The sequence below is a fragment of the Stegodyphus dumicola genome, chromosome 4 (assembly GCF_044657685.1).
Source record: "Stegodyphus dumicola isolate Sdum_Otavi_A_Nest chromosome 4, ASM4465768v1".
Taxonomy (NCBI): Eukaryota; Metazoa; Arthropoda; class Arachnida; order Araneae; family Eresidae; genus Stegodyphus; species Stegodyphus dumicola.
The window spans coordinates 45,370,225-45,616,558 of record NC_140771.1 but is presented as its reverse complement, the minus strand read 5'-3'; the positions used below and the strand labels follow the sequence as shown (position 1 = coordinate 45,616,558).

At 31.6% G+C, this 246,334-nt stretch overlaps 4 protein-coding genes across 6 annotated transcripts; 3 read left to right on the top strand and 1 right to left on the bottom strand.

Annotated features, from left to right (window-relative positions):
• Positions 1–19,234: 19,234 nt before the first annotated feature.
• Tbce (Tubulin-binding cofactor E) lies at positions 19,235–93,167 on the top strand. Of its 3 annotated transcripts, XM_035359736.2 has the most exons (16): positions 19,260–19,367; positions 23,636–23,784; positions 29,672–29,784; positions 39,920–40,004; positions 43,505–43,699; positions 47,863–48,051; positions 51,586–51,688; positions 52,190–52,365; positions 52,478–52,607; positions 55,277–55,426; positions 61,653–61,806; positions 67,145–67,210; positions 72,882–72,941; positions 84,169–84,260; positions 84,587–84,687; positions 87,661–87,750. In XM_035359736.2, the coding sequence occupies exons 3-15, from the start codon at positions 29,691–29,693 to the stop codon at positions 84,677–84,679; spliced, it is 1,587 nt and encodes a 528-aa protein (XP_035215627.1). In that variant the 5' UTR covers positions 19,260–19,367; positions 23,636–23,784; positions 29,672–29,690; the 3' UTR covers positions 84,680–84,687; positions 87,661–87,750. The 3 variants fall into 3 exon arrangements, with proteins under 3 accessions (XP_085670921.1, XP_035215626.1, XP_035215627.1); XM_085814795.1 differs by lacking the exons at positions 23,636–23,784; positions 87,661–87,750 and adding an exon at positions 93,149–93,167 and having other exon boundaries at positions 19,235–19,367; XM_035359735.2 differs by lacking the exon at positions 23,636–23,784 and having other exon boundaries at positions 19,236–19,367.
• atms (RNA polymerase II-associated factor 1-like protein antimeros) lies at positions 89,595–135,800 on the bottom strand. Its single transcript, XM_035359737.2, has 13 exons — positions 135,606–135,800; positions 132,864–132,956; positions 122,729–122,853; positions 114,274–114,340; positions 112,347–112,448; positions 110,758–110,863; positions 110,524–110,592; positions 110,353–110,441; positions 98,388–98,504; positions 96,430–96,555; positions 96,231–96,336; positions 94,931–95,084; positions 89,595–89,905 (listed from the first exon to the last, which is right to left on the bottom strand). The coding sequence occupies exons 1-13, from the start codon at positions 135,674–135,676 to the stop codon at positions 89,664–89,666; spliced, it is 1,467 nt and encodes a 488-aa protein (XP_035215628.1). The 5' UTR covers positions 135,677–135,800; the 3' UTR covers positions 89,595–89,663.
• Positions 135,801–136,022: 222 nt separating this feature from the next.
• On the top strand, positions 136,023–157,465 carry LOC118189179 (deubiquitinase DESI2-like). Its single transcript, XM_035359738.2, has 5 exons — positions 136,023–136,310; positions 148,848–148,920; positions 150,819–150,912; positions 152,014–152,155; positions 157,146–157,465. The coding sequence occupies exons 1-5, from the start codon at positions 136,272–136,274 to the stop codon at positions 157,323–157,325; spliced, it is 528 nt and encodes a 175-aa protein (XP_035215629.1). The 5' UTR covers positions 136,023–136,271; the 3' UTR covers positions 157,326–157,465.
• A 21,620-nt stretch (positions 157,466–179,085) lies between these two features.
• LOC118189180 (uncharacterized) lies at positions 179,086–197,525 on the top strand. Its single transcript, XM_035359739.2, has 3 exons — positions 179,086–179,236; positions 185,345–185,485; positions 194,228–197,525. Exons 1-3 carry the CDS (start codon positions 179,225–179,227, stop codon positions 194,699–194,701), a joined length of 627 nt encoding a protein of 208 aa, XP_035215630.1. The 5' UTR covers positions 179,086–179,224; the 3' UTR covers positions 194,702–197,525.
• Positions 197,526–246,334: the final 48,809 nt, after the last annotated feature.

Here is a 246,334-nt window from a genome sequence, read left to right as displayed (position 1 = left end):
TTACCTCATATCGGTAGTTTAAAAACACGAAACATTAATCACAATTGTGGAATTCATGAAGCCACAGTCTGAAAAAAAGCAAAAGTTAGAATAATATGGTAACCGTATTAAACTCAACGTCCGAACCTTTTCTTTATTATCTTATCGCAAATTCATAATTATTGAATGTAATTCTTTATTCAAGCGTTTGTCAAATCCCAGGTCGTGATCCTGCACTGGATCACGAAATCAAAAAGGTGGGTCGCAGATAAACTTTATGAAATTACTAGCCTTATATATTCTAGTGATATAAAACAATATTATAGTTTGGTAACAGATAATGTTGAGATTTAGTAATTTAATTCCCTCGTAAACGATGCGTCATGCATTGACAATTAGACGTGATACTGAAACTTATCTCTTATTAATTTATTTTTTAGTTTAGGTCGTGCTTTCGTGTTATTTGTGGAGGCTACGGAAACTTGGTTAGGCTTGACTGGAGTGCGCAGCAGACCCAACCAATGTTTTCGTATGAGAGCGACACCGAGTCTGGACTTGAGCGGGAAAACATCGCTAGAGTCTAATGTAAGGTGACCAGATTTTAACATTGGAAAAGCGGGACACCATTGACCGGGGGGAGGAGATTCTTGATTTAAAATTTGGTCTATATGGAGCAACACAAATTTTCATAGAACGCAAAAATAGTATTGTAATATATATTTTTTAAATTTCAACATAAGTACAATTTACAAATATAATAGACTAAAAAATTGCGTATAGTATTATTTTATTCTTTGGCATATTTCTCATTTGAGTGAATTGTTTAAGTAGATTGCTGTCGGTTTTTTTTTTTTTTTTATTTATTTTTTTTTTTATTATTAGCATGAAAAGACATAAGTCCTTCTGCTAATGCTAATTTCTTTTCATCGTCTCCATAAATTGTTTTCCGAAAGAATTCCTGCATTTTGGAGGAAGATGCAGTAGTATTTAAATATCTTTTATGTTTCTGTGTCTCCGAGTGCTTTGAAATATCATTCTTCCAGCCGAGCGAAATAGAAAATTCACCATTACATTTCTCACATTTTCCCATGTGATCGCTTTTGTTTTTTTCAACAAAAGTAAATTCACTTCTTAGATCATCTTTGAATCTGCATCGTCTGTTCTTACTCATTATATTAAAAATCTAAAGAAGTAATTTATTATAAATTTATATATTATATTATAAAATTTTATCTATCTTAAAAACACAGTAAGTAGGTGCATAATTACATGAACATATTTTATTGTTAGTTTAAAAATTAAATTAATTTGTTTGTTATAAAGTATAACTAACTATATTTTAAAAATTTTTAAATTTTAATCCTATAATTCTTTCTAAATAATAACAGTATTAACTTGTATTATCTTTCCTCTGAATTTGCCGTAACGTAAGTCGTAAGCGTCACTTTCAAGACCGACGCTAGACCTTTTGCTGCCACTATGAAATATAAGTAATAAGAGTACTGTCTGCTAAATTAAAGAAAATTTATGCGTTTGTGAAGTAAATAAATAAATTACGTACCTAAATTATCTGAATAGCTGATTTGTTGACATCACTTGATTAACTATTACTAGCATGCAGTACGATGTGTATCGTCTGAGAGACAGTTACAAAATGTTTTCGTCAATGCCAATGCCAAAAAATGCCATAACTTTCAGTTCTCGATACAGTTGTCAACAATTATTTGTTATTATTAAAATTTAACATTATAAAATTAACAAAAGGTATATACGACACATATCCTGGCGAAGTAGCCACATGGCCAAGAAAACCGTATTCTCCCACCGTTCCCTAGCTTATCGTACATTCTTTCCAAAAATCAAGACTTTTTTAAAACGTCGCGGGACAAATTGTTAAAAATCGGGACATCTGGTCACCTTAGTCTAATGCCGTATTCCACTCAACTTCTGCTGATGCCGCAGCTTTATTCGTACATTCAGTGATTATTTTTTCGTTATTATTTGAGGTAATGTGTACACTTTTTGCAGTAACAGTGTTTCATAGTTAATTATCGATGAATAAATGGTTAATAAAGTAACAAAAACAATGTGCCGATTATAGTCGATAAACCATCAAATGATGCCCAGAGAGGAACAATTTTTGCTTGTGACACTAGGGCTAGTGTTACACATCCATTTATTTCGGATGAACAACTGTTTCAAACAATTTTTCTAGCTACTTTACCAGTAAAAGAAAGAAACACGATTTTTTCCTTTCTTTCGAAAAAAAAAAAAAAAAAAAAAAAATTAAGTTGTTCGCTATCGGCATTCATTTGTAGTAGAGAACTAGTTTCTCTTTTACATGGTAATCCCCAAACGATCCGCGGTGACTAGCTGTTTCATATCGTGAGACAAAGCAGAAAAATTATTCTAAAGAGTTGTTCTTCCAAAATTTTTAAATGTGTGATACGACATTAAAAATAAACAGATAAGTGATGTTCAGTCAAGCACAAATTTCGATAATGGCGCTAACAAACGGCCGCATGATATGTAGTTCATCATAAATACATCCCCCCCCCAAAAAAAATCCTGAATTCGACAGTATTTTGACAATTATATAAAATCTGGTTTCATGAAAGGTGCTGATGAAAAATCGTTGTGAGTTATCTGCTACACGGCCTTATCAAATGAGTTCATGAAAACTAAAAGTGGAAGCTATTATTTGGAATTAAAACATCCAAAATATAATAACAAGATGATAGATTTCTTTATAAATAAGTAGAAAGAATTAGTAGCTAGCAAACGGATTATATCTTCGAATTTTTCCGAGGGAGTTTTGTCTGAAAATCTAATTATGACTTTATTGCGTTTATACACATATTTTATTTTCGTTATTGTACATGCGACTGTTCTAAACTTAAACATTTCGTTCTTACAATTTTTGTACAGCCAAATTCAAATTTTAAATCAAATTCCGCGTGTAGGAAAATCGTGACTAATGTCAAGTGACTGTCTATCGAGATGCTACAGGCTTCTTATGAAATATCCCAATTAATGGCTAAAACTGGACATACTAAGTTGCGGGAAAGTTAATAGTTTCTGCAATGAAAATTTAATCTCCTGTGCATGATAAAAAACACAAAGTCGGATAAGTATGCCATCTTATCTGCAACAACACAAAGAAGCACAGAATTGTGAAAACAGTAGAGAATATCGAAGAAACTATTGCGCTTAAAACAGTGCACTTTTTGTCGATGAAAGTACAGACATATTGGAGAGATACATATTTTGTGAGAAATGATTTTGAAAAATCTATCTAATGAAGAATTTCCGGTTTGCAAACCAATGAATGCAAGAACAACAGCAGAAGGAATTTTTAACTTGATTGATACTTAATCAGTCGAAATGGCACTAACTGGAAGAAATGTATAGTTCTGAGCGGGGATGGTATTCGAGCAATAAAATGCATCGTCCATGTAGGGATTTTTCTAAAAATACAGGCCATTGTACCAGAATGTGTATAGTTGTATTGCAGCACACACAAAGAATCCTCATACTCATAAAAAATAATTTGAAAAAGATCTGGTTTACTATGCTTTAATGGATTCTTTAATATTATCACTGGGAGAATGATTTTCTAGCAATAATTTACCAGCATTTTTTTAACGTTACGGCCTCCTGTGGCTATGTTAGAGATGTCAGTAGAAGATTTTGCCAAAGAAAAGCCGTGCTTTGGTGACTTTTATAATTTGGAAAATGTTGATCATGAGATAGAACTCTATGTTGTAAAGACCTTATTTTATTCTAACCAATTATTTTCAGTTCGACTTTCCTGTTCCTCCTGATTTCAGTTTCCTGTCGGAATGTTAATTTTAATGACATATTATTCAAAATCTAAGTGTCTTCAGAAGCAGTATTTCAGCTGCGTTTCAAGAGTTCGTGAGGAAAAGTAGTGGAGTTAGTTCCGAGTTTATGCTGTGTCTTTGAAATAAGTTCTCTAGTTGATGTTAGACACCTTTCAGTTTATATTGATATTTCTAGGCTAGGCTTTGCTGTGTGCGGCCGATTTAGCGGTTTAGATAACTAAGGAGCCAGTCGCTAGCCATCCTAATTTATTATGATTTTACATTTTTATTTTCTGTTCAATAGAGTTTAGCCACAAATGATCGTAAATTGTGAGCACCGAATGCGTGCATCTTGTTAATTTTATTTCAAATAAAAAGGCCATTTAAAACTTTCCTCTGCAGTATCTGTTCTTCAAAGACAGCAAGAATTCGCTACTTCGTCTTCTACGTAAGGTCTACAATTTATGCTTCCAAAAAGACAGAGACACTATAACGTTATACATAGATAGTGTTTTCTGAAGCGAGGAAATTAAAGACTGGCAGCATGAAGGAGTTAACAATGGAAGATTTGGTAAAATAAGCAATGACTGTTTTTCTACAAATGGGAAATATGCTGGTCTAATATCTTTGTCTCAACATTGTACTACGAGTACTACTGAGCGCTCATTTAGTACCCTGAGCAGAGTAAAAAGTTGGTGGCCGTCAGAAATAAAAATAAAAAAGAAAAGAAAGAGAGAATCGCTTGAGTAGCTGTGTACGTTAAATGCGCATCGAAAGCTTGGTCAAGAAAGAAGAAAGTTCTAGAAAGATTTAGTTTAGATAGAAAAAATGTTTTAACATAAATTATAGACTAAGTTAAAAAAAAAAAAAAAAAAAAAAAAAATGATAATTTTCAAGATTTTCTATTGCACACAAAGGGACTTTTTCTCGCATTTTGTGTGTTACCTTTATTTATTAAATATCATGTTCTTTGCACTTAAACCATAAAATTCACTCTAGTGTTCCTAAAAAATTTTAAAACTTAATTAGAAAAGTTTGGGAGACACTGATATAGATAACATGAAATTTGCTCACTTGTAGATTTTCACAATTTTAGGTATTACTTTTGTTATTACATATTAAATTTGTTAATATAAAATATATTTTTTAGTGTACTGAAAGAAAATAACTTTTATAAAATGTGAAGCCCTCCTTCTAGAAAATAATTTTAATGAGGCTAACAGTTTATGTTTGCCAACAAAAAACAGTTATATTTACTTATTTGCTTTAATACAAATTGCTTTACAGGTTTTTTTTATTGTTCATTCATTTCCGAATGAAAGGTTTTGGTTAACTTTCATTAAAACCGTAATACTTTTTATTTTAGAATTTAAATATTGGGTTCAACTTTAACAAATGGATAATGCTTTAGTAATTAAATATGATGCTAGATGGCAGCACTAAAACTTTTGCTAGCTAAACCTTTATTCTGTCGCATTGCTACTTGATTCTGTCTGACTAAATACCTAACTTTGTGTACTACAGTTGAGTTACTAATCAGCTTCTAAGAACGATTTTGAAAACAATATGTAATATTTTAAGATGAAAAAAATATTATTTGTCTTGAAACATGAACAATATTAATCGCTACATTTAACCTTTGAATATTAAACTATTTCTTCTTCAGTACAAAAAATGTGTATGTCTACTATTAATCATATCAGTGGCGTGCAGTAGTATTTTTTATGGCAGGTGACTAGGTATAACGAAATATTTCTAAGACTTAAGGATTTCTAAGATGCCATGCACGAACAGCGGTGATGTTCATCATGATGAGGTGTAATTCAGTATATTTTTTAAGCTCACAGTAATACTGGTCATTCAGAAGTGGTCATCTTAAATAGGTGGTCATCCCTACGAAATTTTTTGGTATGATAAATATGAAGATTATTAAGTACAATAATGGTAAAATGCTCTGATAAGTTTATTAAAATTGGATAAAGAAGGGAAGTCACAAGGAAAATAAATAAATAATACCGCAATAAATAATTAATGATTTTAATTTGACAGATGTCATAAAAGTAATTAATTCAAAACATTTTATCTCAAAAAGAGCACAGGACCAGAAAAACAGATTATTTCATAATTCGAATAGAACTGATCATTTTGAAATTATGCAATATTCCACTTTGAAACAACGGTTATAGTGCTTCATGCTTGTACAAACGAGAACATGTCGAGTAAATCTGCCTTTTGTCATTATTTTAGTATCTTTTGAAAATATCTTGCCTAAACAATATGATAGATTGTAGGATTATTATCTGAAAGTATGTAGTGTTACTTGAGTCTTAACTATAATTTCTCCTTTCCGTTTTCCTCACCAGACTGTAAATCAGCTAGCTAGTATTTAAACTGATATTTTTGAATTTTGAAAGACAGCCTGTCTCTGGCTTGTATGTACGTGCAAGCTACGTTTAGTTCCTGCTAGCTGTTGTAATTTTCAGCTTAGCGTTATTCACTGCAGACAAATCGACTTGATGATCTGGTTAGAATTACTGAAAGAGCTTAAAATAGAGTAAGATGTAAATTGTGCAGTTTTTGACTACTGTTACAAATTAATTTTGACTGTTTCTGTTTAGTGTCCTCTCCAGAGGCGTTGCTAGTATTGTTATGCACAAGAATATGCACTTATGTTCTAATTTCTGTTTAATAAAAAAGATTATTAAACCCTTATCATGACTCGTAGTTACTTTAGACCTTTTAATAAATCGCTTCACGTCTGATGGGGGCTGAGTTTAAATTGCCCGGGAGTGTACAGGAGCCCGGCTCCGATACTTCTTAGTTTTGGGGATAAATTCTAATTCTAGACGGAGTGCAGCGTAGCCCTAAATAAGAAAGCTTCCACACTTCTTTTACGTAACTTAAGAACAATTTCAGTAGAAATTGGATCTCGAAAATTTGATTTTTAACAATAAAATTATCTTAAAAATCGCTTATTTTAATTTATCTTTTTGCATTTTATTTAATTTTAATCATTTAACTACTTTAATTCACTTATTTTAATAAATAATAACACATTAACAATGAATTAAATAATAATTCATAAATAATAATTATTAACGTCAATTAAACAATTAAGTAATAATTAAATAATTATTAATTAATTTGATAATCATTAAATATTCAATTTTTGAATTATTAAGGATTATAATAATCATTTTATTCATTTATTTACTTTTGTTCCTCTTTCCTGACGGTCTTTCATAGGGCTCCGGCACTTCTACTTTTAGAAATTAAGCCCTGGATGGGGGTATAAGTTCCAGACTAAGGAAAACCGCATAACATAAGCGATCACGACAACAGCGTTGAGACACGAAGAGGTAATGAGTGCATTGTCATAAAACGGCATTAGAGCTAGATAACGCATTCTCCGCAGGGATTTCTTGTATAGGATGTGTAGGATTCTTTGCGTACCCCTTCTTTCCACAGTTTAAAGTTTGAGTTATTGCATCAATAAAGACGCCGCCGCCATATCTCATGTATCATAGAAACGCTTTGTTGTAGATGAACTAAAATAAGCACTAAAAGTTAAATTAATTTCGCTTATAAGAAGCATAACAACCTACAGTCAGTAATAAACAGCATATCTAAGGCAGTTTTCAAATATTAAATGAAAATCTGCTACAGCTATTTCTTCCACTCATAGAGCCAGCAAAAACCAAGCTCCTTCCTCCTCCACGAAAACCGACTGCACACGAATGGCGCGCAGTTTCAAAAGAAGTAAAATTATTTTCAATCCTTTTAAATGTTATGTATACTTTTAAAAGTATACTTTAAAATGCTTATACACAGAATGCCTAGTCCCTCTAGTCCATTAAGGGCACGCCACCGAATCATACTGTTATTTTTAAGCACCAGTAAGAAATATATTTCTTACTCTAAGCATATGTGAAATCATGATATTTGCCCTTTTTCCTTCCGTCCAGCTTCTGCTCACATTTATTAAGCATTAATGACTGGTGAGCAGCATTTTACTTTAACATGCTAAACTGGATACTTCAAAATTTTATTTTAACATGCTAAACTTGATATTTCAAAATTTCCGCTTCCTGTGTATTACGTTCTTTAATTAAAATTAATTTTCATTCTTTATAAATAATACTCCGTTTTGCTACTGCGAAAATTTATTGTTCCTTTACCTGTGGGAAGCAATGCTGAAAACTTTTGAGCATTTAAATTAAAACTGAAACAGAAAAAGCATTCCGTTTAACATGTATAGCACCGTTATTTCGTAATTATACCAAACATCTCATAACTGCTTTAAATAGACTCATTTATTGAAAACTAAGCCGCATTCAAGTTGGCTGATGTCAGTTCGGTAAAACATTCTTCGCACTTTGAGAGAGGCTAGTAGGAGATCCATCCTTTTTGAAAAGTAAGATATTCCGAGAAAATTTTATTTAACTACAGAAAGACAATATTGCAAATTTCTAAAATTAATCCATCAAAGAAACTGGATAAGAATATCCAGTCATTTTAGCTCATATATAATCAATAGCGCAATTTCTTTTTAAATGAAGAGAAAGAAAGGCTTAGGGGAAAAAATAGAAAAAAACGTTTAGACCTTGAATTAAAAGACTACTAAATGCTAAAAATGCAGGAAATTTCGAAGTCATAAAGAATCAAAACTTTGAAAAACGATAGCATTCTTTCTAGAATATTGAGAAGCAAAATATTGTGTGGAGAATTGTTATATCTCTTCTCTTAAAAGGAAGCAATTTCACTGAAGTTTAGACTCCTTAAGTCAGGGTAAAGTGGCTGCTCAGTTAGATACATAGATGGCTGATACGGTTGTAATGTACGAGTATGCTAGAAGTGACTGAAAACCATGGAGAAGGAATCAAGTAGGATGCAAATGAAATTGCAAGTAGAACTGAAAACTACCCAGTTTCTGCTATCAGTAATTCATAAAACAAGCATAAAAAATGTCAAAGAGGTTAATCTTTGGATTATGGTAACTTGGCGATTTTTTGGCGACCAACCCTGCTACAGCAACCTCTTAGTTTTGTTTTGGATGCCATTTTGTTTTCACGAGGTAAAGGCACGTTTTTTTTTTTTTTTTTCTACTGAACATTTTTTTTTTGAACAATCTGCTAGCCGAATTACGCTTATGCTAGAACTTTTATGGAACAAAAGTGCTTAATCATGACGACGAAAATTAGGTGCGAAATTGGGAGAAAGTGCAGAATCGCCCACTGTTTGCCACGTTTTTAAAAATTGCACATACACGGTATCATCCATGTACACGTCGACCTTTCTTCACTTAAAAAAACATTCCAGAATTGCACAAAAATGGCATTGCGCACACTCTTGACTTTATCCATGTACACTGCTAAAGTCCTAGCTAGTAACCTTTATCGCCTTACCAAAATGTCGACAAACTATCTGTTACCATATTCCAAAGATTAGCCTGTCAAAGAATATGATGACCTGTCTAATAAAACTAACCTCCCAAAAAAAGCTATGAGTTTTTTAATGAATATCTTAATGCATTCGTGAGACCATAGAACTTCCCAGTTCTGCAAAAACATGTTATTATCAGAACAGCCAATAAAGCTAAAATAGATCCGAATTCGCCCTAGCCTACCATCCTAATCCCCCTAACCAGATACTATCTATAAGATATTAACTCTTTTCTTGGAAAAAAATAACTGTATTCGTTCGGAAAATTAACAATGACGAAGATCATTGCACTTCTCATTAAATTCTTAGTGTTGCGAAAAATATCTTTAATGAGTTCAATACGAAAAGTGAGACCATGACATGTTTTTCAAAACTTATAAAACATTCGAACGCATCTAAAGCTATGGATTAATATATAAAACAACTCATCTCTATTTTCCTGTAAATCTTATTAAGATTCTCAATAGCAGCCTAATAAATCGGACTTTCTAAGTTTGAACTGATAATAATTTTTCTCTTGTATAAATTACAAGGGCCAATGTTTCACGGAAATATAAAAAGCTTCTGTTTTATGTGTTCAATATCTGTATAAATTGCTGTCATGAGCTGCTAAGCATTAACATTAAGTACACAAATGATGCTTGTAAATCTATCAACCAGTAGTCTGACGTAAATAAACTAGAGATGAGCATAACCGCATTTTTATGGGATCAGATCAGAACCCTCGCTCATTGAACTGAATCGATTCTTTTTATGGCTTGCCGCTCAATAACAATTTGATGAAAAGATCGAGAGCGAGGCGTGGGATCGGAAACGGTTAGAAATGATGGGGCAAAGAGCAGAAGGAATAGCACGAGTATTGGGATCTGAAGAATTCAATCCAACCGCTAACTCACTGGGATGATATTTATCAATCGCAGTTTTGAGATTCCCTGAAAATCCCTTTCTATACAGAATTTATAGAGTTTGTGGATATTCTTTGGCGGCACACACCCTTGACCCTACATTGAAGACTAAGTAGCGAATTTTCGCTATAAGAACAAAATACTGCAGAAGAAAGGTTTAAATGACCTTTTTTAGTCCAAAGGGGCTTTGTCCCTGAAGGACTATTGTTTTCGTTTTGCGATTTTGCGTTGAATCACTGTATATGTCCGTTTCACTTTTCAAACTGTTGCCACCAAATATTAGTCCTCCATTATATTCGAAGAAATTAAATAATGAAAAATCTGCATAAAAGTATGTATGTTTCTCGCATTGTGATAAAACAACGGTACATAGAGTCATTGAAGTTTGAATGACGTAATTCTTCTACGAATATGGGCATGTGGAAGCCCAAATTTGGAATTTGTTTTATTATCGATTTCATATTTTGTCACATTTTAACGAATTTTTGATTAAAAAACTCAAGGATTTCAAAGCGAGCCATGGCAAACGTTGTACAGAAACATTTTTATCTCCAGCACGTGAGTCTCTGTATCGGAAATTCTAACGATATGCTCAGTTAAAACTATTTGGCGATATTGCTGTTGAACTGAATTTTATAGTTTAAGTGGAAAGAACGTGATGTTTAATAAATGAATGTAACAGATAAAATGTTAAAAAAAAAATAAATAAAAAAAAAAAAAAAAAAGCTCTTATGGGCGTAATTTAAAATCTGAAAACTTGCAGATTTTTTTAATTCTTTTATATTTAACTAAAATTAAAACAGATGCACGCTCTTCGTTCTCACAAATCACCACCACTTGTAGCTATGTAACAGTATGTAACAGAAAATAAGAATGTAACAAATCACCATTAAATTAAGAATTCTCATGACTGGCTCCTTAGCTTAAACTAACGCTAAATCGGTTGCACACAGCAAAGCTGAGGTGAGGAATATCAGTATAAACTGAAAGATGTCAAACACCAAACTAGAGTAGAGAACTAATTTTAAACTCGCAGCATACACATCAGAACAAAGTCCGCTACTACTCTTTTAAACTCTCAAAACGCAGCTTAAATACTGCTTCTGAAACATGTTGAGAATTTAAATCTATTAGCGATTAGCGATTGCAAAATTTACCTTCTGGCATGAAACAGAAATCAGGAGAAACAGGAACGTCAAACTAAAAATAACTTGTTAGAATAAAGTACGAACCTTACAAATTAACAATAAAATTGTGGAATAAAAATGTTTTGAAAACGTTAGGAAATGTTAAAGATTAAAACTCACTTTTTACACAGGAGGATTAACACTTTTTTCTCCCCTAAAATGAAAATTATACTATCCTGATACGTTTACAAAAAGAGCTCTTAGTGCGAGAAACTCTAAAAGAGTGAATAATCAGAATTTGCTCACTCAGTAAAGGGAGTCAGTATTTTGAATTAGTTCGCAAACGAAAGGCAGAGTCTTAAAACAAATTGAAATGGATTATGTTATACTTCACCGAATTGATCCCAAAAGGAAACTTAACACTACTGGGATATTTTAAAGGTCAACGGCAATCCCGATGTTTTAAGAATTGTTTAATTTCAAAATTTTCATAAAAAGATTCAGAGATGTGAATGAAGGCACATAGTCCTTCGAACTCATGAGAAAACTTTAGGGTAATAATTTACTTCTTAGTTATGTATGTGAGTTCAAAGACTCAGCTTTCTTTCGGTGGGAAAAATTAATAAACTAAACTCAGTGGCGCTAAAGCCCTAGTGGGCCAAGGCCTGCAGTGCTCGAAATCTGCTTTCTTGACCGTGGTCCTCGGGGTGCATGAGTATATGCCCTGAACAAGTGATCAGCTTGTCGCAGGATCCCGGTGTTTAGTCCCCAAGCGAACTTGGTACTCATTTTATTGACCCACTCAAGGGATTGAAAGGCTGAGTCAACCTTGCCCAACCCGGAGATTGAACCTCGGACCCGTGGTGCGCTAGTCACTGCGCCACCGGGCATAGGAAAAATTAATGGTGAAACATAATTTCTCGCAATACATAAACAGTTTTGCTATCTTCCGCACTTTCTGTGAAAAGCCTTGGGGAGAAGTGCGGTAAAATACTATTACTCTATAAGAAGAAGTCATCAAAACTTTGGACTTTTTTGGTTAGAATACATCCATTCTATTGATACAGAGAAAATTTGTTTCAAAAATTGAGAAACATATCACTCAGTGAATGATACACAACAGAAAAAATGTACATTGACTGGAAAAGACATCATTTTAAGAAATGCACTTTTTAATAATTTACCAAAATCCTCGAAGTTTTTTGTGGGAACATGAGCATTACCCACGGCTTTTCATAGAAAGTGCAAAAGATGACAAAACTGTTTTTGCATTACGGGAAATTAAGTTTCACCATTAATTTCTCCTAAGCTCGCCCGATGGCGCAGTGGCTAACGTACCACGGGTTCGGGGTTCGATAAAAGACCTTAAAAACTACTAAAAGAACTAGTGCAAACTTAAAAAATCATGATTTAAAATTTTACATCTCGAAATTATCAAGTTTTAATGACTTAAAATGTAGGATGCGAGGGTCTTGTAAAACTTCAAGCACTCACATGGGTGATGATTTCATTGATTCACTGGAGCGACTGTTTTGAGATCTTTGTTTCTTTTCCTCTGCATCAGCGCGAGACTGTTATATACGTTGTACTCTGTTAAATCTCTGATTAAAAATTGCACATAAAAATTGAGTTAGAATGGGAATAGTTAAATATAGTTCATAATTAAATGTTGTATACTTCTTTTCCAAAAACAGAGTAGAAAAAAATAAACACTGACATTCCGTTTTTTTAAAATACTTTTCCATAATTTTAAGCTGAACTGCACTTTTACGGAAAGCGAAGCACCAACATATTAAAAATTTATTCACGAGGAAGTTCAGTAAATTTAGTTGAGAACGGATAAAGTTTTCATATCCAAAAGTACTAGAAGGATGTGCTGATTCAAATTGCAATTTACGATGGAACCAGAAAAGGGAATCATAGTTAATTTTCCTATATGCGCACCAAGTTACAACAAGCTTTCCATTCCATAGTGGAATGCTAAGATAAGAAGCTTAGACACATCTAACGCTAGAGGTTTATGATGAAAAAACGCACATGCAGATTTTTTGGAATGATGTAAACAAAAACGGATGATAGTCACTTGCATAGAACCTTAAGTTTGCTCTCTGCTTGCTGTCAGCAAAGTGCTGCTTTGGATCATTCTCCGGATCCCAAGTTAATTTTTTCTATGTCTGTTTGACAGGGGATGACACGCAGAAATATCTCTACATGAGATCACAGTAAGAAAGTGTTAAATGCCTCTCTCTTTGTTTTTGAACACTACATTTCTCCGTTAAAAGTCTATTATCTACTCTCATGTTATTTCTAATTCTCTCAGTTCTCATTAATGACCTTTTAACCATTATATCAATTTTCATTTGCATGCTATAAAAAAATTAGCTTTATTTATATCATCTTTGAAATAGTACTTTGCTGTATATATCCAGAATTTAAATTCAACCAAAGCACGGCTACGCTATTTCTTAGTTTTTGAGTTATAAGGTAATTTCTTCTTCCTTTTCATATGCCTTCGTTGTGTAATTGAAAGCATACATGACGCGTATTCGAGAGGTCCAGGTTTCAAGTTCCGGCAAGGGTTGCGCAGTTTTCAAGTCTCATGCTTCTAAAAAACCCAATGACTCTGCAAGTGGAGCCATTCTTAAGTTCGAGCAATTTAAAGTTGTTGGGCGATAATTCGTCATCACCAGGATTTGGCGATTGGGTCTCCTCCTACCCTTCGCCCTTTAAAAGGGGTAGTATGTAAGGTATTTTCTCCCTTCTTTCCGCATGCTTTCGTGGTGTAATTGGAAACATACCCCACGCGTATTCAAGAGGTCCAGAATTCAAGTCCCGGCGAGGACACTGCACATTTTTTATATCTCCTGCTTTAAAAACACCTAATATATCTATAGCTTGAGTTCCCAAATATTTTTTTGGTACGCCTCCCTACTGCCAAAAATGAAACTTCTCGCGCCCCTTCTTAATAATAATAAATTCGTCTACTTGTAAGGGTAGTAAGAACAAAAAATAATTTATAAAAGTTTTATTTCAGACACACATGGTAAGAAAAAAATACATAAATCAATGAGATGTAATCAGCGCGAGAAATATTTTTTACAAGGTATTCACTTCTTGATTGAACAGAAGAAAGTGAGTACCGCAAGTCACTAACAATACTAAATTTACTTCTATAGTTCACTTTTATTGCTACAATTGCTGAAAACGCTCTTTCGCACAAATAAGTGCTTGAAAATACACTCATGTCCATAAATTAAGGATAATGCAAAATCAGGCAAAGGAAGAGTTAGAAGCAAAACAAATTTGACTTATTTGTAAAGCTTATTTACTAAACAAAAGGTCAAGAGCAAAAAAAGATGCTATATGTTTGATATTATTAAAAAAATAGCGATTTTTTCACCCTGAAGCAAATTACAAAAATAACCTATTTACAAAAAACCAATATTACATGGTTGGTATGACTGTTAATACATTGTATGTCTCCCAGACGATGCAATACAGTCCGTACAACGCCTAGGCATGCTGAGTATCAAATTATCGAAAGCGATGTTCTCCGAAGTTCCGGTAGACATGTAGGAGGAGGTTGACAGGCTGCCACCAACTCGTCGGCCAACCATGTCCCACACGTGCTCTACTGGATTCAAGTCCGGTGAGAATGCTGGCCAGTCATACGGGTGATATCCTCCGATTGAAGTCATTCGCTTACGATGTTTGCATGGTGAGGACGGGCGTTGTCATCCATAAACACAAATTGTGCGCCCATGGCGCCCCGAAACAAACGTACATGTTGTTCCAGAATGACGTCCCGATAGATTTGGCTTGTCATGGTTCCAATTTGAACATGCAGGTCAGTTCTGGAACCCAGAATAATTCCACCCCAAATGAGCACTCCTGCACCACCGTCACGGTGTCGTTCAATGATGTTTTCTTGGTGGTAACGGGTACCTGGAGCTCTTCATATCAACCTCCGGCGAAAAGGCGAGAATCAGACTGCAGGCTAAACCTGGACTCGTCGGAAAACATCACACAAGCCCACTGTTGCGGTGTCCGCAATGCATGCTCTCTACTCCAGGCTAACCGCAGGCGACAGTGAGTTGCAGTAAGTGGAACGCATCAGACAGGTCGACGAGTATATAGACCAATCTGCCCTAAGTGTCTGTACACGGTCTGCCTTGAAATTGTCGTACCAGTGGCTAAAGAGAGCTGACGAGACAGGTATGAGGCTGTGCTCCGCCTGTTTCTTTTCGCAGTAACTACCAAATACCGGTCCTCATTCGCCGTTGTAACTCTGGAGCGAGCTGTGCTGTAACGTCTACTCACATTACCATCATCTTGGGATCGTTGCCAAAGCCTGGAGATGACACTCTGGGCAGTTCCAAGTTGGTTTGATACTTCCAGTTGGGTACGTCCCCATTCCAGACGGCCGATAATTCTACCACGTAAAAAATTATCCAAATGCGTCCTTTGTGTCATAACTATTCGGTTATTGCTTTGAAATGCTTATAAAGCTCCTGCGAACAATTTTACTTCTTTGCCTGTATTCCTTATATATCACTCTCTTACACTCTCGTCATTGTGACGTACCATCGGTGTCATCTGGTTACTTCCTGAAATTTGCATATGACTCTTGAAGATGTGTGTAGTGATTTTACAGGTGATATATTTATTTTAGAGTTCGATTTCCGCGTGACTCCGAATTATCCTTAATTTATGGACATGAGTGTAGTAAGCATATTTTAGTACTTGCTCTGCTATGCTGGGATAAACTCTGAGCCATTTTACCCAAAATAATAGCTTATCCACCTTCTCGAAGGAAGAAATGGATAATAGCTTATCCATTCTTCGAAGGAATGGAAGTCATATTTGGCTGCAGAATCATTTTTAATTTCCAAAGCTTGCTCTTGTAGCTTTTCTGGTAACACATCTATGTCAACGTGAAAAGGATCTGCCGCCGTTCTATAAATATTCTTATCACACGAGTTAGGGAAAGAACGTTCAATCAGTGAGCTGCTTCAGAGGATTTCATATTTTATTCTTAGTATCCTTAAAAACATCCCTAAAGCGCCCTTCTTCCATGATTCTAAATAATTTTGGAAAGAAGGAATTTATACGTTTATTGTGTATATTTTAAATAAAACTAGTATATACTCCAATCAGTATTAAATCTATTAATATAAGGACTCAATAAATTTCAAGACTTAGCCCTCTGATAATTTTCTTGATGCTGGATTACATTCCGAATATCTGCTAGGGAAAAAGTAATGTCTTTTTTAAGAAATCAATCATAACGTAGAAATAATCATCAGACACGACTTAGCTTTTCTTAGTTTTATGATGACACAATAGTATTTACATTTTTAGTTTAAAATGACAATCATTTAAATAACAACACAGCCGATTCAAAAATTCCCCCAAAATCGAGTTCAAGTTAAAGTTCTAAATAAAAATGCTAGTTCTACGGTTTCCGTCTGGTTTCTCTGTGTTACCAACACACTGGAATCAAAAACTGTTTTCTTTTTCACCTTTTTTTCTTTTACCTGAGTAGGTGCCACGAAGGTAGTCATTTGAAGAAGAAATGCGTTTAAATATTATCGTTTCCAACACGTTCCTAGAGTTACAACTTATCAGTATACGCTGTAATAACATTCCGATAATAAATTAATTTCGAATCTTCATCTTCTAATTTAAAATTTAATGAATCGAAAATATCATATAGAAAGCCAATACAGCTTGAATACTTAGCTGTCCCAATTCCACATATTATTCAGCTTGTGTTTCAATTTCCAAACACAGAATAACTTCTTTATCTCGAAGTTCAATCTTTCTGCTAACATATTTCCTATCGAGAGTCATCATACTTCCATATGAAATAAGTGTTTTATGTTCTATTTCCAATCCTAAGCATGCAGTATAGTGTACAAGCAACTTCATCTGCTACAAATTTCGTGACATCTGCTTAAACTCGTGGCGAAATAAAGGTCTTCACCATGCAACCTCCGCCAAACAAGCGGCATCCATGTTTGTGACTTAAAAACATTGCATTACGTTAGTGACATGTACGTGTTTCTAAGCTGTTCCGTGCATGTATTTTCCAGTAAAAATATGTTAAATTTATAATGAAATGCTTCGCTATTGTTGAATTTTTGTTTTAAAGTAATAAAGATGATATCCATAATTTACAATGTAGAGCAAATTATTAAGAAATAGTTCGAAATCTAAATGCATGCGCATAACATTAAAGCCTTTAAAAAATGATGTTTCTGCATATTTCACGGATTTGCTTAGGTTTCATTAGCAACCTGTTATGTGTACTTCCCAATTATTCCTTTAAAAAGTGATAAATCTGATTTATTCACAATATTATCATAATTTATTAAAGAATCATTTCATATACAAAGTTTAAGGTATAAGAGCTGCTCTTCGTTCTGCATTTTTAGGAAACCTGAAATTAATAGCAAATAATTATCTAAAAAAATAGTCACAGGTTGCATTTTTTTAAATGAAAGTTTTAAATAGAAGATCCTTTTCACAACCAACAACCTTATAACAACAAGAAAATAAATCATAATAAAATAAAACAGATTTATGTGAATTCAATTATTTCAGTTTATGCGCATTTCATATTTATTAATCTCAAAGACACTGCCTTTAATTAAGCTGAATTACAGAAATACACCTATATAAGTTTTTGGATATATCTTTTCACATGTTCAATTGTTTAAATATTTTACATAATTTTATCACTATACTGGCCAGAAATTTGTAAGTTTATGCACCAGAACAGTTTATCTTAACTTTAAAAAAATGAATAATAATTAATATATAAAGAAAAGCATTGCTTTATTTAACATCTTTACAATTAATAAAAATAGTAATAAATGATTTCTTACTTTTCATGAAAGTTATAAAAGAATTACCTAAAACGTTCAAATTATACAATTTAAATCCTACCATACATCATTGTATCTTAAGGAAGGAAGATACCAGCTATAAACAGAAACATTAAAATGTATTTAACATTTTTTGATTATAGTTATATTACATAACATGTTTTGATTATTTAAGTCCTTTTTTTCACATCTGGAAAGAAAACAACATGACATTGTGATATTTTTTTTAACATAGTTGTCATATTACATAAAAAAAGAAAATCAATACTTATGTGTGAAAAGTTATGCCCGGAATTTTTTTCGAGAATCTATTTGTGCATCCATACGCAACACAAGCTGACATACTTCAAAAAGAAAAGAAAAAATGTTGCAATGACAGACTTCCTTGCACAAGTCACGGTGATAACAGGAAGATGGCCGCCACGCTTCACCGTTTAAGTTGAACCTTCCCTCCTTCTATTCTAACCTCCTTGAATAACTACAACATCATGCGTTGAAGTAGAAGGCATCGGAAGGAAATCCAAGCTTCAGGAGGTAGTAGAAGTAGAACAGCTAGAACATCGAGTGAAATTTTCTCATTGGAAGAATTCGAATTGAATCTTACTACATTAGAAGCTTAATGTTCCAACCTGATTTATCTAACTAGACAAATTACCTAGTCGACATATTAAAAGAATTAACAGAATATCTGCGACTAACATATTAAAAATAACACAGATAACATACCACTGATCCATATTACGATACTTATGGTAAATGGTAAATGTAACCAACCATGTGTAGTGATCTTCAATGTCATTCCAGTTTCAGTTTTAATTTAGATTACGTGTCATACCCAATTTCAATTTTTATCATATGATTAATTTTGCAAAAGTACAATTTTATATCGGCGTTAACGTAATAAGCTAAATTATGGAAATCAAGTTGAAACTTTTTTAAAAATTATGAACCGCGTTGACACTATTATAAGCCCTCAAAATAGATAAATAAATGTTTGGCTTACATGTTGCATTTTACCTATCCTAAGGCTACTATAAAGTATCTCTAGTAGCTCTAACCTATCCATATTTTAATTTTTACTACTGCTTAATGTTTCTTTCTGAAGAGAAAGACTTCGTAAGCTGATGCACTAGTTGAGTATTGTCTATTTTCTTGTCATTTAAAATTTTAAGGAAATTTTCTGGATTAAATGTGTACAAAGTAAGTTATTTCATATTTCAGAAATAAAATTTGCCAAATAAAATGTGTTTTATAAAATATTTACATGTCAGATCTATGTTTATAGTGCCCTGATGAGTATAATTTTCTCAGATGTGTGTGTGGACTTACCGGTTCTTGTTTTCGTAGAAGATTTATATGATCTGTGTTCATGAGATAAAAAGGTTAATGTATAAAATATCTTATATATCACCAGTGGGAGGAAAAATATTAGTCATTACTTTAATAATCTGCCTCATAACTCAATCTATACATCTTTGGAATTAAATGATATCAATGTTTGTTCAGAATTAATTTTTTTTCCTGTATGGGGGGGGGGAAGAATATTTTGCAGTATGTTTCATAAGAGCCCAAAATTTTTATTTTTATAATTTTCCTAACAACTGAGGTGTTAGCGAAATTTTGAGTTTTAAAAAAAACCCTAAGAAATCATTTGCATTCGTAGTATGATATGCTTTCATACTACAGTCATACTGTTTATGTTAATTCACATAATTCTTCATCAATATTTTCGATGATTCTTTATTCTATATAGAATATTTTAGCCGCGATCCGTAACTTATTTTAAAAAGTTGAATTTAATGTGATATCGTATGTTACTGCCAAAGTAAAATGTGTTTGAGTAATGAATTGATTAAATATATGTGGATACATATTATATTATTAGCATGTAATTATAATATTATTATCTTTTAATTATAATAATCAAAAATAAAATATCGATAATTCATGAAAATATTTGATTCTATTTATATTTATATATTAAGCAAGGTTTTATTATCATTTTTATTATTTTGATACTATAAAATGCTAAAATTAAAGCATATTGCATAACATTTAATAAACATTAAAATTTATTATCATCATGAAAAGTTATGAGAGGACAAAGTAGCTGTGTGAGAACAGAATATATTAAATATAAAGATAATAAGCGAGTACATCAAAAATATATATATATATATGTGATAAAGTCAGAAGCGAGAAATTTGATGGCGTAGAAGTGTTGATCCATAATGAATAGGAAACTGGAGGCGAAGACAGATTAAATCTTCATTTTTTATTTCAGCAAACATGTTGTGGCCACACACTAAATGGCACATTAAATGTGCCTATTCCAAAAAGCTTACATTTTTGACAGATTTGCAATAAAAAGGAAAGAGCAGGCAGACTGAAGCTCAGCTAAGCCAATTTGTAGAAAGCAAGTGTGTAATGTTCAGGATAAAATCTTAATTCAGATTGAGTTAGTTTTTGTTCTCAATGCATTTTGATTGGATAGTTAATATTACTGTAAAATTACTATTGGCTGCTTGAGTTTTAGTTCCATTTACATCACCAGAATTATGTAACAGTCATATGACTTAAATTAATTTAGAAATGAGTCAGTGCAGAGAGAGGTTACTATTTTTAGAATTGAGAAGGAAAATTTATGTTGCTAACTTAATCTTTTACATATTTTTTAATTTTCTTACATATATATACAGTACAAAGTCTGTAATCCGGACTCGTCGGGACTTCGGCGATTCCAGATTAAGGGTTTTTCCGGATTATAGGTCATCAATTTAAATCTGGTAAAATGGCATGCAGAAATTATACAATTAAAAATGTGAAACTGTAATTTATGAAATAAAGAGCAATTATGATCTAAAGGGTATCAAAATTTACAAAAAAAGCTGGCTGATCTTTGGAATATGGTAACTGGTAGTTTGGCGACATTTTGGAGGTGATAAAGGTTACTACCTAGGACTTTGGTAATAATGTGAGAAGCACTCAATTCCGATTACGCATTATTTTGCGTGAGGGAAATGAGAGATCATGAGATATGTCATGTGACATTAATGGACGAATTACAGTTGTTTAATCGGAAAAGGGGGTTAATTTGGAAAAGCTTCATTGTGTGTTGTGTGAAATAGTGTTGATTAATTTTCGGATTGAATGGCGCTATGTAAAGTGAATTCTAAATTTTTAATGCGTTTATCTGATAATAATAATAAGTTGAGATTGTGAGTGAGTGAGTGAGTGCACCGCTATGATGGCTTCCGACCACGTGAAAGGAAGGATATTACAAGTTTAAATGGCGGTGCAAGAAATATGGTGAAAATGGACATTTTGTGAAAAGGAGTGTAAGGAAGGGTACGTGGTTTGCTGAAAGTAGTTTGAGTATAGGTGAAATTTTATTAATTTCTTATTACTTGGTGAATAGACTTCCAGTTGACTACTGGATCTAGGATTTAGAAATTAGCAGTAGTACTGCAGCGACGTAATGAAGATTAGGTAAGTTAGTATTTTTAATCATTTGAGGATATTATTTTTATGCATTGTTCTAAATGTAAGGAGTAAATAAATTAAAATGGTATTATTTGAAAATTGTTATTAGCAATGATTTAGTTTAAAGTAATTAGGATTGTAATCCAATTTTTATTAATTTAATGTATGTGCTTATTTATATTTTAAGTAGTGTTTTTTAATTTAATTATATTTTAATTTAATGATCGTGATTTTGTGAGTTATATGTTTGTAGTATTTTGAAATATGTTTGAGTAGTATACGTTAAGTATTTAATGCATTTTCGTGAAATTTTTCTAATTTATGAGAAAAAAGCAGTGTACATGGATATAGTGAAGAGTGTGCGCAATGCCATTTTTGTGCATTTCTGGGATGTTTTTTTAAGTAAAAATAAGTCGACGTGTACATGGTTTAGTGATATTTTAATTAAATGATAGTTATTTTGTGAATTTTATGTTTGTAGGCATTTGGTATACATTTTAGTTGAAGTAAACGTGCATGGAAATAATTTAAATATTTGACACTAAGTATTTGTAATGTTTGCGGTATGAATTCGTTGGTGACATTTATAATATAATAGATAATTTAGAGGTAAAAGTTTTTAGATATTTTATTTATTTTATACGTGGAAATGTTCATATTTGGAAAGGGTATATACTTTTTCGCGATAAGGTAATTTCATATATGTTCTTTTTACCGGGTTTAAAGATTCAGAAAATTGTTATGCATTTTCGTGAAATTTTTCTAATTTATGAGAAAAAAGCAGTGTACATGGATATAGTGAAGAGTGCGCGCAATGCCATTTTTGTGCAATTCTGGGATGTAACGTAAAAATAAGTCGACGTGTACATGGTTTATGCGTATGTGTTATTGTGAAAAACGCGCAAGGAGTTTGCTATTGTGCACTTTTTCCCAATTTTGCAGTGAATATTTGTCATGATTAAGCAGTTTTTTTACATAAAATTTCTAGTATAAGTGTAATTTGGCTAGTAGATTGTTGAAAAAAGTGTTCAGTAAATAAAAAGAAAAGAAACATGTCTTTACTTTGTGAAGACAAAATGGCGGCGGAAAAAAAAAAAAAATAGAGGGTTGCTGTAGCAGAGTTGGTCGCCAAATTTTCGCCAAAAAATCGCCAAGTTACCATAATCCAAGGATCAACCAATAAGCTTAATATTTATTTGTTTGCTTTATTAAACATTTCTTTCAATGTAAGTTGTTTAAGTTGCTCCGTTTTTTTGTGCTAAACGCGCATGCATAAACATTAAACGCGCATGCGTAAAGCATACAAAAAAAAAGGTTTGTGGCTTTGAGGTCCGGATTATAGATTATTCTGGATAATGGACGTCCGGATTACAGACTTTGTACTGTATATATATGAAATATGTATAAAATTAGTAAATTTGCAAAATTATCCTCAGAATTTTCTACACTTGACAAATTTACTATTTTAATGCACTGCAGCAAATCTATAGTCCACTATTTTAAGGCGTTCTGTGAATGAAAATGGCATATTTCATGAGAAAAAATTCAAAATTTTGTCATTAACATAACATGATATACATCAGTGTAAAGATTGCTTTTTGTTTTTTTTTTTTTCTTTCAGGGTCTTTAATGTAATTATAATTGATTGTTAAATAGAGCAATCATTAAACAGAGAACAATAAACTGATAGTTAAATAGAACAGTATCTCCTATAGTGTGGGTTGTCAATTCTGTCAGTATATCAGACTATTTGAAATTGGACTAATTGATGAACTACATACATACAAAAAATAACAGTTGGTTCCAAAATGTTTTTCCTCCATGTTTTTCAATAAATAAAATTAGTTAAATAAATGTAAATGTGTTTATTAGAAACAGTTTAAAAAATGCACATTTTGTAATTCATTATTTATTCTCTAAAAATTGCACTGCTAATGCCTGAACAATTTTCTTCTTTCATATTTTCTTTTCATGAATTTCTTTAGGTACCTTCTGATTAACTGCACCCTTTTAAAAAGTTGGCAAAGTCATATGACCCTTTTAAAAAGTTGGCAAAGTCATGTGACTTTTGGATTCTGCTTTTGGATTCTGCTGACTTTGGCAAAAAATGTTTGTTGGGTATCTTTATGGCTTTGTAAGTACTAATCTGCTCCTAAATAGTAATAAAAAGAATCATTTTATTAGAAGCAAGAACTTTTTTTTTTTGGAGGAAGAAAAATCTACATGGCCAATATTTACATTTTTACAGCCAGTGGATACTACTATTAGATTAAATATAAAGTATATAAATCTTCATGTACTCAAACTTATGTATGGTTTGTGCATATGTAAGTTGACTATGGCCATGTTAATACAATAAAGTATAACAAAAGCACAGCATTTTTGCCATATGTTCAAACCAAGGTTACGGAAAATCAGAAAGAACCTTTCTTTGAGCGATGAATTGTACTGTTTACTGTTAGGTGAATTTTACATTTAACATTGGGATCAATTCTAACAGTGCTTATAATATGTGACAAAGTTTTAACCATTGTAATAACTTTTGATAATTGTTCAGCTGTTAATTCTCATATAGGCATTTCAGTAGAGTCGTCGTCTTAGTTGTTTACCCATTCTTCATAAGCTCATTTTTCATTTGTGTTAGAAAATGTTTCTTTATATAATATAATGCATTAATATCCAGTTGGATGCGTTCTCCTATGTTGATGGAATCTAACTCATTAAAATGAAATAGCTGTTTAACTTCCACTATGCTGTTAGTGGCGTCAGCAAAATAAATTAAAAATTCCAATGAAATAATTTGCATGTTGTGGTTGGATTGGTTTTCATTCTCCTTTCATATTGATTTTGTTAATTAATGGCATGCTTCAGCAATATACAGTCAAAAGTCGTTAATCCGGACTCGTCGGGACTTCGGCAATTCCGGATTATCGATCATCAGTTTAAATCTGGTAAGATGGCATGCAGAAATTACAAAATTAAAAATATGAAACCGTAATTTATGAAATAAAAAACAATTATGATCTAAAGGGTATCAAAATTTACAAAAAGAAATTGTAATAACAAATAATATTTATTTGTTTACTTTATTAAACATTTCTTTCAATGTAAGTTGCTTCGTTTCATGTGATAATACTTTCTCTTTAATTCTATTAAACAGACATAATTTCGTGTTTAGTTACAAAGTTCCGCTGTTCAAGTCCTATAATTGCTGTGTTGAGAATACCGACTAATTTGTCAATCGAAATGTTTTCGTTTTCAATAACCTCTGGGTCACTTTCTTCACTATCCGAAGCGAATTATAATGACGACGAACTTGATTTAAATCATATCAAAGACGGAGTACATCGAGATGAAATACTACACTTAGTAAGGAATTATAAGCCAAATGAAATAAAAACATCTGCTCTGAAGATAAGGATAGTGCTGACAGATCAACTTCCAATCCGCGGCGTGAAATTGATAAACAGATTTCAGATTTCGAAACATACTTTCGCTTTGTAGATACAAATTGCATATTAGTAAATATATATTGGAAATTCTATTTGACATAATTGAAAGTTCAAGCTTACTTTTATGAAATTGCTCTAACAGTCTGCAAAAAATAATAAGCCGGATCCAATTCGAAGTTTAAGGAACAACGCAATCTGCAACATTAACTGAATTAGATAATGTTAGCTTAGCTTATACCGTCCGTTACACATTAAACGTGCATGCGCACAAACATATTCGCAGCTGTAAAGGTCTTACGCGCACTCGTAAATGCCTGTGCGCATGCGTGAACGCTACGCATGCGCAGAAAGTTTGTAGCTTTGAGGTCTGGATTATAGATCATTCCGGATTATGGGTTTCCGAATTAACGACTTTTGACTGTATTCGGTAACATTTCTGATATCATTACTGTCTCAGAATTCCATTAAAGTAGGCAAACTTTTTCGTGTTATAGCTCTTATAGCTTAGAGGGAAAAAAGTACTGAATATCATCTCATCAACCATGAAATTGTCACCAAGTGGTGGAGGTTATAGATGAGCATGCTAAAACAATACACTTAAAACATCTGCATTTTCCAACAATGTAACTTTAACTGATTCTCGATAAGCCACATTTTGTTTTTATGAAATAGGATATCAGTTGACTGTTATTGCTATATTTCTTGTATTTTGAAAAAAAATATTAAAATTTGGGTTTAATAATTATTAAGGTTTTAATAATTGTTAAAATTATTAAAACCTTCTACAGAACTGCAAGTGTAGTATTTTCAAAGTTATGGAGGATACTCCCATCAGAAAAAGTGTGTATTAATAGACAAAATATGGCAGACAGAACAGTAATAGATTGAAACAATTACTGTGGAAAATTTGTACTTATAGCATTAAAACTAAAGAGCCTTACAAAATAATAGAAAGTGATGAAAACTTTTCTCTGATCATACACAGCCAATCAGTCAGTGCTTGATAACCAGTTTTATTTGCTATACTAAGCATGTCCTTGTATTCCTGCTTTTGGATTATGCTTCTGACAGTGGATGCAAGAACATGACTTAAATGAGGTGAAAGTCCAAGTGGTAAAGTATTTAGAAATACCTCCTTGGAAAGATGCACACATTGAGCTTCTCAACACATTTCCCAACTTAGCTAATGGTAACACCAGTGTTGTCATATACAATCAGATTTTCTATAACATAGACAGGCTTTCAATGACTATTTTGCAGTATATAGCGATGGATCTAAGTCCCAGGGTTACATCGGCTCTGCCTTCATATGCAAGAATACTATTAAGGGAAGGAAACTTCATCTTGCTTGTACCATCTTTACTGTGGAGATCGTTGCTCTACTATTAGCTCTATTCTTCATAGGTAAACACCATAGGAAAAATGGTAAAAGTGTATTTTAGTGTACCCTTTGTCAAAACTTGGCGATTTTTGGTGGCTTATGGATACCGAGTTTAAAATAACAGGACAAAGAATTGCACAAACTCGGTACCCATGTACACATTGACCTATTTTCACTTAAAACAAAACCCCAAATTGCACAAAAATGGCATTGGGCACTCCCTTGACTTTATCCATGTACACGTCGACCTATTTTCACTTAAAAAAAAATCCAAGAATTGCACAAACTTGCATTGTGCACTCCCTTCACTTTGTCCATGTACACATCGATATTCGGGACTTTGGCGATTCCGGATTATAGATCATCAGTTTAAATCTGGTGAGATGGCATGCAGAAATTATAAAATTAAAAATATGAAACCGTAATTTATGAAATAAAGAGCAATTATGATCTAAAGGGTATCAACATTTACCAAAAAAAAAAAAAAAAAAAGCTTAATATTTATTTGTTTACTTTATTAAACATTTCTTTCAACACGCGTATGCATAAAGCATACATTACGCATAGTCGAAATTAGAAAATTGCAACCAGAAAACTATTTGATGTGTGCTCTTGATATTTATAATGACAAGGAATTTGATTTAAATCCTATCAAAGACGGAATACATCGAGATGAAATACTACATTTAGTAAGGAATTATAAGCTGAATAAAATAAAAACATCTGCCGTGAAGATATGGATAGTGCTGACAGATCAACTTCCAGTTCATTGAGTGCTGCGACATTCCCCCCCTCCCCCGGCAGAGTAACGTGAAATTGATAAACAGATTTCGAAATGGTTAGAGAAACAAAGGATATGCCTTTATCCATTTTTTGCAGCAATTCCACTTTTTGTTTGATGGACATTGAAACATACTTTGGCCTTGGCAGCTCCAGCATCGGAAATTCTATTTGACATAATCGAAAGTTCAAGCTTACTTTTATAAAATTGCTCTAACAGTCTGCAAAAAATAATAAGCCGGATCCAATTCAAAGATTAAGGAACAACACAATCTGCAACATTAACTGAAAGAGATAATTAGATAATTTTAGCTTAGCTACTGTCCGTTATACATTAAATGTGCATGCGTGAACGCATTATCCGTTGACGCATGCGCAGAAAGTTTCTAGCTTTGAGGTCCGGATTATAGATCATTCTGGATTATGGGTGTCTGAATTAACGACTTTTGACTGTATTTTCACTTAAAAAGTCAAAGGTGTACCCAATTTTACAATACAGGCAAACAAAAAATACATAAACTCAATAAACTACATTTTAAACCAAACAATAAAATAACATAAAAAAGGAAAAACATGTTATACATTTAAGCACTACAAAAAGCAAATATCCACTTACCCTATTTAAAAGTTCCTTCATCTTTAGTCTGTGGCACTTAAAATTCCTTAACAGCATCCAAAAACTTCCTAAAATTATCTGAACTGGAGTCCGTATATCGGCATTGCCACATCTGAACCTTTCTTCCTACAAACCCATTCAAATCCATCTAAACGCTTTTTACGTTCGACTAGACGCATATCCTTCAAGGACACTTATAGTGGCTACTAAATTAAACATTCATTTACACACCAGTCAATTAATGCTCTTTTCCCCTTTCATTAAAAATCGTACAGAAACTTCAAATTAATCTTAATATATTCAGCCATTCTACCGTCTAAACAATAAAACCAACACACACCACAAAAGCACTTACAAAACATCCCATAATTCAAAATTTCCCAGAATCGTGCACCCGATTAAGTCACAATAGGGTTTCCATAACATTCAACTACTCAGGCTACCATAAATGAAACAACTTTGCCATACTACAAGGAATACCTTAAAGTCTACTGTAACCGGGAAAATTTCATTATTTACACAGACTCACTGAGTGTGCTAAAAGCTCTCGAATCATATGCGAATAACACAAATCTGTTAAGCGTAGAAGTGCTGAAGCTCAATATTAGCTTCAAGGTCAAAGGTTACTGGATCTTTTATTTCTGGGTACCAAGTCATGTTGGTATAAAAGGAAATGTACTGGCGGATATCGCTGCAAAATACGCCTGTGAAACAGACAACCAACCAACCCATCCACTATTCAGATATTAACACTCTGATTGGGAGGAAAATTCTGATGAAATTTCAAAAGCTTTGGGATGTGCAGTTAACCAATAAATTACAAAATATAAAAAACCTAAAATAGAACATTGGAAATGTGCCCTAAACTGAAAGGAGTAGGTCACACAAGGCTAACACACAGGTACCTATTGATGGGCAAAACTTAACCAGTATGTGCTGAATGCAATACTATTTCAACCATTAAACACATTTTAATTTTTAATTGCTGTCAAAATTAATATTTTAATAATTGTAAGATTTCAACAAAAGATTTAGTTGGTGAAGATCCACATTTTAACATTTTTAACTTTTTAAAAGCTACAAAGTTTTACCATGTTATTTGAATGCCCTGAATTCAATTTGTGTTTCAGAAGGTCTAACTGGAATCTAGTTATATTCATATTATCAATATGAATAACATCATGGTTTGAAGATAAATATAAGTGAAATTTATCCTTTGAATATAGAGTTTTCTATCTGTACGTGTTCTTATCTTTATTATTTTAAGTTTTGAGAATCCACAACATTTTGTTTGGTGCAATATAATTCCCATGGGTTTTGTGCCAAAAAAAAAAACCCCCAACCAACCAACCATAAAAATGAAGTGCTCTCCATCAAAACTGGGGGTGGAACTGAGCTAAATCGCATTGTCATCTCTAAGGTGCTCAAGGTTGTTCCGAACGACGGGTATATTCTAGCGCTCCTTGCCGTGAGGATTTCCGTGGGTTGGGCTGACGGCATCAGACAAGTGAGCATAAGCAACAACAACATATATATGTTTTAAATGCTTTTATTTTGCTAAATGGAAAAATTATTGCTGATAAGCAAGAAAGTGAATTATCTTTGAATTTTCAAATCCTTTCATCATCTGTAATTACAGTTCCATTTGTGAAGGATATTTTCAAAGTTCTAAAAGAATGTTTTATTGAAAAATATAATGTACTTTATATGAAATGAGAATGTATTTGAATTTATTGTATTTTTTATGAATATCTTTTCTGTATATTTTACTTATGTTTATGTATATATACAGGTTTCTAGTGTAGGTAAATATGGAAACTGCTGCAATAAAAATAAAGTCTAGAATTCATTGTGATGGTGACTATGGTACAGTTTTGTATGTAGGACAGATTTTAGGAGTAGATGGTAATTCTTTAACATTTTTATTAATATTATTTTCTTGAAATTTATAAATAAAAATTGAATATGTATAAGCTTAATTATTGCCAATATTTAATACTAAGATATACAAGTTTTCCTAGTATTATGTAAGCACAGCATTCCTATGAAATCTTTTGTAAGCCAAAATGATTTAAAATTAAAAGGCAAATACTATTAATTTATATGGGAAAAGACTTTGAACTTTTTTAGGCCTTCAAAGAAACATACCAAAGGGCTTTTAAAAGCTAAATAAATAAATAAAACAAATAATGTTATAGTAAATGCAAAGTTCATATAAATAGAAATTGCCTGTGTTGTGCAGTTTCAATTGCTAAGAGTTGAAAAAAATGAAAAGAGCAAAAGTACAAATTTAGCTCTTTCATAAATGGAAAATTTTGTTAACCAAACATTTGTAAAATGGAGATACCTATCTCTGAGATGCTGTATAATATTCATTTGTTTTAAATAAAAGAACTGAAGTACTTTAGATTGGCATTCAAGATACAGATGATTCTGAAATAAAGAGTAGGTCTTTGTTGCATTGTTATGAAAAACTGGATATTGTTTGTGCATTAAAAAATTAAGCCATATGTGCTTTAATTAATGAGGACTGTAATAATTTTTAATCATGGAACAGAGTTTATTCTGATAACAGAATCATTAAATCTAGTTACTATTTATTTTGAATAAATATTATAAAAAGTATCCCATTTAAAAAATTGCCAGAGTTTACTTATACATACAAATTAATTGGTATACATGCTGTTGGTGTATGTGCTGCTTAGTTGGTATAAATTAGGAGTTCTCAACCAGAGGAAAATTTCATAGTTTCAGGGGGAAATGCAGTCAGCGGTATTGTCCCATCTGGCAGTCTACCAAATTTTGTTAGTTAGTTAATCAGCTTTAAACTAGATGGCATTACCTTTTTTTTTTTTTTTTTTTTCAGATTATTTTGTTTGTAAAAGCAATGTTTATGCTTATTGTTTCTTTCATGTGCAATTTTTCCATTGAATTTGCAAAGAGTTTTTAAAATGCTGTCTTTGAATATTTCTCAAATAGAAGTTTATATATATAGTTATTTGTGTTTTCTTTTGACATGTTGATAATGTTTGTTGACTTATGATAAATATCCATAGTTAGGCAATCTTTTTAGAAAAAATTGTCAACTTGCACCCCATAAGTAACTTTTTTCTTCTGTGAAAAATTGCCAGATTGCACCAAGGTGGTTATGTTAATGCGTAAGCACCCATTCTAAATTTCAACATTTGTTTATTACATCTTGAGAGTGTAGACTATCTGTTCACATCAATTTAAAATTCTTGCAAACCCTACAACTTTGATACAGCTTTTGAGTATGACAATAACACAAAAATTCTTGCATTATTGATTTTTGGGGAAATAAATTGTTAATAGTGTTAGTTCACTTAAATATATCAACATAATTTTTTACAATTAAGGTTATGGTTTGGAAGGTGAACCCATTATAGCTGATATAATTTATTGTTGGAAATTGATGAGAAATAAGCTGTAACACATTTTTCTTATTGTGATTTAAAAATTCACCCAAAAAGGTACCAGTGAATCTGAACCTATTTTAGCAATGTGAAAATCATGAATGAGTAAATGCTTAGAAAGGGAGCAAGTGTTTTGATTATATATTATGCAGGAAGCCATTTGTTAGCATTAAATGGCTCTTCTTGTTCCACCACTTTGAACTTTTCCTTGTACTGACACTCTTTTCTGACCTTTGCATAGTTATTCTTTCAACTGTACTTTTGCAATAGTACTGACCCCCCCCCAAAAAAAAGTATGTTTGATACATGAATATTATGTGGGATGCTATATTTACAGAGGTAGCCCCATCCTTTTTTGCTACTTGAGAAAGAAGAGGTTAGAAACATATTAATATGAAAAAATATTACTAAATGCATGATTTGGTCTTCTGTTATATTTATTCCTTTAAATAAATTATTTATAGCTTTGTAAAGCTGATTTTTAATGTTTACTTGAATTTTAAAATTAAACTGTAATTAATTAAGCACACTTAAAACTCATTTAAGTGAAAATGTTATTGTCTGTATGTATCTCAGTTAACTAAATAATTGCTTTTGTTATATTTTATTGACAGAAATACAGTCTAGTGTTAAGTTTGCATGAGATTATCAAGTTGGGAGGGATCTTAACCATTATTAAGATCAATCTCATAGTTGTGTTATAAGTTACATTTTTACTATTATGCTTTTTTAGCTGCAATTTTTATTTCTTTATTGCTAATTAATGTTATTAAATTGGTGTATTTTTCTGAGTTTTATATTGCAAAAATTAATTCATAAGAATACAACAGATTCTTAATTAAACAGGAATGGTGTTCATACTAAACTAAACTAAACTCAGTGGCACAACAGCCCTAGTGGGCCGTAGCCTGCAGTGTCCTAATATCTGCTTTCCTGACCGTGGGTCCTGAGGCGGATGAGCATATGCCTTGAATAAGTTGTCAGCTTGTCACAGGAACCCCAGAGTTTAGTCTCCAAGTTAACTTGGTACTAATTTTATTGACCCACTCAAGGAATGAAAAGATGAGTCAACCTTGCCCAGCTCGAGGATCAAGCCCCGGACCTACGGTGCTGGTGTGCAATGCACTAGCCATTGTGCCATTGGGCCTAATGGTGTTAATGGTTAACTCAAACTAACAGTTAATATGACAGCAATTAAAAAAAAAAACAGGAAGGAAGAATAATTCATGTTAGCAGAAAAAATAGGGAAAGGTAGCTTATTTGGACCGCTATGATATACAAAGACTGATATCTGCAAGATTTGAGATAGGCATTTTCTTATACATAGATATAGAAAAAGTAAATGCAATTGTGTTTGTAAGGAAACGCCTCGTGGTTACATTGAGCGAAGTGTTATTCGTTTGGCTAAGAAGAAAATCTGTTATTTTGACATAAGTGTGAAAGCAGTTAATTCGTCTAAACCAGTGGTTCTTAACCGAGGGGGGGTGCAGTAATGTATTTTTGGGGGTGTGGGAGAAGCCCCTACCTAAACATAAAAATTATTAAATATCATTTATTAAATTTCTTATACAGTCAAAAGTTGTTAATCCGGACTCGTCGGGACTTCGGCGATTCCGGATTATCGATTTTTCCGGAACAATTATGATCTAAAGAGTATCAAAATTTACAAAAAGAAAAAGCTTAATACTTATTTGTTTACTTTATTAAACATTTCTTTCAATGTAAGTTGCTTCGTTTCATGTGATAATACTTTCTCTTTAATTCTATTAAGCAGATATAATTTCTTGTTTAGTTACAAAGTTCCGCTGTTTAAGTCCTATAATTGCTGTGTTGAGAATACCGACTAATTTGTCAATCGAAATGTTTTCATTTTCAATAACCTCTGGGTCACTTTCTTCACTATCGGAAGCGAATTATAATGATGAGAAACTTGATTTAAATCATATCAAAGACGGAATACATCGAGATGAAATACTACACTTAGTAAGGAATTATAAGCCAAATAAAATAAAAACATCTGCCCTGAAGATAAGGATAGTGCTGACAGATCAACTTCCAATCCGCAGCGTCAAATTGATAAACAGATTTCGGATTTCGAAACATACTTTCGCTTTGTAGATACAAATTACATATTAGTAAATATATATCAGAAATTCTATTTGACATAATCGAAAGTTCAAGCTTACTTTTATGAAATTGCTCCAACAGTCTGCAAAAAATAATAAGCCAGATCCAATTCGAAGAAAGGAACAACGCAATCTGCAACATTATACCGTCCGTTACACATTAAACGCGCATGCGCACAAACATATTCGCAGCCATAAAGGTCTTATGCGCACTCATAAACGCCTGTGCGCATGCGTGAACGCCACGCATGCGCAGAAAGTTTGTAGCTTTGAAGTCCGGATTATAGATCATTCCGGATTATGGGTGTCTGAATTAACGACTTTTGACTGTAATAAAATATTTGAAATCTGCTATAGTGTCCCCAATATTGAAGTTCTTAAAAATTGGTAGCACCTAGCTCACTTGTCAGCAAAAGACACAGGAAAGAGCCGGTGCCGATGGGCCTATACACTACGCTACGAAAAAGCATGAAACGCTACAAACGAACGCTAACAGGCAGCTAGGTGACGGAGAAAAGAAAAAAAACTTTGTGGCAATACAAGCGGAGAATGTTATCCCAGCTTGCGCATGCGCTGAGTTCAATATGTGCTACTCCAATGGAATCTATGGATTCACAGATTTGTATCTTCATATACTGCGCCTGTGTTAAGTTGAGTCAACTATTGTGTCTGCGACATGTGTATTGTGTATTCTGACTTGTCCAGAAACCTCTTGAGACTACTACATTCTTAATTGCCCGTTCGAGCCGAATAGGATTCAGTGATATTACAAACGTAAGAACATTATATATATATTACATTATTTCTAAATAATTAAATCGATTATAGTGAACCCTACTATGCCAAAAAAACGACAATGGAACGATAAGTATGCCGATTATGGATTTACCTGCACAACCGAAAAAGATGGCACACAACGACTGCAATGCATCTTGTGTTTTAAGATATTTTCAAACAGCAATCTCAAACCATCAAAGTTATTAGAGGATTTCAACAATCTGCATGGTGGCGAAAAAGCACATAGCATGAACAGCTTGGAGTCAAAGAAGGCTCGGTTTGATACCAGTGGAAATATCCTAAAATTATGCAGACGTCATATCAAGTGGCATATTTATGTGAAGCGTCATATCCTTTATTTGAAGCGTCATATCAAGTAGCATATTTATGTGAAAAAAAAAAAAAAAAAAACCCTCACACGATTGCTGAAGAGTTGATATTAAACCTTCTGCTTTAATTATTTCTAAAACAGTTTTAGATTCAGAAGCACATAAAAAAATCCAACAGATTCCATTATCGAATGCGATCGTGAATACAAGATTTCAGTGAAGATATTTTAATGCAAGTAATTGAAGACATAAAAATCAGTCCACTAAAAATAAGCATGCAACTGGATGAGTCAACTGATGTTGATAACTGTAGCCAACTTTTGATATTTGTCAGGTATGTGAAGGAAAAAGAGGTGATAGAAGAACTTCTATTTTGTGAGCCACTGGAGGTGAATACGAGAGGAATTGATGTTTTCAATCGCATCAAAGATTTTTTACTAAATATCAATTACCAGTGAATGTGATTGGCTCAATATGCACTGATGGAGCCAAAGCAATGTTAGGCAAAAATTCAGGATTTTTTTCACATATGAAGAGAGAATTACCGGAAGTTATAATAACGCACTGCATGTTGCATCGTCATGCACTTGCGTCGAAAGCATTGCCAGAAAGTTTAAAACAACATCTAACTACAGCAGTAAATGTAGTAAAATACGTACATCCAAGGGTATTCGCTTAATCATCGCTTTTTTCATGCATTTTGCGAAGAAATCGGTTTCTGATCATACCGTGCTCTTATATCACACCGAAATACGATGGTTATCTAAGGGTCGCATGCTTAACAGAGTTTTTGAATTGCGTGAGGAAATTATTCAATTACTGACTAGTCAAAACTGTTTTAGTAAAAGATTTTGAGAGTAATGATGCAATGCTGAGGCTGGCCTACTTAGCAGACATATTTAGCCATTTAAATGAATTGAATTTATCAATGCAAGGATTTGGTATAAATATAATAATATCTAGTGAAAAATTATCTTCATTTATCACATAATTAGAAATTTAGATACGTCGAGTAGAAAAAGGGAATTTTGCAAACTTTCCCTTGCTTGATTCTGTTATTGCGAAAAATGAAAAGAATACAACTATACCCGACATTGTAATACATTTGAGACGATTGAGTGAATCATTCAATGGATATTTTTCTACCGGAAGTATTACCAAAACTCAGAGATGGATACTGGATCCATTTCTATTTGACTTAAATTTGATGGATGATAGTGATCTGAAAAAGATCAACTTATTGAAATGCAAACAAGTGGACATGTTCAAATGGAATTCGAACAATTAGAATTGCAACAATTCTGGTGCTCACAGTTACAACGTTATCCAGAGTTGACGAAATGAGCACTGCAGTTACTCTTACCCTTTGCTACCACCTACTTGTGCGAAATGGGATTTTCATCACTTTTGCATATAAAAACTAAAGCGAGAAATTGCTTAAATGCAAGTGATGACTTACACGTATGTCTTTCAAAAAAGGAACCTCGCTTCGCCAGTATAATAATGAACAAACAAAAACAGACTAGTCATTAATAAAAATAATATTGTTTTATATTTATATAAAATGTACAATGTTTTTCAATAAACAATAAGTTTCCCAAAAAATGTATTTTTCTAGACTAAATTAAAACACATTTTTCAATGGGATGATATATTTCAGATTATGCAGAGATATATTTTCAGATTCAATGGAGTGCGACTCTCTAGAAAGGTTAAGAAACACTGGTCTAAACGTAAGTAATTGTACATGTCTTATTATACCATCACAAAACTTGCATATTTAGCTACAATTTGCAATTATAATTTTGAGAGGTTATGTTAGTTTGACATTTCTGTACAATATCAAGCATTAAATATTCAAGTTTCCCAAGTTGGACCGAAAACAGTTGCCAAAATTGAACCGGTCCAATTTCGGCAACAACATTATAATTAACCCTAGAATGCTACTCTTCGAAAAACTTACGGGAATGGCAACAATTCGTCTCTGAGACGAAGTATGCGTCAGGGTGCTTAAAACTTATTTTAAAAGCTAATTGCAAAAATATTTTCGCAAGAAGGAAAGTTTTTATCTATAGTAGCCAATGTCACAAACGATGAATAAACGATTTAGGACAGTTCTTGAAAAAATATCACCGTGAGCAAAGAAAAATTCAAATCCAACTGGCCCTTTGTCTTCTTGCAGTGCACCAATAGCCCAGAAAGCAGTGGAAATAACAAGCAGCCCTTACAAATCGCGGTTATACCAAAACTTAAAAAAAATCAGTTCACCAAAATTTAACAAAATGCAGAAACATAAAAAAGAAACTGGTGATTCATAGTTTTGTATATTATGTGAAGAAACCAAGGAAGACGAAATGATACAATGCGTGGAATGCTACGCTTGGATACATATTTGGTGTGCTGAAGTTAGTGCTGCAATTAAAAGGTTCTTTTGTTGTAATTGCCGTTAAGAAAGCTCATGGCCCAATTTAAGAAACTAGCGGTCCAAATAAGGAAACCGGTTTCCTAAATTGAACCGATGACACGATTTTTTTTAATTCATTTTTCACTGTTATAAATAATTTTTAAAATTTAATAAATGGTTCTTTTTTGAAGGTACACTTAGTGAGTTTATTTTCTACTCCTTAATTTTTATTGGCACTTCTTCCATCCTTCTATATAATGAAAAATACAAAATTGGTTCAAATTAGGCTACTCTCCCCTACTATTAATTGTTCAACTTTTTTTTATATATTTTTAAACATTTTATTTTAGGGAAATTCATTGGGCTATGAAAATTCAACTAGCACTGAAAACAAGAAAGACACACTGCAAAACAAACAGAACAATGTTTTTATTTATATTATTCCTCCATTTCGACAGGATTCAATGGGAAACAGAAAATTGATGGCTGTATACTTAATTTATCTTTATGATTTAGTAAATTTATGTTTAATGAATAATTTTAAAATGTTTATGAATTCCAAGTTATATGCACTTAAGTTATGTAAAAGCATTCTGTGCTGAATAAAGAGTATTCTAAAAACTGTGACATCTGCTATCACTTCTGTTATTTTATACATTTTCTTCTTCTTTTTGTATTTCCTGTCAAAATGTTCCATTATTTTGATGGTTTGTGCTAATAATTTTCCAATTAATATAGTCCTAAAATTAGCAAATCTAAGATTCTTGAGTCGTGACTAAAATCTATGCAAAACAAAGTAATCTATGCAATGCAAAGTATGTTCCTTTGCTAATTTTATGTTTTACTTTGGCATGTTTCTCTTCTGTCTTAATCTAACCCTAGCTAATCAAGAGTAACGTGTTGTCATAAATGCATTATCAGGTTTTAACACAAACTCTTAATCTAAATGGTATTATTCCATTTTGAGGGCCGTAAAAATATGCAGCGAAAATGTATGTGCAAATGCGCCCATTTAACAGCGTGCCAAATCTAGTGTACGCGCTGATTTCAGATTGTGTAAATTTATATAGTTCTATATTTTTTAACACGCCATTGAAATATTAGTTTAATTTTTAAATACTTTTTTGATATCCTATGGGTTTAACAATTTGGAGATTGCCCATGAAGAAAAGTCTTCAATAGAATTTTGGGTAAAGTGCAGAATCACTCACTGCTTGACGCATTTGTAAGACTTGCACATACTCGGTATCCATGTACACATTGACCTATTTTCACTTAAAAACTCCCAGAATTGCACAAAAATGCCACTGTGCACACCCTTGACTTTATCTATGTACACATCGACCTATTTTAAAAATTATAAATTACATTAAAAAATTTAAATTCTAAAGTAAAAGAAAATTGACAAAAATCCAATTGTTTTTACCCTTGTAAAAAGCGACAAACAAATAAGTGGGTGATTCTGCACTATACCGAGAATTTTTTCATAGAAAAGGCATCATTCATTATAGAAAATTATGTTTGAACAACCAACGAGATGAAATTATGCTCAGTAGCGAACTCAGTAGTGAAATAGCGATGCAGGCATCCATTCAGTAATGTTTAGCAATTTTTATATAAATTATAATAATGAACTGAAATAGTTATTTACACTTATGCTTCCATTCAGTCATGTTTAGCCTTTTTTATATAAATTATAATAATAAAAAAGTATTATGTGAAATTAGCTTTTAATCTAAATTAAAACATCAATCTTAGATAGTTATTTACTATTATACTTCCTTTCTTGCGTTAGGGTTGCTGCAATTACTTTTGGCAGCACTGGCATCAACATAGTTTGGCGATTTTTTACGGCCCTCAAAACTGAATAGTACCATCTAAATTACAGTGTACCTTCTCTAAGATGTCCATCCATTTAATGCAGTATTAGTCTTTTCTGGAATTGGTTGTAGTAGAGAAAGTGACTGTTTGTTATGATTATTATTGATAAGCGTAATGGATTCATCCAATTCAAAGCTACTGGAGTGTACTGAATAAAAATACTGATTGGCCATGTAATTACCTATAACTGTACTTCCCAAAAAAGGGGGGAGAACAGTTCTTTATCTCCCATTTTACTGGGCCAATTGATGATATTAAAATTGCATTTTTCATATCTCGAAAGTGCAATTTAGGATATATTTTAGATTTATATATAGCACTGCTCTAATATAGGTATATTTTAACATAAAATCAGACTTTTTCTGAAATGGCATGTCATTTTTTTCCAAATTTCAATTCTACGACTGAAATTATGCCTAAATATTAAATTGTGTAAATTTTGGTGCAAAATTTACAGAGAAATTCAAAAATTTATTGTTGCACATTTTTTTTTTCAATTGCGCCAAGAATAATTCACTTGGCGAACTTCTTAATTTATAGCAACCTGTTTTCCTTTCCTTTTCTTTTTTTTTTATTATACACGAGTGGAAAAAAAGGGCATCATTCACATTTTCAAATAATTTTAACAACATGCATAAACCACATTTGCCGTTATTATCACTTATAACAAGTATGCCAAATTTCAAAACATGCCAATGTGTCAATTCTCGTATATCTTAGGAAATTTTGAATAAAAAACCCTAATTTTTTGCAGGTATTCTTAGAAATTATCTCGTGATTTGGAACTCATGAGTTAATGAAACAAAACTATTATGATGAAACAATGATAATGAAACAAATGTTGAAACAAAGTTATGTTTTACATACTCACAAAACTATTGTTAAGGTGCATTTTGTGTTCTGTCTTTCAATTTTTAAATCTGTTTGAGAAGTATAGTTCCCATAAGTGAAAATTTCTTTGAAAACTCATTCATAGTTTCTTACGATCTCTAAATCTTTTATACATAATTGCAGTTCAAATCAGGTTCAAATTAATTGAACTATAAAATATATTAATAGTGATTTATTTTATTTTTATTTCTATTTTAGGAACTTGGTTAGGTGTTGAATGGGATAATCCAGCCCGTGGAAAACACAGTGGTAGTTATAATAACATCACATATTTTACTACTAGGTATGCATGAGTTTTTTTTTTAGAAAAGACTTATGTTAAATAAAAAAAGACCAAGAGATGAGAAGTAACTGTTGGAAATATTAATTTTAATTAAGTGAACCGTAACAGTGCTGATAGTTAATAACTGTTATTTATAGCATTGCATTTTTCAAAGATTTACTGTAATATGTGTTATAACTACAGTAATATGTCATTAAGTTTAACCTAATTCAAACATAGATAACAAAATCTGAAGTATTTTTATTGACGTAAAATTACAAATAATAGCTGAAATTGTTAATACCAGTTTAAAAGTGTCACAGCTAAAAGAGAAATATTCTAACTTTTGTAAACAGGTAAAACACACATCTTGTAAACTGATATTCTTCTGTTTTGTGGTTATATATTTAAAAACCAAAAAATATGTGTGCTTATTATGATAAAAAATTGATTTAAAAATGCATGCTATTTTAATTTTAAAAAAATGAAGGAAACAACTTTCACAAGTGAGTATTTATTTTAATAAATTGTTATTCTTATTATTGTAAATGTTGCAATATTTATTCTAACACTTTTAGAATTACAAAATTTTCTTATCTTTTTTTTTTTTTTTTTTTTTAAAGGGCTTAAGTGCTAGTTTAACATTTTAAATTGATTCTTAGAAGGATGTGAAAATAGATTAACATTAATCTGCAGTTTTTTCAATATAATGTAGTAATAATGAAGTAATAATATAATCTGGCAATAATGAAATACAGTCAAAAGTCTTTAATCCGGACTCGTCGGGACTTCGGCGATTCTGGATTATCGATTTTTCCGGAATATAGATCATCAGTTTAAATCTGGTAAGATGGCATGCAGAAATTATAAAATTAAAAATATGAAACCGTAATTTATAAAATAATGAGCAATTATGATCTAAAGGGTATCAAAATTTACAAAAAAAAGAAGCTTAATATTTATTTGTTTACTTTATTAAACATTTCTTTCAATGCACGCATGCATACCTTACGCATAGCCGAAATTAGAAAATTGCAACCAGAAAACTATTTGATTTGTATTCGTGATATTTATAATGACGAGGAATTTGATTTAAATCATATCAACGACGGAGTACATCGAGATTAAATACTACATTTAGTAAGGATTTATAAGCCGAATAAAATAAAAACATCTGCCCTGAAGATAACGACAGTGGTGACAGATCAACTTCCAGTTCATTGTGCGTCGCGACGTCCCCCCTCCCCCCGCGCAGAGCAGTGTGAAATTGATAAACAGATTTCGGAACGTTTAGATAAACAAAGGATATACCTTTATTCATTTTTTGTAGTAATTCGTTTTTTGTTTGATGGACATCAAATCATACTTTCATTTTCTAGATCCTTTGGGAGCTCCAGCATCGGAAATTCTATTTGACATAATCGAAAGTTCAAACTTACTTTTATAAAATTGCTCTTACAGTCTGCAAAAAATAATAAGCTGGATCCAATTCGAAGATTAAGGAACAACGCAATCATCAACATTAACTGAAATAGATAATTAGATAATTTTAGCTTATACCGTCCGTTATACATTAAACGCGCACGTAAAAACGTATTCTGCGCTTGCGCAGTCGTAAATGTCTTGCGCGCACGCGTAAAACGCCTATGAGCATGCGTCAACGCGGCGCATGCGCAGAAAGATTTTAGCTTTGAGGTCCGGATTATGGGTGTCCGAATTAACGACTTTTGACTGTAATAATAATATAATCTAGTAATAATGAAATAATAATAATATAATCTAGTAATAATGAAATAATAAGTAGTAATGAAATAATCAATACAGTCAAAAGTTGTTAATTCGGACACCCATAATCTGGAATGATCTATAATCTGGACCTCAAAGCTACAAACTTTCTGCGCATGCGTCTTAGACGCATGCACGTAAGACTTTTATGGCTGCGTATATACGTGTGCACAAAATATGTTTACGAATGCGCGTTTAACGTATAACGGACGGTCTAAGCTAAGCTAAAATTATCTATTTCAGTTAATGTTGCAGATTGCGTTGTTCCTTAATCTTACAATTGGATCCGGCTTATTATTTTTTGCAGACTGTTAGAGCAATTTTATAAAAGTAAGCTTGAACTTTTGATTATGTCAAATAGAATTTCCGATATATATTTACTAATATGTAAAGGATCTACAAAGCGAAAGTATGTTTCGAAGTCCATCAAACAAAAAGTGGAATTGCTACAAAAAATGGATAAAGGCGTATCCTTTGTTTCTCTAACCATTCCAAAATCTGTTTATCAATTTCACGTTGCTCAGCGGGAGGGGGGGGGAATGTCGCGGCACTCAATGAACTGGAAGTTGATCTGTCAGCACTATCCTTATCTTCAAGGCAGATGTTTTTATTTTATTTGGCGTATAATTCCTTACTAAATGTAGTATTTCATCTTGATGTAGTCCGTCTTTGATATGATTTAAATCAAATTCCTCGTCATTATAATTCGCTTCCGATAGTGAAGAAAGAGACACAGAGGTTATTGAAAACGAAAAAATTTCGATTGACAAATTAGTCGGTATTCTTGACACAGCAATTATAGGACTTGAACAGCGGAACTTTGTAACCGAACAAGAAATCATGTCTGTTTACAGAATTAAAGAGAAAGTATTATCACATAAAACAAAGCAACTTAGACAACTTACATTGAAAGAAATGTTTAATAAAGTAAACAAATAAATATTAAGCCTTTTTTTTATGAATTTTTATACCCTTTAGATCATAATTGCTTTTTATTTCATAAATTACGGTTTCATATTTTTAATTTTATAATTTCTGCATGCCATCTTATTAGATTTAAACTGATGATCTATAATCCGCAAAAATCGATAATCCGGAATCGCTGAAGTTCCGACGAGTCCAGATTAACGACTTTTGACTGTAGTACTTTTATTTGTAGCAAAAAACATAAATATCAGGGGTATTTATAGGCTCTGTTATGAATTTTTTCTTGAAATATTATTGAAAAGTAATGTGAAAAATCACTATTAATATGAATATTCTTTTTAATATGAAGGATAATTCTATTTAATGAAGTGTATATATATGTTTTTATGATCAGTTATAATTTGCTGTAGATGAGCATTCAAATATTCATATCATTGATTTTTTTTAAATTTTAATTTTTAACTATATGAATGTTAACAGGACTGGCACTAGGCTTCTTGCTGCCTGGTACAATATTTGCAAATCTTAAATTTTGTTTCCAGTATCGCTTTAAATTCTAAATAACTAGACATTAATTAAAACTGTTGGAATTAATTAAATAATTAAGAGTTATAATATTCAGCATGATTTTGACCTAATCTACTTGAATAAACTGATTAATGTTCATACTTTTCTAGAAGAAATGAAGAATATTAAAAACTTTTTAGTAAACATATGTTAATCTATGTTATTCCTTTATTTATTACCAAGAAGTTGTTTTTTGTTCAGAAATTACTTTTTGTCATAACTTAATGTTTCATACATTTCAGCATTCCTGGAGCTGGTAGCTTTATCAGAATTTCAAAAGCAGATCTAGGAATTTCATGTGCCAGTGCATTGAAATTAAAATATGGCTCTTCAAACAGTTCTTCTAAACCTTCAAATTTTATTCCATTACCTCAAAAAGCTGGTCGTGATAGATGCATAGAAATGGTTGGCATGGAAAAAATTATGAATAAACAAAGGCATGTGTGTTACTTTTTGAAGGAGTTCTTATCTTGATTACTGTTTCACATCATATCTGTATAAAGACTTTTATGTATTTGTATAAATACTACATAATTGAAAAACTATATATACTGTAATAAATAATTATATTTATATGCAGGATGTGCCATAAACACCATACAAATTATGCATGGTAGTATTTCTTTTGTATTTCTTCTATAACAAATGGCCAAATAATTGTACTCAAGGACCCACATTTTTCCAGAGAAATGTAAAGGAAAAATTGCAATGTCACATATGGTACAAGGAAAATGAACTTGGTTTGAAACATAACCTTTGATATAATTTTTGCTTGATATTTACATATGAGATTATTTAAATGACCACTTAAAAACATTACTGATACTACTATGTGTTAAATTCAAGATAACTTCTTTCTATAGCAACAAAATGAACATTGATAGTTTTCATGCAAGAAATGACTCGTGATAAATTGTGTGCATTATTGCAAATACTTACATATAGTAAATATAGTAAATTATATTAAAGCATTATAGTATATTATAGCATTATAGTAAATACTTACATAAACTTACTATTATTCATGGATTGGCTTTAATTACATGTTTAATATTTATAACACTTAAAATAAAGTTTATTTAACTTATGCCAAATCTGGCATAGTAATTTTCATATTCATTTTCAGAAACTGTGGGTCATGTATTATTTTTGGTCACTTATCATTTCAGCGTAAAAACTGTCACCATAACATTTGGTATTCATAGGATGCTGTCTGAGTGTTTAATTAATATATTCAATTAATTTTTTATGCGGGGAATAACTTGAAAGTTGGAGACAGATTTTGATGGCATATTTGTTAATAATGACAGCTAATGCATATAGTAATTGCTGTCATGGCTGATTTTAATATTTCTTTATTATCCTTGACAAATATTTTTTGAATGCTCATGATGTGGATGCTTAAATAATGGTTCAGCATATATGACATTAAAATTTGGGGCTGAAATTTATTATTAACTAACAGGAAGAAATCTGAATCAAAACTAATTCTTTATACACTAAACTTTTATCTTAGACATGATGCATTCTGTTTTTTGCTTCACTATTGCCAACTAATGCTTGCTGCTGCTCTGTCCCTCTTCAAATATATTTTAAAAAGTCTGTAAGGTGTAGATGTGATTCTTTGAGAACAAGTACATTATTTTATCAAGTTATTTGTGGCTGCATTATGTCAACAATAAAAGAAATGTTCAACTAGCCTCAATGAGAGGTACTATCTCTATGCTTCAGCATCTAGTTATCTTATGCAGTTATATTTACCAGAGATTGCTATTTGGCATTGGTAAACTGCAGAAAATTTAAATGATGATTCAAACAATCACCTTTGTACATTCAATAATGGTATTTCATTTCAATTTTTTTACTAAAGGCAGTTTTTAATTTGACTTTGGGCAAGAACTTATGAAGACCAGTTTTTTTTTAATTAAAATATTTTTTATATTTGCATTAACTGATTGACTAGATTGTTGGCTGTGTTTTGTTTAAAATGTAATTAATTCAAGAAGGAGAAATCCTGTATGCAAACTTGTTAATTTTGCTGTTGCATCACATAGATATGTCATTTAAGGCAAACTCGATTTGTTTGTTTATATTTATCATAACCGAAAGAAGTTTAAAAGTCTTATTAAGAAAAAGAAATTATTATTTGAAAAAAATTTACCTGAACTAAGAGTTAAAAAATTACTGCATACATTAATGATTCAGAACTGTGTTAATTTTTGTTGCATTTTTTATAAAGAAAATAAAAACTCCTTAAGACTTGAGCAATTTTAACCTTATATGGAGACAGTTTTTTTTTCTTTTAAAAAACATGCGTGTAAGTGTTTATGATGAGAGGTTTCATCATTTAAAAATTAATCCTTTCCTTAGAATAGTTGTTTAAATTTTCACTAGTGAAATATATGCAGTTTCCTGTTACTGTTGCTTATAGTAAGAAAACAGAGATAGAAAACTGTAATTATAAATATTAAGCAAATAGAGGTATTTGATCATGCTTAGCATGTTATTAGTATGCATAGCATGATCGTTAATTGTCATGCATATTTACTCAGCTCATATTTTTAGTTTCAGCTATGAAAGATTTTTAATCTGAATTGTAAGTTACTCTGCTGGATTTAAACTTGACCTGGCAGAAGAGAAAGCAGGAACAGCAAATGATTATTTCTTCCTCCTAGAATTTAGATTAAATCTATCTCCTATGAACATCATGAAATATCTTCATCATACTCAGAAACTTAACCCTCTGGCTGATTATCCCGCGATTTCTGCGGGCATATGTTTTTCTTCCTTTATTAAGGAGCGCATCCCACTTTTCTCCATTTAACCATTGAAATAAATTATATACAGTATTAGGTGTTTAGTTTACGTTTTGGCCAACAGATATCACTAGTTGTCCACTAAACTGCGGCATTTGAAGGCACGTGGTATTAGCGCTCAAACTTTGCTTTTTGCCGCTTTTTTTTACAGAAATGGCTGCTAGAAAACGTTCAGTGATTATCTTGATTATTTAACTAAATTATTGAATTATTGATTAGATTAATAATTAGATTGATTATTAATTAGATTTAGAGAATCTGGTGCAAAGACTGTGAAGTTTGAACTCTATCATACTAAACTGCATTTTTAAGGTATTTTTCCCTCAGCACTTTATATTTTCTTAAATTTTTTATATTATGCAATAAATAGAAATTAACTGTAATTCGACTGAAATTTATTTAAAAAAAGATTTTTTGTGATAACATCTGAAATTGGTTTTTCTGGCAACTTAGTTTCTCATGATAAAAATCTATATAAAAATAATTTTCTAAAAAAAAAAAGTGCATGGAAAAAAAAAAAATTTTGGAAGCGAGTTTGGTCCACATATTGAGCAGTCAGAGGGCTAAAAAGAAATAAAGGAGCTTCTGAAAATGCCTCTCAAAAGTTCTTCGCTAGCCTTCAGCTAATTACATTCATAAATATCTCAAGAATGCCCAGAACACTTACCTTCAGGAGCCAGTGTGACTGCACTAGGCTGCAAAATTTTGAAGGGACTGGGCTGTTGAATTAAGGAGTGGCAAAAACTGCACAGGAAAGAAAATGTTCAGTGCCTGATCTGTCTGCCCTATATATAATCTAAAGTTGAATAGCTTTAAAAAGGTTTTCATGATAAATATAGATATGATTATAGACGTAAAATTACATAAAATTATTTTACTTTTTTTTGAAAAATTTTACCTCTATCATTATAAAATTGTATATTTAGGTAAATACATGCACAATACACATAAATGAAAAATATTTTAAAGGTTGAACAAAAAGTAAGAATTTTTCATTTAAACATCCCGTGTCCCCATAAGTTAAATTTCTTGGCATATGTGTAAACAAATATCTTGTAGTTAAACAATGATCTTCTTAGACATAGAATTAATTTTAAAACACGTGATCAGTGTTTTCTTCAGTGCAGTTATTTTTTTTAAAGTTAATGTTAATTAGAGTCAGTTTTTACCGATTATGTTGTTCTTTGTCGAAAAAGATTATATGCTATACTACTTTCTCTGAAATAATTATATCTTTATTCTAACTTTGTTTTAAGTGCTGTTCGTCAAGCTTCCTGCTTACACAGTAGCAGGTAGGTTTTAGTTAAAATGTGTTTTGGCATTTAAAAGTAAAATGCTGAATTAGTTTTGTAGATTTGTAGTATTTTTTTTTACAGAAAAATATTACTACTTCAGGGACTTAATATTGGTTTTATGAGGATATTTACAGTTATTGTAGTTATAAATTTCTTAGTAATTAAGTTCTTAATTACTTAATGCTAAGTGATAAAATAAATAAGAATGCATCTGGGTAAAATATATATTTTTATGTTTAAAATTCTTTCTATGTCAGAGATATATTTGAAAGCATATATTGAATATTTGTAATGTTTTTAAAATGTAATTTTGTTTAAGTGTATTTAAAATGCTAGAAAAGCAAATTTATTTTATGTAAATAAAATTTATGTAAATATTTTATGTAAATTTGATATTTTATGATCTGTAAATTTATTTGATTTATTTTATGTAAATATTTTATGTAAATTTGCTAGTGAACTAAAATATTTGATTTTCCTTTTTTGCAGCAATTTTTCTCGTCTGACAGAAGTTGTTTTATCCAGTATGCTAATTAATGATGCTGGAAAAAGAGATGAATTAAAAGAATTGATACCAAATGTTACTAATTTAGATTTATCACAGAATTTGTTAGCTTCATGGATCGATGTCAGTGCCATAGTATCACAATTACAACAGCTGTCAACATTAATACTTTCGTAAGTAAAATCTTTTTTTTTTATAAAAAATATTGAGTATTTTTATTCTTTTGATGTTATAAAGATAATGCTATTGTTTTCCATTTATAATCATAGGTATCTAATTAAAAGTATAAATTATGAAAACTAGTTTTATTTTCTAAAATTTATTCAGGAGTTTTTTTTTTTTTAAATTATTTTATAACTGGTATCATCTGAAGAAATTTATTTTAATTTATTTATGTATATTATGGCTCCCAAGTATATATAACTCTCAAATATTCAGTACATGAGTATGTTACTTAAATGTGAGGCTGTTTTGTTAAGTAAGTAATTGGATCAATTAAAGAATTTGTGATTTAATTTAGCTCAAATGTTGGTTTGGTTAAACAAAGTTGGATACAAATTTTTATTTTCTTGTAAAAATATTCACTGCTTTAACATTTTTTGTAGTAAATGATATTAGTTGAAGTAAGATGTATCTTACTGAAGAATGAGACTATCAGAATGCTTTAATTTTACATTTAATGATACTGTGTACCAGGATGTATGGCAACCAAATGATGATAATAATAAAAATATATATTTCCAATATGTTTTGTTGACATTATTGGTTTATACCACTATGAAGGAAAATTCAAATGCACTTTTTACATTCACTCTAATTATCTCAGCAGTGCTGAAGTACTGTAGAATCAAAGGCACAGACACAGCAACATTGAATGCATGTGAAATAGTGGGTACCTTGATATGTCTCAGGCTTGTTCTACTCTCATAACTTGCACTTGGGTTTAAATTGGGAAACTTCATAATGTCATTTTCAATTCTGCAGAAAAATAAGAAATACTGATTTCTAACACTTTGTAATTTAGTAGATAATATTTTTAATGTAATTTCACAAGAAAAAAATGCTCATAAATTAAATTTAACTGAGAAACTTCAGGAAGAAGCTACAAAACAGGTTTCTTGTAATGTTGAATTTGTTGTTTCAGTCACAGATATTTTTCTACATTACATCCTTTGACTAAAATTCAAAGGTTTATTAAATTCTAGTATTTTTAAGGCTGTACTTATTTAATGATAATTTATCACCTGGTGACTGCAATAAATCTAATAATAATTAATCAAGCAAAAACTAAACTTTATGATTCATAGGTTGTCAACTTGTCTAAAAGTATCTAGAATGCAATTAAACCTGCCTAATTATCATAATAAGTGGGGGGGTATTTAAAAGATATATAGATCAAGTCTCCTCGGCAGCATTGATGAAAGTGACCTATAATGAGTTTTGGCTTAATATAGGTAACATTTAGAAAGAACAAAGCATTTATAAGTGCATTTTTTTAATGTACTTAAAAATGCTTTGTTCTTGTTAAAAAATATGAAAGTGTCTGCATATTAAAGTAATAAAAATAATGATTTATTTAGTAAATTTTAATTCAAACTTGTTTATACACACACACACACACACACATATATATATATATGTATATGTGTGTGTGTGTTTGTAATGTAAAAGGTAAATGATATAAAATACTAATTTTAATTTGCAATAATAATCCCTTAATTTTTAACCCAAAGGAAGTTAGCCCAGAAGGGCTATTAACCCTCTGGCTGGCCAGGGTTTTTGCTAAGAAAGCACAAATTTCCCAAAACTACTATGAGAACAAATTATTTTCTTGATTTTAATGTTAAAACTCTCCTGGTATTTTATGCCTGGATTTATTGCCTTAATTTTTTTGATATATTTTAACATGCACATATGTATTCCTCCTTACAAGATATCACAAAAAATATTCTAGGCTGTATATATACGGCCTTGCCGGTTAGAGGGTTAATTTCATTTTGGCATTTTGCATTGATTCACTATAAATGTCAATTCACTTTTCAAATTGTTGCCACCAAATATTAAAGCCCTAATTATATTTAAAGAAATCAAATAATTAAGAATCTGCATAAATGTATGTATATTTCTCACATTGTGACAAAACAATAGTACCTAGAGCCATCAAATTTAGAATAACGTATGTTTCCGCCTGAATATGGAATCTGAAATCCCAAATTTAGAGTTTGTTTATTATCTGTTTCATATTTTGTAAACCTTTAATGAATTTTTGATTAAAAATTTGAAGTATTTCAAAGCGAGCAATTGCAATACTGTATGAGGAAAAAAAAAAAAATTATCTCCAGTGATGAGACTGTGTATCAAAAATTCTAAAGATATGCTCATTTTAAAATTATTTTGTGATATTGCTGTTGAGTTGAATTTTATGGTTTAAGTGCGAAGAACATGATATTTAATAAATGAAGGTAACCCCCAAAATGTTACCCCTCCACTTTGGGTATAATGTAAAATCTGAAAGCTTTCAGATTTTTATTTATTTATTTAATAAATTTGGATATTTTCCATTTCTGTAATATGCATATAATAAATAATTCTAAATTACATCTTTTCAAAATTAATCCTTAACCACATTATTTTTATATAATGTGAATGAATTTTATGTAATGTTCATGATTTTATGTAATGCAAGTGTGTAAAAAATCTTTCAGCCAATAATCATAATAAAATTTGCAAGTTAAAATTTTAAATTAGCCAATGGAATTGAAGTCAAATTCAAAATTATAAGTCTTAACCCATTCTTCTACTTGAATTCTGCTTATTTTGTATTTGCTTCTCTAACTTGCATGCTCACTATCTACTGCTGCTCTTTCTTTCTTCAAATATATTATAAAATTATAAAATAGCTAAAATTATTCAAACTAGATGCATGTTTTGAACCAATTAAGATGCAACTGTATCAATTACTGCTAAATATAATGAAACCATTTTTGATGATAATGTCGATGCTAACAATAAAAGCCGATTCCTAAGAAGATAACTGCAATCGTGGCTAGTTTAATACTGTATTTTATTGTTGATATCACATTTTTGATGCAAACACAGCTTAATTGGTGCAGTTTGGATAGTCATTCTTGATCACATTAGTGTTTTGATCACATTAGTGATATCTTTACAACAATGAATTTCGATGGAAAAAAAAAAAAAAAAAGATAAGTGACATTTCATAACTAAATGCTAAAACGCACAGTAGTAAGCAAGAGAAGAATCCATGGATCATAGTTTGAAGTCATAATTTTAATCTTAATTAAGAATGCTTCAGTTATTATTGTTTCACTTTAATTCCACTGGCTAGTTAAGGGTTTCAGATTTCATCATTGTTATTGGTTTAAATGTTATATAAATACCTGTATCATTAGCATTACGTGAGAATCATATGGCAAGGATTAATTTTTAAATGATGAAGTTTTAGAGAGATTTAGTATAAGCATATTACTACTTTTAGGGTAGAACAGGAAAGTAATCAAATTAAAAGTGAGAATTAAGAGGCTAATTAATTGGAAATTAAAGCTAGGTTTTTTTTTTGGTTGTATTTATTTTTTTTATCTTGCATATATATATACAAATACATTTGTAGAAAATAAAAACCATAAACCATGTTAGTAGCAATAAACATAATTTTATTGCAATAAGTATTTTTCATCTTTTTAAAGCAAGAATCGATTGGAGATTCCTGTTGATGTAGAAAATTATAAAGAATGTTATACATCTCTAAAAATGCTGGTATTGAATGACATGGCATATTGCTGGAAAGAGGTATTATCATTTCATAATTAAATTGTTCATTTAAATACTAGAAAGAATAATATAATTTTTTTATTTTAGTTCAACTCACTTAATATTTTAAAATTAGAATTATAAAATTAAAAGCTATTTTTTTAGATTATTTTGATATCTTTATTTTACAAATATCTCAATATTTACATTTTATATTTAAGTAAAAATTTAATTTTGAAACTTTACTTGGGAAGTTGTAAATGTAAAAAATGATAATATGTATTTATTTTTAATTTGTTGTTGTTAAATAATTGTATTTTTTACTTAAACTAGCATATGTAAATATTTTTATTGTCAATAAACAATAAGCTTTATTAATCTTTAAAACTTATTTCATATATAAAGCATTTTTATTACTTATTATTTCCAGTTTGTGATTTGTGAACATTTTGTCACATTGCTTTGAATAGACATTTTAAAGATTTTATAATATGGCTAAATTATAACTATTTCAGTGATGACTTGAATTTACATTCATAGATACTTTTGTGTGCAGTTATGTGGCCTTACATAGAAGAGCTGTGTGTTCTTGATAACAGAATATCTGTCTTAGAAGTACCACAATATCCTGTTTTTTCCAAATTAAAAGTTCTCAGCTTAGATAATAACCCTATAATAAATTGGACTGAAATATGCAAGTTAGGTGTATTAAAAAAGTATGTTATTTAAAAATTTTTTTTTTTTTTTTTAATTTTGCTTTCTTTTTATTTTTTTATTTTTATTTTTATTTTTTTTTCCCAATATGTCTCAATCAATTTTTTCTTATAGTTTAGAAGAGTTGCACATTGATAATATTTCTCTGGAATCCATTTTATTTCCTGAAGTTTCACCTTTAGAAAAGACCAATCTATTCCCTGGCCTTTGTACTTTCTTTGCCCGAAATAACAAACTAAAGGAAGTGAGTATAAATATTTTATTATAAGTTCACATAATAAAATATGTCGCTTACGTATTATCCTGTTGAACATCAATGTTAGCTACCACCCAACTACGAAACTTGACAAAGATTCTGCAAGAGTTGTGGTAGTTGTTTCTGAGCTGCATGATGTCTTTTAATAATACGCTCTTCAGTCTCTCTGTGCATACAGCCAGCAAAATACATCTAGCAATCAACCAAAATAATACTAAATACATGCCATGTGGTAATAACAGCAATACCTATTTTGAAATTGGAAATTACAAATTTGAAACTGTTAGCAAATTTAAATATTTAGGATCAGAAGTTAATACTCTCAATGATTTAATACCCGAGATCTGTAGTAGAGTCACAGATGCTAACCGATGTTTTTTCGGTCTAAAAAAATACTTGAAGTCTAACTTCATTAGCAGAAAAACGAAGATTTTAATTTACAAAAACTTAATCAGACCCATTCTTACATACTCTGCTGAGACCTGGGCAATGACAGAAAAAGCTAAAAGTATTATTTCTGTCTTTGAAAGAAAAATTTTGAGACATATTTTTGATGGCATAAAATGTAACAATATCTGGAGAAGAAGAACTAACTCTGAACTCTATACGTCCTTTAAAGAAATAGATATAGTAAAATATATGAGGATTCAGAGAATTAAATGGGCAGGACACCTGTGCAGAATGGATGAAAATCGAGTAACTAAAAAGATCTTCTCGGCCAGACCATTCAGCACTCGAAAAAGAGGGAGACCTAAACTTAGGTGGCTCGACTGTTTGGAAACAGGCATAAGAATTTTAAAAATAACCAATTGGATGTCCATGGCCAGGGATAGAAGAGCTTGGAATTCGATTCTGAGGAAGGCAAGGGCCCATCCTGGGCTGTCTGGCCATTGAAGAAGAAGAAGAAATCTCTCTGTACAATCCACCAAATAGCCACTGCTGCAACAGTCTGCAACCTGCTTTATTTTCATGCCTCATTAAAAAGCCTTTAGTTGCATTTTTACTAGATCTTCTGATTTTACCGGAAGTTCTGTTTAGAAAACTATGAGCAGAGACTTCCTGTTAGTGTTTTGTTGACAATATTCAGCTGTTGCATTCTGCGTTCAACAGATATTAATTCTCTTGAGCTGGAAATAATCTAAGTGCATCACAGATGTGATTCTGCAGCCTTTAAACTCTTTTTTTTTTAATGAAAAAAAAGAACCACAATAATAGTTAAAAGTATTTATATCCTTGCTCATAAAAACAAAAGATGGCATATCGAGAACCAATCAGGATTACGTCAGTCAAAAGTGCAGATGTTATATCTTGTGACATCTTGCACTAAATAACTGCCACTAAATTGCACTGTTTAGGAAAAGTTTCACAGTCTATGGAATAATACATAAGTACCTAAAATATTTTCAATCGCATTAAATCAGCTGTTTGAAGATTAAAATATTAATTTCAAGATCAAACTGAAAAGGGGGGAAATTAGTTAGTAATTGAATAATAAATTGTTTGAGAAGACAGACTAAGTTTCTTTTTAGAGCTTTATATGGATTTGAGAGCTTTATATCTCTTTGTATATGCCTCCAAAGAAAATATACGTTTAAATGTTTTGTTTTAAAAAAAATTCTGTGTATTTATGCCAAATGTCTTTTTTAAAAAGTTTTTATACCATATTTCTTATTTATTTTATGTTTATAAATCTTATATTGTATGTATGCCCATGAGTTTATTTTTATGTTAATTGAAAAACTGCATATAAAACTGATCTGAAAGCAGAATTAAATGTATCTTAAATAATTCAAATCTAAAGTACTATTTGAGCACTAAAATTCAAATTTTAGACTGTAACTGAAATTTTATAATTGTAATGCATGCTTTAATAAAATAATTTATACCTATTTCTTATTTAGTGCTTTATGCTTATCTGTTCTCCCACCAAAAAAACATGAACTTGTTGGTGTTTTAAAGATAAATATTTGTTTGGGTATTATTATTGTTTGGGTGCGAAATATTTCTTTATATACATCCATTTTAATGATATCCAGTGCTACCAGTGTTTCTACATTCATTAAGAAATAAAACATTTACCTTATTTTGAGAAATCCTCCTGTATCTTTTGTACTGCTGCTCTTTCCATGCATACCATGATTTGTTTTTGCTGAAAACATCAGAATATTGCACAAACTCAGCATTACGCATCAGCCATAATCATAATTGGCCAAAATGACTTGAATCTTCAACATACACTCCAATGTAATGAAAATAATTGGATTCAACTCCACTTTCATTATGATTTGCTATAACAAAAACAAATGTATTCCTTACAAAATTAAATATTAATAGAAAAATTACTGTTCAGTTTGAAAAATCGCAGATCCACATATACTCAGATACAGGCAACCACATAAATATTTTTTGGCAGCATCATGGTTGAGCAGCATGGTGCATTGCCTCATCAGTATTTTTTTGCAACTTTTTGGTGGAGGTACACATAATCGAAAAGTACCTTGTTTTCAAATGATATTAGCTAAATATCCAAATTTATAAATGTTTCGCTATGCTTATTAAATATTTTTCTCTTTAAAGTGGAAAACTGGAACTGAAGATGCTATATTTTTAAGTATAGAAAATCTATTATATTTTCTTTTTTATATTTTTCTTTTTAGTGGCAGGATATTAGCGAATTAAACAAACTAATCAACTTGAAGAATCTTATGATCAATAACAACCCTGTGATGTTATCTGTGAATCCAGAAACTGCTCGCCAGTTAGTTATAGCTAAAATTCTAGGACTGGAAACATTGAATCGAACAAAAGTAAACTTAAAAACCATTTGTCTTATCAAATAATTGTCATAATTTAATAATATTTTAGAAGTACAAATTCACTTTCAAATTATTTTTTTGATAGAAAGGTATTTTTTTAATACATACTTTGTTTGTTTTATATTTTTGATTGCTTAAGTGTAGTTGAATTCTTTTATTATATATATGAAATAATTTAGAAGTCATTGGCATGGAGATGCAGAAAGAAGTTATTACATTTAAGATGTTAGCCAGTCATGTCAATTTTAATATTTCTTTATTTTCAGTGACAAACTTTTTTTAAAAAAGGCCTACACAAATAAACTAACACAATAAGTGTCTGTTCTTGAAAATCTCATTGTAATAATTGAGAAATGTATTAAAGTCCGTAATCCGGACGTCCATTATCCAGAATGATCTATAATCTGGACCTCAAAGCCACAAACTTTTTTTTGTATGCTTTACACATGCACGTTTAATGGTATAATGGACGGTATAAGCTAGGCTAAAATTATCTTTACTGATTCTAAGTCATTTCAGTTAATGTTGCAGATTGTGCTGATCCTTAATCTTCTTGGATCTGGCTTATTATTTTTTGCAGACTGTTAGAGCAATTTTATAAAAATTAAGCTTGAACTTTCAATTATGTCAAAAAGAGTTTCCAATTCTGGAGCTGCCAAAGGATCTACAAAGCGAAAATATGTTTCGATGTACCGCTTCTGATAGTGATGAAAGTGACAGAGAGGTTATTGAAAATGAAAAAATTTTGATTGTTAAGTTAGTTGGTATTCTCGACACAGCAATTACAGGACTTGAACAGTGAAACTTTGTAACTGAACAAGGAATTATGTCTGTTTATAGAATTAAAGAGAAAGTATTAGCAATATTAGTATTAGCAGTATTAGTAAAGAAATGTTTAACAAAGTAAACAAATATATATTAAGCTTTTTTTTTTATGAATTTTGATACCCTTTAGATCATAATTGCTCTTTATTTCATAAATTATGGTTTTGTATTTTTAATTGTAGAATTTCTGCATGCCATCTTACCAGATTTAAATTGATTATCTATAATCCGGGAAAACCCCTAATCCAGCATTGCTGAAGTCCTGACGAGTCCGGATTACGGACTTTATACTGTAGTAGAAAGGAGCAGCAGATGTTTGCAGTAGTGAAGAGAGAGAAAGAATGCCATATGTCTAAGGTGGAAGCTTAATTTAGAAGGTTTTGGTTTAATGAATTATGACAAAGTTTACTAGGGCTATCTGCATAAGGGGGATGTCTTCATGGAGGACTTTATATGGCTTTCTAGCTTGTATACATGTTACATATGAAGGATACAACAAAGACGCTCGTGCAGCTAGCCTGTTCACCTGTAATCAAGCCCAAGTTGGAACTACCGGTGTTCAGCAATTTTATTTTACCACTTGGGCATTGGTTGGCTAGTTTAGAAGGATTTGTGTTCACTTTTAATTCCTATTGGCTAATAAAAATTTTGACTCAAAAATGTGAAATCTTAATTACTGAAGCATTTGTGTAAATACTTGCATCATTAGCATTGTGCAAGAATCATATGATCTGCATTAATTTTGGAATGATGCAGTTTGGAGCGATTTGTTATAAATAATTACTGTTTTTAGGATAGAAAAGAAAATGCTGAAATTAAAATAGAGGGTTAAGGGGCTACTGCAGATGAAAATTTTGCAGTTTAATTTACATGTTTTTTATCTTACATACATGCTTAAATATGTACATACACATACTGTTCATAAAACTTTTATATATTGCTAGATAAATAAAGATTATATGTTGTAGAAATAATTTCTATGCAGAAAACATATATCTGTATATTTTTTATACTTTAACCACATTTAAAACTTTTAAAGTTTAATCATAAATACATGTTTGTGATTTCAGACTGTAATCTGACATTCTCAGATTGCAAGTTTATATCTTTATTATTGTTTAGCATTTTAATTTTCATTAGGCTATTTTTTTTAAGAATTTTTTAAATGTAATACGAATTGTTGTAATAAAGATGTGCTATGCAGTGCTTTGTGAAACATTCTAATGCAGGCAGTATTATATTATATGAAGCTACAGCAGTTTAAAAATAAAAAAAAAAAATTATTATTACAGTGCAAATTCCGAAATCTGAACGTCCATTATCCAGAATGAGCTAAAATCCGGACCTCAAAACCAACAACAAAGTTTTTCTCGTAGGCTTTGCACATGCACATTTGATTTCCCCCCCCCTCCCGCACATAATAAAACATCTCGAGAGTCTCGATTCTTAATTTCATTTCAACACTAAATAAAATACCTTGTTATTGAATATACCATAAATTTGTATGATCAGTAATTTGGCTCATTTGCTGCGTATCTGCTTGGCACACATCTCAAACTGAAACATTCCACATAGATACATCGTTGATCTGACACCAACCTAGGAAATTATTATTTATTATATTTTCCTTTCATCACCACATGTTTTTCAACACATGGCAACTTGAGTAATGACTCATGTAGCGATGCCTAAACATTTTTTTATGTTAGTAATTGAATAATAAAGGAGTATGGTAACCTTTTATATTGACATTATGCTTGGTGATGATTACAGATTTAAGTTAAATGCGCTAAAATATGTTGACGATGAAAAATTTATTTCCATATGCTAAAAATAGATTTTGTTGATGATACTCATAGTACCAAAGACTACATTTAAGGCTATTTGAATGAAGAATAACTGATTTATTATTCACATAAGCCCAGAACCAACACCAGGCCTGGTATTGTCGAACCGGGTCGCAGTTCATCAGGGGTAAGATATCAAGCGCCGGCACTCAATAAGGCTTAAGTACATGAGGGAATTTATTTATTCAGAACTCTGATAAGCCTTCAGCATGTGCAAGAAATAGACAGAAGTATAATAAATAACTAATACAATTCAGGTTTAAATGTCTTGGTGTATGATAGAAGCAAGATAAAATTTAATGCAATAGCTTGGCTTTAGTCGCCAAGCTCATGATGTACAGCCAAATATGCATAGTAAACAACAGCCAAATTTGATGATGTTGGCCACTATTTTAAAGGTTTTCAGATATCACAAAACAAAGGTAAAATTTTCCATTTAACGGAATTTGCAAAGAAATGGGGAGAAACAGTAATAAATGAAGATGACATAAAGGAAGTTTTTCATTGTGATAACAATTCTTCTCAATCAACAATCAATTAATGAATGGCGAAATCTATAATATGGTTCTAAATCCAGAAAATACCACTACCAATAGTGAAGAAAGTGGCAGAGAAGTTACTGAAAACGAAAAAAATTTTGTTTGACAAATTAGTCAGAATTCTCAACACAGCAGTTACAGGACATCAACAATGTAACTGAACAAGAGATTATGTCTATCTCCAGAATTAAAGAGAAAGTATTAGCACAAAAAATGAAGCAACTTAAACAACTTACTTTGGAAGAAATGTTTAATAAGGTAAACAAATAAATATGAAGCTTTTTTATGTAAATTTTGATACCATTTATATGATATATTTCATTATTTCATAAATCACGATTTTATATTTTAAATTTATAATTTCTACATACCATCTTACTAGATTTAAACTGATGATCTAATATCCGGAAAAATCCCAAATCTGGAATCGCTGAAGTCCCGACGAGTCCGGATTTTGGACTTTGTACTGTATTTTGTGTTGAAGTAATACAGTACAAAGTCCGTAATCCAGATGTTCATTATCCGGAATGATCTATAATCCGGAATTCAAAGCCACAAACTTTTCTTTGTATGCTTTACGCATGCGCGTTGGGAGGATGTTTCTCCAGATACGTTAAAAAATGCTTGGCATAATTTATGGCCAGCTACCATATTTCATGGTGAGGACGATGAAGATGATAGCCATGAATTTGAAGGTTTTCGGACATCGCAAACTAAAGGTGAAATTTTCCAATTATTGGATTTTGCAAAGAAATGTGGATAAGCGGTAATAAATGTAGATGATATAACAAAAGTTTTTCATTGCGACGACAATGCCCAATCATCAATCAATTAACGGACGGCGAAATCTGTAGTATGGTTATAGATCCAGAAAATACTGCTTCTGTGATAGTGAAGAAAGTGACAGAGAGGTTATTGAAAACGAAAAAATTTTGATTGGCAAGTTAGTCGGTATTCTCGACACAGCAATTACAAGATCTGAACAGTGGAACTTTGTAACTGAACAAGAAATTATGTTTGTTTATAGAATTAAAGAGAAAGTATTAGCGCAAAAAACGAAGCAACTTAAACAACTTACATTGAAAGAAATGTTTAATAAAGTAAACAAATAAATATTAAGCTTTTTTTTTTTGTAAATTTTGATACCCTTTAGATCATAATTGCTTTTTATTTCATTTGGTTTCATATTTGTAGTTGTATAATTTCTGCATGTCATCTTACCAGATTTAAATTGATGATCTGTAATCCGGAAAAACCCTTAATACGGAATCGTCGAAGTCCCTACGAGTCCAGATTATGGACTTTGTACGGTATAAAGATTTAATTTTACTTGCATACCTAAAAATGACTTATAAATGCTTCTGCATTCTATTATACATATATGAGATCTAAAAAATGGTCTATTTAAATTCTTCAGTCATCTTTTATAGAGAGTTGGGATTGTTGCGAATTAAAATTTTACTATATATGTTTTTTATCTTACATATGCATATGTAACATACTTGTAGTTAGATATGCTATAGATGATAATACGGCTGAAGATGATGAATTTTCTTTTTTAACATGAATGAAGAGATAGTCACTATTAATCCTTTTGTTATTTTAAAAACATTAAAGCAGGAATATATAATCACAATTAATTTACATAATAATCATATTGTATTAATGTAATGATATAATAATCAAATTTAATTAATATAAGATGCAAAATGCATGCATGTTTCAGTTTTTGTAATTGGAAGACTACATGTTTTCTACGTGCAATTAAGTGTACATTAAGAATGGAGACATTTTTTAATAAACGTTTTAAGTTTAAAAACTTTTTTATTAATAATTTTACTCTCACCTTTGTTATTATATTAATATATGCATAAAAAATTAATACTTATGTATTAACGCAGCTACCTTGACAAAATTTGGTGATTTTTTGCAGATGAAAAGGTAAAAGTTACTTATCAAGGGCAAGTTACTGGTTTTTGCACTTTTTTTTTAGAAGTGTTCCCAAACTATTGCTATTTATCATAAGTCAGTAAGCATTAGCAACACATGACAGGAAAACATACTTTAGCAATTTAAAATATAAATTTGAATTATTAAATAAGGATTATGTGATACAAAAAATAAATAAATAAAACACATTTTTCTTCAAATCTTTCTATAAATTTTTGTGTGACCATTCTCCTAAAATACACAGCAATCTGTTTTTGCTTAAAAAAAAAATTCTGAGAATTGCAGAGACTTGGCTTTGTTCAACCATTGGCAAAACAGCTATCCAGAAAAGGCATTTTCTCATTATTCCCTTTAGAAAATTTTCAGCAAAATTCTGATTTCCTGCAGAAAATTTACTGCAGTTTCTTTCTGGCAAATTCCACAAGCTCATAGTTTAAAACTAAGTTTGAGGCAAAAAATATCATTATTTGTCTATAAAAACTGCTGGAATTTGAAATGCAGTGAAAATGAGCACATACGAAAATAGAGGTTTGCTTGACTGAAGGATTGTTATGAGAATGATTGCCAGAAGAATGGTTATGCCCATAGTTCCAGAGTTTGGCATATTCTGAAACTTCTATTGAAGTGGTTGTGTTAATACATAAGTACCATATAGGTTATTACAAATTTAAAGTTAAAATTTCATCTGACATGTGTTCTGGTATAATCCTTCCCTTAATAAATTTTTATGGAAAAATGAGAATATGAAAAAAGTATTTGTTCAAAAAGAATTACCGTATGAACTGCATTCTACTCTGTGGTTCTCTGGATATTTTTTGAAAAGGTAGTACTTAGAGTTTCTTCTTTTGATAACGTTACATAGAAATTTAATAGGAAGGAAAAAAATAATATGCTCTAGTTTTCTTCGACCCTGAATAGATATAAATTATTCAAAATTTTATAGTTGTTCGATTTTGATTAAATCCCATTATTATTTTCTACTAATGCATGAGCTAAGCATAATAAGTGCATTTTAGTGAAGGGTTTTTAAACAAAGTGAATTATTTCTATATCTAGATAGAAAGATCAGAAAGGAGAGGGGCAGAATTAGATTATTTGAAAAAACACCATAATGAATGGCTGACAAGTGGAGGGTGTTTAGATTTAACTAAAAGTAAGCCATCAAATGCTTTCCTGACTGAGCATCCAACGTACCCAGCTTTGCTTCAGAGTAAGTTCCTCTTTTTTTCATATTTATCATAATGCTGTGTGTTTTTAAGTGTTTTATAATTTTTGATTAATCATAATACTTTCTAAAATTTTGTTTCAACTGTGTTTAAAAAGTAAATACAAATATGGAAACTAAAGTACTTTCTGATTATCTGCACTGCCATTCTGAAAAAATGCCAAGCTAAGACAGAAAAGACAACAGAAAACAACAACCAATTAACAAAACCAAAAAATGCAAGACACATCCATAACAAAACACTTACCTCCCCCCCACTTTCCTCCCTAAATATGCAATGAACTATTTTAGCTTCAGAAAACATCTGATAATTGCACAAAATCTCCATTGTATACTACTTGGCACTGCACATACTGTTGTTCTCTTCATGTACATACTTATCTGTTGTCATTAAAAAAAAAAAAAAAAAAAAAAAAAAAAAAAAAAAAAGAGAGAGAGAGACTTGGTTCTGCATCCTGCACAAATTTCTATCCTCAAAATTCAATTGTTTAACGTGTACAGCTTCAGGGAATGCAACTTTTACATTCTTTGTTGTTGAACAAAACACCAAGTTTTTTAAGAAATTCAGTGCTTTCTTTTTTATCATTCAGCAAACTCTACAATCTCGTTATGATTCTGTACAAGAAAAATAATTTACTCGAATGTAACAAAAGTAAATGCTGATCAGAAAAATGACCATAAAATTTAAAGGCAGAAATTAGCTGTTGTCTGCTGCATATGCACACATGTACCTAGATTGCTTCATAAATACATTTTACCAGTGTCACGGGTTGTCTATTTAGTCAACATAGTGTGTTGCTTCATGAATACTTTTCAGAAGTGTAGATAATTGGAAAGAAGTGAAACAAATATTCTGTATGATCTATAAATAGTTGAGTAATAGTTGTAGTGTTGTTCCACTTTGATTTCCATTCTTGGTCTAACTGTATAGGTGCTCCAGTTTATTTTTTCATCTACAGTATCCTACTACCTGTAAGGGATATATCTATTTAAGAGACAGTTCTGTTTGTTCCAGTCACTTTGAATAGGGATGTTAATGTATGTACCTCTTATTAAGGAACACTGGAAAAAAAAAAAAAATAAATAAATAAATAAAAATAAAAATCCACCAAAAATAAGATAGGGGTAGAGTAATATATAAAAATAGAAATACTCTTTGATAGTAATCGTTTGAAATTTCAAAGACAGTTTTATGAAAGATAGTTTTGTGACAAGAGAATAATGAAATGAAAAGTCAATCAACTACTTTCCAATAGGGAAAAGGGAACAGCATTTGAGAAAAGCAAGTTTTGATGCAATCAACGGGATGTTTCACATTCATATAATTCAAAATCCAGTTATTCATGCTACAGTTCTCAATAGGGGGAAGAAAACAATGCTAGCTAGTTGCAAAGCAATCTATAAACTGGGACCAGTAGGTAAGAAAAAGTGGTAAGATGACTTACCTGTGCCCAGGTATCTCACAATGCGGATAGCATGGGAACTTGTATCATTCTTGTTCTTTGTAGGACTGGGGGGCATAAGAAGCATAGTTTTGTACAGGTATATTTTTTTTACGTACATTGCGCCAAAAATAAGGGGGGACAGTTCTATATCTCCCATTTTACCTGGCCAATTGCTGAAATTCAACTTCGGTTTTTCATGTCTCAAAAGTGTGACTTAGGATATGTATTAGATTTATATATAGCATTGTTCTAATATAGATATTTTGACACAAAATTGGACTTTTTCTGAAACAACATGCCAATTTTTTTTCATATTTTGATTCTACGACTCAAATTATTCCAAATTGCCAAGTTTTGTTAAAATTGTACGAGTACTTTTTAAAAAATTAGCCCTCAAAATTTTAGGTCCTCAATGCTAATTGAATTTGGTATATATTTTTATTAAACTTATTTGATTCTTCATTTCATATTTCGAAATTTAGGTTCATTCCAAATAAAATTGGCCAATTTTTTATGATTTATTTTTAAAATTTGTATTTTAAAATAATTTTTATAAATCTTTCAAAAAAATTTTGAATTATAACTTATACAATTTTTGCCATTATCTTAAAGTAGATGTATTTCTAAGCATACCTGCAAAAAATTAGACTTTTTAATTTAAAATTTCTTAAGATATATGTGAATTTACATTTCGGCACATTTTGAAATTTGGCATATTTAGTATAAGCGGTAATAAAGAAAATGTGGTTTATGCACTGTGTTAAAATTATTTGAAAGTATGAATGATGCCTTGTTTCTACTCGTGAAGGAAAGGAAAATAGGTGGCTCTAAATTAAGAAGTTCACCAAGTGAATTATTCTTAGTGCAAACTGAAAAAAAATCCGCCAAGATAAATTTTTTAATTTCTCACCAAAAACTACAGAATTTAATATTTAGGCATAATGAGTCGTAGAATCGAAATATAGAAAAAATTTGTATGTCATTTCAGAAAAAGTCTGATTTTTTGTCAAAACACCTATGCTAGGACAATGCTATATATATATGTAATATATATCCAAGTCACGCTTAGCAGGGCTTTAAATAGAAAAAAATTAAAACAAAAAATTGATTAATTCATGTAGTGGAAATTGAAAATTTAGTTTGAGAGATTTTGGGCAGAAATTTGGAATAAGTAATGTGTGCTAAAAGATAGAGAAGAATTAAAAATATTATGGATTACTAATTTAAATGAACATTTTAAGACTGCAAAATTTAGAAAAAAAACTGAAGTATGAAATTGATACCATAGTGTTCAGTTGATTTTGTCCTGTAAGAGCAGTGTTTCTTAAGTGGAGTATTATTGCAAGAAAAGGTGGAAAAAGTGTTGGAAAGTGTGGGATTGCAGAACTTCACAATCATTAAATGGTTGGCTAGACAAATTTCAGCAAAGGCATAACATTACTTTTAAGACTATTTGTGGTGAAGAAAAATCAGTAGATATTCAACTTGTAACAGAATGGATAAAAAAGCTAAATGAACTTTGTGAAGGATATGATGCTAAAATCATCTTCAGTGTAGATGAAACTGGATTATATTATCGAATTTTTTTTAAGAAAGTTCAATGCTTCAAAGGAGAAAAGTGTTGTAGTGGTAAAAAGTTCTAAGGAACATCTTACTACGCTACTTTGCTGTAACATGTAAGGAGAGTTTGAATGATCACTTATAATTGGAAAAACCAAAAAATCAAGGTACTTCAAACACTTCAATCAAAATGCTTTATCGGTCCATTGGCATCATAATAAAAAGTCAGAGATGAGGCAAAACATAATGTCAGAAAGGTTGATTACTCTTGATGAAACAATAACTAGGAAAAAAAAGAAAGGTTCTGCTATTTCTTGATAGTTCACCAGCCCACCTACCTAATGTAAAATTGAAATCAGTGAAGTTAGTGTTTTTTCCCACCTAATGCAACATCACTACTACAGCCTTTGGACCAAGTTATAATTAGAAAATTCAAGGTTCATTACAGAAAACTTTTTTGCGTATTTTTGCAAACCATTTCAATGTATTTAAATTATAATTATAATAGTTCACCCTGAAAATTCTGGCCCTTCCATGAAAAATGCATAAAAAACTTAATGCACGAAAATAATTAGGCATGTTTTTTTCAAAAGAATTGTTTTGTAAATATATATATATATATGTTTATATACATACCCACTTTGTTACGTGGCTTGGTATGTTCAGTTTTTTATTCTTGTATATTGGTAAATTGTGCATTTTTTTTTTTTTTTTTTTTTTTTAAAGTGTTGGAATTATGTTGTTCTTATGTTCTGGTTATGGTTTTTATGCCTTTACTTAATCTGCATGCAATAGTTCTAGAATTATCAATGATTTAAAAGTTGTTTAAGTGGTATTGAGCCTAACAAAGCTGCTATTTGTTTATATATGAAACTCTTATTGGAATAATGAATTAAGTCAGTTTGTGCCCAGAATACAGTGACTTTTTGCCAAGTGGGACCAAAAGTAAACTTTCAGTTTTGTGCACCGGAAAAAAAAATCTGTCTTCCTGCCCGCTGACCGAATTGTTTATTTTTGAGTAGACTAGAATCCATAATATTTTTAATTGTTTTAACTGTACTTGGTGTTTTATCTTTTTCTACATCATTCAATTTTTAATGACAATATTTTGAGTTTTTATGTATTTTTGCCTTGCCGCGAAGTTAGAACTGAATTAATTGAATAAGAAATATATCTCTAATGAAATTCGAGGAAATAAATTTAAATGAAATGCAGTACAAAATGTGTATAATTTAATAGGCCGTACAAAGAAGTCATGTGGTGTCCATGTTAGATTTTTTGTTATGAAAACAAAGACATAGATTCTGAATCTTTGAAGTCCAAAACTGCATAAATATAACATGTGGTAAGATTTTTTTTAACTGTTGTCTTTTCATTTACATACAAATACTATAAATATGAATTAGTAGATGAAATGAAACAACTATTCAAATAGTTGATTTTTTTAAGGTACTCATTACCTTTATGCAGTTGATGCTGTTGCACTGAGCCATGATATATTATTTTAACTTAAATAATTCATTAAAGATGTTACATTATTGGCAATAATTCATTGACTTTCAGTGTGATTGGTTTCTGTTTTAACCTCCTGTTTCAGAAAAATCAATTAGGAGGATTTTCAGCTTATTATTTTATATAGAAAGTGTAAATATATTGCTGAAACATTTTTACTAAAAAATAGAAATTGCCTTTGGTGATAAAAGTTTGAAGCAGAGTTTATATGAAAATATAAAAAGTTAAAAATTACTATTTCTTATTTGAAGATTATTATTGAAAATTATGTTGTTGAATTAATTTAAAATACTTTCCTTTGTAAAAATAGCCTTTAATAATATGCATTTAAGCATTAATAATTAATTTTTATAATTAATTATTTAATACATGAAGAAGTAAAGTGTAAAAATTACAAGCTCTTATTTGGAGAAATTATAGTTTTGAAAAGTACTTTCTAAACTAGGTAACTGAATTAATTTTAAATACCACTCTCTATGTTTAGTATAAAGGTTACTCTCCTTTAGTGCACTGTCATTCATTTAAAGTATAGTTTTCTAGTTTTCCTTGTTATTATTTTTCTTTTGGTTACTCACTTTTTTAGCTGATCGATTTTCCCTTTTATTTCCATTTCACATTCTTTTTTTTTTTTTTTTTTCAAGAAAAGGTATCAGATTTTTTTTTCATTTCATTCCAGATTTTTTTTCATTTCAAAATTTTTAAAGGCCTATTTACAAATGTATTTCTCCATTGATACTTATAATTCTGTGTGTGAATATTTATGTTTTAATATGAAATGTTTTGTTTTTAAAAGTTTCTTCTTTTAGAACATGGTGCTGCAGATGAAAATGAAACTAAAACTGAGAGTTCACGCCTGAAAGATAATTTAGTGTGTATCCTTTGACTGGCATTTAATTATTTCTTATTGAAATCTACAATTTTTACTTGTGCTAAATAATAATAGAAAGTATATATGTTACTGGCAAAGTATGAAACGTCGGCATTCTAAAGATTGCCTAGGCATTGCCAGACGATTTTAGGCAAAGTATGAAATCTGAGAATTATTGCACACTTTCCCTAGGCATTCTATAGAATGACTAATACTGTTTAGGCAAAGTATGAAAAAAAGGTTTGATAAGACTATTATTTAAAAGACATTCATTCCTCAAAAATACAAATGTTATTTTGAAAAATTAATGAAAGAGTGACATTAAGAAACTGCTATTCGAAATATGCAAAAAGAGATATTGAGATGATCTTGACACAATATAATGAATTTTTATTTTCTATCTGGCAGAGACTGAGACTCAGTAAGATCTACCTGACAACGAAAATTAAATTCAGAAACAGTTATAAGTTTCACAACAATGCCCTTTTTAATACCTTTTTGTCTTTTCTTGCAGGGCTCACAAAGGTGGTTGTACAGTTCAGTTATCATTATGTGCAACGTTTTTGTATTTGGTTGAAAGTTCTTTTGACATTCTATCATGTCGTCCGTGTCCAGTACTCAAATGAGTTTTCATGAAGTAACGGAAATAACTAAGCATCCATGATATAATATTGTATAGTACTGATGCTTTCTTTAACAGGATAAATGAATGTAATTTTGTTTTACACAAGCTTCAAATCCTAACGATTCCGCAGCCAGTAGTCCTGTTGTTCCTTCTGAACAAGTCATTTTGGCCTTTTTACATCATTTATTAACTTCTGGTAAGCAGTTTAGTTTTCAAAACAAATTGGAAATGTATTTCGTACTTTGCCGGTTTGTCATCTGGCATTCTAATAGAATGCCTAGGAAAATGTGTGAAATATGAATTGTTTCATACATTGCCGGCTAGTTTTTAGGCATTATATACAATGCCTAGGCATTCTATAGAATGCCAGATTTCAAGCTTTCCCGGTAACATATATAAGCAAAATATTTTTTTATATTGTCACACGGAGCAAATATTAAATGATATTTTAACTAAATGGAAAATAAAATTAGATACTGAATAATGAAAAACAATCCATTGATAAGTTCAAGCTAAAAATTACCTCCAGAACATTGTTTCCAGATGACCATTGGGTGATGGAAAGGTCTTCGGAAAACAACCAAATTTCTGAATTTTTTTTTTTTTTAAAGCGAAACATTTTTCCATTTAAAAGTGGTCTATTGATTTTTCTTTAACCGCTTCGAGCCGGGTAGCGCAAACGCGCGCTTATCGCGGAGGCCGGCAGTGTCTTACGCGAGTGTCTGTCCAGGCCCGGGGGCTTTTTTGCTATTAAGCCTAAATCCATGAAATTTCCGAAGTATCAACGCATTATTTAATAATGCTCTATAGAGTATTTAAAACGGCTTATGCTTTATAGATATTTTTATATATACTTTAATTACCTTTTTTCTTGTTTAAATGCATATTTTACACATCTTATTTTCATTACTCACCATTTTATGACTTTTAACATTATACATCTGAAAACTAAAATATTACTTAAAATTCTCTTTTTGAATGAAAAATTTGAAAACGGGGATCTACACACAGTCCTACATTATGTTCCTTGCACTCGTAATAACTCATTTGCCGTTTTGGAGGATTTTTCCAGGAATGTGAACAAACGAAGCATCGTCATCTCATTTTCTTATCAGTCTCTTCTGAACAAAGTTTTGGAAAATGTCTTTCAGTTAATCTTTCAGAATCAATATCAGAATTTCAGAATCAATATCTGAAATATTTTGCATCATTTCTCCTATTTCATGCTCTGTTAAACATTTTCAACGCTTCGACATTTCAACGGTAAAAACAGAAAGAATTCACGTCTAACAAGATCTAATTATTTTCTAAAAACTGAACTGCAAACCGAAATACCCAACGCTTTAGCAAAAATAAAACTTCTCTACTTACAATAAACAACTACCACATGCGAATTTAAAGAGATGTCATAAATCACGCCATTCGGAAACATTTATTTCCTCTTTTGTTTATATAATCAAAAACACGTGTATGTGAGTCATGCTTCTCTCATTTCGAGTAGAAGGTCTAATGTACATGTATCTGAAACCATATGGACATACAGTGCCATCTTGTGGCAGAAATTATAGTTTTTACAACGTTCCAGGACGCTGGCACAAATACGTGATAGTCGGTAGTGAACGGGAAAATGCTCTGACACGCCTGCATGTCAGCCGGGAGGTGAGTGTGTTCGTTGCTGGCACGTAGACGTGACAGTCGGCACGAAGGGGTTAATAGAAATCTGATTTGATTTCTAGAAAATGAAATCAACCTCTGTCTTTCCATAAATATTAAAAGCTAATTTATTCATTATTAATCCTGTGTAACTAGTAATTGTCTCGGTTTTTCATCACATCCTAATTTTCTGAAAAATCCCAAATCTTCCAGTTTTGAATTTTTAGCCTTCTTTAACCCTCTGAGCACCATGACTGGCTTTATTTGGTCATGACATTTTTTGTCACTTGCTATATATTAGCTTATAAGTTAAAATATTTTGCTTTCTTACTTTAATTATTAATAAAAATGCCATCTTGATGAATGTAAATTTATGAAAATGGAGACTAAAATAGGTAAATATACATATTTAGCTAATAAAGGTTCTTTAAATGCAGGTCTTAATGACAGATCCCAAAACCTGGGTCGCTTAGAGGGTCAAGGAAACTGTTTCTCAGCAGTTTCATTGAATTAATGAAACTTAAATTGAAAAAAAAAAAAAAATAAATTGCAAATTTTATTCTATTCCTTGTGATTACCAACAAATTCTGATTAAATTTTATTTGATCTGAATTGCCTTATTCTACTGTAAATATATGTAGAACTTTTTACAAAGACATTAAATGGTTAATCAATAAATGTAAAAATAAATTAATAAAATGTTTGTATTAATTCTGTTTTACTTCAATAAATGGCATATTACTAAGTTTATCTGCACAAAAGAAGCATGTATAGTAATTATTAATTTTATTTTAATCATGTTTAAAACTACTTTGATAAACAAAAGCTTTTCTTCCTTACTTAGGATTTTCTCATTATAAAAATATTAAAAAAAAGTTTCAAAATAAAATTAGCTGAATATCATAAAACTTGGAAATTTTATTAATTATTAATATATTTAATACAAAATCATATTATAAATAGTTCAATAACCTGAATCATGCATTTATAATGTATGATTTAATCAATTTGAAATTTCATCTTCATGCAACATGAAAACCTCCCAGAAACACTTGGTTTTCATACAAGAACATCAGTGGTTTTTAAATTTCAAGGTTAGTAGTTATGATCTTTTTAGTTAAAAATGAATTTTAAACATATGCCTTTGTGAAGAACAAATGTGAAAAAAAATTGTGTATATTATTTCTTAGCTAATCACTGAAATGGGGTTTTATGTATTTGAATAATGTTTTAGAAAGGAAATCCTTTAAATATTATTGAATATTGATTATATTCATTAACACCTAATGCAACAATAACAATTCAGAAAGTGGTCTTTTTGCTGCAAATTTTTTTATTCTTTATTTTAACTCGCCTTCTTTTAACCTCTTTTTTTACTCCAAGTCAAATTTGTAGTGGATATATTCTACTGTAGTCATATCTGGGAGGGGAATTCTTGAACGTCAGGTGTGCAGAAATAATTTAATTTGTTACTCTTTTGAGTGCATCAAAAGCTTAAAGAAGAAATAACCAATATTTAAAAAAAAAATCTGAAAGGGTTCCGATTTTAAACATCACCTTAAAGGACTTAAGGTTTCTTACATTCTCACTGAGCTTGCAGTCTACTAGTCTGTTGTACTACTCACTTCTACTAACTTTTTAGCTTTATTATTTAGCATAATTTTCTTCATTTTAAAATATACGGTTAAACAGCAAAATTACAAAACTTTTAATAGCAGCATATGTTTTCTCGATGCAATGTTAAAGTGTTGGCATACATTTTTCTACTTTTTGCAGTTTACTATATCAATGTTCAGTTTTCTTAGTAAGCTGGCTCACAAAACTTTTATTTGGCTTTTCATTATTAACATTTTCTGTGTTTAAATATTATGGTCTTTGCACTTACGACACATAAAATTCAATTCAACAGCAAAATATTTTAAAACGGCAGATCTTTAGAATTTCTAATAAAGGAGATAAAAATATTTTATTCCGTACAGTATTGCCACTGTTTGCTTTCAAATCATTCAGTTCATTAATCAAAAATTCAAAATTTTATAAAATATGAAATATAAAATTCAGGCTTTCATGTGCACATGTTTGGGTGGAGGACTATGTTATTCAAATTTTGATGGCTTGAAAAATGTATTGCAATGTTTCAATGATGGCTTGTATTGCCATTTTTTCACAGTGCGAGGAACATACATATGTGCACGTAGATTCTTCATTATTTAATTTCTTTAAAAATAGTACAGGGCAGTAATATTTGGTGACAGCAATTTGAAAACTGATACAGCTAGTTGTAGTAAACAATGGAATCCTTTTTCGAGACTAATAGCCCATTTGGGCTAACACACTTTTGGTTTAATAAGCTTGTAGAAGTGTAAAAGCTTGCTAATAAAACAAGCTCATTATCTTTTCACAGTGGTGAAATGTGACTTTTTGCAAGCATTAAATTATAATCAATATATAAAGAAAAACGTGGGGCATCTTTTCTTTTGGAAGGGAGCAGTATGAAAGAAAACTGTCAGTATGATAAACTTTGGATAATGAATTTCACAGAACTTGAGCATTTGTATTTTAATGGTATAATCCACATTTAGATGACTTGGTAAAACTTTTGCTAGTGCAGAATTAACATATGCCATTTTTTTAAGGTTTTTCAAGCATCATCCTCTTGTTTACCCACATAGACTTTAGCTCAAGGTGATGCAGATATGTCTGGAAAGACTCTAATAAGAGGAAAATCCCCTGTGGTAGAGATCTATTATTTTAGGTCATTGATTTTCATCTATTTCACTGTAACTTTTATGCATTTGATCAAATTAATTTTAAGCTTAGATATGCATACCTTTTTGCAAGACTCGTATTTAAACTGGAAATGCTTTAAAAATAAAATTGGTACAGCAAGATTTATTGTATGTGTATGTTTTAGAAAATTTTTAAAACTGAGTCTCATAATGTTGTATTTACACAAATTTAAACAAATATTTATAAAAGTGAAATCATAATTGTTATAAATTTCACTCTTGATGTTAAAATTAAAGAAATGCATTATATCTATTTTAGAAATTAATTCCAGTATGAAATTTAGCATAAAGTCACTATATTTTCCTTATGTTTATTATTTTGTAATATAAATGATAGTGTTTAGTAAAAGATATTATTAATTATTATAAATACGTATCAAAATAAGTTAATTTTAAATATTTGTAGAAATTAAAATGCTGTGAAGTTGTGTTTTTATGCAGCAATTTTAAAAGTGTTATTAACAGGTTTCATTGCATTTAAGCCAGGTGATGTTTATATTGCCTTTATAATATGCTGTATTTCTTTGTTATTTTATATATTTCATTCTATGAATGTTAATAAAATTGTATGCATTATTTTCTCATTTGTGTCCTTAACTCAAAAATAGGTGTAACAATTTTTAGTCCATTATTACCTGATAAACAACCGGTGACAAAAAAATTGCCAGGTATGTGAAATTTATTTCAAAATTACTAGGAATACTAAATATTTGTTGCTTCAAAAAATTAAGAAACATTGATCAATATTTGGTCTTTTATCATATAACTTATTATGTGCGCAGCCTTAGGCACTACATGGAAAGGGAGGGATGCCCAGTGGAGGTCTTTTTAAGGAAAACTGGCTCGTATCCAGGTTACATATGAGGAAACCATGAAAACCCCCATGCAACCAGCCTGTTCACTGGGAATCGAACCCTTGACCGAACTATCAGTGTTCTGCGGCTTTTACTTCTTAGCCACTGGTTGGCCTCTTTACATTTAGTGCGTTTATTCTCTTCTTATCTGCTGATTTTTTTATGTCTGTTTGCATATGAATTCTTCTAACCAGTGGCGTAGCTAGGGTGGGGCAAAGGGGGACATCCGTTCCCGGGCGCAGCATCCAGTGGGCGCCAAATTGATGATACACATTACAGAATGAAATGGTTTCCATTATTGGAACACAGAAAGGTGCGCAAAATCTCTAGCTGTCCCCAGGCGCTGAAAACCTTAGCTATGCCACTGCTTCTAACTGATTAAAGCCTATGGATAAAAAGTTAAAGATATTATTACTTAATTTATATGCATGATTGGAATATTTGTCATATTTCTTTTACTGTTAAAAGATATTTCAACAGACAAGTCTAAAAATGTTCACAGCTTTGTGACTTTTTATTAAACCTTAATTTTTTTAATTTTATGTGTATATTAAATATATAAAATTCTGTCCATCTGCTTAAAAGATATACTTTTAAAGCATTTAAAATTTTTAATGAGCTTTTTAAGAACCATTAAAATATTTCATTTTTACTAAAGGGCATAACATTCAATTTTTCAAAATAAATACAGAAATAGTTATTCTATTATTATTTGAGTATACATGTGTTCTTCATAAAAATTAAAAAGCATGCTACCAGCTAAGTAGCTAAAGGTATTAGACAGTAATAGTTTATCTCATAATTACATCCTTGCTCCTTAATGGAGTATTAGTTGTTTTACTATGTGTATAAAATGAGGCACACACACACACACACACACACACACACACACACAAAAAAAAAAAAAAAAAGAAATGTATTAAGTGCATAACTTAAAATAAGATTGGAATTGGTAATAACTGTTTTAGTGACATAATTCTACATCCCTCCTGTATCCATACTGCCCTTTCGACTCGACCAGTCATGACAGTTGGGAGTATTGCATCATTGAGTGAAAATGTGCAACTGCATTCTTCTGAGAAAATGTCTGAAAAAAACGAACAGCGAATCCACATCAAGTTTCTTGTGAAACGTAAGAACTCAGCCACAGTAACATTTCAAATGTTAACCGAGGCTTATGGAGACAAAACCTTTCCTCAGGCATTTGTGTTCGAATGGCATGATGGTTTTCAGATGGAAGAATCAAAATCAATATTCAAGGTAGTGTTGATTGTATTTTTTGACATTAAGAGAATTCTAATGATTGAGTAGGTTGCCAGTGGTCAGAATGTTACTCAGGACTACTACAATGTGGTAACTAAAAAGACTAAATTGTGAAAAAAATTGGAAAAAAAGACCAGAGTTGTGTAGTGATGGATGGTTGTTGCATAAGGACAATGCACCTGCTCACAAGGCCCTATATGTCTAGCAGTTTTTAACTTGTAAAAACATTACTGTGAAGAAGCATCCACGTTATTCAACAAACTTGGCTCCATGTGACTCCCCCCCTACCCCCAAAGTTAAATCTTTCATAAAGAAACTCATTTTACCTTTTTACCTCACTTAAAGATGTTCAAGTGAAAACAGAATCTGTGGATGGGCCTTTCTGAAACCTCATTCTAGGAATGTTGCTAGCAGTGGCAGCACCAAATGCAGAAGTGTGTGAATGTTGAAGGGGAATACGTTAAAGGTGATACATCACAAAGAACTAATTCTGTAAGTACACTAATTTTATTGGAACAGTCTCTTTTTTTTTTTTTTTTTTGTGTGTGTGTGTGTCATACCTCGTAAAGCAGATAAGAGCCAGTTCCTCTCAAAGAGTCTTCTGCAAAGATATCTGTCTGCCCTTTTAGAAAGTTTATTACTGGTTGTCCATCTCTTTATCACTAGTTTGTGATTATAACATAGATATTCAGGCTACTTTAAATACTTAATTTAATTATAAATTTGCTATGAAGAAACAGATATATATATATATATATATATATTTTTGTCTTGATCATCTGATAACGTTTGTTTTTGGAGACAAAAATTACAGCAATATCTCACATAGCCCAGGTAATCAGATCCATCAATATTCCAAATTGTTTGAAACCAGACTAATCAAGGAATTAAATACATTAAGAAAAAATTATAATTGGTTGACTCTCATACTCCCAAAATTGTTTTTCCTCTTTTTTTTTTCAACAAAGATTTTTAAAAAATGCATTTAAGTCTTAAAATTTGATATATTTCATAAGCATTAAAAATATGAATGTTAAAATATCTTATCCAATTATAAAATATCCTTAAAAGTTGCCAGAAGTGCTGCTAAACTTTCACCATTTTGGCAGAAGTTTAAAGGAACAGATTGTTCTTTATTTAGTTAGATATATATTGTATCAACAGATACAAGTTACAAATATAGCATAAGGGAAAACTTAAATCACTTATCATAATTTTTCATGTTGAATCACCATTGTTTATCTATTTTCAAATAAAATTGAATATTGTGTCCATTAGTGCACACTTTTCGTGATGCCAGGATCCCATAACTTTGAAAATACTGTTCTGTGGAAGGCAGGTCCTAGATTTTAATAATTTTTTCAAAATGTGAGGGAAAAACAGATAAAAGGCTATTAACTTATATTCTTGATTACTAAAACTAAACTGGTGTACATAGAACTGAAGTAAAGATCTTATGATTGTGTCATGATCAGAGCTTAAATTGTGCCGATGCTTCTTAAAATTTTTGAGATAAATCATAATTCTAGTCAGAGCGCAACAGAGCCCTAAATAAGAAGGCTCCTGCACTTCTTTAATGTAATTAAACAACAATGTCAGCAGAAAACTGATCTAAAAAATTTTATTTTTAATAATAAAATTATATTAAAAATAGATTCTAAATTCTGAATGCATGCCTCTTTTCTTGAGAAACGAATCCTTGGATGGTGGTCGACACTTTTAAGGAAAGAAAAGCCTCCATCCAAATTAAAGGCTTATTCTCGAGAAAGTACAATGAATTTATGACAGCGGGTAAATTTTTCATTCCAGTGCTAGTGTCATTCCATGGAAAAGAGCACCTGCAGACTTCTTGGAATGATGTAACCAAAGATGGGGGATCAGAATTGTCACTACTTTTTTTTCAGCTAATTCTCTGATTCGGTGAAAATTTGCTCTCCTGTCATATTTTGTTTGACAGCTAGAATTATACTGAGGGGAGATAGTGGTCAGAAAATGTTGGATTCTTCTCCTTTTGTTTTCATAACTACAGGCCATCTGTTAAAATTTTCTTTCCATTTTCATACTGTTTATTGTATTCTTTGTATTTTCATTAGAGATCCTTTAACCATACTAAAATTTTTCATGGGTTGTGTTATAAAAAGAATGGTCTTTATATCTATCATCCCTTGAACTAGTGCATTATATTCAGAGCTTAAAATAAACCAAAGAACGGTCGAGCTATTTTTTATTTTTTGTGTGAAATTGTAATTCCAGCCGAATTAATTATTGCATCTATCATTTTATTTATTTATGTTCATCTTTTCTGACATTCTTCCATAGGGCTCCGCCACTTCTAATTTTAGAAATAAAGCCCTGGTCATGATGTCATGCTTATTCATTTTTTGTGCTAAATGACACTGTTTGACAATAGTAGTGTAACATATAGTATATGCTTTACAAATCTCATTTGCTTACTTTTCTGGGAGAAGGGGGATTTTCTAAAATTTTGAAATATTCCATTTACTTAAGCTTCTTTTACTATACAGTCAAAAGTCAAATCTGGATTTAATATGATTTAAATCCAGACTCGTTGGGACTTCGGCGATTCCGGATTATTGATTTTTCTGGCTTATAGATCATCAGTTTAAATCTGGTAAGATGGCATGCAGAAATTATAAAATTAAAAATATGAAACCGTAATTTATAAAATAATGAGCAATTATGATCTAAAGGGTATCAAAATTTACAAAAAAAGAAGCTTAATATTTATTTGTTTACTTTATTAACCATTTCTTTCAACGCGCGCATACATAAAGCATAAATTACACATAGCCGAAATTAGAAAATTGCAACCAGAAAACTATTTGATTTGTATTCGTGATATTTATAATGACGAGGAATTTGATTTAAATCATATTAAAGATGGAGTACATCGAGATGAAATACTACATTTAGTAAGGAATTATAAGCCGAATAAAATAAAAACATCTGCTCTGCAGATAATGGTAGTGCTGACAGATCAACTTCCAGTTCGTTGCGCGCCGCAACGTCCCCCCCTTCCCCACGCAGAGCAGTGTAAAATTGATAAACAGATTTCGGAACGGTTAGATAAACAAAGGATATGCCTTTATCCATTTTTTGTAGCAATTCCACTTTTTGTTTGATGGACATCGAAACATACTTTCATTTTCTAGATCCTTTGGGAGCTCCAGCATTTGAAATTCTATTTGACATAATTGAAAGTTCAAGCTTACTTTTATAAAATTGCTCTTACAGTCTGCAAAAACTAATAAGCCGGATCCAATTCGAAGATTAAGAAACAACGCAATCATCAACATTAACTGAAATAGATAATTAGATAATTTTAGCTTATACCGTCCGTTATACATTAAACGCGCACGCGAAAATGTATTCTGCGCTTGCGCAGACGCATATGCGCATTCGTAAAGGTCTTGTGCGCAAGCGTAAACGTCTATGCACGTGCGACAGAAGGATTTTAGCTTTGAGGTCCGGATTATAGATCATTTCGGATTATGTGTGTCCGACTTTTGACTGTAGTTTGGAACGACTTTTGACTGTAGTTTTATAGAAATAAAATGTGTTTTGTCAAGAATAATAGAAATTGATAATAGTAATGTGTTTTATCAAGAATATTAGAAATTGATATTAAAATCAAAGTGATATATATATTTGGTATTTAAGAAACAATTTAGTAATTTTGATTATCAGTTATTATTAATCATGATATATTATAAGCAAGGATGTTTTTTTAAGTAAGTTATGCCAGAAAATAATTTTTTTCCTTTTTTTGGAGAGGGGGGGGGGTAATTATTTCTGTTATGTGAATATGAGTGTTTAATAAAGTAGTGCTGGCTGCTTTAAACAAAACATTTACATCTATATTTATTACAATAATTACGAATAAAAACCATCAATCACTACATTTAATGATACAAATTTGTTTTGATGCTGTCATAAACTTAAGAATTAATTCAAAATATAGATACAGTTCTTTGGCGATTCCGGATTAGGGGGTTTTCCGCATTATAGATCATCAATTTAAATCTGGTAAGATGGCATGCAAAAATTATACAATTAAAAATATGAAACTGTAATTTATGAAATAAAGAGCAATTATGATCTAAAGAATATCAAAATTTACAAAAAAAAAAAAAAAAAAAAAAAAAAAAAAAAAAAAAAAAAAGCTTAATATTTATTTGTTTACTTTATTAAACATTTCTTTCAATGTAAGTTGCTTCGTTTTTTTGTGCTTATACTTTCTCTTTAATTCTGTAGACAGACATAATCTCTTGTTTAGTTACATTGTTGAAGTTCTGTAACTGCTGTTTTGAGAATTCCGACTAACTTGCCAATCAAAATTTTTTCGCTTTCAATCACCTCTCTGTCACTTTCTTCACTATCGAAAGTGATATTTTCTGGATCTAGAACCATACTACAGATTTTGCCATCCGTTAATTGATTGGTGATTGGGGAATTGTCGTTACAATGAAAAACTTCTGTTATATCATCTTTATTTATTACCACTTCTCCACATTTCTCAAAACCAATAACTGGAAAATTTCACCTTTAGTTTGCGATATCCGAAATCTTTCAAATTTGCGGCTATCATCTTCATCGTCCTCACCATGAAATATAGTAGCTGGCCATAAATTATGCCAAGCATTTTTTAACGTATCTAGAGACACATCCTCCCAACGCCACAAACTCCAGAAAAGTTTGTTGCTTTGAGGTCCGGATTATACATCATTCTGGATAATGGACGTCCAGATTACGGACTTTGTACTGTATTATTATAATTACTAACATGCAATCATAAAAATAAAATACAGTTACCGTATTTTAATTAGTTATATGAGCTCTAAAGCTCTATTATGGATTTCCAAAATTACTTTGTTGTGATCTGCCATCTTCACTAAATGTTTCGTTGCATTGTAACTGTTAGAATTTTAAAGAGATGTTGAAAATATATACATATATTCAATATCAAAATTGAAATGTATAATGTTTGACCACTGCATTTTATACAGCTAGAAAATTTCCTCCCTTTTCATTTAAAAAAATTATATATAAAACATAAGCATAAAATGTTTTATCAAATTATCCTAAGTTTTTAAGATATGCAGTGTACTCTCGATTATCCAGGTATGGATAATCCATGTATGGTGGTGCCCATATGCTCAACATGATCTGGAAGATTGTGTAAAAAGCAAACATGGACCTGTCCGAGCATGCTGTAAAAACTATTGAATTGTGTCTTTAGGTTTACTTTCAATGATTACCTGATACAAGGTGTTCTGCATATGCATAGCTGAAGAAATTGTTTTGGTTGATCATTAGGATTTTATCATTTGGCACATATTTTTGTGCATATTTTCTTCTTATTCTTTTAAAAATTAATTTAAAATTTTAGAACTAAAAATTAAAAAAGATCATGCTAGAGGTTCCCCCCCCCTCCAAAGGCAGATTGTGAACAGTTACAGGGTAACATAGTTCATTAATCTACACAAGGCCAGATGTGGTGGTCTCTTTATTATGGAGGCACCTAATAGATGGGCCACCATCGCCTCCTATGAAGGGACGGACAGTTACAGCCATGCCTTCTCGGGATTCAAACCGAGGCCCTTCGGTATCGCAGTCAGACTTCTCTAACCACTATACTGTCTGGGCGGCTCATGCTAGAAGTAATAAGTGCAAAAGGTTGTTTTAAAATTGAAATAAAAACTTACGGTAATTGAAGGATTTGAACATGGCTAACTGACGGTAAAGCTCACTGAAGATTATGGAATTAGCATGGAAAACGTTTGTGATATTCTTAAACAAAAAAATGAAGTTAAAGGCCATCACAAGAAATTGTGACTGTGTGGCAGGTCTTTCTAGCAGAAAGAGCATGAAACTTTCAACACATGAAAACTTAGATTCAGTTACTGACATAGTTTAACCAGAAATCACTATGCCAAAAAAATTGAAAATGTAAAATTCTTCGAAAATGTTAGTCAGAAAATCATCGACGAATGGCAGTTCAACTGAGCCAGACTTTCGATGAATGAGGGATGTGGATATTGTTTTAAATGTCATGAAAATAGAAGAGGCATAGAGTGATACTGAAAATACAAGTTAAAAAGATACTGACAGTTACATTGTTTGAAGAACAGAAATTAGCAATGACTTCTGTTGAAACTCTATTGGAGTTTATCATGCAAAGCGGATTCGAATACAATGATAAAGTAGCACTTCATCAAACAAACAGTGAAATTTGACAATTAAATATTCTCAAAAACAAAGTAAAATAACTGATTTTTTTAAAAGGTATTCACATACAATATGAGTGAAAATTGATTATTTAGATAATCCAGGTTTTTCAATCATCTACGATTTATTTCCCCTGCACTAGCTTGTATAATTGAGAGTTCATTGTTCTATAATAAATTAGAATAATGAATAATAAATTAGAAGTTTGATTAACATTTGAAGGCTTTCATTTCCTTCTAATTATAAATGTACTAATATATGTTATTTAATTCAGGGAAATACTACTTTTTACTGGTGTATTTTTTATCTGTTTACTGTGCTACGTCTTTAGCAATTAACTTTAAGTAGTTTTACCTTATCTTTATAAAAATAGAAATCAAATTTACTAATTATCTAGAAAAATATATATTTAACATATAAAGTGAAATATTTTGCATAGATTGTCAAGAACATGTAGCTTTCCTTTTAAATTTGAATAACTATGGTCAGTTAGCAGAACATGAATTCCATCAAGTCATGGAACTTTTGGAGGTAGCAATACCTCTTTATGGTAGTGGATTAATATCTCAAAGCTGATTATTTAACTGCATCATATAGAAGTATTTAATAGGTGTGTAATGAGGTAATAAAGAGAGGAGGGCTCAAAATCACCTCTTCAGACTTCAGTAATTGTTGATTTATTAGAAGCTTATGTCATGATAGAAGATCATAAATATGAAAAATTACTTCAAGAATAGAAATCATTCTTAGAGATGGGTACAAAATGTGCTACAATTATTATATAACTTCGCATTTCTCAAGATAGTGTAGTTGCCCTAGTGTTCTTGCATATTTAATCTCTACAGTAGCAGTTGCTGTTTTATCTGAATGGAGGGAGTCTGCTGAGGTTTCTTCAGGCATTGCTGCTAAAATCTTTCTCAAGAGTTTGCATCATGCCTAGGCTTGAGAGCTTTGGAATTGAATATTATTCTGGTGTAATGTAGACAGATGTACAGAGAGCTTGCTCTTAGCAAAAACTGAATGAATTGATGAGTGTAGAATACCAGTTGGCATAGTTTAAAGCTATTGCTATGTCTAGCAGGCCAGGGCTAGACATTCTGCCACTCAGTGCAAACCTCCGCAACTCTAAAATTCTGCCATCTGGTTCCTTCCTGAATTCTAAAAACTTTGCTGTTCCTAGATACTGCTGCCTGATGCAGCCCCACTAGTTGCACATGTTCTGGCACCGGTTTTGATACCTAGAGACCCCTAACCATTTCCACTGTATAATCCAGATGATACTGGACTATTCCAACAGCAGAGAATATAGTGAACTTCTCATAAACCTGGGGCTGATATACCAGACTTTGTTTGTTTATTGCAGAATGATTGGAAATGAAGGAAAAAAACAAACAAACAAACAAAAAAAAAAAAAAAAAAAAAAAAAAAAGATCATCAGTGTAAAAAAAAAAGCTGTGTGTGGACATTATGAAAAGAAAAAGGGAAATGCATGGCTTAGTAGCAGTTACAGTAGATGACCTCATGGAATTTGGGAATTGCTTTTACCTATAGTAGTATGTAATCCAGTATATATAAACATCATTAAATTATAAATAAACATAAGTAATTCATTCATAAAAATAAATCAAATGTACAACATTAAGTTTCACATTGGTTCCCTTTTGAAATATTAGAATAATATAGTATATATGTTACGGTGAAACAACGGAATCTGGAGAATGTCGACTTTCACCGGTAAATGTCAACATTCACATAGTCTCTTGGTGTATGTCCGAAATATTTTCCAAATACTCTTATTTCTGACTTACACTGGTCAATGTCAACATTCACCATGTACTAATGGTGAATGTTGAACATATAACAATATTATACTCGTATTTTCTTCTCCGTAATTCAGTCGCAAATAAACGCACTTGAAACTTGAAATAAAAACTTAAGAACATGAGAACCTAAAACACACAATACATTCAAAATGAGAAAGGAAAATAATAGAAGTTAAAAACTTACTTAATTATACAGTATGTTCTAAATGAGAAAATAAAATAACAGTAATAAAAAACTTACTAAATTATGTGATTCAAATCTTATTTATTGCAACAACTTAAACTATTATGGCACTTTATGACTTCTCTTTTCGACTTTCACCAGAGCATATCTGTGATTGTCAACATATACAGGTGAGGGTCCGAATATACAAGAATGTAGTGCAATATTCGATCTTTCACCGACGGTGAATGTTGATATTCCCCGGTGAAAGTCGATATTCTCCAATTTCAGTCTTTCACGGTAACATATATATATTATAAGAAAAAGCATGTGCTTCCTGAAATGAGAAAAAAAGAGTGTATGCATGCAATGCTTGAGAGAGAAAGGAAACTTTTAATGCTGCTCTAATTGCAAAACCAAATGAACTTATTCTTTATATTAAATTGCTTGACAATGCAGTTAAATTGGTAAAGCTATTTTTGTGTTCATTATGATATAGGTTATCCCTCTCCCCCCTTTTTTTTTCAAATTGCGTTTAGATTAATCATGATCTTGATTTGGTCTTAGTTGTTTATCATATATCCATCTATTCAAACATTCCTAGGATAATATTGAGCAGTTCATTGAAGTTATAGTTAACAAAACAGAATTATAAATAGGGAGAGATTTTACAAGCATTGATTATATTGCCAAAGCAGTGCCATCAGCTTGTAGAATTCATAGCCTGTTTGCTATAAACTGTAATCATCTGTGCTAAGGAAGGGTTTTACTCGCACTTGTTTTCTAATTATCTGCCCTTACCGATAAGTATTTACAAGGTAATGTACTATGTTGCCAGAACAGGCAACCCATAATGTAACCAAAATGTATTTATATGGCAACCCATGTATGTGCAACAAATGAACAAGGATTTCCTCCTTCAAAATTGAGGGCCGTTTTTCTGATTAGTGTTTGTTTCTGCACTGAGTAAATTTTTTTCCCTTGTAAGAAATCATAATAGAACTATAGAGTTGGCCAACTGTGAAAAAAAAAGTGTAGCATTTTTCAGAAATATGTCATTTTACCCAATAGTAGAGAATGCAAAAATTTACACACTATAAAGTTATACTTCTTAAAAGATCAAATTTTATGAATCGAAATTTGTGCATTTCTCTGATGTTTTTTAAAGCAAAAACAGGTTGCTGTGTATGTAGGGAGAACAACAGGAAAAAAAAAAAAAGTAAGAATTTCTTGAAAAACGGAAGTGTTTCTTTATGTGGATACTTCATGCTCTTTTATGGTATTCTTAGTGCACCACCATTTTTAAAATAGCTGTTGTATTTTGTGTATTAGTTTTTCAGGGGGGCTACAGATTATCAGAAAGTACTGTTTTGACTTTTAAATATAAATGTATAATATTTTGTAAAAAAAAAAAAAAAAAAAAAAGGAGAGAGGTAAGACTTTTTTACAAATTTTACTAATTAGAAGATTTTGATTAAAAATTGTTTTTAATAAATGTTACGATAGAAATAATTTATGAACAGATAATATTTATTCTTTAAAGTGGAGATGACTGTAGGAAAACTTAAAGCTCTTGTGCAAAGGATCTTCAAAGTTGGTGCCCAGAATATAACATTAACTCGTTTGTTCAAAGAGGTAAGATGATAATGTATAATATTTGCATTATATATATATATCAGATTTTTAGTCAATTTATTTATTTATATTATTTACTTATCAGCTATGATGCAGAAGTAAAAGTAATCCTTATATTTCATTAATAGAAATAAAGTTCTAGAAATATATAATTACCTTCTTTTTAAAATAATTAATGCAGTGTGACTTTTAATTATAGCTTCCTGCACAGTTGCTTAAAGGAAGTACAATTTACTATCATTAACAGGAAAGGCACAATAATTCAAACTTTGTCACTAAATTTCAGCTTATAAAGATAGTGTAAGAAAACTTTTGATGTATTTCAGGATGAATCTCAGAAAACAGAAATGGATAATAATCTACGTGAATTATCTTATTATTCATTGTCAGACCAAGATAAAATAGCAGTAGAGTGGTAGAATATTTTGTAAGTAAACTATTTTTATCACTTTATTCTGAAATTAGATCGAAACCTTAACAATAAACTTCTATCATGTAAACTAATTTGCTTAATAGAAATAAAATGACTATGAAGATTATCAAAGAGTTCAATCAATCATCTTAAATGTTGAAACTTTTTCTCAGAACTCAAGATTCCTAAAAAATATTGTCAAATAATAATACAGGCATAAAAATTAATATTAAAAAGATGAGATAATCACAGAAAAGATTGCTTAACTGTATTTTTTCCCTTCTTTATGGATTTCTTAGCCTATAGTTCATCATATTGCTATCTATTTTATATATGTTTTTAAATTTTTATTAGCCATTACTAGCACAGCTGGTTCAGAAAGACCTTGTATCAGGTTTTTAAATGATTCTGTGGTTTTGTATTTATTGAGCTAATTTCCAGATACTGTTAATGTTTCCATTTATTGAAGTACCTCTTGATTTCTTTCATTTTTAGTAACTCACGTAAACCAACATTTCCTAAACTTTTCAGATATGAAAAGGTTGAAAAATGCTTCTGTATTTCTTTTTTTAAAAAAAGCAAAATATTCAGTTCTTCAGTTAATTCATTTGCAAAATGTCAAGTATATCAATAGAATAGCAAACATCAGATACTTTGACATGTAATTTTTATGTAAAGGATGTTTTATGTTGGATATCCCAATTACTTGTCCATGACAATTAAGAAATACCCCTCCCTTTTTGATTTTGGAAAACTTTTCTTGTGTAACTTCCTTTTCCTTTTAAGTTCCTTCCTTTTTTTCTTTCTTTAAAAAATTATTTCATTCTTGTTGACTGATTACATTTTTAAATCTGGCTATAAGTTAGTGGTGCTCAAACTATTTTATAGCACATCAGTTTATACATTATATTCACCAAGCACTTTTTTGTTTTTGCAATCTGTTTTCCATTTTTTTCCCTCTATGACTTTCAAAGAGTGAAACTTCATCAAGGTACAGCAAGAAGTCATTTTTCGAAAGGTACCACTGCATTCCTTAAAAAAACATGAAGACTGATACATATATTGCATATATTTTCAACGTATTCCTGCGAAGCCACCCTGACATTACCCTATGAACTGTTGTGCCTTTAGCCTCTTGAACAGAGCTGTTTCTAAGCATTAACCCAACTGATTGATGGACTCTAGAAAGTACTGGAAGAGGAATGAAAATGAATATCCCTGAAATTTTACAAAAAGCCCTTCTGTCTGGAAATCACAATGCAGACATAGTCCCCCCCCCCAAAAAAGGCTTTCAGAATGAACATTTAAAAAAAGCTTTTCACATTTTAAAATTTATTAAATAGTGCCAGAATTATTCTAAAAATGTGTAAACACATTTGTAATGTACCTTCAAGATAGTATCCTAAAATGATAAGTTTTAAAAATTATTATGAGTGTCCGATAAATTCTTGAGTCTATTTATTTATTAGAATACAAAATTTAATAAAATATGACACATTTATTTTAAGAAATTTATTATTAAGACACAATAACACGCCGAATAAATACTAATTCAGAAGTCAAACAACAAAAATCAGTGTTATATTTACAAAATTTTCACAGGACTAGTTTCGATGGTTTTACCGAACCACCATCTTCAGCTGCAAAACCGCAAATGAACCAGATAGGAAATAATGATTAGATAAGATAAGAAAGCCTGGACAAGAATAAGCAAGTGGTGCCATCTGTTGGTGAAACAAGAACTAAAACATAATTTCTTTAAAGGCCGAAGGCAAATTTGGATTGGAATTAGGATCGTTAACTAGAACAGAAAGATTTTTATGAATGTGAAATGCCTCTAGAAAATCCAGTTCTCCAATGGAAGATGTTTTTGAATAATTTTGGCAGCAGAAAAACTGAAAGTGTGGTTTTCGGACCAACAACGTTGAGCAACAGAAGACTTCTGTGTTTCCTTTTTTCTAACATATGCCTCATGTTCCTTGACGCAAAATTTTAAGGCTCTCTTACTTTGGCCAATGTAAATTAAACCACACTGGCAAGGAATCCTATAAATACCCCAGGAATTCATATCCGGAATGGGGTCCTTGAGTATGGAACTCGGAATTTTATTGATGGGAGAATAAACAACCCGAAAGTTAAATTTCTGCAAAATATGTGCAACTTTATAGCTAATTGATGGAAAGAAGGGAATGACAACAGAATTTTTATAATCTCCTAAAGCAAGAGTGTGCCTTTTAGTGTGTTGAGATGAGAATTTTTTAACTGCTTGCTGAATAATGTTGGGTGGAAAGCCCCTGTCAATAGCTATTGCTTTCAAATAATTTAGTTCTTCATCAAGGGCTAGTTTGGAAAAGCAAACTTGAAGAGCACAGAAAACATAGGAATAAAATGAAGCTAACTTTTGTTTAGTCGGATGACATGATTTAAAGTGTGGTGGAAGGCAAACCGATGAAGGTTTACGGTAAACCGTAGTACTGAAGTTGGATATGTTACGTGTGACCAGAATGTCGAGAAACGGAAGAGAATTGCAAGTCTCAAGTTCAAAAGTGAACTGAATAGTAGGATCAATAGAATTCATTGTTGAAAGAACTTTATTTAAATCATCTTTATTACCTTCAAACAGAGTAAAAGTATCGTCTACGTAGCGGAACCATGCCAGGAAGTTTAAAGTTTCAAACAATTTTGATTCATAATAATGCATGTAGATATCAGCCAGGATGGGACTGAGGGGGCTTCCCATGGCTAATCCCTCAGTTTGCTTGTAATATTTATTTTGGAAAACAAAATGTGTTTGTTTCAAACAGAGACAAATTTATTATTATTTATTGCTGAAAATCATTAGTTCAGTGTTATATTGCAAAATGTAATTTTATTATTAAAAAAAAAAAATAAGATTTTCTGAAATTCATTTAACTTAATGCTCTTATTATTTCAGAAATGTACCTTTTTAAGTTATAATATTTACTTATAACAGTTTTTTTTTTCCAGAATTTTGAATGAAGAAAAAGCAACTTTGTAATTTGTTCTACATCTAATAATATATTACATTTATATAATTAAACTGCTTCGTTTTTAAAATGTGTTCAATTTTTATTGGAACATTTCCTTTGAGTATATCCTAATATTCCATTGATAGAATTTAATATTTATACTTTTTGTGCATTTTATTAAATTTAAAAATACAAAAATATCACATCTTTCCGACCACATCCAATCTAAAAACCCTATGAAGAGAATTCATATATTTTCTATTTCTTTTATTTTTATAAAATAAATTTGTGCAGTTCTTTGTATTTTTCTCTTATTTAACTAACTAAAATTCATGTATTGTAATTGTCAGTCTAAAAGATAGCTAATTAAAATTCATCTATTCAAAAAATTAATATCAAGTGTTTCATATATTAGTTCATTTTAAACAGTAAACATATTAGTTCATTTTCCCTTAACATAATACTTCTATTGCTTTATATTTACCTTTAAGCAGGAATATAATGTTACCAAACAGGCAATCTTGATTTTTAATGATGCTTAGCACAGAATAGTTACTATGTTTATAGGTTTCAGTTCAAATCCTAAATAAGGTGGGGATGACTTGCATTTTTTCAATACAGGAACCCTAAAAAATTATCTTGAGAGCCTGTTTGTAAAAGAACCTGAAACACTTGGATTCTATCTTCCACGATGCTGTTACTTAAAATGTGGATATAGCTTGGTTGATAATCCTCATATTTTGCAATAATTACTTCAACCATTGGAAAATGCAGTGCGAGGGGGATCTATTTTCTGAGAATCAAACTACTGGTGTTTTAATGAGATCAAAAAACTTTGAAATAAAAAAAAAATAGCTATTGTATTTAAGTCTTTTCAATAACTAAATTTTTGCAAAATCTATTTTTCACATGTGAAAAAATGTAAATTTGATGAAAGAAAAAACTGTTGAGTTGTAGTTATAGTTTTTGAAAAAAGCCACGTAACATATGAGAAATATATCACGACTTCCTTCCACATTGGATTACATTATTTGAACAAGGCACAGCAAATTAAGGTTGCTGTCATGGAAAACTTTCTAAGGGAAATTGGATTGTATTAACATTACAAATGAGGAAGACAACAAGATAACCTATTCAATACCTATGAATAGATCTTACGGTAAACTAGCTGTATTTCATAACTTTAACCATTGAACACCTTATCGAACAGTGTGATAGCAGTGATGTTTAGTATATGAGAAAGTATTTTCTTCAACAATTAATGTAAAACAAATTAATAAAATTAATCAGAGATATGTGCTTTAGTTTCTAAATTTTGATAAAGCATGATTTAGAAATAACAATTTAAAAGTCTCCTTTTAACAACCATACTTTGTCTTTACATATATTTATCTGGCTTTTTCTATTAAGCACTCTCTCAATATATAAAATTTAAATTAAATCCATCAATTCATGAATATTTTTGATGAAAAGTTAGACATTTCAAGATCTAGAAAGGACATTGATAACATAATTTAGAAAATATAATAGTGGATTTCTTTAAAAGATTATAAAAAATTCATAATAGCTGAAACTCATTAACTTTCATAAATACTAATATAATATAAATATTACTGAATTCAACTATACCGTACAAATCATTGATAAAATTATATCTTTTAAAAATTAAAGACTTCTCAATTTTTGGCAGGATTATATGGAATCCTGAACATGTTTTATTTCCTCTTATTTTTTAATAAAAATTTCATTTATGTGGCTAGGTTCATTACTTTATGAACAACTAGTAATGAAGAAATTTTTATTCTATCTGGGCTTTTTTTATCCATATACATTTCATACTATTTTTGGTGAATTACTTTTTTTTTTTTTTTTAAATGAGATGTTTATGCACAGTTTATGAAATACAATATGTGAAAATACATGCAAAAGGAAAACATGGAAAAAATATTTATTACAATAAAAATATGTACAGCCTACTTATATGAACATTTATTTACAATATTAATCACTGTCACTTCCAAAGATTTCTTCCTCATCTCTTTTCTTCTGATCATCTGCCTCTTCAGCTTCGCTCTCACTAGAAGAGGAAGATGAAGATTTAGAGCTAGAAGCCGATTTGTTACTTGCTCTGTCATTTTCTTGTTCCTTTTCTTCTTCCTCTTCTGATGCCGCCTCTGCTTCAGATTCTTCCTCTTTTTCATCATCGTCTTTCTTTTCAGCTTCACTTTCACTTGAAGCGGATTCTGCAAATTAAATAAATTGAATTAATATTTTGAGCAAAATAAAAATATATAATTCAATTTAAAATAATAATTATTAGAACTTTTGAGAACATTAAATTTTAACTTATAATATTTGAACTTTTTTAAAATCCTTAATTTTTAGAAAAATATACTTCCTTGGTCCAAAATTTAAACATCCAGACATTTACTCAGAAACCTTACTGCAAGTAAATGTAATAGTCATATCTAATTATGGGGCAAGATCCAAACATTTTTAGATTTAGTATATGATTTTTTTTACTATCAAAAAATATCCATGCATAACTATTTTCAAGATGATCCCTTAACTCTTTCCAGCACGCTACCTTTTAAATTTGGAATTTTGACAAAAAAAAAAAAAAAAAAAAAAAAAAAAAAAAAAAAAAATATTGCACAGTCTATGGGCCTCGAGGCATATACAGGTAAAATTTTGTGAAGATAGCACTTATTTTAATTCTGTGGGGTGCCCGAAGCAGGCACACTGAATCACTAGAGCTTTAAAACGAGTGCTGAAACGAGCACTGCTGGGAATCATGTAAAAGAGTAAGAGATTTTGCCTATGATTAAATAACACTAAATTCATAATACCGTAGCAGATTTAGCATTACCCAGGGTGTGCCACCGTGAGGCTTGCTACTCTACACCCACCTTAAAAAAACTCTTCTCGGCTATTTGATGATTACATGCGTATAAATTTTCCATTCATACGCGTGTAATCATCATATAACCAAGAAGAGCTTTTTTAGGGTAACTTGGGTATATGAAAATTACATTTTCGTCTATTTTTTTCATAGTGTTACTTTTTGAAGAAAGTGACACCACCTTTCAAAAAGCACAACCCAATATTGGATGCTTTGCACATGTACCAGGATCCGTATCAGATTCACTATCTGAAAGTAATTCGTGTAGCACTTTCAGTGATTCAGAAATGGTCAACCCTCTCTGATCTATTTGGAAAATAATTAAAAATCCTAAAAATAAACTAATATTACACTACAATTTGAAATTTTAAAATAAAATAAAATAAATATCTACAATTGAAAACTATGAAACATAGCAATAACAAAACTTCTTTGAACGAAAGAGAGAAAAAAAAAAAAAAAAAAAAAAAAAAACAGCTAACTGATAAATTACTTGATAACCAAACCTCCAAAGAAAAACAGGAAATGAATCGCAGATGTGGATCCACCTTTCTATAGTCAATGAACTGACCGGAGAGCTGCAGAGAAGCAAAGATACAGGTGTTGGTTTAGTTTTAGTCCCTCAGTGAGCCCATTCTGGGCACACCTGAAGTTCGCTGTTCAATTTTAGGCAAGATCTCAAGGTAAAAATTTATAACTACTATAGAATAAGGAGATTAGCACACAGCCAAGAAAATAACATGGAAATTTCTTTTCAAACAATTCTTTTTATATCCCTAAAAAAAAAAAAAAAAAAAAAAAAAAAAAAAAAAAAAAAAAAAAAAAACATCTGGAAGATTTCTTTTAAAAATTAGGGTCTTTAAAAACAAAACATGGCTAAAATATATGGACTGGTTTGTGTTGTGTTGCCATCTAGTATAAATAAATAGTTCAGAGTAACATATAAATCGTTTTTTATTCAACTTTTCTGTGCGTACAGAAGGAAATTAGGAAATTTTTAGGCCGCAAAGGGTTAATAAAACTTTTAGCAGAGCTAAAACACCTTCTAGAAATAATGCAGCAAGCTATCTTTTGCAACAACTTAAGATGCCTATTTCAATGCTGGGTTACTTTATTGTGTTGATATAAACCTGCATCTCTGCAGATTTTATTTCATCCATGGAAAGATACAAAAATTATAGGACAGTTAAATGAATAAATGGGATATGAAAGCATTTTAATAATCCTATGAAAATTTTATGACTATTAAGGATTCAAGCACAGTCAAATTATCATCAAGATTGTACCATCGTTTATTTCCCAGAATCTCTAGCTGTTTAAGATGGATAAACTCCAACAAATGAAATAAAATATTTAATGCTCCTAATTCACTGTTTTGGTTTCAAAAAAATTCAAGATGGATAATGTCATAAGTATAAAGAACATCTCCAGCATGACTCTGCTGCAATCCTACCATTATATTTTTGGTCACAAAGAGGACAATTTTCATATTAAAGAAACATGCTTAATAAATTCTCATCGTCTATTTATGATTATTTTACCTATATGTATACGGTAAAAATAACAATTAAAAAATATATTGCTCCTGGCTTCAATCAGTTAACAGTGGCACAGAGTGTTGCCACTGTTAAAATCTTACTAGGAATCGATAAAGCTTTTTATGGTGAAAGCAGAAAAGGTCTATCAAAACTGATTAGATTTATGGCAACACCTAAGGCCTAACTGGTCCAACATTAGTACAATTATGTTAAAAGATGATAAAACTCAGGAATACTACTAAGATTCTTCGTCAAAATACACTGGCAAATAGTCTCCAATAAGTAAGAAATTTTAACAATGTGCTCAATGACTCAAAAACAATTCTGATACACATACTGCTACATGAATCAAAATTTTCTCACCTGCAGATCGACCAAAATGCAAATATCTTCAGTGAATTTTCAATCCTCTTTAAAATATATTTATATCATCTGTAGAACTTTTCTTGCCATTATAAAATCACTATATGCCTTTCATTAACATTTTTGAATTCACCAGCTATTTTATCAAAATGCTGAAAATGATTGATGTTACAACACTACTCTAGAAAAATCTGCTTCTTAAAATGACTAATTATGGCACAATCATCTGTATGTGCAATTCATTTACATTCCACAGGGAAACCATTTTCACTATAGGCAACATTGTAACTTTAATTACATGTTTGTATTAAAATGGATGTATACTATTAAATATACCAAATAAAATCACATAATGATAGACATTATCATTTAGAATTCATACATTTCTCACAGGCAATAATAAACCTGTTTAAAAAGAAACCAAACTTTGAAATTAGAGTGTTAATGCATCAACTTGGGAATCTCGCTGTAATGATGTGGTGTAGCATTAACCTTGAAATTAAACCTTGCTGCTTTTTTCTCTAAAATACCACATCATTTTGTCATTGTTTAGGAGCTGTCGAATAAATGTATATTTTCTGTTCTTAGTTATTTACATTTTGAAAATGAAAGATCTTGAAAAACAATGAGCTTCAGTGAAGTTTTGTGTAAAATTACCAAAAACATTTATTAAACCATTTCAGATATTGCAACAAACTTGATTGACTCGAGAGGATTGTTTTAGCCAGTCTCAATGGTACCTCGAATCAGGCAAAAATCCACCAAAGAAGACCTAAGGAACAAGCACCCTTCCACGTCAACAGGCAATCTTCACATCAAGAACGGGTGTGCAAGAATCCATGCAAATTATTGTTTAACTGTCCACGAGATTGCTGAATATCTAGACATTACTAAAATGATCATGGAATCTTTATTGAAAATCTACAGATTAATTGAGCTGCAGCAAAACCTGGGCACCATCTCTGACTGATATGCAAAAAAATGAATGATGCTGCAGCTAGTCAGGAGCTGTTAGATGATTCAAATGCAAATCAAAACTTCCTAAAACACAACAGGTGATGAAACACAGGTTTACAGATATGACATTAAAACAAAAAAGCAATCACCACAGTGTGTAAAAACAATAATCACCATGATAAAAAAAGACATCAGAATCAATCAAAAGTATAATGTTGATTAAATGTATAATTTTAATTTAACAAACTCATGATAAATAATCCTTGTGCAGTCAAGAAAAGTGATCAACATTATTCAATTTAAATAATGATCATGTTTCATTTTCACTTGTTAAAGTCAAATATCAGCACACAATTTTATTTGGATGTTTGAGGCATTTAAGAGAAGCAGTTTGACAGAAGAGGCCTGACATTTGGAGAAAAAAAGACCTGGATACTTCACCTTGATAGTGTACCTGCACACTCATTAATCTTTATTCACAGACAAACACAAAATGATTTCCATCCCACAGCCTGTGTATTCTCTTGATCAGCCCAAGGACACTTTTTTCTCCCAAAGTTGAAATAAAAAGTCAACAATTTAATAACAGAAATCGAAGAAACTTTAATGCAAGACTCGCATGCAGTCCTACAAAATGATTTCCAACAATGGAAAAACATTAAACGTAGTGTATAAATAGAGGAGGATAATATTTTAAGGGAGACAGGTCTGATTAAAAGCTAAGTTTCTTTTTGGACAGATCTTACATACATTCTCTCTTCCGTCAGTTCAATTCTGCTTTCAATCAGATGACACTTGAAATCTTTAACGTAAAGAAGCATGTATAAAACAAACCTCATTATTAAAGATTAAAGTATATATATAAAGGTTTACAATGACATTTTGAGCTTAAGGTTCAAACTTTGTAAGATTCAAGACCTATTTCAATTCATAGAAAAAGATGTGATTTCGAGTAACTAGTATATGTGTAATGTTCTTCACAAACGCAAAAATGTTTTATTAAGCACAGTTTAATTCATATCGAGAAGATAATTAAAATTTGGAGTACATCATATTAAATTTTGTAGCAATTTATTTAATTCTAACAAAAAAAAAAAAAAAAAAAAAAAACCCACAAACTAATGCATTTTGTGTTTGTTTTATATTTCTAAATTTTTTTGTTTGGTTTCCAGTAGTCAGCTACCTTAATCTTTATATACAATGGAACATTGCCAATTTTTCTTAGCTTGATACTTGTATAATTAAATAACTCCAGTACTTTTCTCTCTCTCTCTCTCGTTTTTTTTTTTTTTCTCTCCCCTTTAAAAAGCTGTTCTAGGACATTCATTACAATGAACCATTTCTTCCATGCTTGATACTAAATTAATCTTTTTTAGTTTACTGAGAATATCAGTGAGAATTATCTCCTTTTTTACATTATAATGGTAAGTTCATTCTTAATTTATTAGTAAATTATGAATACCTTTTTATTTTGAAATCTTTCGGATTGAAGTATTAGCATAGCTTACCTTTTTCCTCCTCCTGATCCTGTTCTTCTCCACCTTCATCGCCTTCATTTTCTTCCTCAGCCTCATTTTCTTTTTCGCCATTGGGCTGGGCCACTTCCTCCTCCTCTTCCTCTTCTTCTTCCTGAGGTGCATCTAACTGCATCATTCGCAATTCCTATTAAAGTATTTAAAATATGTTTTAATGATGCCGAAGAAGAATTTTTTAAATTAATTTTCTCTCATGTACATTCATGTAAATACATTTAGATATAAATATAAAAATAAAGGTTTCAGATGGTTGCAGCTTTATTATCATATTTCAATGCAGGTCAAGTTGCAAAAGGAAGGAGAAGAATGCTCACTTGCCAACATAAGAAAATTTAAGTGAAAAAGGTGTCACATATACATTTGGCTTTCATAAAAATAATACTGCTGCATTTCACATCACAAAAATTTATTATGTTACATGTTTTTATTTAATCTTTCATATTTTTTGTAATACTTCTTTAACACAGTTAATATTATACATAAAAATTATATTTAAGTAAAATTTTATATGTAACTAAAGTAATTTTTATCATTTTCAAAAACTCTACATAGTTATAATTAATATGTAAAGATAAAGAATGTTAAGACAAATTTTTTATTCATACTTGTCAAATGATAAATATCCTCAGTTAAGAGCTTTTGCTATAAGAAAAATTGCTTTGTTTGAAAGTTCATTTTTATGTGAATAGTTTTTCAAACAGTTGAAAATCAAAAAGTCTAAAAAAAATCCAATTGTCTCTCTATTATTCATAACATCTATTATACATGATGAAAATGTTTATAGTTATTCTTCTCCAAGACCAGAAAATTTAAAAGAAACGAAACAATAGCAAGTGTCAAATTGGGCAGGTTCCAAAATTTGTTTCTTTTTAGGCTAAGTAAGTTATTCTAGCAGTTAATTAAACATATTATAATTATCTGAAATAAACATTTGTCTGAAAATCTAATATACAGTTGTCAATACATTTGAATTACAAAGTGTAACCAACAGAAAAGTCTTGCAAGTACCAAGCTTTAGTTTTCAGCTAGAAAATACTATAAACTTGAATTTTTCCTTTCCATTTACTATTATTATTGTTTATACACGTTTTGTCAGATTGTGCATTCGGCCCACAAGCAATTTCAGTTTGAGACTATTGTTCTAGAAGATTATTAATATAATGAGATATAGATTAAAAAGGAACAAGATCACCTTCACCGGTAAATTTTAACAATTTGAAGGTATAAATAAGTTTAGCTATGAAAACAAGACAGTGTTGATTTAAAAAAATACCTGAGTCTTGAACTCCATTTCATTCAAAGGTCTGTGACGAACAACAAGTTTGGAGTTTGAATTAGGTTGGGCACCAGGTTTTAACCTTCTCTTACTCAAACGCACTCTAGAGAAATGGAAAGTTTTCACATCAGAACAAAGTATGATTTTCATATAAATGTAATAATAATCTATACACATAATACATCATAATACTTACCGAGTTTCTAGTTCATTGTAATAGACACATCCATCTCGAAACACAAAGAAATAATTTTCTTCATAACCTTTAGATGCTTTATTTTTAACATTCCAGTTATATTCACGTGCCATTTTATATTCATACCTGTAAAATATTAAAGTTTTAATATCCCTGCCTTAAATTCTGAATAAAATTTGTACGATTAGTAGGTTTAGATTTATCTGTAATATAATCTTTACATACAAGCATTGTAAAATAATACTGCATCTGCCAATTTTACACATGAGAAAATTAAATAATCATATGTAATAAAAATACAGCAATATGTAAAACATGCAACCCATAAAAGAATAATAACTATAATAAAGTTTAAGAAAATAGCTATGTGAAAACAAAAAGTGTGTTCAAAATCAAAATGATGACTCAGCTTGTGGCATAAGTAAAATTATTTTCCTCCATAAAATCAGCCAAAAATATATTTCTACTTTGGAAATCATAAACAGCAAATAAAACTAACTTTTGGACATGAGAAATGTGCAGAAAGTGTACTTGCTGGGCAGCATGACTATCATTACTGTTGTCTTGAATCTTGTTCAGCGTTTTTAAGAACAAGTAAATTACAAGTGTTTTAAAATAAATTTTCTCAAAAGAATGAACAGAGTAGATTAGGTTTGACCATGGCAAAGCACACAAGGGCTATATGCCTAAGGGACGAGATGTTTTTGTGGAGGATCTTCTATGGGAAACAGGTTGATATTCATAATACATACAGCAAAAATGTAAAAACCAATTAATTAAGCAGTCGGCCTGTTTACCTGCATTTGAACCCAGATCAAAATACCAATATTCAGTATGGGGTGATAATAGTGCAGTTATGTGTTGGTAACTTTATTCATTGATGGGATAATAACCATGAAGATGATATAAGTATAATTACTGGTTTCATAGTTTCATCATTTGAAGTAATCCAACATCCAAAGAATAAATCAGGATTGTTTGATTTGAGAAAGCGGTGGAAGGTTACCACCATGTTGATGCTAATGAAAAGCGACACATATCCTTGAAAATTAGCACCAGCCAAAGTTTCATTCTAAGAAGTTATACATAATTAAATGACATTACTAAAAGGTTGAATTTCATTGGTTCGACAGAAAACTAATGCAAATCCTAGTTACCCAGAAGATTCTTTTCAGTGACATGATGCATTTATAAGTGGTCAAACTAACAAAAGAAAACAAAAATATAGACACTGCTTTGATTTACATTCAACACACATGGATCTCACCAAAACTAATTCAACACCAAAGTTATGATATGATGTAATTTGAGACACAAAAGATGCAAGATCTTCTTCTTCTTTTTTGTTTCTGATAGCATATTTACCATTACCAAGTATTTTAAAATTCTCCAAATAAGTATTTCCATCACTTTTCTATCCTGAGTATCTTTTTCAAGGACTTCTAGCAAGATGGTGTAAGCATATGATCCGCAGAATGGTTTCCCAGATTGCCTGTTATAATCCCACTACACTTTTATTTTATATTCTACTTAAAGAAATCACTCAATTAAAATCCTGAGCATTTACATTTCCAGCAGTGAATCTTTCATGCCTATCACAATATTTTCTCACGGGAAATATATACAGCACATGCCATTATTTTGTTTTTATCGAGTCGCATAATTTGTAAGCAATTGCTTAGTTCAATTTGATATATATATATAAAATAAGTTTTCTTTTTTAAAGAATGTACTACAATTAATTATGGAATAGATTAAATGATTACAAAAAATAATCTGACTTTCTTCAACAACACTAAGGACAAAATGCCTAAGAGTTTTCCAAATTTAAATATTCTATTAAACAGAAAATATTATACATTATTAGTTTTTTAATTTAAAGATATTTAAAAACCCACTTGCAACCTTGCAACAAAATTACTATCCTAAACAACATACTTTTAAAAAAATTGACTTACTCTTCATCATCTTCATATTCAACACCATTCTCAGCATCTCGCTTCCTTTTTTTCATAGTTTCTTCAGTTGGCAAGAAATAAGCGACAAACTGTTCACCACTTTCATCCATAACACCTCTTACATAGAAAAGAATGATATAATTTTCAGTTAAAAAAGTAAAACACTACATCAAAGTGCATATTAGTTTCAAACCTATGATTTCAAACAAAAAAAATTAAAACAAATTTTTAAAAGATAGTACAAAGCTGAATAAAAGAATATTATTTTTAATTAAAAAATAAAGTGCAATAAAGCATGTAATAGTTTGCTTAGGATATTACACAATAAAAAAATTTATAACAAAATTTTAAAAGGTATTTTAGGTAGCTGAATATGAAAGAAATATAAGCAAGGAAATGCTTGCGTTAAATATAAAATGCTTTAATTGCATTTTAAAATTTAAAATTTGCATTTTAAATGCTTTAATTGCATTTTATATTTACCATATGCATTAATTAAACAGAGTTGATAATATTTTTTATCAAGTTGATAATATTTTTTATCACTCTTGTTTACAAGATGCAAAAAGCTGATTTTACAAACAGAGAAAATTTTATGAGAGTTATAAAGTATTTTGTGATGTTAGAAATTTAAAATTATAGATATATGTGGAATATTTGAAATTCATAGTGGCATTCGAAAGGAATGAAATGCTTGGCAACCCTTCTTGCTTGCTCTGAACGCCTTCTGACGGTAATGAGGAAGGCTGCAGATAGAATTAGAATGCCATAGTCCATGGTTATAACTTAATGAAGGAGTTCCTAATATGACAAGATACATATTTGGATCCCCTTTCAAATCATGCTTAGTAGCATAGGACAGAAAGCAATCAAAAGCCATGTCAACAGTGTTAAAGCATAAGAAAATCATTTCTATAATGAGCCAGTTGCTGAATCATCAAATTTAAAGTCATTCATAACTAAGAACAAAGTGTTAGCTACAGAATTACTGTGGGATGTGAAACTTGTTTGTTCACATGTTTCTTTTAATATGTTTAATGATGCTACTCTTCTGTTCCAGAAAATGTCTGATGACAGCAACAATAAAGCTAAAGCTATGATCCTAGGATGTATAAAAATGTCGTATTTAGGATTTGATTTAAATCCATACTAAAAAAAAAAAAAAAAAAAAAAAAAAAAAAAAAAAAAAAAAAAAACACTCATTTCTGATATTAAACGCACTGAATTCACAATATGCTTAAAACATGCATCAATTTTCTGGATATTAAATCATCAGCTTATATCTAGTAAGATGGCATGTAGAAATTATAAAATTAAATATATGAAATAATGAAGTATTTATGATCTAAAGGGTATCAAAATTTACAAAAAAAAAAAAAAAAAAAAAGCTTAATATTTATTTGTTTACCTTATTAAACATTTCTTTCATTGTAAGTTGCTTCGTTTTTTTGTGCTAATACATTCTCTTTAATTCTGTAGACAGATATAATCTCTTGTTTAGTTACATTGCTGAAGTCCTGTAACTGCTGTTTCGAGAATTCCGACTAACTTGTCAATCGAAATTTTCTCGTTTTCAGTAACTTCTCTGTCACTTTCTTCACTATCGGTAGCAGTATTTTCTGGATCTAGAACCATACGACAGATTTCGCCATTCATTAACCTTTTCGCAACGGCACACTTTTTTTAAAGACGCTCGTGTGGAACGGAAGGGAATCAAAGGCAGTCACCGTACAGGACGGAGGTTTTGCATCGATAAGCCTAATTTTATAAAAAAAATCAGAAAAAAAAAAAGTTTCACTTCTAGCCTCGAAATTTTTGGTATCATTTTAGATTATTACTTGAGCTCTTATATATGTTAAAATTAGCACTTAATAATTTTTTTTTTTTTTATTTTACATGAAAATATACTTAAAAATTTCCTTATCTTGTAAAATAATTTTCGGAAGCGCTATTCAAATTATTCCAAAGTTTTAATTGATAAAATCCATCAATACAGTCTAAAATTAATAAAACAACACAATAAAGACTATTTACAGTATGAAGTAACAAAATTTAAAATGAAGACTGAGTGTGGTAAATCTCGAAGCACGGAGAAGTATCACTTTCTAACTCTCAGAAAAAGTATCACTTTTTAAATCTTTAGAAAAAGAATCATCACTCTCATCTGCATTAGTAAATGGTTCCTTAACCATATGAGGGTATTCTTCCTCTGATAAATAGCGCCTTCGCGGCATAATAGACTAGAGGTGAGACTTCCCGAAATAAAAAGAGAAAAAACGGGAATATATCTGAAGTCAATGCAAAACTGACTGGGCTGTCTAGTAATCCTAAAAGACCGTAGAGGAAAAATTAGAATTAAAAAAGGAATTGGATATAAATCAGACACGCGAATATTTATATTAGCATGTGGCAATTTAAAGAGCCCACCTCTGTTTACGCTTTCACTTCCCCCCCACCCTTGCAACAGTTGATGAGTAAAATACCAAAGTCAGACAGAATATATCAAACTCAAGGTCATGAACCTAAAACTGTGTTCATTTGAAAAGTAATGGACATAGAATGCCATCTAGTGGCTTTCAAAAAAACGTTCTAGCTTAAAATGCGTATACGCATCACCCGTCCTCTGAATGCAGTCTCTATCGATGCATGAATGGGATGCCCGGCTGTAACAGACGTTCTTAGGAAATGCGTATATGGGACACCCGTCCTGAAAGGGTTAATTGATTGATGATTGAGAAGCATTATCATCACAATAAAAAACTTCTTTTATATCATCTTCATTTATTACCACTTCTCTACATTTCTTTACAAAATCCATTAATTGAAAAATTTCACCTTTGTTTTAAGATATCCAAAAACCTTTAAAATTAGCAGCTATCATTATCAAATTTAGCTATCCTTCACTATACATATTTGGCTATGCATCATGAGCTTGGCGACTAACGACAAGTTGTTCTGTTAAATTTTATCTTGCATCTATCATCGAGGCAATTCAGCCTGAATTGTATTAGTTTTGTTACTTATTATACATATGTCTATTTCTTGCACATGCTTAAGGCTTATCACAGTTCTGAATAAATAAATTCCCACATATACTTAAGCCTTATTGAGGGCTGGCGCTAGATATCTTATCGCCTGATGCAGTCTCTGTGGGTCCTAAATTCTGCGACTTGTTGCGGTCATACGAGCCTTGGCGCTGGTTCTGGGTTTATGTGAATAACAAATCAGTTATTCTCAACTCAAATACCCTAAACGCAATCTTCGAGTCTATGAATATCATCACCAAAATCTATTTTTAGCATAGAGAAAGAAATTTTTGGTAAATTTTTCCTCATCAACATTTTTTAGCGCATTTAACTTAAATTTATAATCATTGCCAAGCGTAATATAACATAAAAGTTTACCATACTCCTTTATTATTCACAGGGTTCATAGCCACATTTTAGTTCAAAAAATAAGCACCTATAAGCACTTTTCAAGCACATTTTAAGAAAAAAAATAAGCACCTGTCTAATTACATTATACACAACTGCATAACTTCAAAAATTAGACTCGTAATTTAAAATATGAGAAATGCAGTATTTATTAAGAGAGAATAAGCATGGGGGACAAGAGAATAAGCATGGGCAGAGAAAAGGGGAACCTCAACCATGGAAAATAATTACTTTTTTTAAAATTTTAAATAACAGTTCAATTTACAGAACTAGTTTACAATAAGAGAAAAAAAAAAAAAAACTATGCACAACTAAACTATATTACAAGATTTAATGATGAAATTTCAGTTCAAAATAGAGGATAGAGGAAATAAATAATAATAAGGCATATTTATTCTATTCACTTGGAACTTAATAATAAATGCAATTTATTTTTCCACTCATATTGATATTTAACTAATTTAAATCTAAATTCTGAACATTTTCTAAATTTTCATCGTATATCAGTTTTTCCTTAACAGATATTGCAAGCAAAGTAATTTAAGCAAAAAAAGAGGAACATTTCTGAAATCAGAGGACAGAAATTTGCTTCATGCAGTCATCCTTTAACAGTAAAAGCTTAACTACCCGCATATTTGAAAATTGGCGAATATTCGGACAGTCGGGCGTAACTTGAAAAAGAGGATGGGGGGGGGCAGACTGTAGCCGTTCTTTAGATTTTTCCGCTAAATAAATGCTTTTGACATTTCGATATGGGCATCATATAAAAACAAACCAACGGAACAGAAAAATATTCTGCTTAGCACAGTAAAACTCTTTTAAGTGTTCATAAACAAATCTCGGACTGAACATCAAAATTAATTATCTCTGCAAAATATCGCAAACGTTATTGCGCAATATGTGCGCCATAATTCCGCTATTACGCAATCGGATTCAACAGCTGCCGATATTGGGAGAATAAAGAACTAAATCAAGGAAAAGAAAGAGACTTGGGGTGTTTTTCATTCTAATTTTCAAGAGACTGCGTTAAATTTCCGGAATACAATCCTTCTTCGCTTGGGTTGGTAGACCGCAAAACTTTTAGTCCTATTCAATCCAGATTGAAAAGTGACTGACAAAAAAAAAAAAAAAAAGTTCGTTGCTTGTTTTTTGTAATGAACTGTAACAGTTTCAATATTCGAGATTTTGCGGAGAAAGGGGAGAACCTCCCAACCTTTGTACTGTATAACGTATTGGCCAAAAAAAAAGAAATTATTTTGACTATTCGATTACTTTCCCTTTATTTACGCCATTCAAATGTTATTCATTAGAAAGCTAATCTTTAAAACACAACCATTTTTACTATACTTCAGCTGTTACTGCAACTATGTTATAATAAACATTCATACATATGCTCATAATAGAAGCATAACGATCATAATATCATAATAAACACGAATATGAACTGACCAAGCGGAATGAGAATGCAAATTATTAAGATCTTGATAGAAATTCAAACGTGTGTAGTATTTGGATGGGAGGAAACAAATGCCAAATGTACCGGAATTTTCTATTGCTTTCGCAATTCTTTGACCAACAGAACGACGGGCACCTGTCTGTACTCTCCGCGCATACCAGAGGTTACGTTAATGCAGAGAAAGGGGGAAAACCTATTTCCCAGAGTATGATTCACAATCTGACATTCCATATTAGGAAGAAAAGTTGTTTATTTAGTTTCGGCTTTGGTACGGGGAAAAATTGCGCATTCATTTAAAAAAAAGCACTAAAAGCAAAAAATAAGCACTAAAAACAAAAAAATAAGGGCTTTAAAGAAAAAGTAAGCACCTATAAGAGCCTTTATATTTTATTTCCAAATATAAGGACTTATAAGCACTTATAAGGACCGCTACGAACCCTGATTCAATTACTAACATAAAAAAAGTATTTAGGTATTGCTACATGAGTCATTACTCAAGTTGTCATATTTTGATAAGCATGCGATGATGAAAGGAAAGTATAATAAATAATGATTCGCTAGGTTGGCGTCAGATCAACAATGTATCTATGTGGAATGTTTTGGTTGGAGATATGTGCCAAGCAAATACGCAGCAACGGAGCCAAATCACTGATTGTACAAATTTATGCTAAAATGAGTTTCTTTACCTTTATAGTACTCCTTTATTATTCAATTACATACATAAAAAATTGTTTAGGCATCACTACATGAGTCATTACTCAAGTTGCCATGTGTTGAGAAACGTGGTGATGAAAGGAAAATATAATAAATAATTTGCCAGGTTGGTGTCAGATCTTTTAAACTACTAAAAATGTTCAACAGAACTAATTCAAAATAGAGAAAGCTAATTCAATTTCACCACGAATTTGCTACAGTAAGCAACAACTGTTTTCTAAACAAACTCATAAAGCAACTACTGAATTGAGAGGTTTTCCTCCTTTTTATAAGCTTTTTAAATCATGCACAAGCATATTCTGGTATATTTTCGATTTTTCCCGAAAAGCAAAATCATGCAATTGCGAGATTATCTATCTATTAAATGCTCATTCTCCTATATTTCTACTTTTTCTGGCGTAGCTTTCTCTTCAAATAAGTCGTATGCAGCATGGCATGGGGATATGAAACAATTTCAGAACAATTCTATTAAAAATAGCATTCACAGTGCCTTTAGAGTTGGACATAGAGCTACTGATTGGAATCTAAGTATATTTTTAAAGACATGAACAGGGTATTTAGTCTTGCTTGATGAGCAGATTATACTGACATTACTAATAGAATGGCTTTATGATAAATCAGCTTCTCCCAAAATTTGTCAAAAGAGATTTATTGTGAGAGGAGAAAACTCCTAAAAAAAAGATAAAAATTGATATTTTGGATCAAACTATTTATTGTAATATTGCAGATACAGATATGGGTATTGTTGCTGGTGTGAGTTTAGCTAAAAGTGGAGTGTCTGATCTTTAAAAAAAAAAAAAAAAAAAAAAAAAAAAAAAAAAGACAATTCAGAACTTGGTGAGTTAGCTAAGTTCGCATTAAAAATGGTTGAAAGAAGACCATTTAAGTACAACTTGGTCAAATACATTTCTTCATTAGATCTTAAGCTCGTTCATTACATCTAATGAATTTTTACACACGAAAAGGATGGAGAGGTTACTGCATGAAAGAGAATGGATAAATTTTACAGTTGCAGGTAAATCAAAAGTGCAGTTTAAAGAGCTATTAAGGCCCACCAGCGGCCGAGCGGTAAAGTCACTGAACAACGGCTGCATGGGCATTTTCGTGGTTTTCCCCATGTGTAACGTGTATAAGAGCTAGTTTCCCTTTGAAAGTCCTCCATGAAGGCATCCCTCCCCTTAGGCAGATAGCCCTAGTGTGCTTTGCCGTAATTAAATAAATCAAACCAAAGAGCTATTATTCAGAAGTAAGGGCGTTTGGAAAAACACTTTTGTTAACTGTGCTGCAATGCATAATTTTTGTATCTTTTTATAAGAACTTGCTTAATAATTCAGATGAAGAAGATTCTGAAGAGAATGTTGATTTAGTATGTAAATACTGTATAGCAAGTTTTCTTAGTTTGGCAAAAGCTTAATTTGAAAGTTACTGAGGAGAACAGCTCCTACTATAGTTACAACAGTAAGCTTTCGAGATTCAAAAATATATCTTTTTTAATCAGATATATGTAAGTAGCAAATTATTGTGTTTTCAAGTGGTACCACAATTAATTTACGCTCATCACACCCAATGTACATTACATGGTTAGACTGTAGTGGCCCAGTTATTGCATGAGAAACAATTATTTTTTATTTTATATATTTGTTCAAGTGTTTAATTATTTTATAAAATTAACTTTAATATTTTGTTAATATTCATTTTTATATTTCTTTTATGCTGAATGGCAACTAAATCTCATTTATTCTTGCTTGGTTTCCAAACGTTGCTATTCTAATAGCGTCGTATCTCAATAGCTGAAAAATAGAAAGCAATAAACTTAGCTATTTGTTTATAATTCATGCTGTTCCTAATCCTAATTTAGTTTTGAACATTAGTAGCCAAGGCTACATCGTGGTGACCCTGATTAATTTTCGAAATGTCAACAAATGACTCTTCTGAAACTGTTGCGAAAGATACGATGCAGTCACCGGAGCTTCAGAAGGTGAGTGTAAAAATACCTTTTTGGACCGATAAACCGGAAATATGTTTTTTTTTTTTTTTTCAAGTTGAAGCTCCATTCAAAATTAATAACATCGTTTCAGAAGAAACGAAATTTAATTATTTAGTTTCACAGCTTGAACCTAAGTTCATCGAAAATATTTGGGACATTGTAACGAACGATAGTGCCACAAAATATTGGGATGCTAAAATTAGGTTATTACATTTATTCAAAGAAAGTGAAAAACGTACGGATTAAATGTTTGATTACTGGTATCGAGCTTGGAGACATGAAACCAAGCCAACTTTTGCAGAAGTTGAGATCAATTGCTACTACAGATGTGTCTGAAAATCTAATCAAAACATTATGACTGGAGAAACTACCTGAATAAAAAATATATTATAAGTTAGTGATGAAGATGTAACCAAGTTAGCATCTATGGCAGATAAAATTAGTGATATGAATCAGAAACCAGAAGTATTTAGTGCTAATGTCACTTCCATTCCCGTAAACGATTTGTTGCAAAGAATTACCTCTCTTGAACAAAAAATTGATCAAATACCCATTTGCTCAAGACGCAGGGACTCGGATTTACATAATTCACATTCACGATCTCGAAGCCGATCTCGCAAATGATATGACCCTACTGGTAAATTTTGTTTCTATCACTTTCGATTTGGAGCAAAATGTATTCCAGAGAAATGCCGGCCTCCGTGTGCTTGGGTAAAAAACGATTCCCAAACCCAGGAAAACTCGAATCTGCAGTAGGCAAATGCTTCTGCAGAAAATATGAAGGATTGTCGCATATTTCGTTTATTCGTTCGTGACAGAAGATCAAATATGCACTTTCTTATTGATAGCGGAGCTGACGTGAGCATAATTCCTGCTACTTCACAGAATAAATGTAAAACTGAATACAAACTGTATGCAGCTAATGGCACAGATATTTCCACTTATGGCATAAAAATGCTAACTCTTGATTTGGGATTACATCATGATTTTCAGTTTCCATTCATAATTGTGATGTCACAAAAGGTATTTTAGTAGCTGACTTTATAAATATAAATAAATCACAAATATAAATAAGAAAAAATTAATTGATGGCGTAACACAACTGCTATTTTTAGTGATAACTCAGTAACCACATTAAATAAATCCATACAAATTTTCGATTTACTGTCGAAATATCCCGTAGTTTCTAAACCTAACCTTTTTCCTAAACATGGTGTTACAAATTTTATTATGAATGTTGGTCAACCCATTTATTCAAAGGCATGACAGCTCGATCCAAAACGCTTAGCTATAGCTAAAGAGGAATTTAAATTTATGCTTGAAAATGGAATAATTCGTCCATCAAACTCCCAGTGGTCAAGCTCTTTGCACCTTGTTACAAAAAAGGATGGTTCATATTGTCCTTGCAGGGATTCTGACGATTGAATGCGCAGACGATACCCGATCGATACCCAATTCCTCACATTGAAGATTTTCATCATATTTTAAGAGGTACAAATATTTTTTCTAAAATTGATTTAGTCAAAGCTTATTTTCAAATTTCCATTGCAGAAGAAGACAAATGTAAAATGGCTATCATCACTTCTTTCAGTTTATATGAATTTAATGTAATGAGTTTCGGTTTAAAAAATGCTCCTGCAACGTTCCAACGATTTATTCACAAAGTCTTTAGAGGATTAGAATTCGTTTTTCTCTAATTAGATGATATACTTATTGCATCCATTACGCATAAAGAACACGAAAATCACCTTAAATTAGTTTTCGAAAGATTAAATACATTTGGGTTAATTAATATTTCAAAATATGTATTTGCTGTTTGACAAATCGAGTTTCTAGGCTACCTAATTACACCTAAGGGTTCCCGTCTTTTGCCAGAAAGAGTTCAAGCTATTACTAACTACAAACGACCAGAAAGAATTCATGAACTTAGAACTTTTCTCGGAATACTTAACTTTTATCATCGTTACATAAAAGATGCAGTGAAGAATCAAGCATTGTTACATGTGTATCTTAAGGTAGCTAAAAAGAGGGACAAACGTAAAATCGAATGGACTGAAGAAGCTGAAAATCAGTTTGAAAGGCGCAAGAATAACCTAGTGAACACTGCACTGTTGTCTTTTTCCAATTCTGAACTACCTCTGGCGTTATTTACAGATGCTTAAGATATGGCGACTGGCTCAGTGTTGCAACAATATGAAAACTCTTTGTGGAAACCAACAGCATTTTTTTCAAAAAAATTAAATTATACTCAGCAAAAATATAGCACCTATGATAGAGAACTATTAAGCATATATCTTCCAGTTAGACACTTCAAGCATTATCTAGAAGGAAGAGTATTTACAATTTAAACAGATCACAAGCCCTTAATATTCGCCTTTCGTCAAAAACTTGACAAAGCAGCACCTAGACAAGCTTGCCAATTTCAATACATCTCCCAGTTTTCGACTGATATCAAATATGTAAAAGGTGAGAATAATATTGTGGCCAATACATTATCTAGAGTTAATGAAATTTCATCGATAGATTATGATAAAATAGCTGATGAACAGACTCAAGATGAAGAACTGAAGAGTTCGCAAACCACTACTTCCTTGAATTTAAAGCAATGTTCTCTACCTTCAGGGAAATATTTGTGGTATACATCAACTAAACATACTCGGCCATATATTCCTCAAGCTTTCAGAAAATACGTGTTTCAGCGAATTTACGGTTTATCCCACCCAGGAATAAAATTAAATGTGAAATTAATGACATCAAAATTCATTTGGTCTAACATAAAAAAAAGTACACCTGTATTCCTTGCCAAAAAGTTAAAATCAGTCGGCATACCAAAACAAAATTAGGCGAGTTTGAAGTACCACCAGGAAGATTTTCTATCATCCATATTGATCTGATAAGACCACTTTCCCCCACATAAAGGGAATGTTTATTGTCTTACTTGCATAGATAGATTTTCGAATCGGATTAGAGAATATTTCAGCTGAGAGCCTTTTATAGCAGCTGGATTGCACGTTTCAGAAAGTCAAGTAAATTCATTAGTGTTCGTGGATCCCAATTTAAAAGTGATACATTACGAGCTTTGTCCAAAATCTGTGGCATCAATTTACAACACACTACTGCCTACCACCCCTTGTGTAATGGCAAAGTTGAGTGCCTTCATAGAACATTAAAAACAGCAATAAAAGCCCACAACAACATATCTTGGATGGACACATTACCAACAGTACTTTTGGGTTTGCGTACTGCTATTCAAGAAGATACAAATCATTCTATTGTGCAAGTAGTTTATGACCAGAGTCTCAGACTTCCTGGAGCGTTTCTCAGCGAACCAAGTATCCAGACAGCATTGGAGACTTTTGCTAATAACCTCCAGAATCAGATGGAAGTTGTTGGACCTAGACTAATTCGTAAAAATTCATCTGAACGGATATTTGTACATAAAGACTTAAAAAATTGTTCTCATGTGTTTCAGCGAATAGATCGGGTAAAAACACATATTGGAACCTCCTTATGAAGGACCATTTCCCGTTATTGATCACAAGGACAAATATTATTATACTATTAGCATAAAGGGAAAACAGGTTAATGTACCCCTGGATCGCTTGAAAAGCATACATTTTAGCTGAGGAAAATTCCCAGTTGAACAGTAACTTGCAGATTCAAATTCATGTAACAGTAACTTGCGGATTCAAATTCAGATGTGAATCAAAAACATTCTTGCACAGGCAGAACTATACATTAACCTGTTAGATTCAAGGACTGTAAATTATTCTGATAGTGGTTAACACTGCAATGCTAGTTACTACCTATTTCTCCATCTTCGTAACATAACTTAGTTACTGGTGGGGGAGTAGTGTAGCAGCCCAGTTATTGCATGAGAAATAATTATTTTTTATTTCATATATTTCTTCATGTGTTTAATTATTTTATAAAATTAACTTTAATATTTTGTTAATATTAATATTTCTTTTATCCTGAATGGCAACAAGTAGTTCATATTTATATTTAAATTTCTTTATGCTGAATGGCAACTAGTTCTGATTCATGATTGCTTGGTTTTGGTTTCCAAACATTGCTATTCTAGTAGCGTCACATTTCGATAGTTGGAAAATAAAAAGCAATAAACTTAGCTATTTGTTTATAATTCATGCTGTTCCTAATCATAATTTAGTTTTGAACATTAATAGCCTAGGCCACAAGACTGGAATTTTTTTAAACACACCTGAAAACTCTAAAATAGTCAGAGAATTTCATTCTCTTGTTACAGTGGCAACCCTGGATAGAATACATGCTCCCCCCTTTTTTTAATTTCAAACACATGACTCAGATATGTTCTTTTTCAAACTAGCACTCAAATTAAAATTCTCACTATACCTGATCATAGCTTGTGACATTTCTTCCATTTGTGAGTTAGGAGCTGGCTCTGTATCAAACATAACTTGAGCAAATGGATATCGCCACAGCTAAAAACAAGGTATGTTAATGATATTCTATGATAAAATGCATTTAGTTTCAGATACAAAAAGCAAACAATATAAATTTTACCTGGTTATCTGGGAATACAGGAAGTTCTTCAACAGCATAAACATTAGGCTTGCTGTAATGCTTCTCAATCTGAAAAATCCAATATAATACTAGGGTCTTATTATTATTTCCTTTAAAACAAACAACTTTAAATAGCTTCAACTATGAATTATTTTTTTCCATCCAATTGCAAATTTTATAAATATTAATTTTTTAAAATAAAATTGAAAAGGAATTTAGATTTCTAAAACTTACTGGTATTTTAGCATCTGAGAAAGTTTTGTTAATGGCAGCAATTTGACTTTCACGGCCCATATACACATTTTCTTCCTTGAAAAGTTTCTTGACATTATAACCAACCCTATAAATTAATCAGTATTGTTAAATATGAAAATTTCAAAATTTCCATATTTACTAGTATCATTATGTGGTTCCATACAACAACAACAAAAAAAAAAAAAAAAAAAAAAAAAAAAGCATCAATTGATTCATGATTATGTAAATAACAAAATCTAATTTTATACCAAAATTAATAATTAAAGTATTAAAGTATCAGAAAAATTTAAAGCTTTGTTAAAATAATAGCAATATAAAAAAATACTTCTTTATATGCATTCCAAATACTGGCTATATTGTAAAAACTTCATTCAATTATATTTCACAATACTAGTATTTAAGGTAGAAAGTGATGCATATTGTCCTGATCCTTTGAACATGTTAAGTAATAAATAAATAAATGACAAAAGTTCAACTTTACATTACTATACAAATTTAAATTGTAAATAGCTTTGTGACTGTAATAGGATCCAAGAACAAAGATACCTGTTCTTGATAATTTACTTTCAACTGTTTTCAAGTTTAATTAGTATCACTGCAAGAATATTTAGGGAAATATCACATTTACTTAATAAATGTCAGTTAATGTTAATACAAGAGTAAAACAATAAACATCTGGTGGAAAAGTGGACCAAAACATAATTTGTAGGTATGATGATATATGCACTTCTGCATTCTATAATTGAATGTATTATCTTTTACTTTAAAATCTGCAAAACAGTTTACTGATGAATTTATGAATTTTTCTTTGTTTAAAATATATCTCTTATAAAATGTTTCTAAACTATAATTCCTTTAATATTTGTTTTTATCATTTTCCTATATCATACTGTTGCTCTATAGATTTTCCCTCAATGCATAAAAAATACTATAATAGAACTTTCACTTTTAACATAAATTCTAAAACTTTAAATAATCACCACTAAATTTTAAACCATCTCAAAAATATATCAACAATATAAACCATGAATTTTATACTGTTGATATATTTTTGAGATTGTTAAATCCTGAGTCATATTTTGTTGTTATTCAGTAGAAAATGCATTTTATTTAATAATTATCAAAGTAATTATAATGAAAAGAATATTCTATTGACATATTTTTCAAAATACTAAGAAAGAAACCTGAGACTAATGAAGATATATAAAAATTAAAAACTGTAACTGGAAAAAAAATTATTATTATTAGTGAAAACTTTGCTTCAAATGATTTATATCAAAGTGAGGTATATGTTTTAATTAAATTCTAACATAAACAACAACAGATGAAAGATATAAATAAAATTTAGTAAAATTAAGCAGAACATAGGGAAAAAAAAAAAAAAAAACCTATTTTGATTTTTAAAATTCTTAGTTTCTTTAATTTTATACTTCATTGAGAAATTACTGAAAAAACTATTAGATGCTAAAGTACTCTCAATAAAATTTATTTGCATTTAAAATCATCCATTAAATGCTTTGTTTTAAAATATTAATACATTATGAAAAAGAAAACTGTTCTTCACATACTTGGTTTCTGTTTTTTCACTACTATGACCATATCTATTAAACTCATTTGATATATATTCTGTTTTCTTCAGCCAAGGAACAGCTTTGTTATGATGTCGTGATCTAGAAGAAAGCATTAGTAAAAATACGTAATTAAAATAATTAAACTTTAAAAGTTTACTTCATATTTTCAAAAAAAAATTATTTCATATTTTTTTAGGAATAAGATAGAATCCATAATAAATAACTTTATCAGATACCATGTACATAAATTTTAAAATAATATTATCTGCAATATATATACAGTGAAACATGTTTAATGCAAAAATGCTTAAGATAAAGTATCGATTAACACGAAAAATACAGTACAAAGTCTTTAATCTGGACCTCAAAGATACAAACGTTCTGCGCATGCGTAAACGCGCTGCGTTTAATGTATAACGGACAGTATAAGGTAGGCTAAAATTATCTATTTCAGTTAATATTGCAGATTGTGTTGTTTCTTAATCTTCTAACTGGATAACTGGTTTTGTAACTATTGCTTGCACAACCAAATTTTTCAACTAATTAGCTTCTCCACCCCCCCTTTTTTTTTTTTACCTGCAATGGATTTTACAGCTTGGAACTTGTCAAGAGATGAACAAGCAGTTATCCTGTTCTTTCAAGAAAAATGGATTTTTTACAGAAAGATTGTGTTTGGATAATTACCTCATGAAATTAAAAGGTCACTCAAACCCAAAGTAACTGTAGTCCTATTCCTGCCTGTCAGGAAATGAAAAAAAAAGTGTCCAAATACAAAATGTTTTTGTTTCATGCATTTATTATTATTATCATTACTGCCTATTCATTTATTTTTGGTGTCAGCATTTAACGTCCGTAGAGTTTTGTGAACCAAAGCTTGCTTTGAATGAAATGCAATACAAAAGGTGATTGGAATAATTACATAAGAGAAGTATGTACCAATTCTTTGTTACCTAGTTCTAACTTTAAAACTGATGGTCACAGCAAAATTGTGGAAACTGAAGAAAGCTTATTTACATAAAGAATTAAATAATATAGGCTGGCTTCTTCTCTAATAATGGATTTTGCCATTAAATTATAGGATATTCCTCACTGATCTTCCCAATCACTCCATTTTGTCCAATAACCGAGCCAAAGGCATGGGGAAAGAAATAATCCAAAATGAGGCAATATGACAATGAAATGCATAATATAATTTTCATTTAAAAGTATTTCAAGATTTAACCCACCCATTCCCCCAAAAAGGTTCATTTTAATGATGATATATAAAAAAGTTAGATCTTTAAAATTTAGTTATTCACAAACTGCATGGGACCCACTTACTAAATTTGTAAGCTTTCCAAAGATGAAGCATATACAAGTGCATAATTTCAATATTTATACAGAATATTTTTTAAAGTTTGACACATTAAAGCAAAATTTTCAACAAACATTTTCAAATCTTCATTATCAATGGCAGATTTCTCGAGTATGTTACATTTTAACGTGATTTCAATTATAAAACATTTCATCTGTAATAAAATCAGCTACTGCAGCAAACTCTGCCCCCTATAAAAAGGCCTCCTTTTTTTGTTGTTATTACCTGATACTATGTATATGTATTAAATACATATAAGACAGACAACAGCACAGTGGCAATAATCACAAACATATTTTAAACTTCTGATTCAAAACATTAAAAAATATAAGAATAAACATGTAAAAGTTATTTATATTTATTTATAATACTTATAAAAAATAAAAAAAAAAAGAATAAACGTCTTCCTGCATTGATTTTGTAATTATGCTAAAATGAAAAATGGGGAAAAAAAAAAAAATTCCTGAATAATATCTAGACTGCAGTTTTTGTTTATAGAAACATTTATAGACAATTTCTTTGATTAAATTCTATGATCATCTTATATGCAAAATATGAAAGAGAAATTACCTTTTTGAATCTTGTGGTGTCAGAGAATCTTCTTCTAACAGTCTTTCATCATCGGATTGAAGATTTCCTTAAAATATAACAATGTATTTTAGTTAAAAAAAGCAATAACTAACACTTTACAAATGTAAGACAGCAATTTATATCATCAATACCTGATTGAGTTGCAGATAAACAAGTGCCTGTCAACACATAAAAATTAAGTTTACACAGTATGAAAAGATAGAATATGTACTACGTATTGCCAAAAAAAAAAAAAAAAAAAAAATAATAATAATAATAATAAATAAATAAATAAATAAATAAAACCGTCTAAAAAAATACAAAACACGAAAAGAAAAGTATATGGAAAAATAGCAGTTATAGCATATGATGCCACAGTATTTGTGAGTTATTTTTATCCATAACAGTGCATAATTGTATTATAATGTAGAATATATATATGTAATATAAACGCGAGTTCAATTCACATGAAGATAAATGGTTTTGAGTTTTCAACTGACGAAATGCTATTAGAGAAAGCAGAAGCACAAATAAAAATTTTCTGTTGCACATACTCCATATTGAAGAGGAAGAATTCCGACTGCATAGAATGCTAATCCATAATGAATAGAAAACTTGGCAAATTAAATTCCATTTTTATTTAAATTCACATTTGTGGCCACAATTAATTTGGCACTCTAACTGTGCCTATTTACAGAACATTTACATTTTTTAATACTATTGCAAAAGGAAGCGAAAGTGACATCCAAGCAGTAAGAGATACAAGTGAAGTGCGCATTAATCCAATATAGAAGATCACCAAAAGGAAGGTTTAGGTTAGAAAAGTTGCAGTTCTCAGAGTTAAGGTTCCGAATCAACTACACCATTAAGCGTTACGTAAGCTCTGGCATAGATTTATCTAGAAACGACACAGTCTAGAAATGTTATTAATTTTTTTTGGAATAAAGAGGAAATACTTAGATTAAAAATGAGGAATTAAGAGGCTATTATTAAATTCATACTATAATGTGCACAAACTGTGTGCCTTTTTTTTTATTGCATTTGTGCCTTTTCTACAGTTTCATAACAATTAATTTCAAAGGAAAGTGCAGAAATTTAAAGCAAACAGGCTACCAAGACAGAAGTGAGAGAGGGAATGCGATATGTCCAGTCCAAGATGAAAGTTTGATTCAGAATGATTTCAGTTGAGCTTTAGCCCTAATAATTAATTTTTGCTTCAGTTCCCAAATTTGAAATCATTATTGGCTGAAGCATAATATAAGTGGTTGCATCAATGATGTTATATAAGAATCATGTAACAGCAATTAATTTTGATAAGATGCAGTTTAGAGAGGTTTATTATAAGCAGTTTTTATTTTTAGAACAGAAAGGAGATATAACTAAATTCAAATGAAGCTTAGATACTATTGCAAATTAAAGTTAGAATTTTGATTTATATATTTTTTACTTCCTTGTACGAAGTAAAAAAGAAAGTATTGTAATCGCGAAAAATTTCAGGCAGCATATTTCAACGAAAATAACCATTTTGACCGCTTTCGAATGCAATTTAATGATGTTTTTGTGTGATATCTGTACGTAAGGACAGAATAAAAGACTCTTTTCCTCCAAAAAATTATAAAACTGCTTTAAAATGAATTCTGAAGAGAATTTTTCGTTGCGTCTGTACGAACGTACGTACGTACGTACTTGTCGCGCATAACTCAAAAAAGAGTAGTCTCAGAACGTTGAAATTTTGTATATAGGACTACTAAAACATGTAGATGTGCACCTCGTATTTTGGTTCCAATCAGCCACGCCAAACATATATAAATATATTTATATATATATCCACTCTGTTACCCAGCTCAGTGCAGTTTCTTTACTCTTATATGTTTGTAAAATGTACATTTTTTGCCTTAAAAATGATTGAATTATGTTGTTTTTATCTTCCGGTTAAGGATTTTATGGCTTTAGTAAATCTGTGTGCGATATTTTTAGAATTATCAGCAATTTTAAAGTTGTTTAATTGCCGCTAAGCCTTTTCTTTAATGGCGGCCATTGATGTTTACATTTGAAACAGCATAGTGGATTTGTTGCCAATCTAGAGAAACGTAGCTTCGCAACAACAAAAATAACACCGTTATTTATTATTGCCAATTAAATCATGCTTAATTCTTTCTGGAATTTTTTCAAGGAAATGAAGTGCTTAAGATTTACTTCGTAATTTTTAATACAGATATTTTGAGTTTTTATGTATTTTTGCCTTGTCGCGAAGTGAGAACTGAATTAATTGAATGAGAAATACTCAATCGTCTGGGAAAAACTGTTTCTTTTTTGTTTTGTTTACTTAATTTCTTTTATACATCATTCTAGCTTTATTATAGTATTTGAATACAACATGTGGCAACGATTAGATAATTCTATTCTTTAAATGATATAAATTTTGTGCATTCTGAGTTATAATATGAACGAAATATAATACTGTTAAGTGAACCTAGCGCCAGAGTGTCGCTATGGTAAACAAATAGAGTGAATTTTAAAGAATGCATTTATTCTATTTTGGTTTATGCGCTGTCGGCGAAGTAGATTTAGTTCAATCCAATAAGTTTAAACAATATGCAAGAAAAAATGCGTATAATTTAATACTCCATACAAGGAAGTCGTGTGGTGTACACATCAGATTTTTTATCTTATGTACATACTGTCCAATTCAAAAGGTTCTTATGCACTTTTTTATGTACTTGACCTTAATTCAAATTCTTTTGTAAAAACTGCAGATTAATCTTTTATGTCATTTATAACTTAGTTTCTTTGTTCATGACGATTCTTATTCTTTTGTTATTTACAGTGTTCTTTTATTTTAAATACTAATTTAATTTATGAAACCAATGAACATATTCTCCAGATCAAACTATTTGAAAACACATGTAAAATAAATTGTCAAATAAATGATTATAAAACGGTTTCTTGCATTTTTTAACTGTTTTTTGATTAGTGATTTTGAGTTAACTGGTAACATTGTGATGGTACAGAATGGTGCATGAAAAACTGACTACACTGCACACATGAGCCTCTCCCTTTGTGATTATTTGCTGAAGAGAATATCTCTTGTGTATCTCCTTTATATGTCTTCATGCCTTTTGCACAGAAAATGAGAAGAGTTTACAACAGTAATAGCAATGAAGCAAGAGAAGTAAGTTAGCATCTATCTGGTACATGCAAAAGATCTGGTTTCTCAGCGCGCCACCTTACATTACTTAGGTAATCAGAAGTTGTTTGTAGTATAAAACTTTATGAAGAAGACAGCAGTATTTTTATATCAATTAAATTTCCCAGCTGACATACATGTAGCATCAGTGTGTATGCCGGGGGGGGTAAAAAAATTAAATCTGTTTGAATTCTATTTTAAAAATTTAAGTCACATATTTTCATTTTTCACCCAATATTAGAGTATTGGGTATATTAGAGTATTTTCCATGCATTGATAGTATTCAGAGTTTTAATTAGTAATTAAACTTCTAATTCAATCATACTAAGAAATGCCAAGCATATTTTTATGCATAAATTAACAAAATAATGAGAGATAATGTAAATTACGAGTTTGTTAGCCTCTGTAACTAGCAAAATCACTTTAACTACTTAAATATAAACTTATGTATGCATATATACTAACAGAAAAAAGGATAAAATATTATTATATTATTTATTATATATATATATATATATATATATATAATAGGAAGAAATATTGTAGTGAGCTCGCTAAAAAGTTACCAGGAGCTGTGGCTCCAAGAAATAGTTCAACGCAGTATTTTTTAAAATATTAACATGGAAGTAATTGTTAAAATATTAACATGGAAAGGTGAAAAAACAGCTTACACGCGAAATAAAATATAGAACATAAAACTGTTAAAATCTATTGTTATAAACATGTGAATGCACAAAAAAAAGAGCAAAACCTATCGTTGTGATATGTGAAAAGTTAACACATATAAAAAACTGATCGACAGAACAAGTTAAAACAAAATTAAAACAATAATTAAAACATAAAATGCAAAAATTATAAAAATTATAATTATTATTAAAATTATAAAAATTACAAAGCGGATCAATATAAACTGGCATTGGTATTAAAAAGTTTTCTAATGATAAATTATATATATGTGAAATTCCAAAAACAAGAAACATTCTTTCAGTTCCTACTCAGGATCTTGCTGTGCTTAAGATTTGATTGGTACCCACACAGCTACAACCTTGAAATCTTATGGAAGACTTTGAGAAATCCAAGAAAAACTGGGAGGGTTTCATGTAGTGTGGCAATACCATTCCAAAGGAACTCCAAACTGACTTTAATTCAGTTATAATACATAATTCATATTATTCAACTATTTGCAATACAATTCTGATTTAAAGTATATTAGTATTTAATCAGATATTCTAAATTTTATGTTCTTTGGCTAATTTCATTTTAAAATTTTCATACACTTTTACGCTGAGAAAATTCCAAGTAGTTTAGGAAAACTTTTATTTATCAAAGTACTTTTAAATACAATGAAAATAAAATTAATAATTAATGTACTATAAATATTTAGCATAATATAATTAACGTAAAATTTGTGTGTAAAACATATATATGTAATATTAAAGGAAAATTATTCTGAAAATCATTATAAGCGGGAGAATAGAAAATGCCTAATTTAAGTGTCATTAGTTCAATAACGTTCATTTATTGCTGTGAAACATTTTCCTTTATAAGGCTAAAAATTAAAAACCAGGAGATCTGGCGATCTACCAGGAGACATGGCAATGGGATGAAAATGCGGCTGCTTCATTTTCCAAAACAATTCCACAAGAAGATGAAATCTGAATTATAAATTTTAATATAATACTGAACAAAGCAGTTTTTGTACATTTTTCTCTTATTCCAATGCCTGTTCGCTTTTCAGCTGCTGATAAGCACTTTTAAATGCAAAGTAATACGGTTTAAGTAAAAGGTAATAAGGTTATATATTTTGGTAATACAGTCAAAAGTCGTTAATTCAGACACCATTAATCCGGACCTCAAAGCTACAAACTTTCTGCGCATGCGCGTAAGACTTTTACGGCTGTGTATATGCGTGTGCACAAAATATGTTTACGAATGCGCGTTTAGTTTATAACGGACGGTCTAAGCTAAGCTAAAATTATCTAATTCAGTTAATGTTGCAGATTGCGTTGTTCCTTAATCTTCGAATTGGATTCGGCTTATTACTTTTTGCAGACTGTTAGAGCAATTTTATAAAAGTAAGCTTGAACTTTCGATTATGTCAAATAGAATTTCTGATATATATTTACTAATATGTAAAGGATCTACAAAGCGAAAGTCTATTAAACAAAAAGTGGAATTGCTTCGAAAGATGGATAAAGGCATATCCTTTGTTTATCTAAACTTTAGCGTTTGTTTATCTTTAACGCCGCGCAATGAATTGGAAGTTGATCTGTCAGCACTATCCTTATCTTCAGGGCAGATGTTTTTATTTTATTTGGCTTATAATTCCTTACTAAATGTAGTATTTCATCTCGATGTACTCCATCTTTGATATGATTTAAATCAAATTTCTCGTCATTATAATTCGCTTCCGATAGCGAAGAAAGTAACAGAGGTTTTTGAAAACGAAAAAATATCGATTGACAAATTAGTCGGTATTCTCGACACAGCAATTATAGGACTTGAACAGCGGAAATTTGTAACTGAACAAGAAATTATGTCTGTTTATAGAATTAAAGAGAATGTATTATCACATAAAAAACGAAGCAACGCAAACAACTTCCATTGAAAGAAATGTTTAATAAAGTAAACAAATAAATATTTAGCTTTTTTTTTTGTAAATTTTGATACCCTTTAGATCATAATTGTTCTTTATTTCATAAATTATGGTTTCATATTTTTAATTTTATAATTTCTGCATGTCATCTTACCAGATTTAATCTGATGATCTATAAGCCGGAATCGCCGAAGTCCCGACGAGTCCGTATTAACGACTTTTGACTGTATATGCTAAAAATGTAGGCTAATGATGGCAGTGCTTGTTTATATCATGTTTTAAATAATTTGATGCATGTTTTATCAAGCTATTTAAAGTTGTTTTCAAAATCTTTCAAAACTTCAGTAAATTTAGTAATTAACTTTTTGCATTTTATCCAAAGTGACCGAAGCTGGCTTCATATGAAATAAAAGATCTACATTTTGTTTAACTGCTATATTAAGAACTTTTGATTGAGGAGTCTTATCTATTGCATCTTAATTATCTTCCCTAATTTATATGAACTTTGGTTTGCTCTTTTTATAGCTTTCAAGGAAATTGCATACCGAGTTCCAACGTATTTTAGATAGTATATATAAACCAATACACAATTTGGCTCACACAAGTTAGTGATATTAAAAATATTTTATGACTTGCATCTCAGTAACATTTGATAGATTTAAATCTTTGTCTAATTAATTAAGTACAGGTGCTGAACAAGCGTAAGATACAAGCTAAAAACTGTTTTCTAATTTTTACTATACTTGCTGCATTACAAAATACAGAATTACAAATTTTACATTTAAATTTGCTCCCAACATTTTTAACAGCATCAACAGTAAGAAAAAATAAATTTTTATTTGTATACGACACTAGTGAAGTATTAACAACTTCCACTAAATGTACAGTCCATTTATTGTACAAACATATTCAGATTATACTTCACTGTAGATATGAGACAAATCACCTAGCAGCATATATATCATTTGGCTAACTAAAACATCACTACATTTCTCTATTTGTTCTTCAAATGTATCATTTAATAATATACCATTAAAGTCACCCTTAGAAAGAGTGACTTTATTCCCCCTTTCTACAAGAATGCATCATTTCCATCAAGTTTATGAAATGGGATTTTTTCTACAATACAAAATAAGCATTTGTAGCATAAAAATACCTATTAGTTCACTCATGACCAAATTTATGCTTGAGACTAGATGGACATGGAACTGATATTTTCTTGCATTGTACTAACATGGCTTGTTTAGATATTTCAAACAATTTTACTTCTTTAAGAAGCTTTCACTTTTTGTATTCAGTGATTAAAAGATTTTTAAAAGCATTATAGATTATTTAAGGTTTGATTTTGACACATTTCCCCCATTATTAAAACAGAGAAAACCCAATGATTAAAATCATTGATATCCTGCTTAGCATTATATATATGAGTAGAATTATATGAGTAGAACACAAAGCAGTTTAAGAAATTGGCCTTATTTTCAACAACAGTAGTTAGCTATTTACTGAAATCTGTATATCAGGAAAATATTTTCAAATCTGACCCACAAGAAACATTGAAGAAAATTAGTCACACTTAAGAGAAACCAATACATGTGCTAACAATAAATTTTATTACTTTAAAACACAGTATACATGTAAATAAGAAATCTTAAATTTTGATGCTGCTTAGAGAAATAAATATGAAAAAAGTGTGCAATATATATTAATCTACTTTATGAAACACATTTAAAAAGGAATGTAAATGAACATATATATTTTAAATTTCTGCCTTTATTACAGTTATTGCTTTATTTTGATAACTACAGTAAAATGGTATCCTTGAAACAAAAATGAGAATGTTACAAGCAATGAATGTAGATTAATAATTGATGAATTTTTCCCTTTCAATATTACTTTATATTCTGTAATTCACATAGAGTTACTAGCTATTGATTTAATGATAGTTGCAGTTTAATAGATAATGTATTAAAAAAGTGACATTCATTCATATTTCATAAAGATTTAATGACAAAGACTTTCTAAAAATTTAGCGTCATAATAAATATATAAGGCATTTTTCTCATCCTTTCCGCATCTTTTGTGGTGTAACTGGAAGCACATCCGACGCATAATCGAGAAGTTTGGAGTTTGATTCTCAGATAGGGCATTCCAGATTTTTTATATCTCCTGCATCGATAAACTTAATAACTCTACAAATAATAAACAATTAAAATCACAAATACTTTGTATTTTATTATTTTTTTTAATTTGGAAAGAGAATACTTTTCTTATTATTTTCAGCAAATAAAAATTGTTTTAAACATTGTATTATCCAGATGCATATGCTAAAACTTTTATTAATTATTATGGTCTATAATAAATATTCAATATGGAATAATTTTAAACTTTATACTACACTCTGCAATTATAAGTTATAAAATACAAGAACTGCACTTGCAACTTACAAAGTTGTGCAAAATATACTTTACAATAATAAAAAAATTAAACCCGATTTGAAGATAATGCTAAATTTAAGAAAAATATATGTCAGTGAATGAGAGAATATATTCAATATATTATATTGGTTTTTGAGTTTTCCAGTTCCTCTAGACATTTTGCAACTGCTTTGAGACCTATCAAATTTAATGTTGGCAGAGCTATATAAATAAAATTGACAGAAAAGATCAAACTACCTGTTGTTTTATCAATAGCATATGTGTCAGGGTTTATAAGATCAATAGTAACTCCAAGATCATGTTCAGTCAAAAGATCATGTTTGTAATTCCTTTCTAAGGATGTTGGCTTATAATCCACAAATCTGTAAAATATATATATAAAACATCTTTAAAGCTAAAAATTCACATTACTTTAAAGCTAAAAATGTACATTATTAGAAATTAAAACGGATTTTATAAAAGATTACATTATACAGAAAAAGATTTAATTTGGCCAAATAACACATTACATGGACTCAAAATGAGACATAACTATTTAGAATGTTAAATAGTTCAGTTCAAATGTAGATGCTGTCAACAGATGGAATCATTTGGCATGACTTCAGAAAAGATTTTATGATAATGTTTAGTCAGATAAGGGCAATATTTTGTTTTATGACCCAGAATAATTTTATAGTACTTCAAAATGCAATTAACTATAGATTAAACTCTTTATACTTGAAAAGAGAACTGATCATGATTATCTGCAAAAACATCTCCATCCAGACTTGTATGATGGTGGGACATTGGGGGAAAATTCACCAATGTATCTATTACATAGCTTGGTGGATTTGACTGGTGATCCACCTGTACAACTGCCTTGATATTAATGATGCTGCTGACAATAATTCTACTTAAGAAGTTAACCTTTTCCTTGTTTCAAGACTTTATTTGGCTGCCCAACAGACAATAATAGCTAAAAAGACATAGTTCAGTAAAAGACATAAAAAATAATGATAATAATAATAACTGAAAAAGAAATTTTCTTGCTATACATATCAACTTGATGAAAAATCATTCTCATTTCATGTAAAATAAATATTCAACAACAAATACCTTTGTTTTTTGCTATATAACCTATTTAGCTTTAAATAACTAGGAATAACACAATAGAATTTAATAAACCTTAGAACATCACTAATCAACAATTTATGTTGACATAAATTGCCAAAATTTTCCCAATATAGCATCATTATTGTTTTCTACATTCAAACTGAATCAAATTCAAAATACATTTTAAGCATAAAAAAGAAATTTTAACAAAAAAAGTTACATTTTAGATTCAATTTTTGTTTCCCAATCAAAACTGTCTGACAAAAAGGCAACTGAAATAAACTGCATAATTAGGATATTTTACTAATGCAATTCTATCATTTCACGATAGGATTCTGCAGAAAAAAAAATTAAAGCATAATTAATTTCATACATTTAGTTCAAAATTTTTACACAGAGTAATGTCCTACGATATCCAATGAGAAAACAACACAAGGCAAAAAGGCACTTTTCCGTTTCGCCAGCGCAAATCTCGCCAAGCAGACGTTATTGGCAACAACATACAGTATGCACATAATTTACTTCGCTCGTACATTCTCATTAGAATTGATTAATTTAACCCTTGACTTTGGTTTGACAAGTTTTGTCATGGCAGTATGTAACATGAAGGAATACATTTGATTACTTACAGCAGCAATTGCTGAATTATGGCCTCCACAAATTAAATAAATGCTATCTCTCCAAAGGTAAATTATATATTATTTCAGGTTATAGATTCATAAATATTAATTGTTAAATAAATTTGATTTATTATGTTCTCATATTGATGTTTTACATTTTTTGAACTTTGCCATAGCGTTTTTCTAATATTTGCCAAAGCATATGCAGTTGCAGCTTCAATATTGAAATACCAAATAACATATGTTATAGCCAATCACATATTGATTGTCTTAGCATATGCTAATTAGGCAGTCAATGAAGTAATCAACATTCAGAAAGATTAGAAAAATTTCATTTAAATGCAAATACAAAGTGTTTATGACTTTTGCAGGATAATTTTTTATCATATTTATGTTTCTATGGCTGAAAGAAGAGGAATAGAAGATAGTAAGTGCTAGCAAGCTGTCGGATGCATTGAAACAGGCCATTCAATTAAAGATGTTCTTTTTCCTTTTACACTGGTCATCTGATATTTTCTCGAATGTGAAAATAATTCCAAATAACTCAAACAGTTGTCCGGAGACTTGGGCCTGTGAACCAAGGGATACAGTCTAAGGCGATGATCTTTTACTATAACTGTCAAGTAGAAATAACAAGTGATCTCCACAACTTTTACATCCATGGTTGCAGTATCACTTGGTAAAACAATATTTGTCGGTACTGTATGCTGAAGGCTTCACATGGAGGGGCCATATGCAACAGTACCAAGCTTTTGTATTCCACTATCTGCCCAATCCAGACAGGAGAGATTGAAGTTGTATTGTCAACCTCTCAATTGGATTATCTCATATTGGTGAAATGTCCTGTTCACAGATGTGTCCAGATTTACCCAAGAATGATAAGCATGTAAGAATTTGAAGAGAACAAGGCATATGGAATCAGGACAAGAACATCATCAAGGTTATGCATTCAGGGGTGGCAGCATTAAAGTGTGGGTGGAATTTTAGTGGGATTTCACAGCCAGCTGCACATCTTCAAAGACGGTTCTAAAAAATTTGCTGTTTTACTTTATCATTTTTGTTGATCTTACTATCATGTGATTAACTTTTGAAAGCCAGTATAAATCAATTGTTATGCTCTCTGGCAGTGGTATTCAAAAACTTTATGGTCGTACAATCTTTGCATTTTTATAAATGTGAATGACAATTTTGTGACCTCAATCAGTGTATCGACCTTTGCTTATGTACAATCAATTTAGATTTTTTAGTATTTTTATCCATCTTACAACCCCAGTATAAGTTTACGTAACCCTATTGGGTCACAACCCATAGTTTAAAAACTACTGCTGTATATGGATTGGTGAAAATCTTTTTAATAACTACGTCAGGCAAGCAGGAAGATATGGACACTTTATTGAAATAAATAAACAGCTCAGAGCAAAGTAAACAGCTACCTCATTAACACATGAGAAATACTGCAAATCACTGATATTATTCAGAGCAAAACTTTAAAGAAATAATCTCTAACATAAATACACAATTTTGAACTGATTTCCTCAACTAGCTCTTTAGTACTTTCAGCTTATGCTTTATGGCCTTTGACAATGACAAGAAATAATGGGATTTAATTCATCAAAATAATGACGAAAAATAATAATTTTTAAGCTGCTGCCATCCAGTACCTATGATGATGACCTGTATTCTTAACTTGCCTGTAAAAATTAACATCAATAATTTTATAGTTCAGTTACTTTTTACATTTTTAAAAAAAGTTTAACAATTGAAATCCCCATTTTAGGCTTAATTAGTGTTCAGAAGACCTTACATTTTTCTGAAAGTTTAATTATTTTCTTTATAAGTTGGTTTATATCGCTATCAGTCAAAATGGAGAGAAGCTCATCTTTTATCAGGCAATGAAGCTTGAGTAATTTTCCTGCATCTTGGGAATTGAGATCTTGCTCTTGAGTAATCATAGGTTTTCTTCACATCTTTTTCATGGATTTAGCATTCTTTGATGTTAGCTCACCTCTTTCACCTCTTCAGATAATGTTCTCAGTCAAGGAAACAGGCCAGATGATATTTTAGGCATAATAGGCATCAAACCTTCTTTTTTTTAGGTTTATACATGTAAAATATCTACCAACCTATTTCAAACACCCAGGGTATTAAAGCAGTCTAATTGCTCATGCCTAAACGTTGACTTCTAAAATATTGGATGTTTCTTATCTGCATTAAAAATTATAATCTCGATGTTCAGTTGCTGTAAATATTTGATGGTGAATATCCATCAACTCTCCTTGCGACATGGTAGCTCTGTGGAGAAAGCAAAGCTTTTCTCTTTTTTAACTTTTAACCTATTCATTAAGATCTTCATTTTTCTGAGTTCTTCCTTCATTAGCTCTACTTGTGTGTCTGGCATTTTAAGACACAGCATAATTTCATGCGAGATCAGACTCTAATTTGATACATTCCTTTCATACGAAACTTAGGAAAGTACAGATGTTATTTTCAGTTAAGAGTATCTTAAGGTCATTTCACCTCACAACCAGCCAGCAGCAGAACATGAATAAGAGGTACCTTCTTTTCAGGAGTTATATACATTTCTACAACTTCCATCATTAGAAGCTTGTTTCCCAAAACGCTAAATTTATTATTTGCAAAGGTGATATTTGAATTCATTCTTGAAGTGGGTGATATGAAAACAATTTTGAGGAGAGACCTTGAATATAACTATACAAACATGGTTCCTTTTAGGGAAAAATTACTCTAGGCGTTAAAAATATTGGGTTCTAACTGTTTTTATAGGTCAAGCATATTTCACTGTTTTCTTTATGTAGAGGATTTTGTGGATTAAAAGTTGGGTATATCAGTAAAAAATCTAAACCATTAGCCAAAACATAGCATTTCTTTATTTTTTCAAAAAAATTAATAAAAGTTAATTAAATTTGTATCTTCAAATTGTTGAATAAGATTAATATTTATAGATTTTTCTGACGTGTTACTCATGTTCATGCTTAATAGTAATAAATGTAAAATAAACTGAAACTTCAAATAAGTAAAACATAGAAATCTTTGCATCACTGTATTTGCAACAAATGCATAACTGAAATATATTCACCGACCACATAAATTGCTTTGGGGGCTACCAGTTTGAAACTGCAATGTTCCGGACAATGTTCAAATTGCAAAAAAATAATATTTTAGGATTTACCTTTTCATGGAATAAATACAAATTCAAATAACCTTATGCTATTCTATTTGATTGGTCTCTTTCTGAAATTTAAACAATTGCATAACATCGTGAAAAGCCACAGAAGCACTTGTTACAAATATTGTTTTCCTGCAGTAATGCATTTCAGGATTACATTTCTTTGGTAACCTATATGAAAACTATTTTCACACTTAAACAAGAAAAAAAGAATAAAAAGAACCTTATTAATCAAAATTATGTGCATTAAGGAATACAGAATGTAAACTATAAACATGTCTAGATGATTGAATAGCCTGGAATAAATTTTGAGGAGGCAAATTATTGTAGAAATACATGCATATTTTATTTTTTTAAACTTCCATCATTAACTGTGTGATATATATCGCATTTTCGTGATCATTAACTGGATTTATATAAAGACCATATTTTCAAACTTACATAACCATTATTATGGATAATTGTTCAAATTAATGGTAAGACTTAAAAAAGAAAAGTATAAAAGTTAATAATGCTGGAGTTATATATAATCATAATATAAAATACTAAGCTGATAAAAGATACGTAGATTTACTTAATCACAACAATAAGTAATCGTTTACAATCTTTCTATGTGTATGGTTTACCATCTCCATGCAAATGCTACACTTTGCCTTATGCAATTTTTGCCCAGCAGAGCTTTTCCTTAAATATTGAGCTGAAGAGGGAATTTTCGGAAAGCGCCATTGGATGGCATTTCCCTCTTGGTGTCAAAATATTCCTCCCGAGGATATGGTGATTTTTCGCGATTCAAGATGGCAGAAAAAATTTTGCCAAGTGCCACTTTCCGAGTTTTCCCCCCAAAGTTAAAAAAACAAGGTCTATGACATTCAAGACACAGAGCGCTCTGGCCAGCACACTGATGCTGGTGAGGCACGCCTGCAAGAACTTGTGGAAGAATATCAGTATGAAAGCACTTGAGAGCTTGCTAAGGAGTTAGATATTAGTGCCATGTCCATTAGTTGTTCTATGCAGCACATAAACTTGACGTACCAGTTCAATCCCTGGGTGCCGCATGAGCTGACTTCAGCCAATAAGGACAGATGTGTTCAGGACTGAACTAATCTGCTCAAATATCAACGAAATGACAAAATTCTAGACAAAATTGTTACTTGTGAAGGAAACTGGATTTACTGCAACAACAAAGGCCGAAAAGGGGTTGGTCTGCACCCGGTGACCTCGTCGACAGCTTCCCAAAGTGCAATTTGACTAACAAAAAGATCATGCTATGTTTCTGTTGGGATTGCCGTGGTATTACCCATAAAGAGTACCTGGGAAAAGGTCAAACTCTCGACAGTATGGTGCACAGTGAGATGCTAATTCGTGTTGATGCTGTTATCAAGGAAAAACATGAAACTGAGTTCCGGTTCAAAAAGGTAATGTTCAATCAAGATAATGCAACACCACATGTGTCTACATTTACCAGCTGCACTCCGTATTGACTCGAATGGGATCTTTTGCCACACCCACCATAAAGCCCCTGCCATTGCTCTTTCAGTCTTCTACACTTTTTTTACATCTGCAGCTACATCTTACTAGTGCTAGCTTCCATTCTGCACAGGATCAGGGGTGTTTGTGGGACCCCAAAAAATCCCCTGAAACTTTTACGGACTTACTACTGACATTTTGGAGTTTTGAGAAGGGGGGGAGAGAAATGAAAAATTACAATTATGAAGTATTGAATGACCTAATTACAAAAGTTCAATGAATTACTTTTTTTGCAAAATTAATAACCATAAATTTTCAAACATATAAACTACTACATTTTATGTAAATATTTTAAATTACCTGAATTAAGTCTTTTAAAAAAAATTATCTAATTTCTGCTGCTTTTTTTTTATTTTCTGATATTTGTGGGCTTGTCTTTCTTTTGTGGTGAACTTCATAATTGCAGGAAGGTTGACTTTTATTTTCCTCATTTACAGTTGAAGAAATTTCCTCGAGAACTGCACATGCAGAGGTAGAAGCAGTTTGCTTTTCTGCTAATGTAGAAGGTTTTTCAGAGACTTTTATAGGTGACTTGGTTGATCTTTGGATTATGGTAACTTAACGATTTTTTGGCGAAAATTTGGCGAGCAACTCTGCTACAGCAACCCTCTATTTTTTTTTCGCCACCATTTTGTCTTCACGAAGTAAAGACATGTTTCTTTTCTTTTTATTTACTCAACACTTTTTCCAACAATCTACTAGCCAAATTACACTTATGCTAGAAATTTTATCTAACAAAACTGCTTAATCATGACAAATATTCACTGCAAAATTGGGAAAAAGTGCACAATAGCAAACTCCTTGCACGTTTTCCAGAATAACACATACACATAAACCATGTACACGTCGACTTATTTTTACTTGAAAAAACATCCCAGAATTGCACAAAAATGGCACTGCGCACACTCTTCACTATATCCATGTACACTGCTTTTTTTCTCATAAATTAGAAAAATTTCACGAAAATACATGACAATTTTCTGAATCTTTAAACCCGGTAAAAAGAACATATATGAAATTACCTGATCGCGAAAAAGTATATACCCTTTCAAAACATGAACATTTCCATGTATAAAATATCCAAAAACTTTTACCTCTAAATTATCTATTATATTATAAACGTCACCAACGAATTCATACTGCAAACATTACAAATGATTACAAATATTTAGTGTCAAATATTTAAATTATTTCCATACACGTTTACTTCAACTGAAACGTATACCAAATTCCTACAAACATAAAATTCACAAAATAACTATCATTTAATTAAAATATCACTAAACCATGTACACGTCGACTTATTTTTACTTAAAAAAAAAATCCCAGAATTGCACAAAAATGGCATTGTCCACACTCTTCACTATATCCATGTACGCTGCTTTTTTCTCATAAATTAGAAAAATTTCACAAAAATGCATGGAAATTTTGTGAATCTTTAAATCCGGTAAAAAGAACATATATGAAATTACCTGATCGCAAAAAGTATATACCCTTTCCAAAGATGAACATTTCCACGTATAAAATAAATAAAATATCCAAAAACTTTTACCTCTAAATTATCTATTATAAACGTCACCAACGAATTCATATCGCAAACATAACAAATGGTTACAAATACTTAGTGTCAAATATTTAAATTACTTCCATGCACGTTTACTTCAACTGAAACGTATACCAAATTCCTACAAACATAAAATTCACAAAATAACTATCATTTAATTAAAATATCACTAAACCATGTACACGTTGACTTATTTTTACTTAAAAAAACATCCCAGAATTGCACAAAAATAGCATTGCGCACACTCTTCACCATATCCATGTACACTGCTTTTTTTTCTCATAAATTAGAAAAATTTCACGAAAATGCATGAAAATACTCAATGTATTCTACTCAAACGTATTCCAAAATACTACAAACATATAACTCACAAAATCACGATCATTAAATTAAAATATAATTAAATTAAAAAACACTACTTAAAATATAAATAAGCACATACATTAAATTAATAAAAATTAGATTACAATCCTAATTACTTTAAACTAAATCATTGCTAATAACAATTTTCCAATAATACCATATTAATTTATTTACTCCTTACATTTAGAACAATGCATGAAAATAATATCCTCAAATGATTAAAAATACTAACTTACATCTTCAGAATCTTCATTACGTGGCACGCACACTTCCACTATTTCACACAACACACAATGGCTTAATACAAAATAATATAGTACTACAGTTTTCCAAATTCCCCCCCTTTTCCGATTAAAGAACTGTAATTCGTCCATTAATGTCACATGACATATCTCATGATCTCTCATTTCCCTCACACAAAATAATGCGTAATAGGAACTGAGTACTTCTCACATTATTACCAAAGTCCTAGGTAGTAACCTTTATCGCCTCCAAAATGTCGCCAAACTACCAGTTACCATATTCCATATAAGATTACTAGTTACCATATAAGATCAGCTGGTGACTCATCTGAAATACATATTTTTAAGTCCTCTTGATATGTTTTCCAACTTCTGTTCATGTTCAGTAAGAGATCTTTGTAAATTGGATCAGTCATTGGATTTTTTCAGCCATATTTTTCCCACCCCCTTCTCTACTTATTGGCGCCACGCCAGGAGAGATAAGACCTTTGAACCCAGAGTCACGTGATCGCACATCTGGTCGAACGAAGTCTCTCCCTTTTTCTACCGCGCCTACTTGCCGAAAAGAATCCAGAAGAGAATGTCCGAGAACCGGGGGAATGAGTCATAACTCACAATAAGGAAAGAACAAAAAAGAAGTTTTTTCCCCCTTTTCATGCATTATCACTGCCTTTGGAGAAAGAAAGGAAAAGTTTTCACCACACACACTGACCTTGCGTTTTCTGCTTTCAAAGCAAACAAAATTACCCAGATCAAAATAAATAATTCATTATTATTCCTACTTCCTTTTGAACGACGATCCCCAGAATTTCCGGGTATCGAAGTTCAAAATCCCCGGAGCACAAACACCCCTGCAGGATGTCTGAAATGAGGTTGATTTGCTTTTGGATTCACGGCCACTAAGTTTCTTCACTGAAGGCTTTGAAAAACTACCGAAACGTTGACAGAAAATCATAGATTTGGGTATAGTGATTACTACATAAACTAAAAGTACTGCTTTCATGTTTTTTCCTAACATTATTAAAAACGCTTTTTGGTGGAAAATTTTAGTTACGAGCAGATACATTTTCTGGAAATTTGCAGAATACTGCCACGTTGGCACCAAATGTCTCCAACATGATTACGATAGCTTCTGCCAACATATCGCCATTTAATTAAACTATTTTCATAATTTAAATGATTATCGATTCTACAAAATCTACAACATTACACACGAAATACAATATGTACCCACACATGTACACATACAATATGTATCTATTTGTTTGATTAAAGAAAAATGCATTCTAAAATTACTACACAAAATAAACCAAATAAACAAATTAAAAATAATAATAACATTATAAAAATATATAAAAGAACAATCAAATAAACAAGCCTTAAAAAAGTTTACAACTCTGTGTTTTGAAAAATACTGGTCATCACATTTTTTTTGCATATTATTAAAAACTTAGTAAGTCATATTAATCCAAAAAATTAATATTATTATACCATCTTCATGGGCCTCTCCATTACATACATATATATGTGTGTGTGTTTACAAATACTTTAGTTCATCTTCTTGACAATATGCTAACCTTCCATATACTAACACTCAAAACAAATTAAAACAAAAGTTTCCCAATTTATTCAGTGTTAATTCTAAACACCATTGAATATGTTACATATTAATATATCAAAATATAATGAAGGAAAACAAGCATCATATGTTCTCACAATTATACCATTATACACCATTAACAAATAAATCAATATTAAAATTTTTTTCTAAACTTACCTATTAGGTAAAAAAGGATAGGTGATGAATTTTGGATCAAATGGGATATCGGGAAGAGTGTTACAGTATTTCACTCTGCATACCAGATCAGATCTGTAATGAAAATAATTCTGAATGTGTGCAATAAGACTACAAAAATCTAAACCCACACAACAATTTCACAATTTCTTTTCACTAAATTTAATTTTTTTGAAAACAAACAAAAATTAAGTGCCTTAAAAAATACAAACACAAAATGTGGCTGATCTTTGGAATATGGTAACTGGTAGTTTGGCGACATTTTGGAGGCGATAAATGTTACTACCTAGGACTTTGGTAATAATGTGAGCAGTACTCAGTTCCGATTACGCATTATTTTGTGTGAGGGAAATGAGAGATCATGAGATATGTCATGTGATATTAATGGGCAAATTCTAGTTCTTTAATCGGAAAAGGGGGGGGGGAATTTGCAAAAATATCTGTGGCAGTATATTATTTTGTATTAAGCTTCATTGTGTGTTGTGTGAAGTAGTGTTGAATAATTTTCAGATTGTATGGTGCTGTCTAGTATTATTTTAAAGATCCGGAAACAGATGCACATACCAATACAATAGAGAGCACGTGGAGTGCTATAAAAAGCGCCATTCCGAGGCATTGTGATAATGAGAATTTTGCTTTTTATTTAGCGGAGGAAGTGTGGAAGAAAAATTCGCAGAAAAAATCGTTCAATAATTTTATTGAATCAATAATAAAAGTGTATCCACCATGTAAGCAAGATTCTGAAGAAGATTAGGTAAGTTAGTATTTTTAATTATTTGAGGATATTATTTTTCTGCATTGTTCTAAATGTAAGGTGGAAGTAAAGTAATTTGGTATTAAGACACAATAACACACCGAATAAATACTGATTCAGAAGTCAAACAACAAAAATCAGCGTTAATTCACAAAATTTTCACAGGACTAGTTTCGATGGTTTTACCGAACCATCATCTTCAGCTGCAAAACCGCAATATAATTTGGTATTATTGGAAAATTGTTATTAGCAATGATTTAGTTTAAAGTAATTAGGATTGTAAGCTAATTTTTATTAATTTAATGTATGTGCTTATTTATATTTTAAGTAGTGTTTTTTAATTTAATTATATTTTAATTTAATGATAGTTATTTTGTGAATTATATGTTTGTAGAATTTGGTATACTTGATATTTGGTATATTTGAGTGGAAGTAAACGTGCATGGAAATAATTTAAATATTTGACACTAAGTATTTGTAACCATTTGTAATGTTTGCGGTATGAATTAGTTGGTGACGTTTGTAATATAATAGATAATGTAGAGGTAAAAGTTTTTGGATATTTTATTTATTTTATACGTGGAAATGTTCAGTTTTGGGAAGGGTATATACTTTTTCGCGATCAGGTAATTTCATATATGTTCTTTTTACCGGGTTTAAAGATTCAGAAAATTGTCATGCATTTTCGTGAAATTTTTCTAATTTATGAGAAAAAAGCAGTGTACATGAATACTGTGAAGAGTGTGCGCAATACCATTTTTGTGCAATTCTGGGATTTTTTTTAAGTAAAAATAAGTCGACGTGTCATTGGTTTAGTGATATTTTAATTAAATGATAGTTATTTTGTGAATTTTATGTTTGTAGGAATTTGGTATACGTTTAAGTTGAAGTAAACGTGCATGGAAATAATTTAAATATTTGACACTAAGTATTTGTAATGTTTGCAATATGAATTCGTTGGTGACGTTTATAATATAATAGATAATTTAGAGGCAAAAGTTTTTGGATATTTTATACGTGGAAATGTTCATATTTGGAAAGGGTATATACTTTTTCACGATCAGGTAATTTCATATATGTTCTTTTTACCGGGTTTAAAGATTCAGAAAATTGTCATGTATTTTCGTGAAATTTTTCTAATTTATGAGAAAAAAGCAGTGCACATGGATATAGTGAAGAGTGTGCGCAATGCCATTTTTGTGCAATTCTGGGATGTTTTTTCAAGTAAAAATAAGTCGACGTGTACATGGTTTATATGTATGTGTATGTGTTATTCTGGAAAACGCGCAAGGAGTTTGCTATTGTGCACTTTTCCCCAATTTTACAGTGAATATTTGTCATGATTAAGCAGTTTTGTTAGATAAAATTTCTAGCATAAGTGTAATTCGGCTAGTAGATTGTTGGAAAAAGTGTTGAGTAAATAAAAAGAAAAGAAACATGTCTTTACTTCATGAAGACAAAATGGCAGCGGAAAAAAAAAAAAAAAATAGAGGGTTGCTGTAGCAGAGTTGGTCGCCAAATTACCATAATCCAAAGATCACAAAAATGTTTTGCCCTTGTCATCCCAAAATACTTTAAGTACATTGTATACATATAAAATAAAAAAAACACTAGAATATGCATTAAAATGACATTACAGTATACAACAATCTTAGAAAAGCCAGTGGCATTTTTCAAAAGTATAAGAATACTATGTATGATTTCTTCTGATATTTATTACTTAAGTTTTACATCTTTAATTCAATGCAAAGTTTTTTCAATACCTTCTACAAGCATTTGAAGAATTAATTTTTAAATTTACACAAAAACAGGTGTGAACAGCTGAATAAATAAAATAACAACATTAGAATTGTTAAGTTAAAAAAAAAAAAAGGATCTTTTTTTTTCGCTTTAAAAATTTTGCATATAATAAATACTTTACAGAAATCATACCAGAAACTGATTTCACAATAATAAAAATTAATACAAGCCTTTTATCTCCAGGTCTTAGTTTACGATCTCGTTCAGCAGCAGCTGTACCTGTTTGTATTGTAGGGGGCATATTTTCATATATTGCAAAGCCAGTGCAATAGATTTGACACTTTTATTTTAACTAGTTAAAAGAACATCATTTCCAAACGTACGTACTCCTCACACACTTCAGGTCGTAAATCTGGCCGACATTTCATGCTTGTTGCCAGCTTGAAATTAGAATAGCTCTTCGCAACTATTTTTTTAATGATTTTAAATAATGGTCTAATTAATTTACATTCAGAAAAGTTTAAGAGAAATTATGCTAACAATTCATAATTTTAATTTTCATATTTATTCTTTTACTTATATTATCTTGAAATAGATTAAAACCTAAATTTCATTTTAAATGGATCAGTATGGCAACAGCGTCAATTGATGTCAGGCACTTGTATTGAATCATTGTGTAGTTAATTTTAAATACCCTTTCTTGATTTTTTATAGTTTTTCATATAATTTAATCTTATGGCTTTATTTGTAATAGCAGTGCTAAAACTTCACTCAAGTTCTATAATTTGTTAATCGAATTTCTTGCTTGAAAATATGATTCTGTAGCAAAACTAATTTACAATGAATTTATTTTTCCTAATTGAGGGAAACATCGATTTGTAAACAATAAGAGAAGTATGGCCCAGGAACCTGTAATATTAAATATATATGACATGGTAAGTCTGTGTAATTCTCAAGAATATTTAATTGAGGATTTAAAAGCATGTCAAAAGTTAAGTATGAAAAATACTGTTTTTTCTAAATTTTCAATAAAACAAAAATTAAATTTTTTTAATCAAATTTTGAAATTTATCTCTTAAATGCACTTAATTGCTTCATATTAGCTGTAGTCAATGTTTTTTTCCCTCCAAAATGTTGGTAATGAATATATGCAGTATAAGTATTAAACGCTTTTAATTTAATTAATAAATTTTGCAGCCACATATATTTGTTGAAAAAGGAAGCATATAATCCAACCGCTTTTTTTAGCGTAATGTGTAACTTTAAATTAAATATTGTAATATATTTTTTCAGATACATTTGATAATTGAATTAGTATTTTATATTTATTTTTATCACAAGATAATCTGTGTGTGGCTTTTCGAACACAGGAGCAGGAACAATGTAGGTAGAGATGAAAGATGATATTTAAAACGGCAAGTTACATCTTGCATCTTATATGTAAAATCCCCGTTCCTTCCACATGTGTAAAATGAAGTAAGATAAAATTTTATAAATTCTACTGATTAATGAACTTGAAACCGCAAAGTTTTTCATATTTCATGACTGACTTATTTTATTAGCAAAAGAATAACCAAATAGAAAATTTAACAATAAATGTGAAGAGTAGCCACGCACTTCAAGCACTAACCTAAGCAAAATTTTATTACACCATGTTTCATAAAAAGCACCTGTTTTTGAAAATAGCCTCTCGGTATATAAACTGCTAGCTAGGGAAGAAATATACTTAACCATTTTGTATACTTTAGAATAATTACCTGTATTCATTACCCACCAACTGTATAATCATATTTCTTGTTTTGTAATTGGCAGAATCAAGTATGTATTTTAATACTGAATAAAAATGAATTGGGGATTTGGTTGCACATCTTGTGTGTTTATAGACTACTTCTGTAAAACAATTCCCTGAGGATTTATGGCTAGTTTTATCATAATATCCGTAAATTATTTTATTACTTTGGGATTTTAATTCTGGTAACGATGAGCTTCTATTCTAAAATAATTTTGACCAGGAATTTCTTTTTTTCATCAGTGAGAATAATCTGTTAAAGCCATGCCATGCATTTTTAGTTCAGAAACATGTTGGCTTCTTTTCCTATGCCTAAAAAACAAGAAGCAGAAAAAAGGTACTTATATATTGCATCTCATACAACTAAATAAAATATCCAAAATTAAAATAAAAAATTAATAAATAGTAAACTTTACTAAAAAAACTGCCATAAAATTAAAATAGTTTATAACATAATAGAGAACATTTCTATTTTGGAATACATGAGACATCATGTGATTTGATGAAATAAGATTTTAAATATTGACAGGCAGTGCTATTTTGCATTCCATAAGTGTTCTGTAGATAGTACAACATCCATAGTTTAGATCAACAAAATAATTTACTGTGAAATGTTCATATCTGGCTGCTCACAAATTGGGAGATTTTTATCTACTCTGGCTTTTTGCTCTATTATGCCATTAATATTTGAGTAAAAAAATTGGGAACAGCAACAAGGAAATGTTCTTCAGGACAATCCACGTAAAAAAATAAATTTGGGGAGAGGGAAAGTGGCATACATTATTTCTGTGTGTGAAATAAGCTATCATCAGCTTTTACTGTTTTGTTGCATCTACTGATTTTAACTTTTGGATGAGATAGCAAAGAATTGGCACATACTTCTCATGTATTTATTCAAATCAGCATTATGTTGAATCATTGGAAGCTATAATTTGTGAAACTTGACAGCCGTTCACTTTTGATAACCATCAGTAAATTAATCATATAGCAGTAACAAAAGGAATGCAGGATTCAGCAAACTATGTATTAGGGCATGTTTCTTCCTGGCATGAGCATAGGTCATTTCACTTTTGAGTCATTTTAGTTTTATGGGATGGTTATTAAAATACTATCTTTCGGTACTTTTCCGTTTCGCCGGCACAAATCTTGCCAAGCAGTCTTTATTGGCAACAACACACAATACACACATAAAAAATGTTAACAGATGTGAGTTGTAAGAAATTTTTATTTTAAAGGCATAAACATTTTAATATTGTGTAAAATTTTGGGTGCTTTTCCGTTTTGCCGACGCAGTTGGTAAAGTTACCAGTAATGGTACAACTGATGCCACCACGTTGGTAACCTTTTATGCCTCATTTTCAAAACAAGTCGTAGCCATTTATTATAAGATTGATTGTTTCTTTCAATACTGGCATACAATTACATAAAATTTTTACCAGATAGTTCAATTGTATGCCGTAAGGCCATTCGCAGGAATTAAATCAGTTAGGATGCAATCACACCACTCACCTGAAGGTAAAAATATAGGAAAGGCAAAGTCAAGGGTCATCAGTTCTAATGAGAATGCACTAGCAAAGTAAAGCACTGCGATTCTACATAATTTCTGAGTAAGCTATTCCTATGAATTGAAATAATTCTTGCATTTAAACTTGTATTCCAAATTAAGATTTAACTTGAAATTAATGTAGATAATTATTGAGAAAATTAGATTTTTGTAGTGTAGTTTACGTGAGATGAGATCACTTGGAATCACGTGATATGAACCGGCCAATCAGGATGTTGAACTGTGAAACCATAGTAAATTCTTAAATTAATGTCTTTTTACAAATTTATTGTCTTTATTTAATGGCTTTTCACAAAATTTTAAACAATATTAAAATGCTTATGCCTTCAAAATACAAAATTCTTAGAACTAACATTTGTTAGTGTTTTTTATGTGTATACTGTATGTTGTCGCCAATAAAGTCTGCTTGGCGAGATTTGCGCCGGCGAAACGGAAAAGTAATAAGTTTTGTAAAAAGACGATAAATTTGCAAAAAGACATTAATTTAAGAATTTATTATGCTTTCATGGTAAAACATCCTGATTCGCCGTTTCATATCACGTGATTCCATCTCACGTAAACTACACTCTAAAAATCTAATTCTCTCAGTAATTATCTACATAAATTTCAAATTAAATCTTAATTTGGAATGCAAGTTTAAATGCAAGAATTATTTCAATTCGTAGTAACAGCTTATTCAGAAATTATGTAAAACGCAGTGCTTTACTTAGCTAGTGCATTCCCATTAGAACTGATGAATTTAACCCTTGACTTTGCCTTTTCGGTATTTTTGCCTTTAGGTGAGCAGTGTGATTGCATCCTAATTGACTTTATTACCTTGAATGGTCTTAGGGCATAAAATTGAACTATCTGTTAAAAATGCTGTGTAATTGTATGCCAGCATTGAAAGAAACAATCAATCTGATAAGAAATAGCTGTGACTTGTTTTTAAAAATGAGGTGTAATAGGTTCCTAGCGAGGATATTCCGTTTGGCATTGGTTGTATCATTTTTGGCGACTTTATCACTTGCGCCGGCAAAAGGGAAAAGTACCTCTCTTTCTTTAGCACTTATGTATTAGTGCAATTACCTTGGCATAGTTTGGCAATTTTTTGGTTGATAACTTAAAATTGCAAAAATATATTTCACACATGCATGTTATAAGGGACATAGTTTTAGAAAAATGGTTAATAAAACTACTTACAAATAGGTTTTTGTTGCTTTGTTCTGCTGCAGATTTCTTAATACTTATGTTAAGAATAGATTCAAAACAATTGTTTCCTTTAGAGGCCTGTTCTGGACATCATATAAATTCTGCTAAATACGATTTCAGGTTATGTCTGGGTCCTTCTTGTTGCGCCATTTTGCAGGTCACCACATTCTTTCTATGTTTTGCATATGTACACCAGTACAGGGATCAACAAATTTATTAACCATTCTGTGCATCAATTCAGCTTCTGCCAGTTCTTGAGTTTTATATCTGGACTATCAAAGAGAATAGATGATACTTCGTTGATGTTTCCGTTTATTTTCTGTATTGATGCAGCTGCATTTCTGTAAGGAACTGTAACTAAAAAAGTTTCATTTTCTAGAGGATTCTTCCCAGAATCCATTTCAGAAAGAAACACGTCCAGCATTCTGCTTTTACTTCGTAAATAGACTTTTATCTGTTTTAGTGATTTGATTGTTTCCAGCAATCTTTTTTTGACTTCTTCAAAGACCAAGAATGCCAATCTCTTGAATATAATTATTCCAGTCTGTCACTATCTCAGTTTATCAGTCAAGCATTTCTAACTTTCGAAGCAGAATTTATGATTGGTTAATTTTTTACTTCAGCGGTATATAATATTATATAATATATATTATATTATATAATATTATAAGCGGTATATTATATTATATAATATTATATATATATAATATCTGACTATTTTATTGCAAGGTAGAGAACTATTCTTGAACCAGTTTCTTGTTTGAATACCTACATGTTGAATACGCTTTTACAAATTGCATTTCCAAGAAAGTTGTTTTCCAAAACACAGTGTCATCAGACGCAGATCTGATCATTCACATCGTTATGGAAAAATATTATATTTCTGAAAAAAGTTTACCTCACTTTCTTCATTTGCAGCCATGTGCATGTTTAAAAATTCAGTTAAGACCAAAAATATTGTGATTTGCTTTTATAACTTCTATTACAGAAAAAGCTGCACATACAGAAATGGTAATATTGGTTGTTCAAAACTTGTAGATATGATTACCTGAAGAACTGTTATACGCATGGTTGCCAGAGTTTGGCAGCTTCTATAAGATTGGTGCTAATACATAAATATTGGTTAACCCATGAGTCCAGGCATTTTTTTTTTAGGTGAAAATTTTACATAAAAAATAAATTGTTTTGGCAGTTTTTTTTTAGGTGAAAATTTTACATAAAAAATAAATTGTTTTGGCAGTGTGTTTTATGTTATTTGTTAGAGAATTATATGCTTTACAAAATAGTGTGTTTAGTTTTTTTTTTTTTTTTATGCTGATATACTTTTTGTTCTTTTCATGTCACTAAAGCAAAGTGTCAAGTAGATAAAAAAGAACATTTTTGATACCTTTTGCTTTTTGCATTTAATTTGTGAAGTGTATGTCAAAGAAGCATTGTATCTTAGGACAGCTGAAAATTGTTTCAAGTTGTTCAGAGACTGATTTCTACCACTGAGACATTAAATAGCTTGTTGAACATTAGGAAGAAGTTATAAAGACCAACAGAGAATACATTATTGATTGATTTGTAGTTAAATTCCCGGTACTTTTCCGTTTCGCCGGCGCAAATCTCGCCAAGCAGACTTTATTGGCGACAACATACAGTATACACATAAAAAATATTTAAAAAATGTTAGTTCTAAGAATTATTTTTAAAAAAGAAGGCATAAACATTTTAATATCGCTTAAAATTTTATAAAAAGCCAATAAATAAAGACAACAAATTTGTAAAAAGACATTAATTTAAGAATTTACTATGCTTTCATGGTTCAACATCCTGATTCGCCGGTTCATATCACGTGACCCCAAGCGATCTCATGTCACGTAAACTACTCTACAAAAATCTAATGCTCTCAGTAATTATCTACATTAATTTCATGTTAAATCTTAATTTGGAATGCAAGAAATATTTCAATTTCGTACGAATAACTTACTCAGAAATTATGTAAAACTGCAGTGCTTTACTTCGCTAATGCATTCTCATTAGAATTGATGAATTTAACCCTTGACATTACCTTTTCTATATTTTCGGCTTCGGGTAAACGCTGTGATTGCATCCTAATTGACTTAATTACCGAAAATTGCCTTAGACATAAAACTGAACTATCTGATAAAAATTCTATGTAATGATATGGCCAGTATTGAAAGAAACAATCAATCTGATAAGAAAAAGCTGCGACTTGTTTTGAAAATGAGGTGTAAAAGGTTACCAGCGAGAACATTCCGTTTGGCATCGGTTGTACCATTATTGGCGACTTTATTGCTTGCGCCGGCAAAACGGAAAAGTACCAAATTCCCATTTATTTTTGTGGAAACCTAAATTAAAAATAAAAAAAAAAAAAAAAAAAAATATGGGCTAATCCAGTACATAAGTAAATTAATCATATGACAGTAGCAAAGGGAATGGAGAAAACATTTGGACACCTGTTTCTTCCTGGCATGAGTGATGGCTCTTTTGAGTCACAGTTTAATTTCATAGGATGGTTATTTGAATATTATCTTTCTTTATGAAGGTTTTTCTTGAAGAAGTAGAAAGCTGCTTACTTCTTCTCTTGGCAAATTTCAGGTCATAAAAATCCATTTCATCACATAAAATCCAGTAAAAGAAAACTGTGATTAGATGAAAAACATATCCACTAAATACATGTTTATAAAATTAGTTACTGCAAATAAAGAAGCTAAATCAAATTAACAACACTTGGCACCAAGATTGGATTGAAAATACAGTAAATCCTGTTTTAAATGATCATCCATTATACCAGGTGTTTTAAATTAGCAAAATTAAAGAAAAATTTTCAGAGATTGTCACCATGAGAGGGTTCATTATAGTTGTTACCGAAAAATGTCTATTCAATTTAATCATAGCAAAATGCTTATTTATTTTTAATGTGTCTTTTATTGTGTTAGGATCAGAGTATTTACAACACTTATAATTTATTTTGTAAGTTTACTATTTTACATAAAATTTGATTGAAATTACTATTTTACATAAAATTTGATTGAAATAAACTGTGCATCCAGTAATCAGATAGTCAAATATTCAGCATAAAATTGAGCCAGATATTTGCTATCCATTACCCAGGATTTGCACTGTGCTTAAGAATCCTTAAGTTTCTTGGAATCGATTTTTGGTCTTTAAAAATCCTTAATTGCAGCCAAAACTGGTAGAGCGTCCTTAATTTTAATCACCTGAAATTTCTGCCTGTTTTTTATGGCTGCCATTTTGAGTGTGAATTAGCATTTTGGAGGAAAATTTTTAGCGATTCACTGACAAAATGTGGTTGAATGGGTTCATGGGTTATAATTTGTTCCTATTTCTAATACAAATGGTGGAATACCCAAGTTTCTGGTCAAGAAGTGAAATATGAGCATTTCGAAATTATTTCATTTTTTCTAATGAAGAGCTCTTAAACAACTTTTCGCTTTTGGAGATGTGAATTCTTTTATTAGACCATTCTAAATTTGACGACTTATCAACATTTTGATGATTTTAAGATCAGTTTCTATAGAAAATTTTTAATTCAAAGATCGGGGAATTTTTCAATGTTTTTTTAAACATTATAACATTGACAAATTTTATTAAAATAATGGTAATATATTGAAATTATATTTGAAAAATAACATTAAAAGAAAGCATTTTTATTTTTCCCTTGTCATATTATAAAATGATATTACTCTCCATTGGCCACTTATTATACAATATTTTGAATCTGAAAAATAAGCGAGGTAGTAAATGCTACAAAGCACAGTTTATGAAACAATTCTTAGTGAAAGCAAAATAGCTATGTAATTAATTAAAAATGTCTTCTTTTTAATTTTTTTCATGGTAAGAGTTTGTCCCATAATTTTTAGAATATGCATCGGTTTTTTATAAATTTAATTTTACAGTCTTTTCCTTTTTTTTTTTTTTTTTTTTTAAGTATTTCTGGCTTTTTGGGATTACAGAGTTGGTAGGGGTAATTTTTACTTTAGGATTTTAGACATTAGAGAGTTTAGAAGGATTTGAAGGCAAGATTTATAAACCCACAACTTTAGAAAATTTCAGAAAAACGTCTTCGTGGTATTAACATGTAATGGATTTATTTTACAGAAAGTTTGTGATGAATTTTTTACTTTTTGGAGAATTTTTGGAAGAACAATGAAAACATAATATTTAAATGTTTTATTTCTGATACTAGAAGTCTTTTTTTTTTTTTTTTTTTTTTTTTTAACATGTTTATCTTTCATTTGTTTTCTCAACTTTTCACTAGACACAAGCATGGAAAATGTCAAAAATGCTTCTAATCTTATCAGATGGACAGGCATTTGTAGAAAGTTTCTGTTTATTATTATTCCTGTTTATAAAGAAATTGAAATCTGACAATTTAAAAGATTCATCTTATATGTCTCAATGTGTCATATGCACTAGGCATTTTCCCACTTGATGCAATCTATGTGAATCCTAAATTCTGTTATATAATGCCTTCCTAAATTCTGCTATTGATGCCTGTTTTAAATTCTAAAAGTTTTGCCATGTCTAGATTTTTGATACGAAATGAACCTGCAATCTTATTAATAGCTTAAATCGCATTGTCACAAATAAATGGAACCTGAAAGGGAAACTTTTGAAAGAACTCTATCTGTGGGGCATTGAAAGGATGATCCTTTACAGCTCCCCATTTGGATGACTGCGCAGTAAGGGTTCATCAGAAGCTACTCCAAATTCAACGCATCACCCTTCTCAAGATCACTAAGTGTTTCACTACCACATCTACAGTAGCTCTTCAAATCCTAGCATGGGTTCTCCCTTTAGACCTCAAAGCAGAGATTGAATGTGGCACTTACAGGGTAGTTCATTTTAAGGACCCCCATTCATAGACCAGTGCTCCTTAGAACCACAATGCAACTATACTCCCATCCACCCAACTCTCACAAAAGATCTAAAATGACTTAAACATCTACTAAAAGGACAGGACTTAGAAGTCTTTTCTGATAGCTCTAAAGTTTCAGAGCAAGTAGGTGCAGCCTATGTTGCTTTCCTTAACAATACAGAAATTCCCTTAGCACGATTCAGACTTAGCGACCACACCTCAGTTTTCCAGGCTGAGTCCTTCGCTTTAAAGAAGGCAACTGTCTGGGCGGGCAACACCAATTTTCCATCCATCAACCTCTACGTTAACAGCATAAGCGTCCTACAGGCCTTAAGCAAGAACAGCATGCAAACCTTCCACATCTTCTGATTAAAAGAAATGCTTATTACCCTGTCTTCTTCCAGACAAGTGTCTCTATGCTAGGTATGTAGTCATCAAGGTATCCAACATAACAAAAGGGTCGACTCTTTAGCTAAAGAAGCTACAAATCACACTTCCATCAACTCGGATATCTCACTGTCCATAGTCACTGGCAAACACAAGATCTTCTGCACCTTCATGTCCATTTGGCAGCTCACTGGGGCGACTCGGACACCGGTCGACACACCTATTCAGTCTTTCCCATGGTTTCCACCAAGAGGCTCAAAACAGACTTCTATCTACAACAGTCAATTCACAAATAACGGAAGATTTTAGGCGTATCTCGGCAGGTTTTGCCATCAAAACGTCAAATGCGCCTGCGGTTCCTCAGCTTGTTCAGCAGATGTCTCACATTACATCTACAACTGTCCACTCACTTCTCCCATCAGAGCCTCCCTTCCTCAGCTCCAGGGATCACATAGCCTCAAAGACCTTCTTCAGGATTACTACAGACAATGAGGCATCAGAACCATCATAAAGTATGTCTATTCTAAGATAAACATAATCATAACAGATAACCAGGTCTAGGTACCTGACGAAGGCAGCAAGCCTTCATTCATGTATATATGTAAATATTAATTCAGAAGTCAAACAACAAAAATCAGCATTATATTTTTAAAATTTTCACAGGACTAGTTTTGATGGTTTTACCGAACCACCATCCTCAGCTGCAAAACTGAGGAAATAATGATTAGATAAGATAAGAAAGTCTGGACAAAAATAAGCAAGTGGCGCCATCTGTTGGGGAAACCGAAGGCCTTTAAAGAAATTATGTTTTAGTTCTGGTTTCACCAACAGATGGCGCTACTTGCTTATTCTTGTCCATGCTTTCTTATCTTATCTAATCATTATTTCCTATCTTGTTCATTTGCAGTTTTGCAGCTGAGGATGGTGGTTCGGTAAAACCATCTAAACTAGTCCTGTGAAAATTTTGAAAATATAACGCTGATTTTTGTTGTTTGACTTCTGAATTAGTATTTATTCGGCGTGTTATTGTGTCTTAACATGTAAATATCTCTAAACTAACTAACCCTTTTTGCTAATCTCGTACTAACATACACAAAACATTGCAAGTTGGAGCACCCAACAAAAGTAATACACTAATGTTAAATCTTTTTATTAATAATAAGGCTGAAAAGATAAACAACCAAATAAAGGTTGCTGGTGCAACAATCAGGATAACATGACTGACCTGTAATGCCCATTGAGAGGTGAAGCAGGTGGAATAATAATAAATAAATGTCTAGATTTTTGTAACTTGACATGTCATTAAATTAAAAAAAATTCTGCCACACTGTCTCTGTAACCAGTCATTTCATATTTATTCTGAATATTCTTATTACTAAAGAAATAAAATTAGCAGCTTTTTTTATACATTCCAAATGCATTTAGTTTTTTAGAATAGCAGAAATCTTTAATTAAATCCAAAATGGAAAGGAAATGTATTGAAGAAAGAAACTGAATACATAAAGAGAAAAACTATTCTTCAAAAATATGTGTAGTTATTTATTATGTAAATTAACCAGTTTATAATTTCAGGCTTTACTATAACTTCTGCTTTCTTTTTCCTCACCAGAATGCAAAACATTTGGATAGTTTTTAAACTGAGGTTTTTGGAATGTAAGATGATGTGTTTCTGGCCATCGCTTGCATGCTGCATTGGTTCCTGCCAGCTCTGATAATTTGTAATTATTCGTCTTTGAGTTTGTTACGACAATAGAGTTACTGAACGAGCTTATAGTAAAATTAAATTGTATAGTCTTTAAACTACTAGTCTTCATTTTTAGTTTGAATTTAATTGTTTATGTTTAATTACATCACCACAAGCTGTAGTTGATTTTGCTAGCATAAGAATATGCCTTTATGTTCTAAATTCTTTTTAAATAAAAAGAAGTTTATTTAAACCTTTATCTGATTTTGTAATTACTTTCAGATGTAGCAATGATTTGCTTCACATCTCTCAGGAATTTTGGACTATTTAACTTTTACCAGATCAAGTGAAACCTCATGTTGAGAGATTGATAGGTTAGGAAATGAAGCATGCAGAAACTAGCAGGAACACTGGTTTCTGCATTGCACTGGTTTCTGCATTGAAACAAATTTCTAACTGTTAGAAAAGCTGTTTAAAAAGAAGGAAATGGATATAAATTAGCCAAAATGTTTGGGAAGACATCAAATTAAAATGCCATGTAAATATTTTGTTGAGTGTTGTTGTTAAATATAATAAATATTTTGTGACGTTTAATGTGTAATTATCCTAATATGGTTTAAGAATCAATGTCATAAATTAAAAGTATTTTAAACTGTGATTTTAATAGTGCTTTTGGTACTCTTATGTTATCAGGACTGGTTTCAGAAATGTATATATGTAAGCATGTCTTTATGCATGTATATGAGTATATATGTGTGTGTGCACACATACATACTTAAAAGAAAAAAAGAATCATAGTTAATAGATTTAAGTGTCTACTTTTATAAATATATGCATATACACACACATTTCTGAATCTGTTCCTGATAACAGAAGAGTACCGTGCTTTTTTAAAAATTAATAAAATTTAATAGTGGCCATGTAAATCTATAATAACTAAGACTACCTAAATACTTAATTTTTTGTTACTAACTGGTCACCCTTAAAAGTTATCTCTCCATATTAAAGTGAATTATTGCCTTTCATTAATCCTTACCATGGTTACAAGATACCGTACAAAAATGTAAAACTTATTCTTTCCATCTAGTGAGACCTAAAACAAAACAACTTATCACCTCTGGTACTTGAGTGGCTTACTAGAACCTTTAAATATGTTAACAAGATTACAACCCCAGAAACTGTACACAAAGCTATGACACTAACTGCATTAGGCAGACAGAGCACAACTAACTTTAAAAACCTGCAAGCTGTGCCTGCATCAGGCTTTCTGGTTTGTTCTGATCAGCAGGTCTCTCTCTAGGCAAGTACCAGCAGTGGCAACGGCCAGGCTTCTGTTACAAATCATGCTGAGTATGATTTTACTTTTCATTTTAAACCTATACTGTTTGACATAAAATCTACCTATTTACTAAACCTTTGAGCAAGTATGTGACAAAATGAGACATAAAAGAAAAAATCAACATAAAGCTGTTAGTAAAACATAAATAAAATGTCACTAATCTTCTTTCAAATATATCCATCTACTATAAGTATAAAATATTTAATGCTACTTGATAAATTTTAAGTTGATTTTATTCTCAAATTTGTTTTATAATTAGATTTATTAAATTATGTTTACCAATAATGCTTCCTACTTACAGGTCTAATTTATTCTTAGGATCATATTGCAGAAGTTCAGGCATAATATTTTTAACTGAATAGCGATAACATTTTCTGATAAGAACGTATCAGCAAATGAATAATATTTTCTGATAGGTCCTCAATTTTTTTCATTAATGGTCCTTAAAAGCCCTTAAATGTACTTAATTTCAATGTGCAGAAATGTATATGAATCTTGATTATCTTTTGCATCCTTAATATTAATAATATTTTGCACTGTGGTAGTTTTTGTGTGGTGATCTGATTTGGTAACTTTTCGTATGTACATTTAGTTCAATATTTAATACTTTCAATGCTTTTTTCCTCCTAGTATTGGATAAATAGTTATACATCTCCATTTGGAATTGGAGTTTTTCATTCAGGTGTACAAGTTTATGAATCAGGTAAATTGAAATGTAAAATTTATTTCTTTGAATTTTAATCTTATATCTAATGTATTTAATTTAAAGTAATTTATTAATTTTTATTCTTTAAATGTCATTAATAAAATCTTTTTCATACTTTTTGCAGTTTACTAATGTTTTACAACTTAAATTTTTAGATAAATTTTCACAAAGTAGCAGCAATAATAATAATAATAATAATAAATATGTGGAAAATACAAAAAAAAGTATGTGTATGTATTCATAATTCAAATTGTCCAGTTTAATCAAAACACCTATAAAATGCTGAATGATTTCTTTTAATCTTTTTGCAGTGTTGTATACTATGAGAATTAAATATCAAAATAACGTTGTGGTATATATAGTGATATATAACTGTAAAATGTTTCCCGCATTTTAATCATTGGAATACTTGCATGTATGTATTAATTATGAATCATGTACAGAATGTTCTTTTATTAATAAATTAAATTTTGGACTAAAATATGTTGTTTTCATTGTTTCTGTATCTTAACAGTAGCTTTTAATTGATTTTAGTTTATTTAATAATGCCTTTAATTCTGCTAATCCTATGTATGTTAAACCACTACTATTTGAATGGATAAAAATAACCCAGCTATTTGAGATTTTTAATGTTGTTCTCATGATAAATATAAGATTCATCTCTTTAGAAAAACTTACACAAAAGTTACTGTTATTTAAGATACTTGTGTCTGTTAAGTTATGATGTAAATAGCCAATCCTGCTTGCGATTAAATCCTCTGAAGCTTATATTTTAATAGTGAGTATATATACAGAGATGTTAAAATTAAGCATAGGATACATTTTCACATGTAACATTACCCAGCAGTGGTACAAAGCATACTGCATTATCTAGCTGTAAGACTGTCAGCCGGATGACTAATGATGTCTAAGAATGGAATGCAAAGGACCTTTATTTAAAAATGGGCTCTTATCACAGAAACATCAATGTGACAGGTGACAGGCAAGTAAATGCAGTCTTCAGGAGAATTTGTGATCACTTTTGGCTGCACTACAATATTTAATTGATCTATTCCTGCCTGATATGAAATTAATAGATTTCATGAGACATTACGGCACCAATCACATCTTTTTGTAGTGCAAATCACCGCTGTGGATTCATTGGTGGTGGCATGCTGCCAAGGCTCTACCGAGAAGGTCCCACATATATTCAAGTGGATTTAGGCCATGTGGACCAATCCATGTATCTGCACTCTACAACAGCCCATTGACAATCACTATACAAGGAATGCAGTGTTATTGTCTACTAAAAGGAACCTGGAACCTACAACATTACTGAAAAGATACATGTGATGAAAGTACAGTAGTAATTACTAGAGACTGTAACTTCCTTGGGAGATGTGAAGTTCTCTACAGCCAATTTTGAACAGTGCTAGAGGGTAATTACATGTCTCCTGCTCTTTCCAAGTTTTAATTGTTCACAGTCACTGGTAAAACTAAATTTTTGAATTCCCAATCTTTGAAGGAAGAGACCAGTGCCATTTAGCAGATGCTCACTAATAATGGGCAAAAGTTTTGGTCCTATTACTTTTCATTAATGGAGGGTTCACTTATATATTGATGAAAGTAATATAAATTTTAAAGATTGAAGGGATGAAGTAAAATCTTTATATTATTCTTTTTCTTCCCCTCCAGTATAAAATATATGATCTATTAACTATGCAATCTAATATAAATACAGAACTAAATAATATTCTTTACACTGCATAATGATTAAATACTTTAAATATTTAATCTTATCTCTATTATATGTATGTAAAATTCCCTTTTTCTGCTGGTCTTTTATTTTCTTAGTTTTAAGAGCACATTGATTTGGCAGTTATAAAATTTGTATGTATCTTGATTTGTTTTTTTAGAATTTGCTTATGGAGGACACCCTTTCAATACTTCTGGAATTTTTGAAATTCTTCCAAGAGATGCTGCAGATTTAGGAGATCATTTCAGATTCAAGTATGTTAGTGCTTGATGTAGATATGAATTTATAAATATTTAGCTTCTATTTAAATGTTTTCATAGTCTTCTTGAATGATGTTAACTTATATCTTAGGAAATTATGCATCTTTTCATATTTATTCACTCTGTTTAAATATCTAGACTTAACTATAAGGGGCTATCAAAAAGTTCTAACTCAAGTGCTGTATGTTAAAGATAAAAAAAAAAAAAAAAAAAAAAAAAAAAAAAAAAAAAAAGGTATCAGTCGAGGCAGTTCTGTACATATGAAGGCAAGTTTAAAATATATGTTTTGAATTATGAATATCCTGTGAGTGTTTTGTTTATCAAGTATTCAAAAATGCATTGTTGATAAATAAATATGGGTTAATTCAAGACTAGGTAATATCTATTTCAAATTATTTGTCAACAGTTTTGGAGATAGAACAACATACCCTTAAACTTTATGGAAAATATTATGACCATAATCACACAGTAGCCAGCTTCTTAAAGTAAATTTTCAGCTATCAAATTCTTCACTTGTACTATAGGTCTGTGCTTTTTCAATAAGAGTTTTTGTACATTATCAGGAAAAGTATGAAAATAATAATGCATTTGGAAGTCTGCAGTTGTGAAATAAGAATAGTACATTTTAAAAACTTTTCAGTAGGCTGCAGAAGATTTTGAGGGCCGTATGTTGCTTGTGTGCTTCCAATTAAAAAATATTCTTTTAAACTCATTGTATTATTTTTATAATAAAAATAAGAATTAGAGATGAATAATTCTAATAATAATTTCATCACCAGTTGCAGTTCTTATCATTGTTAAAAAAAATAATAATTGGAGCTGTTGTAAATGGAAGAATTAGTAGTCATTCTGCCCCGGTCCCCGCCCCCTAAAAAAGAATTGAGGAAAAAATGAAGGAGTAACTACTGCAGCCATAACCTCATTGATTTTTTCATAGAAATAATTAACAATATCTCCTCCATAAAGCATGTAAAGTTGTTTGTAGATCACCAGTTTTATTTCTTACCAGCTATGAGTTATTTTGCATATTAAACATGCATTCCATAATTTATATTTCCAATAAATATGTATGAATTTCTGTTCTTGTAATTTTAGGGAATCAATTATGATGGGCTATACTGATTTTACGGAGTCTGAAGTAAGGGCTATTATTGAAGAACTAGGGAAAGATTTTAAAGGAGAAAGCTACCACTTAATGAGCAAAAACTGCAATAACTTTTCTGGGAGCTTAACACAGGTACACAAAGTTGTAAAAATATATATATAATACGTGAAATCATCTTTTTATATAAATGGTGAAAGTATGTTTGCTAAGTTTAACATAATGTTATATTAAGTTTTGTATTTTTATTTTTGATATTTTGTATAAAAACATCATGCAGATTATTTCACTGCAAGCTAAAATCTTTTACTCATTCTACCAGATTTATTCTATAAATTTTAAGCGGATAACAATGTGTTTTATACAGTTTATTTTCCAATACAACCAGAGTAAAGTACAAGAGTTCTGATTTGTTTTATTGTAGTCGTATATTTGATATGTTTCTCATTTTCATTGCAATGTATTTTATAGTATTATATATAATACAGTACAAAGTCGGTAATCCGGACTCATTGGGACTTTGGTGATTCCGGATTAGGGGTTTTTCCAAATTATAGATCATCAATTTAAATCTAGTAAGATGGCATAGAGAAATTGTACAATTAAAAATATGAAACCGTAATTTATGAAATAAAGAGCAATTAAGATCTAAAGGGTATAAAAAAAGCTAAATATTTATTTGTTTACTTTAGTAAACATTTCTATCAATGTAAGTAGTTTAAGTTGCTTCGTTTTTTGTGCTAATACTTTCCCTTTAATTCCATAAACAGACATAATTTCTTGTTCAGTTACAAAGTTCCACTGTTCAAGACCTGTAGTTGCTGGTCGAGAATACCGACTAAACTTGCTTGTCACTTTATACTTGTCAATCGACATTTTTTAGTTTTCAATAACGTTCTCTGTTACTTTCTTCACTATCAGAAGCGCGCATGGGTAAATGCTTTACTGGCTTTACGCGCATGCGTAGCGGACGCTTGCATCAAACACGCATGCATAAGTTTGTGGCTTTGAGGTCCAGATTATAGATCATTGCGGATAATGGACGTCAGGATTACGGACTTTGTACTCTATATGTAATGATTTAAATACGTAGGAGGAATCCAGGTACTTTAAATGCTGAGAGTCGTGAGGAAGAAGTTGATACGAAACCCAGTTCAGCCAATTAATCATCTTTATTTCAGGCACTCTAGAATAATTCTTCATAGACAATATACAGTATACTCTTTAATCATAACAATTATGATAATTTCTTATATACACAGGTTAATGTAGAGACAAGCTATTATTGGTTAATCTTAGGTTGCTACATAACATAGAAGGCTCTCAAATTTGGGAGAACAGATGAATATAGGGGGAGAGCACCAAATCTAGAACCATTAATTTTGAAATCGCCGATTATTTTTAAAATAGCTATCGTATTTCCTTATATCTTACATGTATTGGTATTCAAAATTTATGCTTTATAGTTCTTTAATTAATTATGTTGATCAAAATTTTATAATTTACGCTTTTCTTCATTCGCTACTGCTTTAACGCTTTTTCTTTAAAAAGGCTTCTCTGTAGTTATGCCTTTTTCTCCTTGAAAGGGGGGATATGCAAGATATAATAAAATACTATAGCTATGTTAAGAAATAATTGGCAACTTCAAAATTAACTATTCTAGATTTGGTGTTTTCCCCCATAAATTCATCTGTTCTCCCAAATTTGAGATCTTTCCAAATTACATAACTCTGCTTGAAAAAGGTAACTAAAAGTAGAACTAACCAATCATACCTTAGATTCACATATGCACCTATGTAGTATAAATTCTGCTTCGTGAGGAACTAGGTTCCTTTTCTTCCTGATTTCTGCTATACAAACAACTCTGCGCTGCTTATGCTTTCCTGCCTGAAATGATGTAGTATCCCTCAACTATACTATATTCAAACTTACTATATTCAAATATGATTGAAATGTAAATTTGTCTGCCAAAGAGATTGATATGTGTAAAAATAAAAATGTTGATTCTTCAATTTAGGTTTGTTAGCTGCTTCATCAAGCCTTCACTCTCAGCCATCACTGTCTTCGAATGCCAGAAATTAAAGTACCGGCTTCATGACTGTGCACTTAAAATATTACATATACAGTACAAAGTCCATAATCCGGACTCTTCGGGACTTCGCCGATTCCGGATTAGGGGTTTTTCCGGATTATAGATCATCAATTTAAATCTGGTAAGATGGCATGCAGAAATAATACAATTAAAAATATGAAATCGTAATTTAGGAAATAAAGAAAAATTATGGTCTCAAGAGTATCAAAATTTACCAAAAAAAAAAAAGCTTAATATTTATTTGTTTACTTTATTAAACATTTCTTTCAATGTAAGTTGTTTAAGATGCTTCCACAAAAAATTCAAAAAGTTTCTTTTTCTTGTGTGATATATAGTGGACTTTCCAATGGCATACTTCTCACATAATTTTGAGACAGATAGGCCTTTATCCATTTTTGTAGTAATTCCCCTTTTTGTTTAATGGACATCGAAACATGCTTTCGCTTTGTAGATCCTTTGCCAGCTCCAGAATTGGAAACTCTTTTTGACATAATCGAAAGTTCAAGCTTAATTTTTATAAAATTGTTCTAACAGTCTGCAAAAAGTAATAAGCCGGATCCAATTAGAAGATTAAGGAACAGCATAATCTGCAACATTAACTGAAATGCCTTAGATAATTTTAGCCTAGCTTATACCGTCCGTTATACATTAAATGCATTATGCGTTTATGCATGCACATAAAGTTTGTTGCTTTGAGGTCCGGATTATGGACGTCCGGTTTACAGACTTTGTACTGTATATGTTCTTTGCATTAAAACAGTTTATGTAAAAATATGTGTGTGTATATATATGTATGTGTGTGTATATATATACACTGCTCGACATTGAAAATGCAACACCAGGAAGGAGTGGTCAGAAATTTATGCAAATTTTAGAGTAAACGCACGTCACTGAGTTATGCAAATGATGTGAAATGCGCAGCTCTCCGACGCACATGAAATAAGATATAAGGGAAGGAACATGCAGAATGGGCAATATTCGTGTCATTGTTTCTGCCAGATGAATTATCGAAGAAAGTTGGTTTTTCGTCCCAGAGGATACGTGTAATAGGAGAGAATGCCAGGCTGCCGTCAATGAAGGCACTTCCAGCAGATAGACGATTTTATGAGGGGTATGGTGATCAGACTGAGAAGGGTGTGTTGGTCCTTACGTCAAATCGCAGCTGATACCCACATGGATACGAGCACGGTGCATTGGCTATGGCGAACATGGTTGGAACAAGGAAATGTGGGAAGAAGAAGAGGTGCAGGTGCAGCCAGAGTGACGTCAGCACGTGTGGATCAACGCATCCGCCGACAAGCTGTGGTGGTCCTGCAAATCACTTGTACCGCGATTCTGCAGCATGTGCAAGATACCCTGGATGTTCCCATGTTGACCAGAACGATTTCGCATCGATTGGTTGAATGTGGCCTGCACTCACGTTGTCCGTTAAGAAGACTGCCATTGACCCCACAGCATACACACCAACGTTTAGAATGGTGGCGGACTGGAGTGATGTGGATGACAGAATGGCGAAACGTTGTGTTCTCAGATGAGTCATGCTTCTGTTTATTCAGTGACAGTTGCCGCATACGTGTGTGGCGTCGACGTGGAGACAGATCTAATCCTTCTCATGGACAGACCAGTGGTGACAGGATGACTTTACCTAGCCCCATTCCAGTTTAGATTGCAAACTCTGTGGCGACTGAAATCAAGGGTCATCCTTCTTTTTCTTCTATCATTCTCTCATGCAGTGTTACCAGATTATGTGATTTTGTGAAATTTTTGTGACCTCTACCATTTTCTTATGCTACTTTTTATGACTTCAAAATTTTTTTAATATATTGTAAAATACTTTACAATTTTACTTTTTTTAATATATTGTACTGTGTGCCCACCTTGTGTAGACACAGAATTATGTACCTTAATATTGATATTCATGAGTTTAGTGCTCTACAAATTTTGTTTTTAAAACAGTCTCCCCCCCCCACACACACACACTCAGTTCTATGGTGATAACGAATCGAACAAAAGAACTTGCATCTTGCGCGCCATATATTGGGAAACCCAAACAGAGAAAGAAATAAAATTCATCCTCCTGATTATAATATGGCTAAGAATTAAGGAATAGAAATTACTTAAAAATCAAAGCAACTGCATTTTTCCAAATAACGACACAAATAAATTTAGCAGTGAAAGAACAAACAGCTTTCTTAAGTAATCAGAATCTGAAATAAGTCCACCACCCAGAACGGAAAACTCACTGGATTAAGAAATTAACTGCCAACTCGAAAAAAATTAGTATAAAAGCGCTAAGAATCTAAACGTGAGGAAAATCTATGACAAATTAATTTAAAAACAGAAATCTAAATTAAATGAGAATCAATTACAAAAGGAATGGATATTTAATTTGATTAATGTTGGCTTTCAGACAGGTGGATTTTAAAGTCCTTCATTGCATATAGAGACTATTGGATACATTCTGGCATTACTCAAGGCTTGAATCTAGATCTACTGATCACCAGACAGATGCAGTAACCAGAAATATTAGGTAAAAGATATAATTTGATTCTTTGAAAAGTGAGATTTTTTCCTGGGGTGGGAGGGAAATTCTAATAGCAGATTTTGAAGACAACTTTAGACATAACAAATAAGAGAACTATTTCAACTTTTTTTTAAATGATAGTTTTGTAGTTTTTTTCAAAGAACAAGCGATGCAAAAGTAAGAAATTTTTGTAAAATACCCATTTAATGTAGCTGTGAATATGAATGATTTATTTCACTAGTTGAAAAAATAAGTTTAAATATTAAGGAATTATGCAGAAATACTCATCATACAAGAATTAGAATCTTTTGAAATTTCTGAAAAATGAGAATCAGGTAAAATAAGCTTTTTAGGGTCTTTTTTTGTGTCTGGAGACAGATATGTTGTTTTTTATGAAATACAATGTGTATTTTAATAAAAGAAGTTATCTTTATTAAGTCATGATTAATTTTAATTATCAATTCAAATTTTTATAGTAATTTTTCGTATGAAAATTTTGCACTTTATAGATACTTTGTGGCTCTGATATACCATCATGGGTTAATAGGTTAGCTTACTTTAGCTCCTGTGTACCCTTCCTCCAAAGATGTCTACCTCAAGAATGGTTGACTCCAATTGCACTACAAGCTTCTCTGCGAGATAGCATGGATTATCCCAATGGGACAACTCCACATAGATCAAGCCTTTAAAGGAAGCTATATTGCAAGCATGATACTTTCTGTGATTATGATGTGTTCATTGTATGTGTCTTTCAAATGCTTCATCTCCATTTATGTAGAGTTCTAATTTTGTGTTAAATAAAAAATCATTTTATATGCTGTTAATACAACAGTTTCTTTGTTACTTATTTGCCTATTAAATCTCTTTTCACAAATGCTATAATAACCTAACCAGTTCTAGATATAAAACTTTTGTGTCTGTAGTGTATTGAATCAGCTAAAATATGAAAAAGATTACTTTTTTCTCCACCTTGTAGTAAGTTTAAGATTATAATGTAGGATTAGCCTTTTGACAGCCATTTTCCAATGAGCTAAGTTCACAATCCAGTTATGCACCGCAATGTATGCCAAGCGAACACAGCTTGCATTACAAACCTATGACTGACAGATGCTACGCATATTTGGGAAAAAATAATTGCTTTAATCTGCCAAAGGGTTAAGGGCTAGACTATAGTGGTTGCCTGGGTTATTAAGACAATGAGACTCTAAATTTAAAATTTATAAAAAGCATAATAAATTTAAAATGTAGTATATGTTGATGAAATGAAACCTGTTTTTGGTCAAAATGTGCAAAAGTAATAATTGTATTTAACTACACTATATATAGACATCCTTGATGAATGTCTTACAGCACTTTTTTTTTCCGTAAGTCATAAACAATTGTTTCATTGTTGGATCAATCTACAGATGTCATCCGTGTAAAATTTTAAAGGTTGGATTTCAAATCATTGACAGATGATCACTTTTCTTTCAATATCTGAATGAAACCCATGACTCATAAATGTTGAATCAACCAATGTTCTAGCTAACATGCCATATGCTGCCAACTTCTTTCCTTCATCAACATCATGGTAACTCACTGTGTGCCCACCTTGTGATATTCCAGACATTTCACAATCTTCAGTGCAGTTCCATTATTCATGTCAAATTGATCGACTGTGTATTAACTGCTGAGGCAATTCTATACATGGAATAGCTTCATTCACCTTTGTACAATTATCTTTTGTGTCTATATTATAAACTTGATCAGGACAGGAATAATGATTTGTTTATTCTTGTTCTTCCTTAAACGTTCTGCCCACTAGTGACTGAGTGGTAAAATTGTTGGAACACTCGTAGTTCAGACCTGGGTTCGAATCCAGGGGAATGAGCTGGCTGCATGGGCATTTTTATTACAAAACTGTGTTGGTGCAATTTGGTGATTTTTTAACAGCTGAAAAGGTAAAAGTTACTTATCGGGTGCAGTGATAAATGTCGATAGTTGGCAAAATTTTTCTACAAAGAAATTCCCTAACTATCGGCATTTATTGCAAGATGGCAAACATTATAAACATATCAAAAGAAAGCACACTTTATCAATTTAAAATACAAATTTTAACTATTAAATAAGGATTAAATAATACATAAAAAAATTCATACTTTTCAAGAAATCTTCCCCCCCCCTGCTGTTCTCCTGGTATACATTGCAATATGTTTGGGCTTTAAAAAACACCAGATAATATCACAAACTGGTCATCACATACCGGCTGTCTACCGAATGCTTCTCATCAATGTACTATGAGCAATTTTTGCTTCAAAATACTGCATTCTTGCAGAAATTTTACTGCAGTTTTTTCCACTGCTGGTAAATTCCATAAGTGCATGTTTTAAAATTGAGTTTAAGGCAAAAAATATCAAGATTTGTTTATAAAAACCGTTGGAATTTCAAATACAACAATATGAACTCATATAAAAATGGTGTTATTGCATGACAAGGATTCTACGAGCATGGCTACCATTGTCTGGCACCATTCTGAAAATTCAGCATCTTCTGCTAAGGTATTTGCTATAATACACAAGTATCAAATTGGTTTTTATAATTTTCAATACGTACCAGTTACATTTTATTTGTGTCAATATCTTTTAATTTTGAAAAGTCATGTGATTGGCTGAAATTCCATCACGAAAGGGTATTCGGCACTTTTCTCTAAATGAAAAACAAAATATAATAAGAAGGTTACTTAGGCTTGATAAGTTTTGATTTAAAATTCTGAAAAAATTATATTAGTTCAAAATTTTAACATCAAAGCACAAAGCTCTGAAATTAAAATAAGTAGAATTGGTAATTAGTAAAAGGAACTTAATATGTTGCCATAAAAACTGGTGGCAATAGAAGCAGATAGCTTTTTATTTTGTTAGAAAATGACCCGATACAAGTTACAGATATAGCATGAAATATTGGTCAGAGTTCCTTGAAACTAAGGCAAAGAAAGACCTTATCAGAGTGTTTCAACTTCATGCTTATCTAATATTGGCATTAATCATATTGGTAGGTGGCAACTTTTATTTGCAGAAAAAGGTCCAAAGGAAAATACTTAAAATGCTAGTACGAATTTAATTTTTAAAAAGTTCACTCTAAAAAAGTTATAAATTTAAGATAATATACATTATGAAATATATCAAATGTGGAATACATTATGAAATATATGTATGGAATATATTATGAATGTGGAATACATTATGAAATACATGTATGAATATAGAACATGTATGAAATTTGTAAATAAAAATTACATGTTGAATGATCAGAAATGTTTTCCTGGTACGATTCTAAATAAATAAGTTTTTCGGTTAGATGTTAACAAAGCCCACAAATTCTGCAGTTAGTTCAAATAAACACTTTGACTTCAAGCCACTTTTCCGTGTTTAGGATGAACGGCTTTAATATCTTCTAAACATCAGATAATTTTTACCCACTCGATTTTTCGTTGTGGTTTTTTAGTTACAGAAATAAACCTGTAAATTGTTTATTTCTGTAACTGGTTACCGAAACGCAAGCGAGAGCTATGCCCCTAAGCAGAGGTATGTTTCATGGAAAATTTTAAGGGACAATGGCTTATATTAACATTACACAAGGGAAAATGCCTTAATTCAAATCCTATCAAATTATAATTACTCTAGTCTTATTCTCTTGGCTATTGGTGGATCAGCCATAAATGGATGCAATGATATTTTGGTATATGAGTTTTAACAGCTTTTTTTTAGAGTTTGTGTTTGTTCTTAAGTTCATTAATCACTTTCCATGAAACCAACAGATTAAGGTACATTCGCTTGTACAAAGATTTACATATGGGTGACCCCCAACAGTATTTAATTGCTCATTTACCTTTCTGGAGATGGTAGTTACCATCTCCAGAAACCAACAACTGAGAGTTGCCTTGCATGGATCGCTAACACCTGCAAAAACAGACATGCGGTATCCTGCATTAAGACCTGTATTTCTTTATGTTCTCAGAGATGAGACTGATCAGTTAAGGCCACCAGGCACGCTGTAATGTTTCGTGACTAGTAAAGCACCATCTTCAGTTGTATCTAGCCATATTGTATATCGATGTATATTCCTATTAACTTAATATGGTATACTTTTCTTGTATTTTTATATTTTTCTGGCCCTCCTTGGTCGACCTGTGTTATGCCTTTGACGATGAAACGAACCCTCTCCAAGATTTGCCTGCGTAAGCTTTGAAATATTCTCTGATCGGACAACGGCCTCTTGGAAATCGCTCCTGGCGAAGTCTTACCACTTCTGCGGCTTTGCCGTTTGCAGCCTCGTAGTACATAACATGCACATAAGCCTTCTTTCACTTTCGAATATTACTGCATCTCTGGTGACTAATAGCAGCTAAATGAAGGGTTCTGTGAAAAGCGACATTTCATCAGAAAACGTGTATGTAAAAAGAAAGCTTCCATAGACATTCACGTCTCCAGATCGGCATGTGTACAGGAAATTGAGGAATACGGTACAAAATCAAAGAACTTATAGGATTGAATCTTTGGCAAAGCATTTCGTGATAATTTAAACTCTTATTTTCGTAAATTTTGTTACTCAAAATAAATTACCCATTAATTAATCTACTTGTGTGGATCGTTGTTTTGATTTACAATGATACGGAGAGGGGGGAAATGGTATCGCAGAACTTCGAACTCTTGACAAACGGGACATTCGACGGCGACTCGACAACTACACGCCATAACAAAAAAATCGACGCACCAAGAAGGGGTTGTCCGATGGAAACAAAAATTGGTGGATAGAAAGATTATGTACAGAATAGAAAATGACTAAAATTTCAGAACAATTGAATGATTTATTTCAGATTTACATAGTTACAAACTAAATAGCTCAATAAGGTGTTGACCACCTCTAGCCTGGATGCAAGCTGCCACACGGCGTGGCATAGACTGAAAAAGCTCCCGGATGGTCTCTTGCGGTATTTCTTGCCATATTTGCTTCAATTGATTATTACGAACAACTAGGCTAGGTCATCAACATTCCCTGGTAGATACAGTCGCCTTCCCATCATATCCCAGACGTGCTCGATGGGAGAGCTATCTGGCTGGACAAGGACGTGTCTGACAACCTGTAAGACAGCTCATAGGTCTGATCTTCTCATGATTGATAGCGATGAATTAGGCGTTGTGACAGCTGATCTTACAATCACTCTGTCCTTTCAATCTGTTGTGGCCCTAGGTCAATCACTACCATCATGACGCTGAAATCTGTCATTATCCACCCATTCTTGCCAGCATCTTCTAATCATCGTATCGCTTCGACTTATATGACGAGCGATTTTCCAATTTGCCTCTTTCAATCCAATAATATAACCTCTTTCAACTCTGATAGTTGTTCGTAATGAGCTCGAATCCTGCGGCGAGGCATTTTTTCATTCGTTGAAAGGAATCCTAAATCGCAATGCAAAATAAATTTGTAACAACAGTTCAATATCATCTCCTTATATATATCTGCTGGAAGCGCAGTTCCGATGCGTTCGAGATCGCAGTGTTTATTCATTGAACACCAAATTTTAATCATTTGCATATTTGGTAAAAACATTTATGCACACGACATTTCAAAGCAATCGGATGATTCCTTCTTGATGCGTCGATTTTTTTTTTTTTTTTTGTGTGTGTGTGTGTGTGTGTGTGTGTGTGTTATAGAGTGTGTTTCGCGCATATCCAAAAGATACTAATACTGGATCTGCTTCGACAGCTATTTGACACATGCACAAGAACGTATTAAGGCTGCGTCGTGGATACCCCTGTAAACTTGAGCGTTTTTTCCCTCTGCGGTCTGAAGGAGCCACCTTCTGTGAAGAAGCTTTCTTCTTAATATACATATTCTTTGGTTTCATCCATTCCAGAGAAAGCGCCCACTCGCGGCTCATCGTTAGCTTTCCGACCTCACATTGTATGGCTTTTTTTTTTTTTTTTTTTTTTTTTTAAGTTCTCTGACCTTTTATTGTTGTGACCGTAAATTTTGTTTCATTCTGTATATTAAATTTGTCCTTCCATGGGCAGAAGTTGGATCCCATATATTTTATTGATTAATGATAAAAAAATTAAGGAATAAAGCTTCTAGTTTGGAAGAATAACTTCAAAAAGTGGAAACATCCTAGAGAGTTAGGAAATTATAGTGAACGTAATAAAACTTTAAAAAAATTATTAATTATACATATTATTATAAGTTTTTTTTTTTTTTTTTTTTTTTTTTTAAAAAAAAAAAAGCTCTTTTATGGGTATTTATCGCTACGGTCAGAAGTTTGTCATCGACTTTTAAACTTCTTCTCGATAAGCTATCGAGTTCATATTTTGTATACACACTGATTGTGGAAGACAATACAACGTGATGAAGCGACGTTTACAAAATTCAATTTCGATTTCTTTTAATTTAACATTTAAATAATTTTTCACACGTATCTGAGTTTAATAAACAAAATAAAAATCTCCGAATTTTATTGTTTGCACTACCGTATAGATCGAAAAAAGATTTTTTAAGTGAATTTTTTTTTTGAATTTTTTAACTGAATTTCTGATACTTTAGCGACTTTTCGAATGTTGCAGGATTTTTTTCATTATTTGACGCCTATAATTTCGACGTCTATAAATATATCGGTTACAAAACTCACAAACTTTCACAGATTTTAAAAGAAAGTCATTTTTTTAAAACAAGAATGATAAAAATATGTTAATTGGGCAATTCTCCACATTTTTTAAAAAGTAAATGCTACGTTGCTGGAAAACACAGTTTCAAGATTATGTCGTTACGTCACAGTTTTTTGAAGGAAAGGGTTCGTGCACAGATTTCTCTAGAATTGATTTTATTTATTAATCTCACTTTCCCTGTCGCAAAGAAATTAAGCGTATTATAGAAGTCCTTTGACATTTCGCAAATACTATTTCACCACCTTTTTTTATTAATCTTAAAAACAACAAGATTGAATAGAATTTTTTAGCAGAATGACATTGTAAGTCACCACAGTATTTACGTAGATTCTTATCACCAGCACATAATTACTGGCAACCTGAATATCATCCAAGACCAACTAAAAACACTAATGAGCTATGGTGCAAAATTTAGACCAGTCAGAAACATAAATTAAAATTACTGTTGCAAGACTTTCGAAAACAACATAAACGAATTTAAAGCAAGCTATCAACTGAATTTACCTATAAATATCTTTTTAACATGGAAAGATAAAATTCTTCAACGCATTTTCACCGAAACCAATCATCTGAAGTTTAAAAGTAAATTGAATTGGTCGCAACTTACATCAGATATTAAAAAATTAAAAAAAGCTTTTTACTATTACAAAAATAGATAAAGCAAATAATAACTTTAGCATTATATGAAAACAATTCTACGCAGAAATTATTCATAAAGAACTTTTCAACGCAACTACTTAGCAATTAGCCAACCTTGCAAAAACATCTATAATAAACAGAATTAAAACTTTTCATAAAAAACTAAATATTACTTTAAATCCAAACTACAACAGATTTACTAACCTATATGCACTTCCCAAATTCCATAAAACACCATTAAAATTCAGATTTATAGCAAATGGAACTAATAATTACAAGAAAAATGTAGACTATTATTTTTCAATTCAACTTAAAAAAAATCTGTAAATTTATTTTCAACGATTGTAACACTAATCATAACTATTGCTGTATCATCCATAATAACACTCCTGTCATTAATGCCATTCAAACAATTAACATACAAAACATTAACTGCTATGACTTTGAAAACTTATATACCTCACTTCCTCTACAAGAAATCTATGCTAGTCTACTAGATCTGCTTAAACTCTTCCCTGATATGATAACGATTATGAGTCTTAACAAATGGAAAACCTACCTAAAATGCACACTGTTTCATAACTACATCAAATTTCAAAATCAACTTTTTTTTAAACAAGTCAGAGGACTACCAATAGGCTCTCATTCCAGTACCTCGCTCTGTAATATCTTTTTATTTATCAAAGAATTTAACTTCCAAAAAAATCTACAACCACAAGAATTAAATGACTACAAGCACACTTACAGATATATTGATGACCTTATTACAATTAATAATTTTAATAAAATTGAACACTCCGAGATTTATCCAAATTGTCTTACACTTAATAAAACTAATAATTCACAAAATAGCATAGACTATCTAGATCTTCAAATCATTAACTACAAAAAAATTTTACTTTTTGACAAAACAAGAAACTTCAATTTCAATACTAACAAATTAATAAGTTGGAATTCCAACATATCCAAAAAAGTAATTAACAATACAATAATAAATCAAATACAACGAATTAAAAATATCTGCACAGATACGATAGATCTACAACGCGAAATTTTGCTCCTTATTAAAATTCTCAAAAATAATCTAATACCCAATCAATTTATTAACCATTGCCTTAAAAGAGCAGGCGTTAAATACTCACTTTAAATCAGTTAACTGATAGGGATATGATAATTTGTTCCTAAACCTGAGAAGGCGGTATAAGTTTGATGACTATCAGTTAAAGGATTTGTACATACTAAGCTGTATATAATGCAAAAAGCTAATTCTCTTCAGACTTATGCTGTTATTAAAAAAATGGGCCTATTTCATAATCTTTAGTCTATCAAATAGCTCTTTGACAGTGAAAATCCCTTTTTTCCTTTTCTTAATTTCTTGATCGTTACGACACGACAATTAGCCAGAAATGAATTAATTTCCATTCACTAGTATTTTCAAAAAAATTTTAACAGACGGTTTCACTCAAATAAGAGCTCCACAGCATACGTCCCTCAAGAATTCCTAGTCCCTCGCACTACCATAAATTACTTCACACAAGTCTTACCGACTGATATAATTCAAAGCCCCCGCTGCCGCAAAAGAATTTTCTTAAATACAACCCTTCTGAGTCAGACGCGAAGAAAACACTGTGCCCACTCCCCACGAGAAAGAACGTAAGTTAATTAATGCTTTTCTGGCCTTTATATCTTCATGTACGTTAAATTTTCTTATATATTTTTTAAAAGCTTTTTTTTTATTTTTTGGTTAGTTTTACAAAGATTGCATTATTTTTCTTATATTTTGTAATTTTCTAATGTTTACTTCAACTACTTTGAATTCTATTTCATAATGACAATTTCCAATGTTTAATTTTTATAAATAATATTGTACTAAAATGCATAAACACGAGGTTGTCGGGGGACGGTTACTCGAGCGATATCAATTTTACTGCAGAAATTGCTTTTCACTCAAAATTGAATTAGCTAAAATGCTTAATCGTAATGAGTTCTTTGGTTCTCTGCTTTGGTTCTTAATACCTTCTATTCACGGAAATGTTTGGACTAGCTTGAATTGCCGGTTTGGCATCGCCTTATTGCTCGAGTAAAGGACGAAACACCTTCGTATTTATTTCTTAATTATTGTTCATTGAACGGGAGTTGATTTGTTCCCCTTGAAAAGTCAACTAATTTCCGATCAATGGCAATGATTACTTGCATTTAATTTAATTACTTGCTTTTAATTTATTCCATTTGCAATTGAAATTTTGTTATTCATGATTTAATTCAAGTCCTCGTTAAACATTTTTAACAATTTACATTCAAGTAACTTCAAAACATCTTTCGAAATAGAACTTACTAAATATGGATTCACTCTTTTCAGATAATTCTACTATAATTAAGCTTAGGAGATAATATAATCAATATTATTTAATAAATAAATTATTATTAACTTACTTAGCAGCAATTGCACAAGTAGTAGTATAACTCGATTTCGCACTAAGGGTGAATTTAAGATCATACAACATTTGATATGCTAAATAGCAGCTATTAGCGCTATTTATCTCTTACCTAATGTACTTACTATATATATTATCTTCACCATTTATTTTTATTTTTTTTTTTAATTTCAAAGTTTTTCTACAAAAACTTTACTGTATTGAAGGTTAGCAGCCTCCTTACTTTTAAATCTTGCTCGTTTATCTGAAATTGAAATCATTAAATGTCATTCCACTAGATGACAAACTTGAAAATTTAATGCCATGCCTACTACAGGCAACCCCAAAAAAGCAGTTTCTATGAAAAACATTTAACTGTACTTTATACGCTAACTCCCTCATATTTGCTACTATGGTCATATGGTCAAAACTTGGTATTCATTATGTAAAAAGTGCTGCCAAGAAAACTGCAGGAGAGCTTATCTCTTCAGTAGAGGTATACTACTTACCTCTACAGTAGCAGGCGTTCTCTTCGATATCGCAGCCAGCTTACGCGTAATGCATGCATACTTTCTTCTGAGACGAGTTGCGAAGGAGGCGAAAAGGTCAACAAAATTTGAAATTAAAAAAAAAATTAAAATCTGAAACCTAGATTTTACATTATGCTCAAAGGGGCTTTTTTAACGTTTTGTGTGTTACCTTTATTTATTAAATATCATGTTCTAAACCATAAAATTTAGTTCAAAAGCAATATCGCAAGATAATTTTAAAATGAAGCATATCTTTAGAATTTAAGATACATAGTCTCGCGCGCAGGAGATATTTTTGTTGTTATTGTTTTTCCGTAGAGTTTTGCCATCGCTCGCTTTGAAATCGTTGAGTTTGTTAATTAAAAATTCGTTAAAGTTTTACAAAGTATGAAATAGATAATAAAATTAATTCCAGATTCCAAATTTGGGCTTCCAGATGCCCATATTCTGGTGGAAACGTGCGTTATTCAAAACTTGATGGCTCTAGGTACATACATACATTCATGCAGATTCTTCATTATTTAATTTCTTTAAATATAATACAGGGCTGTAATATTTGGTGGTAACAATTTAAAAAATGAACCGACATTTATAGTGAACCAACGCAAAATGCCAAAACGAAATTAATGGTCCCTCTGGGTAAATTGCCCCTTTGGACTAACAAAAAGTAAGCAGTTAAACCAAAGTTTTGAATGGAAAAGAATCTTGATTTCTCATGAAGGCGTATTTTCTCAATCATTAACAATAAAACTGTATTGTTTCTTTTGGCACACATTTATTAAGTTCTAAATAAACATATTTTAACGACAGTTCTTGTAATCAAATTCTTAGCTTTCCTTTTATTCCTTTTACGTAATCATTTTGTGCGGGCATAGTGAGAATTCCATGGCATTAAAGAATGTCGTTAGCACAATTGTATTGGGAATATTTTTTTAGCGATAAAGTAGCAGAAAAAGTATATTTTTTATGTAATATGCGACAGGATTGGCGCCTAATCTCAACGTAGAGGCATGCTTAATAGGATACAGAATAATGCAATTATTAATATGCAAAGCATCAATGATCTAGGTAGGTAAAGTAACCGACAAGTAATAATTGTTCCAAGGTCAAGTGTAAACGTTTGTTAGTGAAGCTATTCCGCTATTCATGCGTTCCAAAGTTCCTAAAATAAACAAATCCCTACTCGCTTACACGCATCGATGAATTTGAAGGTTATGGCTGAGGATGCTTTCTTCCATATTTAGAATGGCAGGGAACACTTTGTGTATACAGCGGTTCAAAGACCAGGTAAAAAATATAATCACTTTCACATCGGCAGTGGGAAGTTTCTGTGTGATAAATATATTGTCCATAGACCTGTACAGAACTGGAGTGGAACCTATTAAAATGACAATGGCAAAATGGTTTCTATTTATCACTTGCATTTTCTCATAAAAGGTAATTTTTGCCTTAGATCAAAGAAATCATACTTTTCCCCCCATTCCACTTTATCAAGACTATGAATTTGTGGCAAGTGATAATCATTTTTAGTTTGAGGAATAACTGAATTTTTATATTTTTGTACAGTGCTGTAAAAAATAATGTGTGTGTGTGCGTGATTATGGCAAAGCCTCGAGGGCTATCTGCCTAAGGGGAGGGATGCCTTCGTGGAGGACTTTCTAAGGGAAACTAGCTCGTATACACATTACACATGGGGAAAACCACGAAAACGCCCATGCAGCCAGCCCGTTCGCGGGATTCGAACCTCAAACCGAACTACCAGTGTTCAGCGACTTTACCGCTCGGCCGCTGGTGTAAAAAATAAATACGGTTTTAATAAACATAGGATTTTTCAATATTTAGCACAAACCAAAAATAATATACTTAAATTATTCATCCTCAAGAATCTGTTTTCGGCGTCTATTGCAGGTTTAAATTGTTTTCCTTTATAATTAACAAAAATTGAATTCTCTGGAAAATTTTTTTTAATGATTTGCAAGTCTAATGGATTTCATGAAGGATAGTTAGTAACAAATTTGAATCAATATCATCTGCATTTCTATACAATCTATGTGATGTAATCCTTTTAAATGTAAATTTATAGAAAATTGCTGTTTGAAAGAAAATATATTACAAAATTTAAGTAATTTAAAGTACTAAAATAATTTAGATGTTTAAGCGGTTAATAATAATTTAAGCGGTTAAAAAAAATATATAGTATCCTCCTTGGCTTTTAGGAGAGCTTGTAAATAGTTCGAAGTATTATTTCATAGTAGTTCGCAGCCTTTTGATTAAAACATGCCCATGAAGTCTCCAAATAAAAAATATATGCAATTTAATTTCTTGAAATCAGTTAAAGAACACACATTTCAAAGTTATGTTGGTCGTAACCTAGCGAATTTGATGACCAAAGAATTATATTGATTTGCTTTAGTTTGCCCATTCTAGTAGGAGACTTACATGTATGATAAGACGTTAATTGCTTTAAAAAAAAAAAAAAAAAAAAAAAAAAAAATCTAAAAGGTTTCAGATTTTAAATTACGTCCAAAGGGGCGTTTTTTTTAACGTTTTGTGTGTTACCTTTATTTATTAAATATCATGTTCTTTGCACTTAAACCATAAAATTCAGTTCAACAGCAATGTCGCAAAATAATTTTAAAATGAGCCTATCTTTAGAATTTCCGATACACAGTTCCGCGCGCTGGAGATAAAAAGGTTTCCCCCACCCCGTAAAGTGTTGCCATTGTTCCCTTGTAAATCGTTGAGTTTGTTAATTAAAAATTCGTTTATGTTTTACAAAATATGAAATCGATAATAAAACAAATCCCAAATTTCAAATTTGGGCTTTCAGATGCCCGTATTAGCAGTAGGATTACGTCATTCAAACCTGGTTGACTCTAGGTACCGTTGTTTTATCACAATGCGAGAAACATACATACATTTATGCAGATTCTTCATTATTTAATTTCTTTAAACATAATGCAGGGGTGTAACATTTGGTGGCAACAATTTGAAAAGTGATACACCGTTTAAAGTGATTCGACTAAAAACGCCAAAACGAAACCATAGTCCTTAAGGTACAAAGCCGCTTTGGACTAAAAAAAGGAATTCACCACATACATAAATTTTCTACAACAAGAACTATATCGTTTTCAAGAAACTTTCAGTATTCTCCGGGATTCATAGCTTCGCATTATAACACTCAGTTTTCTACGGTAACAGTGATAGAGGCTGCAGATTTCTCTGAATTTTTATACTTTATTTGTTATAATACATATTGCTTAAGACGCCATACTCACTTGATGAACATGAGACATCAAAAATATGTTTTTGTTCCTTAAAGTATCATTTTAAATCCGCTTGAAGTTGGCAGGGTCTTTACTCGCAACTTGCATTCTGCCCTGGAAATCATAAAACGGCTTTATCATATGTGACGTTAAATTTAATTATAGCGTTATAGCTTTAGACAGATTAACAACTAATGTTTTCCATTTTCTGTGAATATATACACTACTGGAGGGATTTTTTCTTCATTTATATTCAATATTCTTTCATATCTCAATAAATTTATTAACTTTCGATCGTTAGTTGACGTGCTGTTGTTTTCTCCAAAAGACGATATAATTTTGTAAAGCAAAGACAAACAAGTGTAATCTGAAAAAATGTATAACATATTCTAGTCATGAAGATAGTGGCAGTTTAGATCAGGGATCCGAAGCATTTTTTTTCATGCATGGACCCCTTTTAAAGCTTTTTTCATCGATCCCTTTGCATTTTTCACTGTAACACATAGCGTATAGCATTATCATAATATAAATAATTGCACATTAAATAACTTAAAGATAATAACTAATCAACGTGCCTTCCTTAGCAGCTTTCCAATTTGCCAAAATATACTCCGTAATGATTTCTTATCAAATCTTATAAAATCTTAACGAGTCTATCTCCATGGAACTCGGAATTAATGCATTATTATTCCAGTAACTTTTTGTATATTAGTGCGTCCATCCGAACACGGTCGAAAGCTTTGGCTATGTACAGGAATAAACCTCCAGTATACTTCTTGTAGTAAATTCAATTCAGAGGTGTGTTATCCAAAATGATAAAGCTGATAAGATATAGACAACTACAAAAACACCTTCATAAACATGAGCTAATACACGGCGTTGAAAGTTACAATAATATCCTTTTGAACTACAATTTTTATGATCAAGGATCCGCAACTTTTTTTTCATGTATGGACCCCTTTTAAAGGTTAACTAAAATTTTTTGTCGCCTACAGCCTTGAATTTGCAACGTGCTAATGGAGGAGATGGTAATAGGGGAAAATTCAACCCGAGACTGTCCGATTTTGAATGAATATCTGTTTTCTTTCTGCAGTTGTACACTTTTTTGTTAGGTAATATTTAACCGGAAAGTAATGATTTCTTATCAGTGTAACTTCGTCTTACCGAGTCTATCTCTAGGGTTAAAACTCGGAATTAATGCATTACTATACCGAATATTTGCATCAATATACACTTCATTTCACACTGAAGTGATTATTTTAAAAACGACGTTTATTGGAATATTATCTTGATACTAGACGCATGTCTGCTTGAGAATATTTTAATTTCTTATCTATTTGTAGATTCACTAGTGCAACTTTTTAGATTTCTGCACATGATTAACTTATATTCAATATATTAATTATAAGCTACACCTTGAAGAATTCTCTTTATATATAACAGTTCTATAGTATTAAACTAAGTATAATTTTATACTCTTCAACAAGTTTTTGGAAAAAAGCACAATATTCTACTACTTTGTACCATCTCTTCTGAATATTTTAATTTTATAGATAATTCAATTATTTTATAGTGCAAAATATTGTTTAAGAAAAGGGAATTGAGGTAGTGTATCATTACCTGTAGTATTTCGAACATTTTATATTTACTAGTGGCCGAATTAGTAAGACTGCCAAACACTGGTAGGTCTATTTGTAGTCGAATCTTGGAAAATGTATTTATTACCTACATAGGTATTATCGCGGTTTTCTTCACTAAAAATCGAATACGATCCGGTTTCCATTAGAAAATCCTGCCTGAAGTCACTTCTTTAGCAAGCAGGAAGTCTTTGCGCGTTTTGTCGTGTTTGATTAAACCAAACGAATAGTTTCTTTTATTTAGCGTATAATATATGTCAAATATAATCCAAAATTTATCTGTTTAGGGATAATAAAACCTATTTTCTGTGTTATTCTAGTTTTCTGTCACTCCACCATTGGCCGAGTGGTTAAGATCGCTAAATGCTGGGAGTTCGACTCAATATGATCCAGTTTGTCTTAGAAAGTCTTTCACGAAAATTCCATTCTTAGGCAAACAACCCTCGTTAGCTTTGCTTCGTTCAGTTAACCCAGCCTAATCTAGCTTTCTGTAGCTAGAGTTTCAGCGAGCAATCCGAAATTTGTATTAAAAAGTACTTAAATGAGTTTTAAATAAACGAAATACTCTAGTTTGTTTCTTATATTCAGTTGTTTTTAGGGCAATATGAAATGAAAGCTGAAGTTCGTTTAAAAAAGAGGTTTTCGATGCTATTTTTTGAGCAAGTGGTTCGATACATTTATGTAATATCTTTGACGTTTCTGTAATGTTTTTCTGGAGTGTTAATATTTTGCTTTTCAGTTTCAACAATTTCCTGGTTTATTCTCAGCCAAATTTAATTCTGATTCTAATTTCAATGCATTATTCCATCATGTTAAGGCCAATTACACTAAATTCAGACAAACCCAGACTCATATCTATCTTTTAGATCATCCTAACTGTAATTTATCGATGATTTTATGAATAATAAGAACATTTTGCTGTAGTTTTTTACCGAAAATATTTCCTTTCGTTGACTCTGTTAACTACGTGTTATCACGCTAACTCTGAGTCGAGTTTTAGGGAAAACGAGGGTTGTTACACTGCTGCGATTTCTAAAGTGCAAAGGGTGATAATTATGCTATGTGTTCACTTAAGTGGTTAAGATCAGTTTCTTTACTAAACGAATGAGCAAGCAACCAAGTACCACTTCAATTATTAAATGCTTCACATAAGTGAAATTTTAAAATAAAATTAATTTTATCTTATACCGTAATGTTAAAAGTGCTTAAAGCAGGAAAATGTTACAAATCAGTAAGTATAATATAAATTCGGTTATGTATCGAATTTTCGAAACATAAATAGAGTAAAAGTAGTTCGTTTGATTTATTCACTGCAATGTTGTAATAATTTCGCATAATTTCTAAGTAACAAAAAATAAGTTAAAATTGCCCGTGTCTTTTGTCACTTAAAAATTAGGGGGGGGGAACACCTAAAATTCCAAAACATGTTTTCAATCTTTCAATTATAATTCAAATTAAACTTCTTACAGTCGTAAACTATGCTTCGACTCTAGTTATAATTACGAACAGAACGTGTTTACACATTTTTAGAACGACTTCGGTAAAGAATTAGAAAAAAAAGGGGGGGCAATGTTTTAGGGTGAAATTTTCTGGCAACAACTTTGAAATGAGAAATATCGTCTGCTACTTTTAAATTTATTCTCCTTTCAAAATGTTGCACATTAACAAGTTGTGGATTTAAGGATATATTTTTGCGCTTTCCGAAGAGAAATAATTCTATTCCATAACTTAAAACGTTGTGAAATGCAATATACTAAAACTTCGAAGTACAAACCAAGCAACATTATTAATCGGAAAGGGAGAAACCTTCAATCACGAAACTATAAAAAGCAAGAATAAAAACTTGGAAATAAAGAATCCAAGCCTATTTAGAACTCTAAAGGTAAGCAACATTTAAATTACGCCTGACCACAATTATATGAATTTATGTAACTTCTCAGAACGTCTGAATTGTTAGTAAATAAAAGAGGATATTTACTATATACTTATTGAAAATTAGTAAATTGGAAATTAATCATATGTTGCACATAACTTATGTGAATTTAATGTGCATCTGCATTTCGTGCATAAAAGCAAAATAAAAGCCGGCAATCTTTAGTCTTTATATGTAACATATCGTTATATGTATCATATCATATGTAATATATAAAATCCGTATATGTATCATTTGATGCAAAATTCTTGCAAACTAATTCTTAGAAACTTTTTTAGAGACATTCGTAAATCGTATGCTGCCATAATGATCCAAGCATATGGTCAATTATTAATATTTCGACATATAGATCTTTGCAAATAATTTAATTTTTATTGATCTGAGAGATGATGAATCATTCAAAATGAATTTTTTCATTAATGTTTCCTATTGAATGATGTAATTGTAAAATTGATGAAAAACAATGAGCCGCGGAGCGCCATATTAAAATAATAATAATAAAGGAAAATCTGAAAGCTTTTAGATTTTATATTACGCCTAAAGGGGCGTTTTTCTTCGTTTACACAGAGACACGTTTCGAGAGCATTTGGGCTAAAAATATTTAAAAACACCATCTCTTTAGAATTTCCGCTAGACAGTCTTGCGCGTTAGAGATAAAAATGTTTTTCTTGCCCTTATACTCGAAGTTAATGAGTTTATTAATCAAAAATTCGTTAAGTTTTTTACGAAGTATGAAATAGATAATAAAACAAATTCCAAATTCGGGTTTCGAGCTCCCCATATTTGAGAGGAGAACTATGTTATTCAAAATTTTATGAATCTAGATACCGTTGCTGTTTTACAGTGCGAGAAACATATATATATATTTATGCAGATTCTTCATTATTTAATTTCTTTAAATACACTCATGTCCATAAATTAAGGATAATTCGAAGTCACGCGGAAATCGAACTCTAAAATAAATATATTACATGTAAAATCACTACACACATCTTCAAGAATCATATGCAAATTTCAGGAAGCAACCAGATGACACCGATGGTACGTCACAATGACGAGAGTGTAAGAGAGTGATATATAAGGAATACAGGCAAAAAAGTAAAATTGTTCGCAGGCGCTCTATAAGCATTTCAGTGCAATAACCGAATAGTTATGACACAAAGGACGCATTTGGATGATTTTTTACGTGGTAGAATTATCGGCAGTCTGGAATGTGGGCGTACCCAACTGGAAGTATCAGACGAACTTGGAATTGCCCAAAGTGTCATCTCCAGGCTTTGGCAACGATTCCAAGATGATGGTAATGTGAGTAGACGTTACAGCCCCAGAATCGGTCCCTCAGAAACAGAACAGGTCGCCCCAGAATTACAACGCCGAATGAGGACCGGTATTTGGCAGTTACTGCCAAAAGAAACAGGCGGAGCACAGCCTCAGACCTGTCTCATCAGCTCTCTTCAGTCACTGGTACGACAATTTCAAGGCAGACCGTGTACAGACGCTTAGGGCAGATTGGTCTGTATGCTCGTAGACCTGTCAGATGCATTCCACTTACTGCAATTCACTGTCGCCTGCGGTTAGCCTGGAGTAGAGAGCATGCATTGTGGACACCGCAACAGTGGGCTTGTGTGAGGTTTTTCGACGAGTCCAGGTTTAGCTTGCAGTCTGATTCTCGCCGGACTTTCATATGGAGAGCTCCAGGTACCCGTTACCACCAAGAAAACATCATTGAACGACACCGTTACGGTGGTGCAGGAGTGGAATTTGGGGTGGAATTATTCTGGGTTCCAGAATTGACCTTCCAGAATTGACCAATGTTCAAATTGGAACCCTGACAAGCCAAATCTATCGGGACGTCATTCTGGAACAACATGTACGTTTGTTTCGGGGCGCCATGGGCGCACAATTTTTGTTTATGGATGACAACGCCCGTCCTCACCGTGCAAACATCGTAAGCGAATGCCTTCAGTCGGAGGATATCACCTGTATGGACTGGCCAGCAATCTCATCCGACTTGGATCCAGTAAAATACGTGTTGGACATGCTTGGCCGACGAGTTACAGCCCGTCAATCTCCTCCTACATGTCTACCGGAACTTCGGAGAGCATTGCTTTTTGAGTGGTGTAATATCCCCCAAGATCAGATCGATAATTTGATACTCAGCATGCCTAGGCGTTGTACGGACTGTATTGCATCGTCTGGAAGACATACAATGTATTAACAATCATACCAACCATGTAATATTGGTTTTTTGTAAATAGGTTTTTTTTTTTTTGTAATTTGCTCCAGGGAGGAAAAATCGCTAATTTTTTTTAATAATATCAAACATATAGCATCTTTTTTTTTTTTTTTTTTTGCTCTTTACCTTTTGTTCAATAAATAAGCTTTACAAATAAGTCAAATTTGTTTTGCTTCTAACTCTTCCTTTGCCTGATTTTGCATTATCCTTAATTTATGGATAGAGTGTATAATACAGGGCCATAATATTTGATGGCAACAATCTGAAACAGGATTCAATGCTGTAAGTGTTTCGAAGCAAAATGCCGTTTCGAAACTAATAGCTCTATGGGGCTAACGGCCCTTTGGGCTAAAAAAAGAGATTCAAAGTTTAATTGCAACTTCCAAATTTTTCTCAAAGTTACGCTTCAGAACAAATTGCAATTAACTGATTTTTTAAATAGTTTTCGGAAGATCCATGTTAGGTTAGGCTAGGTTATTTAATTACGGAAAAGCTTGGAGGGCCATCTGCCTAAGGGGAGGGATACCTTCGTGGAGGACTTACTAAGGGTAACTGGCTGGTATACATGCTACACACGGGGAAAACCACGAAAACACCCATGCAGCCAGCCCGTTCGCGGGATTCGAACTTCGGACCGAACTACCAGTGTTCAGCGACTTTACCGCTCGGCCGCTGGTGGGCTGGGAAAATCCATGAGTTCGAACTATTGCTTGTACAGGCATGTACACATTTAGCAGCAACCCTTTCTAGTTATAAGCAAAAATAACAAGAGGTTTGGTTTATTTAAACATGGCAAAGAACTGGCGGTGTATCTGCCTAAGGAGAGGGATACCTTCTTAGAGGACTTTCTAAAGGAAGCAGGCTCGTATACTCGTTACACATTTGAAAAACCTCGAAAAGTCCATACAGCCAGCTTGTCTGGCAGATTCGAACCCCGGACCGAGCTACAGCAGTGTTCAGCGACTTTTACCGCTCGGCCGCTGGTTGGCGGAATAGCTAAGAATAAAGGGCTTCCAAACTGAACACAAATTTAACAAAGGAGTTTCAATAGACTCCTATAGTTGATCACTGTGTGTAACAGTATAAAACAATATTGTTAAGATTGTTTCAGGATTATTTACGTAATTACTGCTACACATTTCTATTACGATTTTTTGCACGAAAATAAAATTTTTGTTATTTAATTGAAATGATTTCTTTCATTGCAAGTCTTCAGTGGTTGGAAAAGAGATATTCAATGAGAATGAGAAAGTAAATAGTTACTGCAAGAGAAAATGGACTTAGTTTTACACAGATAACGATATTTTTAAAATAGAGCAGCAAGCATACATTATGTATTCTGATATTAAACTGGCAGTTTTTCAACAAATGTACTAGACTCTATTAGTAAATAATTAGATAATAAATAATAAATTAATAAAATAAAAAGTAGATCTATCATCTTTTTCAGTAAAAGATAACACATACAAAACAATTTTTTGAAAAAGTTATATGTACCATACAAAATTAACTGCTGAAGGGAAATTTCAAACCCTATTAGTACAAAAACAGCAAGAAGAGAGTCCCATAGATAAGGAATTTATACTTAATCTATAATCGTCAAAATAATGATTAATGAAATAAGGGAAAAGTAGTGGGACATTAATAAAATTTGGACTGTCGATAGATGAAAGAACTATCATTTGGTCTAATGAATGAATGTTCATATTATTTCCTGGCTAGAAATATTTATTATTATTTCCTGGCTGTTTCATATTATTTCCTGAAATGTGGCTTAGTTTTCGTGACTTTTTTGTGGAGGCTCGATCATAGTTTGGACAACCATATCGTGGTATTCTGCCGCCGCTTTATTTACGCTGCGAGATCATGTCGCTCTCAAAGTCCGTTTTATGGCACACATATTGTTTCCTGCATGCGATGTCATCAGTGAAAAAGATAAGACCCCAATTCATACCTTCTTTTATCACCCAGTAGTGGTTTTCTGAGTATACTGATTGAAGTACCCATCTTCGATGTTTTCTACAATCGCTAGACTCAGTATTGTAAAATTTCTATGATAAGTTTCAAGAGAACAAGGTTTAGGCTCACCATTTAGTTGCAACACTTTACACCTTTGAAAAAGTTTTGCTGAAAAATGGTATATCTCATTATTCTTCATACACCATTTGTGAAGAAGAAACCCTTTAACCTAATTGTTCCATATTTTTGTTTAGCCAGTATTTATTGGGTTGTTATATCGGTATAGGAGATGTTTTTATGAATCTTTCAGGCAGGGTGGTCAATAAGGTCTGCTCCTTCTGTCGTTATCTGTGTCGAGTTCAAGTTCGATATCGGCCATCTGCTATTGCCGATCCAAAACTTTGCTTGACAATGTTTGAAGTATGACTTCGACAATACTTGAAATGCGACTGTATGTTTGACTGCTTAACTTCACCCATTTCTCTCTATCTTTGTTACTTCATTTTTCAGTTCTTCGTAAGCAATCAACACATACTGCAGGCATGTTCTTAAACTACTTTGGATTTCAGAGTTAAACTATGAACGCTATGCTAATTTTTTATGCTTTTTCTTTTCGCAAAAACAAAAATCGCCTCTAGATTTCAATGGGAGGAAAATAGATACTAATACTTCCGCTTATGTGAAATGGCGAAAATCGAACTTTAATAAAGCGGGGAATATCCGTACCAGTTTCAAAATAACCGACAAAGTGAGAATTCTTTAAGATACAACTAAGATAATATGGAATCAATATTTCTTGGTAGGAAGCGTTTACAATCTTTGTCTTGCAATAACAGCAAAGATACAAAGGCAAAGAGTAATCCTTTCGAGTGATATCTAAAATGAACGATTAAATATATATATATATGTTTCTTGTGAATAAATAGCCGCAAAAAGCGAAAAAAAGTGAAAGGCACCCGAATAATCACTTTCTCGCGAAAGTTCTTAGCCTTCGGCAGTTGGAACTCTGGGATGTGACTCAACCATCCATGTGTGAAGAAAGCATTGAACTTTATTATCGTCTGTTTTGTTATCCTGAGGCTCCCGCTCTTCAAAGTAAGCGATACAACTCATCTCAGGAGGCTTCAGCCAATCAGGAAGAATCTCAAATATATTTGAGACGTTTTGCTTTGTGGTTGACATGCTATTTAAAATAAGCGAGATTTCAGAACTTGCCTTCATTCTGCTAAATCACTTTCCTGACACTTGCTTTCATAGCTAGTGAGTGGAGTAAAAAATGCATTCTCAGGTTAGTTCTGTTTAATGTACTTTGGTTTTAATTGCTGAAGCTTTCCGAATATTTTAAGTTATTTTAAGACAGAAATAATAAATAAATTTATGAAACGTGAATGAGTTAAGGAATAATATTTATCAACTATCAGTTTAGTTTTCTGAAAAGAGGTTTTCTTTAGAATAGTCAAGTTCATTTTTTTGCTTCTTACCTTGATAGTTCTCTATCATAAAATTTCGTTTTCTCATTTATGCTATGGATATGTTTCAAATTTTTGTTAATTTATTTTGTTGCTTGTGCTAATATAAATGTTTCTCATAAATAAAACTCTTTTTCTTTCCCTTACATGTATCTATTTTGTATACTGAAAGCCCCCAAACGCTTATAGCCTTTCCATTCTTAATCGGACTCTATATTTTCAATGTATTTTTGCTACATCCAAGATAAATTTAAATGATTTTAAGTGTTTTCATTTTTTTTCTTAGCTTATTCCTTCTTTTACTTTAGATATTGCAATTTCTCTTACTTATTTATTTACTTTTATAGATTTTCTTACTCACTGCTTTCATTTCCCGGTCAATTCAATGACAAAAAGGCCAAACAGTTTTATTTCTTTCTTAAATCTAAGATCACAGTTTATACTACACAACGTATAAAATGTATATTTGAATTAATTTGACTTCTGTCGAAGCTTTTCTACTTAACTTACATATTCTTTTATTGATGGTGTAGTGCTGTACAATTTTTATATTTAGTAATCCGTTTCTGTAGAATATTTCTGTAGTTGAGATTTATTTGGGAAATTTACAATTTACTTAAAGATTCAAAGACTGTATTAACTTATTTGATTGTGGCAGAGCACACAAGGGCTGTCTGCCGGTAAAAGATTCAAGAGAAACGCGTTCATATTGGAAAAACATACATTTATGCCACCCATATGTATATATTATTAATATACGGATAACTAGCTTTATTTTTTTCCTTTGGTTTATTTTTTTTTTTTTTTTCATAAAGACTGCAAATTTTCTTCTTAAAATTCTTTTTTGAAATCATTTTTAATATGGATCGGATTTCTTAATCAGGGCAAATCTCTCGAGATCTGTCTGCTAATATGACCAGATGCTTTCTAGGAGGACATTTTAAGCCCAATTGGTACTGACTTTGCGTTGTTGTTGTAAACTGCATGCTGCCGCGCTTAGCAACGCTGGCTGCCGAATCGATGGGCCCAAGTATGAATCCCAGGGAATGTATGAATCTTGTAAGTGTAGTGCGGCGTGGCGGACTATAAATACCGGCCAGCCAAAAGTCCTCTCAAGTGATTGGTAGTACGGGAAGAGGGTAGGAGATTATAGGGCTGTTCCCGCGGATCTCTCCATAAAAATTGGGGCTGAGCTGCATAGCTAGTGCGGTGGGACTATACCTGATGTACGACCAATGGAAAAATTCTGGTGTCCCGTCTACCTGTACCCTCTGCAAACTAATACTGATACTGTATAAGAGAGAAAAATGCCAAAACACCGTTCAGCTAACTTGCGTGGAGCGGAATAACCGCTGCTGGGAAGAACTACCAATGCTTCTTGATTTCACCCTGTAAAGTCATTAGGTTATTTTGAAGCATGAGACCTGAAAAATTAACAATGCCTTCGCCGGGACTGGAACCTGCACCTCTCGAATATGCGCCGAGTGTCCTACCGTTGCACCACGAAGGCATGCTGGAAGGCGGGAGAAAATATACACTCTTCCTTATTTATTTATCCACATTGATTTATTTATTTTGTCTGCGTCGGGTGTGCTGCGTTAACCATGAGGCCGATTATTGTCGGCCATGAGGGTTACAGCATACTCGTAAACTAAACTAAACTAAACACACTTCCATTTGAAGGGTGACTGGGGATTAAAGGACCCAATCGCGATATCCTAGTGGTGGTAAATTATAGTCCACCACCTTTTAGTTCAAGCGCCACTGTAGAGTCATTAGGATTTTTGATGCAGGAGATGTAAAGAATGAGCAATACCCTCGCCGGGACTCGAACCTGGACCTCTCAAATATACGCCGAGCGTTATAACATGAAGGCATACTGGAAGGAGGGAGAAATCACCTTATAACCATCTTGGCTTAATTTTCTGAATAGAACATTATCTAAGACAGAGTGAATCTTGTTGTTTGAGAAACATAGTAAGTTATTACTACGAGAAAATAACAAATCAGTCGTTATAATCTCAAACTCTTGGTAATAGGCTTCATAAACAATAGATTATAATGTGTGTGAATATGATAAGTATTAATTTCAGCCGAAATTATACACTGGTAATGGAACAGGAAAATGCAACTTATTTTCCCTCAGAAAGTTCTGTTCTGAAGATGTTCATCTTGAGGTAAATAGAACTCGAGGGGGTTTCAGTATAAATCATCTGTGCATGGAAAAAATTCAGAAGTCATTGACATCCAAAACAAAAATAATCCATAAATATTACTGTTTTTTCTTCTATTTTTGTCATTTTCATTCTAAACTTCGAATGCTTTTGAAAGGTACCTATCCATTTACTTAGGTTTTTTTGCTCCATAGTGATTGCTCCACCGATCCTGCTGTAACAGACATTCTGGTGTCTGACCCTACTGAAAAGACAGAATCTTGCCTTTACAGGATATCATTTAAAACAGCCTTCAACTGCAGTTTAGATATGGGGATTTAAAAGGTTTTAAACTTTCTGTATGCATATAAAAGACATCAAAGACCAGATAAAATATAATAATTAGTCAGTTGTAAGATGCAATTGCAAGACAATTAGTATATACACACGGCTCACTGCATTTATAGAATTGCTTTACGGGAAGCGTGATCGATAATTCGTAATCAGTCTGTAACTTGAAATTGAGCTAGAAAATACTGCTAAATTTAAATTTAAAAAATCTTTTTGTTTCTGAAGAGGAAGAATCTACATTAAGCATTCATATATTTTTTAATGATTTTGATGCAGAAAAAGAGTTATTTATAATTCTAAATATTATTATTAAGTAGCCCTTTCTTTTAAATACCTAGCTGCACGTACTTCACAAAAAGAGCATTTTACAGTGTTATAATTGGAATCTTTTTTCATTTTTCTAATGCTGCTTTCAATCGTCTGTCAACTACCTTTGATTGGCATATTACAAGTGCCTTTTTGAAAAATCTGAGAGCACAATAGTTTTTCATTCCAACAATAACAACAGACTTTTTAGGAATATTTGAAAAAGTGTATACATTTTATACCAGTCTCGCTTTCTACTTTTTCTACAAAATTTAATTGTAAATGCTGATACATGATTGGCTTTATCCTGAACTGAAGTTCAGTTTCTTTTATGTTATGTCAGTACGAAGTGAGACTTCTTTTTAAATATGGGAGTTGAAAAAACATTCTTAATAGTGTAGAAAAACACCATTATTGATAGGAAAGGTTATATTATCATCAGAGTCGTAGCTAGGGTTTTCAGCGCCCAGGGGCAACTGAAGATTTCGCGCCCCCTACTGCTTGCCAAGGATGGAAAACATTTAATTCTAAAATGTCGTAACATCAATTTGGTGCCCCTTGGATTCTGCGCCCGGGGACAGATGTCCCCCCTTGCCCCCCTCTAGCTACGCCCCTGATTATCATCACGCAACAGACTCTAAACACTCATTAAAAAGCTAAACTAAATTTATTTGCAATAATAAAAAGAAGATTTTTTTAATTAAAGTTTTTGAGAAAGAATGAAACGTCTTTTCAGTCAGCGGCCTTCATCCACTGCGTCTCTTACACGGCGCCTGAATTGAGGTGGAACAACAATTAGTTATATGGCTGTTTCCCTATACGATGGTATGAAGAGTACATTTTTAGTCCAAAGGGGGCAATTTGCCTGGAAGGACTATTAACTTCGTTTTGGCATTTTGCTTTGATTCACTTTTCAAATTGTTGCCAGCAAATATACTTCCGATTTCCAAGCGCAACTGCTCAGAATGTGTCCCGCTGTTTGGTTTCAGTTTCTTTTCGCCTGCAAGGCGATACATCGGTAATCAGCCATCGTTGTTTTCCTTGGCCGGCCACCATCAATCTTTCTTACAGCCGTACTTGTCATTCGGAAGTCTTTCCAAGCTCGTGAAACAATACTTTTATCTATTTCAAATTATTGGGCAATAGATATCAAACTATGCCCCTACTCAAGCTTGTCAAACATTCTAATATGTGTAAAGGGGTCCTGATCTTTTCTTGTAGCTATTAGTGCGAGAACAACTCACTTTCACTTGCACAAGAATGCCTAGAAATGCACCTTCTTTTCTTCATTTTATGTTACCTTCCATTGCATGCGTTGACTCTCGCGTTTTGCGTACCCCGACATGCACTCTGATGTCAAGGTGCTGATGTTTGCCTATGTATCCCCTTTCTATCGAGTCAGATTTTCATTGTACTGATCTCAAAAATTCCTTTTCAACAATTTCATGGTTGTATGTTAAAAAAGGAATTTTTTGTACTCTAGTGTATATACACTCTTAGACAGAAAAAACGACGCCCCACGACGCACCGAGAAGATATAAAGCAAATTGGACACAAATTGATATGCATACAGGTTTCGACGGAAAATGCAAAATTTTACATTTTGGCTGCCAAGGAATGAACGATTGTCGCTACAGCGCATCTGATCTGCGCAACTGTCAGGATATTTAAGAGGAGAAATTACGATTCCAGATCATAAATTCTTCACGAATTTCATTCTATGTACTCTGGTAGACAGTAACTATGCCTCGCATACAGGTGCACGAAAGATATGCACAGATGTCAGAATTTGAGAGAGGTCGTGTAGTTGGGCTTAAAGAAACCGGTTGGTCTTATCGACGAATAGCTCGACATTTGAGCAGGAGCGATGCCACTATTAGACGATGTTGGCAGGAATGGGTGAACCATGGCCGCACACAGCGTCAAGAAGAAAGTAATAGGCCTAGAGAAACGACAGAACGTGAAGACCGAGCAATCGTCAGAGCGGCCCTCACAGCCCCAGATGCATCCTTATCATCAATTGTACGTGCAACTAGTGCTTTAGTGACCGTAAGGACCATTCATAGACAGCTCACAGAAAGGGGGCTAAGGTCACGGCGCCCTTGCGCCGACTACCATTGACCTCTGTACAACGTCAAGCCCGTTTGCAGGGGTGTCGGGTTCATTCTGCACTGGAATGCCCCTGACTGGAGTAGAATAGTCTTCAGTGATGAGTCCTGCTTTGAACTGAGCCCCGATGACCAGCGAAGGCGAGTCTGGAGATGCCCCGGACAGTGGTGTGATACCAACCTGACTGTCTTCCGGCAGACAGGCCGACAACCAGGAGTGATGGTCTGGGGTGCCATTTCATTTCTTGGCAGGACCCCTTTGGTTGTCATCCGTCGCAACCCTACAGCACAGCGATACGTCGACGAAATTCTAAGGCCAGTTGTGCTGCCCTTCATGTCACGCCATCCTTGGCTTACATTTCAGCAAGATAATGCCCACCCCCACACTGCACATGTTTCTACTGCTTGCCTTAGTGCTTGCCGAACGTTACCTTGGCCAGCAAGGTCGCCGGATCTCTCTCCTACTAAGCACGTTTGGAGCATTATGGGAAGGGCCCTCCAACCATCTCGGGATGTTAACGATCTAACGCGCCAGTTGAACAGTGTTTGGCACGATATCCCTTTCGGAGGACATCCGCAACCTCTAACAATCGATGCCAAGCCGAATAAATGCTTGCATAAGGGCTAGAGGTGGACAAATGCGTTATTGACTTTTTCACTTTGTAAAGCTCTATCACTTCAATAAATCATCCAATTTTTCCCAAACTGTAATCATTTGTTTTTCTGTACATGTACATCACTTCTACCAATTTTCGTCCCATTCGGATAACTCCTTCTTGGTGCATCGTTTTTTCTTTTTTTCTTTCCTTTTTTTTTTTTTTTTTTTTTTTTTTTTTTTTTTTTTTGTTGTTGTTGTTGTTGTTGTTGTTGTTGTTGCTGTTGTTGTTTAAGAGTGTATATATATATACACACACTAGAGTATACTCTGTATTCGGAGAACAGGGGATATCGATATAAATATAATTTCTGCTACTTCGCTCTTAAAATTGTAAAAATATTTCTTTCCCAGATACTGCTGTTGATAGCTATTATACCTCATATTCTATGTGAGTCTGAATCTACTGATGTGCCTGCCGAGCTCCAACAGGATCTAGCTGAAACTCAAACAGTTCCTGCAGAATCCTATGAAATTCCTATTGAGTCTTTTGGAGTAAGTTATCTGACTAAATAAAACATAAGTTTATTCATGAAACTAGCAATGATTTTGTTTAACAAGTGAATATAATAGCTTTTTATACTTTTGTGTGCGAGAATTTTTTTTAAAATGAAATGTGAAATTTTATTTACTAATACGACATTGACAACAGCAGTAAGTACTAATATATGGTAGTGTGCAAAACTGTTAGAACTAAAGCGTTAAGATTTTTTCGCTGTACTGCATATTAGTACTTTTTTGTGATCTCTCGCAATTATTTTTATCGTAATTTTGTTGTCTGATGCCTCTGAATACCTGCTTATGTTTTGCCCAAATATTGTCAATAACAAATGAATAAAACTGAAAAACAATATTTGAGTTTTTTTTTTTTTTTTTTTTTTTTTTTTTTTATCTGGAACCTTAATAAAGTCGAAATGCTTTGCTTGAATCATCTGATTTACTGGTAATAATGGCATTTATCTATATTTTTATCTGAAATTTATTATTAATATTGATGGTTTATGTATCATGCTTGTAGAGCCATTAGTTTATATCGATGAAGGAACGTGAGAAATATGCAATGCCATCTCCGGGATTCCAACTCCGGAATTAATGCTCAATTCGCATTAAGCATGTTTCCAGTTACACCTCGAAGGCATGCGGAAGAGAGGAAGAAAATATCTTACATGCTTTTGCGACAAAAGTGATTTTTTTCCTTCTGTGGGACTGAGTTACGTGTGTGAATTGTCAGTGTGTAAAAATTCATTTTTAGTGAAACCTCGGATTACGAAATCCTCCCGAACAAATTATCTAAACGAGAAACGTCTCGGGTGGCAAACAATGTCTCGAATTACGAGCACAGAAGTGGGCAATAAATGATTTCCAAAGGTGTTTTATAAAAGAATTAATGTTCAGAATAATTCACACTCAAGGACTTCTAGAAGCATCATTTTAACCATTTTCCACAATACAGCTCTCATTAACAAAGCCTGGCGGCAAGTGGCTTATATGAATATGATTTCGGTTTAGAAGAAATTATGGCGAAAATATGCTGCAGACAGAGATTTTGTGAGTTTGGGCATTGAGAACCTTTACATTATTTGTGATTATGTGTATCTGTAGTCAAAACCTGAATTTAGAAGTTAACAGTGAAGACATGGAGGAATTGTTAGAGAGCCATAAGAACCATTTTTATGAACTCAAAAACAAAAAACTGAAAAATCTTCAGAAGCAGCAACAAAGATGATTAAGCAGAAAGTATCTTCAGAGAAATTAGAGGAAAGAGAAAATATAGTTAGTTATTTGATCCTTGAAAATTGGGCAAAATAGGCTAAGGTGCTAAATTTTATATAATGATTGCATCCTATAATCCTATTGCATAATGATTGCAGTGAGACAATGCCATGTCTCACTTTAGAAACATTTTAAGACAACAATAGCTCACTCTAGACGAATTTTGAGTGAAACGAAGTCTCAGTGAGTCTCAAGCATATTAGAGTGAGGTTAAGAGACTAGAAAAATAATAGAAAATGCCGCAGAGAGACGGTTGTTTGACTTGTTTTGGATGGTTTTTATTCAGATACATCTCTTCCTCATCACGTTCTTTTCCTTCTGCATCACTTATGCCATCCACCCTCCACCGTAAGGGTATGGTAAAAGTAAATTAAATCTTCACCTATTTTACATATTTAATATTATGTTTAAAGTTTTTTTCTTAAGATTTAATTATTTTCGTATATTTTAAGTTACGAGCTTGTGCATAAGGTACTGTTGTACATTTAAATAAGAGGTCCTCTCTGGTGCAGGACCGAATTAATCCATTTTACATTAATTCCTATGAAAAAAATAGTTTCGGCTTACTAATATTTCATATAACGAACGGCCTTCAGAAATAAATTAAATTGGCAAAGAGCGATTTCATGTTCTTTATGTTTTAATATAACAATGTTTGAAGAACACAAAGTAATCAAAATCGTCTTTATAGTAGAAACGAATATTGCAATATTATATACAATAACTATTACGTAGAATTAAAACTGTGAGAAGTATTGCTGGTACGTAATGCTTACCAAATGTTGTAAAACATGTCCTTGACAGGGAGAAAATAGCAAGTTTCAAATAAGAAAACAGGAAAATATGTCGAAAAATTCTTATCAGCGGCAATGTTCAGCTTCGTATTTTATATAGCTCTAGAGAGAACGAAGAAGACAACCAGCAAGTCAACAGATCTCTCTCAATGCACAGATAGTCTTTAGATTAATTTTTCAAAGAGACTGTGAAAACGGACTTTTATACTAGGCATTGTTATTATTACCAAATTAAAGCGCATACACAGTTGTTAGAAAGATCCCCCTCCCGCCAAATGGCGGGCTCTCAGCCGACTTAGTAGGGTTGGCCACTACTAAAGCCGGAAGTGGCGGTTACTTTATTATGGAAGCACCTAATAAGTGAGCCATCTTTGCCTCCGGACGGGCAGTTATAGCCACGCCTTTTCTGGGATTCGAACCCGGACCCTTTGATATCGCAATCGACTCCCATAACCACTATGCTGTCTGGGCGGCTGTTAGAATCGGAAAAATGCTGCGGGCAGATGAATCAAAAACTGAACACTCTGATGTAGAAAGAATATAACACTAGTCGAAGACCAATGAAGAAGACAATAAAAAATGCCTTGATCTTATTATGAAATATGAATGTGATAGTATTTTTATTATTCTTATGTAGAAGCATTCATGGTTTGATGCTTAACTTATGGGATATTTGTTCAAAAGTTATGGAAGAAATGTGTCAGATGTACCCACAATTCTATATCCATCATAATAAATTGAGTGGGTACATTATTGCAAAGAATTTATATTATGAGCAAGAAAATAACCTGAAGTATATCTCTAAACTCTTTTAAAAATTGCTTGACGAAAATGAAAAGCAGCCAAAATACTTCAAACCCTGCACTGTTCTACAAAAGATTTCATACGTTCTATATTAAATATGCGCGGTTTGTTTATAAACGTCCATGTTGACCCATGAAATATCCATGAACATCGAAGATTGTATGTCATACTGAAACGTCCGTGGGATTTTGTAGATTAAGATCTTTAAGAAATTCCAAAATTATCTCCAAAACTAAATTTTGGAGGTACAGAAATCTAGAAAAAACAGTCAAAAAGAATCCTTGATAAAATCAGTCTTTTCAGTGAGACAGAGACTGAAATCGGATTAAAGACTAACTAATTTCGCTTCAAAATTTGATTATAAACTGTTTTTAGGCCGATATTTCAGCAAAAATATTGCAACTTAATTTAATTAAATGAATAAATTTATTTTTTATGCCGCAGCCATTTGTTCCAAATTAATCTTAACATAATTCCAAGAGGTGAGAAAAAAGGCCTTGTTCTAATTTATGCATTGATTGCTTTAGATCCTAATCTTATTTTTCTGCGTAAACCTTTAATACTGTCTGTATGAATTTTTAATTGCTGGAGATATCTGTTTCGCAATGTTTTAACATCGCGATTTAATTTTTTAAACGACGGTTTATCGTGATTCACATGACAAACATGTAATGAAAAACTTTCAGTGACATTGACAAATAAGCATATTTCATTACTAAACAATGAGTCAAAAGTTATCGATTAATAATTGTTAAAATATATATATTTCTAAGAATTAATCGCATAAAAAATTAAAAACTTATCGCTACCCACTAAAAACTATCCGCTGGGGAACTACAAGGTCATAAACCACATTTTGGGGACAACAGGCAGTTGAATATGATAATCATATTTTATACCAATTTTTAGCATTATTTCAATACATGTTTAAAAGCTTTAACAGTATAGATCCCTAGTTCAATAGAGCAGATGAAATGTATAATTTTTTACATTAATGCTAATTAACTTGAGGAGAAATATTAGTTTTAATTAATATGCTGTCATATACTAAGTTATTATTATTTTATTATGCAAGCAGTTATATATTAAGTAAATAGAATACATTTATGAGAAAAACGAACAGTTCTGAAAAAAGAAGAAAATTTCAAAGAAGTTAACATTCCAGTTATTCTCTTGAAAGAAATTGAGAGGAATTTACCACTTTGTTTATATCTACAAATTTTATCTCATATTCATTCGTGTGTAACAAAATATATTTTATTCGACTTCAATGATTTGAAAACTCTGTTAGATGCATATGTTTTAATTATGTAATGACTTAATGTACTTATTTTTCCCGTCTTTTTCATTTTATTTGGGATTTGATTCTTATTTTGCTCTAGATATATCAAATTACGAGATCAAAAGGGGATCATTAGTGCTTGTTACTAAGTCTTATTTTTTTAAAAAATATTTCTTATAAAAATATTTCAAGTATTTATTTGGCAGATATAACAGTTTACCGCGAATCCCATTTGTGCAAAATTACCTATCATATTACAATAGCAATCTTATGCATGACATTTAATAGATTCTTGGTACATAGTTCAGCATAAGCGCAAATGATTATGGAATGGAGAGAGCTTATTACAAAATAAAAATGAATAAAAGCATTTACTTCATTCAAAATATGAAATTGGAGCGTTTTCAAAATTTTTTTTTTCTTTTTTTTCCTTCTGCTTGCAGAAAGTTCCATCCCCTGCTTGATGTGTACTAAACAGTATACAAAAATAGTGCAATTTGAAAACTTTACAGTGTATTATTTTGAAAACATTAGAGAATTGGAAACTCAGTTAACAAAGAAAGGATTAATTATTCAAGAAGTGCCAGTGCGTTTAATTCGCTGAATCGCTTGCGCACGTGGCTTTCAACAAATATTTTCTTCATGTGGGAATACTTGCCGTTTACCATGACGGGAAATCCATTAATTGAGAACAGTAAACACCTGAAACAAGTTTCTTTCGAGGTATTATATTGCGTTTCAGTTGAAATAGAGGTAAATTCATCGATTACTAATACGTTATTTTTAGTTTAAAATCTAAATGGTCAGCATCATTAATTTCGCATTATCTATTGAAAAACTCTTAACGTTTCACATCTGTGAAGATTTAATCATCATGATATCAAAACTGTAAGAATCATAAGAAAAATTTTATAAGGAAATCTTTTCGGGGCCTTTATTAATTATAACATAAGTTACCGCAACATATATGGATCAGATGATTACATTATTTTGACATGAACAAATTAATCGTAGTATAGTTTTTATCTGAAGATTAGTTGTAACATGATTTTTAATATAAACAGATTAATTATAACATGATTTTTAATATAAACAGATTAATTATAACATGATTTTTAATATAAACAGATTAATTATAACATGTTCCATATTCATAATTAGTTATGACGCTTTGAGATAACTGGGCTACAATAATTAGGAATGTCCAGCTTGAATAAATCAGGACAAATATTAACAGGATTCTGTATTTTGTCTTGATTGCATTTATTTGATAAATAGCATATAAACTGAAGCAGATATTGATTTTTACGCAGACATTATGTACAGCCATCCTTTTCAGCTCTGATATTAATTTTTATACTTTGTGTTAGTTACTTTCTGATTAGTGGCGTTAAAAAATCTTGTGGAATTAACTGCTAATAGGATGATGAAAATACAATTACATTGAGCTTAAAAGAGGTTCTTGAACTGCTCAGAAATAAAAGTGTTGAAAGCAAGCTCGAATTACAACAAACATGCTGAAAATGCGGAAAACTATAAAAATCAAAAGAAATTTCATAACGAAGCAAATACAGCAAACTGATTAATTATCCAAGGGATCACTGCCTCACAATCAACAAAAAAAAAAAAAAAATAAAAAAAAAAAAAATAAATAAATAAATAAAGATAAAAAAGAAGGGGAAGATATTGAGAAAAGAGAATCTTCAAATGTCTCCGATGAGTTTCGTAACTGAAATTTTAATTGTTGATGGTTCAGAAAGATCACATTTTCTTCACACGTTTGGAAACAACATCAGGCGTACAACAGTTTCCTGTTTTAAAAGCGGGTAAATCTAAACAGAGATCGGACCGATTCATTTAAATACAGATCATCATACAGATATTCGTATGAAATTACAAAACAGTAAATATAAGTGTAAATAAACTTTTCATTAAAAATAGATGAGACTAAAAAGAGATGTGCAAAATATAGTACTGTTACTTGAGTACGGGTTCGTAATGGATTGAATGCGCACAGAACCGATGACAGCTTGATGTCATTTATTTTTCAAAAATGAATAAAAATACTTTATAGTTCTGGAACTTTTTACATGGAATTACTCGGAATTACAGTATGAAAGAGCATAATCAACAGTTACCACTTCAAACTACTAAGAATGTTGAACACAACGCAATGCACAGAGCATCAAAAAAGCGAAGCTCGCGCGGTGATCTCTCAGTACTCTGAATTCAACCGAAAACTGAATGCCTGAATGCAAGTTACTTATGCTTTGATAGCCAAGAAGTATCAGCTTTCGAAAGCTCTGCTCGTGAAGCCGTAAGGGCACCTCACGTGTAAATATCCAAATGGATTCCCACAATGGGATAAACAGAGGAAGGTAAGGAAAAGGAGGAATAGTAATCCCTTAAACACAGCTAAGATTATAATCGCGCAATTAAAAGTTCCCAATGGAGGAGGCTACCATCACATTACGAAGAATACATACATAAAGTTATATTAATATAAATGCAAAAACTCAAAAGATTTTTCAATACACAATGCTTAAAAACAAAGTATATACAGAAATATTTTTAAAATACAAACAGGGATGAAAATACATATAAACAAGTACCTACATATACAAATCATATAATAGCAAAATAACTAAAAAATCCAAGTTATGGTCTCTCATTCTCTGCGCTAAAAGGACGGATGTGATAATCCACCAAATCAGCGATATAGTTTAATGAATTACTGAAACTACATTTGCTGCTGCATTGTCCTGGCTTGAAGAAATTCTCATCGATCTAATGCAGATAGGTCTCTATGGTACAAAGGTTGCTGTTTATGGTTCTGGCCTTGGCAACAGTAAGTGTTAATAGGTCACCGCAGACAATTTCAATCGAAAATCTGATATTTTTAACCATAACTTCTTCAGAACGGTTTGCCATTTTAATGTGATTTGTGTTCTTTACAGTAAATTGAAAAATTCATCTCGGCAAAAAGTGGAATTGACTCGTGAACATTTTCATACGATTATTTTTGATAACTTTCGACGTTGTTTATCATGACAAGAATGTTTCGATGAACTCAATTCTTTAGCGATAAAGCACCACCCTACAGCACTCTAAAAAACTGGTATAACGAATTCAATCATGGTCGACGTTTGCTCCAAGACGAATTTCGTGAAAATCGTCCAAAATCAGTTGTTGTGCCAGAAAATCGATGCTGTGCGTGAACTGATAAAGCAAGATCGTCATGTGACATACATCAAGGTGCATCAAAGGCTGTGTATAACATCTGCACAGCTGATGAGTCATGGATCTATGCATATGAGCTCAAAACAAAATAGCAGTCGACTGTATGAGTCTTCCAAGACGAGCCAAATCCAACTAAAGTTGTTCGCGGAAGAAGCACGTCGAAGCAAATGGTTACCTGTTTCTTCGACATTACTGGTCACGTGTCGACAGTGGCGTTAGAGGGGCGCAATACGGCCAATTCCGAATGGTACACTACCATTTGTTTGCCGGAAGTTATCAGAGAAATTCGAAAAAAGCAGAAGAAACGAATCATTCTTCACAATGACAATGCGAGCTCTCACATATCGGCTCGAACTAAGGAATTTTTGACCGGCTAAAACATCGAATTGATAGATCATCCGCCGTACAGCCCTGATTTGGCACCCAATGACTCTTTTTATTCCCACACATCAAAAATAAGTTACATGGTCAGCGATTTGCGACAGCCGAAGGAGCGGTTGATGCATTCGAAACGCATTTTTGGAGTTACCTCATTCGGAGTGGAAAAATTGCTTTGAAAGTTGTTTCAAATGCATGTAAAAGTGTATTTATCTTCATGGAAATTACTTTGGAAAACAATAAAACTAATTTCGATCATAAACATTTGTTTTTTTCATTATTAGGCCAGAATTATTAATAGGAATCCTCGTATCTACCTTCAGATCATCATGGAAGAGCTTATTCCTGATATAGAAATGGGCAATTGAAAACTAATACTCTTTCGGGTCTTATGTAGTTTTCCCCAGTTTTCCGAGAAAGTTCCAGTACCTTCGATTTCTCGAAATTACTAGAAGGAGCACACAATTACAGTTACATGCTAGAAGCACACACAGTTACAGTTACAGAAGGCCGGATACAGTTATAGTTACAGTTACATAGGAATAGGACAAAAATCTCGACGAATTATCGCCAACCTCGGCGACTTATGGTGCTTTCTCGCCAAATTTGTCACCAAAACCATTGCCAGCTTGGCGTTATCTCGCCATTTACCTCAGTCTTACATGTACTTACTCCTGTAACCCTACTTTTCTTGCAGTGCTTCGCGATCTGACGTTTTCCATATTACTTTCACAACAAATACTACAATTTGCATATATGTTCACTAAAATTATTTAATTATTTACAAAATTCTTAATAACGCTTTTGGATGTCCATGCCAAAAGCTGCATTTTTTTGTGACCTTAGATGTTACAAGTTAAATCATTTTGCATAAGAAGCTTGTGTATTCAAACCCAGCCTGCGTACTCAGTTTCTAAATAGACTATACAAGTTATTAATGTGATTTTCCAATCTATTTTATTGCAGCCTCCAAAACCATACAGCTTTGGTTACAAAGTTCATGACAAGGATGGTGATCAGTGGAGACAAGAAAACAGCGATGGCCTCGGAAAAATTCAGGGTTCCTATGGTTACATTGACAACCATGGGATGCAAAGGGAAGTGCATTATGTGGCCGATGATGAAGGCTTCCGGGCCCGCATCAAGACCAACGAGCCGGGAATGGATGTACCCAATCCAGCAGACGTTGTTCTAGAAGCCAATCCTCCATCAGATTACGATGCTAGCGTCTATGGACAAGATGCTACTATCTATGGAGTGGAGGATTTAGGAGAGGCACCGAAGTCGAACTTAGTGTCACAACCTCTGATGAAAGGACCTTTGCCGAAAGGTTTCTATAAGTATCACAGATTTGCAGAGCCTTCTGTGCCTCCCGTATATGTAGTGGATGGGCATTTACAGAGTCCATGGTTCCCCATGGATTCGATTACAATCATATAAGTTACAAAGGCATTCATAGGTCTTAACAGAGATCTGGTTACATTTGGTACTACTTTTTAAGGTTTACTAGTTTTTGCCACTTCTGTGGTAGTATACGTAGCGCATTGTGTCAAACTTTTGTGATAAAAACTGTAGTACAAATAAGTAAGCGGCTCGAGAAGTCAAATGAAGGACCTTATAAAAATTTATGGAAAATAATTATTTGTTAATTTTTATGGGCTTCTTAAGTAGCAAATAGATGGTGGATAAAATTCCTGGTAAAATAGCATAAACTGAAGCACGAGCTATAAAAATTGCTTTCAACTGACTTTTTATAAAGATAATTTTTTTTTAAGCTTTATACGAATATAAAGCAATGTTGCTGCTGATAAGGCCCAATTAATGCAGTCTTAAGTAGAGCAATCTTTCAGGAGCAGTCGACACCTATCAGTTGTTATGAATAGGAAAATAAATTTATTGCGCTTTTCTCCATATGAGTTAAGTTTGTATTTCCCAGTCCTTCAACTCTTAAGCCACAGGCCGAGGCCTTTCAGAAAGGTGCTCAGTTAGGCTTTGTAGCTTAAAAAAGCAGCTGAACAATTTCTACTCAAAATGAGATAAAATTCAATCTAGAGTTAAATTTAAAATGTATGTATTAATTTTGCTGAAAGCAACTTACGAATCGTCTGTAAGCTGAGAAGCACAGAAAATACTTTACACACCTTTCCATTTTTTGCAAAATGTTATTTATTGCTAATCACAAAGTTGTTGTCTGAGGAAATTCTGAGTGGTCGTTATAAAGCCAAAATTGAACACGACTTTTCACATAATGCTTTTAACTCAGATCATTAATTTAACATCTTTACTTCTGAGGTAAGTTTTAAAGACTTTGAATAAGGCCAAAACAATTGCCAGGCTAGGGTACCTGGTAAAAGTTTCACTCGTCTCTAGACTGCTTCTGCCGTTATGGAGTGTGTATTACATCTGTCATTATCGAGCACAAAAACTAGATCTGTATCTTTTGAAGAAGGTCCATTTTGAAAAAATTCCGTAAAATTTCCTATGATTCTTTATTTATGATACCCGTATATGGCACAGATTAATATCTATATATGATGTTTTAAAAAGATTGCACAGCTAAGCATTTCTTGAATGTTTAATCATAGAACTATGGTTTAACTTTAAAAAATGATTCGAATAAAGTTGACTTTCAAGTTATTACAGTTTTGGCCATATGCTAGTAAAAATGAAAGGCCTTTAATATTTATATAGGCTCCTTAAGGGAAAACTTTTAATAAAAAAAATGATTTTCGAGATATGAAAGAGATAAAAATGCATAATCACGTAAAAGAGCCTTAGATATTATTCGACCTAATTATTTGGAACATTTTTCTTATAAAATTTAAATTTTATATTTGAGGGGGCTAACAGTGATCACGTGATCAAATAGACTGAAAGCTTATTTTATTTGACTTATTTCTCAAACTGGAGCAATGGCTCTGCGACTAGGCGCTCATAGGATATTTTATAATACAATCTTTTCGAAATAACATGTATCTAAAAACGATATGAAGAACTTTGTTTTTCATCTTAAAATTTATGCAACTACCATAAAATATTTTTAGCAACAGCAGTATCTTACCAAAAAGTGCATTTAAATGAAATTCTTTGTTTCAGATGGCCAAAAATTGATTCATTTGTTGTTGTATATTACTGCTTTCTTTTCACGTATGTATTCTCTTACATTTTTCATATTAAAAGAAATTCGATTAATATAAATATGAATAGTTATCAATATTTTATTGCAGCAAATAAAAAAAGGAACTGAAAGCAGAAATTTATCAATAAAAGGAAAGTAAAAGGAAGCAATAAGTTACATTCTTCGTTAAGCATCATCTGCATCAAGATTTTTTTTTCTTTAAAAATAACTGCGAAATAATTTTTTCTCTTAAGATATAAATTAAGATTCTTTCGAATTTAAATTCTCTGAAAACTAAGTCTTATTGGAAAATAGAAAAGAGAAAAACTGTAATGATTTAGAATTTGTTTGAGAGCTTAAATTTATCGTTTGAGTAAACACAAAAAAGAATCTTCTCTTTAATGCATAAAAAATAAAATTTTATTTGGCAGCGAATTTGAAAGCAGTTCATTGTAATTACTGCCATAACATTTTCTCAGAAAATTAAGTTTGACTCGCATCAAAACTTTTTAAGGAAGAAATAAATTTATTCGCATTAACTAAAAACGTTTTGTAAAAATAATAAAAATGATTAGCAATACTGAAAGAATTTAAGTTATGATTAGTAGAAAATATAATTTAAAGATAAAAAGGAGAAATTCCTCAAAAATAGTTGAACGCAAAATAAAATTATAAATACCATTTGCAAAAGGCAAAAGATGAGAAAATCAAACATGGCCGTTGTTGCTTAAAACATGATCATTTAATATAATAAATTCGAATTTATAATTTTTTATTATATCTTGAATACAAACAACGCTCTTCTATACTTTTATAGTTATCGAAAAGTTCCTATCATTAATTTTTCAAGCAATAACGAATTATATTATTGTTTATCTAACTTAAATTATCTTCATTGTAATAATGAATAATAATAATAAAACACGCCTTAATATTTAGTGAAAAGTTAAGATTATCTTGCTACCAGTGATGACCTATTCTCAGCAAATAAAATGTTAGTGAACTTAAGTTTTGAAAAATAAACTATCATCTGAAAAGAAGTCTGTTAATTAAATGTTAGTTGCTTTGTAAATAATTACCATCATTGTAAAATATCATCATCATATTTTTTGTTTGTTTTAATAAAAGCTTGTTATACATTTGAAATTCTTGCGTTTTGTTTTTTAGATTTCTAAGAAATTAACAAAACATTCCGCTCATTAAATTAATGCATTTAAAAACATTTTTGATATTTGATGGCTCAGTAAGATCTTCTTTTAAGTTTTGGAATTTAAAAATCATCCGAGAGAAATATTCCAAAATTAAAAACAGTTAATTAAAGTTGTCACTTAACATTGTTATTAACTTTCCATTCTTCTTACCTAGTAGAAATAATAGAAAAAGTAGAAATGTAGTGCAAAATCTTTGTGTTTTGTTTTTTTACTCTTTTGTTAGACCAAAGAGGCAATTTGCCCAGAAGAACTATTAATTTAGTTATGGAATTTTGCGTTGGTTCACTATAAATGTCGGTTCACTTTTCAGATTCTTGCCAACAAATATTATTGCCCTGTATTATATTTAAAGAAATTAAATAATGAAGAATCTGCAGAAATGTATGTATGTTTCTCGCTTTGTGAAAAAACAACGGTATCTAGAGCCCTTAAATGTGTTATAACATACGTTTCCATCCGAATATAGGCATCTGGAAGCCCAAATTTAGAATTTGCTTTATTATCTATTTGATATTTTGTAAAACTTTAACGAAATTTTGAATAATAAACTTAAGGCTTTAAAAGCGAGCAATGGCAACGTTCTACGAGGGGAAAAAACCTTTTCATCTCCAGCTCGCGATACTGTGTATTGCGAATTCTAAAGATATGCTTATTTTAAAATTATTTTGCGATACTGCTATTGAACAAAATTTTATGGTTTATCTGCGAAGAATATGATATTTAATAAATAAAGGTAACACACAAAACGGGAGGGGAAAAAAAAAAAAAAAAAAAAAAAAAAAAAAAAAAAAAAAAAAGCCCTTTTTGGGCGTTATGCAAAATCTAAAACTTTTCAGATTTTCATTTTTTATAGTTATTATTATTATTAATATTATTTATGTTTTCTTTTTGTACTCTTCTTACCTAACAGAAGCAGTAGAAATGTAGGTGTGGCGGAAATTTCCATTGCAGTTAGTGGCAACGTTCACCTTTGCTGCACAATTTTCTCGCCATAGCGCTAGGATAAAAACTTAAAACGTTTTCGCCGAGACTTTGCTACTTACTTCTCTCTGTTCATTGCCGATGCCTAGGCGACGGCTCGTGTGTGTTAATGTTAAAAGATTTAGCCTCTTGCGAGATGTGATTTTCTGTTTTAAATGTTAAAAAAAGTTGGTTGTAGGTGTTAGGTGAAGTTTCTTTGATTCTTTCTGATGACCTTCTGATGGAGTCTGATGGCGATAAACATCACCATACAGCCTTCAATAAAATCAATATTTTACTATGAAAAACAAGAAACAGGTTTAATATTTTTGAGCGAGGTGGTTTAAGAATTAAGTTAAGCAGTTTTGTGACAAATATTAAAAGACGAGAATTAATACATGAAGTATAGCCATCATATTTCTTAAAACCAAACTTTTGCGCAATTCTAATCTTTGATTTTGTTTCTGAAGACCTGTTTAAATTCGTAAAATTAAAAATAATAAAAATACAAAAAAAAGTTAAATATAAATCTTAGAAACCATTCTTCATAACTTTTCTTCCTTTCCTAAATTTAATTGTTGTATTTCAAGTTATTTATATGTAATTATTTTTATGATAATGTAGCATAGTATATTATTATAACGAAAAATATAAGGAGATAAATGTAAAAAGCAATTCCTATGAAGGGGTGAATGCTAGAAAAAGTTGGGAATTCCTGGTCCAGAGCAGGGTATAGGAAGTTGTGCTATCTAGACAGGCTTTAAAAATTGCTGAAAGAAAATGGAATAATATATGAGAAAACGGTTTCTGTTCTCCGCAGTATAATGGAATCGCTGAATCCGGGAAGCCTAATTTTCCGAACAAGTATTGGGATAAATGTGTAATTACAGCAAAATACCTGAAAAATAGATTGCTGACGAAAGAGTTTAAAGTAACTCCTTAAGAAAAATGGAACAAGAAGAAGTTATCGTTAGCACATATACAAGCAGTCGGTACTCCAGCATATGTGCATATACCGAAGAAGAAGAGGCTAAAACTTGACAACACTTCTCTTAAACGAATCATGTTTGGATATGAATAAGGAACAAAAAGTTATCTTTTGTTGGATGCAAATACCGATAGTATCGTAATTAGTCGGGATGTGATCTTTGTAGTAAAACATCCTCATGCTAAGGATAAACAAGAAGATACTAAATTTGTAATTGCTTTTAAAGATAATTCAGAAAAAGAAGATACTTCTGAAAATACAGAACTGAGGCGTTCTTCCTAGACAAAACAAACGCCTGACAGATATAAAATTAGTTCATTCACAGCACAGTCGGAGAAAACAGCATATCCATCATCATATCATGAAGCATGCTCGGGTGCCGATAAGGAAAAATGGAAACCAGCCATGCAAGAAGAGATTAATGTTTTAAAGACGAATAGCACAAGGATTTTGACAAGTGCTTCCAAGGATAAAACCATTATAGGCTGCAAATGGCTATACAAGACCAAAAGAGATAGAGAAGGAAAGGTTTCCTGTTTTAAAACTAGACTAGTTGCTCGATGTTATCGACAGAAATATGGACACGACTGTGATGAAGTATTTGCTTCCATAGCCAAACCAACTACTTTGAGAATGCTTCTTACCATAACAGGAAAAATAAAAATGCCTTTGCTGCATTATGATATCCAGTCTGCATACTTAAATGAAGATTTATCTCATGATATATACATAAAGCAATCTCTTGGAGTTGAAGAATGTCATAAAATTTATCAGCTTGCAAAGAACATATATAAACTCCAGCAAGGGGGCAAATGAATGAAAAAGAAAACTAAATTCTCTGAAATAGAAATCACGAACGAAGTCATAAACCCTTGCTTACATACAAGGCAAGATAAAGAAGGATGTGTACATGTAGATGATATGGTTATTGCAGCAAGCCCAGAAGATTTACTCGAAAATGTTGAAAACGAAATTAGTGAAAATTTCGCAATGAAAGATTTGGAAAATCTTCATTACTATTTAGGCATACGTTTTCAGTGTGATTACGAGAGAATCTTCTACACAGAATCGTCTACACACAATCTTCTCTCAATCAAGCTACATTTCGAAAAAGCTGAAACAGTATGAGATAAAACATTGTAAAACATCTATGTTTCCTGTTGAGCCAGGATACTATTAGCAAAAGAAAGATTCAAAAGCTTGGAGTAAAGTTGAGAAATATGAAAGTACAATAGGATCGTTACTGTACTGAGCAGTCAATACCAAACAACACAAGCTGCTGTTTCCATCTTAGCCAAAAATGTGTCAAAAACCTACCGAAGTCAAAATTCTCTTCAGATATTTGAAATAAACTCAAAATCTTAAACTGCGTCTAGGAAACGTAAGCAAGAAAGAAAATAATTCTCTATTATGCTGATTGCAGATTGGATGCTAGGTGGATGCAGATTGCAGCATCTGCATCCACCCAGAATAAGAAGCCTAGCCACCCTAGCATAGCTCTATCAATAGGAAATTTAAATCCAGATATTTCTTTACATATCAAAACAGTGTTTTTACGTCGAACTGCAGAAAACAACCGTGTGTGATTTCGTTATCGACTGAAGCGAAATTGATGGCTCCTGCCGAATCACTTAAGGATGCAGTTTAGCCTAAAAGGCTTTTTGCATTATTTCCATGGATTTGGCACTGTTTGCGTTTTCTGTGATGATAATCAAAGTTTCATCAAAAACGTTAAATAGGTACAGAGGCAGTGAGAGAACTAAACATGTAGATACTAAATATTATTTTTGGAAAGATTCTGTTAAAGATAAAAATTATGAGCTCTGATATTTGTCCACTGAATTAATACGGAATCGTTAACTGCAGATATTTTTACAAAGCATTAAGTACAAACAAACTAAAATCTTTAGAGCAAAATCTTAGATCATAGGTGGGGAGCGTGCGGTCTCCGTGAGTTTCTTCTGCAGCCTGTAGCTCTTGTATAAATATTTAATTATATAGATTACGACAATTTCAAAATTAATAGAATTATATAACGTTCTGCCATTTATTGAGCATAACAAGAGTTAGAATGCTTCAGTAGTCTAGCAGTCTTTCATAGTCTGAAATTATTGCCATTCTGGCGCATGTTTCAGTCTGCCAACGTCCAACAATAGAAATTCTTCTATTTTATTCTTATTTTTGGCTACGTCTCACCCCTACTTGAAATATACTAACTCTGTTGCCATAACAATCGTCACCCAGCAGACACCGCGAACAGTGTCTGTTTTAAAACACAGACAGTACCTACTCTTCTTCTGCAAGATCTCTCACCTTGGGATCTAATTCAGGTAACCATCAGCACAAGACCCAAAGTGACCTCCAAATCAGGTTACTGGGAAGTACTGTTTAAACGCAATAGAAACCCAGTATAACCACTGAAGTTATCAGGTTCAGTATTCCTCCTTACTTGCTTGGGGAACATTAAATGACCTGACTCGGAACAGGGAGCTTACTAAAGCTATGTTCAATAAATGTGGGAAGTAGACAAGATACACAGGAAGGGTATACGAAACCTACGAAACCCTTTATTTTTCTCTCTTTACAATGATTTTCGGACTTCGGAATACAGAGACCAACCACTTGTGGTCTGAACGTAAGAATATAAAAATATTAACTAAATTCTAACTAAACTAACTTTGGATTAATAAACAAGTGTCTACTTGAAGATTGGTCGTATATTAACAGAAAGGCCGTATGTAGTACAGAGAACTGTTAACACTACGATACGTTTAAAATTATCAAGAGGATTAAACCTCTGGCCTTGAAGGCAACCAGCAACCGAGTAAAACTGCTATGGCAAGCGACCCGCTCCTAATCACTCCTTCCTCTCTCTTACTTGGCAAAAAGCCACAACTTAAGTACTTGGCATTCGCAAGACAAATTTGCATAAATAAGTTAAAGCTTTTAATTCTGGCCGGAAGTAGAAAATAAGAAGTGATAGTAAAGATTTAAAATAAAATAAACGTTAGTAAAACTTAAGATCCTTACAAAGTATCCAAATATTCAAATACCTTCTTTTCTCTCTCTGCATCAACAAAATCCCTTGAGTAAAAATAACCATTTTGCAAGACACTCTGGATAGAACTATTTCGATTGTCAATTATATTCGCTTAAATGCAATGCGTCATTGTGAATTTCTGCAAATGCTAAATTTAAATGAGGAAACGAACAGTGTTGATATACCTACTACTGCAAGGTTCGCAGGATATCAACAACAGGACAGGTTTTTATAAAAGTTTTAATTTACGACGACAAATTTTGAGCTTTCATCAAGAACGGCTAAAACTATGTGATCTATCAGATGAAGCATTATGCAGAAACATTGCATTTTTGTCTGATATTATGACAAAAAAAATTTAATATTTGCTTGCAAGGTAAAACGAAGTATATATGTGAAATATGGTAAAAGATCCAAGCGTTTCGAAAAAAATTAGCATTTTTCAAAACATGGCTCTCTTGCTCTCTTCCTCCTAAAACACTCGATGAATATGCAGGTATCTTGGATTTTTTAATAGAAGAATATACTGAAAGATTTTCAGATTTTGACGAGCACACTTCTGCTATGAAACTGGCATTTGAACCACATTTAGTAGATATGTCCAAAGCTCCTACGGAACTACAAATGGAATTATTTTAGTTTCGGGAAGATAGCATCCTCAAAAAGTTTTGACTCTAAAAGTAGAAATGTCTTCTGTAGGAATTTTGGAAAAATGCTGGGAATATCCATACCCACGAGAGCATGCACGCCGTTTACTTTCCTGCTTTGGAAGTATTTACTGCTGCGAGTCAACATTTTCTCTGATGACAAAATTAAAACTAGTTTAAGGACGAAAATTACAGATGCTCAGTTAGAGGATCTACTAAGGCTGTGCGTTAAGAAGCCTGATCCAAATATTGAATTACTTTCAGGCAAGGAACAAATGCAGATATCCCACGAAATTTTCCATCGGATTTTAACATTATTTTACATATTGTTGCTATGTTGGTTTTTTATAACTTAAATACTTCACTTTAGTATTTTTATTTGCAACTTCACACTTCACTATAAACTTCACTTTAGTATTTTTATTTGCAACAGCATTTAAGTAGTATATGTAGTTGTTTATTAAAATATTATTAAATAAGTCTTACGTGAATACAAAGATATTTTATATTGTAAATTTTTATTTTAATAAATGACTTCATGTTTTTTTTTCATTATTTCTATATAATGCAATAAAGTGATAAAACTATACTAAAACTGTAATAATTTCACAAAAGTCTCATTTATAGATATATCAGCTTATGCGGCCTTTCATGGTAAAAAGGTTCCCCACGTCTGCCTTAGATTGTATTAAATATGTTGTTACGTATGGCTTTATTGGAAATACCAATCCAGACATATAAAACAGCTCAAGTATCACACGCGAACAATGATAAATAATAAAAAAGAACAAACATTTATAAAGTAATAATCATAAATGAACATGGGTACAAAAATAAAAAGTTAAAAATTTATATAACAAGGAAAGGAACATAAGAGATGTAGTCTTTACAAGGAGTTCAAGAAAGCTCTGGCATTCCAATATAGTTTACTCACCACGTTTTTGAGACTCTTTATCTAGTTCTGGGCATATAAAGAGATACTAATTCAGAAGACAAACAACAAAAATCAGCGTTATATTCACAAAATTTCCACAGGACTAGTTTCGATGGTTTTACCGAACCACCATCCTCAGCTGCAAAACCGCAAATGAACAAGATAGAAAAATGATTAGATAAGATAAGAAAGCGTGGACAAGAATAAGCAAGTGGCGCCATCTGTTGGTGAAACCAGAACTAAAACACAATTTCTTTAAAGGCCGAAGGCAAATTTGGATTGGAATTAGGATCGTTAACTAGAACAGAAAGATTTTTATGAATGTGAAATGCCTCTAGAAAATCCAGTTCTCCAATGGAAGATGTTTTTGAATAATTTTGGCAGCAGAAAAATTGAAAGTGTGATTTTCGGACCAATCATGTTGCGCAACAGAAGACTTCTGTGTTTCCTTTTTTCTAACATATGCCTCATGTTCCTTGACGCGAAATTTTATTATAAATTTATAAAATTTATAAAATTCCGAGTTCCATACTTAAGGACCCCATTCCGGATATGAATTCCTGGGGTATTTATGGGATTCCTTTCCAGTATGGTTTAATTTACATTGGCCAAACTAAGAAAGCCTTAAAATTTCGCGTCAAGGAACATGAGGCATATGTTAGAAAAAAAGGAAACACAGAATTAGTATTTATTCAGCGTGTTCTTGTGTCTTAAATATAAGAAGATGCTCTGCATTTCTGATGCCCGAATTGCAAATTTGGCATATACTAGATGGAAGGATGCCAATTTTATTTTGATGTCCCATGCAATCGTGACCTGTTTGCAGTCTGAAGTTTACCACGCCTCTTTACGGGGTTTTTGACAAAACGTTTTCCATGTGTCTTGAATGTTAGCCCAGGATTTGCCTATTGCTTTTGCTGCCTGGTCAGATTTAAGAGTATCCATTAATTTCTCAAAAATAGGCTTTTTAAGTAACTCTAAATGATGTGGTTTGCTGTCTTGTACCACAAGTGTTCCTCTCTTGGCTAGTGAGTCTGCCGTTTGGTTACCGTCGATACCTACGTATAAAGGGATCCATTGAAAAACGATTGTTTTGTTGTGTTTATAAAGAAAGTTCAAGGTTTGTCTTATTTCTGAGATAATCTGGGAATCTGTGTCATGATTTATAACTACAGTCTTTATATTAAACATATAATTTCATATTATGTATTAACTGATTTTTTAATGCGTCCGAGATATTGTAGTTAAGGATTAACCATTGAGAAGGGGTTTTTATTCCTCCCAATATTCCGAGAGGCAATGATTAATGTCATTTCTTTTCTTTATGAGCTTGCCTACTCCTCTTAGAGCGTTATGTGACGTAATCCTTATTTTTGGATTTTTGGCAGTCTGCCAACTTAAGATCTAACTTCAGTAGTTAATCGCCATAGTGTTAATGCTTCCTTTTCTATTCTCTTAAGAAACGTTTTATTAATCCACTGTACATGAAGTTAGTTCTATCAGATTGAAATTCAAATTGCATGCGGCCCGAATGCACAATGTAAAAGCAGCTGAGGGCCCAAATTTGTTTTACGGTTCTTAAAGAATGCCAGTTTTTTAAACCTAACTCGAAATTTTATTTATTAATTATTTATCAAAATGTATATAAACTGTTATAAGGACGCAAAAGAAAAAAATTACAATTTATTAGCCCAAATAGCCTTTGTCCCTGAAGGACTATTGTTTTCGTTTTGCGATTTTCCGTTGAATCACTATAAATGTCCGTTTCACTTTTCAAACTGTTGCCACCAAATGTTAGAGTCCTGCATTATATTTGAAGAAATTAAATAATGAAAAATCTGCATAAATGTATGTTTATTTCTGGCATTGTGATAACACAGCGGTACATAGAGTTATCGAATTTTGAATAACGTAATCCTACTGCTAATATGGGGATGTGGAAGTCCAACTTTGAAATTTGTTTTATTATTGATGTCATATTTTGTAAAACTTTAGCGAATTTTGAGTAACAAACTTAAGCATTTGAAAGCGAGCAATGGCAACACTCTACAGGGGGGAGAGGAACCTTTTTATCTCCAGCGCGCGGAACTGTGTATCGGAAATTCTAAAGATAGGCTCATTTTAAAATTATTTTCCGACATTGCTATTAAACTGAAGTTTATGGTTTAAGTGCGAAGAACATGATATTTAATAAAGGTAACACACACAACGTTAATAAAACGCCTCTTTGGACGTAATTTAAAATCTGAAACCTTTCAGATTTTTTATTTTATTTATTTTTTATTTATTTATTTTCTGTCGGAAATCTAGAGGTTGGTATCCGCAAAAAAATATTTTCTGTCTGCACTTTGTAATCGTATTGACAGCTAAGTATTAAATTTCTGACAAACACTTATTTCAAATAATTCTGATTTGTTGAATTAAAGACTAAATAACTTTCTTAAAGAAAAGGAAAAAAAATTTCCAAATGGGACGAAACCTGAGAATAAATAACGACATCCCATCATCTTTCTTTAATTTATTAAAATTTTCTTTATCGTATACAGAAGAAGTACATATATTTTTATCTAAATAGTTATAATAAACTTATTTATTGCTACTTACTTATTTAAAGAACACTAGAGTAAATCTGGATTTTGTAGTTATAATAAATGAAACGCGGCTATAGTATGTAAACAAAATAAACATTCATTCCAGTTTTTATATCATGCTTATAAAAGAAACATTTTCCAGTTTTTTATATTACAAAGGATGGCATATAAAACTAATTAATGAAATAAATAACATAAAAAAATTAAAACGTTTTTAGTTTTCAGTGATCTCCATCTCGTTTGAGTCTTCGAATTACAAATTCTTTTAATGCCAGGCATAGTGTTAGAAACTTGAATTGTTATATCAGATGCAACATCAAGATGATGATTTTTAGATCAACTTTCAGCTGCAACACTTCACAACATTTCAATATGAAGTTTATGAAAATTACTAAAAACTATCTATATCACGAAGTGTAGATGCTCATAGGTCAGCCTGGTTCATTTTTTAGACTTATGAATTTTCAAGTGAAAAAAAAAAGTAATAATGGTACCAACAAAATTTGATCCCATATAAATGTATCCGCAAACAAAGCGCTTATTCTTATTGCAAAAATTCAGAGCTGAGGCTAATTTATTTTTTGACAAGTGAAAAAAAAAAAGATTAATCAAATCTGTATCTTCAAAGCTTTGAATAACATTTATACAATAGTATAAATTTATTAGCTGCATTTACAGATTTTCTGAACTCACTTTTAGTACCGATGAAATTCATGAAAAATTGGATTCAAAATCATTAAAACTTCAAACCTTCCTTCAAATTTTTGCCATAATGTCATAATAATGTTGTTAACTTACAAGAAATGTATTCGAGCGCTGCGTAAAATTGATCCGCGGGCCGCTGCTTTGAGACCACTGAATCACGGTATCGTTCAGATATAAACTTTGTGCTGCCACCTATGTGTTTTTTGGCAAAATAAAATCTCTGCTCGTGTTAAAAGAGAAATGATAATAGACTTTTAAATAATTTGGTAATTAAATTTCTGATTAAGCATCTTTTAACCAATGTCATTTTTTATTTTGTGAATCTTTAACACTGTTTTTTTTTAATTAAATTAATTAAAAGTTCGGAAATTTGAGCATATGTAATTTAAAGAGTCTTATATGTCTGGCATGTCTCCTAGATTAAATTCAATTACTTTGACTAAATTCCTGAGACCTTTTGTAGTAAAGAAACGGAAAAGTTTAATAATATAAAATTTTCTTACAGTTCCAGATTTGAGATGATTATGTTTACCAATTTTTTTAAATAATATGATAGTTTTGCTAGTTTATAAAAGTTATTTAGTTAAAATTACTGCGGAAAAGTAAGTAAATTAATATACTTTCTTGAATAATTATTTTTAATCTTTTAAGTTTGTGACTGAAAGTATTTGCTACTAGATGTTAAAATCAGATAAATCCAAGTTCGAAATTAAAGAATTAACAGCTCACACTAGATGGCAGCACCATCGTCAACTTAACGAAATTGCAATTGGTTTAGATGCTTGGGAATTCAAAAACATTCATGGCAATAAAGTTTAATTTCAGGTTGCAGGGAAGTACTGCTACCACAGTAGAAACCCTCCATAATCACGTTCGTATCAAAAGTTTAATTATAAGTGCTTGTTAAATAATTAAGGATATTTTTTAAAATTTTTATTACGAGGAATAGTGAAGCTTCATCTCGAAACGTTCTGGAAAAGTTAAGAAGAAAAACTAAATATTCATTATTGTACTATGCACTTTATTTCTGTAAATTAAATCAAAATTCGTGCATTAAAAATATTTAAGATGTATATCTAGATAATAAAATCTTAGACAGATGTGTATGTTAGTTATTCACCATTTTATAATTAGTACAAATTTAATAAAAAAAATGGTTGAAAATTAACCACAGTTTTAATAAACATAAGAAATTTTAATTTAAGAAAAGTTTAAAAATATTGAATTATCACAATACTACTACAGGAGGGGGAAATTCTAAATTTTTCCAAATTCAAGGTCAAAGATTTCAAATCAAAGGTTATAGAATCTCTCAAATCCTCCAAATAATAAGAAACAGAACAAGAATAATTGACTTTGCAAATATTAATTTTTTAATAAAGCAAAATCTGAAACCTTACGTTTAATGGAAAACAATTTTATGAATGCCATTTTTAAAAACACACATGTATGTATTAAAATGAAAAATAAAACACAATGAATGAAATGCAGAACAGTCCCTTAAACTCAACTCCCGATTATTCGACTCGACAAACACTATTTTTTTTTTTTTTTTAAATCTCTGAATGATTCCTGCTGGTCAAGCAGAACACTATCTTGAAATAATATGGTGATTTATTAATAGCCAGATTGTAATCTTTTCTAATATCGTTTATACTATGCAAAGCATAAATACATTTTGTTTATTGTATTATTGTAATTACAGTATAGATTTATGCATTTGTATGCCCTCATGTTTTCCTCTTCTGATTAAAGATTTGTTATGGCATTTTAATCTTGCAATTTTTGTCCCTTTCTTTTTGTGATTTCTTGGAACCTGTATAACGAACTTTGGGTCAGGTTTTGTTCTTTTTATTGGAATTCCAATCTACTTCCTTCCTCTTTTCAGTAACAAATTAGTCTGGTAGCCGCTTTCGATAGTTTGATATTTTGTGGTTATTTTGGCTTTCAGCAAAAGAAATTTTCCCAACCTTACCAGCATTCTCAGTCAATACCATGCAGGACCGGCGCAGGAAGAACCCGGATGGTGAAGTTCTCCAAAGTTCTGAGAAGCATCTGAGCAGCTGTAGAATATGACTCATATTCCTTTATGTTCCATTAGCAGGTTTGCTGAAGGTTTATGGCTATACCCTACTGTTAAACTAAACTTTAAATTTATTCTTGATAGAGTTTCTAAGCTTATATACGTTCTTACAGAGCCGTATAGTGTTTTCTGTGCATGTGAAAATGTCGAATGAGAGGAAAAGAAAACAAATTAATATGACATTGGAAATGAAACTGGATACCTTTTAATAAAATTGCCCTGGATTTAGGTGTTGACCGAAACATTGTAAACTGTGAATAACCCATTTCTTCTTCCATAAAACTCGACATTTTCTTTAATCCGACTTTTTTAACAATAGAAACATCAGGTTTTCAGAGCTCTGTGTGACTTTCAAGGAGTGAAAAGAAGCGTACCAATTTAGTGCTTTGAACATTTTGGGTTTTGTACCTACAAAACCGCATTTGCGAGAAGTTTTACTCATTTGATTTCATTTCTAGAAATCTGCCGAGGAAAGTCATCGTTTCCTAGTGGAAGTGTATGGAGAACATGCTGTGTCGGAAATAACATGCAGAGACGGTTCGACGGTTCAAAGACAACGAGTTTGTGATGACTACGAACTTCACTCGGGTTATAAGGTTATTAACCTTATAATAAGTTATAAGGTTATTAACCTTATAACTAGTTATAAGGTATTAAGCTATAGCTAGTTATAAGGTATTAAGCCATACTATCAGTTATTTATTACGGTGTTTTTGGAGGCCGGAGAGATGATAAATTAGCAACCGCCTTCGCCGGGAATCGAACCGCGGACCTCTGGAATACCGGCCCAGCGTGCAGAACCACTATCCCACGAAGGCACACTAGGGAGGCGGGAGAAATACCTTATAAGATATAAATATGAAATTTTAATTTTAAATATAATACTTGTATTAGGGGCTTTCTTTTAATTATGTAAATAACGGTATACTAACATTAATGTTCAAGTAACATTTGGCTTTAAGTATTCTGAGTCATTTCTTTTCAGGTGTGTAATAAATACACATTTATGATTCTGGAATACATTTTGTAATATGCGAACGGTAACCTTGAAAAGTACTTTCAATAAATCCTTCCTTATGCTGCTGTGTTTTCAAGTCCACATTTGCCGTGGAAAATAAATTATTATAGTTTTGTAGCCTGACAATTCTGTAGAAAAGCTGTACCAAAATATTAGTTGCCTCAAGTAATTTTGGTGTTTGATACAATCTTGAGGTTAGTCAGAAACGTTGAACTTTTAATTTCTGCCTTTTCTTGATTTTATAAACTTATGAGGATAGCAAAAGAAGTTCGTAAATATAAATGGCCTTAAAAGACACACATGTTTCTAGAACAAAAGCAATAATTTGCGAAAACATGTATTTTGTACAGTGGGATTTTGTCAATCTCCTATATTTGTTAAGTAAATATTTGTTTTAAAGTTCGAGAGCAATCAATGTATCTGTATTCAGATTTCTAACATTAAGTCTAACTTTTAAGTCATTTTATGTTTCTAAGCTTCTTTTGCTGTCCACGTGAGTTTATAAAATCAAGGACAGATAGTTATTACACACCAAGATTACTTGAGGAAACTAATATTTCGATAGTACTACGTCATTATATTAACTCTATTATTTCTTATGAGTACTGTTATCAGCAGATTTATTTTATGCTAAAACTAAGCTGAATTTTTAACGTAATAGCTCAATTAAAATTATGCAACGATTGCAACGACTATATGTACACCTAGAACAAAAAAAAAAAAAAAAAAAAAAAAGGGGGGGGGAGGGAACAGTTTTATACCTCCTGTTCTACTGGGCCAATTGACCAAATTTTCATTTTTAATGTCTCGAAAGTGGGACTTAAGTTTATATTATATTTATATATAGCATTATTGTAACATAGGTATTTGGGCACAAAACAGGAATCTTTCTGAAATGGTATACCGATTTTGTTTTTGTCCGTATTGCAATTCTACTATCCGAATTATGCCTGAATATTAAATTTTGTAAAATTTGGGGAGAAACTTACCGAGAAATTTAAAAATATGTCTTGGCGCACTTTTTTCAATTTGCGCCAAGAATAATTCACGTGGCGAAATTTTTAATTTGAAGCAATCTATTTTCTTTTTCCTTTTTCATTGTGCAAGAAGCCGAAAAAAAGGCGCATCAATCATTTTTTCAAATAATTTTAACAAAATGCTTTAGCACATTTTGTGTTATTTTCGCTTATAATAAATATGCCAAATTTCAAAACGCGCCATTTTTAACTATGTTCCTGTCAGGGCTTAATTTCTAAAATTAGAAGTGCGGGAGCCCTCTGGAAGGCCATAAGGAAGAATGGGAAAAATAAATAAATCAAAATAACTAAAAATTAAAATATTTAAATTAAAGTTAAAATTCAATAAATATAAAGATATAAATGAAAATTTAATAACTTATTAAATTAATAAATAAAATATCATCTTATTTGGTGCTTCGATTGGACTTAACAATTTCATCACAAACTAAGAAATAGCTCAGCCAGCCTACGGCTGAATTTAGATCTTAAATATGCAGTATAACAATACTATTTCAGTACGGGGGGGACTACTCTTTTTCCAGAACACCAGTAGAAAAAAGCAAAACGATTAAAGCATCAATCACTAATGAAAATAGAAAAAATGCTAGAAACAATATGAGCGTATAGAAAGAAATTTTAACGTAGAATTGTAGCTTCGAAAACAAAGAGAGAAGGGTGGTCAGAAACTCTTTCTGGCATCGATGCCCTGTCAATATAATTCTAGCTGTCAAGCAGAATGGGACTGGGCAAAAACATTTCCTCCCGAATCCTATCTGATGGCAACACCCAATTTTTTCTGGGCAAACTGATCAGCGCATGGAAAAACCATAAATGGCGTTAGAACGATACGCGTATGACGAAAATTGCGGGCCTAAAACATTTGCAAAAACAGCATTGTAAAGGACCAATGGCAACACAAGAGAGGATAGGGAAAAAAACTTCTAATTACTAAAGTTTTCAATGAGCTCACCTTCGCAGACGATAACGCACTGAATGTGGGAGATTGTTGACAACAATGACGAACGTAACATCGCTTAAGGAATCAGTAATTTCACATTTCATGGTATCTTTCAGTTCTGACAAATTTCGTGGATTTGATGTGTACATTTTATACTTCAGATAGTTCCCAAACCAGAAATCCATCGGAGTGAAATCGGGGCATCGCGGTGGCCACTAAATTACAAAATTACGGGCGATGACTATTTTGAAACTCTTAAAAATTATAATTCCAATAAAAGTATTTTCTTTCTTCCCTCTCCTCTCTTATGCTGTCACTGATTTTTTACAATGCTCTTTTTTGCAACTGTTTTACGCTGGCAATTTTCGTCATACGCATATAGTTACAACGCCATTTAGGATACTTCAGTGATCAATTGGTACAGGAGAAAAAGTGAGTGATGCCATTCGAAAATTTCGAATTATTTTCTCTATAACTGTTAACTTGAGAGCTGTACTACTTTAAACAATCACAATCTCGAGAGCATACTTTCAAATAATAATATCTGAAATTTTATCTCAATTAATTGAGCGGATAGGTCGCTAAGGACTCACATGTCGGGGAAGTTTTTCATGACTACCCTGTATATATGTATATATATACTAATTTTAGCAAATTGTCTTCAAAACAAGGAGATTCCAAATTGCATCCTTGTAAAGGGGTTAAACATAAAATCAAAACATTTCGATTTTTTGAACACATGTTTAAATATATGTACTTTGTTCTGCTATTGGACACTTTGAACCTTATCGCATACTTGATCGTAGTTCCTGAACCCAAAAACTACCATCTTCGGCTTCTTCAGAGCCACTATGTATTCTACAAGAAACTCAGTCTGAAAATCGTCATATGATTTCAGTAAGTTTGCGTTTTTTCAATTTTGTATTTCATAGGTTCTTTCAGTTTGGTTTTTATTAGACTTTCAGTTTTTTGCCGAAAGAGGCTCTGCTTTGGTTTTATTATTTATGCAATCTCTATGAAAAGTCATTCGTTTCCCTGGAATTAAAAGTTTAGTTAAACATAATCGGGGACCGCCCATTTTTACTTCCTTGTACGAAGTAAAAAGGAACTACAGTAAGTAAAAAGGAACAATGAAATTTAACGACGTTTTTGCGTAATATCTGTACGTAAAGACAGAATAAAAGACTCTTTTCCTCAAAAAAAAAAAAAAAAAAAAAAAAAAAAAACAAAAACTATATATAAAACTGCTTTAAAATGAATTCTGAAGAGAATATTTCGTGGCGTCTGTACGAACGTACGTACGTATCTCGCATAACTCAAAAACGAGTAGCCTCAGAACGTTGAAATTTTGTATATAGGACTGCTATAACATGTAGATGTGCACCTCGTATTTTGGTTGCAATGGGCCGCACCAAACGTATATAAATATATATATACGTTTGGTTAAGGTTTTTATGCGTATACGCATAAAAACCTTAATACCCGGCTCAGTGACCTCAGTTTCTTTACTGTTATATGTTTGTAAATTGTACATTTTTTGCTTTAAAAATGATTGAATTACGTTGTTCTTATCTTCCGGTTAAGGTTTTTATGCCTTTAGTACATCTGTATGCACTATTTTTAGAATTATCAACAATTTTAAAGCTGTTTAAGTGCGGCTAAGCCTAATATTTTATTTGATGGCGGCCATTGCTTGTTTACATTTGAAACAGCAGACTAGTGGATTTGTTGCCAATCTAGAGAAACTTAGCTTCGCAACAGCAAAGATAACTTATTGCGAATTAAATCATGCTTAATCCTTTCTGAAATTTTTTCGAGGAAATAAGTGTTTCAGATTTATCTCGTAATTTTTAATACATATATTTTGAGTTTTTATGTATTTTTGCCTTGTCGCAGAGAGAACTGAATTAATTAAATGAGAAATACTCGATCGTCTGTGAAAAACTGTTTCTTTTTTGTTTTATTTGCTTAATTTTTTTATACATCATTCTAGCTTTATTATAGTATTTGAATAGAGCATGTGGCAACGATTAGATAATTCTTTAAATGATATAAATTTTTTGCATTCTGAGTTATAATATGAACGAAATATAATACTGCTAAGTGAATCAAGCGCCAGAGTGTCGCTATGGTAAACAAATAGAGTGAATTTTAAAGAATGCATTTATTCTAATGTGGTTTATGCGCTGTCGGCGAACTAGATTTAATTCAATCCAATAAGTTTAAATGAAATGCAAGAAAAAATGCGTATAATTTAATATTCCGTACAAGGAAGTCTTGGTGTACACATCAGATTTTTAGAATATTGTTTATATGACTATTTGGTTTAAAGTATACTTATATTGTGATCTATCTTTACATTTTAATTTGAATTTCGGGTTTGCATATAATGTCTTTAGACCAATTTGTTTTTTTTTTTTAATGGTCATTTTACAATATGTAATGTTCCGGTTTTTTTGTAGTCAATTTGGAACAATGTTCCCCCATAGCACAAAACATCCTCAGGATGTCCTATTTAAGTCGCAATATCCCGGGACATACTCAGGATGTCCTAAGGAGGTTGATTCTCAGATGTCCTGAGGAGATCGTAATTTAACATCCTGAGGATGTCTTATTTAAGTCGCTATGTCCCGGGATATGACAGGATGTCCTGAAGATGTTGATTCTCAGATGTCCTGAGGAGTTCACCAATTTCACATCCTGAGGACATTCATTCTGCATTGTCCGGAGGACTTTCGTTGTCAAACATTTTGAGGATATTTGTTCTCAAATTTACCAGTTTTAATTTTTTGACATTGCACATCTGAAACTTGCACATTATTTTATTTTCCATATGTATTTTACTAAGTTGTTTCTAAATGCTGTACATTAAAAATATTGATATGATTGATGATTTATTCTTGTTATTTTGTTATTAATTTTAACTGCTATTTTTTCTGACGTTTTTAAAAATTTATTTAGTTATGGAAAAGATTTTTTTCAATGGATTAGCATTTTCTAGAATATTTGCAAAATTCTAAATAACATATTTTTTTATAAAAAATGTATAAATTACATGTATAATTACTTACAGATTACAAACCCTACTACAAATATAGGCAAAATTAGATATATATATATTTAATTACGGAAACGATTTTTTTTTTTTTTAATTTGGGTATAGAGACATTAGGTATTTTTTTGGAAGCAGGAAACATGAAAAATTAGCAACTACCTTCGCCGGGAATCGAAGGACGGACCTCTGGAATACCGGCCCAGTGTGCAGAACCACTACACCACGAAGACACGCTAGGTGTGGTGGTGGTGTATTTAATTATGGCAAAGCACACTAGGGCTATCTGCCTAAGGAAAGGGATGTCTTCGTGGAAGACTTTCTAAGGGAAAGTGGCTCGTATACACGTTACACGTGGGGAAATCCACGAAAACACCCATGCAGCCAGCCCGTTTGCGGGATTCGAACCTCGGATCGCACTACCAGGGTTCAGCGACTTTACCGCTCGGCCGCTGGTGGGCCGAAGACACGCTAGGAAAGCGGGAGAAATACCTTATATTACTTCTCTTTTTAAAGGCCGACTTTTTTTTAAGGGGATCCAATCACTAAATCCTGGGTGTGGATATACCTCATCCAACACCTTTTTAGTTCGGGCGCCACTGTAGAGACATTAGGATTTTTTTGGGAAGCCGTAGAGATGAAAAATTAGCAACCGCCTTCGCCGTGAATCGAACCACGGACCTCTGAAATACCGGCCCAGCGTGCAGAACTATTACACCACGAAGGCACGCTAGGAAAGCGGGAGAAATACCTCATAAGGAAATTTTTTTCCCTCTAATTACAGGACAGAAAATGTTTTTCAATCGCGCGATCTGTTATTGATATTGAATTACAGTCGTGCGATAATTTCGCAGTAAAGATACATCTCTGATGACTATCCAAGATTCTAGAAACTTTGGTCTTATATAGAGATGGTCGTCTTCAATATTTATTTATAATCTCAGAACTATTGGTCACTTTCAGAAGTGGTCGTTTGAGAGGCGATATTCTATATATTTATTTACTGATACTCTCAGATTCCAAAATTTGTTTATATTCTCAGAAACATTGGATGGAAGGTGGTCGTCCCATACATGCAAAATTTTACGTTTCATTAAAAATGAATTCGGCGTTATTTAACTATTTCCCTATTAATTAATTAATTAGATAAAGAAAAACTTAGGAAATAGTACTGTTTATTACGGAATAATGTAGGAAGTTCTACAGAACTATATTCTTTCGCGTCATTTCACATTGTATCCGGCAAACTACTAGTTCCTCGTATTCTTCCGCAAATCCGTAAACATCTGTCTGAATTGAAACGAAATCCAAAATGGCTGCGCCATGAGGTTAACTTGTATGGATATTTTTTGTTGCATGAAAGGTAAGTTCAATTGCAATACTTGTATGTTTACTTTTTTTGCTTTTCGAATTTATGTCATTTTGACAGTTAAATGTTTCACAGCTTTATGAATTGTTACCATTCTGTCGTGAATTACGTGTATCTCAATGGCTGGCTGTCTTTTCAAATATCTAATTTGCCCTGCTATCCAAATGTTTATGACTGAATTTTTTTTAGTCTAGTTTATGCATTCAGTTTCAAAATAATATGTGTGGTCAGATTGCTTATTATTTTATTGCAGCAATAAATTTATGTTAAATAGTTTGAACAATTGTATAAAAATAAGAGTTTGCATTGTTTTGTCCAAAATATGTATGGTTGAAACATTATCTTAATCTAGTTTGTAATTCAAGTTTTTTTGGGGGTACCGTTCTGTTATTGGGACCAGAATCGGAAATGTATGAACCTGTGTTCGTAAGTATGTGCATAGATGTGTATATGTAGACACACAAACATACAAATATACTAGCATACATAAATACATTTCTGAACCCGGTCCTGATAACAGAACAGTACCTTTTTTTTAATCTTTTTTGAATATTTTATAAAAGGATTAAGCATTTTTCAAACTGCATATCATTTTAAGATTCAACTTGCAGGAAGACAAAATATAGTCATTCAATCAAATGCTTATGAATGCTTTTATCATTTTCTCATAAATATTGTTTGCATTTTTATTGTATTTTAGATACTTTAGTTATGTAAAGTGAACATGAGAATATTAGGAAAGCTGAAGAATATGAATAGCTACCATAATACATGTATTTTTTCATCGAGCCCATTGTTTTAGAAACCAATGCACCATTATTATATGCTGGCTTATTTTATAGTTATATGCAGTTTAATTTTATGTTCATGTTACTGTAGTATTGTCATTATAGTAAAAGTATTGATAATTTTTGTTGAATCTTGCAAGTTGCCTAACATTCAGAACCGAACTACCGAATTTTACTGATAGGTTTTTTCGAGTTGACATAATCTGTCTGATAAATAAAATAAACTGGTGTTTAAATTATATGCATTTCTCTTAATGTTTCATTGAAAGTGAGATGGAAATATAAATGCTATCCAGAAAAGTGAATCCTTTTTGCCTGAAATAACAAATTGTGCTAAATGATTGTTTATATCATTTTAGAAATGTCAATATTAAAGTTTCTCCTCCTTCTCTTCTTTGATTTTGAAATAATTTATAATAAAATAATATATGCATAAGTGTAATTAATGTAAAGTGTCATTCAATAATATAATTTATTTTTACTGATATTTTTATATTTCTTATCTGGGTTTTCTTTTGGTGTTAGAAGGAGGAAAAGACTGTAATGTTTTAATTAAGGAAATAATTAAAACATTACAGTCTTTTAAATAACACAGTTACAGTAATGTTTATTAAAGCAATCAGTACTGTGTGATTGCCAGTGATTGAATAATGTTAAAATGCATTGTTCATAAGGAAATCTTTGTGTTATAGATTTTATTTTGACACAAGCTGAAATTTGAATTATTGGAAGCACTTTGAAAACCCGAATTATTTCCTGAATCATTAATCAGGCCAATATATAACATACAAATTTTCATACAAAATTATTTCTTTGAGCATATTATAAAGAGCTCATTTAATTTTATTATTTGTACAAATTTTAGACAAAAGTAGCATGTAACAGTTAAAGATTTATTGAAGCCTACTTGTTACTTGTGGTAACAAAGAAGTGTGAAAGATATTGCCACATTAGCGAACATGACGATCATTGATGCTTAGTTTAGAAATTTAATAATATATTGAGAAATGCTGGGAACTTTCAGAAGTAGACATTTCGGAAATGATGGGCTTGATAAGAAATTTGCATGGTTTTATTATTTATTCTGTAGTTAAGAATGGATTTTAGATGTTCATGTGAAAGAATTCTCTTTAATTATATGTGAAAGAATTGTTAAAGTTTGGCATTTAAAAAAAATGAATTAATAATATGCAATTATCTTTTTATTATACATATATTACTATATATTTCTAATGCGCTATGTAAATGTCAGTGCTAAACAATTGAGATACTATTTTTGGGGCAATCTTTTCTTGTACATGAAAAATTCTGATACTTTCTTATCATCTGCCCTCACAGCTTCAACTTATGCTAAAACAGCAAGAGTATGCACACAATAATAGCAAACTATGAATATGCATACCACACACATGTATTTACATGCTTTATATTTAATCTTTATTTCTGAATAGTATTCCATTGGATGAAAAATATGTGAATATTGACCCAATATATATATTTTTGTGTGTGTGCATCCTAAAATTTCTTGTTTCTTATAAAGTGCTTATTTGAATTACTACTTGTGAACAGAGCAGTAGATATGAACCATAAACTAACCATTTTGCCAATTTTCACAGCTTTGCAGATAGTCAGAAAGCACCAAAATTTGTAATAATGTTAAGTTTAAATGATGTTCTATACTTTTGTGTTAATTTTTCTATTCTATTACTGTGTTATCAAACTTTCTGCAGGAATTTCAACTGGTTAAGATGTTATTACCATGTGGAGAAGAATTTGGTTTTCAAGCTAGAAAAAATTGCAGCTGAAGGATTTTGTAGAAGGTCAGTCAAACTGGTTTTAGTTAATTATAATTTAATTTTGGGTGAAGAATTCTCAAATTTATTTATCATAAGTGTCTAAAGGTCTTCTAAATTAAATTCTGCTTGTTTTTGAAATTTTTCATGACATTCATTCTTTGATTATTATTATTATTTTTTTAATTTACTAACTTATGTCCAGGCACATAATGTTGCATTTAATGCCATACCTTAAATATTGTAAAATGTTAAAATAATACATTTCACTTAAAAATGTGGTTGTGACAGTAAATTTTCTGTTACATTTAATCATATCTATAAACATTGGTATACATCATTTTTCAATAATCTGTATATTATTTTGTGCATTTCTTTTACATCCAAGATCTGGCATATGACTTGCTTTTCAAACTGATAACATGGTGTAATAATGTAATCTAATGGTTAAAGTTTACTATGGAACGGGCCAAATTTAATAAATTATTCTTTGATAGAAATTTATTCATGTGTTCAGTGTGTCTCATCTCTTTAAATTGCTAAAGTAAATTTTATGTACTTGCATTTAGGAATTTTGACTGTATCAGAGTAATTTTGTTTCAGTTATTATAACATGCAAGGGAAAAAATTCATTCATAGCTCCGTATTTAAAATTAGTTAATTAAAGTCCTTAATAAAAAGGGACGTTTTGTTGTTTTTAATGTCGATACAGTTTAATTCAAAAATATGCCACATTAAGGGTTACTTTTTAACCTAATTTAAAATTTTCATTACTTTAACATGTCCAATAATTGTTATTTTAACTCCGATATTGTAATAATATCAAAATTCCTTACTTTTTGATAGGTAATCCAAATGTAAAACAAGAAAAGAAAAAATTAAAATCTAGAAGTATATTTATTTCATACCTCTAACAAATAAAAACAACGCAAGCACTTTTTACTGTCTATCTGCATAGTGTGGCATGTCCCATAAGACTGAGATTTGTATGGTCAAATCCATGTTTCAGTTAAAGGAAAATGCATGCACAGTCTTCTGATTTTCCCTTCGATTAAGGATTCGGTATATACTAGCATAAGAAATATATTAGTTAATCCAGTGTTATACATCAATATTTATAGGCAATTATTGTGGCTATGTTTATTATAATTTTGTTCACTGTAATGGCTGGAGTGCCTAAACCATCATGCTGTGTAAACAAAACTCAAATCTTCATCTCTGCATACTGCTCCACTAGTGTTTATACCACTGAAATGGTGATTATGGTAGAAAATCTTTGGTAAAAATTTACTCTACTGTAACCCTTGGCGAATCGTTTCTTTTTTTTATATCAAGATTGTCACCTGAGAGGATCAGCACCAATTTCAAGGTGGCCGCTACACAAAACCAAAATAAGAAGTCAAAGACATACACAAACTCTGTGTCCATGTACACATCGACCTATTAAAACGAACTGCACAAACTGGGCATTGTGCACTGCCTTAACTTTGTCCATGTACACATTGATCTATTTTCACTTTAAGAAAATCAGAAAGTTAAAAATATCATAGTTACCAGAAAAAATTCACCACTGTCTTAACATACAGACAACCAAAAATACACAAACAGAGAGGAATAAGTTACCAAAAATACATATTTCCTAACATAAAAACATTAAACAACAAATCTTCTAACAAAAATTAACACACAGAGACAAAAAAATAAATGAAACGTCATTTTTTTCACGTACCTTTTTTTTCACATGCATATGTTTAGGCTTCCCACCACCATCCTCCAGGTAAGCAATTCAATTCAATTTTTCGTCTCTTAGTCACCTCAGACATACTCAAACGATGGTACCCACACCAAAATAATAAATAGCATGTTCAAAATACAAGACCATACCACTTCCGTGCAACCAAACACAGCAATTGAAAAGAATGGTAAGAACCAAAAACCTGGGACCGTACAAAAGGTTTACTATTAAAAAAAGTAGCTCAAAACTAAATTTATCACAACACGTTGGCAATATTTGAAATAACTCCTTTTTATTGACAAAAAAAAAAAGTTTTTTTTTTTTTTCCCCCCCTAAAGGCTACTTTCGCCAACATTATCAACATTAGGGTTACCGAAAAACTTATTTAACGCAATGGGTTTCCACATTTCACAAACAACCACTTTGCGATTTTTTTTCAGACAGAAACCAAGGTGTACCATACAGTAAAGATTAGCCACATCTTCATTTACTACTGTTACAAGTACTTCTTTGGTAAATTTCTGTGGTTAAATTCAAAAGTTTTAAAATTGCATTAACATGATCAGATTCAGAGTCATAGCTAGGGTTTTCAGCGCTCAGGGACAACTGAAGATTTCGTGCCCCCTACTGCTTGCCAAGGATAGAAAACATTTAATTCTAAAATGTTCTAACATCAGTTTGGCGCCCCTTGGATTCTGCGCCCGGGGACAGATGGCCCTTCTTCCCCCTCTAGCTATGCCCCTGATCAGATTTTATTTTCTGCAAGTAGCTAACAATTACTTATGTGTTGTCAGATAAATGTTACCAGATGCAGTTAATTATTTTTTACTTGCCAATCTCATGAGACAAGTTTTTTTTGCTCCTGCAAGACTTTACTTTGTGTTGCAAAATAAATTCATTCTCACTCTTTTTGGACTTGCCTACACATTAAATTTAAAATAGTTTTATGAATAGGTAAGATGTGATTATCATAATTTTGTTTCTCTCTTTATCTTGCAACTTTATATGTTGATTCAGTATCCAGGTTACCTACCAGTGGCTGATTGATAAAACTGCTCATATGTTCAGCTGGTGGTTTGAGTTTATTTTCTGACATAAAAAATTTTAAAAGGCATCCCCCATGTTTATTTTACTATAATCGAAAAATCAAATAATTGCTACTCTGTTTATAGGTATTAAATGTTAAAATATTTTAAATGCTTCCTTTAATTTGCATTGTAATAGTCATTTGTTTAAATTTAATTATGAATTATATTCACATATAGTAATTGTGAGTGTTTTTTTATTTTAGGTGCTGTGAAAGGCAATGACAGAGATCCAATTTATCAAGAGTTCTTATATACATAAGAATACATGGATATAAGATTGTTTTTCATGAATTCAAATAAAATGTGATAAATTGGATTAATAAAAACTATTTTGAATTTTGAAAAGTGTTTTTCCTCTGTTAATCATAATATAGTGCCATAAATTTCTGAATGTGTTTATTTTTCATCCAAATAAATAGCTTTACAAAAATTTGTCATACTAGTAGATATTGCATAATTTAGCATTATTATAAATATTAATTATAGCAGATTTAGCTGAACTACTTTTTTAGTCTCTCTGCAGATGAAGTCACAAAGGTAAGTGGTTAGATATTTTTCTGTATTTCCTATTAAGTAATTTTATCTGGTAAATTACCATTACTTATATACTAAAGGTGAAAGAATAAGCTTTCCTTGAAGATACAAAAATTTGCAGATATTTCAAAAAATTGGTATACGTAAAAAAGTTCTTAAATTGCCACATATGCGAAACTGAAAATGTTATATATGAACTAGTTCAGAAATATAAATATTTTCACTATTTTTTAACTATAATTCACTGCATTTGTTATATATAATCACAATTTAAGGTAGCAGTGCTTTTCTCACTGTGATTTCTCATGTATTTTGATTCATAAATACACGTACATAAATCCACGTATTTTGATTTCTCTTTTGAGACCGAATAAAAAATGAACTAAACATTCTCGTTGACATTGAGAGTTGAATAAAAGGTCACCTCAAAATAAAATGAATTAATAAATTTATGGAAAATTTTACATAGCATATATTGAGCAGAAAGAGTAAACTTAATATACTTAATGGAATTAATAATTGGTAGAGTTGATTGCAGAATAAAATGCCTTAATTGCATGGTAAACAGTAGATCTTTTGAAGTTTTTCTATGTTGCGTAAAATGCAAATTAAAATTTTTGATATTGATTGTCATATAAATGGCAATTATGTTTTATTTTGCTCTGAAATGAATGGTTAGTAATAAAATTCTGGATGAGACAACCTTTAACATGCGCTAGAATTCACAAAGTTTAATTTGGTGCTGATTTCAACGGGTAAATTTCATTTTACTGAATTTTGCGTAAAATAATACCAATGAACCATTGCAAATTATTTTCAGAACTTTTTTTTTAATCTAAAAGGGCTATTAGTTTTGAAATGTGACTTCATATCGTCAGTCGTAAACTTGTTTCGCTTTTCATTCAAGTCTTGCCATTTGGCAAAATTTAACATATTTATCTTTAAAATCTAATATATTATTGACTAACAAGCCAAGCTATTTAAAAGCATTACACACAGTTCTTAACAATGCTTTTCTTAATTTTTAATCTGATTGATTTAAAATGCATTTAATTCATGATATATCTAATTGAAAACATTTTAATATTTTTACATAATTACATGATATATTTCTTCAGTTTTCAAATATATAGAAGATATATAACTTTCTGGTGTCAGTATCTTATAAAATGTTTTGCTATTTCCACTGCCCCATCTGTATTGATAATCCATGCATTCATAAACTTTTAGCCTCTTTGAGTGACTGCTAAAATCTGAGGCCTTTCAGATTTTTTTTTAATTGTGTGAGCAGAAAGATAGATTTTTAAAAGAGCTTCTTGAGTTACCTTTTGAATGATATAAAGAATTATTAACATAATGTCAAATTTTTACAACTAAATATTAAATATATAAAAAAGCCTGCAGCATTCTCATGTTACGAAAACATATTTATTTATTCTGAGGCTAGGAATTGATTTAGTTTTAAAAGTACAATTTATTCCTTTTAACAATTTCCCAACAGTGTCATCAAAACACTATAAATTCCTTACATGTTTTAAAGAAAGATGATTCATTAATGTAAAGATTATTAAATGGCTAATTTTATTATTCAATTTTTAATACAAATTAATTGAAATTAGAAACTGATTTTGTAAAACAATTTAATTATGAATAATTCAATTTGGGGGCTATTGGATGTTTAAAAATGATCAAAAGATTTTTAATATCTTAAAAATAAAAGCAAAATTTTCAGTTTTAATATTTTGTATTAATAATTCATTTTAATTTCCTTGCTCAGTTTTAATATATTCACAAATTCAGATTTAAAAACAAAATAAGTTGTATAAATATTTTCAACATTTCTGATTTTTCCATAGTAACCATAGGAGAAGGATTTGAGAATATCTGTGTAAAAAAAGTAGGTTTTAGATCATCACACCTTCACATACTTTCACTGGAATTTTCCTCTGTATATATACTGGGATGTGACACTAAGCAGTTGAGAGTATGTATTTAAGAAGTTAAAGGGATATTGTAACTAGTGTTTCAAATCCTGATAACATCCCATACGCTGTCGGTGGGACGTAGATAGGATGTCCTAAGGATATACTGGGATGTGACATTAAGCGCTCAGAAGGATGAGTTTAGGAGGAAATTGAGATATTACGGGATGTCCTGAGGATGTAGTAAGTAGGACTTTAAATCCTAATAACATCCCATATGCTGTCCATGGGACATAGCTAGGATGTTTTTAGGATATAATGGGATGTGCTTAGGAGGTTTGTGGGATGTCCTGAGGATGTAGTAAGTAGGAGTTCATATCCTAATAACATCCCGCACGCTGTCGATGGGACTTGGTTAGGATGTCCTGAGGATATCCCGGGATGTGACATTAAGCACTCGGGAGGAGGTGTTTAGGAGGTTCGCGGGATGTCCTGAGGATGTGCGCATATCCCGCGAGCAACATCCTTGGGATATCCCAAGGATGTTTTTGTGCTATGTGGGTTATGTTTTATTCTCTTTCCAAGCGTTTCGAAGGCGTGTAGGGAAAATACTGGTACATTTCGGTTTTCGATCTCAAATTTACCAGGAGAACGAAACACGTTTTCGAAGCATATTAATCAACTTTAATTCATTTTCCCCTGATGAATTCTGAATTAAAGTTTCAATAAAGGGAGATTTATTTTTATATTTTTATTATCTTGTATATATTTTTCCTTTTCGCATTTTTAGTTTTCGAGTTTGTATTACTAATAGTGAAAATTCTAGGAGCACTATGAGGATACGGAAAGAAAATTTAAAGGAAAAGTGTAACTTTGAAGATCATTTTGATTTTATGTTTAACCCCTTTACAATTATGCAATTATGAATATTATTGAGGAATCGCCTTGATTTGAGTACAATTTACTTTTAAATTTAGATGCTTTAAGTTTATTTTACTTCAATCCTGCATCTATAGCGCAGGACGGGTTTAAAAATTTTTCTTTTTATTTTTGCCTCTTTTTAAGTTTTCTTTGTGTATTTATGTATATGTATATATATGTATGTGAAAGAAAACTGATCTTTTATTGACATTTTATTGATCTTTTATTAAGTCACGGTTCGTGCATAAATATTTATTAGTCATCAATCTAAATCTGTTACGAATAAAATTATTTATTTGCATATTAAATAAATACGAAAATTATGAATACAATGTTATTATTATTTATACCAGCACCAGAATGCAGATTGCAATTAATATAGAGCCACTGCATCAGTATTTTACACCAGTTGTAGCGGATGCGACTTTTGGGTGAAGCCCATTTAGGGAAATGGGAAGTAGGTCGGAAGTTATATAGTAAAAGTACAAGGTATGGATCGTATGGGTTATCAGAATATTCACCATAAGCAGGGCTTAATTTCTAAAATTAGAAGTGTCGGAGCCTTATGGAAGACTTTGAAAAACGAAGAAAAAACAAATAAACAAAATAATGAAATTTAAATTAAAAAAGTTCTATAAAGAGGAATTTAATAAATTATTAAATTAATTTTAAATAGTTAAATAAAAAAATTATCGGACATTGTCTTATTTGGGACTTCGGCTGGAATTAAAATTCCACTAGCAAGTTGAGAAGCAGTACAGCGGATCTTCGTATTTAAGCCCTGATTATATGATTAATGTATCGAAGGGATGACAGATACAAAAACTATTCTTTTTTTACAGCGCCAATGAAAAACGATAAAACGATTAAAGTATCCCTAAGGAGTATAGAGAAAATTCTGTGAATATGGAAGGAAATTTTAAAGGAAAAGTGTAGCTTTGATAATAAAGAGAGAAGAGCTCAAGACTTTCTGATCGTGATGACAAGTGTCAGTAGTGATTTTGCGTTTGATTACATCGTTCAAAAACTCTACAAGAGCTCTACAGCAAGAGTTATTTATTATAACAACTCTGTAAAACTTGCCTGCATGTTAAATATAATAGAAAAAGCTGATCCTGAACTCTTGATGTTTTACGTTGTATAAATAGTTTCCTCGAACACTTTACATAATTCGGAAGAGAACAACTGACGTATTACAATGATTCTGGTAAGTGCTGTTTTACTTATCTCCTATCTGAATGCTTTCACCACAGAGAAAGTACAATAATATTGTCTTATGACACAGTATTATTTGGCATCCCTGCCGGGATACGAATTGTTTTGAAGGGAAATCTTGTATATTATATTTATTACTAGAATTACTATTTAAGTGTTATGAATCAGTTTAAAAAGTTAAGAACACCTCTCAGAGGCGCATTTACACGCTTAGCTAATAGACTTGAGAACAATTTTCATTTTTTAGAAGAAGATCTTGTAGTTTCCTTTCCTTAAGATTAATCTTGTTTCATTTTTCTTCTAACTGGGCAAATTAAATTTCAGTCTTTTCAATATTTGTATTTTCTCGGTCAAAATTTTCTCAAGTTTGAAAATAAAAACTGCTATTATTTTTAAAACATCCCAACAGTTATAACTACGGGGTAGAGAATAAAAGCAATCGAACTTCTGTGTAGAGAATAATAATTAAAAAGAAAAGAAAGAAAGAAAAGGAAAAAGATTGAAAAATGCATTAAAATATTTTTACAATGATTATATTTCAATTTGCAATGCAAAAATTATATATAATCGATTTATAACAATTTTGGGGCTAAATATAGCTTACATAAAAAGGAAAAAAAAAAAAAAAAAGAGGTACGTCTTTTACTACATGTTGCAGCTGATAGCGCAAAATCGGCTTGTCACGGGTAGCTGTTTTGACAAAATAAAAAGTTGTAATTGGTAAAAACAAAAAATAAAAAGGACTTTCACTCTTTTGTACGTAATAAAACACTGCTCATCCATGTGGAAAGTTCCGATCTGGGAAGCCACCGTGTTTGCCACATGTTGTACCTTATGGGCCGCAGGGAAGAAAGAAATCCAGTGGCGAGAATCCAAGGCAAAAAACGCACTCTTCACCTGTGCGAGAGAGATGATGATGGGTTACATCCCGAACCGGTCTCTGGTCACCGTTTAACACCGGTAATTGACCGGTGTACACATCCCCTTGCGTTTATTATCACCGTAAGTTAATTCAATAACTGATGATAACAGCCGGTGGCACGTGACCAGCGATGCATTCATTGGAAGCACGCGAATGCCCGCTTCCAGACCAAAACAATGAAGTGATGGGGCAGAGAAAAGAATAGTTTTAATGATTTCCTTTTTTGTTGTCCGCAGTAGGTAAGTCCGATGTTTGTTGCTTGAGCTGTTATGATTTGGCGTAATCGTTTTTAGGTTACTTGGAATGAAAATTGCTTCCTTTAAAATCATTGTGCTGCATGCAAATAAAAGAACTATTTAATTTATTCGGGAGATCGAAACTGGTTTCCACAAAAGAAATTTTTTGTTTAATAATTACAAATAAGCCTTTCGATTCTCCGAAGCACATATTTCGTCACTAAAAGAGACGAATACATTACACAGATAGAGAGATTAAAATAACTTCCCTTTTAAAGAATGAATGCATCGGATTCCTTGTTTATATAATTTGAAAGATTTAATTGATGTTAAGAAATAAAGAAAATGACGGACAACGCTCTGGCTGCCGTAAAGATTTGAATCCAAAGCTTATTACTGCACATGTTCCGACTGCTTGGATCACTGAGATACCTTAAAGTAATTTCTATTCAAGGAAGACTCGTAAAACTGTACCTTGATGACAAGAACTGAAAGATATCAGCTCATTTACTTCCTAACAAATTTATACTTTTATCTTCTGTTTGGGCAAAAAGAATGTTCAAGGTCAAAGCGACAATATAAGTTTTGTTATAGCCTGGTCAGCCGCTGTTATAACATGCGAGATAACAGACCAAAATTAAACTCTGGTCTTCCTGCTTCTAACGGTTTCATTCTCTTGTCCACTAAACCCATCAATAAAAATCAGCTTCAAAAAGCCACAACTGACTTCAAAATGCTAGCAATCAACTTTGCCTGAAGCCGCAAAAATAGCTACAGGAAACTTCTGTTTAAGAAAGGCATCTAGATTTTGACGTTAGCGCCTTTAGTATAACGTTGAGACTGCACACTTCCTTGTATCAAATTTTTAGTGATGATTTAACAGTCAAAAAATACATTATTGCTGCATTCATTGCGATTTAAATGGAATGGTTGTCAAAATTTATTTTAATGGATCGATCAGATTACCTGAACAAAATATTATTTCGAAATTTCATGTATTTTAGATTCTAAGAATATTTATTGCTGCAGTTTATATAAATATTAAATATATAATCTATAGAAAAAATATTTTAAACTAGCCGTTTATGGGGGAATATTAAGAATTTAACAATTCAAGACAAATAATTGTAGTGTAGTTTCTAGATATCTGCAACGTGTATAATGAATTTAGTTCTTTAATGTTCCAAATACGAACAAAAATATGGTACGATAGCTGAATGTAAGATCTTTCGTGTACAGACTGCAGCATCAATTTATGAAGATATGTTTTACATACAGAAGTTCCAGCCTGCATGCTATACAAGAGCGACGTCTGTAAATAACTGTAAAAAGAATTAAGGTACCTATTCTCCCAATTCAATTACAATCCTTTCTTTCAGAAAATACTTCTTTAAGATTATAAAGTATCTCTTCCGCTTTCCTAGCGTACCTTCGTGGTGTAGTGGTTTTCACACTTGGCCGATATTCCAGAGGGCTGTGGTTCGATTCCCGGCGAAGGTGATTGCTATTTTTTCATCTCTTCGACTTTTCCAATTAACCTAATGTCTCTACAAGATAAACATTTTAAGATATAGCTAGTTAACTCCAAGATACGTTTAGACGTATGCCAACCGATACTTGATAACAAGCGGTATAAAATTTTTTAGAAAATATGAAGATATAATTTTGGCTTTAAAAAACGGGAAAAATCTACGCTCGAAATGTTCATTTTGCTTTAAAAAAATACTTACCTCTTGTTTTTTTAACGTGAGACTTACTTTATAAAAACATGCTCAACAGAATCAAAAATATGTAACATCACTTCAAGATATATAACAAATCTAAGATACATAACAAACACTTATAACATTTATTATAGAGGAGAGGCTCAGATTTTTTTATGGCTCTTAGGGAAATCTGAGATTCTTAAAAACATAAACATTATATTTATAAATAAAGACATTTTCAACTTAGTTTCAAGCTCTAGGATAAAAATAAGATGCATCAGTCGCTCAGGTATCTATCCAAAAAAGGATATCATGATTGGAGGATATAAATATTATTGGAAGATGTAACCCACAGTTTCCTTGCTTGTCACTGGTCGTAAGCAACGAAGGAATATACTAAAAAAAAAAAAAAAAAAAAAAAAAAAAAAGGCGTTAATAGTTATTTGTAGATGTACTTTTCCAAAATGCCTGCTTTCTGATGTCTAACACCCATTGTAATAGATGTATCGGTTCATAACTCATATGCTAAAAAGGCATATCCATTCCTTGTAGAGGCAGAAGAAAAGCATAACAAATATGACCTAATTAATTATCAACTGCAAAAATCCCGAGGGGCAGCTGCTTTCAAAATTTCGATTTCCTTGCTCGGCAGGTGCAGAATGGCGGTAGCTAATAGACTTAATTCAAAACATGTCAACCCCCCCTTACCAGGAGCAATCATCAGACAGAGAATTGATTAGTCACTCATCAAGGATTTCAGTCCCATTTGTTGTTAATAGACCCTGCGAGTGTATAATGGACGAGTCACGCTTCTCTCACCCCGTCAACTGCGGGTGTTTTCCGAAAGATTTTCCCCAAATCATAATAAAACAAAGTACTTTTTTTTTGTATTTGTGGAAGAAGTGAAAATGTATTAACAGACATGACTCCTAATTTGATACTGTCAATAACGGCATATTTCGACTAGACAGAAATTAGAAACTCTTTAAGAAATTAATTGGAATTTGGCAGTAATATTCCATCGACAAAGTACATCTTCAAAATTCATGAAAATTTAACAGTTTCTGTGGGAAAATAAAGTTACAGACATTTCAACTAGGGAACTCTTAACAGAATCGTAGGAAGTTTCCAGACTTTTACAGAAATACCAATATATTTTCCTTATAGAAATGTGTAGAGTCTTCAGGTTTTTCTGAAGCAAGAGACGTGAAAAATGTGCAGTGCCCTTGCCGGGAGTCGAACCCTGAACGTCGCGAATACGCTTCCAGTTACAGCTCAAAGGCATGCCGAAAGGAGGGAGAAAATACCTTAAGATGTACTTTCCTTACACACAGGGCCCAACAGGGGCCGAGCGACACAGTCGCTGGACACTGGTAGTTCGATCTGAGGTTCGAATTCCGTGAACTGAGCTGGCTGCATGGGCGTTTTCATGGTTGTCCCGATGTGTAACGTGTAACTTTAGAAAGTCCTCCACGAAGGCATCCTTTTCCTTAGGCAGATAACCCTCTAGGCTTTGCCGTAATCACGTAAACCAAACCAAACCAAAACCTTACACACAGCAAATCTTTCGAAAATACCAGTAAATTTGTTAAAATACGATCTTCTACACTCACGAAGACCCTATACAGTGCCCATGCGTTTGAAACTACAGAGATTTCAATTACCATAATTTGATTAAACGTAGATTAGATTTCAGAGTTAAAAAAAGCATCTTATTTTATTGAAAAGCAGATCAGCTCTAACATTTTTTGTAATTTAATTAAGTTGCAATGTTATTCATTTGTAGAAAATGGTACATCTATTTATCCTTACTCTAGCACAAACTAAATTTTTTGAAGATGCGCGTAAGAAATTTGGCACACACTTTTTTATTGTATGGATATCCTGGAGAGAAATCTAAAACCAAAAGACAAAATATGTGCATTTTATAGACAAAACTGTGTATTTTTGGAAAAAATAAATAAATAAATAAAATAAAATATACTTCTTACATTTTAAAGCATTAAACACCGAAGAATAAGAAATATTTGAATTTACGATCTTCTTCTAGTTCAGAATAACGATATCGTTACGAGTCCGCCATTTTGGTATAATGAACTTCCGTTAAACGAGGATTTGTTTTCATTACAAGAAAACTCTCTACTTTTTTCCTTCGTCCTCGTTTTCCACGCAATTATATTTATGATGTAATATATTCATTTCTCCTCACAGTCGAAAAGGGAAGTTAAAAAGCTCACTTATTCCTAAATGAAAAAAAAAAAAAAAAAAAAAAATAAGCACGAAAAAAGAGAAAATAAAGACTCTAGCACAAATCCTTAAAAAAAAAAAAAAAAAAAAAAAAGAGACATCTTTAAAGATTTTTAATGTTTTTCCTTCGTTTTCAGAACTTCGCCTTTTGTGTAGAAAATGGTCTTAATTTTTCCCATCATGCAGCACTTTTTTAACTTCCCTCCCCCATCGAAATTTCTCATTTCCCCATCTCTACTTCTGTTTGGTGGGTAGGGGTGAAGGTTACCTCATCCGTGAAAACTTTCATCCACGCGTCACAGCGCCCCCTACTGAACATCGTTTGCGTCAATGTGAGTTTTACAAACGCAGCAGAATTTAATCATTTTTTTCTTTTTTTCTTTCGCTCTTTCTTCTTCTAACACCTTCTTTATTTTCTGTTTTAACATCTCCTGCGATGCGGATATGCAGAGGGGAAAAAATCACAAGGAAGAAGATGATTATGAAACAAAATCATAAGAAAAAGAAATTGAAAATTCCTCCACCCTTTCAACACGCTGGGGGTGCCCGTGGAGTCATCATCATCATCCAGGGGAATTAGTGAATCGGATTCTCCCTGGCGTCATTTGTAAAAAGGGTTTTTGCAAATGACAGTTAACAACTCATGGTCGTTTGCCTTTACGACCTTATTCTGTCGTCTGCTTCTCTCGCACTTTCGTTCCTTGCCACCACCCCCTCCCTTTACTTTTCTTCCTCAAGTAGTGGTTGATGACTTTCCCCTGAAGTGAAGTGATCTATCGCCAAATGACGCTAATCTAATATCGAGATATCGACGTCTCAGAACTGCATTACGGTCCATCCAAGAAGCAAGAATGACGGGAACAAGTATAAAAAAAAAAACATAATGTTTTTTTTTCCCCAAGTTCCTCATCCTCAGATGTAAAGAAAGTTATTTTCCAGCAGATTAATTTTTTATGCTTTTTTGCTGTTGTTCTTTGGAACCTTTTTAAGGATTCTTTGATTAAGTGGAATTAATTCTTGTCTATCAATCATTGTGTTTATTGTCTGCGAGGACATCGTAGTCTCATCAGCGACTATAATTATCATAATACACTATTACCGCATTCAATACACTCGGCGCTATTAGGATTGTTGCTCTCTAAATTGTTTATTTACTCATGTTTTATTCATTTAAATGAAAGACGAGCTTGGATTGTTTTAGAAGACTAATTTTGCGTGGAAAGCGTATTAATTGATCAGCTTATTTTTAAACACAGAAACATACCCGTGTTTGAGTTAAATATGCAGTAAAAAAGGCTTGGTTTAATGTCTTTATTCAATTTATTGCTTTGGTCAAATAAATAAGAGGAAAAGAGTGGAAAAGGTGATATGAATGCATATATATATATAAGGATTTTTGTTTTAATTTGCTTAATTATATGATTAATGACATTTTTCTAACATTTTTCATTTCTTGTTTTAGATTTCTGATTCCCCAATGTTATTTGAGTGTTAAATACAATAACTACTGTGGGGTATTTTAAAACTTTTGGATCGTTTTATATCAGTAGGGCAATGTATTGAATGTATTTACATATACAGAAGTAGTTTTTTTTTTGGCTTATTTTAAATGCGTGTGTTAGGCTAAACTGATGTGAATTTCAAAAGTAGCAAATAAGTGAGCACATTTTTTTTTTTTCTTTCTTTTACCAAGCTTTTCTGAGAAGGGAATGGATTTTGTGGGTTAATTTATCGACCAAGGAGAATAATTTTGCAGTTTTCTAAAATTTTTAAAGTGCTGTTTCGAGTCCAGGAATGATCGGTTTTTGAAGTGCATGAATACATAAAGAGAAAAATGATTATATTCTAATTAATATAACTACTTGTTATATTGATATATACTATTCTTACTACAATATATACTAATTTAAGTGACAATATGAGACATTGCCCTATAAGAAACGAGTGGTAAAAACCGATGAACACTGATAGTTCGGTCTGGGGGTTGATTCTCGGCGAATGGGCTGGCTACATGGGCGTTATCGTGTTTTTCTCCATGTGTAAGTGGATACAGGCGAGTTTCCCTCAAAACGACCTACACGGGGCATCCCTCCCCTTTCATGTGGCGACTAATGGCAAAGCATGTAACATATTTTAAAAAAATGTGAAACATTCACCGCAAAGAAATCTTTTTGAAACCTGCAACCAAAAAGTAAGAAATTCTAAAATTTCTCTTCTTATAGAATATTTCCACTATATTAATCGCAATTACATTCTTACTATACAGACTATTCACGCTGTCCAGCACTTGAGAGTATATAGTATGGTGATTACATGCTGAAAATAGAACACATACGAGATGCAGCAAAAAATATTCGAAATTTGTCCTATTATTATACATGAGTTTGGCAACCGCCATTTGTGTATCAAACAAAAATTCGACTGTGATAGCAGGTTCTTTTTCTAAGAGCGTATTTAAACCTAATAAGCAACCATTAAATAAAGCTTTAATCACTCTTGTGATGAGTACAAATGACTCTTGTTGTATTATTACAGCATTCTGTGGTGAATCATTCACCATACTGATTTTTCTGTGGATAATTAAAGCTTTAACCAATTTGATGATTTAATTTCATCGATTAAAAATTTGGTTCAGGAAACTCTTCCAATAAATAAAATTTCTGCCTTTGGACGGCTTTTAAGAAGATTAAGCATATTTTCGAATACTGTTTTATTTCGCGTGTTTTGCTTATACGTGACAACTCGGGAAAATATGACCCTTACCTTTCGCGCCCCCAAGCTGATTCTCTGAGTGTTAACATTCATCAAAACATAAAATCCTTTAAATAGCTTTTCAAATTAAATCAGTGCACTATTTCTTGACATACTAGCAATAAAAGCAGCTTTTAGTGATTTTAATCTTTTTTTTTTTTTTCAAATAATGAAGCAAATTGATACAATTTAGAATACATATGAAGGTTTAAGCTAATATATTATTTTTATGCTAGTGCTTTTCTGTATCTTTTGTTTCTCTTATCGCTATCACCAGAATGCAAATTAGGTTCAAATAACGAATGTTTTTATAGCTGAGGAAGAGAGCTGTGGCAGCTCATCAGATAGGCTGCTTATGGATGAGAAATCCGCTTTTGTACCGATCGGGTTTGGGGCTAGTGACTTTTATATTTATTATCGCGGTAGCTGAAGCCGAGTCGATGAGATGATTAAAAGTTATTTTCTGTGTTGTATGTGCTTAAATATTTGAATTTCTTACATCTCTCAAGTATCAGTAGCTAGTTCTTCTCAAATTTCTGTGATACTACTGTAAGAATCTTAAGTTTTACTAACGTTTATTTTATTTTAAATCTTTACTATCACTTCTTATTTTCTACTTCCGGCCAGAATTAAAAGCTTTAACTTATTTATGCAAATTTGTCTTGCGAACGCCAAGTACTTAAGTTGTGGCTTTTTGTCAAGCAAGAGAGAGGAAGGAGCTATTAGAAGCAGGCCGCTTGCCATAGCAGTTTTACTCGGTTGCTGGTTGCCTTCAAGGCCAGAGATTTAATCCTCTTGATAATTTTAAACGTATCGTAGTGTTAACAGTTCTCTGTACTACATACGGCCTTTCTATTAATATACGGCCAATCTTCAAGTAGACACTTGTTTATTAATCCAAAGTTAGTTTAGTTAGAATTTAGTTAATATTTTTATATTCTTACGTTCAGACCACAAGTGGTTGGTCTCTGTATTCCGAAGTCCGGAAATCATTGTAAAGAGAGAAAAATAAAGGGTTTCGTATACCCTTCCTGTGTATCTTGTCTACTTCCCACATTTATTGAACATAGCTTTAGTAAGCTCCCTGTTCCGAGTCAGGTCATTTAATGTTCCCAAAGCAAGTAAGGAGGAACACTGAACCTGATACTACAAACTACACAATAAAAATTTTATTTAAGATCTTATCTTCGTTTTTGGAGTTTAGAATGTTAAGAGATGAGAACCCGTTTAGGAAGATTAAAAAGGTGAACTGGTGTAGTGCAACAGCTAAGTAGGTTTGAAGTTACACAAATGATAGATTTTATAAACGTTTGCAGCATAATCTTATTTCATGGAAAAATGCTTCTACGGACATGCATTATGTAACTTAGCAGAGAATTTTTTTAAAACGATTTTTTTCCCATTTACAAAATAATTTGCAGAATAAATTGTTGCAAATCGCTAAACATTCGGAATAAGATTTTTCTACGGCTAGATTCAGTTTATTTCTATATTAAAAAATTAGCAAAAATTGTTTGTGTATCAGTTTTTTAATTTGAAAGGAAGAAAAGTAACGCAAAGAAAATTTAGTTGTATTATTATGCAAACTGTAAGAAATGCACAGCTGAGCAATTTATGTCGACTATTCGAAAATGCGAGTTTGTCACATGATAAATCAGTCAGATAAAAAGTAAGGAAAGTCATTAATTGGCACTCTCCGTTGCCTTGAGAAACCCATTTCTTGAGCTGTTTTTAATCTTAGAAGATATAGCAGACGATGCCGAAGTCAATTTTGACAATCCAACATGTTTACGAGGGATTTCGTTTCTGTAAAACAAAGGACTGCTTAATTTTTGCGTCATATCGCTACTGAAACATCCTATATTCATCACTATGCAAAGGATGCGGAAAAGACGGATTGAAGAAAAGAATGTAAATTATGCCAGAGGATTGATTCATCTAGAAAAATGTCAACACGTTTAGATCGACACACCAAAAAACATGAGGTGGTGGCCTCACAGAACACGACTGCTGACTTGTTGCAGAATTGAACCTTGGAAACTCCAGTATTAATAAGAATAGTTTCTATAAACTTGGCGGAAAGTGGCTGTCAGTTATGCCGAACTTTACGAAGATTTCCGCTGACGCAAAACCACTGTGGCCAACGATTGCAATGATGTCGGGATAGAGAATCTTGGATGACACAGCGGCAAATCTGGCTTCTGTTTCACCAATGATAGTGGCCGAGTAAGTATAGAAGTAACTGGAAGACAAGCCCAATCCTGCTGTGATTGTTGAACGCTCTACTGCTCGATAACGAGACAACATAGTTTAGAGTGCTGCTCTATCCTACCTTCAGTGATTGCAAAATGTTTTTGTTTAAGATAGCGTCCGACCACACATAGCAATTGTCAGCAGACAAGCTTTGGCTTTGCAAGGTATACTTAGATGCTTCCTTAGCCACAGATGCTTTCAGATCTCACACCACCGATCGAGTATTTATAGGACGTAATTGGCAGTCTTTACTTGAATTACATTCATAGGACCGACAATGTGTAGGATCGAGATTCTGTAAGACCAAAGCGTTGGACTATCACGACATAGAACTACACCGACAATAGTTATTGACACACAATCAACATGATTTTTTTAATGCTATGATAATGATTGAGATGAATAATGCAAAATTGTCTTTCAAGGGCATACGATCGGCATCGCCTGTGGTCACGAATCGACGCTAACATCGACACGGTATAGGAAAAACACCATTGGACGTTGTTTAATGTAGCCGAGATTTATAATAATTAACAGCACATAATTAAGAGCTAATTTGATTAAATTATTAGGATTACTATCTTTAGGATACACGCATGGGAGCGGCATAGAACTGATACGGGCATTGAGTGGAAATCGAATTTTAAGTGCCTTTTTTATCCTGTATCACCATAGAGGTTGCCGATTCTACGAGTATATAGTGCCGATGTTGTGCCGCATTCTCGTTTGCTTGATCTGTCCCGCCTTAGTCCAAGATGAATTGTGAAGAACGATTAAAATCATATGATTATCCATGTCTCAAGAGACTATCTTCGCGCCGATTTTTCTGTATTTTTAAAAGCTGCTTCTTATATTGTTGCAAGAATTAGTTTTAACTCTACTAAACCCCCAATATAGTATAGTCCATGTCGGTCACTGGATTACGTATTATCCTTTTGACATTAAAATCATTTGTTTATGTGTAGGCATTCTATGGCTGCTTTTCTTGTGCTGACAGCGTGTTACCTTGTCGCCTTTAACGTAACATACATCAGAATATAAGCACTTGCTTCAGCGCTTTTGACATTCCTGGAAGCATTGGTAGAATGCCTCTTTTGGTGTCTTTTATTGGCCGTTCCGTCGTTTTGGATCACTTGAATTACCTGTAAAAGTTTACTCCTCAGAATTTTCTTGTTAGCCGAGTTTTCTTATCCTTGGAATTAGCTTGACAGCTGAGCTTTCCCGAAAATTCGATGCACACAGTAGCGTTATAGAGGGAGATGTCTGGCAGATAAGATGGTTATAGTTTGACAAGGATTTGTTAGTCATCAAAGAATTTTGTACTTAAAATGGTCTCTGCACAAAGCGCTAAATCACGCTTTAGGTCGAAAGATGATTTGATTGCGTTTACCCAACACATTCATGTGTTGGGTAAATGCAATCAAATCATCTTAACTAAATTGTAACGGGAGAAGGCACATCATCCGTTTCCATCTAGGGCATATGCTAACGCCCTATAGTCATATTCAATTATTTTGCGTTTTAAACATGTGGAATATTAAACATTTTTACAGGAGTATTTTATTTTTTATCTTTTTAACATTTTTGAATAATAATGTTTAGAATTTCCATAACATGTATGTGAGCTAAGAATTCTGTAGATTCAGTATTCAAAAGCTCATATTTATGTTGATTTTTTCATTCGACTAGGTTGAAATCTTTAAGGGTAAATTTATATTAGTTTTATTTACCTATTAATTATCAGTTTCTTTGGCGACACAATTGAAAAGAAGAATCTGCTTTTATAAAAGAATGTCACAACATAATTAATCCGAGAAAAATTTTCTTCATAAAATATGGAAAATGGAATTTCGCTTTTTTTATTTTTCTCGCTTTCTGCTTAGCGCTTTGTAAGATTCTAGCTAAATTAAAGTTACTTTTTTGTTGACTACAGCAACTATTCGCTAAGTTCAGACTGTATGCTTGCGAAGCGTGAGACAATGCGTTCGAAGAGTTCGATGCGTTCAGACAATGCGTACGAAGCTTGAAAAAACCCTTTTATTTAACTCAAGAAAGGATTTAGTATAGTCATTTCAGATTGATTTAAGCACCAACAGTGGTGCTTATAAAACTTTGACAATATTTTTGGCTATAACTCAAAACAGAAATATAAAATTAAAGCTAAGCCTGAGTTAAATAATCAGCCGAAGCTACACAGAGGTAATTAACACGAGCTGGCTCGTAACCCTACCACCACCATACACAGACTGGCAATTAATATGAACAGCCATAAAGTAGCAAGCTTTAAATATCAGCGAAACAACTTGGCCGAAAGGCAGAACACGCTCTGTCTGAAGTAACTCAGGCACCAGCTTAAATAGTAGCTTTCTACCCTACTTTGCATAACGCACGAAACTGAAATCTCATTCTGGTAAGAAATAGAAATGAAAGAAAATAGAAAAGGTAAATAATTGAACGAACCTGGGGTAACTTTCTTTCCATAACATATATGTGTTGCTAATAGACGAAAAATGTTGTGCTAATTCGTAGATAAAAATTAAAGTTTTTGAAATCAAATCCTTTGAAACAGCAGTCTGAGATTTTGCCTTATGTAAATGAGACTTAAATTAAAATATGTTTATAACAAAAAACTACTAATTCTATAAACTGATAAAATCTGTCAAAGCAATACAGTTATTTGCATTTCGATCTAGACGGATCAACAAAGATGATAAACGATTATAAGATTTTGAATCTTATAATGTGGACAACCATGCCTAGGTATGAATCAGACGAAGTAGATCCTTTAAGAAGCCTAAGGATCTACTGGTTTATTTTATGAAAGAAGAGTTCTTGAACAGGTATATAAAAAAAAAAACTCGAACAGTAGTTGTAAAAATGTATTTCAAAGAAAGACCTATTTACAGATATTACTTCCACCCCCCTCAATTTTCCCCCCCTTATTTTTGGAACTGCAAAAAGGAGACAATCTTTCGTGCTTCACTCTTTTTCGGTTTTCGAGAAGCGGGTTACGGGGGTCTAACGACATGTAATGTAAACGGTGTCGAAGAACAATCTTATATTGCATCGGTCCCTTCACTGCAAACGATAGCCGAGTTTTCCCGAAAATGCGGAGAAGCTTCTCCCTTCTTTTCCCGAATCATCTATCGCTGATGGGCAATTCTTTTTATGCAGTGTTTCACTCAGCCCCACATTCGGCGACCGATTTCGCAAAGCCAAATCACGCGCTCGTTTCTTTCTCAGCTATAACCGTACATCCATCTGTACAAGTGTTCCGAGTGAAAATGGTTCAGTGCATGAAATAAAAACCCCAGCATTCCCTCGGAGACACAGTGGTAATGTATATTTTGAGAAATGAAAACACATAAGCAAATGATTCTGCGTTTTGTAAATTGGTACACTTTTTTTTTTTTTTTTAAATGAGAGAGAGAGAGAGAGAAAAGAAAAAGAAATTAATTTGAAATTCGAAAACCAGATTGCTGTCATTTAAGCTGTCGAAAAGAGCATTAGAATTTATTAATAAAAATTAAATTAACTATCTAAAAGAGTTAAATGTTAAAAATTAAAGAAAAAGCATAAAAAATGATATAAACGTTTCGCTTTTTATATTAAATAAGTATACTTCACGCTGAAAATTCATAAAATAAAATTGTTATTGTCAAATAAGATTAAAATTCAAGCATTTCTTTATGAGTTTCTTTCTTAAATATATAATGGTATAAACAGATAAACATCAAAATATTAAAAAAAGTATATCACCGTTTAAATAAACCTGAAAAAGAAATATATGAAAGAGTTGGAAAATAATGCGTTAATTACAAAATTTCATGATCTCTATTCGATTTTACTTTGGATTCAGACGACAATTGCAAAGTTAGAATGTTGTAATCCTTATATTATAGGTTATTCAAAATTATTTTATCTATCATACTTATGGTGTAAAATAAGATTTGTTGTGAAGTCTTATTAAAAAGAAAGTGATTCCCATTTTCGTGCAGATGGAGATAGTTGTAAGCACCCATTTTCGCACTTTTAGAATATCGATGCTATGCATCGCCCACTGCGAACAGCATATCTGGTGCTTATGGCCCTTATTAGCAACAGAGGGGATTTTATCGCTAATTGAAAACAATAACGCTTGGAACAGGTGTTAAAAAAACAGACGATTCAAGGGAAGAAACAGTAAAATAAATTGTATTTGCGATTGAATCATCATTGATGGGCTCTATAATAGATGAGATACATTAATCATTGGAACAGGATTGTGTAATTCTTTAATTCTTCAGCTAATTAGCTCATTTATGATAACATCTAATTTGTTATGTACTTTAATTTAATTGAGCTTAAATATAATTTATCGATTCAAAATACTATTCATTCGAAAAGATAGTATTACTAAGTAATTTAATATTCCATATTTCCACAGACATTTATGTGTAATATATATAAAGACACATGTAGGATAACCAGCATACCTAGTAAATATGCATTTCCTATAAGTACATACTCCAATAACCATAGCTTCTGGGCGAAATATTGAGTCACCAAGATGTTGAGGTATATCAAGCCACTCACATTTGTATATGTTTATAATATAGTCCTGTTTATTGGATGTCAATGCAAGGCATTTGAGAGACACTTACAACAAACGTACACATAATTTAGGTTAAAATAACATGCTGAATAATGATTCTTGTTGTTTGAATTCCAGTAAACGTGCACATACTTTAAAGGCCGAGAGCACTAAATGTATCTCGAAGTTGTGGGGTATTCATTTAAATTTTGTGTCATCTGTGCTCTATAAGGAGTTGCACTTATCCTGCTGGTACAAATCATTACCGTCGGAAAACATGGTGAGCATTAAAGGGGGCGATGTCTCAATGTCGCAGTATGATCCTTGCATAATCCATTAGAAAATAAATTCGCATCATGATAGAGACACCATTAGCTTTCGTAATCCCTTGCTGACAGGATGGGTAGATCTATAGTCACATAAAAAGTTATGCACTCGTTTGCTCGAAACAGCTGAAAATGTGATCTGGATGATCAGGCAATAAACATATTTAATTTTTAAAAATTCATAATTTTTGACTCTCTTTAGTAGTTATTAGATGGGATTAGAAAGATCTCTTCTAATAACTGATAAAGATGCTGCTGATCTATATATGGGATTAGAAAGATCTTTTACTAATTACCAAAAACATTTCGCATTTTCATGAAAATTATCATTTGTATGTATTATAAATTAAATGTGTTTTGACTTATATCCACTAAATGTATTATTTAAAGAAGCAAAATAAATTATTAAGAACGTCTATTGCTTTCAGATCTCTCAGTTTGTTAATTAATAACAGATTGATTAAATATTATGTTTTGCACGGTGGCAAAACTTCGCTGATTCCAGGTTTCTCTCCCTTCTTTCTAACCATCAATTTAAGAGACATGATTGAATATAAAGACTTAGCTTTGCAGGACAGAATTCTACATGTTAATTGAAAAATAATACACCTTCTTCATGTCACCAACCACCGGCAAGGCATGCAAATGATAAATTAAGAGTCGTAACTTTTAAGGAATCGCAACAATCACTAAAGGTTACTTTTATATTGTTTCCATTTAGGACACAATTTCATAAGTAGAGTGACATCGATGCACATCTCATAGGGCGATATCCCAAAATGAGCCTTTTCCCAAAACGGTCTTGACGATAATATTCCCGAATGAGCACGGATTGGAAATATCTCTTGTCCATTAATCCTCCCTCACCTTATTTTTCTACTCCCTGGTATAAGTATAAAGAAGAGTAAGTTTATGATCTTCCGTTTGTTATACCAAAACAATCACGAGTTTAATATTAAATTTTTTTCTAAATTCCTTTCTAAAGCGCTGAAGAAACTAGTGCATTTTTTTGGTACGGAATAAATTGATGTTAAATTCAGTCAGAATTCGAGGAATTTATTGATGTACAGAAAAATTGAAAGAATGTTTATTTAACATTTAAGCAGTTCAAAAAACTGATAAGCATTTTATCATATTTGCTATTAATCCCATAACAATATATTCTCTATTATTCAAGATAATATGAACCAATTCTATCTCGGATATAATGAGAAATTGTAACCATGTCGGATGTTCAACATTTATCCCCCCAAAAAATTGCACCGATTTATATGCATCATTTAAAATTTTTTTTCTAGCTTATTGAGCTTAATACTCTTTAAAAGTGTTTCTAGCTGAGGTAAACAATTTGTGGTTCCGCGCATTATTTATTAATTATAATAATGGCATAATGTATACTACTTGCATTAGACATTTGTACTAATGGTGTAAAAGTGGTAATATACTGGTTATCATTAATTAAGGAAAAATCACTAATATGATGAGATTACTCGAAAAGTTACATATGGAATTTAATGAAACTGACCCACAGTGTACGACACATAGTAAGGTATAAAATAACATGAAAAGAAATTACCAGATAATTATGGTGTTATAGAAATGAGCATATGTATAAAATGAACAAATTGGATGTGTCAGTTTGGTATAAAAAAATCGCCTTGACTATGGAGTATGATCTCCCCTAGACGCAATACAACACATACAGCGATGTGCGATGCTGTCAATTATGCAGTTAATCAGTTCCGTAGGAGTGAGAGCCACTGCTCTTGCAAAACAGTTGCAAGTGTGGTAAGGCTCTGAAGACGAAGATTGAAAGCAGCTGTACGTCTTCCTTAAGCATTCTAAACATTAATTCAGAAGTCAAACAACAAAAATCAGCGTTAATTTACAAAATTTTCACAGGACTAGTTTCGATGGTTTAACCGAACCATCATCTTCAGCTGCAAAACCGCAAATGAACAAGATAGGAAATAATGTTTAGATAAGATAAGAAAGCCTGGACAAGAATAAGCAAGTGGCGCCATCTGTTGGCGAAACCAGAACTAAAACATAATTTCTCTAAAAGCCGAAGGCAAATTTGGATTGGAATTAGGATCGTTAACTAGAACAGAAAGATTTTTATGAATGTGAAATGCCTCTAGAAAATCCAGTTCTCCAATGGAAGATGTTTTTCGAATAATTTTGGCAGCAGAAAAATTGAAAGTGTGATTTTCGGACCAACTATGTTGAGCAACAGAAGACTTCTGTGTTTCCTTTTTTCTAACATATGCCTCATGTTCTTTGACGCGAAATTTTAAGGCTCTCTTAGTTTGGCCAATGTAAATTAAACCGCACTGGCAAGGAATCCTATAAATACCCCAGGAATTCACATCCGGAATGGGGTCCTTGAGTATAGAAGTTGGAATTTTATTGATGGGAGAGTAAACAACCCGAAAGTTAAATTTCTGCAAAATATGTGCAACTTTATAGCTAATTGATGGAAAGAAGGGAATGACAACAGAATTTTTATAATCTCCTGAAATAAGAGTGTGGCTTTTAGTGTGTTGAGATGAGAATTTTTTAACTGCTTGATTAATAATGTTGGGTGAAAAGCCCCTGTCAATAGCTATTGCTTTTAAATAATTTAGTTCTTCATCAAGGGCTAGTTTGGAGGAGCAAACTTGAAGAGCACGGAAAACATAGGAATAAAATGAAGCTAACTTTTGTTTAGTCGGATGACATGGTTTAAAGTGTGGTGGAAGGCAAACCGATGAAGGTTTACGGTAAACTGTAGTACTGAAGTTGGATATGTTACGTGTGACCAGAATGTCGAGAAACGGAAGAGAATTGCAAGTCTCAAGTTCAAAAGTGAACTGAATAGCAGGATCAATAGAATTCATTGTTGAAAGAACTCTATTTAAATCATCTTTATTACCTTCAAACAGGGTAAAAGTATCGTCTACGTAGCGGAACCATGCCGGGAAGTTTAAAGTTTCAAACAATTTTGATTCATAATATAATGCATGTAGATATCAGCCAGGATGGGACTGAGGGGGCTTCCCATGGCTAATCTCTCAGTTTGCTTGTAATATTTATTTTGGAAAACAAAATGTGTTTGTTTCAAACAGAGTTGAGTGAGAGAAATTAGCTCATCAATTTCGATGCAAGAGAAATGAAATTCGCGAAGTCTGGTTTCTAGACATCTTAATGCACCCTCCACTGGTACATTGGTGAATAATGATTTTACATCAAAAGAAACCATGAGTAAATTACGAGGAAAAATGTTTTTAACCTTTTTTACAAACTCTATTGAAATTTTATGGTGTAAATGTTATTGTCTAATAGAGTGGAAAATCTAGAAACTAAATATTTAGCTAATGGATACGAGGCAGTACCTAAATTTGATACAATAGGGCGGAAAGGAATACCACTTTTATGAATTTTGGGAAGAGCATATAATCTGGCACAATTCGCAACAGATGGGATAAGCGAATGTTTTAAGTTGCTTGAAATGATTTGCGAAGATTTCATCGCAGTTTTTATTTTGGATAAGTCCGAAGGTGAAGGATCTTTAGGGATCGGATTATATGGTCCTTCGTTTAAGAGTTTAGTGACACCATCGATGTAAGTGTTCTTATCCATGACGACTATCTGGCCACCTTTGTCGGCCTTTGAAATGACAATATCCGGGTTAGAATGAATCTCGCGCATTGTAGCTCTTTCTCTCGCAGTTAGATTTGGTTTCAAAGGTTTATTATTGAATTTCACATTATGAGCGATAGGATGCCTAATCATTTCTTTCTGTGAATCTGAAACTTTACTGAACTTGAAAGCTTTTTCGATAGGAGCCAAAATCTTTGGAATCGAGGGTTTACAGGTTTGTGAGAAGTTAAAATTATATTTTAGAATTCTCTCTTGTTCTTCTGAAAGACTAACATTAGAAATATTAACTATTGGCTTGATGTTTACAATGGGAAGATTTTTTGAACTACTTGAACTGGAGGACTGTAAAAGAAGTTTTTCGAATTTAACTGCAAGGGTGTTTTTATGACGGTTAACTGCATTCTCCGTTCTAGACCAAGACTTTTGTTCAAGGGCAGTGAATTTTGGATATGTTTTAGCGAGTTCCAGATGAAGCTTATAGAGTTCATGTTCAATTTTGGACAATTGTTGACGTGTATCCCTTATCACGGACCGAAGTAAGGCAAGTTTGCAATTTAACAGAATTCTTGAAACGCGACTCGAAGGTTTTTGATTAGATTTGATTTGAATAAAATTGGGGATCAATTTTTTACATTTACATTTAAGTAAAAAGTCAAGATGATTCAGGAATTTTTGCCGTTTCAGGCGTAATTTAGTGAAATGATTAACGGATGAAGGCATGATAAACA

Excerpts from the sequence above, each read along its gene's own strand:
- atms (XM_035359737.2), bottom strand. The coding sequence starts at position 135,676 with ATGCCCCCTACAATACAAACAGGTACAGCTGCTGCTGAACGAGATCGT. Across the intron at positions 114,341-122,728 it reads TGCTATTGATAAAACAACAG|GAAATCTTCAATCCGATGAT; the intron begins GTAGTTTGATCT and ends TTATATTTTAAG. Across the intron at positions 98,505-110,352 it reads ATGTCACAAGCTATGATCAG|AGGTGTTATGGATGAAAGTG; the intron begins GTATAGTGAGAA and ends TTTCTATGTAAG.
- LOC118189180 (XM_035359739.2), top strand. Across the intron at positions 185,486-194,227 it reads TTCCTATTGAGTCTTTTGGA|CCTCCAAAACCATACAGCTT; the intron begins GTAAGTTATCTG and ends ATTTTATTGCAG.
- Tbce (XM_085814795.1), top strand. The coding sequence starts at position 29,691 with ATGGAAACTGCTGCAATAAAAATAAAGTCTAGAATTCATTGTGATGGT. Across the intron at positions 52,608-55,276 it reads GAAATAACAAACTAAAGGAA|TGGCAGGATATTAGCGAATT; the intron begins GTGAGTATAAAT and ends TTTTCTTTTTAG. Across the intron at positions 84,261-84,586 it reads TAACTCGTTTGTTCAAAGAG|GATGAATCTCAGAAAACAGA; the intron begins GTAAGATGATAA and ends GATGTATTTCAG.
- LOC118189179 (XM_035359738.2), top strand. The coding sequence starts at position 136,272 with ATGGCCCAGGAACCTGTAATATTAAATATATATGACATG. Across the intron at positions 150,913-152,013 it reads GGAGATCATTTCAGATTCAA|GGAATCAATTATGATGGGCT; the intron begins GTATGTTAGTGC and ends TTGTAATTTTAG. Across the intron at positions 152,156-157,145 it reads TTTCTGGGAGCTTAACACAG|ATACTTTGTGGCTCTGATAT; the intron begins GTACACAAAGTT and ends TGCACTTTATAG.